Genomic DNA, 288,358 nt, shown 5'->3' with positions numbered 1-288,358 from the left:
CACGGCATGTGCTGCCTTTTGTTTTACTACATTTAGCCAGAATATCTTGTCAACGCAGTAAAATGCCCTTAAGAAATGGTGCCAGGCATGGCAAGTTAACTCTTTGGGTACCACGCCAATACAGTGTACTGTGGGACATGTAATTGAAGTATCGGAAAGCATCATTAATCAAGGAAGTTTAACCTTTGGAGCGCCACAGCTAGGTTATCTGGTACAGTGAGGGAGTTTTTTATGCCAATAAGGCTACAAAATAACGCTGCATAGCAATTGGCTAGAAAAAAAAAAAAAAAGAAGAGCAAAAAAGTGCCTCTATAAACCAAACATACAGTATATTTTTGTTTCTGTTTATTATTCTGTTATGTGTATGTCTGAAGAAGATACGATTATTTGTTTTTTCCATTTTTCTGCTTCAAAGGTTCAATCATTCAGGTGAACATCTACCTTAAAGTTCATGACTGGAAACAAAGTTACGCTGCATGATGACAAAAAGTAAGATGTGCACGGTCGCAATCTTCTAAATGTAAAGTGTAAACTAAAACGAAATGGAACTAGTAATATGCAAAGTGTTAACAGCTTCAAAAGTAATGTTAGCAAAAAGTTGGCTCCTGAGAGGTCTTATAAAGAAGCAAGGTGGCTAATTACTTATTGATTCATTTTCCCAACAAATACATAGCGGTAGTAACCCTACAGCATTATTAACCCTACAGCTTGCACCTATAGTTCCTCTTGTTAACGCAATGGATGCACAGAGTCAAACTCGATGGGTCAGTATATATTCCAAGGCTCTTTTTCTAACTAAATATGGACCTCCGACAATTACTTGCCTATCCCTACACATTCATCAGCCTATTTTTGTCTTTGGCTGCCACAGGCTTGGGGAAGTTGTAAAAAGCAAAGTATGAGCACATGCTTACTCCTTATCTAAAGAATCCTGGTATCTACAAGGTCTGCTCATACATTTATTTCAGATAAGCGGCCCGTGCCATTCTGTCCTCTGACGCAGCAGGAAACATGTAAATACCGGCACACCTGTGCTTAAGCATTTTATTTCTGGCAGTTTGTGTTTTGGCTAAATAAAGCCTATTTTGTTTCCAGCATTTCTGAACACTGTTTAGGTCTCAAAAAATGGATTGGGAGCAACTGCTGTGCTATAATTTGTGCAAGTGTAACAAGATATAATATAAAAGGGTTTGTTTGTCGTAGGCCAGTGTTCATGCACATACCCGAGAACCCTCAAACGTTTGACCCTGGCGTCTGGGTATTTACCCCAATCTCAGGGTGTCAGAAAGAACAGGCTAAAGGTCAGGGAAGTACTGTGACTTCATGATACCTGAGCACGCAGACTGGTCAGATCCTCAGTGATATATCACAGTTGAAATACCTGTGGCTTAATTCAGAATTTCCTTATCCCTTGATAAGCCGTTGTTTTGGTAGGGGATGTTACTAGAACCATTTGACTGCCGCCATTACCGGAAATTTCCCTTTTTAAAAAGCTAAACGCCACTTTCTTCTAGTAAGCAGCACTGTAGGGTCCTATGCGCATGGTCGGGCACAGGTGTACAGAATTGCACCGTAACATACACATGCCAACATGCTCCTATCTATATCACATCATGGACGGTGGGCTAAGCAGCTCTACAAGGAGTTTTATATTGAATCCAGAGTGTGTTCGGAGATATCAAATAAAATAAAAAATCTTGTCCTTTAGCGTCTACTTGTTTTTAAGTGTTGTACTTTGTAATATCTGACGCACCCATTGATGGACACCAAAGTTTAATCACTAATGCAGGAGTTTACTGGTGAATTGTATTTTCAACTCACCAACTTCAGAATGCATGTACATAGGTAAGCCTGCGAAATTCATTACATCACCTCAAAGATATCGCTATGCATTATGTAGGACCAACACCAACAGAAACCTGGAGTGTAGGCCCTTAATAAATACAGAAAATGCAACGCTCGGAGAAGCTCTCCTCTAAATTCCTGCTTCAGTGAATAAACCTGGATTTGTAGATTTGACATATTTTCCAGAAGAAAAATAAAATAACCCCGTGGAAGCTTTCACAGCTAAGTGGTAAACCTTATGATGTCAGAAGCTTGAAATGAAGGTAGACAATGTTAAGTGAAAAATGGCTCTTCTTAAGATTTTACTTTGTAAACGCAAACTTTTCAGAAAAGCCACAGATGAAGTTCCAATAATAATAAAAGTTAAAGTAAAACTATATTTATAATGGTACCTTTTCAAAAGTACCATTCCGGTAATACCCTCAATGTGCTAGCTAGGCCTTTGAAACACTGCTAAGAAGTGAAAGGAATGAGAGAAACTAAGACCAGAAGTTGTTGGAAGCTCTGATCAATATAAAGACACACAAGTAAAAAGCCACTTCAACAAATAGATGTTTCAAGCTGGGAATAAAAATGGCGGAAGACCTCGGTATGTTTACTTATCCAGTACATCAAAATTACAGGTATCCGAGGGACTCTTTACAAACAATATGCAAATCAAATGCATGTTTAAATTGCCCCACCGTATAAACCTTAACCATTTCTACTGGAAGGCACCTTCTCATTAATACCTTAATATACACACACAGGTATGCACATGCAAGAACATTTATAAAGACTCGAGTGTGGCGCTACATTAAAATAACATATTGAATTACAAGGCAAACAACATGCCGGTATATCTTATTCTGCAGTGGATGGTTAACAGACAAAATGTGAAGAATTCTTATAAACCTAGTGTTTTGCTCATATGCTAAGCTCCTCCAGACTGTGATTCCCTCTACGACACTGTTTGCACATTATGTCATCTCAGAGACAATGTGGTTTCGAAAACCGACAACATATTTAATTCAATTCATCCGCCAAAGAGTGGCATTCAAGCTCTGCCGAGACTAAAAAAATAAATAAAAAGAAATTGACCATTCAGTCTGAGGGACCTCCTGACATACACTAACCCTAATGAGACCAGCCTCCTAAATGAAAGTTGCATATCTACAAGGGGAATGACCCTTGTCCCCACGTTGACCTACAATGTTAACCACTCTGCTGTCAAGGAGGCCTTTTCTCACTGCCATTTACTGCGCTGTAGGCTTTCCTAAGAGGGAAAAGGTTAAGCTGTATATGGTTTCTGCAGTCAATAAAACTTAAGGTATAGTAACCAGCAGTGAACTTGAACAGCATCGATACTAAGCCATTCCTGTAAGAAAGCCAAGACAAAGGATACACCATGTTCATCCTCTGGGGGTCAACATTATACTTTCCCATCATCAGCCTCAACCTTTTTTTTTTTTCCAGATCATGAAATATAATAAGAGCCGGGAAATCAGCCTTCCATCATTACTTCATCTAGGACAAGATCACGGCTTTGCACAATGACATGTAGCATAGCTCATTGTCAGCACTGCCACTCACAGCCACCTTCACTAGGTGAACAGCTGCATGGAATAAGACAAAAAGAAAATGCCGCAAATATATGAAAAACAAACACCAGACACAATGCTAAACACAAGGAAACCAAACTGCTAACCTCTCAGGTTTTTGGGGTGGATTTGTTTTGTCCGAGGCATGATCCTCCTCCTGCTGATGATGCCTGGCTTTTCCTTCTCAAAAATGGAGAGCGGTGCAGAGGGAGAGGAACCTCCATATACCCACCAAGTGCATCAGTCAATCCAGCAGCTAAACAAGGGAAGGAGAAAAAAAAAAAAAACATGAGGGAAGACAAGACTAAAGAAGCCTGAATGTACCGGGGCCCTGGGACTCTGCTCCCCTCCCACACGCCTCTCCTCTAACCCCCCCCTCCTTATTCTCCCCACCACCTCTAAATATACAGCCCAACGTGCAAGCTGCAAAACATATTAAAAAGATTGCACAGAAAAGAAAGTAATCTGGTACTGTTAAAAATATTAAGGAAGGAGGGGGCTATTGGGAATACTAGATGGAGTATCTCTCTCATACACACACACACACACCTCCTTCAGGGCATTGCAAAACAAAACAGCATCATCTTGCACATGAAAATCTTGCTGGCTGCTCGCCTCTGGATCATTCATGGTTTTATGAATCACATGCAATGTGCACATCCCACAAATGTGCCTGCTTTACAAATCGGGATGCCTGCTTGTCCTATTGCAACACTGCAAGCAAGTATACTGGGGAGGGAGAAGAGAGGAAGGGAGGGAAAGGCGAGAAGGAGGAGGGAAGGGGGGGTAGAGAGACTGGGGTGACAGTGGAGAGGGAAAGAAGATGAGAGAGCGAGAGAGCTTGCTAGCCTTTGAATAAGAACAGGCATGCAGCAATTCAAGTGGCACTTCCACACAGACCCAGCCAGGCTCACCAGCAGAGAGGTGGGATTAGAAGTGTAGAAGGGGAGGAGGACAATTATATCATCATTACCACACTGAAATGTGACCTTCACGGTGCTTGGCGGTTTCATTTGTTATTTTGGCCAATTACTTATTGCTTTATTTGCAGGTATATCACGGCTGGGAATTGATTGCCCATATCAGGAATTTTGGTATAATATTGACTTGTATGTCTGTATTGTAACAGATACAAGTTTCCATTGTTATTCCTCTAAATGTAGAAGGTGGGGATGTGCCAACACATTGTTTCTTTGTTATGTGTCAAGTTGCAACAGCTGAATACACAATTCGATATACACAACTCTGTAACTTCTATCTCTAGAACGCCAGTATAGCAAGGGTTAAGAGCATCCCCTGGCAGAGAGGAGGGGAGGTAAATGTTTGTGCGGAGAGCAGGCAGGATGCCATAAGAGCAGACTGGCAGCCTGAAGGAGGGTGGGTTGTTTTTTTTTTGTTTGTTTTTTTTAACAAGGGCTGGGGACAGATAAAGGAATGGGGTGGGAAAGTAGATTAATGCTTGATCCATGTACTTGACAGGTCGGAAAGAACAAGAGGCGAGAGGGAATGGTTGGATAATGTGCTGCAAAAAAGGGGAAGGAACCAACAGTAGAAAAAAAAAATAAAAAAATGTATGAATGAATCTGGGAGGAGCTTGGGGAAACCCCTATGCAACACAGAGACTTACAGGAACCCAGAGCAGTAGAGCCGTGCGAAGAAGCAGTGTGCTTACTGCTGCCCCCACCCCTACTGATATCACCTGGACACATACATATATTGTCAAAGGGCTATATTACACAATGTATTGTGTAACACATCTTAACATTACACCATTTCATTTAAAAAAAAAAAGCATAGTGATTACTATTTGGCAGTGCGATACATTTTGTCTAAAGCTGCAATAGTGACACCAGTATTTTTCTTTTGGGCCGGGGGGTGTCAATGTGTCTCTGTGTATCCCTCCCTCTCTGTTTCTGGCCCTGTGTCGTTCCCTCGACCACTCTTCGAGTCTCTATAACCCCTTTCCAAAGACAACCATTCTTTATCCTTTGTTGGGTTTCCAAATGGCAACTTTCCAAACAGAAAGAAATCAGCGAAATTACTAGATTTTAATTAGCATAAACATATTTAAACAAGCCATAATTCCATTCTGCATTGCGGCTCTACTGCATAAAATCAACTTCTATTACAACCTAAGATTCTGCACTAGAATATATGAAACTAGTAAGCAGGCTATACAATAGTAATATGTATATAATTTTTAATATTCACATTAAGGCGCCTAATACAGTCTAAATCCCCAAAAAAAGCCCAAATCCTTGCCGAACTAAGATTAAATTACCAAGTAACACGTGGATAGACTGCAAAAAGGGTTGCATAAGACACCATATAACTGGTGCTCAGCACAGAGGTCATCGGCCACAGAGGTATATTATTATTATCCTTTATTTATATAGCGCCAACAGTTTACGCAGCGCTTAATACAATACATAAATTCAAGGGATATGACAAGACAAGAATTGACAGACTAAGACAAACCGATACATTTGGTGGAGAGAGCCCTGCTCGCAAGCTTACAATGATTGAGGAGCTTGGTGCGCTGCCTTGGGTCAGGCCTAGGGCCGCACTCCATCGTACTTACCATACCCCTTTGCGATGCTCCTCACCCTCACATTACCTTTAACTATTGGGTGCCCACATTGGCCATTTTTTCCCCAGAATATACATGCATGTCACATGTTGCTGACCAGCACATCTAAAAGTACTACCACTCGATATGTGGGGTATACAACAGAGTAACTTATTCCATACTGTGGTTTATAGCACTTTACAAATACTGGTCAGCAACACGTGAAACACAGCCTGGAGAAAAAAAAAAAAAAAAGTGGTTGCTGTAGCTGCATTACTTTAAGGGTTACCAACTTTTGTTAAATACAGCACCAAATGCTTCTTACTTGCTTAAGTGAACCACTGCACCTCGGTCCAAGACCAAAAACAACAAAAAAGTATATATCGTGCACACAAAAATAGCCAATTTTCATTTTGTTGCTAGTAATCCTTTCCTGTGCTTGTATCTTGCGAACAACCAATGTTCTTTAAAACACAAAAACGAAACAGCATTTGGCCTGTTACAGCAATTAAGTGTGATCTCAAGTAATTACACAAGTAATTGTGTTTTGAATAAAGTAAAAGAAGTCATTGCTTTATAAACACATACAAGCGAATATCTCCTAGATTAAACGCAACCTTCCTCTAGATTGGCGCCTAGAAAACGCTCTACGTGAACGGTTCTCCATTCATGACAAAAGCAAATTATCTGGGCCAGAAGATTTTTCTGGGTCATTGGACGGCCACTAACATTCAATATACATATAAAAAAGTGCAATACATTGTAATAATAAGTGCAATACATGTCATAACCTTAGCAAGAGCGAGGTGGATAAATGGAACATCAGAAGTGTTAGAGGCTTATACAGTGGGGGGGGGGGAATTTAAACATGCGATAGACATAAAGGCATCCCCACTCTAAGACAATATCAAGGACTTGATTAAAGGTCTGAGTCTATCCATCAGGAAAAATGGGCAGACTAGATGGGCCGAATGGTAGCTAAACAACTAACACATCCTATGTAACACAACGTATAACCTAACCTGAAAATGCAGTAAATTCACTAAGGTACTTTTCCCCACTGCCTCTCTACAACCTCTGTTATGTGTCTTGAGGCATATTGAAGAAGCAGGCAAGAGAAGACCAAATGACAGCCACGTACAATAATTTCCTCCTTTCCTCTCAGCCGTGATGGTATTTTTTCAAGGGCAGTGAGAGGAGACTGCCTCATTCCTAGCTCTATGCGTGGTGTTTGACAATGGGAGGGCACAGCGTGGAGAGGCAAGCATTAACCCATAAACTCCTACATGTTATTCAAATAAAGGCACGCCAGGAGACACTTAACGTGTTAATCCTGTTAGACCTAAAAGGGCAAAAAACAAACAAAATGCAACAGCTATTTCTACCGCAAGAAAGAGTTTCTTCTTCTTTATCGCCAATTATTAAGAGTCAGCGTTATGGTTTGTTGACCTTATAGTTGAATTTCCATCCAAGATTCTCTCTTAGGCAAAGGTGAATGTTGTCAAGCAGGAAATGCAATACGGCAAAAGCTTCTTGTTTAGCAATGTGTTCTACAAGAATGTAAAATACACTGGATGGATAACTTTCTCAAACTAGCACTCATGTCCAAGGGCCATCTATAACGTGACATAACAGCAGGGATTGTATTCATTAAACCTAAATAGTATTTCCAAGACTAAACAAAAGCAAAATAACAAACAGGAGGGCCAGATGAATGCTGGCACTAAAAAAGAACGAATTGCCAAAGCCAACCAATTTCATATAGTTATCAAAAACACTAAGATCAGTAAATATGTAAAATTGGGTATGTAATGCTATGTTTATTTATAACGTTAACACCATCTTTAATAAGAAAAAGCCAAGAAGTGGAAAAATATATGTGACAGAATGACCTGTCATACAGGGCCCCCAAGGTACTGAGATGGATCCAGCCTGGCTGTCAAAATAAATAAATAAATAAATAAATAAATAAATAAAAAGAAAAAAGAAAGATAGCACACTCAGGAACTCCATTGTTTAACTAATCCCAATATTAAGATTGCTGCCAGGGGAATTGAAGGTTGGGTTGTATGCATGTATCTGTTTATCTAAGTTAATGCAGTTCTGTGGATATATGAGGCCATGTTTTACAACAATAAAATGTTCATTCCTGCTGTACTCAGTTCAAGGTAGTTGTGTCTACTTATTGGGTACACATAGCAGGGTTCCAAGGTGCGCATGCTGGCTGGTGCTGGAAGTTATTCCGGGGACAACAGGAGGATACATGTGGGTGATCTCTGGGAGTGACTACAGCTCTCTTGGTGAATCCGTTACAATATAAGAAACAGAAAATGTTATTTCCCCATGTATAAGACGCACGAGGGGGAAATTTTTCAAAAAAATTTGGGGTCTAAAAATTGGGTGCGTCTTATACAGTGGTGGTAGATTTTTTAAAAGGGGACCTGCTGCTTACCTGTTTTGCTCAGCAGCATCTCTTGATCCGCCGCGGCTGCACAGAAACCCAGTGGTGTCATGTGAATGCACATTGTATCACATGACTCCGCTCAGTTCCTGTTCCTGCTCGAGCAAGGCAGAGGGGAAACAGCGGCCCCCACGGAAGTCTGCTAGTGGCAGTAGAAGATCTGCAGTTCAGGTAAGGTGGGGGAGCGTATGTATATATATTATATATATATGTGTGTGTGTGTGTTAGCATGGATACGTGTCTAGGGGGCACAGGGAGGCTGAAAGTGATGTGCATGTACTGGCTGCCTGAGCATGATAGGAGTGCGATTGCTAACAATTGCTAGCAGCTAACTTCAATCAAACTCATATCATGCCCAGGGAGCCAGTACAATAATTTTATGTAATATAGTTTTCTTACATTTCAGCCCCCAAAAATAGGGGTGCGTCTTATACTTGGGGAAATACAGTATAGTGCTAAATTTAAGTAGTCTTATCATAATAGCAACTAAAAAGAATGGTTCAATTAGCAGGGCCACTTTTATCTGGCCACTTAGATAACATCTACTGGTTCCTTGTTTGATAATAGGCAGTTTTGTTTCACACTAAGCGCATGTTGTGATTTGTCAATGTGGCCTCCCTGATCAAAAAAAAATAAAAAATAGCAACATGGATTTGTCAGCTTTTATCTTATACTTAATTACAAATTTAAAAAGTTTCCACTACATGTTATGTTCTATCATGTCCTCATGGTGCCCTCAGGACATGCTTTCCTTGACACCATTTCAAAAGAAAGCATTGGAAGTTGTTGCAGAAGGAATCAAGCTTTCATTGTTACCATCCATATAATCCTTACAAAGTGGTAAAAAGACAAAGATTTATTAATTGCATAGACAATAGTTGTCCAGTCTGAAGACCACGGGCTTGATTTGCTTTTAATGGAATCTGTACATCTAAAAACATAATTAAAGAAAAACAAGGTCACAAGGTACTTCTATATACCCAATATGTCTGTTATAGTCTCCCAAGTAGGATCAGAAAACTCAATATGCGGTATCTCCTGTAATTATGTAACATATCTATACCGAAAATCAACCGGCATATTAGTGGCCTTAGGCCTTAAAGTTAGGAACATTTCATTAAACAATTGTTCCCGAATTGGTACCTAGCGGGAGAAACCTGGAGACCACTGTGAGACTACGCGACACGTGTTTCGCCAATATGGCTTCATCAGAGGCTCAAAAAGTAGACGTTATATATGTAGCTAATACTAATGGAATCTAGTAAATAAAGCAACACAAGCTCTACTTTCTGGAATGTTGTTCTTGTATTGTTGTTGTGAACAATGTTGTCTGTGCAAATGTTAACCTTAATGACCTTTGCCGGTTCAGGACCGTCATGACATAACGGTCACTAAATGACCTTTGACGGTCCTGAACCGTCAAAAAAAAAAAAATAAGCTTAGAAAGTGATCAACGATCACTTTCTTCGCTTAAACGGCGTTACTGTAATGCCTCGATGTCGAGGCATTCAGCAAGGCCGAGATCGGCATCGGGGGCCATGTCTGGCCCCTCCCCGGGGCGTCAACAGCCGCCATACATTGTATGGCGGCGGACGCCCGTTTTAAAAGCGTTTAGGAGGCGATCAACGATCGCCTCCTAAACTTAAATGGTGTCGCTGGAATGCCTCGATCAGGAGGCATCCAGCGACACCAAACACTTACCTCTGGATGGGCTGTGACCGCTCCGGAGAGAGGTCACAGCCGCAGCTGCCGGTGTTCTTCGCCATCAGCAAGATGGCGGCCGCCCTGTAAAAAAAACAAACAATCAAGTTTTAAAAGTTTGCTAGAAGGTCTCCAGACCCTCTAGAGAACTCTGGCTCCACTTGCAGGTTGAATACAGGTACTGCATTCAACCATGCAAGTCAATGGAGCCCAGCTTTCTAATCACAATGTGATTAGTAAAATATTAAAAAAAAAAAAAAAAAAAAAAATGGAAAAAAAATGTGCTAACATTTAAAAATAATTATGCAGTGATGTCACTAGATGAACCATCCAGTACCAGCAAAATGTGTAAAAAAAAAGTATTAAAAAAATAAAATAAAAAAATAAAGTTTATTATTTTGAGCAAGTGCTAAAATTTCTCAAAAATCTCAACAAAGAGTTAAAATAAAAGCACTTCAAATACCCAAGGGGTGTCTAATATATAAAAAAAAAATGGCTGATGGGGTAAATTGGAGTGGCCGAGCTCAAAGATAGGGTATAGGTACAGACTTTCCAAAATGGAGAAAAAAAAAGCGCACTTCCCAAATGTGGCATTTTAAATCTCAAACAACACGACAAACCCATGCATGTTGGGTATCACTGCACTCAGGAGATGTTCCTGAACACACATTGGGGTGTTTGACAGTGACATATACCAGAACCTGTATATCTATAACTAAAGTACAATTTGTGTGAAAAAAAATTAAAAAAAATTACTATTACAAAGTTTGACAAAGTGTAGTTGTATAATTGGTGCATGGAAATGGTTAAAATAACAGCATTTGGAATACCCTGGGGTGTCTAGTTTTCAAAAATATATGGTTTGACGGAGTTAAATTGAGTTAACCGGCTTCAAAAGATATTCCAAAGAGGAGATGGAGGCAGACTGACCAGTTTGTTAAAAAAGACTTGGAAATCATAAAACGCTGCTTGTACTTATTGCCCTATAACTTACAAAAAACAGCAAAAAAAAACATAAAAACATTGGGTATTTCTAAACTCAGGACAAGTAGTAGAATCTATTTAGCTAGTTTTTTTTACTTGCTTTTTTAGGAGAGTAAAAGATTTTTCAAATAAAAGTCATAAATTGTTTTTTTTTCTATTTTTCACCATGTTTTTTTTTATTTTTTTTATAGTAAATAAATGATACGATCAAAATAATGGTATCTGAAGAAAGCCCATCTTGTCCTGAAAAAAACAATATATAACTTATGTGGGTACACTAAATGGGTGAGGAGAAAATTACAGCTGAACACAAGCACCACAAAAGTATTAAAACAGTCTCGGTCCCACAGGGTACAAAAAGAAAAATGAGCCCGATCCTTAAGGGGTTAATATGAATTCTTTCAAAATTAAAATACATAAAATTTACCAGACACAGAAGAGGCTGTCCTACAGCAGCAGCCCTTCTTATCCATGATCCAACGGTTCTTGTCATTGATTGGCTGCCGTTAGCAGTTAATTAGTGCCAGGCCCATGTTCCCATTAAAATCAATGGCAGCACTTTTCACACATATGCACTGGGGTCTGAACAGACTCCTGCATGCAACATTGGAGGAGAGTAGATCACGTGCAGGGAGATGTGTTCAGCCAAACATATCTCCTGCAGGGCATTTAACTGTAGGTAATGGAAAACGGACAACACAAAGGGACCACAGCTATCATATGCATTAAAGTAGGTGTGATGGCTGGTGTGTCCCATTTAAAGCTCCCAATCCTTTATCCAACAAATGGGATGCTACACACAGATTGCCAATTAGGCAGTATGCCGGCCCCACAATGAAACAGGGGTGTAGAATTTAGTCAATAACATGATTTATTTTTTTTCCTCAAATATGTCGGGATATTTTTAATCTGGAAAAACACACGCGCAACACGGGCTAGGGATTCTTTCACATTTGCCTGCTTTGCTTTGGAAATAATTTACAATTACAGGCACAATACTCTTACTAAATTCCAACATTCTCTATCACACGACTTAGATTTTTTTTCTCTGTATTTTGTATAAAAAAGGTATACCTTGCTTCGATTCATTATTGGCTTGTTTAAATAATTGACCATCCCCAAAGTGTGAGCGTTCCCACAAGTTTAAAAAAAAAAAAAAAAAGAAACTTTGACTGTGAAGATGGAATGTTCCCTTAATGTTTCTCCAAGTTATTGCTGTTAGTGTAGTAATCATTCTGCTTTGCTTTCCATGTGTTGACACTGATATACGAGTTTTGAAAACACACAGGCAAATATACACACAGCCAGCGGGAAGAATACTGCTGACTGTAGCATTGGGCTACATTGAGGTGCAGTGGGGAAGATCTGTGAAATATGACAACGGAGAAAAAAGAAAAAAAAAAAATACCCAACAACTAAATTAGCCGCAGCAACAGCAAATAAATAGATAACGGGAGAGTGGGAGTCTAATTTAAAGAACAAAAAAAAAAAAAAAATTAAAAAAAAAAAATCAGTTGCTAAAGTTATAACAAGAAATATTATTACTAGACAGGATATATTTAAACATTTAGATGTTACAATGTTCAAAATGCTATTTTTTTTAAATTGATATTATCACAAAACTACATAAAAATGTAACCAAAGGTTATTGGTAAAAATTTGGTTAAAAAACAAAACAAAAAAAACCTATATTTGGTGCTGGAAAAGCAAACAAGATTGAATTACAGAAGATTTAATATACGTCTACTTAGAAGATGGACACGGCTCTCGTCATTTCTATTTCCTCATATTCTAGGCTGCACTTAAAAGAGGATTTCTTTGTGGCATGCAATTTTTCTCCAGAGATAGGAAATTGGTCCTAAACTTCAACTCTGATCAAAAACAAGTTACGAAAAGCCCCAAATTATTGATCACATTTCACCAAGCTCTAGGTGTGGCTAAACATACATGGTTGGGAAATATTCACTACTATCGGAGGCCCTTTACATTATATAGCCATGTCAATGAAGAAACCACAATAAGCCAGTATCACAAATAGTTTAATTCAAACAATGCCATTCCACCTACTACTGAATAACGCATTTAAAGCACCATTCCTACCATTGTTCTTTCCCCATAAAAATAATAAAAGTTTACCTAATTCATTCACGGATTGATTAATTATCATGTGATGCAAAAAACAGACACTGAAAAAATTATTTTAAAGTATTTCTTAAACAATTAAGAGTTAAGGTTTGGTCTGATTGTATATTCCTGGATAGGATGGAGTTTATTTGCAGAGTTAAAGCTATTCATTAAGAAGGCCCAACCTTGGTGACTTTCCTCTCCATAGTTGGTCCTGTATAAAGCATCACGAAAATTATGCATTTTGGTGGGCCTTCTTAGTACGAGACAGTGAAGCACAAATAATGTAAGAACCCACATGTCGTAGGCTATGAAATGTCAATGTATTTCTTGGACAGGACTATGCTCACAGTCCATTAAGAAAGCACAGGATTTCCCTTTGCAGATTTTCCACCGTAGGCTGTTTATCGTTTATCATATGAGCACAGCCTCTGTACATCCCAACCCCAGACTTCTCAATAATAAAGGTTCTGCTGAAGCAAAAGAAGATGCCCCAGCAAACCACAGGTTGCAGAGCTATATATGGCCTGCCTAAAAAAAAAAAATCTAATATATAATCGGATATTCAATTCTGCACAAGAACGAACACTTGAGACATATGGATAGTCGATAAAATTGCATTGTGCAGCAAAGAATAACAAGTAAGTTCTTGCAAGTGAGTTATACTATCACTACATGATTACAAGTTTGGTGGTAAATTACTAGCTACGTGGCATCCCCGTGCACTGTATAAATTATTCAAGAACCTGAACTCACCCTTGAAATGTATTATTGTTAGGAATTACTGGCAGTAAGATGTGCTCTTCCGAGGGATTGACAAGCACAGGTAACGTGCATCTCAGAGACTGCACAAACACAAAGGAGCAGACAAGACACGACATATACACTATAATTTCACACTGTATCGGGAGCTTCGGAATAAAGTGCTCACAGTCGCACCAGTGTTGCTGTCATTAATAAAGGGGCACATTATTATCGGTGTGGCTTTCACCCCCAGAAAACTAGAGCTACAGTATTATTATATTTTATTATAACTGTGCCCTTAAGTGCTCAGAATCATAGTAGAACTATACACTTAAGTATAAAAAAAAAAAAGATATAACCTAGCACTAATTATTAACAATTATTGAATGAATATTGTTCAAGGAAGTCTTATTTTAGAACGCTGTCTAGACCGCTTTGAAGCTTTATATCTTTAAATAAAAACTCACACGGTGAAGGTAGTGACTGCACTGTGGATTTTTTTTTTTTTTTTTTATTTGCTTTCAATTTATTATTTGTACGAAGTCCCTGAGAACCCCTGAGAGAATCCAAAAAGGAATTCCTCTGTGCCGTGTACTTAAGAAGATACACCGATCAGCCATAATGACCACCTGCCTAGTATTGCTTATGTCCCCCTTTTGCTGCCAAAACAGCCCTGACTGTCGAGGCATGGACTCCACTAGACCTCTGAAGGTGGGTTGTGGTATCTGGCACCAAGACGTTAGCAGCAGATCCTTTAAGTTGGAAGATGGGGCCTCCATGGATGCATCATGGTGCTGTGTGTTCTCCAGGTCACCGCTTTTCCTTCCTTGGACCACTTTTGATAGATACTGACCACTGCAGACCGGGAACACCACCCAAAAACTGCAGTTTTGGAGATGCTCTGACCCTAACCACTGTCTAGCCATCACAATTTGGCCCTTGTCAAAGTTGCTCAGATCCTTACACTTGCCCATTTTTCCTGCTTCGATCACATCAACTTTGAGGACAAAATGCTCACTCACTACCTAATATTTCTCACCCACTGACAGGTGCCATGATAACAAGATTATTACCGTTATTCACTTCACCTGTCAGTGGTCAATGTTAAGGCTGATCCGTGTACATGGGAGTTGTGAATGTCCCAATAATTAATGTTTGTCTTTCATTAAATATAGCATTAAACAGCATAAATAATATATTTTCTCACAATCTAAGCATTTAAATATTTTGTTAGGCTTATGACATTGCTTAGATTCTCATCAATTTATAATTTCTTAAGGCAGAAAAAGTTAGAACTTCGTCTCTCCTCCAAAAGCACAACAAAACCATCTAAAAGGATGCAAAACTACCCAATAAATGTAGATGTTGGCTAGAAATTGGCTAATGTACATATTAGTATTTTATGTCTCCAATAGGATACAATGACGACTGACTGGTCACTGGAGAATTATAAAGTAATAAACTCTAAACTGGAATCTCAGACAGGTGTCTGGAAGCGGTTTGTGGGACAGTCGTGATTTTCAGGGCACTTTTGGGGTAGTTGCACCACTGTTCCACTTTTGCGCAAAGTGAGGATCATAGGCTGGTTGGGGAGATCCTCTGATCCGTTTACTGCCCAAGGGAGTTGTAAAATCAGTGATGCTCTGTGCACCAACCATGTGGCCATCTTGTAACATTCTACAGCTGGGCAACGCAAGGCGACTCAAGTAACAAGGGCACCTGAAACGTTGGGAGGTATGGTATAGAAATGCTTGTCATCACATGCATATAATAGCTGACCTTACCTTTAAAATGTCATGGGGGGGGGCATGCAAATGCAAAAATAGAAGCATGGGTTGTAATCCTATTTTTGCTAGTTCCAGTTTTCACAGAAGAACTGAAAGCACAATGTTGCTTGGGCTTATGAGGGGGTGTTTAACCCCTTCGTGACAATTGCCGGTCCGGGCACGTCACTGAAAATCGTGACGATTATGACAATTGACGTGCCAGGACCGGCACGTCTTTAAACGGGTGAAAAAAATCGATCCGTGATCGATTTTTTCACTCAAACGGTGTTGCTCTAATGCCTCGACATCGAGGCATTGAGCAACACCAAAAAAAAAACATTCCCGCCCCCCCCCGATCGCTCCTAGGAGCAAAAAAAAAAACATGTTTGAAAGACTGCACGTCTTTCAAACATGGCGGCGCCCGCCGCCGAAAAACGGGTTTAGGAAGCGATCGCGAGTCGCTTCCTTTGCTTAGGAAGCGACTCGCGATCGCTTCCTAAATGCTCAACTTACCTTCCCGGTGCCGGTGTCTTCGAAACACACGCGGTGTTTCAAGATGGCGGCGCCCATCAAGCCGGGGGGCGGAGCCTGCTGACATCATCGGGGGGGGTGTTGCTGGATGTCATGGACATCCAGTGAATAACACCCCTAGTGGTCAGATCACTCATAAGAGTGATCATGATTTGATAAATCAAAGGCAATGTTTTCTAAACATTGCCTTTGATCAGTATTGGATCTGCCCCCCTCCTTCACTTGCTTCTAGTGAGGGAGAGAGACAGATCGGTGTGTTCTGGTATTTCAGGTATTCCCTAATAAAAATATATATATATTGATCCAAAGGCTCTTATAAGAGCCACCCATATAATATTAACCCCTTCATTGCCATTGATCACTGCATAAACAGTGATCTTGCATAGTGGCAATTGTTTTTGGGTTTGTTTTTTTTTTTACATGTTTTTTTACTTTTTTTAGTTTTTTTTACTTTTTTTTAGGTTTTTTTTTATTTTTTATTATAGCCATTAACCCTTTCCTTCCCCACTATTTTTGCTGCAATTCTTACCATGCAGCGGTATACGGCTGAGGAGGCGTATGCCTTTTTGGCCACAGATTCTGAGGCCACTGATACAGCGTCAGATTTTGACGTTGGTCAGTTCACAGATACATCTAGTGATGTATCTGTGGCTGTTAGGACGCCTACCACACGTAGTCGTGGCAGTGCACCAGAGGCATGGGTAGCGCCTAATAGGTACAAGCCAGCTATCCCTCCTTTTTCTGGAATTCCTGGCATCAATATTGATGTTACAGGATTCACTCCACTGCAATTTGTGCAGGTTTTTTTGGGAGACGATGTCTTGGGAGACATTGTCACACAAACAAACATTTATGCCCAGCAGCACCGTGCTGCTAGCCCTAATTCTTTTTGGGCAAAACAGCCATGGACTCCCATTGACGTGCCAGAATTTCTTAAATTCTGGGCACTCACAATGTTAATGGGCATTATAAAAAAGCCCTCCATCCGCTCCTACTGGAGCACCAGCCCCATCTTTAGTACCCCCATTTTTGCCCAAACTATAACTAGGCAAAGGTATGAAATGATTCTTCGTTTCATGCATTTTAGCGACAACAGCCTGTGCCCCCCTAAGGAGGACCCCCAGTTTGATAGGCTGTACAAAATCCGCCCCCTGATTACCCATCTCGCTGCCAGGTTTCCAGAGGTTTATACACCTGGAAAGAATATCTGCGTGGATGAATCCCTAATGAAATATAAAGGAAGGTTGGGATTCAAGCAGTATATTCCTTCCAAGCGCTCCAGGTATGGAGTGAAGGTGTATAAGCTCTGCGAGAGCGAGACAGGATATACTCATGCCTTCCGGGTATACGAGGGTAAGGATAGCTACCTTGACCCTCCAGGTTGCCCAGATCATCTGGGCACCAGTGCCAAGATTGTTTGGGACCTAATATTCCCCCTTATGAACAAAGGCTACCACTTGTATGTAGATAACTTCTATACAAGCGTCCCTTTGTTCAAGCTGCTGTATTGTTTCGATACGGTAGCTTGCGGTTCTATAAAAAAGAACCGCTTGGGTTTCCCACAACGCCTGGTACGAACCCGGCTAGGAAAGGGGGAGACCTCAGCTCTACGCCAAGAGGAGCTTTTGGCATTGAAGTTCAAGGACAGAAAAGAGGTGTGCATGCTGAGCACCATCCACGATGAGAGAACCGTGGAGGTTTCTGTCCGTGGCAGAGCTGGGGTCACTACAAAGCCAGTGTGCATCAGGGCCTATAACAAGCACATGGGTGGAGTTGATCTGTCAGATCAACTCCTACAGCCCTACCTCATTATGAGGAAGACAAAGGCCTGGTACAAGAAGGTTGCAATTTATCTAATGCAAATTGCAACCTATAACGCTTTTTTGCTGCACAAAAAAGCAGACACTGGGCTGAAGCTGTCTTTTTTGCAGTTTCAGCTCGAAGTAATTTCAGGTATCTTGTACCGTGATGCACCTGGTCCCCAAGTAGTGATGGGAACCAACAGAATTGGGGCTACCCATTTTATTTTTAAAATCCCCCCTACAGCAAAGAAGCAGAATCCCCAAAAGAGATGCAGGGTATGCTACAGCAGGGGGCAAAGAAAGGACACCACATTTTACTGTCCAGATTGCCCTGGAAAACCTGCACTCTGTGTCGGTGACTGCTTCAAGCTGTATCACACAGTTTCCCATTTTTAATTTTTTTTTTGTTCCTGCTCCATTTTTGTATTTTTTTTTAATTTTTTGTTACATTTACTGTTTTTTAGCTTTTATTTGCTCCACCATTTTTAAGCGTTTTTATTTGCACTGTCAAGTGACCCCTGTGTCCATTCCGTGGCATGAGGGACCACTTAAGGTGCTAGATCAAATCCCTTCTTGGAGATAGGCCAGGCTTTCTTGTAACCTGTCCCTACTGATAGTTGGGTACAAGCATTTTTCTTTACCCAGATGTAAAATTCCTACTGAATTTGAATTGCTCATGTTCCAAATGTGGCCCTTTTGCCCCCAAACAATCTGACAAACCCATGCATGTGGGGTATCAATGTACTCAGGAGATGTTGCTGGACACATATCTGGGTGTTGTGTGACAGCAACATATACCAGGAGCTGTAATTTCACACCTGAAGTACAAAGTATGTGAAAAAAACACCAAAAACAATTACTATCCCAAACTTTGACAAGGGTTGGTGGTAGGATTAGTGCATGGAAAGGGTTAAACTATCAGCATCTAAAATACCCTGGGGTGTCTAGTTTTCAAAAATATATGGTTTGGTGGGGTAAATTTAATTTGCTGGCTTCAAAGATGCCCCAAATACCACATAGAGACAGAATTACCAGATTCAGAGAAAAATGGTTTTGAATTAGCAAAACGCTACTTGTACTTATTGCCCCATAACGTGTAGAAGAAAGCAAAAAAACATAAAAACATTGGGTATTTCTAAACTCGGGACAAATAGTAGAATCTATTTAGCAGGTTTTTTCAGTAGTTTTTTATGATGAATAAAAGATTTTTCAAATAAAAGTGAGAAAATGTGTTTTTTTTTTCAATTTTTCATCATATTTTATTATTTTTATTATAGGAAATTACATCATATGGTGTCTGAAGAAAGCCCTTCTTGTCCTGAAAAAAACAATATATAACTTGTGTGGGTTTAGTAAATGGGTTAAGAGAAAATTACAGCTAAACACAAACACCGCAGAAACGATAAAACAGCCATTGTCACGAAGGGTACAAAAAGTAAAATCAGCCTTTGTCACGAAGGGGTTAAACCAAATAAAGCTTTTAAATTATTTGTTTTCTTCTTCTTTCTTGCAGGTACTTACTAAGTATTTTAAAATGTATCACCCTTTGGTGGGGTTGTACACGGTGTTAAGCTTTATTTAATTTTGGGGTCCCCAGTAAAGCCTACATTCAGTTTCAGGGATCTGTGAAGCTAAACAAGACGTCTCCGATGCCTCAGATTTACTTTCCCAGCACCGTGTCCCCTGTACCGTCCAATCAGGGACAGGGATTTAATTGGTTGGGTTACTGATACGACCACATTAATTATGTCCAAGATTTCTCCTCTGTAACATGTGCCGGTGTTGATATGAATACTACTACAAAGTGAAGTCGTATACTAGAACTGAAAGCAAACATAAAATAGTTTGCAAAATGTGAACCGAAACAACTGAGGGTTTTGCTTTGTATATACAGAAGGGAAAAAAAACAAGCTGATCTTAATCTCACTGGATGGAAATATTTCACAAACACGCTTTTAAAATAGCCTCCTGTCCTCGATCACCCGTGTTTATTGTATGTATGACAGCATGATGTGTGTACATATAATACCCTCTGTTATCCGTGGCCATAGTGCGAGAGCTTTCGTCCTGCTATTTTAGGGAGGAAGTAAAGCTGTATTTCTGACACCAAGAAAACTCCTGGCAGGACTACAGTCATGTGACTCAGTGACAAGGGAGGGGGGGGTGTCAGGGGATATGTCTGGCCCCGCCTAGTGTCTGTTGCTAAAGCTGTCCAATGACGTCACTGGGTTTCCCCCTCCCCTTGGTGCACTCCAAAGCATTCCCTCCAGTCCTAAAGCTTTAACTGAGGGGCCCAATCAGGGGGGACTCCGAATGTCCAAAACTGATGGGTTTTCCACTCTTTACAATTAAAAAGTGAACATAAGAGGCGCACCTCCTGAACGTCAGTCCTGAGGAGTGACATCCGTCTTTTTGGTTCCGCTCGCTCTGTCCCACCCCAAGATCCCTTCCTTGCTAGGTCCGCAGAAAACGTGAGGCTATCGGAGTGCTGGGTCAGTAAAACACTAATAAATGTAAACTGCGGTAAATTACTTTGTGCAAATAAAATACACGTAAAGCCAGTATCAGTAAAAGAAAAAATCTAGATAGTGACCCACCAACGTGATAAAGCCCTGAAGAAAAGAGCAAAGAGCAAAAACCAGTTTGTTTATGGCAAGGCCGTATACCTAAGCACTCGAGTGCCAATGTTTCCTCTGTCCTTTGCTGGTCATTTAGTGGAGTCTTCAAGCAACGTTGATACATTTATTGGGCCAACATACAAAAAGATGGAACGTCACATAAGCTTTCAAGGGCTCACATGTCTCTTCTTCAGATGGCGGTCACGAGACGCAATTTTCTCTTGGGCTAACACAGCTATATCTATTTGTATCACGTAACTTATTAACATTCTTCCTCCCAATGCCAAGGTAAATTAGCAGTTTGTGGTCAAACACGCCATGCCCCAAAGAACACGGAATCACCTGACTTATCCAAACAAAACACCGATGACGTATCAGCGTATAAACAATGCAGAAAGGAACCCGGTGTGATGCCAAAAGCGGCTACATAAAGACCGAACCACACCACTGTTCCAAGGACCTGAGCGCCTTTATCTTCTCCGATTACTCAGCTTATCATAGTCACAGGTATTGTGCGGAATTAAGTGACATCATCAATTTGCTGATCATAAAAAGGGATTTTGCAATCCTAACCCCATTCACGACCAAAGGTATTTCACACCCCAAAGACTGAGCTTTATTACCAGGTTTCTTTAAAGCGACGCACCAGTGTCTAATGCAGCTTCATCAATGAAGAATGCATGATAAAGTACTTTATGCGTTTTCTATCCTATAATGAAATCATTTACCTTTAGGAGAATCTGCAGCACAACACCCCTTCCATGGTCCAGTTTGCACCACCGATTGGTTGCTTGAAGCAGCCAATCAGTTGCAGAAAAGCTCTCCCACTGACATCAATGGAAGCGCTTTATGCTCATGCGTATGAGTGGTCTCGCCAGACACCCCTGAAACCCTTCTCATGAAGCGGACTGTGAGGATTAATATATTACATGGCAGGAGCACATCTACTGCACGCCGAAAAGCTAGGGTGGCAGGGTTGCCCAATTCTCTCTATGCATTTGCACCAGGGGGCCAAACAAAATGACCACATATGAAGTGGTTCAGTACATTTTGGGGGCATATAAACGTAACTAAACAATTTCTTTCTTTAGTCTATACTGAAGCTTGTGGTGAGCTACGCATTAACCCCAAAAATACGTGTCCTGGGAACAAATGGTGAAAAAACGGCAACCCTAGGGCACGATAATAGTCATAGAGGGCCAAAATGCTCTCTTCCTTAATACATTCTTTAAGGGTATTCCTTTAAATTGTCATTTATGATAAAAATAATTTCATTGAATTACTTTTATTGTATTATTATGAATTTAAATCATTTGTGCACGCAGTCGTGCAGGAACATACAGATCTTTGAAACAGATCCATGCAATTGCCGTTACTCATAGCTAGGGATGTTTAAGGGGAAATTTCAAGTTTCTTTCTAGTAGAGCTCTGTTTGGGGCTCTCCTGTGGATGCTTAGTCCAAATATTTGCACAGTGGCTGTTTTTCCAGTATGAAAACTTTCCATTTAACCCTGTAAACACTGGGTTAAAAACTGAAATAAGGCACAGACTGTGTAAAACCCACATGACATCACAGCAAGGTACACGGATCACAAGATCATCTAGAACAGTAGAATGCACATGTTATCCAAGCAATTCGATTATAGGATAACCTGTAACCTATACAAGGTAACTTTATATCTTCTTTGTATACATTTATAATGACAATGCCAGTATCAGTAGGAAATTAAATCCTGGCTGCTTGAATTGGAGACATGAAAACGTCAACAGCATCAATAGGTTTGTTGGTGAGCACAATGTAGAAATATTATGACAACCCAAGCGTTAGGGACAGTAATTCCAAACCAAGGGTCTCCAACAGATAGCTGCTGGTAGCCCTTGAGCCCCAATACACTTGATATCTAATGGAAATGGGTGCTGGACATGTTCGCGTATCTAGACCAAGGAAAGAAATATACCCTTGATGTGCACTATGATTTCATACTAGCTCTTGTGTTTGTGAATCATTAGATGAGGTCTCAAACTGCTGTTCTAAACTTGGGTCTTTGACAAGGATCACAATGTCCCAAAGAGGAACTCTGATGACCCAACGTGGTCAATAAATCAAAAATCGAAACTGGAAGTGACTCATGGTGGGGAAACGTTTCACAATAATGTATTCCTTTCACAAGCACAGATCAGATCATAAGGTCAATCACGGCTGGCTTTCTATTTACTATGTTTTAGAGCTCATCCACAAAATGAAAACACAAAAGAATAGGATATGGGTGATTTTTGTCATGGTATATTTAAAGACTTACCTGCTGATAGGATACATGACCTTATTTGTCATACAGGTAGTTTGTGCCAAAACAATGGAGTACTTAACAAGCAGACATACCAATTTATCGCATAACCCACTGGACACACAGAGTTAATGGCTGATGAGGTCAGAAATGGCTGATGAGGTCACAGATCTATATTCATAATATTATTTTATATTCAGCAGCCAGCCAGATTTTCGCCGGAACCAGAAGAAACATTTTAGGAAACTTGGCCCTTTTTTTCATAAAATTTGCCAATCTCTCCCTAAATCTAGCACCCATACTTGCGACATAGATGCGTTATATATTCCGTTTCCTAAAGCGTCAGGTTCACCATATATCTCCACGGCAACTTTTCCCAAATATACCTGTTATAACAACTGATCTGTTAGGAACACGAAAATTAAGGGGGGGTTTTTTGTTAAGGTTTGGTTCTTTTTTACGTAAGTATAGAATGCTGCCTGTTCTAAAAGAATAGTTTGAAATAAAAGTCATTTGTTGGGGAAACAAAAAACAACCATTTGCAATGTCTTCAAGATGTCAAAAACAGCATATTTTACTCACAAAGGTTAGCTACGCATGCTGTCACTGCAGAGAGCCTGCAACATCGGACGTATGTCGGAAATCCCTTGCAGATCGCGAGGAGCCCTCGCAGGTTTCCTGCAGACGCACACCCTCTCAGTGTACATCCTCATTAGGGCAGCCGGGGGATCCCGGAGGTTCCTCTCCCGTGTGCCCTGAGCCCTCGGCTTACCCGTAAACCGTACAAAAGTTAAACTCTGCAACCAATGCATGTCTCCAGCCCCCATACAACTCCGCGTACACCCAGCTGCAAACACTAAACTTTCACCTTGCAAAAACAACAACCTGCAAAGAAATATCGTAGATGTGCTTTCTTCCGGTCTGGCACCAAAGGGGTTAAACGTACACCGTATTTCATGAAGAAAATGCAAAACTGTAATACTCACCCAAACTTGCATTGACTTCCTAGTGGGGACCCATACAGGGTGTACGGGAAGGACCTACAGGGTCCCCTCCCCTTTTTCTACAATCCAATGTGTCCGGGCTTCGGTGCAGGAAATACAAGATTAGTGGAATCTCCCAAATATTTGGGGGGTGTTATCCTATCTTGTTCCCCCTTCGGTCCCTGGCCTTGAATGGGACTTGCTCTTACGCATGGTAGTTTGTATTGGCTTACGTTGCAATGTTATTTCTCTTTAATGGTTAGAAGGAGGGATCCCTCGCATGTGGCTGCTAGGAGATGAGGGGATTGCATGAGTGGGAGGGGCAAGGGGCGGGACCTCCAGCATCACTGCATGAGTACTGTCAGCTAATCTGTAACAAGGGGGGGGTCGTCAAACAAAACCAAGGGACCCTTGTAAATCGTTTGGGGTTAAAGGGAACCCATCATTATATATTATATTCTTTACTTATATACAGTGATGTTTTAGAAGAAAAGCATGTGATGGCTGTAGTTGACATATCTATAAACATTTGAAGGATACAGTATTTTTTCCCATTGTGGATATTCATTTTTCTCATTCAAAAGTGTTTTTTCGTAAAACTCATAATTATTAATTAAAATGTGAACAGTTAATTTCAGCCATGCAATGTGAGACGCTCAGAGTTTGAAGAAAAATGCCATTTTTTTATTTGCCACGGCTTTTCATTTTTCTAAATACAGAACTCAGATTCTATACAATGTGCGGGGGGTGATGATGATGGACGGAAGATAAGACCCATTCAGCTCATTTAGTCTGACCTTTTCCCTGATGTAAATATTTAGACCTTAATCAGACCTTGGCCACGTTTTAGATTCCGGATAGCTTTCCGCCTATCCCATTTACTGTATTAGCCTCGGCCACTATTGCTAGTAGGTTGTTCCATTTATCTACTACACTCTCAGTATAGTAAACATTCTTTACATTACAACTACACCTCTGACCCTCTTGTTTGAGGCTATGACGTCTTTTTCTAACACTTCTCCTCCTTGTTAGAACAGGAGGTTATAATCTAGTTAGAGGGTCACTGGTTTGAATGTCATATAAGGAAGTTTTACTTAACCGAGTGGGTGGTAGATAAAGGGTCCTTTAAAAAGGCACATTTGACTTTTTAATAGCAAGAGTCATCAGCTTTACTTTTACCAAGAAAGCTACATAGGTTCAACAGTTACTTGTTCCTGTGGACTGAATGGGTTTGGTTCACTAAACAATGAGTTGCGTCACTATATAAATATAAAGCAAACATATAATTTTACTACCCTGTGTTATGCAGGTCATCTTAGCCTTTCTTGCACAGTAGACTTGCAGGGATTGTCCCTTCATAATGCATAGTGAATAGGCTGAGGTTATTTTTTTATTTCTGTACAACTCAGTTCTTAGTTAATAAATACCCGAGCTTTCTGCAGCCAAGGGCAGATTTAATGAACTGCAGCGACGAAACACAGGACTGTGTGCTGCGAAGAGGGGAGGTATGTGAATAGGCACCTGCGGGTTTCCAATAATCCCTTGTAATCTTGCTCAATAACACATTAAATTAATTCTTAACAGAATTAACTTCTTTTTATTGAGTCCTAGTATATACATTCATATAATGAAGGAGAACTAATGAGTGCCAAGATGGCCAAGGTAGCTATGGTTCAGCATTAAACCCAACAGCATTGAGTCTGGCACATAAATCATGGATGGATTAATAAATGGATGCATAAAGATGGATTCACAGGCTTTCTGGATGGCGTGCATGAGGACCCAAAAAGAGAGAGGCAGTTTAGCCAGCTTGGGTCTAGCTTGCTACTTCTGAGAAGATGGCAAGGACCAGGTGGTAACAATGCATTTCATAATCAATTTTATCAAAACACACCTCAACCTTTGCACGTTAGGGTAAGGTTACTAAATTTCCCTTTACCCAGGGATCTTTATAAGCAATGCATTGTCAAGGGTGGTAATGTTTTTGTGCAGTATACATTCCATGAAGTGGAAATCTGGTCACTGTATACAGGCATTCCGCACGTTAACATACACAATGGGGCCCAGACTATGTACGTAAAACCGAAATGTACTACTTTTTCTTAACTTATCAATGTATGTATTGCACCGCAATCTTCAGGTCATTTCCAGGAGGATAACCGTATCATTCATAGAACAGTGCTATGTTTTTTTGCTTTTTGTTGTTTCTATAGAGCAATAAGTACAAATAGTTTATTGCTATTTCAAAATAGAATTTTTTTTTAAATTCTCTAAAGTGACGTTGTAACTCTGTCATGAATCCTTGAATCACCCCAACCCAAGGTATTCAAACTTGAGGTATTTTGACACATTTCATACAGCCATTCTATCGCCAAACTTTGTCAAAGTAGTAAAATTGTTAGTGATTTTTTTTTCACACAGATGGCAATTCAAGTATAAATTTACTAAGAATTTTCAAAGGAATATATAGTGTATGATCAATAAGCAAAATATTTACATACTTTATAAAGTACTGTAATGCAGCACAAGGCAATCGTGTACAGTATGAACACCGATTTTACTAAACCCAGAATTACAGTAATAGTAGCTTGAGGAAATGGGGTGGTGTTGAGATGGGGGACGGGGTTAAGTAGTGGGGTTGAAGATGTCAGTGGGCCACGAAGAGAGTGAGAGTAGCCCTCCTCTTCTAGACTGTCCATAAGAAAGTAGTCCCTAAGCAGATAAGCCTGCAGTAGTCTTGGACAGAAACCTGCTCCTCCTTAACGTCAAATGGTTCCCAATAAACCATAAAGCATCCTGTATGCAGCACATGAGGCACCAAGCATTATTAATGGCACCCTTTGTGCGTGTTCCTGTATGTTCTCTTGGTAGAGTCCTTGAGTTAGAGCTTCAGCACCCCACTTGTTTTGAGTTACTCATTAACTATAAAACAGCTCATTTATTTTACCAGGAAAGGTTTAAGTGCTATAACAGTTTTGGCCCTGTCGCATGAAATAGTGGTATTTTCTGTGGTATATTCTGGTATAACTTAATAATTTCACACCAAAGACTCCCAAATATTACTTGATTGGGTTTATAAGTGAAAGAAGTATATTTTGAGCTGTGAGGTTTTGTGCTGCAGTGCAAAAGAAAACTGTGTATGACTAAGTGAATCCTGCAGAGAGAAGACCAACCATCAAAACATAATTTCCATTATCTAAGCTATTCTTAGTTAATCTAGTGAATAATCAGATACACAGAGAATGCCGATGTCTTGGTTGTAAAATATCTTGTTCTCATTTATGTTTTGGTTTCAGGAAGGAAGATCTTTAAGGTTTTTAAAGGAATAGTGCCTGGTGTCGGCTTCCATGTTAAGAACAGGGCTCAATACCACTGGATTTTTTTGATAAGGCAGCCGCTAGAGGAGAATGTATTGGAACCCTGTAAATAGGTGTCTTCCAGTGTAGTCCTGCTCATTTTGCTCGAATAGAGGAGCAGTGAAGCAAACACAATAGATATGTAATAGTAGAAAGGACAAGTGGGGCATCAACATAACCCACAAATTAAAAGTGTCCCCAGGAGTAAAACTTTCTTCTGAACTGTCAATATCTTACATTTATAATACAGATACTTGTAAACTTCCCAGGAATTCTGCTATGGGGATCACCCTCTCCTTTTCAATATGGTAGCCAGTGAGTAGAATTAGGTTAAAGAGGCAGGTCTAGCTGTGGGGAGGGAAAGGGTGCAGCAAGTGATCAGGTCATAGCACATGTCCTTCCTATCAGAGATCTACACATTAGATAATTTCTGGACAGATTTTGCAATAGTCCTCCCACTTGGACCCTGCCAGTATATTCTTGACGTTTGCCACGTAAAGCTTGTGATGCTTGCAAAAACAGAATACTTAACCAAAGATGTGATGGCGCCAGCTGTGCCCTAGCTTACGCTCCACCACTTTTTGACAAGCCAGGCCTAACCTTATTGTGAGCATAAGCCGTGTTGAACCCAGTATAGCTCACCCAGCTAAAGAGACTAATTACAACCACATGCATCAATATAATGTTATGCAATAAATTAATAATTAATGTTTCACAAATAACACATATACAAGATTTGTGTAGTATTAATACATTTATTTTTTATTTATACTAAAAGCTGTGGGGGGACAGTTTCCTTTTACAAGAATTGCATCAATAAAACGTAAAAAAAATAAATAAGTTTTTTGGTAAAATATATTGATTCCCTCTTTATAAAAGAATCATAGAAAGTGGCCATCCAGTCTGCCCAACTTCTGAATACTTTCATTAGTCCCTGGCCTTATATTACATCTAGCTTATGAGCCTCTTTAAGTCTTACCAGTGCTTTGTACAACGGCATGATCACTTCCCTCTTTCTACTGGTAATACCTCTCTGCTGCTCTATTGGATTATCTACCTACCTTTAAATCCTCAGAAATAATTACCCCTAAATCCCTTTCCTCACACGTTGAAGTTAGGACAGTATCAAATATACTGTCCTTGGGTTTTTATGCCCTAGATCAGACCTGGGCAAAGCACGGCCCGCGGGCCACATCCGGCCCGCTGAATAGCTCGGACCGGCCCGCAAAGTGTGTCCTGGTGACTCACCAATGAGTCCGGTGTCCCCCCCCGCCCCGGTCACTTACCTTAAACTCCTGTGTTGGAAGCGTTTGTCTCGGGTGCCGGCGCTTTACGCTGGGCGCCGGCATATGACGTCAGACGCCGGCGATCAGCAGTGAAGCGCCGGCACCCGAGACAAACGCCTCACGCTTCCAACACAGGAGTTTAAGGTAAGTGACCGGGGCGGGGGGGGAGATCCTGAGAAGGGGGGGTTAGGGAGTTAGAGGGGAGATACTGAGAAGGGGGGGTTAGGGAGTTAGAGGGGAGATACTGAGAAGGGGGGTTAGGGAGGGAGGTCTTACTGTGTGTGTGTATCTTACTGTGTCTGTGTGTGTCTCACTGTGTCTGTGTGTGTCTCACTGTGTCTGTGTGTGTCTTACTGTGTCTGTGTGTGTCTTACTGTGTCTGTGTGTGTCTCACTGTGTCTGTGTGTGTCTTACTGTGTCTGTGTGTGTCTCACTGTGTCTGTGTGTGTCTTACTGTGTCTGTGTGTGTCTTACTGTGTCTGTGTGTCTCACTGTGTCTGTGTGTGTCTTACTGTGTCTGTGTGTGTCTCACTGTGTCTGTGTGTGTCTTACTGTGTCTGTGTGTGTCTTACTGTGTCTGTGTGTGTCTCACTGTGTCTGTGTGTATCTTACTGTGTCTGTGTGTGTCTCACTGTGTCTGTGTGTGTCTCACTGTGTCTGTGTGTGTCTTACTGTGTCTGTGTGTGTCTCACTGTGTCTGTGTGTGTCTTACTGTGTCTGTGTGTGTCTTACTGCGTGTGTCTTACTGTGTTCATAGCTTATTCAGTTATTGTAATAAATATTTTAGCCCATTTTTTAGCTCAAAATATTTTTTCCTTTTTTTTCTCCTCTAAAATCTAGGTGCGTCTTATCAGCAGGTGCGTCTTATAGAGCGAAAAATACGGTATGCACTCCGAAGCCTTGTTCATTTTGTTCACTTCTGTGCTGTGCTAATAGTTATTCAGGCCTTACTTATTCAAGCACCTCTACCAATGACGTAGGCTTGAATAACTTTATTAAACAGCACATAAGTTAACAAAATGGACAAGGCTTCGGAGTTTGTAGTTTGTAGAGGTCTGGCCCTCTAAAACCATTCCAATTTCTCATGTGGCCCCATGGGAAAATTAATTGCCCACCCCTGCCCTAGATGCATTACTTTGCATCTATCCACATTAAATGCCAGTTGCGACAGCTCTGATCATTTTTTCCAGTTTAGCTAAATCATTTGCCATTTGGCTTATCTCTTCAGGAACATCAGCCCTGTTGCAAATCTTTGTGTCGTCAGTAAAAAGACATACTTTTCCATCAAGACCTTCTGCAATATCACTAATAAAAAAATTAAAGGGAATTAGAGCAATGGCATGCTGAGCTTGTAATAGGACAACTTAATTTTTGCTCTCTAATACAACTACTTATGTCACAGTCTGTGACATGATATCTATCAATTTTACCTCCCAAGTATCTGGCCGGCTCTATTTTGGGGGTAAGGGAAGTCTGCTGTTATTTATAGGGTTTAAAATGTTCATGTCAGATATAAAAAAACTAGGCAGCTGGCCGTCTTTGGCATTAGTAAACTCCAGTGATTTCAGGTATTTGGATTCCAGGCACAGGCAGAAGCTCTACAACCAGTAATATTATATAACATTGTAGCATTACACTTTTGTTCTGCAAATTGTAAATTTGTAATTTGTTAAATGAAATTTAATGTTTTTGGTTTTCCAGGTAGTAATATGTAACCAAAGATATAGTTAAGTTCTAAAATAACTTAATTATCTGTATCTGTCAAATATTAGTTTGATTCTCGACTTGAAACACTCTTGTGCGGTGATGTACTGCAGGGCAAGTTATTAATCAGCTGTCTTGAGTTGTCCTCAATTTTTTTGTGTGTGACAAAGTGAATTAGGTGCTCCAAAGAAATAGGGCTACAGTGGATAACCTGGCCCCAAACTTGTTCTTGTAGGGCTGCATTGCCAATGGCGGAATATGCTTTATCTCTCGGCTTGAAAAGGGAAGGCTGGATCTTCTATATTATCTGAAGAGGGGACCCACTGAAGATTTCAAGGAGGGGTAGCAACCTCCTTACCATCACCAAAAAAGCAAAGTCTTCAGGGACCCAGAAGACAGTTAAAGAAGCAGAGTGGCAGAAAAGGAGACAGGGACACGGTAGCGGTCGGCGGAGAAGGTAGAGTGACATTGAGAGAGCACGTGAGACAGTTCAAAAGAGAGTGTGGCAGAGTGTGAGAATGGGAGAGAGAATGCGTGAAGGTAAAAAAGCAACAAAATGTTCTCTGTTTCGTTTTAAATTGTTTCAATGGGGCCCCCAACTCCTCATTTTCAGACATTTGTACGAATTAACAAAATTGACAAATTTAGTTAAAATTAAAATCTGTTCAAATTTGAGTGCGCAAGTCTAGTGCATATGGTTTTTTTATTAGTTTATGCAAATGAGTGAAAAATGGGTCCCAGCACAACCACACAACCACACACGTGTCAAGTGCCCTGGCAGACCAAACTAGGGGACTCTATAGCAACCTTCAGGCCTTGTGTCTAAAACAGGCACCGGGGCTGGAATGGGCTGAAGTCCAGATGCAGGGGTAATGGGTGACTGAAATCCCTGCGCAGGGTCCGCACTCTGCACTAAGGATGGAGCCCCTCTGGCTTTGAGCTCCCTCGAATAGAGGCCTTCTTATGTTTCCCACAGGTCTTAGCCAGAGTAGTGGTAATAACAGGAGTAAATTTGGATCTGAGATGTTCAGGAAACAAGCCAATATCAATGTACGAGGGAATAGCAGGATGGTCTGTAAACAAGCTAAATTCAGGTACCACACAAGACAAAGGCCAAAATACAAGGTAGCTAGCAAAATGTACCAGCACTAGTTGTTGGTTCGGATGGGTCACTGAATAAAACCCCTTGATTTTGATACCGAGATTACAAACACTTTCAATCCCAAAACCAAAAATGCAAGCAAAAGTTACAAACCACTCACACTTTCTTTGGATGACTAAAATAATCCATTAAATTGATCATCCTAGAATAGAAGAATCAATGAAAACAGATACGATTATAGATAAACCAATAATGCATTATGCTAAATCTCTCTATTTCATAAAATTTTTTTTTTTTTCTATTTGACTTCTACAAATCATTTCTAGTGGAATCCCAGCACTTCAAATATAGAAGCAAGGTTTCTTTGCATTTTCCCAAGTGTAAAGAGTGCTCTTATAAAAATAATCCCACAGCAGTGTATCATTAGTATTAATGTACTAGCAAACAGCTCAGTCAAACCAACAAATACAATCAGGGGAATTGTTGGTGCTTTATACTTCTGAATACATGAGTACTGCACGCAAAGATTTTAGTTCACAAATCATATGTTTATGAAAGATGTTAACAACCAAGGTTTTCTCTTTTTTTGTACACACGCTGTGGAAGCTTTGATTGATTGTACCAGCCTGCTATATATCAATTACCTATAACACTATTCACAAAGTATCTGTAAGTAGATTTCATATCTACATTTAAAAAACTCATTTGCTCATGGTGGACATTTACTGGGGTCTTTGGTGGACAATTTATTAATGTTCTGTGGACCTTCACAAACCTTGCCACGGGCACTGGTGTACGGACACTTTTAGTGTGATTCTGGACTTGAAACACTCTTGTGCGGTGATGTTGAGTTGTCCTCAGTTTTTTTGTGTGTGAGAAAGTGAATTAGGTGCTCCAAAGTAATAGGCATACCTGGGTACCCTTGCGGGACGCGGCCAGGGCTGCCCACTGATGTCAGGGGGCCGTCCCGTGAGGTTGGTGGCAGTTCCCACTGACATCGGCGGGACATCCCACTGATGTCAGTGGGAGTTCCCAATGACGTCGGGGGCATTCTCCTGATGACGGTAGTGGGAAACACCCCCATTTAAAGAGAAAATGACCCCGCTCCCGTGACCCGAAGGATTTGGGTCTTGAAGGCTTCATGGAGGGGTAGTAGCCGAAGGGCACAGCTCAACCTCCTTACCATCACTACAGGTGATAAGTAGATGTCACAATATTCACAACAAATCTTAAATATACAACACAGTTGCAGTGCACCTAAATTGCCTCAGGCCATTGATTATAAATTAATCTTTAAAAAACAGGTATTTATATATTCTCTAAGATCTTTCCCCTTGCTCTCCTAACTTCAGATTATCAGTTTTTATACTCTTTTCCTTTTTTGCATGCCTTGACATAAAGCCAATATGGTTATTTTAGACAGTATTAAAACTCCAACTCATATAGTACATATTTTAAACACTCACATTGAAACACAGCTATACGTCTGCTGAACACACAGATTATGGCAGAAACTAATGTGACTAATTGTTCCACCTTTCTCTGGAATGGTACAGTTACAGTTAACATCACAGGAGATGACAGAGATTTTTTTTCTTCAAGACTCATAGTGTTTATATATATGTATATATGTATTTGCTTTTATCCGGTCCCTCCTTGGTCAGCTTCTTCCCTGCATTAAAATGCGAGCTATGAAGGTTGTGCTTAGTAGACACAGACTCCATAGTGAAAATGGGCCTGTAACCATCCCATTGAGTAGCCGGACAATAGGGGCAGGATCACCCCAGAGGACAATCTGCCCAATGTCGTCAACACGCACTATACGTTTCGCTTATCGCTTCATCTGGCGCATGCACCAGATGAGGCGATAAGTGAATCACGTAGTGCCTGTTGACAACATTAGGAGGAGGAGTTCGAATTATCAGTGGATCAGAGGACTAAGACTGCGTCTCTTTGTGGTAGCGCTGCTACGAATTTTAAAGCCTGGACTCTGTGACATCCGAAACGGAGGACAACAAGTTTGCCTTTGTTTTATACATTAAAATTCTCGTTTTTATCTACTCCCCCTCCGCTGCCTATCTTCTTTATCTACAAGTACCAGTGTGGGATAAAGAAACTCCTAAGGTGATCCTCATACTCTATATATGGGCATATGTATGCCCTTTAAATTGTAAGGGTCTGATCTGCTTAACAGCTTTTTTTTAGACCTACTTTCATATGCTACACCAAAATTGTAAAAGGGTATCTTTGTACATATTATTTTTGTGTTGCACATATAATTTACTCATTTATTATTTGGGTGCGCAGACACTTGCGTGGTTTTGATTGTATTTCATTTGGAACATTTTGGGGAGTTTGTTCCTGTGTCTTTGCGGCACCCCCTCACCAGAAGGTGTAATATTTATATTTAATAAGAATAGTACGCTTCACTGTTTTGTATTTTGAGTCCCAAAATAGTAGTTGATCCTGGTCCACTCATCTCTTAAGGCAACCAGGATCAACCCACCCTATCCACCATGTGGATTGTGACAAGCCCCTCAGCTTCTCAAATCCTCTTTTCAATTGCTGGGGCCGCAATTGCAGCCCCTTTTTGGGTATTCCAGGCATCATGAAACACCCCTCACCCTATTTGGATAAGATTTTGTGGAGCGATACTGGCCTGTTATTTTTAACCATCTATTGGGCAGTTCGGAGGCCACTTTATTTCCTTTTTCAGGAAAGCTGTGCTGGGGATCCGAGGTCAGAATAAAAAGCGACCTCAATTATAAGACAAGGTTGCTTTTTCAGATGATTTTTTTGTTTTTTCGAAAATACCTTATCTTTAGCAAATAAGAGACTGTTTTTTCCTTATGGCAATTGTATTGATGTAGTCTTATACTTGTTGGAATTGAATTAGGTACTGTATTCTCCATATGGCCCTCTAGTATTTTAATCTAACACTGCATCAACTTTAATTTGCTCCAACAATTCAACTCAAAGGCAAAAAATCCACGTACCCTAAAAGCACCTGACAAAGTGATATTGCAGACTCACTTCTGCATTCAGATTTAATTTGAATTAAGTTCTAAAAATATTTTTTTTATGCTCAGTAAATAGGATTACTTGGAAAAACTATGTAGCAAACATAAACCTCAGGGTATTATACCCATAAATCATTCATATCTTCCATACAAAGCCTGTGAATGGAATGTTCTAAGTGGAGATAAAAATAGAAATTCAGTCAAGTGGTTGGGAAAGTCTCTTTTTTTAACACTTGCTTTTAGAAATATCCTAAGAGAAACCAATTTAAACACTAAATACTGACTGTGAATGACTCATGTAAGATAAGCAGAATTCAAAGAGTTTAAAAAGAGGCATAGATATATCTCCTATTCCCAGATATTGTATTGTTGGTATAACATGTGAAACAAAGAATCTCCCATTTCAAAACCATAAGCAACCTATAGGTTGATAATTTGGTTACTTTTTAGAAATATGTATAGGACATTGAGCTACAGTCCCTTAGTCCAAAAGATAAAGTATAAAAAGTGAGAAAAATATGCAAACAAAGGAGAAAAGTGTGGAAAGGATTGTGGGGTTAGATTGTGTGGAGTCCAGGAGTCTATTCACTAAAGGAAGTGCCAGTAATATTTAACTCAAATGTTGAGTACCAATTCTCTCCTACTACAGAGTTACACATGGCACATTGATATTTTGGTTTGTATGCGATTTTATAAAAAATATTGACATACAAAATAAGTTAAGATGACACTGTCTTTATTTTTGGCAAATATTTATTAAAAATTGTATTAAACCAAGCAATTCTGCGTGTATATTGTTACCTAGGTGTATGAATTGGTTAATTTATAATGTTGGAAATGCAAAACATTAAATGTGCTTATATGTCTTCCCTAAACAGATTATGGAAATAAACCAAAGCAGTGTTGGTAAGAGGTGTTTGCTAAAATACAATTCGTGACTTTATTGTTTGGTCTGTAACCTAAAATACATAAAAACTGCCACCCAGTGTTGAAAACTAATGAAACTGTGTGCTCGGCGGCTTTTTTGGTTTAGTATTTCTGCTGATATGTGCCCGGAGTAACTATTGTAGTTTTTTTCCCAACACAACATAAATATTACATAAAAACTATGACAAATTGTGTGCTTCAGAAAACATTTCTATTAGTTGGCTTTAAAAGCAAAATTAGTTCAGCCTTACTAAAATATGTTGCATTTTGATTTTTGGCAGAGCTGTTTTCCATGTTTTGAGGTAAGTATGGACCAGATTTGCACACAGTATTGTAATTTTGGCCTTTTCCTGACTGATTTGCTTTATGTTCAGGTTGGTTGCTGTTGATTGAAGACTGCTAATTTTAAATAGTGCCACTGATTCTCAATAAGGTTGACATCAGGATTTTGGATTGTTCTGGAAATTGCACGTTTTTGTTGTTAAACCAATTTTGCCTCGTGTATGGGATCACTGTCCTATATAAGTGTGAAATTCCCTCAAAAGTCTATCAACCCATCTGTCTATCTATCCATCTATGAAAACTTCTACCATTAATCCAATTCAAGCCACTCAAGTCTGCAGTTGTTGAGTGTTGGTCTCTCGTAGCTTCTCTTACAATGTGTTTTCTTATCTACGCATTGCAATTTGAGGGATGATGTTTTTTGGGAAGTGTCTGGTGTGATACAGCTATCTTCCTGATAATTAACCCATCTTTGCGTTCTATGATATCCAGAAACATCTTCAGATGTTTTTACCCAGATCCACAAATGACCAGTTATCACTAGTGGTTGATTCTTTATCCTAAGATCTGACAGTATTGTCAATTGCTCATAGATAGAGGACAAAGGTAAAGTAAATGTTGACTATCGGAAGTATTTGAAGGGCTATTAAGGGATAATATTCAGGAATTCATTGGGAAGAACAGTGTTCTTAGCAAAAATCAGCATGGTTTTGTGAAACATAGGTCCTGTCAAACTAATTTAATTGCATTCTACGAAGAAGTAAGTAGAAGTGTAGATCAGGGTGTTGCAGTGGATGTAATCTACGTGGATTTTGCCAAGGCCTTTGACTCGGTTCCACACAATAGGTTAGTATTCAAACTGAAAGAAATTGGTCTAGATGCAAATTCTTGTTCTTGTGTTGGCTTAGTGATAGAGAACAGAGAGTTGTTATAAATGGCAAATTTTCAAGCTGGGCAAAAGTGGTAAGTGGTGTTCCTCAAGGTTCTGTTCTGGGACCAATTTTATTCAATATATTAATAAATGACCTTGCAATAGGCTTTGAAACTCATGTTTCCATGTTTGCAGATGACACTAAACTCTGTAGTTGAAGTAATACAATGTGAGCAGGATATTACTTTGCTGCAGAGGGATTTAGATGGGGGACTGGGCATACAAATGGCAGATTAAATTTAATGTAGATAAATGTAAAGTTACACACTTCGGGGTAAGGAATGCACAAGCAATTTACACCCTAAATGGTAGTGAATTAGGGATAACAACAAATAAGAAGGATTTGGGAATTGTTATAGACAACAAACTAGGAATGTGCAATGTCAGTCAGCAGTTGTTAAGGCCAATAAGGTATTGTATAAAAAGGGGCATCAATTCTTGGGATAAAATTATAATTTTTCCCTTTTATAATTCAATGGTAAGACCACACCTTGAATACGCTGTGCAATTTTGGGCACCTATTAAGGATATTATAGCACTGGAAAAGGTGCAGAGGCAGGCTACAAAATTAATAAAAGGAATGGAACACTTTAGTTATGAAGATAGGTTAATTAATTTAAATCTGTTTAGTTTAGAAAAACAGTGCCTCAGATAGCATTATATAAATATATTCGGGGCCAATACAAACCATTGTGTGGAAATCTATTCATAAACAGGGCTATGCATAGGACACAGGGTCACGCATTTAGACTGAAAGAAAGGAGATTTAGTCTAAGGCAAAGGAAAGGGGTTTTTACAGTAAGGACAACAAGGATGTGGAATTCTCTGCCTGCAGAGGTAGTTTTTTCAAAAACATAATATTCAGGGATATAATGTTTAAAGAATGGGGAAAAAGCTTCTAGATCCCCTAGTTTGTGCAAAATTGGAAAGAGCCACAACTGGGTTTTATTGCCTTCTTTTGGATCAACAACAAACAACAGATATGAGAGAGGCTGAACTTGATTGACGCATTTCTTTTTTCAGCCTATGTAACCACATAAAACTAACTTTTGAGGAAAAAATTCTGGTTTAGCACAACAAGATTATTCAAATGTTGCAGTATGTTGACTAGTCAGTCAAGCAATCACCAGGATAATGGCCTACATCTGGGACTACAAAATGCACAGAATAAAGTGCACAATTGTGTACAACAAACTTTCCTAAGGCAGCAAAGGAGTGCCCAATATATCAAGATTTTGTGTGCAACTGTGTGTCTACTCTTGAAGGCACTTCACCTGGTTCTGTGGGGAACTCTCTCTTCCACTTATTCTTGCTTCACCTCGTAAGGAGCCTGAAATTACATAAATGGGACAGCTCCACCCCATAAATCTATAATACACACTAGTTTTACCTGGGTGTTACAACGTTTGTGAGGTAATACAAACTGAGGGAAGTAATACCAGACCTGTTGTCTTCTAGGGCGATAAATAAGCTCATTAAAGCGAAGGACACTATGGAGCAGATTGCAGGGTTACCTGATGCCAGAGCAGAAACTGTTTGGACTAATGTAGCTTAAAGCAGGCTGTGAGAAAATCACCTGGTCCAGTAGTGCACATTTAGAACCATAGGCAGGTATGCAGCACCAATGAGGCCTACTAATGAGTTGCTAAGAACCATACTGGGGTAAGACACAGGACAGTCTTGGAATCACTGTATTCGCATGAACAATAGATAAGGCAGTGTCTGTTGAGGAATGAATGATTCTGGCTGGTCTGTGCAGGCCAAATAGCAAGAGAGTTCCAATAGGTAGAGGTAACCACAGTACCCTGACTGGGAGGCAAGTGGCCTAAATATGAGGTCGTGAAACAGGCAAAAGGTTGAACTAAGAACAGCAGGCCAAGCAAAGTCACGCAAAGTCAACTTGAATGCCTGGGTTCTAAAACCGGAACACAAAAATGGGCAGGTATATTAAGAAGATGCCTGTAAGGTTTGTGGGGTAGGAGCACGGCACAGAAAGACACCAGGTGAAGCAGCAGACACAAAACCAGTAGATAATGCAACAGCAATGGTTTATTCACTGAAGCAAAAAGGAATAGGCAAAAAGCAGTACCGTTAAGCAATCTGTAGTCAGGGGTAGAGAGAATCAGCAAAGTCTGTATAATCAAGCCAAGGTCAAAGTCCGTAGAATCCAAAAACAAGTGTCCAGCAATAAGGGAGAGGGATGTAGCAGGTAACCAGAACAATCAAGTAATGAATGTACAGGGCTGCAGGTTTAAATACCCTGCCAATGACTGACTCCTCCCATAAGCCCTCCTTCCCCAATATGCCCTACTAATGGTGACTGTCCGTCACCTCTTTGTTCCGCCTCCCTGCCTGCCCACCTGCGTCACTAGACCGCAGGACACGCCTCCCCGCTGTCAATCTCCTTCTGGCGTCCACCCTAAACGGCGTGCGCCGTAGGAGAGGCTGGGGATGGGGCCTATCCTCCGTGGATGCCGCGGACGAAGACGCCAGAGTCCAGAGAAGTCCCCGCCGGGCGAGGACACACGCGGACGAAGACGTCGACGTCCAACGAGGTCCCTGCCGGGCAAGGACACACGTGGATGAAGATGCCGGCGTTCCAAGAGGTCCCCGCCGGGCGAGGACACACGCGGACGGTGGGGGTGAACGGTAAGTTCCTGACAATGCCATTACAGAATGCTAATGAAAGGGCAGGTATAGGTACTGGAGTGTAAAGCAAAGAAGGTCATATTCTTTTCTTTGAAGCTGCAAATAATTATGTGCACAGGTAGCTCCCCATAGAGCTCTTACAGGAAGGCCTTTCAGCGGTGGTGTATTTAGGTTTTGTACTGCCCTAGGCGTAACTAAACTCGAGTGCAACCTAATCTTAATTTGTCCCAACCTTTTTTCTGCCCTGGCGGCAACTCTTCCTGTTTATGATCCACTCCTCCTTTTGGTCCCACCCTCTCATTTTTAGGCACCACCTTTTCCTCTTATAGCTCCACCTCTTCCTCTCTGTATTTTAAGCATTGATGCAGAGTACCTACTTGTATATTTTGTTGTTTTGTGCACCATTTCAAATGTTTTATCAATTACTTTTAAGAGATAAAAATATTTAATTTAAATAATGAAAAGTGTATATTTAACCATTTTCACCAAGATCAGTTATCCATGTCAGCTACAGTATACTAGAAGGATCACAAACACTCAAATCGGTTGAATTAGCATGTGGTCAGTTCATGATGTGACCATGATGTGTGTAACAGCAACCACTGTTACAGTAAATAATACAAATGTGTAAAATTAAGCCTATCAAACAGGTGTGAGGATGCAGCACTGTTACTATATATTCACACACCATTTAAGGCATTTAAGCCATATATACAGTGCCAGCTTTGTGCTTAAACATCTTTACAGTTGTCCATCTTTGTCCTGAAACAGTTTAACAGTGCCAACATTGTCCTTGAACAGCTTAACGTTGCCAATGTTGTGTCCAAATAGCTTAACAGTGCCATCCTTGTGTCCAAACAGCTTGTCTCTACCATATTTCTCCCCAACCAGTGTCATCTTTTTCCCTCCAAACAGCTTCACAGTGCATTATTTGTCCTCAAACATCACGTGTCTGCTATCTTTGTCCCCCAAAAAGTTTAACAGTACAAACTGTCCCCAGACAGCTTAACCCCTTAACGTCCATTGCCGGGTCAGGCACGTCATGCAAAACGGTCACTTAACGACCTATGACGTGCCTGACACGTCATCAGACTTAAACAAGCTTAGAAAGTGATCAACGATCACTTTCTAAGCTTAAACGGTGTTGCTGTAATGCCTCGATGTCGAGGCATTCAGCAACACCGAGATCGGCATGATGGGCCATCTCTGGCCCCTCCCCGGGGCGTCAACATCCGCCATACATTGTATGGCGGCGGACGCCTGTTTTAAAAGCGTTTAGGAGGCGATCAACTCCTAAACTTCAATAGTGTCGCTGGAATGCCTCGATCAGGAGGCATCCAGCGACACCAAATACTTACCCCAGGGCGGGCTGTGACCGCTCCGGAGAGCGGTCACAGCCACAGCTGCACGCAGTCTTCGCCATCCGCAAGATGGCGGCGGCCCGGGAAAAAAAATAATAAAATTGAAAAAGTTCGCTAGACGGTCTCCAGACCCTCTAGAGAACTCTGGCTCCACTTACAGGTTGAATACAGGTACTGCATTCAACCATACAAGTCAATGGAGCCCAGCTTTCTAATCACTATGTGATTAGTAAAATATTTAAAAAAAATAAATAAATTTTAAAAAAAAAAAGGAAAAAAGAAAAAGCTTAAAAAAAACATGGTAACATTTAAAAATTATTATGCTTTATTGGAACTATCCAGTTCCAGCAAAATGTAAAAAAAAAAGTCCAAAAAGAGTAAAATAAATAAAATAAAAAAATAAAGTTTATTATTATGAGCAAGTGCTAAAATTAGCCTGACCGAAATGGGGGGAAAAAAGCGCACTTCCAAAATGTGGCATTTTAACCCCAAACACCAGATAAACCCATACATGTGGGGTATGACTGAACTCGGGAGATGTTCCTGAACACATATTAGGGTGTTGTTTGATAGTGACATATACCTGGAGCTATAAATTTATACCCAAAGTACAATTTGTGTGAAAAAAATACAAAAATAAATACTACCACAAAGTGTGGCAAAGGCTGGTGGTAGAATCTGATGCATGGAAAGGGTTAAATACTACCATTTTAAGTACCTTTGGGTGTCTAGTTTTCAAAAATATATGGTTTTATGAGGTAAATTGTAGTGGCCAGGCTCAAAGATAGGGCATAGGCACAGACTGACCAAAATAGGGGAAAAAAAGCGCACTTCCCAAATGTGGCCTTTTAACCCCAAACAGCAGTCAAACCCATGCATGGGTGGTATCACTGTACTCGAGAGATGTTGTTGAACACATATTAGGGTGTTGTTTGATAGTGACGTATACCTGGAGCTATAAATGTATACCCAAAGTACAATTTGTGTAAAAAAAAATACTAACACAAAGTGTGGCAAAGGCTGGTGGTAGAATCTCATGCATGGAAAGGGTTAAAATACTAGCATTTGAAATACCTTGGGGTGTCTAGTTTTCAAAAATATATGGTTTGATGGGGTAAATTGAATTAGCCGGCTTCAAAGATGGTCCTATTAGGACATGGGGGCAGAATGACCAGATGTAAAAGTTCCAAGTTAAAAAATGTGCACTTCCTAAATGTGGCGTTTTACCTCCCAAACAACCCGACAAACCCATGCATGGGGGGTATTACTGTACTCGGGAGATGTTGCTGAACACATATTGGGGTGTTGTTTGAAAGTGTTGTATAACAGGAGCTGTAAATCCATACCTGAAGAGCAATTTTAGCGATAAAAAACACAAAATAAATTACTGCCACAAAGTTTGACAAAGACTGGTGGTAGAATTAGTGCATGGAAAGAGTTAAAATTCTAGCATTTGAAATACCTTGGGGTGTCTAGTTTTCAAAAATATATGATTTGATGGGGTAAATTGCATTGGCCGGCTTCGAAGATACCCGAAATGGCATATTGGGGGAAGAATTACCAGATTTGGAAAAAATGGTTTTGAAATAGCAAAACGCTACTTGTACTTAATGCTCCATAACGTGCAGAAAAAAGCAAAAAAACATAAAAACATTGGGTATTTCTAAACTCAGGACAAATAGTAGAATATATTTAGTAGGTTTTTTCATTAGCTTTTTTGGATAAGTAAAAGATTTTTGGGGTAAAAGTCAGAAAATGTGGGTTTTTTTTACATTTTTCATCATATTTTATTATTTTTTTATGGGAAATTAGATAATATGATTAAAACAATGTGTGTGGGTTCACTAAATGAGTAAAGAGAAAATTACATCTAAACACGAACACCGCAAAAGTGTTAAAACAGCCTCGGTCCCAATGGTACAAAAGGTAAAACACAGCCTGGTCCTTAAGGGGTTAACAGTGACGCTTTTGTCCCCAAACAACTTTCAGTGCCATCTTTATGCTCAGCTTCCAAGTGCCATCTTTGTCCTCAACCATAGCTTTCCCTCTGGCAGTGAGCAAACCCGCATTTAACCGCAGGGTTACGTAACCTGGTGTCACGTGACCCTGCTACGCTCCTCTTTTTCCACGAATGGAAAGAACATGTCTTGTAAATGGCGGCTCTAGGCAGAGGTGTCTGAGCGAGCGGTGGCAACTTTATATACCACCCCCCTAAAAAGTGCAGCCTTGAATCTCAGGTCTGCTGTTGGCCTCCCTGCAAAGCAGTTGTCATGTAGGAGCTCAGGACAGCTCAGTGGGCCTATCAATGGAGATCAGAGGCTCTTCCTAACCAGCTCATGTGTCAGGAACCTTGGGATTTGAACAAGCAACCCTTACACAATACAGCTGAGCCTTGCCTTTTCCTTACAAGCAGAAAGCCATGTAGTTTCCTGTCTTACACACAACAACATTTACTAAATTGATCTTCTTACTAGCTGATTCTGTCACATGACAAAACCTAATACGTTTACCATTGCTGATCATGCTCCATTAAGAGTCTGTGTCTCTGCAAATACCCTTGCCACAGGATGCAGGACCCATGAACCAAGCAGGCCTCTACCTGGGATACCACAACACTCATCGCAAAGAAAAAACTAATGAAAAAGGACTAACGACAGACATACAATTAACATACACTCTTGCAGTAGGGTGAACACATGTCCTGGATTACCCGGCACAGTCCCGCAATGGGACTTTAAGTCCCGGGTCCCGGGCAGCCTCAATCCAGTCATTGTCCCAGAATTGAAACACCGTCGTTTTTTTTGGAGCTCTTTTCTCTAGTTCGGCCACGGTGCAACATTTCATGCTGAGCGCCGGAATATGATGTGTGTTCCCCCACCGCAGCTGCACCTGAGGTGAGTATCGTCCTCGCCTCACCCTTCCTCTGACCCTGCAAAGCAGATAAAGGGATAGGCGGGGCAGCGTGACAGAGACCCTAAATCGGTGGAAATTATTAATGCCCCCCCCCCTCCCAGGTTTGACTGTGATATCTAATGTGCCCTCCCCCCCTATATACTGTTTCTAGAGTCACCACTGATTGGCAGCAGGGGCTAATATTAAAGAATGAAAACTAACTGCCAGTTTAGCTGTTATTTTGAAATCTTTACTTCAAAGAGCTAAGTACATTTTATGTAGTTAAAAATGCATGTCTAATGTGGTCACTGTATCTTGCAGTCGTAAGTATACTGTTGTTTTTTTGTGCAAAGAAAAAGTAACTTTCTCTAGTCTCCTTTTGAGCAGATGTTTTCATATAATAAAATAACCTGTACATTTCATGTGGGTGGCAGTGGGTGGAATGAATTATTAAAGCGAGCATATCATACATAAACAGTTTGTTCCTGTACAGATCACATTAGAGAATAAATTACTAGGGTTTTATTTTATTTTCTATGAAAACAATGAATTACAGGATAATTTACGAGCTAAATGTAGCTAAATTTACAGATTATTCTGTTGTTTGTCAGCAAGGGATAATTTCTGATCTCTATAAAGAAAATAAATGAATAAAGGAAGTCAGAATGAAAAACAAAATGTTAAACTCATGTTTTTCATTAATGTTTCAAATTTGTCTGTGTTGTCTGTGTGTTGCTTTTACCCCTGTATCCCTGAGCCTCCTATATATTAAGCCAGCAAATCATAGTATCATTGTGACTGGCTTGAATCAAAGACAAAATTGATGATGAGAGAGTGGACTTTGTTTTTGGCAATTATAATACGGAATGCTTCCGAAAAAGCTTTAGAAAAAAACCCAGAAACTTCGTTTTCATGTATGTTATAAAAGAAATTGGAATCAGTTAAGTGACCTTTTAAAATATTATTTTGACTATAAGTTAATTACGATTGCAAGGACAAGATAAGAAAATAATTATATTTTTTAATGCATGTTGGAGTCCATTTTGCTCTATACTTTCAGTAGAGGCAGCTGTGGGTAAAGTTAGGTGTGACAGGAGTTTATTTTCTAACTCTAATAGCCATACTTGGGAAATCTCTAGGATTTGCCTGGAGAATCCCTGTAAAGTGACTTTAAATCGCCATCTCATGAGAGCACCGTAAAAGCACACCCACCAAATACTAATTTTATGGATATGAGGGTAGCTCTGCCATGCTCTCCCTCTTATGGGGCAGTGGCTTTGTGAAAGGGCACAACTTACCCCAGACAGCCATTAGTAGAAGTGGGAAGGAAGTAGGCAGGGAGTGTGAGCAATCAAACTCTGCTCCTCTGTTTGGAGAAAGAAGAAACTGACCTACCTGGAGACCCAGGAAAGCCAGGCTTCACCTGGAGACTCTGGGCCTTCCCAAGTTATGATTATTGGGTAGAAATACTTATCATTTTGTACAGGTTTTCTTCTTTAAAATGCATTAGTTCCTCACTTTGAAATCAACTTCCTGTGATGTCACCTGTAACATTAGGTTCTTCCTACCGAGCCCCTGAATGCTGATATTTAGTATTCACGTAGCAGTTGAAATATAATGTTTTAGAATGCCTAATGAAGAAACCTAATATTTAGAGTTCAACTCCAAAGGTCAGCATTACTAAATTGAGTACTAGATACAGATAAGCCTGATTTGCTTATTAAAAAGAGTTCCTTTTAAAAAAAACAACAAAGCTTGTAAAAAATTAACATGGCTGCCATGTGTATTTATTAACTTTAATTACATATGAAATAGTTATTGATCTAGATATAGATATTGCAAGTCTTTAACTGAACTCTGAAAGAAAGGGTATATTTTACAGTGTTGGAGTCTTAATCGCCAAACAGAGGACCAAACCATCAAGGGATATGACATTTTCCTTGAAACTCATAGGTGCACTGAATTATTAATATTGCCAGGGTACATATTAATATCTCACTCTTGCAGATAAATGCAGAGCGATTGAATAAAGTAAATAGTGAACATCGACAAATCTAGTGCACAAAACCAAGACCAAGATTCCTACTAATTGCGTCAATACAAAAATATTCTAAAAAATATTCTAAACAGCATCTTATGTTAAGTGTGGACCAAGGAAACTCATTAAACTATTACTGTACATTTTATTTTCACACAAGGATCAAGCAGTGTGTTAATATTTAGAAAATTAATTTATCATTATGTAAAAATTAATGCTGATAAAAGTACTTATCATCCTACAGCTGGACTATTGGTCTCCTCTATGCTCTTCCTCTTTGCATCATTCCACACAAATTTTCTTCTGTAGCTTTGGACAGGTCTAGAAATGCAGGAGCAGACAAACCAGGTACACACTATATCAATAATGAATCATCAGCATACTATGTGGTTATTCAGCAGGCTGAGACTAGAATAAGATAGAGACATAGCTCAAGGTACAATGAGATACCATTACCTCCAACCATAGTCAACCAGTTACCTGGCTGTTGAGGTTGCAATCTGGGCCACAAATACAGAAAAAAAGACAGATTTTACAGTAACATCTGAAATGATTTTTTATGGAAAACTTTCATGGTTCAGTTTCATCACAATGTTTTCATCTTTTTGTGATCAAAACAGGTGATACCTAAAATTTGCCATCAATGTCAACATATTGTACAAAAAAATTTCTTAGGTACACATTTCTCTTCCTCGCATTTACTTTTCATGCCTATATTCTGTTAGAGCGTCTTCTTTCTGCCAAAGTAAAGATTTGACTCTAATGATGTTTCCATTCCATGGGCATATGTTCAAATGGAAATAAATGTGGAAAATAAGCTTGGCTTATGCATGGAGAAATGAGCACAGCTTGTATTACTTCCCTTTGTGATGTTTTGCTAGAAAGAAGGATTCAATGCGAATGAGTCACTAAAATGTGACTGCGTCTTTTAGCGAATGTCTGTGTGAAGTTTTACTTTAGTGGATTTATATGTTTTCTTACTTTTACGTATAGGATGATGTTACTCTAAAGGCTACCTGATGTTCTACCTGAACATGGCAAATTTCAAGGTCATTTGGAGTTGATCCTCTAGAGGAGGATTGTAATGTAACAGCCAATTTGCATTATGCATAATGATAACACAACCAGAAAGAGATGAATGTGGTATATAACTTGTATTATACAATACTCAGGATAGTATATGAGCAATGGCTTTGTTAGAAGAACTGTTTTTTCTCAATGGCCATTTTGAAACATGGATGCTAGGTTGTGAGTCTTCTGAATAATGTCTGTACATTATTAAGAATGCCTCATAACTTTACAGAAATGCATTCATTAGTCTCAAAGAGGATTTCCAAATTACTTTGGAAAAGTCTGATCTTAGTACCATAGAACAAAAAAAACCCTTAAAAACACAAGAATGTTGCATTGGTTCCTATGGTCACAAGATCACTTTTTTAGCGGTCCCATTTTTTTAATATATACTAATACCACCATTTTCCAGGTGATGCAATTCGTCTTCGAGGTATTATTTTTACATACTCACCATTCTTCTTTATATTACTAAGCATTCTAAAAAGTGACAGAAAAAAATATATATGAGAAGCACTTAAGTAATATCTGACCTATTCCACGTAAGCTCCTTCAACAAACAAAGACCCCTTTCACAAAAAGAGATTGCATAACCTTAATCCCATCAGATTTTAGCAGTGGCTTTGAAATCCAGTATAAGCAAAACTTTTGTTATTCACCAACCCCGAAGGCCCAATTGTTTCACAGCTCCTTATTAAGTCTGAAGACAGCCTCAAGGTTTCTGTCATTTATGCCTAGGCAAGCAGTCGAGAGGTTTGCAGGGAAGAACTCCTTAAGCCTATTCTTTAAAATAGGTGGATCATGGCACCAACAACTATGATAGTTTATCATTGCTTTATTTTCATCTGGTATTTCTTCCTTACTTACTCCCTTTTTACAGTTAATTCCAAGGAGACACCAGTTGGAGTTTTCTTGTATGGTGGACAATGGAAATACTTGACAGTCCTTAATGTGGTAAGAGCCTATCTCTTTCATTGCATTATCATGGTGAAACTCTTCAGTGAAAGATAGAATTGTCATAGCAAGCCAGAGTTACAGAACTAGTTTTTTATTAGGTATTTTCTACATTTTTGTAAACCAAAGGACCAACAATCCTGGGATAAAGCTAAAATGAAATGCTAATTTCGAACTAATTTGTTCAGGTTTTGCAGACTCTTTTCTATGCAGTGTGTTTTGTGACGGATCTCCTGAAGCCAGCGAGTGGAATCAGACTAGTGAAGTTCATCATTTCCTGCAGAGACCTCCTCTTCTCTGTTCTGGCTTTTCCAGCATCCACAGTAAGTTCACACACCTACGAGAAGATAATATGCTCCTTACCTCCAGCCTGAGTCAGTCAAACTGGTGCCAACAGTATATATGTATTGATTTCTTGATTTGTGATTGAGAGCCTCATCTTCTGCACCTTTTGTTTAAACATATAGAATTAGACCTGGAACATGTCTTATTGAGCAAAACAAAATAAAAATAGGATTTTATGTCTCTTGTAATACTGTCACATACTTAAAAGACGATATATAATCCAAATAATCAATGATAGCTTCTGGATCCCTGATGTTTTCATAACAAGCCAAAAGTATATAGTATTAATACAAATGATCAAAATGTTTGTACCTTTTTTTGTAAACCTGTAAGCTAGGCTTTTATATTTAGGAAATTGTTTTAGCTTCATTAATGCCTAAGGAATGGACCTTGCCTTGGTCTTGAAAGCTTACAATTTAACCCATTTGGCCAATAAATGGTATAATTTTAACTATACTTTTAATACAAATACAGATTAAGTCGCAAATTTAAGACTATGTGGAATATTTAAATCTAGAATAAAGTTTAGAAATTACTTTTCAACATTGTCAGAAAAGCTGAACAAAATGACTTAAAAGATGATGGCTGTAAGAAAACCCTGGAATAAAATACAAAATGGCTGGGAAGAGATACAGAATATGCTAGAAATACAGTACAATTATTTGATTGGCTGGGAAGAGATACAGAATATGCTAGAAATACAGTACAATTATTTGATATTGATAAAAAAATTCCAAATCCTAGCCTACATGGAAATCAATTTAAAAGAAACTTGAGCATCAAGCAGAGGATTCTGTATTCCACAGCAGTAGTGTAACAGGTCATCTACAGGTATGAATGTCTAGTCACAGTGACCAAGCACTTCAGTGTGTTTTGTGATATCTATGGACCACTTCAGCAGAAAGAGCTCAACGCACCCCGTAACCTAGCATCGATTATTAGATTATATAAAATTAATTCATGTATGTTAGTGCCAAATGTGTTTCGAGTGTATTTTACTGGCACTCATTTGCTCAGCCTGTCTCCCAGGTTTAAAGCTACCAAATATATACTATAAAATGATGCATATATTTTTTGTTTATAGACACTTAAAGAGCAGATACATACCATACCAAATCATATAAGACCACTAGCAAGTTAGAAAAGTCCATGCCCACTCCATTTGATTTTGTGTTTGATATTATCTCCTTTGGACCAGCAGTGAAATAGCAAATTTTGTACCATGGTCTTGGCAATCACATACATATATACACAGTTATAATAAGAATGCACTCAGATCCGTTATCTTGGATCTTAGCTCTCTGTATCTGTCCCTCTTTCAAGAGCACTATAACCATACCCTAGTAAACACTGAAAGTTTTTGGATAATTGCTAATATTCTCTAGGGATATAATACAGCTTCTTATTCTTTTCTATTCTTTCTAGAAGGACTATGATAATTGTTACTTAACGTACATATATGATGCATAGTCCTTAAAGGCAGTGCATGGGTAGAAGTCTGTATTTTTCCATGACTTTCTTCTAATTAATAACTAATCGCATTGTTTCATTGCAGTTTGTGTTTTTAGCGTTTTGGGCACTGTACAGTTATGATAGGGAGTTGGTATATCCAGAGGGTCTGGACAGGATCATTCCAGTATGGCTTAATCACGCCATGGTAAGTAAAATACTAACATTTGTTACATGCTTGTAGTTATTGAACTAAAGAATATGTAAGCTTTATACAGTGTTGTATCACAACGGAGATATTAGCGCCATAGTCAACACAATAACTACTGCTCACTCAATCAAAGAGTTAAGTATGAATTATGATTGGGGCAGAGCATTGGCCAAGCTGTTTGCAGGGATATGTTGATTGTGGGCCCAGGGTGACGGACCCATTTTGCCCTATGAATGAAACATTTTTCCAGCTGCCTAAAGACCAGTGGCGTCGCTACAGGGGGGCAAGGGGGGGCAATTGCCCCCCCTAGGATATTCATTGCCCCCCCTGTTGCCCCCCCGCCGAATTTGGAGCCACCCAGGACAGTCCCGCAATGGGACTTTAACCCCTTGACTGCTAACGACGGCATGAAGCCGTCGCTAGCAGTCCCAGTCAGGTGCTAACGACGGCACCATGCCGTCGCTAGCACTACCCTACCTTGATGGAGGTCTGTGGACCTCCATCACCACCTACCTCGGCGATCTGCCCCTCAAACTGAAGGGCATCGCTGGGTCCACCCGATCCGCCCGGTGACGTCTCGCGCAATGACGCGATGACGTCACCGCACAACTTTATTAACAACTGACAATTGTCAGTTAAAGAGGTATGGGGGCATGCTGCTTAGATGCCTGTATCTCAGGCATCTAAGCAGCTACAGACCCTCAACATATACCATTGGAAAGGTAATTACCTCAAAATTACCTCAAAAAAAGAATAAAAAAATCTTAAATTAAAAAAATAAAAATGTAAAAAAAAGTTAAAAAAAAAATGATTTGGGGGCAGATAAAAAAAGATCAAAATTGCCTAGAGACCCCCAAATGAAATTATTTAAACATAAAGTAGTTTAACTTAAAAAAAAAGTTTCAGTATTCTAGCTAAATGATCACTGTGGTAGCCAATGTTACCACAGTGATCATATAGCTATAAAAAGTCACATTCCCTTTTTAAAAATGGCCGATACTAATTTTTAATCCCATGAACCCTTTGATCATGGGGTTAAATTTAGCCAACGGTAGAGGGAGGCAATTTTTGAAATCCTGATGAACTGCAAATATTATTAAAATCAGCCATTTAGCCTGTGCGGTACGTGAGTAACCATCTCATCCCTGGAGCGCCTTGCATTTTTACTGCAAAACTTATTTTTGCTGTAAAAGTGATTTTTTTTTCTTCCTCTTTGGGATTGTAAGAGGAAAGAATGGTGTGTGCTTCTGTGAGTGAATGTATGGAAAGTATGGTGTGTGCTTCTGCGAGTGAATGGAGATATGAAAGGCGTGTGAATGATCAGTAATTAGGGTTGAAGCCTTGACGTGGCATTACTGCTCACGTAGGAAGTTAAATTATGGCACAAAAAGTACACATTTGCAAGAACTACACCCCTTGGCGCATCAAATGAGGGGCTGTATGTGTTTCTAGTACAAACCTGGTGTGCGCAAGACACAAATTAACATGTCGCTATGGTTAGAAAAAACATATTTTCTAGCCAAAGCGACATATTCCATCATTATTTGTGCACTCAACTTTTGTCCTAGAAATACATGTAACCCCTCATTTGAAGCTCCAAGGGGCGTAGTTTCTTAAAATGGATGAATTGTCCGAATGAGGGAGAGCATGAGTTAATAGGTGGATGAATTGTCTGAATGAGGGAGAGCGTGAGTTAATGTGTGGATGAATTGTCTGAATGAGGGAGAGCATGAGTTAATGTGTGGATGAATTGTCTGAATGAGGGAGAGCATGAGTTAATGTGTGGATGAATTGTCTGAATGAGGGAGAGCATGAGTTAATCTGTTTGTGTGTATCATAGATGTATAATTGTGGAAGGGCAAAGATCAGGGTGTATATGGGACAAAGATGGCAAATCTTATGTGGGGGTTTTAAATATACCTTTAATGCCATGTTTTTATGTGAATTCCAATTGATCTGCACCGACAAAGCTGGGTTTCTGTGTTATTCTGTAGATCCATATCTGCTATGCTATGTTTCCATACATTATTTATGTATACCTGCAAATACAGGGTTTGTATGTCTTGTTCAGTTGATTAATACTTGCAATGCTGTTTCCATGTATTTATTTGATCTATACCTGCAATGCTACATTTCATATATTATTATTGTATACCTGTAAATACAGGATTTGTATGTCTGATTTTGTTTATTTGATATATACCTTCAGTGCTGAGATCACAAGTGAATTTCAATTGATCTATACATGCAAAGCTGGGTTTGTGTGTTAATGTGTTGATCTATACCTGCTATCGGCAGCAGGGACTAATATTAATATATATATCGGCAACTGGAGCTAATATTAATATATATGGGCAGCAGGTGCTAATATATATATATCAGCAGCAGGATCTAATATTTATATATATCGGCAGCAGGGTCTAATATTAGGCCCTGAAATCATTTAGTGCAAAAGTTAAGGTATTGTGTTGTTTAAAGGATTTCAAGGATTAGTCGTACTAAACTGTGGCTTCAGGCTTCCCATGTTGAATGATCAAGTATTATATTGTCCAATAACAAAAGTATCATTCCATAGCACATTACTTTTGGCAATATATATGTGTATATATATATATATATATATATGTTTTTTCAGTGGTATGATTTAATAGTGGAAATTATTAATGCCCCCCCAGTTTGACTGTGGTATCTTGTGTGCCCCCCCTATATATTGTTTCTAGAGTCGCCACTGCTAAAGACCATGGCTCCTTTTCGATGTCTGATTTGTTTCTTATGATGATTGGTGTGGCAGTTCTAAAAACGATATGTATTTGAAACAAATAATCATCAAATTGTGAATGGGTAAACACGGGTTCACAAGCGTTACACTGTAAATTCTCCTTTCATCTTTAAAAATCAAGTTCAACTCAAATTATTGAAATTAATTGGGGAGAATTGTTGGGCCACATCTCTAAATAATTTTATTTTCGTGTAAAAACATAAAACAACAAATATACACAAAATTCACTTATATTAAACCTTAAGATAGATATTTTGATCCATCTATGATCATAAGGTCATATCATAAAATGTATTACAAAGTTTGCGTAGGCCCCAGTGCTATTGCCAACGATAGTAATTAGTCTATTGAGAGTCAAAGCACTGTTTTTTTGCATTTTTATTCTATTAGTTCTCCTTTTGATTGGAGCCAAGGGCAAGTGGGCTTTACAGCCAACCCATGATATTAGCAGTCGATTCATGCAGTTTATCCAGTCACTTAAAGTTTGAATGTTTTAATTTTCCATTTACCGAGAGACCCTGTGGAAAAGCATCATGTTTATCAAGTTGTCTAGCTGTATTTCGGGTAAAAAGAAAATTAGCTGCCATTTTTAGAAAAGCTATTTGAATTGAAGTGTTTTTCCTTTGGCAAGCTAATCTTAATTTAGCAAAACCATGCATGACCTTATCCTACACATACAAGTGGATTTATTTTTGCTTATATTTTTTCTTTGAAGCATTTCGTTTATTAAAAAAATACCAGAATCTTTTGCATTTTACAAGTATCTCTTACTTTAACTAATTACTTACATTATATATGCCGAATAGAATAGATATTTTTTTATGATATAGGTAGACGGTAAGATATATTTACAAAATAAAGAGGAGGACACCCATGAAAGCTTTACATTGATCATCAGGGCATATAACATCTCTTTATGTTGTGTTAACTAATTTAAAATACCAACTATAACTGCTCTAGCTCAAGCTAATTATTGAATTATTCAAGTTACTCACTCATCTAAGCATGCTTTTAGCCTAGATCTGTTTATAAAGTATCATGAAAATTGGTATAAAAAAGATATTCATACAACATGTAGACATTTTTTAATGATGTAAACATATCTAGCCTATCTTTAATTGGAATGCTGAGGTCATGATGATATCTTGAAAATTAGGAATTGGAGCACTAATATCTGGTCCTTCACAGATAGGATATGTTGTGGTCTTCCCATGCAGGCTATTACTCTGGAGTGGACACTTGAAACCATAGGTCCCATTATAACTAAGAAACGGACTCTGGTCCTTATGCATCAGAATGCTTTTTGAATTAAGGTTATATAGAAAATCAAACCTCTTTTTCCTCTACCAAGATATTTTATAACATAAATGCTTTTACATTTTACATCTTCTGTGATGATGCACAGAAGATTTCCACTTAGCTGTAGCTCAACCAAAAGAGGTCCGTTTGACCGTGAGTATGGATGCTTTCTGGAGATTGGGAACATTCAGTTTTTTTTTCTGTTAAAGCACAGCCTTGTTGTTGTTTTTTTAAGTCATCAGCTGCATGGGAGAGTACATGATACTCTAACTTATTGATGTTTTATTTACAAACTGTGTACGTCGATTCCTTAACCTTTGCCTTACCAAGGTTTTTTTAAGTACCGTATGTTTTTTTTTTGCCTTTTTTACCGTATGTTGGTTTAATCAAGATTCCCCTTTTCCGTGTTTGATGAAAATTATACATCCTTTTTTTCCCAGGAAAAATAGGGCTTTCTTTTAAAACCATAGAAACATGCCAAAAATCATAATTGTGAGTGCTAGTATGTAAAAAAAAACTATAATATTTTTTTTTTTTTGCAATAGTAGGTGCCACTGATGAACAATGACCCAATTTATGTTCAACACCCCCTGATTACAGACATACCCCACAATGATTTTTTTTAGCGTGCCACATCTACCTCCATTAGGGATCTCTCGTACATGTTATGTATGACAGTGATGTCACAATGAGCTCACTGTATTGTTTAATTATTTATTTATTTTTAAATTGTTCCCTTTGCAGCATAAGGGAGATGTGAAAAACACATGATGTAAAGGTACATCTATAGGTCAATCTTTTGTGGACTTACTTGTGCGCCTATAAGGTATCTGTCCCATTTTATGACTAGGTGGCATATGTGGTTGGTTGCATAGAAAACAAGGGGTCTGTGTGAAGAGCATACATAAAACCTTTTCAGAGAGCCCATAAAGTGTCTTGCAGATATAAATATGGCTGTGCTTGAATCCAGTGCAGCTGGAAATCTCTCCCACCAACATTTTTAATACTAGTATCAGATTAAAACATGATTTTCACTGCACATAAACACAATATATTGTCATACCAAATAAGATATCTTTAGTATTAGTTATATACACAGTTATGTTGGGTTAAAGCTATCTGTCACTTAATAACTTACAAGTCAATAGACATCACATACTTGAAACCAAAATATTTTCCCTAGTTTCCAGTCTCCAGGGCGTATAACAGTACTGCTTGTAAGTCTGTCTGTGCTTTAGCATAGGTGGGTCAATCTGTAACTGTCATTTTGATTAATCTACCTGCCCTTATGAGTCAATATATTTAAAACCTAGCCTGCAGTGTGCTCTGGGGTCAAGAATACATCATGTATTGATTTAACAGGTGGTGGAAGTTAATGTCTGGAATTACAGTTGCTTCGGTATATGACTCCCATCACATATATATATATTTTTGTTGTTTAGAGATAATTCTTCTTATAAGTCATGCATTATATAATTGTGTGTAATTAATATCTTAAAAATATGTGATTTAAGTCAATAAACCCTGAGTTTTAGCTATGGAAGCACTTAAACCGAGCCTGGTAAATGCCACTTGCAAAATTCACTATAGGCAGAGCTGTTATGAACTCATAAGCTACTATACAGCTTAACCCTGCAGACAGTGCCAGATCAAACATATATTAAATTTTATTTATAGAGCTTCAGTAGATTAAAAATGAATCATTTAAATTAAAATCAATAGAAATTAACATTAAAATTGTCCATACAAAATCGACACATGTTAAGACATACTGGTACAGAAGGAGAAGGGGGACCTCTTCTTTTGTGCTTACAATTATTAGTAGGTTGAGGGGGATCACGGCAGAAGGAGAGAGGGACTACTTAGGAGAGGGTGACTTGGAGAAGTCAGTGGTGTGGAGATCTCAAAGGTAGGGGGTATATAGTTTCTTTCTAGGATGCAGATATCACGAGGATAGACGATATGCTTACCTGAATAGTTGGCTCTTTAGCGAGCGTGTAAAGTTGGAATACATTACAGAGAATAGGCACCACAGGAGTACAATCCTGAGTACATGAGTGGGAAGAAGTTATAACAGTTGAACGTCACTTTCACTCAATAAGTAAATGAAAAGGGCAGTAAAGTGTATAACTGGAGTTAAGAGAAGAGATTTAGGGGGTGCAGAGTTGTTAAAGGTTCTGCGTGGAAGAATCAGAAGGGCTTCTGATTCTTCCCTGCAGAGTCAATTCATATGTATTATTGGAAGACATTGGTAATTAATCATTAGTAGTTTTTCGAACCATTAAATGTACAAGATTTGTATGTTATATTTTCCTATTAAATCTTTATAACAGTAAGAAAGGGTTTCTCGGAACACACGAGCCTGGATCTTTAGATACGTTTTGCAATCTTGTTAATTCATTCTGAAATTTCTAAAAGTAATCCCAACTCCTGTATTCACTAAAATGAGCTTAACTGAAATTCTTGAAGTATCTGTAGTTGAACCCCTTGGGATCCAGGCTCGATTGTGCCATGATTGGTGCAAACATTTAAACTGGAGAGAGGTGATGTGTCTGTACTAGTATACTATCATTATTTAGTAAAATGTCTGCCACAAAGCCTGTTGCTCTCTACCACTGTTCGGAAGTTGATATGTGAAATTACAGACATCGGGGCAGCTCCTGCTGAGTTTCCTTTAGTATTATCTATGTTAATGATTCAGAACCACAGGAAATGGAATTAATACATTCCTAGGCCTTTAAAATGGTAATACTAAAAAAAAAGCTTATATAAACTATTATTTGAAAATTTTCCGGGAATTTTCAAACCACAAAGGCTGGAATATTTGAACTCATGCAAATGTTTGTTTATTTTGCCAGCACACAGCTGTGTTTCCACTTGCTGTCCTTGAAATTGTGTCCTCTCCTCATCATTATCCGGAAAAGAAAAAGGGGCTCATCTTTTTGGGAATATGCTCTGTATCTTATTTAAGCTGGTAAGTCATTGGTGAAAGAATTATTCTGTACGTGTGTGTGGAATGGTACTGCATTCTAGTAAACACAACATTTTAATTCACACCTGTCCCTTTAATTCTAGTTCTAAGGCACTCACTTACTGACACAATGCTAAAACTAAACTGGCATTGTCTGAAATAAATTTATTATCCAGCAGTGTAAACTTTCAGTGATGTCATTGTTTTCTTTAATGTTCCGTAAACTTTTTTCTCCTTTTGAATAGGCTTGGGCCATGTGGCACAAAGCCCTCTGATGGGTCTTTTACTGTATAGACAAGCATATTCTGGAAATCAAAGGACAGCTGTCATCAAAGAATTTACATATTTACTGGGGAATTTTCCCCATATTGCCATTTAGAGCATGGTCACTTGAACCGTAAAAGCAAAACATATATATATATATTTTAATCCAAAATTCCCCTTTCAATGGGAATTTATGCAGGAGGAAAGATACCTGCAAAAATTGAGCAAAACTGTCTGTTTCTGCTAGACTTGGCGACGTCTAACTCTTCGTCTTCGTGTTCATCTTTGTGGCGGAAAAAATCTTCATATTCCATGAATCTTCACCCGTTCCTGTGTTCGGCTCGGGTGAATATTTGTGTACATTCTTCGTGTTCGTTTCTTGCCGTTTTTTTTTTTTTTTAGAAGGGGTTAATATGGACCTGCACTTCATTGGTTGATGGCAGACAAGCCTCCTGCTGGTGACCAATAGATTTGCTGGTACGGACCTTTAAAAACCTGTCGCCAAAGCTGCTGCATAGTGCGTACCGCGTAGTCTAGTTTCTGCCTGCATAGCGACATGAACACTGTTTCCCAGGAAGTTGCATCATGACATCACAAGTGCAAGTTTTTTAAAAGGACTTACCATGGGGTGAAATTGATGCTGTGCACCACTTGGACTGAATATGTTTACCCAGTTCTACCCAGGGATGTTCCAGAATTAGGCCCTTTGTACCCATAACTCATATATAATCTTTTTTTTTAACATTACCTAGCACAGACTTATGCAAACAAAAAAACCTAAAAAAAATATTAAATTACTACTTTTTAAATCCTAACATTTGCCATAATGCAGGATTCCAGAAAATCGTGCTTTATTACTCTTCTATTTATCATAGAAATAAAATATACAGACTCTTAATAAATAGCCTTAATATAACCCTGGAAATTAGCATTCAAATCACACTTTCCTTTTAATTTTATCTTGATATATGTTTGTTCTTTAAATAACCTGCAGTTGGTAGATGACCACACGGGACCTTTAGACAGGTTTTCTATAAATTACATATGACTAAGAGTAGTCAATAGATGAAGGCGTACACACGAGTCAGTCAATTACTATCGTCCCTTGGGATCACACATATAAATTAGATGTATTGTGAGAACAGCACCGCTAGAACTGTGTCTACATTGAGCGGTGGTTGAACAAAAGATTTGATGGTCTCAAATGTATACACCCATTTTTGGGGCTCAGACACACTGGACACATCATTGAATCACTTTAAGGGCAGGGTTTTCTATGGTTTCAATGTAGCATTTTCTGCGTGGTCGTACTGTTGAATGTACGATCATTCTATAAAGTGTAGTCAGACCGCTGAATTTCCAAAACCTTTCTTAACCTTTGTTTTTTTAACCTTTGGGCTCAATTAAGGTTAGTCAGGGCTATGATGTCATATCACAAGCTCTTTTTCTTAAAGGGCCACAGCACCTTTTATTGTATTAGAGACAGCGACTACGGGGATTGGGGGAGCTTCCCTAGTTCAGGCCAAAGGCAGCCCTAATGATAAATACAGCACTGCATACACACATACACTAACATACCCAGACACACACACACACTACATTCCCACATACACACTTACGGTAACATACCCAGACACACGCACTACATACGCACAAACACATGAATGCCAACATACCCTGATACACACAAGCTAATGTTCCCAGACACACACACAGACATATACAACTCACTTACCCTATGAAGTCTCAGCTAGCACACAAGTTGCATGACCCTACTGAACTCCCCCTCCTGTTGGAAATTAAGGACATATAGAAGCAAGTCTGGGACTTTTCCTATGCCAGAAATGTTCAGGTCCTGGGTGGGGCAGTTGCCCTGTTCCCCACCCCTGAGATCCACCCATGTCCAACAGCCTTGTGAAGCAATGTTGATTTAGCATTTTAAAATAAACCTTTCTTTTCTAGGGTAATATGGATTTACTTTGCTGATGGCAAGTGGGTTTATCCTTTTCTGGGACTACTTAGTCCACTTCAATTTTTGATGTTTCTGTTAGGTAGCCAGGCACTTACTGCATTCATCTACATTGTTGGAGATAGTCTCAACTATCTTGTCTGGGGTAAGTTTATTTCTAAATATATTTTCATATTTATCCATATCATTGCATGCTGACTATTCAAAATTGGGGGGAAATTAATTGTTTGTTCTCTTCCATATACTTTACAACCAAAAATAATGGGATTTGTTGACCTATACCCTACATTTTATAGTTCTGTAGACTAATTAAACCTCTGAAAAGGTGTTCAAACATTAAAGTAAGATATAAGGTAGGTTGTTGATACATATACAGCACTGTGCAAAGGTTTTAGGCAGGTGTGAAAAAATGCTGTACAGTAAGAATGCTTTAAAAAATAGACATTTTAATAGATTATTTTTATCACTTAACAATTTACCAAGTGGGCGAACAGAAGAAAAATCTAAATCAAATCAATAGTTGATTTACCTTCAAAATAGCATCAATTCTTCTAGGTACACTTGCCTACAAAATCGTTGACTTTGTGCAAGTGTACCACACCAAATATTTTTCTTCTGTTCACTTACTTTGCGTTTTATTAAATGATAAAAAAACATATTTTAAAAGTATTTTTACTTTTTTTCACACCTGCCTAAAACTATTGCACAGTACTGTCGCAGAATATTCCTGCCGTGGATTGCCACCTGTGTCAGCTTTTGTGAGAATGATTGTTTTCAGTACAAACAGATAGTGGGGTTATGAAGGGCACAGGGCTTCCTTAACATTGCCCTCACTGGCAGTTATATTCTTTTTGGTCAATCACAGGTCCCTTCGATCAACCTGCATTTCTTAAATAGCTTATAATATGATATAATTTGTACAACCGTTTACTTTTAAAATATTAAGGGCAAAGCCTTAGCTTCTATTGTCCCTACTTTTTTTCTTCTAGGTTTTTAACCACCACTTTTGTCTTGTGTTTAACCAGGAGATGAAGATGGGAAGAAAAAGGAGAATTAAATCTTTTTTTGTCCTGTAATCCAACTAGAAAGATTATGAAACATCATAATAAATCTGTGAAGTATCTGGCTACATGTGTATGGGTCACATAATGTGTATTCTCCGGATGTAAAACTTGATATTTTATGTATTATTTAAATATCCTAATATACAATACACAAAGTGATTCCTTATGCTTATCAAAAATGCCCTTAGCAAGTTCCCCAGCAGCTAAGGTTATCTATTATCTATTAAAATATTTTAAAATCTACTCACTTGTTATAACACAAATTTGATGTTTCAAAACAACATATAGAAGCTTTACCATCCCTACACGGCCGCGAAATGACAACACTACATGTTTGCGTCGCTCGCGATGACGTCATTCTTTGTTACTTTTCTCCTATTGGCACTTATCTGTACTTTTCCGCCCTTGGTCCTATTTAAACCATGAGTTCCACTTCATTAGTGCCCGATCAGAGTATTACAGTTGTTTGCTCTGGGTATTTGCGTTTTCCAGTCCTTTGTGTGTCTTCAGTATCTACCATGTCTACCGTGTACTGAACCTTGGCTTGTCTTCTGACCTTGATCCTATGCCACCAGCCCCGACCTTGGATATCCTTGACCTTGCATCTCTGCCGCCTGCCCCGACCTCAGACTTCCCTATTTTTGGCTTTCACCTGCTTGTTCTTCACCCTCTTGTGAGTTCTAGCTACCGTTTCTGCTACATGGGTCCGGCTCTCCTACGTTCCCCAGGGTCCTGCCAAACAAAAAGAACATATTTACCATAGCCACTGTCCTAGTTCTGACCAAGGGTATCACCCCATCTGCAGCTGCCATCTGCCATGTTGCAGAGCTCCGGGCCCTCCTAGGCCTAGAGGACCAGGGCCAGAATTCACCACTTGGTAGGTGTTAACAGAAGGACATAACATAAAATAAGAATGAGTGAAATATATTTAACTACTTTATTAATTCCATGGATTTGTTGGCTGGCAGCCAAAACATTTCATGTTCTGGATCCCTAAAATGTTACTGTGATGCTGAACTCTCATAATCCAGATCGTTGGTGAAAAAATACTTCCGGAAAAAAAAACATCTGTATACACAACTCCAAATACAGAGAAATCATTCACCTCAGGAACGCCTCTGGAAGTCATCATCATACCACTGAAGTTTTATGAGAATATTCACACATTTTATATATATGTTTGACCTATGTGTTGCTTTCACATTCTTCCTATATGACAGTTTGCAATTGTAGTGTGTTTTACGCCCACTTTTGAAAACAAGCAATCTATACAGTTAACGTACGATTTGCTACGACTCATTGTGGAGATTGAGAGATGCGTGAACTTAATGGACCCGTTTCTTCTGTTGTTTTCGCTCTTTAATATTAGACACATGACGAAATGTATATATATTTAAACATCCAGGTTTCTTTTTTTTTTTAACACATGCAAAAAGATGATGTTATATCACTTTCATTAGTAATTCGATTATCTTTTTCATAATATTTTGAGTCCCCTTTTTCTTTTAGGACAAGGTCTAAAGCTGAAGATTTTAAAGTGGACCTGTAATTTTTTCCCCTAAATATTAGATTTTACAGTTCAGTAACCTACACATTGTTGTATTGTTTACATCTTACAAAACTAATATTTTATTTTAAAAGCAATTTTATGTGAATACCACTCAGGGCAGCCATCTTAACGTCCAGGTAACAGTTCTGTGTGATTATTCATCCTCAATGTTATTTATCCCATTCTTGTAAGTTAATGCTCCCTTTTGGAGACAGCTGGTTCCTTTGGAAGGGTGAAGGGAGATAAGATCAGGGCATGAAAATTAATTGATGGATATGTTAGTTCTGTTACCTATTCCACAAATCTCAGCTTCCATGAGGCAAAATACCCCTTATTTTACAAACCAAATATGCCTAAACAAAATAAACTCTAGAAAAATGCAAGCTGTAGGTAGTTAATTTGTGACAATGATAGTCACAAAACTCAGATAGTCAGAAAACTCTTTTACTTTGCCCTATTTTAATTCTTGTGAAAATTCCCATAGCTGGCGGAGAAGAACAAAGCCTACAACAGCTCTAGCAGGTTGACGTTAAACATGCATTTCAAATGAACAGTTTGAGTGATTTATTACTGTATCTTATATACTCCAGACGTACAGTAATGAGGCCTATATAAGACTAGGTTTCTCAAGAAGCTAAATATTGACCCTGTTTTGCCAAATTATCTCTAATGAGCATAGCGATCATGCAACCTGAGTCAAAGAGCCAGATGCTGTTTCCTAACACGCTAAAATATAATGATCATTGACTGCTGTCTGTATAGTCGGCTATATTCTGCCAATTTAAACACCTAGTTACTTCCTAAGTTTGGTCCTTGACATAAAAAGAGCCTTATATGTATATTACTTTGGTGTTTCCAATTACATCCTTATTCTCTGCTCATTAATTTTCTAAGAATCAGTAAAATTACTGTAAGTCTTAGAGAGATCATTCCTTTACCACCAATACTGATACCATAGCTACAATTAATAAGAAAAAAGAGGGTGAGGGACATGGGTAAGGCCACTGGGTCTCCTCTGGTCAGAAGGGCAGGCGCTGAAAAAATCCATTATACAATAGTATCAGAAGACTAACGAGAAACTGCATGTACTATGCATATTTTAACAAAAAAAGCAATTCATATTACTTTATAAGCATGTACAGCTCTCAGAAAGAATTTATTTTTAGCAATGACAATTACATGTTGAATAAAATAGAATGCATTAATGAATGGGATCACCACCCACTAACAGTGTGCTCATGTATAGCAAACTGTTTAAGAAGCACATGTATCCGGAGAGCAGATTGGTAACTTATAATTATCTTTTCTGTATGCATATTACATTTAATACAAACAGAAAAACTAACACTGTTAGATATAATTTTTTAATAAAAGGCTATATCAGAAAATAATAGTTAGTGTAGTTGGATAGTAATCTTGCTGTGGCTATGCCTTACAACAAGGGGAGTTTTTTGACAACTTAGTTTTTGACATCATCCTTGTTACAAGATTTAGTCTCGACAAATAATGTTTGATACAAGAGATGGTATTGCCTCCGAGACATTACTACCATAGGCATCAGAAGAATATTTTCAGGGAGGGGTAGACCCAGGATCTTTACCTAACTTTAATTCCTTTACCATTTCATACCCCCCTTGTTAGTTACTGGTGTTTCTATCAAACAAAATCACACTGATTTCTTACCATTATTTTATACCTTCATTCTCTTTCATTGGCTAATTCTATTCCCCATTATGTTTACTCTTCAAACCTCCTGATTGTTTTCTTGACCCGCATGTGTAGAATGTGCTGCTATTGATTTCAGTGACAGCACTTTCCTATCACTGATTGGTTGCTTCAAGAGGCCAATGCGTGGCAATAAACGTCAGATCATGGAAGGGGAGTGCAGCTGCTGCAGCAGGACTGTCTCTTCTGTCTAAAGAGCTTTATATTTTATTTTTTTACAAATGATATTTCAAAGATACTGTGGAAAACATTGTATGGTCGGGAGATTTAGCCTTTGGACACCTATTACCACCCACAAGCCCAAATTCTTGTGAAATTTGCACAAACTTGTACCAGCCTGCTAAACCTGTTGAATTTCTGTACAGATAAAAGGAGTAGTTAGCACATTGTCTCGGTGGTAAGAAACAATAAGGATATGACTTTAAAAGCTTGACAACCCTACATTTAATAATGTATTTTTTAGAAGATTTAAAGTGCTAAAGAAGGCAAATGGTACAGAAATGATCTGGTAGCTAGAGGTGTGTGAGACAATGTAGCATCAGCTCTCGGTTATACTCCGGAAGCTATAAAAGGACCACTGGTCTAAAGCCAATACACAATAGGGTTTTAGAGATATTAGATAATCCAGGAGATCGTTGGTGCAATTGTGTTTAATGTTACAAAGGAATTAATGCCAGCAAATATTTAATCTATAGAGTTGTTTTCCACTCCAGATTTGTATTAGACACAATCACTCACCTTGACAATTGTATAAACAACAAATATAATCCTTTTTTTGTTATAGATTAAATACTGTTAAATCACCTTTTGCTGATTCCCAGATAAAACATTATGCATCCATCCACGCCAGTAAATGTTTTATGGTCCATCCCTAACAACGGCACTTTTTACCCTAACTCCCTCTAGATTGCAAGCTTGTTTGAGCAGGGCCCTTGTTGTTTCTGTATGTCATCTTGTTATGGTATATACTAATTGTTATGTCCTGTCTACCCATTGGTGGTGGTACTATATAAAACAATAAATAATAATATGGAGCAATGTTATTGTTTTTTGTGTGTGCTCTACAAAACACATTTTCTTCCTTGACTTTGTTAACACTATATAGCATACATTATAATGCCACTTTGTGTTATCATACCAGTTTCCTATGTCGTAAACATACTTGCCTAATTGTAAGATGATGCTATTTTCCCTGAGTTAAATCTAGAAGCCTGTGGTTTGGCAAATTATATAGGACAGCAGTCACCACAGGTGGTTGTTTGATTCAAAATAAGAAAATTGTACATATGTATAAGTATTACACAAAACAATACACTTCTTGTATTGTTGTGTCTCCTATCCCTTATCTTGAATTTGCTGAATTTCATGTATGTGACCTTATTTCTAGATTTATATTTCAGTGGATACCAATAATTTTATATTTTGTTGTAAGAGTCAATCTAAACAACATATCCACCATCTGCTGAACCTTACTATCAAATTTTGCAAGGTTTATTTCTTTTGGTTGTTATTTTCTTATTCAATCTCACGGTAATTTCAAACATACAGTTAAAGTGATTCTCATAACAAGTGCTCTATTTTTAAAAACACAGAATGTTTTATTCAACCAGTATATACATCATATAGAAATGTCTCTGCTGCGAAAAACACAGGACGTACTGGTATTTCCTAAAAGTAACCTTGTACGTCCATAGGATAATGAAGGAGTTAATATATTTGTGTCCTAGCTCTTTGACATGGTCATCTGCATAATGTATAGCAACAATAACAGACCTTTTATAGAACTGCAATAATATACACTGTATGACGAAAAGTATGTGGACATCCCTCCTAATTACTGAGTTAAGGTGTTTCGGTCACACCCATTCTAACAGGTGTATAAACTCAAACACATGGGCAGATCATCTGCATAGACAAACATTGGCAGTAGAATGGAGCATACTGAAGAGCTCAATGACTTTAAAATGGAGCTGTCTTAGGCTACCCCCCAATGCCAGCACTGCCAAGCACCTCTCTCCCAAGCCAGACACACCCTCATTCCCTGCACACTGTTTGAGTCAGAGCACCAAAATATGATATCATTCCCCAGCCTGAAGACACAGGCAGTGTATGAGGACCACAAGGGAGCGGAAGAACTGTATCTTAAGATAACATTCATTTCAAGATAAAATTCACATACTCTAAATTGTAAACTTATTTGAGCAGGGTCCTCCTTACCTGTTGTTTCTGTAAGTCAAATTGTTTTCTTATTATCACCAACACCCGTGTCCAATGCCGTTCAGTGGTGTCTTTTCTGGCACCCCCCAACTACTGTGATCGGCTGTGGCCTCGCATGCAGCTGCATCACACACAAGGTGGCTGCCGTAGCTGTACATGAATGGAGTGACGTCACTCTATGTTGAGTGTGGCGCCGATTTTTATTTGATGCTGTTTCCTCCTTCCTATCCCAATACAACTTGTCTTCTAAGATCATACCTATGCTTGTTGTAGTGTATCTTATCCCAGCGCATTCTATTGCATATTCCACTCCTGTGTTTATTCCAGCTTGCTGACCTTTGCTCCTATCTGACCTGTTCTAAGTGTGAACCCCTGTAAGTCCCCGATCATCATAAAGTCCCACGGCCAATTGAACCCAAAAGGCTCAACCCGAGGGGGAACCAGTTGAATGGGGAAGAACTATCCTGAGGTCAACAGGCTTTCTCTTGTGAGGACATACTGTTCTACCCTACACCAGCGTCTCCTCTGGTACGTTGAGTGTGACAGTAACATACTACTTGTTATGTCCTGTTTACCCATTGTACAGTGCTGCAGAATATGATAACAATATATAAAACAATAATAATAATATAATCTTTTGTGTTTCAAGAAATAGTAGAGCCTAATAAGCAGAGTTTTTTAAAATGTATCTCAATGAAGTAACAAAAAACCCAAAACACTGTATTTGAAGACAGAGTAGAACCATTCGGCCCTTCTAATTTTTCTGTTTATTTTCTCTTGCTGTTAAAACTTATAATATATATGTTTGTTATTGTCCATTGTACTATTCAACATCTCCAAATTCACAGGTAAGAACAGCCAGATTTCATGGATGCCTATGTTGACATTCAGGGCTAATACCAAGTTGGCCTATGCCCGAGACTTCCTCCAATCTATCTTTAGACCATACATGTCTGATGCCTGTGACTTGTCAGTTTCAAGTGAGGGAGAAAATAAGATCCTTGTGCATGCGTGCAATTATACTGATGATCCCCAAAAGGCGACATTTCATAAAGATGCTGTGTCTTTAAGTTACATATAAGGGCTCATTTGCTTGTAAAACATTAACAAAAGAATAGTTTAAAGAATATCCTTTAGAACATAATTACTGTTTTTCAGTAGGTTTTACCGTCCGGTTGTCTTGTCTTCTCTGCCGATAAAATGAATTAAGTGCAGCTCAGAAAGAACAAAGCCGCCCACCCAAAACTTATTGCCTCATTTTGTTCCCTTGTTTTTTCCCTGTACACCTCCGCATCATGACAGCAAGGCACTGTCTGGCAACTTGGCATATCTTCACTGCACACCTAATGAGATTTTAATAATGCAACCAACTCAAAGCCTGTGCAATCATATCTAGAAATAGCTAGAAGCCTTGGTTGGGAAAAAAATGCCATTTCTTTGTAAATGCTATATCTATTTTTAACAGTAAGTGAAGTGTAATAATAAATACCAGCAAACTGCAAACTTCCAAAGAACGAGTGGGATGTGGTATGATATGCTGCTCTGGGATATCCAGTCTTTATCAGAAATTTAAGCTGACAGATACCATCTGTCTTCAATGTTGTCTCTAAACAGAGGACAAGATACAGGCCATTGTGTGTTTAAAGGGAATTTATTAAAGGGATTTAATATTTAGTGATTAAACAGTGGTGCTCCTAGCAATGCGATTGTGATAGCCATATAATTGTAAAACTGTTTCTGTTAAAAATTAAACTTAAGACACTTTGAATTCTTAAGTGATCCTTCACTTGAACTGGTGTGATAAGGTCTGGCCAAGAATAGAATCCCCTCTCCAAGCAAGTCTCAATCCAAAAAATACCTCCCTTCGCACCGTTGTTCCTTCTTGTGTTTTTGCTAGGGAGATGGAGGCTCTATCTATACAAATCTCTGTGACTCACAACCTCACAAGTTTCTATTTTCAGTAGTAGCCTTTTTGCCGATGATTAGAATAATTACTATAGTAATTGTTAATTTGTTGTAGCACACCTCTCCTGTAAGATACACCTTTCTTACCTTTTAGTGGATCTCTCACCTTGTGATGTCATCTTACTGGCTGTATCGATTCTGACATGGTTTGCTGGTTTAAAAAGGGGAAAACTCTCCAAAATAATATTAGGATAAATTCAACCACCCATAAAATAGAGCAAATTTCCTTGAGGACACCAACAATATAGAGTCCATAATGGACCCCCTAAAACTTTAGTCTTGATTTTTGTAGACTGATAACAAAAGGGGGGGCCTGACAAGTGTCCTATCTGTCACGAACCGGGGACGCAGGTAGATAAGGAGCCCAGGTGCAGGGGATACAAGGGGCTCTGTCTGTACCCCACGATGCATGATGGCTTGGGGTTGGTACAGACAGGCGCAGGAAATAAATCAAAGACTGAAGATGCGAATTAAGAGTTGCATTGCATATGATGGTACAACAATATAGCAACAAGGAAAGTCTCCTGGCTGAAAGCCCACTGTATGGGGCACACACGGCAGGGAGCCCACGGGTTGGGGCACACGGCATGACTAGAAGCCCTCTTGCAGGGCACATGACTAGAAGCCCTCTTGCAGGGCACACGACTAGAAGCCCTCTTGCAGGGCACACGGTACGTCTAGAAGCCCTCTTGCAGGGCACACGGCAGGTTGCCCACTTGCAGGGCACACAGCAGGTTGCCCACTTGCAGGGCACACAGCAGGTTGCCCACTTGCAGGGCACTCGGCTTGGGAGTCCACTTAGTGGGGCGCTGGCCGCAACTCAGGAACACGGCAGGTTGCCCACTTGCAGGGCACACGGCAGGTTGCCCACTTGCAGGGTACTCGGCTTGGGAGTCCACTTAGTGGGGCGCTGGCCGCAACTCAGGAACACGGCAGGAGACAAAGCAGGAGCAGATCAGGAACCAAAGCTGTAGTCTTCAAACGTCAATGTCAAGGCCCAGACTGCAGGGCTGGGCAGGTTTATAAAGGTTGTCTTGATCATGAAATCAACTGCAGCTGGACCTGATAACCAGTCTGAGTGGTTCTGAGTGGCAAGGGCGGCCACTAGTGGCTGAAAACGTAAAATGAGTAGCACAAAGTTTAACCAAGTCCATACAGCGAAGGGTGAACGTTACACTATCTTCCTCTACCTGGTAATGGTGGGGGAGGGTGGATGCCTACTTATGTACCCTTATAAATGCATGTGTTGCTGTTTATCCTATATCTCTATGCAAGACATTAGTTAGGCCTCAATTATAATACATACTTCAAAACAGATGAAAAAAGATTACAGGAAATGAGAGAGTATAGATACATTTGGCTAAATTGATTTACTGCATACAAGAGGCGCCTTGTGATCTCATCACAATATATAACTTCATTTGAGGCCCCACACAACGCCCAGCGGAGCACCCAACTTGCTAGCGGAGCCACTGTTCCATTAAAAAAATGGAAAATGTGCTCCTCACAATAAAGGCTGTAAAGCTCTGGAATGCACTACCTATAGAGATGGCAACTGCAAATAATGTGGATGATTGTTTTTTTGGCAAGAAAGGGTTTTCAGTAGACTTGTGCATTTGTCTTAGGGCGAACATGAAAAGAACACGAAGAGTGCGTTTCCGTGTTCGTTCCGAAGACACGACGAAGAGAAGACGGCAGCGGTAAAACGTAGGCGAAGACGAAGACACACACCACGAAGATCTTTGTGATTGTCTTCGTCTTCGTCTACTACTCTCCCTGGTCCCTTACCCATCTAGCTTACCTTGTCTTCGCGGCATCGCGGGATTGACGGAAGCGGAAAGCCGTAGGTTCGCCATCACGGGTTACAGGGCAGTGCGAATGAGCCTATTGGTCGCCTACAGGGACCTCCTCTGGCATCAAGGTTGATGCCAGAGGAAGATCCTGCAGGTGACCAATAGGTTCACTCGCACGGTCTCTGTAACCCCTGACAGCGAACCTATGGATTTCCGCTCCCGTTAACTCCTTCGATGCTGCGTTAGATAACAGGAGCGGAACTCCGTAGGTTAAAGGGCCATGCAAGCGACCAGTAGGCTAACTTGCACGGCCCCTTAACCCCTTAAGGTGCAACAAGTTACTGCACCAGGAGCCTAAAAGTCTGTACGAGCGACCAACAGAGTTGCTCGTACAGACTTTTAAAATCCTAATGCAGCAACTTGCCCGGCAGATCCCACTGGTCTCCCTGTTCTATCAGTTAAATGTCCGTACAAGCGACTTTATTGGTCGCCAGCAGGGGGCTCATCAACCATTGGCAGACGAGCCCCCTGCTGATGACCAATAGAGTTGCTCATACAGACATTTAAACTCCTGGCGCCAGAGCTGCTGCGGTATGCGTTAACCCCGTATTAACCCCTTAACCGGAAAAAAAAAGAAAGAAAAACGAACACGAAGAATGTCCACGAATATTCGCCAGAAGAGAAGACAGGAACAGGCGAATATTCGCGGAATACAAAGATTTTTTTTTTCGCCGAAGAAGAGCCCCCTGGTGCCCAAGTCTAGTATTCAGTGTGCAAATAGTAATTCCAAAACTGCTGATTGAGTGTTTGTGTGGTCTCCTGAATTATGGCACATGCTTTAAAAGTTTTTTTGCCATCATCTGGATCAGTGCCATTAGAAATATCTTGGTTGAACTCGGTGTACTCAGCTTGCATTGAATAAAACAAGAAGTTGCTCCATTTTTCTGGTTGTTAATGATGCAGTGGCAAATTTAATTAAAATCAAATTGTACAGAACTCTACATGTGAAAATATTTCCATTTTCCATTAGTCTGTCACTGAGTGTCCAATTAAAATCCAATCAATTCCAGGGTTCTCCTAGTGAAAGAAATATGAAAGAAAAATCTAATGTAGCTATATAAATAATCATTCAAATAAAAAAGCAACTCAGAAGATAAGAGAGCAAGTGTACCATGTTCCTGCAAATAGACAGTGATATGCAATATTACACTTCAATCTTGAATCCCGCAATATTCCCAATGGTAACATTCACTGGCTACCAAAGCTCATAAATGCAATAAACAAAACCCAGCTCTGCAGTTTAATAAACAGCTCTAATATATATAGGATTAAAAAAAAGGCTTACCATTTCAAGCGATTAAAATAGTGTTCAATGCTGTGGAAAGCAGTCTACACAAAGTGCTGGAGTGCAATCTCTACTGTGTGCAGCTATTTCACTTCCTATAACACACAACTCTACCTCAATTCATTTCACGTATTTGATGATTTTTTTTTTAAATCAATCTTTTTTTTAAATATATTTTACTATTTAAAATTCAAATTTAAAAAATCTTCAAAAAGTCATCTGGAAAAGACTGGCCCATAAGTTCCCTGCTTTCTCTCAGTATGAGAGCAAGAAGGAATGGATCTGGGTTCTAATGGGCAAGGCTAATCTCACAGGACCACCCAAGGCTACCCAAGCTGTAAGAGGGGCAGTGGGTAAAGCAAGGTGAAGAGTGGGTGGTAACAAATGCAATACTCTCCACCAGAAGATGTCCTGGAGGCCTTGTAATCAACTGCAGTACCTAGAGCTTCTAGCAATCAAATCTTAGTTTGACAAAAAATAATTGTTTATAGGTCCTTTGATGCCCCCATTTTCTTGACAAATTATTTATCTAAAATAAGACTATCTCATAAAGTTGCATTGTAGAAATTAACCAAAAATATTGATTTTCTTATCATCCATGACATGGTGTAGATACTAGGCGAAATCCCTAAACATGATTCATTCTTATGATTTAAATATTGATTTAATTAGCAGCAGCACACAAAGGCGTATGTTGCATTGCAAATATTATTTGTTCCTCGGTGGATGTACAGCTATCCACTCCCATTTTGGCAGCTGTATTTATCAATAATCAGTAATATTACTTATATTTATTAAGTAATATCTCCGAAAACTGTGTTTTTGTTCAGATGGCTGGCATGTTACATGAAAAATGATTACATTATTACAGGAAACTTTATTAAACTTTCATAACTGGTACAAAGGTTAAACATAACGTCATTATAGCCCAACAGTATATCAGTTATGGAATGTCTCATGAAGTGTCAAATAACATTTTTCTTACACATTAGAAGATAGATAAGTAGTGTTATGCTACACAGAAGTATTTAATAACAGTAGTTAGAAGTAGTTTTCCCAGGAGATTCCGGGTGAAGCACCGCTTCTCAGAGTTTTTCTGGTTCACTACAGGGAAACTCTGGGACCAAAGAGCGAACATGTGGCACACCCCACTCCCCACCCACTTCCCCTGACATCGTTATGAGGAGTGGCGCCCACCGATGTCAGCTGTGCCACCCACCAATATCAACGGGACCAACCCCCCTGCATTCCCGCAAGGGTGGCCTCCAGATTACCAGAGCCATAAAATTCATAGGTATGAGTTATTTTGTTTATGTATTCCCTCTTTTACCCAATCATATGGTTAATGTTGTTAATTTGACATTGTTACTTTTTATGGTTAATGTTATATTTTACATCTTACATCTTTCAATTCAACTGTCTCTATGAAACAATGGGTCCATAAACACATTTTTTTCATAAAGTGGCGCTAAAAATAATGTAATATTTACAGCAGTAATTTTAACAATATGAATACTGGGATTTAAATTTGAGGTAAACAGAAATACACTATACAGTGCATTTGCATTTATATATTTGGTTTATTTATTACTATAGGACAGTTTCTCCAAAACATGCACAAAATATGCATCAGCTTAGGGGATTTTGGTGAACATAAACTTTTTGTTTTTTTCTGCAGTTGCACATATGTTGCGCAATAAATCCAAAGCAACATCGCAATGTATGTACAAAAAAATCCTTCAAACTGTGGCAGATATCCCTGATGAAATGGCTGCCTGAAATGTGTCAAAAGGACCTTAGCTGAATATGTGGGGTTGTCTAAGGCTCGTAAACAGCTCGTAAATTATGGGGATAATTTGAATTGAGGGGCTGCTAAACCGTCCAAAATGGGATATGGACCTAGAGTAGCAAGCCAATTTCTGAATATTCCACATTTGAAAACTGAAATTTGCATTTTCCAGTTTTGGCCCCAACGCTTTCTAAAATCATTTCAAACATGTGAGGCATAGCTGTACTCAGGGAATGTTGGAAAACACAAATGCATAATAGCAAAAATAGATGAAAATCCTGAACGTATTGGGGTGATTTCCAAATCAGGATGAGTTTTTTTTTTCTCATTGGTTCTAGCTGTGTACAATTTATATGCACATATGTTTGTGAAAATTGTTTTATTTTCTTTTTTAAAATTGTATTAATACACAATAATGTATTAATATGAGTATAGTTTCAAAAGAAAGCCTTACTTGTGCTTAAAAAAAACTATATATGATTTGTGTGGGTTCACTAATTGAGGAAGAGAGAAATTAAGGTTGAAGAAAGACATAGCAAAAACATGAAAATTGCTTTTCTTTTTTGTGCAACTATCCCTGGCCTTAAGGGGTTAATATTTAAAATGGCCCAAGACCAAAGATAATTTTTTAGAGGGTATGGTTAGAGGCAGAACTAGGGACATGGCCTTACCAAGACACTGTATGACACAAAGAAATGCCAAGTCTCCCTAAAATTCCCTCTCTCTTAATGTCTTCCTACCTTCTCTGCCAACTGCCTCTGTGTCCCTTTCTCCTTTCCTGTGGCTCTGCTTCTTCTCTTGCCTCTCCTTCTTCTGTCTTCTTACTTTCTCCACTTCACCATGATGTCAGCTCCTTTGACCAGGCCTCCTTCAGTACCTGTTCCCCGTTCCTCCAATCGTGGATGAGAGTGATCATGAAAGCTTCGCCCTTTTGAGGAAGTACTCTGTGAGGCCTGGTCAATGGAGCTGACGCCAGGGAACATACCTGGGAACTCTCCGGGTTTGACCCGAATCCTCCAGGTTGCGGGAGCAGGGTCTTGACACGCCCTGCTACCTCGCTCATTTGCCCTTTAAATGGGGGTGTTTCCCGCCAAAGTAAGTGGGCGGCCCTGGCCGTGTCCCGCAAGGGAAGGCTCCGGGTAGCCAGGCAGAAGTGGACAAAGAAAGAAGACAGAAGAAGAAGAGGCAAGAGATGAAGCCGAGCTGTGGGAAAGAAGACGGAGACACAGAAGCGGTTGGCGGAGAAGATGAGTAAGAGTTAATATGAGAGGGTGAGTGAGAGTGTGAGAGAGCATGACTGATAGTGTGAGTGTTTTTACATTTTAAAGTAGGTGTGACACATATAGGATCTGCCTCGGGTGCCAAATACTCTAGGTACACTCCAGCAAAATGGTTTCAATATAATGAGAGTAAACCTTTCCTATTAGGTAACAAATGATGCTGTGTAAGTGATCTCTGGAACAGGTAAAAGAAAACTTTGCTGACCTCTTCAAACACTATAGAGTGAGACAATTGCTCAATGAACATGTCAAATTAAACACCGCCATCTTCTGGCAGAGATATGAAGTAACAATTATTTCCTTTCTAAACACACTTTCATTTGACACATTTTAGGTGTTACACTAATATGTGTAATTTTTTTTTTGTGTTTACTTCATTTTTGTATATATTTTACACATATTACAATAAACGTTATAACATTGAATCTCTCTTCTGTTGACATTGAATAGTTTATGGATAATTATGTTAGGAAGATTTGTCTTAAAGAAAATGCTTAAATAATTCATGGAATACTTTTCAGTTACAATAATATAATTGTAACACTTATCATGTTAAATTTCAGCCAGATGACTCAATAGATAAAATAAATTGATTGCTTTGAAGGAGACATCTTGGCACATATGTATTTGCATGCATGTGCAAACTATGGGTATATAGCTTACATTATTACATTTTAGTTGCCAGTGCTATCACAAGGGGGGGGCTACAATAACAAGTAACAATAACATTAACACATGTTAACCAAGGCCGGATTAAGGAATTTGGGGCTCTGGAGCAATAATACAGTTTTTTCCTGTTCTATTCCTTCCTCCCTCCCTCTATGGCAATTTCTTTTGCCCCATCTGTTTATTTGCACCTCACTTGCAGACATCTTTTCCTCCATTTTGTTCTATCATGTTTCCCTTTTTTTCTTTTAACTTGCCTGCCTTTTAGATTTTTCATCCTCTCCCTAACTTATACTCTGCCCCAACCGACACATACATATACACACATATATACCTATACACATACATTATACACACATAGACATATACACATAATATATGCACATATATATATATATACAGATACAGACACATTTACATACAAATATATATATACAAACATATATACATATACGCACACACACATACACACACAAATATTTTTTTTATATATATATATATATATATATACATACAGTACTTACTGCATCCTACACTTTCCTCCTGTATGTTCCTTGTGGCTTGGAGCTCCCTCACCGAGCTTTAGCAAGCTTACAATCTGTTAACATTTACTTTCCTGACATATGAAAAGAGTAATTCCAGTATAAAAAGTGGTCTTATCACTATAGCAATTTGCTAGATATCTACAAGGCTCCAATGAGTCACGCATATAAATAGAGAGTAATCAACCTACATAAGCGCTATCTCTTTAATAACTTAAATGGCAGCTAAAATGTAAGGTATAGTAATTTAATAATGGAAACAAATATAATACATTTGCAAACAAATGAAATAATTATTACTACATCTGTGTAACCCAGCAGAAAATTGCAATAATAGCTTCAAGTCTCCCAAGTTACAAATATCTTATTATGCTTCTGAAGCTGAACAGTCAATTTAGGATACAATATAGTAAAGTTTAATATCAGTAGTCTTCAAATGTTATCCATATGGGACCCCAACACCACTTAATGTCTATCCAGGGATCAAGAAAGTATACTCCTACAAACTTCCCTTACTTTATGGCAATATGACACATGTAGAAAAGAATTCCTCACTCCAGGTCCTACCCCTGTTGAAGCCTAAATGTGAAATGCGTAGGGTGCGAGGCGTACCATAGGATCCCATATACTGATTGATGAAAGTATACATTTTATCCTACTTGATTAAAAATCTTCATACAGTAATTTACTAGAGGGACCTTTTCTCTCTTTGTATGGTTGTATATGATCATATATAACATACAATTGCAGCAAAAAAAAGCAGACAGGATAATTATAAATAAATAACTGTACATGAAAAAAATGTCAGAACTGGAAAGTTCTTTTGTTTTCGCTATGTTGTTTTGGGTTTAATGCTAAGCATTGTTTCAAACACAATTAAAGAACTCCTAGCGTGAAAGATTTCAAGGCATAGACTACTAATACGTCTCTTTTGAACAATTTTGTATCTCGGAAGACTTTCAGGCAGCAAGCAAACTCAACAACCTTGCTTCCTGCCATTGTTACAATGGCAAGACTGGAATTCCATCCAAATTTGTTTCACCCTCCTGCCAAAACAGCCAGTGCATATTTTACTGATTATTAAATTCCTGTACATAAAGGATAAGGGGTGGCCTGGGGAGAAAAACAAATCATTACCTCTTCTGCCAAAATGATGATAATACACAAATATGTGTTGAACTCCGTGTCCAGCCAGTTATTTTCATAGAACAACAGCACAGCCATCTGGAAATAAGTTGGAGTCTTGTAAATTCAGCAATTTTCCATAATAGGAAAGTGTTATGTTAAAAATGAGAGTCATGTAGCAGTTAACACTGGATTATGAGCAATACTAATAAATAGAATGTTCTGCATTTACTGTGATCAGAGTACTTCATGGCATCTGGAATGCAACAGTAAAATATATTACATAATTCAGGCATTTTCCTTGCAATATGGGCACAATTATTCAGCCAATTTCATTCCTTTCAAATTACGTTACTGTAAGTAGATTTATCTCAATGGCAAGTGGGTGACATCTAAATTTTGAAAGAATCACAAAGCTACTCCTTCCAATCAAGAAACATTCCTACCCTAATAAAGCCACAAACCCAGCATGTTCCTCTTGCTCAAAGTGACAGAATATAGGAACAACTTAAAATTAATAGAGTGGACATATTAAGGAGTCCTTTGGTATGAACCACAAGAGATCTACTTAGCTCAGACAGCAACCCCAGCTGATTCCACCACAGCTGGTGTCCTTGCTGTGGAGCACTGGGATATACAGATCTCCTGTGTAACCGACCCACTGAGCAGCGGCACACTAGGTGTCGGGTTGCCTGGATAGCAATAAATGTGACTTGAAAACACCCCTTTAGTACGCTTAGTGTGCAAAAATGGGGCTAAACAAGTATTCAAGACTTTATTGCAGGCTCTTATTTTACAATGTTATTACTTATCTTATCAATAAAAAATACTTAGTATTAGTTATATTTGAATCACTATGCATAGATTTAGATATATTATATATAGAAAACAACCCTGATTGGAAAAATGTATTTTTTAACTGATCAATTAAAACCTATGTTTTAATTATGCTGACAATAATTTCTTATGGTCTTCATACTGCATTTTTTGTAAATGTAAGGAAACTACATTAGTGAGGGCTTAATTTAAGAAGACCTCTTCAATGATGGGAGTCAGTAGTAAAATTAACAGTTCCACAGAATGATCTACAAAACTTCTGGCATCAGTTTGACGTTAAAGACAATCCAGATGCACATAATGTTGGATAACATCAAGCAGTCAGGTCTAGATCATTTCTACAGGACATCTTGGGAGGATGCCTACAAAAACATCATTAACTATCTATACTTTGGTCTCAGTTGGCAGAGAGGATCTGTTTTCCATTTCCACCTAGAGATTTTGCAAAGGCCATTGTTGCTCCCATTGTTATTAGAGATGGATATCAGCATTACATTAAATATGTATTTAATAATAATACACATACCATGTTCCAGCTCTGTCCCATTGTTAACTAAAGTATCCTGAACTTCAGTCCTTTAGGGGCCACAGATACACCAGATTTGTAGCATGATACCCACAGTGTTACTCAATAATATTTGCTTGATTATATTAATTAGAGACAATCTGAAAGCTCTGGCAGGATTACAGCCCACAATAGGATTATAGCCCTCAGTGAATGAATTTGATGCCTCTGCCTTAACCCTTTACTATTGAAGGGGTTACTATTTGGAAAATTATTTTTTAAGAAGAGCATCAATATAAATCACAATCTATTATTTTGTACTTAATTAATTACAAATATTATTTGTAGTTCAAAAACTTTTATTTGTACTCTTTTAATGTTTTGCTATTAATTTGTGATATTTGTAATATTTGTAATATTTTACACACCATAAGGCTGTTTTGCTTCTACTTTGTACTTTATAAATGTCAGGAAGGCGACATGTCAAAGTACAGTGTCAAAGTACAGTGAAATCTATAAGAAAAGCAACATATAAAATCCATAATACATAATACAAGATCATACAATCCATGACATTGAGTTTTCCATTTAAGATGGTTTGAGCAGGGCCCTTTTCACCTGCTGTTTCTGTAAGTCAAATTGTTATGTTATATACCACTTGTTATGTCCTGCCCTGTATATAAAACAATAAATAATAATTAAGAATACAACAAATTTATTTGTTGATGTCCCTTAAAATGAATTGCCCTCTTTTTTTAACTTTAATTGTTATTGAAAGAGGATATGGTACAAGTGATGACCACGTTTTAAGCAAAACAGAGAAAAATTACAACATAAGCTGCCATAATATCAATGATTGGCAAAGGTTCATACAGAGAAAGAATGAATATCATATCTACAGTTGACGTCAAGGAAAGGAAACACACAAATGAAAAAAAACCGACCATTATAAATAAGAAAAAATGAATTGCTCTCTTATTTGAGTAACTGTCATCTCCCACCACTTACATACCGTATTGGCTCGGATATAGGCCGCACTTTTTTCCCCCACTTTAAGTCTTTAAAGTGGGGGTGCGGCCTATATTCGGGGTCTAGCGCCCGACGCCCGGGACATGCAGTCCCGGGCGCCGGGCAGGCAGCGGGGTTAGGATACAGATCCCCCGCAGCGGTGCAGGGGACCTGCATCCTACTCCCCGATACGCTCAGACAGCCTCCCCTGCCAGCACTTCCCACGGGGGGGGTGCCGGCACGGGAGGTTGTCTAAGCGCATCGTGCGGTTGTCTAACCGCACGATGCGTTTTACCTCTGGCCCCTCGCCTGACTTACCGGAGCAGACTCCTGGGTGTCTTGCGGGGCCGGCGGGGGACATCTACGCAATACGCGTATACAACTTCCGGTGCCGGCACATCCGGCACCGGAAGTTGTATACGCGTATTGCGTAGATGTCCCCCGCCGGCCTCGCAAGACACCCGGGAGTCAGCTCCGGTAAGTCGGGGGGCAGAGGAGGACAGTGGCAGCATATCTCGGGGGGCAGAGGAGGACAGTGGCAGCATATCTCAGGGAGGGAGGAGGACAGTGGCAGCATATCTCGGGGGGGGGGGACGGACAGTGGTAGCATATCTCGGGGAGGGAGGACAGTGACAGCATATCTCGGGGGGGGGCAGAGTGGCAGCATGTTTTTTTGGTGCTTTTTTAAAGAAAAAAACTTTTTCTTTAAAAAAGCACCAAACTTTTAGGGTGCGGCCTATATACGGGGGCGGCCTATATCCGAGCCAATACGGTATATATACTCACACACATTTACGCATAAATGCTCACACACACTCTTACGCATAAATGCTCACACACACTCTTACACATTTATGCTCACACACTTATACATCCATGCTCACACATACTTATACATAGACATTCATGTTCACAAACAAACATACTACCGCCGGCCCGCACCCACTTCCCTCTCACCTTTCCTGCAGCTATTTGTCCTTGCTTTCACTGGGGGGTCATGTGACGTAACGTGACCCGATACAGTCCTGTCTCCCTGTGCCATTTCAAAATAGTTTAGTAACAATTTTGAACTGCTACAGAGAGACAGGAACAAGTGGCCGCAGGGGTCACCGGGGCCCTCTACAGGCACGGGGCCCTTCACAGTTGCAACCGCTGTGACCCCTGTAATTACACCACTGGAAGCATCCCACAGTCCCACCTGGCATTTGCAGAGTGAACCCAATGGCTAATTTAGGTCCAGTGCAAACATTTTAATTAATGTATGAGAAGTGCCTGTGCCCAAGACAAAACACACTTAAAATCTAGAAGTTACATATGCATTTACACAATGTCACTGGTCAATGAAACACATTTGATCGTATCCATCAAACATATGACCTGCTGTGCCTCAGGGAAATTGGTTACCTCTGAATCAGAGAAGAAGCATTCTATGTCCAACTACATACGTCTGCATTAAAACTTATGGTCCCAGCTATGACGTTAGAGAGGAAAATGACCTGGAAATGAGCCAATTATCTCTGTAAATATGGAAGGTATTTGTCAGCTCAAGGTTAACCTCAGGCACGTTTAGTAAACAAACCCATCTGTATGTATTGGTAGGCAAAGGTTACACAGCAATGGAACTTCACTCAATGGAGCTGGGATTTCTAAACCCTTCATTGACATGTTATTATTAATAATTAATTTGGGACTTTAACAAATTGTGTTTCATACCTTGCTACGCTGCATTAATACACTACTACTGGAAGCATTTCAATACAACTTTGCAGCTGCAATGTTTAACTTACAACATATTATTCTTCCCCTTGAATTCGTGCCTGATCACTTTTCTTCTGTCATTAGGCACATGGAATTGAGTGAGTGGGTTTAAATGTTTGTCAGAGATTCCTGGGGACTATATTATTAAATATTTAATGATGTAAAATAGTGTTTTGTAAAACCATATTTCCAAAACATAAAGGAAATTGGCCTTTGAAAATGTAATGCTTATAGATGATTAATGTGTACCTAGTTTGCTTTACAGTACTCAAAAGAACCTAAAACTATGTATGTATCTATGAAGGTATCTACCTCCCTTTATAAATTTGAAATGAACACTAATCACAAAACATCTGAGCTAAGGTCTCAAAGGTAAAATAATGCACTTGGGACATGAAAATCCAAAGGCAAAACATAGCATTGGAGACACTGTTAAATCAGTAACGAACGAAGAAAAGGACTTGGGAGTAATTATTTATGATGAGTTAAAGGTAAGCAGGCAATGTAACAAAAGACCCAAAAAAGCAAGCAGAGTGTTGGGTTGTATTGCGTTCTGAAGACCCCATTTTTAGAAGGATATTGACATACTCTACTATAAAGGTTTGGAGGGTACAAATTACCAACGAAGACTAAGTGATCACAATATCAGTAGCTTGGGGGAGACAAGATAGGAGAGGGTGATAAAAAAAAAAATACTTAAAGAAATTTACGATCAGAATCTAAAATTAGAGGGCCAGATACTTAGGTGTGATGTAAGGAAGCTTTGCTTCAATGAGAGCATGGTAGAATAGTAGAGGTCAATACAGTAAGGGAATTTGAACATACATGGAAAAAGCATGGGGGTATGCTGAATCAAGGACAGATTCAGGTTTGGGTCTTCACAACAGGTAAAATCAACAGATGGAAAGGGTTAAATGGTTCTTATCTGCTGTCTAAATCTATCTTTCTATGAATGAGTAAGATATAGTATTGCCCCTCAATATGCATTTGGCATAAGCAATGTATGTTCAAGACTTGGATTTGGTATGCAAATTCTTGGAAACTAGCTCCCTAATGGCTGCAGTCAGTGATAACACTTTGGATGTTTTCTTTTTGAGTAAAGTACTTTAGATTATGTAATATTCCCATTAAATGTTAGGGTATTTCCTTTTTATTTGTTTATTTATTAAAAAAATGAAATATTGCATCATTTTAATGACACATCATTGCATATGTTCTTATATAGAAAAAAGGCACAGGACAAACCGGTCATAGGGTCAATTATTACGCTGAAAACGAATGTACAAAATATTTCTCCATGAGTATAAAACAGCACTTGGTGTTCATATCTTAGTACATCCGGGAAAAAAATTTCAAAGCTTGGAAGTGATTAATTGGCTCTGTTTCAAGCATATTGGGAGCCAACATTTTGCGTATGACATTGTAGTGCTGACTTGCTGTTTTTTGGGTGCTTTTATCATACAGCTGTGTGTTTTGCACCTGCTGTTTCATATTGTGCATATTTGGAATTTTTGTTACCCTTAATCATTTCAAAGACAGGAACATAAACACTCCTGCCTTTCCTCAGAGGACTTTGAGTGTGTATCTGAAAAACTTCCTATAGACCGTTGTTGTTGTCTTCTGCCAGGCACCATAAAATGGCCTTCCTGTGCAAGCGGCCTTTTTCAATAAAGACCCGGATGCTAGGAGAAGAACAGAAGGTTATTCTCTTAGACAGGATGCTGGAAACACATTGAATAGGACTGGCTAGCTAGCAGACGCCGCATATATCAAGAATTCAGCCCCTAGGGAAATAATTCACCAGCCTGCACTACATGATAAACCCAAGTCCACGGCTTTATTTTCCATGTCATTCTAATAACAATGCCTTACATACCAGAAAATCCAAACATTTACTGAAAGACATTTTTATGATGCTGTTTAGATATCAATCATTTCAAAACTAGAAAAAGAATGCCAGTATATATCTTTACAAGGGTTTTGTAGTAGAACTGAAACACAGATCCTCATATGTGCCTTTTTTCACAATATAATGGAGATCCGACCTATATTTGTTGTGCTTATGGATGGTAGCCAGCCATTTTGTGTTATTATTGTTTACGATTTATATAGAGAGACAACTATATATATACAGCATATAAATTTGCATACATTTTCTATACGGCTATTATGACCAGAGAGAAAGTAAATTCCAGACATGGAAATAGGTGGGACCATAAGTTTCATTTAACAGTCAGAATTTCATAAGGGTAGCAATGCATTTTTTTGACATGCAATGATCCATCTCAACTAAAGCCGCAGCTCACTGTTTAGTGAATAAACACCTCTGTCTACATGTAGTGGATAAACTCCTCTGCTTACCTTGTACACCCAAAGAAAGACACAAAGAATGCAGATAATATCTCTTACTGGTTTTCTATTTATGTTGCTTTCTATTCTTAGAGTTTCATGCTCACAATGGTTCTCCAAACCTCATTCACTGTCGTCCTTATGTATTTGGAACACAGACCAATGCTTTCTTTAGTAAACATATAATTGTTTTAAATTACCTAGATAGAAAAAAAACCACAGTAAAGTTATAGAACTATTAGAACAAGCTACCGGTCCAAATCAGAGGCACTGCCAGAAGCTGTGTTGGCTGTGAGTATTTATAAATTAGGAGATAATGGCGATGTAAGTCATGCATGGAACTGAGACTGACACACTGGCTGATTGAATGGTAATATCCAACAACACAGTCTACAACAGATCCAGGGAGCACATCGGCTTAGCGTTCAATAAGCATGTGTAATGGGGTGGAGAGATGAAATCAATCTTTTAAAATAGAAAAACTAAAAAGGCAGGAGCTTTTCACGTAATATAGTTAGTTAAATACAAATAACAATATAATAGCATAACTATGGTCTACGGTTAACAACTAGCGAAGTATATTAAGACTTAATGGACATTTATATCAAAGCATATAGTAGGTCGAGGCGGGACATACGAAATGCTAGAAAGATAACAGAAAACATGGAGTCATATCAGTCATGAGCTATTAAAGGTAGTATTTCACTTAGATAAAACATTATTAGTAGTCTCCAATTTGTTGAACAAATAAGCCTTAGCAGATCGGTCATCTTATTCTTTCATTTGAATGTTTTATACCATAAAAAAACAACACAAACCTTCAAGTTTTTCACTTTCTATGGCAACATCCTATCAGCGCTTGCTTTTATGTCACAGGGTCCTTAAGTGTTCCATCAAAATGTTTCTGATGCTGTATTTAGTTACAAAATGTTATATTTAGCAGAGTATATGTAAGTCATACATATCTGCAGAGTAGAAATAAAACCGGGTCAGCTTGATGTAAATGCTACATTGATTCCAGGTTTAGTAAACTGACATTGGAAATCCTGATACTCAAATATATGGTATTACATTGTATAAAGTCACAGACATTATGAACCAACATAGGAGCAGGAAAATGAGGTTTTCCGCCACAGAGTTCTAGGGCCTATGTTTTGAAGCACATTCTCACTAACAGATGTTGCAGTTTTATCTCACATTTACTTTATTTAATCCTCTTTGTGGGTAGAGCACTATTTGACCAAAATCTTTCGGTCCATTTTGCCAAGGGCATTCAGCAACGGCATTAGAAGAAAGTGGCATAAACACTTTGGTGACCTGGCTACAGCTGTGTGTTGAACTCATCAGTGTATTCTGAATGGCAAAGGTGTTTGAGTTATACTAGCCAACATTTGCCAGCCCACCCTTGGCTAAAAATTAAGCAACAAAATTTAATACCGTAATAAATGAACTTATTTTGATTTCCAACTCGTTAATCCTCTTTCTCTCCACAGTGAGCTCTTTTCTGGCACATTTTGAATCCCACCAGTCTTATGAAAAAGTAAATATATTCCATTTGTTCTTATTTTCCATTTTCTCAAGGTTTCAGCTCAGCACTTCTCCAAGAACAAATTCTTTTTTAAACACACTGTAAAACACTTAACATGATCTGTTAATAACCCCTAGTGATCTCAAACTGCCTGTGTTTACCACCAAAAGAGTAAAAATAAGCTCGTTCTGTACATTTGAGGACACTAATCCAGCCCTCCCAACCAACCATCCCAATGTTTCTCTACTTAAGTCCAGTGAGAGATTACCATTTAGCTGTGCTATTTCCTACAGATGCTTCTTCAAAATGTATTCAGCTATTTTATTTCTTTACAGATGTTAAATTCATTAACATTTTTTGTATGTCATTTTCATAACACAGGTCAGCATCCTAAGGAACACTTTAAGTACACTTTAAGAACTGTACCCCTGTTTTTGATCACTGAACAACTTTTTCGATGGCACTTCTGGCACAATCTCTCTTGCATCGTTACAGCTACAAAGCTGTGATTACTCGTTCCTATATCATATCATATTCTGTCCATCAATAGAAAATGCTAAAACCTGGTGTTTTCACCACTTTTCTTTCAGTGGTAAACACATTGATAGTATGGGGCACCTGAAGAATGTCCCAGTAAACTTCAGATTAGGCCCCCAAAAGCCAGGCCACCCTGGGTCACCCACCCTGTTGGGGACTGCCCTTTCTAGGAAAAATAAAACCCACCCTTCCCTAGAAAGATATTAAATATTTTTCTTTGTCCAGCTTTTCCATTAACTCACAATAACTCTTTGAAATTGTCTGCCAACTTTTTTTTTTTTAAATGTTCCTTTACTACTGAGCTGTAGTCTCATGCTATTTTCCCCATGTAGTAACTTTTTGTCATTGTAAACTATGGTTCATCTTTTTGGAGACCATTAAAGTTGCATTGATGTTTTTAATGATCATTAATAGAATAAATATGACTTCTGGTGGGTGATCACACCACTACTTTAAAAATGGTCTCTTATGGTATAATGCTCATTGTAACCCTTATATCTTTTATTGTATCTATTCTGTTGTATGATCTCACTACCTGCTTATTGAAAAAAATAGTCTCTTATAAGAAGTGCATCATGCAGGGCAATAACTCATATAAACTGTGACATGATCACTCGATCTTTTTATTTACTATTTATAATGGAACATGCTTATTAATGTTGTTATTTTTTGGCCTGAAAAATACATATTTCCCTAGCCAGAGGTGTTTCTTAAACATTCTCTGTGTACAGTGCCTTTGGCTTTTATTTTTATTCTTTTATTTCAGGAAGTCAAAGGCCGGGTCATGCTTTGTTTTGCAATTAGGTATAACGACTAATTGGCATTGCTGACTGTGGGAGCTGAACTGGAACATTTGTCTACTGAAATCACAGACAATATGTTGTTTTCTTCCTTCCATAGTCATACATCACTCAACAACCATATCTAAAGGATGCCCCTCTTACAATTTGTTTATTTGCTTAGCCAGCCATATCCTGATCGGCATACTGCTGGACTGCACTCTCAACTTTGTGCTGATTAAGATTCCATGTCTATTTTTTTTTCCAGGCAAGCTGATTTTAATCTCCGCTAGAATACTAGGACGCTAATCTATCACATCTAATTTATGTTGTGTAAGTGGAGATAATCATGAATTTGCTGCCAGTGTGTGAAGTGCTCTGTGCATCCATCCTGCGAAGCACATTAAAACATGCCAGCTGTAAGCGATTATCACTCTCCAGCTATTGCTGGACAACATATTCCATCAGGCTGGCTTGGCCATGAATTACCTACTTGTGTCTTCAAGTCTTAGCAGTTTTGCTTCTACTTAGAAGGCATGCACTCTTGTAGTAATGATAAAATAAGTTGTGGGTACTCTCAAGGTTGGCCGCTGAGCTTCTGGGCTTTAACGCAAATCTCATAATCACACAGTCTGGGCCCGACTCGTTCGTGTGATTTAATGATATCTGTGTATCTCACTTTTCTCTTTGTATATCAGTGTTGAAATCCTTGCTTAAATACAGCTGACAAAATACCTTAACCCTGCGGCAATGTATGGGTTTTATGTGAGGACGTGTAACACTTTTTGTCTCTCTCCCTGCATCACCATCAATAGAGGGAGAGCTGCAGATACAGCTGGTCATCACAGTGATCACATGACTCTGACACTCAATCAGGCCCTCGAGGACTGCCTGAGCTTCTAGGCAGCCCTCTACTCCAAACCCAACACCAACAAGTGCGCATGGGCAGGAGTTTTATGTAACATTTCTTGCTAATACTTCTGTCCTTGAGGACCATTGTTTTCATGACAACATGGAATGTGGTTTCATATGTAGGGGTTAATAAAACCATTTAATTCTCATCATTATTTAGTCACTACAGTGACTATTTAGTCATTTTTGTGAAAGATTATTGAGGTGTTAACATGTGAAGGGTCCCAGAGTAAGTACATTTAGGAGGTTCACAGTTATGAATATATTGACAGTGGTTTAATTAACCTGCTATTAACCCCTTAAAACCTTCACGACGTTCCATTCCTTGAAGAAAAGGTGTACCTATTAACCTATTATGACAGCATGGAACATCATGACTTTAGTAGTGGTGTGTGTGTCTATGCCCCACTACCCTATGGTGCAGAGGACTGCCTTGTAATTAAAAACTGTTACAAAAACGTGTGCCATACATGTTTTTTGTACTTGAAATAAATAGCACAGCAGCAATTCATGTCCTTGGGCTTATCTTGAGGTGCTTCATAAAGCTTTAGTGTATTTTGGCCCATTTTGAGCCCCTACATTGACAAAAATAATTGATATGTGGTTCCATAGTTATATTCAGACTACAATATTGATGTATAGTTCAGGCTAATAATAGAACATATCTTCTATAATCTCTATGGCTATTTATAAATGTGATGCTGACAGTTATTCACACGGTTATTTTTAGTAACATCAGTTAGTGCTCTGTTTTACACTGATTCAAGTTAATGACGCATGCATCTTTATTCAACAGATGAAGTCATAAGTGGGTGTTTTATTTTTTCTTAATGTCATGTGGATGTACTCCAGTTTATACTAGACTTGTGCATTCGTTTTCGGGCTAACATGAAAATGAACACGAAGGGTGCATTTTCGTTATTCAGCCCGAATACCGAACAAACGAATACGGTGGCGGCAAAGCGTAGACAATGATACACAACACTTTTACTAATCTCCCTGGTCCCTTCCCCATCTAGCCTACCTTATCTAAGCAGAATCACACGGGTTAACAGGAGGGGAAATCTGTAGGTTCGTCGTCAGGAGTTAAAGGGCCGTGTGAGCCACTCTATTGGTTGCCTGCAGGGGAGGCCCCTGTCGGTGACCAATAAAGTCGTTCTGGGAGAAGGTATAGATGGACTCTGCTTTATACATATACTATAGGGACAAAAATATTGGGACACCTGACCATTACACCAACAGGGATTTTTATGATATCACTTTCTAAATACATAGATGTTAATATGTAGTTGGACCAATTTGCAGCTATAACAGCTTCCACTTTTCTGGGAACGGTTTCCACAAGATTTCGTGTTTCTGTGAGAATTTTTACCCATTAAACCAGTAGAGCATTTATGCGGTCAGGCACTAATGTTAGACGACAAGGGCCTTCCCTAAACTGTTCCTACATAATTGGAAGCATAGTATTGTCCAAAATGTCTTGGTATGCACACTAACACATTTTGGAAAATGCTATGCTTCCAACGTTGTGGGAACAGTCTGGGGAAGGCCCTTTCCTATTCAAGAATAACTGTGCCACGGTGCACAAAGCAAGGTCCATAAAGACATGGTTGGATGAGCTTGGTGTGGGAGAACTTGACTGGTGAGCACAGAGCCCTGACCTTAAACCCATCGAACCCCTTAGGGATGACCTTGAACAGAAAGTGCGAGCAAGGCCTTCCCGTCCAAGATCAGTACCTAACCTCACAAATGCTCTACTGGATGAATAGGAAAAATTCCAGTGGAAGCTGTTATAGCTACAAAAGGCTGGACCAACTGGATATTAATGTCTATGTATGTAGAATGTGATCTCATCAATGTCCTTGTTAGCGTAATGTTCAGGTACCCCAATACTTTTGTCCGTATAGTGTAGCTTTAAACAGAGCACTGGGTTAGAACTGCATTCTACATATGTATAGCCTCAGTCTTGTACGGGACAGGGACAGCTCTGACTCCTTAAATGCACATTGTGTTTGCAACCTTTCATTGCTTAAAAGTACCCAGTTATTTGCAATGCAGATGTCCCTTTAATTAATCATAGCAGTAATTTGTACTTCACATAAACCTTACAATATGTATATATTACTTAATGTAACGGCCATTAGTTACATTTGAATCTCAAGAACATTTCTGAGAATGAGGTAGCTCGTATTGTATTTGCAATATTTATTTTGTTGCTCATAAAAAAGCCTTTTTTTTCTTGCGCATTGATTGATGTTTTACAAGACACATGCTGCCATCTAGTGGTAGAAAACATTGTTACTGCAATAAAAAAAAAATATTAACACGTTAGAACTCAATATCCTAAATTCAAATTTGCAAAGATGGAAGGGGGCGGGCATTAAGCGGCTAGGGGCACAATCAAAAATTGCATGCTGAGACTCCTTGAGAAATTGCAATTAACCTTTGAAATTCCAAAGAGAGACTTGTATAAATACATTAAAGTGTGACATCTTCTACAGACCAGAGCAAATAGGGTTGTGGGCACCACACAAACCAGTTAACAAAATAACCCAACTATGCACCCAAACATCCAGCGTAAAGAAAAATACCTCTTTCTCTTAGCATGGGAAGCTGATCTAGGAAAACAATTGACTCAAAACCAGGGGAGAAAGGCGACTGCTAACCTTGCCTCCTGGTCACACTGCTCAAACCATGCCGAGCTAGCAAAGAAAGTACTGTGCCCAACCCTCTTGCTCACATGTTTTTGTCTGCTACTAATCAGTATTGGAGGAACTGCAAGCAGGTGGGCTCCTTTACTCACATATGGTGGTCATGAAGCATCCTGGCCCCATATTGTGAGAATATTTTTACATTCGTAAAAAACAAAACGTCCTTAGATCTCCCACACTCCCCTTGAATTGCCCTGGCCTGAAGAGATTCCAAATATTCTTAAGCTGTCTACAGGCCATATACTCTTAGCGGCAAAAACCTTACTAGCCAGTACTGAAAATCAGATGTCCTCCCGACGGCAGCCCAATAGAGCAACCTGAACAAACACAATTTAATAACAGAAAAATTCCATTACAGCTCCACAGGGTCTATGATAGTATTCAAGAAATTGGGGATCCTCTGGAACAGCTAAACAAGCCTGAAATCTCACCTATCAGTGTAGTCAATGACTCGAGCTACTAACACTCTTGAAAATTACTAACACTGACGAAGAGTCCAGGAAGCAGTTATACTGAAAAAATAGGCCTCAAGATGCAATCCCCGTCCCCTTCCTTCCGTACTACCTATTCCTATTCCCCTTTTCTATCTTGTCTGTTCTGTCCCCTAATACGCTCAGATTTCCTCTTAGATGGTATCATTTACATAAGACAGGAGACCCTTCAGTCCGATGCTTGCCAACGGTACAGCTTCCTTATGTAGCTTTGATATGAAATATAACAATTATTCAATGGTATTATACACAAATATAAGTTGTTTACAATTAAATGGGGCCTCAATATGTTTGGTGATATAATTATGTATTGCTGTACTTGTATGTATACCTTCTGATTATTTTTCGTATCAAAATATGGGATTCTCCTTCAATAAAAACTATTTGTGGAAAAAATGTATTAAGTGTCATTCACTGATATCACTGATGTCACAAGAAAAGACACTGATGTTCTCCAACTGTAACCAAAGGTTATTCTATTAGCAGAAAGAGTAACTGGTCTAATGGCTCTCTCAGAAGATGTGTGAGACACATATTCCTTATTATTATTATTATTAAATGCAATGCATATATGTCTTGTTTACCCATTGTACAGTGCTAAAGAATATGAGGGCACTATATAAATCAATAATAATAAATTTAAAACGAGTTATAGATATTATTACACAATTAAAATGCTATCCCATTAACAATAAATTAGATTATCAAAGTGCAGTTGTTAACTGTTGCATGAAATATGAATCAAATGGTGTACCCAATGTACATTTTCTGCAGATTTATATTTATTATGATTTAGTTGCTGGGAAAATTATTAATTATGTGCATCATTTTTAAAAAGAAATAAGGTGATATATCCAAAGTTTTGTTTAAACAATATATTTTATATTTTTTAGAATCTCCCACAATCATTCAATGGGATTAGTCTACCATTTCAGTAATCCAAGGATTAAAGGGAGGGGATGTTGTATTTTTAGGCAGGTTATATAAGGCATTATTTACAAAAGGCCGTTTGTGTCCTGACTTGTAAAGACACCCTGGGTGTAAGAGTACTGACCTTGGGGCACAGTGACTGGGTGTTATTAAAGAGTCAAAATAAGCTTTCTTTTAGGGATATGCTGGGAAGTGAATTTCAGTTTTCACCTGCTGTTTTCTAATTGTCATGATTAGGTCAATTGATTTAACCTGGTCACGACCTGTCATCTGCTAAAAGGAAGTGTTTTGGAGTATAGAGTTACAATCTGACATGTCGAAATTGGTTAAGATACAGCTGCTGGTAGTATGTCGGTGGTCCTTAACCATCATGGAAATGTATTTGTATTACCTATAAATATAGAAATATAACCTGGAAAGAATTGTCAAAATATTGTCAATAGACACTGAAATAGTTTACGTGTGTAAATGTAAATGTAATCCTATTCATTATTTTAATCTGAGCTGTATAAAACTATATAGCTGAAAACTATATGTAGACCAAGTGTCATTTATTTGGTTCAGGCACGAGGAGACCAAAATTGGATTTTGCAGTTTAAGTGGTGTGTCTGTGAAACACAAAGGATCATAACAGGCAGACTGGATGAGTTGAATGGTTCTTATGTGTCATTAAATTCTGTTTCTTTAATATGTTCAAACTGAGAAGGAACAGTTCCCAGTTAGGAACATGGTGAGCCCATATTCAGTGATGTGTGTTCAGTAAGTACATTTACTGCGGATTGTCTATATTATAATGTAGACTACTGGAGCCATTCTTACAAATAATAGAGGCTTCTCTGACATAATTTTTGGGCATGAGGGATGAGGCATGATTAAAATGTTGGTGGAGATTAAAGATATGTTTCAAGTGGCTTTTAATATGGCATGGAGCATGTACTAGTTTAGTGCTTGAACAATGATGCTTATGAAGTGTCTGCTGTGCTGTAAATTAAGCACATGGCTTTTGTTGCATCTGTCCTTATAAAATTAATCTTAGGTTGTTTGTTATGATTTCAAATCTGGAGAGGTTTACAGAAAATGATAATGAGAGGAGATTTAACTTAAAATTGAGCGTTTCCCTTCAATATTATCTTCTGCAATAAGAAGCTTCAACAACAGGTTTGTCATAAAGGGACAATGTTGTGATGACACAGTGGTAACCATTAAATCAATATACCGTAAATGTTAAAGGTAAGTGTGGTCACTTTTAGGCATGTAAGCTCATTCTCACCAATGATTTTAAGGTTCTAGTAAAGGGAGAAATCAAGAAGGAAAAAAGAATATGCCCCTATAGAGGAATCTTTATGCCTCCCCATAATGACATATATAAGAAAACCAAACAAAAGACAATGATTTTGACCCACAGCTTCTGTTCAGTGTTTTGTACTGCCATCTAGTGGGCAATGGAAGTATTGGGATGTGCAACACATCAATCAAATATGCAAAAACGCATGTAGCACTTACTAAAAATGCAGTATAAATCACACTGTAGACACATCAAATCCATATATGCCTTAGGGTGAAATATTTTGCAGAACAATTTTGCTAAATGTAATGAACCTTACCTGTTTATGTGCTATATTTTTGCATATTTGATTGATCAGTACAGATTATATGGGTACTATTTCTTGGGCATTACAACCTCTGGAGGCAGGGCCGGCCCGACAATGGAGCCGAGTGGAGCGAAAGAGAGAAAGGGGCGCCGAGTGGTTTTCGCTTACCAAGCTGTCAGTACCCGCTCGGCGCCCCTCTCTCTCTCTCTCCTCTGCGGCGAGTCTCCCTGTTCGGTCTCGGTGCCGGCTTGTAATGCTGAGTGCCGGAAGATTTCCGGCGCTCAGCATTACAAGCCGGCACTGAGACCGAACAGGGAGACTCGCCGCAGGACTGCTGAAAGGTAAGTACAGGGGGGGGGCGGCAGGGACGGAGGGAGAGGAAGGCTAGATAATGGGGGGGGGGCGGCAGGGACGGAGGGAGAGGAAGGGTAGATAAGGGGGGGGCGGCATTTTAAAATTCGCCCCAGGCGGCATTTTGCCTTGGGCCGGCCCTGTCTGGACGTCATGCCTTTCTGAGGTCATCAATCGAGCTCTCCTTCATATTTTCAAAAAATAGGCTCTTTTATAAAAAGAACGAGATATGTTAGTTTTTACTATGTGGGGGGTACAGGGACATGGTATTTGAAGATGCCCGCTTCAGCCTGATTGCCAGGCCCTGTACATTGTGTGGTCTTGATATTTATGGGACCCCTGATCAAGCTTGTTCACTGTATATTGAGCATTAAATGGGTTAATTCCATGTTCGAGCTTTACATAACAGGGACTGGGGGTGAGAATACAATAGAACAATGAGTAATGTAATACCTCTGGAGATTAAATCCTGAGTGGGAATGGTAATAAACATCAAGTTTTATTGGGAAAGGATAGATATGTCAGATATATGTAATAGAAAGGCAATCATTTTTTGTTTGCGGGAAAAGTTTTACAGGTAAAATTCTAAACTTTTTAAAGATTGAATTCACTATTATGAATGTCTTAAGTATTTAATTTCAATTGGGGTGCGGTTGTGGGGAGAAACACTATGTGGGTATAGCTATATACAAATACGTATTTAAATCACACTTAAAAGACAAAGATCATGGCAGATATTTTTTTTACCTGTAGAAGTAGTTCAACACATGGGTCCAAAGTAGTTTTACACTTTTCTCTAATTGTTTAGTATCTGTATATCTATTTATCTATCTACATTTCAAAAGCTTGGGACAAATTGGTGTTCAATGTGGAAAACAGCGTGTCATTGTGTTACACCTGATTATTAACACTAAAAAAATTTGATTTTTACTAAGCAGAAAGTCTTACTGATACCGTAAACTCTGGTTCATTCACTTATCATTTCCCGTCTGGTTGGCACTCCACTGTCTTGACTCTCTCCTCTACAGTCTATCCTAAATGCTGCTGCTAGGCTCATCTTCCTTGCACGTCGCTCCTCTTCTGCTTCCCCCCTCTGTGAAATCCTCCACTGGCTCCCTATTACCTTTAGAATTAAATTTAAGATCCTGGTACTGACATATACGGCCTTCCATAATACTGTTCCTCCATACATTTCTGCCCTCATTAGCAAATACTCTCCTACTCGATCCCTATGTTCTTCCCATGGGCTAAGGCTCTCCTCCTCACTTATCACCTCTTCCTTTTCCTGTCTACAAGATTTCACTCGAGCTGCCCCATATCTCTGGAATCTACTCCCAAGGAACCTTCAGAATTCACCCTCCCTCCCGACATTCAAGAAACATCTAAAAACCCACTTCTTCAGAGAAGCATACATCTTAACTGCTAGAACTTCCTTGTCATCGATACAACCACCACACTACCTCTCACCCTTTCTCTGTGCCTTATGTTTGTCACCCCATTCCCTCAAGATTGTAAGCTCGCGAGCAGGGCTCTCTCCACCAAATGTATCGGTTTGTCTTAGTCTGTCAATTCTTGTGGTGTCATACCACTTGAATTTATGTATTGTATTATGCGCTGTGTAAACTGTTGGCGCTATATAAATAAAAGATAATAATAATAATACCGTAATAAAACAAAATCTTGAGGCAGCATACTGCAAAAAAAGTAACTTTTATTATTTAATTTACAGACAAACATTTTTACATCATCAAGGAAATAAAAAACCTTGCTTTTATAAAATTAAAAATCAATAATATACAATATTTACAAACATAGTCGATTGTAATTTATACTTTATATATGATCATTCAATTAGTGCTAGACAGCTTTTTGTATTGCATGCAGTGTTATTCACAGACTTGAAAATATGATTTTAATACAGTGAACTGCATTCAGATCAAATCATGGAGGTCCTTTAACCTTTAGACGCAAATCAAATCCCACAGAAACTACCAATGCCGCATTTAGTTCTAGCAGAACTTACATTAAGTAATGTCCAAGTAACATCCAAATCCAAATGATATTTCTATCATTGATAGGAAACTCATTACTGTTTGTCATATATTTGTCTATATTTGTATTATGTGTTTTCATCCCAAACATATTTCACCAGCATTACCTTTATACTCAATTCAATTTGAAAAAACATTATGCTCTACAAGCTAATTGTTCCTAATCCAACACTGTTTCCATTAAAGAAAGGGAAATTCATCATTCACTCAAATGAAGCATGCGGAAAAAAACAACTGGTGTACAGCACTGTAAAGTTCATCTTGTCAAACACTTCATTTTTGATCTACACGTAGAAGGACATTTTTGTACTGGAAAAAAAAGGGCCAAGTTACAGAGTTAAGTGCAAATGCGGTCAAAGTCATGCTGATCCCTTCTCTCTCCTAAATATGGTCCGGTGACTCAGACAATATAGATTTCAAAGAAATAAAGTCATAAGTCATTCTCTCCACCAACCTATTATCAAATGATATTTCAGCAATTAACAATCAGAATGGTATTAGCTTTTTAATATAATCTCTGTCTAAATCAGATAAGAGAATGATGTGCTTGCAGTTACTATACTGAAGGTTGAATAGAACAGAAGCACCTAAAATTAGATAAGGTGTCTAGTCTTAACATCAGCATGTTAGCGGCCTTAGTTTTAAATATATTTAACATTTATAAAATCACATGTGAGCGCATGGCTAGTTATGGAACTTGCTGATTGATCACTTTATTAATGAAGCAAATAATGTTGCTTTTGGCCACTGGACATACTGCATTTTTTTTTTTAGAAGCAATTGACCAATGTATTATTGTATGGTTGTGTTCTACATAAATCTTTATTGAGAGAAATGAGTTTATTGGTGTTTTATTAAGATTGTTTTTAGAAGAGAGACGGCAAAATGATATATTCTAGCAATAATATTCTGTATGTTATTACAATGGCTAATTCTTTATTTCCTTCCATGTAGATAGCTTATAGTGTCATAGGAAACATATCTACATTGACTATAAAAGCTATTTACTTTGGTATGGCTGGTGCCATAGAACATTGCTGGTATTACTTACTATCCTGTGCAGATCTCAGTTGTGTTAATGAATATCTACAATGAGTATCTACAATTAAAAGATGGCACTGGGAATGTTTTCACTTCTATTTTTTTATGTTTTAACAATGTTCATGCAATTAAATAATAATAGTGGATCTGGACATCTGGAGTAATTATTTTTAACCCTTAACAGGAGGTTTTTTTAAATTACTAATCTAAAGTATACTTTCCATATGAGGCAACACTTGACTTGTCCCAGTGCGAATGTAAATGTTGACCAACCTTTGTAGCCTTCATCCTCCAGTGAAGTACAAAATCCCCCACCCCTTATGCTTAGTCACATCCACTCCATGCCCAGGTTCTGCCCGGTCCCCATCCACTGCAACCTACTACCTGTTTACTTCCCACTTCCACATCTAGGGTCTAGCTGTGCCCCTGATCATACCCATACCATTTCCGTACAGCCAACCCTGGTAAGTTTCCAGTTCTGAGAATTACACATACATTTACATACATCTACAGTTCTGTATGAAGAGTTTTTGGTCTTCCTCTGACCTAGGCATGTTGGAAAATAAAACTGGTTAATCATCGGTTTGGTTTTGGAATTTAATGTACCTTTGTATACAAATTAACTCTTTGTTGGATCTTAAACCTCATCATCCGTTTTTTAGAATTAGTGCAACATCGCAAAATACTACGATGGATATTTATACATATATCTAGCTATACTACACTTATGTGTAACGTTTACTTGTTCTCCTTGCACATTGAAAATTTAGGAAAACACTGCAGCTGTATTTACCGATAGGTTCCCTGCTACTCCCATCATAAGTTTTACAGAGATATTTGGAAATGTTATAAAATGTTCTTTAATACAGAAGAAATTTGATCGCCAAGAAAAAGAAAGTCACCAATATTAGAACAAAGATAGAATCTGCACATTTTTTTTTTCAAAGTAAAAGTTCATTGCCATTTGTCAAATGTCTTAGTGATTCACACAAAACGAAAAACAAATGATTTCCCATATTCTACTATTGCTTCTCACCTGTAATTCAGTACCTAAATTTGTTTTTACCCTCACACGCACATTTTTACAACAGCAAATGGAAGTCATACGTAAGAATGATATAGCACAACTTTGGTTGTCACTAGCAAATACGTTTGCGTTATATATGCCATGTGTCATCCCCCACAAACTGTGACAGGACAAATAGTTCTGATGCATTTCTGGAAACGCTGCATTTTAGTAAAGCTTACACAGTGCAAACATTCTGCTTTGTGGTATATTTCCATTGGAAATAATAATAATAAATTGGATTTTGTAATAGTGCAAAAAAATCTTAACACATAAATTAATAATTTATTAAAAAAGTGGACAAGTTACCCCACCCAGAAAAAAAATATATAAATATTAAGAATTCTGTAGATATGTTTAATAAGAAATAATAGTCCAGGTACTGTGGGTGCACACACCAACCATCCTACTACCCATTTTCTCAAAAACACATAAAGATGTTAGTGCAAATGTGTCATTAAAGTATATTAATGGAATTATGTTTAAACAACCATTTTTAAACGTCATTCCATCAATGAATCAATGGTGCAATTATTTTGGTTAATTTTTACTTGGTCATATGTATTAACCCTTGAGGCTCTTGTCTTCTTATTTCATTATAATATGTAAGAATGCTTAGTAAAAATTTCAAAGGTGCTCCAAAATGCCCATTGTAACAGCACGTCATTTTTTTTTGGCTGCAACTTCTAACAAAGAGATCACAATTATGGGTACAGTTATGTAAAGTAAAATAAATATATTTAAAATAAAAATATCTCTTTCTAAACTAATATCTCTCTCTGCGATTAAATAATCCCAGTCCTTGTAGACTGTAAACTTACAAGAGCAGAACCCTTTGTTTTTGTTTTAGAAAACACTAACTCTATCAGTGCAGTAACTTAGTGTTACATGAGTGGCTAATGTAATTTAGTTTGTTACAGATGAATGTACACCTATTAATTAACACCTACCAGCCAATGTTGCGCAATAAACTTAATTTAACGGCTGCTCTTAATTTAGGATAGTTTGGACGATCAACTGGCCAAGTATCAACCAACACTTCAAAATATTTTTTTGCATCACTGTGTGTCAGAAGCCAAAAAAAGGTGAAATAATGTTATTTTCTAATGTAAAACACATGCCCTCCTTATGTTCACCCATGCAATGATAAACTCTAGCATTAGCAATTCTAATCTTGCAGATTCTATAGAAACTAACAGTAAACCATATAACATGCAGAGAAAAAAGACGTAGGCACGGTACAATTGATTTTGCCACCCACTGCCATGTTCCATTCTTTAACACTTGGAGTGCCAGAGGGTTGATTAAAATTACTTAGCACTGCATACTATATCTAGTAGCAAGTTAACCTACACTCAATGTGCACCCCACTGTCTTATGACCGTGGCCATAAGAATCCCCCATATAACCAAAAGGACACTAGAGTAAAATGGGCTTTAGAAAGCATTTACTCATCGACAGAATAATTTCTTATGCATCCCCTTTCTATTAGTTGTTTTTTTAGACAAAACTGTATAGTACACATTGGGCATGTCATCTTCCAAATGCGTTTCTGGCTGGAATTGCCCCCTTGGCTAAATGTGGTCAGCCCTCCCGTGAACCCATGGATGTGTATGGGAATTCAAACCAAGGTCAACCTAGGACAACGTTTGTCAAAATCAGACTCCATTTAACCCAAGCAATGGCTTAACCAGATCTGAACTTTCTAAACCCATCTGTACTTATGTGAAGACAGACAGAAAATGCGCATTTGAGGAAGGGGGTGTTTAAAGCCCTGCAACCAAAGGAACTAATTTGTGGTACCAAAATGTCACCTCTGTGTGACTAGCCTATAAATATAAATTACATCTATGATATAGACATCAATGCCTGATGATTATTGCTGGATTTTATTAGAGAACACAGCTGTTTACCATTTTCAAACAGTGCATCTATAGCAGAAATATCAGAGAAAATCACTGCATTCCATTTTTGGTCCTTTACAAAAGATTGCCAGAAATGTGCTGACAGATAATGATCTTGTTGGCTGGTTGTCATACGCTAGTATAAATTAATACGGCATGCCAATAAATGACAGATGTGTTAGCATACTAATGGCAACTATTATGCAAACAAATAAACTGTTACTTGAAATTCTTACATATGCCCACACTATCCAATGCTACAGGCATAATTCTAACCCTCTAGAAAGCGTTATACTGTACCACAGAGTAACAATGCCGGCTCTCTATAGCACAGAAGTTTCTGTGTTTTTGATGGTATTTAGGATGTGTAGCCATTAAAGCTGAACTAATTATATGGACTCATACCCACAACAATATTTACTAAGGCACAAACTGTTCCAGTGCTAGAGTGCATTTCCTATAATGCACAGTAGACAATGCCATGGCAAAGGAGTATCTCTAAATGCTGGTCACTGATCTCTGTTATCCATCGCGCTTAAAATGTAAGTCTATCAGCCCCTCATAACTTCATGTTCATAACTGTGGTGCTCTCTGCTGAGTGCCTGGATGTAGTGTTATATCCCAGTACTCTATTGCAGAAGTAACTCAATGTGATGAACTATGGAGGTTGTGTTGGCTGCTGCCTACTCAATAACTGCTGCTCTAGACCTCTAGTATACCGATACTCATCAGATTTGGCTTCTTTTTTTACATTTACATGGAAATATGCCTGTTTTCGACTTAGAAGATTGGAGTATATTACGATTTTAGCAAAATAATAACTATGATTTTCAGGCAGGTTGGGAGCTGTATAAAATCCATGAGGGCCACATCAGGCCCAGAGGTCTCCAGTTGGATTATTTCATTAGAAACTACATCTAATGCATAGCTTAAGGGTTCTTGCACTATGTGCATCTTCACCAAGACAAACAAGCATATTATTGCTGATTATATAGTCAACATTACCATCTCTTTACAGAATGAAGTAGATCTACATTTTAATTACCTCTTTTTTATGTATTGGATTATATTCTTTTACTTATGATAGCCTTATCATTGCTTTCATCTTAAGGTTCTTGCTGAGACCATAATAAAACACTTTTCGATGAAAGCATCAATGTTTCACACTGTTTTCCATCTATGTGAAGAAAATTAGGACGCAAAATGTCTAAAGCTCAACTGTGAGGGCCTTTGCAAGACTCATTAAGATTTTGCACTTGAGACCAAACTAGCCTTAAGACAACTTTAAAGTGCCAGTAAAGTTAGTTCTTAACTCTTAAGAGAATGATCAAGCAAGCATTATTTATACCGCAATTGTCGTCTTAAGAGTTTGAATTAAAAAAGCAGCCAATGTTACCTACCACCGGCCTTTTTCTGTCTCGTGCTTTTTCTGTTTGCACGTGGCCAAGCCAGGTGCCAACACTGAGGATCCTCCCCGGGGTTACAGACACTGCTGGTGTCTGCAGTACTGCTGACTGGCTCTGTACACGGACGCAGCTTATATTTGTCTTCTTTGAGAGTTTAAAATACACTTTACTGGCACTTTACGGACTATTTGCAAACACACAGACTCTATACATATATCACAAACACTAGACAATTCACTAAACACACTTATTATGCATCCCATAAAATCAGTGTAAATGTGTCTCTCTGCCTGACGTATTTGTGATTTCCTAAATTCAGTGTGGTTCATTAGATTCAGGCCTCACCCCCACTTTAGCCCCCATCTGGAAACCCCCGTTGCCAGAAGCTTTGCAAGTCATACACCTCTATGTCAATGAACAGAGCAAGGCTTGAGTAGCTTATGTTAAACTGGTTAATGCACAACAAGCAAGTCAATAATATAATAAGGTTTTGAACCAAAGATACAGTCACGCAGCAAACAAACATGTTTCTGGCTTGCCATTTCATATGTCATTTTAGTATTGTGGCATTATAATAAACAATAATATGTAACCTTAAATATAGTTTCATATATTAGTTGCCAGAAACAAAGTCCTTAATTTAAATGTTCATAGAGATGTGTATTTTTTGAATATTAAGAATTACTCAAGGTATCTCTTGCTTTTTTATTATCCATGTATTAACATTCCTTCATAGAAATATTATTAAAAATGCATGAAAATAGCTTTCCAATTTCACATTTGAGTTATTGAATTATTCTCATTTTCTTAATTCATGCCAAGTTAAATCATATTCAGCCTTTTTGAAATATACACAAAATCAAACCCAAAAACGTGTCACTGTGCCGGAATCAGCACATTCTTTCCCTCAACTTGCTAACGCATTTTCAGACAAAATACATTTATACAGGAGATGTTTGAAATGACATATAATACAAGGAGATAATTGAGGTTCCGTTTTTATGACAACCTACATAAGAACATCTTAATAACATCAATTACATATAGCTATTCCAGCAAAGCCACTTCAAAATCCATGGCCAATTTGGTTAAAATGATTGAAAAAAACAACAAAAATACATAACTGTATAATACTGCACTATGTAAGATAATACACATCTACCTTCTGGAGCAATGAAGACATTGTGGGAAAGGGTCTTCGTGTGTTTAGCCAGTGGCAAAGGGATCAATTGTACTATGACACCTGACATGTTACCAAGCTCAAAGATGATAGGAGGGAGTTGTGTTGTCCTTCAGCAGCTATTGAAGGGCTACAACATCCATCAAGTTTTGACTGATGTGATGGTTATTGTAGTCCACGACCAACTAACAGTTCAACCCCATCGTAGGTTCTGTGCTTGCTCAGTGTGAAAAAATGATCATTCCACTTAAAAACATGTTCTGTGCAGCGATTCGGACTCACCAATCAAACTACATTTTAGCCATAAACACTTTTCAATGTAACCTATTACAAATATGTAAAAATGATCACAAATAAACATAATCTTTTGGCATGTATAATCCAACCCTGTTGTGTGTCAGTTTATACAGCAGTGGTCTTCAGTCCTCTTTACTGTAAAATCGAAGACCCAAAATTCACTGAGTGTATACTTTTTAAAATGTTATACACCATTTCACATTCTATTATGTCTGAGACTCCAGGAGAAGAGCATTGAACACCACTGACATGGCGCCATGTTCACACCACTAGAGAGCCACAATGACACTTCTGCAAGGTGCATATTCCTGCAGCAATATAGAAAATCGACCGCACCTTGCCCTTGACAGAGGCACATAAGGTGCTATGCAGTTCATTAGTGCAACATCTTGGCAATGAGAAGCTACTCCATCATGAGGAGATCAGTTTCACTGTATCACTGTTTAGTTTTTCAAGGCCTTCACAACACTGCAATAGTGCGCTTTCTGCAGCAGGCCACACAGCAGCATCACAGAAGTTACCTGACTTGTGCATTTTTGTATCCTTCATAAATTCTGGCCGGACGATCAGGTGAACAGCTTTCAGAAGAGTTATACTCTATACTAGAGAAAGCCTCCTTCTCAAACTACACGTCTCCAGTTCATGAGCCTTACAGGGTTGCAAGCACCCGTGAAAAGGATATAATCACTGTCAGTACTGTCTGTCCTACTCCAAACACTAAGGCTTCAAGAGGGGCCATATATTTTCCTGCCACCTGGTAAATTCCCGCAACAGCTGCACCTAAAAGAGAAACATTGGTCAGATTTTAGAAGACATGGCAGCAATTGCAGTCCTTTTTCAAAACCAGGCCAAACTGGGGATCTAGGACATTTTTATTTACTTACAGTTCTTTGAACATTCGTTACTGATAAGCATAAAATAAGAACACGGAAAAAATAGTGCAAACACTGTATATATACGGTATATATATATTTTGAACTAGAGACTAATTTCGCTACATATAACTTTTATCTTAAATGAGTATGGCATCATTGTAGATTTATATTTTTTTTCAAGCTATTACATTACAAGTTTTCTCCTGTGAATTTTTATATACTGTATATATATATCGGATTGTAAGACAAACCTAGTCATCATATGCGCTGAAATTTTAAAAAAGAAAAAAAAATTAGAACATCTGTTACTGGGTTCAACTAGGAATATAAAACAGGAAATGTAACACTTTTTGTGCTTTAAAAAATGTCTTGTATTTCACAAAATATGGTATTTTTAGAAAAAAGACAGTGGGTGCTGAGGTATTTTTAGCTAGCATTTCTACATAGTGTTAGTCACTACTTAGTAATCAGACAATAACCAGTTTAAACTTGTAGAAAAGTCAAAACCGGTCAAAAAGTCTTGCCATTTCCTCTAACCTTGATAGTGGAGGAATTAAGTTGATATAATCATGAAATTAAACAAACCTAAACAAAACTGTGGGGGCACAAGAATAAAACCAGTTCTTATCATCAAATATGTGATGGTGGTAACCTTAATCATTTGGATGTGGTATCCAGAGTAGTCATTGTGTGTGTGTGTATGTGTGTATGTATATCCAGGGCCGGCCTTAGGGGTGTGCGACCTGTGCGACCGCACAGGGCGCCATGGTTGCAGGGGCGCCTGACCGGGACTTAGATTAAAGCATCGGTTTTTTTTTTGTGTTTTTTTTTAAACTTTATTTAACATCATTCATGTTAAATAAAGTTTAAAAAAAAAAACGATGCTTAAATCTAAGTCCCGGTCAGGGGCGCCGAGCGGTTGCTCGTGAAGTTCTCGGCAACTGCTCGGCGCCCCTTACTCTCCGTGACTCCGTCGCTGTGCCGGCATCTCATGTTGAGCGCCGGACTATTCCGGCTCTCAACATGAAATGCCGGCACCGCAGCAGAGCGAGAAGACGGATGCCTCCCGCTCTCACCGCAGGACTCCGGCAACAAGGTAAGTGGGGGGGGTGCAGTTTGAAGGGGCAGAGGGGGGGTGTAGTTTGAAGGGGCAGAGGGGGGGTGTAGTTTGAAGGGGCAGAGGGGGGGTGTAGTTTGAAGGGGCAGAGGGGGGGTGTAGTTTGAAGGGACAGGGGGGTGTAGTTTGAAGGGGCATGGGGGGGTAGTTTGAAGGGGCAGAGAGGGCGGGTAGTTTGAAGGGGCAGAGAGGGGGGGTAGTGAGGGGGGGCGCCAGAGGAGTAGTCCGCACAGGGCGCCACAACGCCTAAGGCCGCCTCTGTGTATATCACACTATTAATCAACATGAACTGTATAATAAACTTGAGTAGTGAAATTGATAATTAATAGTGTACAGGGATCTGGACCAGTAGAGAAGGAGGAATATGACTACTGGCCTAGGTGGCAGTTGATGGCATGCCAGGCAAAAAGTCTGGCTTAGACATGTGGCATCTGGGATATATAAACTCACAGAAGGGCATTGGTTACTGTATATGAGGTTTATTCACTAAAGGGAGAGTTTGCAGGAGAGTTTTGGTTTTAACTCCCTGAATTCACTATGCAGCATAAAGGCCCATTGTTGCTGAGATGGTCTACATAATGATAAGGCCTGCAACCATAGGGCAGGGCGGCATGAGGTTGTGGGGGCAAATAAAGGTCACTGTTATAATAGCTAAAAGTATAGGCTGTGGGGTCATTGAAGGGTCAGGTAGTTCAATAAAAAAATAAAAATAAATGTGAAGCTTATATAATTTTGGTTGCGTTTGCGCATGCGCTAGCGCTTTGCCGCGTTTTTTAAGTGTCGCGTGCGGCCGCGTGCCTGCCTCGCGGGTGCTTTGCGCGGCACAATGGGCGGGAAAATCACCTATAAATAGGCTGTTTTTGACAGACTGGTTTCACTTACCTGGCTTTCAGCGGAGCCGATACTGCACTGACCTCTGAGTCTGGTGAGCAGTGGCGAAGCTGACAAGCTGAAGAAGCGATGGAGCAATTAATGAAGATGCGCCCTCCCACCCTCCCTGTATTTTATCGTCTTCTTTGTCGTGGCTTTTGTCGGTGTATAGTTATCCTATAGCTTTAGGGTGAACTGTAAGTTTAAGTTATGCCGGCTGGTTTTTATGGCGGTTGGCAAGATTAAGTGATTTAAGTAGGTTGCTCTGGGCTTGTGCCAAGGGCTTATTATGTTGTTACAATGGTTGCAAATCAGTTCGCTACATTTGAAGTTTGTATGTTTGATAAACTAAATAAAAGCCACGGCCTGTTTCATCCAAGCATGGTGTTTGTGTTTTATTTATATAGGAATAGTTTATGTTGGTTGTATATATATGGTTAATGTCCCTTACAACCTCATGCATAGCTCAGGCAGGTTAAATGTATTGGCTTCATACAGGGTTACCCAAGCTAATCTAGGTGCAGAAGCACACTGGTGCTAATCCTCCATAATGCCAGGTGAAGTTATTGGCATGAAACTGAAACTTTTCTGCCATCTCCCTCCATAGTGAATTGAACCCCTATGCAGATACCTTTCCCTCATAGACATTTTATCAAGGACAAATGCACTCTGGAACTCCACTGTTGTGTACTACAACTCCCAGCACACTTAGCCATTCACTATAAATCGAAACACCTATTACTAATTGCTGTATCAAAAAAAATGTACCACTTACTAGTTATCATTGCTCCAGTGACAGAAGCCAGAAAGCCAATGATGGCCATCACCACACATATCAGTCTCCCCTGCTTGTGCCTCTGTAGCATGACAAACATCAGAACTGCCGCCGCTCCGTGGACAAAGAGGGACGAGAAAAGGGCCCACAGGAAGACCCAGTACCACATCTCTGAAAAACAAGCATTTTATGAAATTTAACAAAAGAACATGTTTTATTTCCCTAGCAATGAGTAAACAGTTAGAAGTATTAAACTGAGTCTATAGGATTAAAAGTAGCAGAGAGTTCTGATGGGAATCAACTACAGTTGAAAACAGCTTGATACACCAATGGTAATCAGCTGCCATCCTGTGTCACCGAATTTATAATCCAAGATATGATATGTATAGTATGCCAACAAAGTCACTCATCTTGAGCTGTTTCTAGCTGTTATTAAAAAAAACCAAGGATTACGCCTTTAGAGGATTTACCAATTAATACAGAGTAGCATTTCTGGATTACTTATTAAAAAAAATATACATATATTAAAACTTTGGATTCTATTTGTAACATTTAGTAAAACACGCTGTGGGGTAGCTTAGTATACGGTATGAAAACTTAAAAGGGCAACTTTTATAGACATGGTTTTCCAGGCAGTAATCACTTCCTGTTTGTACTTCACAGGAAGATCATACATGAGCAAGTGCAAAGAGAAACTGCTTCCCCCGCATGCTGAGGAAGATATCATGCAATTCACATTTCTATATACAAAGTAGTATTTAATGGATATTGTAAAGGTACAAACAAAATGCATTTGACCTTAACCAAAGGATGTAGGTGTTAACAGGGTGAGAAAATGAAAACAACAAGGACAAAGAAAAGAGGGCCTTGCCAAGAATCAGCAAGGCCATTTGGTACAAATGCAAACGCTGTAGAATCATGTGAAAGAAGACAATGTAGTCATGCAGAAAAAGCTCCGAGAAAATCCACGGAGGGCATGTACCATATGTAATATTAGTGCATATTTTAAGTTTAATGAAGGTGCATTAAATTATACAGCGTATGAATATTTATTCATATATGGAGAATTATTACTATGATGACCACTTTTAATAATAAGCCGTTTGCCATTAATTTTGGCAGCCTTACTTTCTATATGTTTAATAACTGAAATGTACCCCAAAATGCATCACATGGGTATGTTTAATTTTCATATTTTTACCATCTTTTCCATGTACGTTTATAAAAAATAACATGAATTTTAAAAAGGACAGTTTCTGAAGATGCTTGACATTTTTAGGGAAAGCTCTTTAGTTGAAAGCTCAGATCATGTTCATCTAACTAAGGATAAAAGGTGAAATAAAGAGAGAGAGAAAAAGAGAAGTAAAATAAAGAAAAGGAAAGGAAAGAATAAAAAAGGAACTACAGCCCCTACTGTAAAATCTATCTATCTGTGGGCGAATAGTTTCATCCTAGTGAAAAAACGTTTGGAAATAAATATCCCGTGGTATTTTAATAACTGAATATAAATGGTTTTGCCTGACATTAGCAACTGCATATGAATATTCTATGGTATAGTATTGACAATATAAATGAGCATGCATACATGGTGCAATACATGGTGTAATACAATTTGCACACCAATTGTATTTACTGGACGTATTGTTCTGAGACCTCGGAGTCTTGTTGATAGGACATAAACTATGAATGAAGCATTTCTTATCTGTTGAGCCGAGGTTTCTCTGCACTTTTTTTTTTTAAAGGAGCACTCCAGCCCTATTTTCTTGTTAACTGCATACTACGGTCTGTTTTGTGTGGAATCCAGTGTATTTTACTGCATTTAAATCTTTAGTTATTGGACTTAGAAAATTCTGTCTCATTTAACCCCTCCCCCAGATGCTTCTACTGAAAGCAGCAGGCATTCCTCAGAATACTTCTTGTGCATACAACTACTATTCAATAAAAAATGTGCTGAACTCAAGTGTAGCCAATTGCATGTAGACCACCTCACAGCAGATTAAACATGGGGCAATGGCCCCAGGCACACTTGGTAACTCTCCCCGGGTTTGACCCGGAGATTTCCTGGTGAAGCATCGCCACAGGGCCCTGGTACGAAAATTGTCTAGGGCCCCCAATTTCAATAGGAGGGAATAAAAAATGACAACATTTGTTGAAGGGTAATTAAGTTAAGTACTGAGCAGCCAATGGCTTGATTGTGCACTGTGTGTATGTATATTATAATTATTCTGGAGGTCCCACCTGACCTTGATGCACCTCCTGGACTGCACACTGACGCTTTGCTAGAATTCATGTGATTGACTATTGACTTCAATGGGAGCACTTCTAACAATATGCAAAATGTTTACGTACTGTTACATGGTGATTTCAGTATAGGCCAACAATCAACGCTTCAGCCATTATATGTACATTCATGTGCATGAAAGCTGAGTGTCACCTTTAAATTAATGTTTTTCCCCTTGCAAATGCATGGAGGTATTCATGACAATGTATGAGTCCCCATGCAGAGATATACACTGCTAGCCAGCTGAAGCACCGTCTTGCCTTATTTCCAGAGGGGGGTCTTACCCCCAGATGCATGTGCGGTAAGCACTCATATTTCCTATGCGACGGGCATTTAGCATAACACAGAGGGAGTGGTACACTGTTGCTCTAGAGCTTAGCAGTAAGTCTCTTATTTTTTTGTTTAGAGGAAATGAATGCATGCTAAAGTACCGTATTTGCTCGATTATAAGACGAGGTTTTTTCCAGAGCAAATGCTCTGAAAAATACCCCTCGTCTTATGATCGAGGTCGTCTTCTAATCAGACCTCCCACCTCCTTCCTCTGGGGGCGGGGCCAGAGAAGTTGCTGGCACAGCCGGGCCCCTGCAGAAGTCTGCGAGTGGGAGATCTGCAGTTCAGGTAAGGGGGTGGGGGAGGGTTTTTGAGCAAGTATGTGTGATTAATGGAATGAATGAGTATTTAAATGTTTGTGAATGAGTGTGTGTGTGATAGCATGGATGTGTAAGGGGGGTGGTGGTGGTAGCATGGCATAGGGAGGCTGTAATCCCAGTACTAACATCCCCAGGTTCCAGCATGTACTGGCTGCCTTGGCTTGATAGGAGTGTGATTGCTGTTAGCAGTTTTAACCCCCTATATGCCACTCAGCCCCATGATATGCCTTTTAACCCCCCTATATGCCACTCTGTATAAGGCATATCATGCGGCAGAGTGGCATATAGGAGGGTATAAGACATTTCTGGAGGCAGAGTGGCATATAGAGGGTTAAAAGGCACATCATGGGGCAGAGTGGCAAATAGGGGGGTAAAAGGCATTTCTGGGGGCAGAGATGGGCAGATGTGCATAACTGGGGGGGCAGGTTGGCAAATAAAAGGAAATAAAAAATATATATTTTTCTCAATTATAGCTTTTATTAAATATGAAAATTAGTTTACATGAATTAATATTTATTAGTAAAACTTTTTTCCTATAGGGTAGTCTTATATTCAGGCTTTTAGTTTTTTTCCTAAATTAATATTTTGATTTTGGGGGGGTCGTCTTATAATCGAGCAAATATGGTACTTGTTAAGCACTATAATATACTTTTTTTGCTGGTGAGGATGTATGGGACATTACCATACCTGGGAACTCCGGGTTAAGATCCGAATCCTTTTACCTTTAAATAGGGGTGTTTCCAGCTGCCGTCAGCAGGAACGCCCCCAACGTCAGCGGGAACGCCCCCGACGTCAGCAGGATCTCTCACTGACGTCAGCGGGACCTCCCACCGACGTCACGGGACCGCACGCTGACGCCAGTGTGCAGTGCTTCCCGCAAGGGAAGCCGGAGCCCAGAAGTTCCCAGGTATGGACATTACCCATGCATTTTACACAGAACCAAAATAAGTGTAACTACTATGTTAAACTCTCCTGGTTTTAGGTGTGCTTACAAATCAAGGGTCCTTAATTAGACTGGATGGAGCTGCCAGATCATCTTCTTTACACTATAATAACCTTTTTTATATAAAATATAAATAAAATATCAGGAATAACTACTCATGTGATGTTGAACTTATAGTAATGTTTTGCGACAAGACTAACTAAGTAAACATGTTGAAACCACATCCAAAAATGTAATTGAGGTACTGATCTATTTCTCTGTGTACTTAAGCGATAGAAAATATTGGCCATATTTATAAAACACTGCTCTGTTTGAGCAATCTTACTTAGAAGTGCTGTTCTATCTAATGTATCGCTTCTAAAACAAAATTTAGCATTAGAGACACAATTTGTAGTTCTGCTGAACACCCAGAGGTTTCCTAGAAATAATTATTTAATCATATATAGTTTTGCCTCATTTGTGGTTTTTCAGAGAATGCTTAATTGTCCTGTGACTAAAAAAAAGCTTCTTGAATGTGAGTTAAAAGTCATTTTTTTTGGCGTGCTTAGGCTTTAGTTAGGCTTTTACTGCTGCAAACTACCATTTTTTCCAACTCGCAAGCTTTTGTAGTGGAACAGCACCTTTAATGTGGAGGAATCATGGAATGCTCCTGCTGCTCTTAATTTAACACCTTAAGGCAACTATCTCTATAGCTGAATTCGTTTAAATCAATCTAATATAAAGATCTCAAGCACCAGGTGGAAAGATCTGTAACAGATAGCAGCAGCAGTCAGCAGAAAACCACAGACAGAATAGCTCCTCTGGGGAAACTGGCTTGCTGGGTGTATTGGGAGATAATTTAAAGTAGCAAGACTATTACAAGGTTTCCTACACAATGACAATAGAAACTAGGAAAAACAGTGAAAAGTGCCATGATATTGTGAAGAATTTTGACATATCATTTAGATCAGTAGCATGAAATATGTAAATATTTAATTAACAGCACTATTAAACTAGTCAAACACATCAATTCCTATTAATGTTAATACATTTGATAGCTGAGTTGTCCCTTTCCCCTAACACATCTCCTGGGATTGGCATATATTTACTTCTAGTCAGCTCCAGTGCTGGCTCGGAGTCTAATGAGGCCCCTGTGCTTATTGGCGGAAAGAGTTCCCATTGATTTCCAGCATCATTGGCTTTAAGTAACCAATCAGTGGCGAAAATCATCCGAACAGGGATGGAGGCAGGGAGCTGCAGCTTCTTCCTAAGGTTATTTATTTAAATTTTTTAAATAATACATATTAAGGTATTCAGAAAATGCAATATTCTTTGGAATAACCTCCTGGGACATTAAACTGTATAGTTAGAGACCCAATGACTTGTCTCAACTCAGACAAGGGTTTATTAATAAATGTGTAGCTGTGATTTATCTGCTTAATATTTTCTCCTTAATTTGGAAAATAACCAAAGCAATTTGATCAGTTCCTATATGTATTTGAATACAGAAATGAAAAATATGTTAATATTCTTAGGATGCACTATTACGTACTAAGGATCATACACTAATTCACAATAAGAATGTAATAGTATGTCCTACTATGGGGACGTTTCCCTGCTGGTACATAGGAGATCAGGCAAGTGTAACAATTCTCGGTGCAAGCGCTAGTTACGTTTAGATAACAGTGAATGCTCAAACTAGTGGAACATGTGTGGAGTACATATCACATGCTGCCACAAGTTATTTTGATTAATTAAAGCGGAGCTTGGTATTTTGGTAGATTTATTAACAGGTAGAAAGCAAGAGATATATATTCCATAAACCAACTAAGTCTCCAGCAACCACCCTTTGTAAACTTAGCTGTAAATATTTCCTAACTATTGCTATTTCTCTGGGTGTACCCTGTCAAAATGGCCAAAAAGGTGCTTTGTTCTGCATGCAATTTCCTAATAATCCTAATAGCCTTTCAAATGATCTGTTCAATTTTGTCATAATGACATCTAGAAGGTGGCATTCGTACTACTTGCTTCCTCTAAAATTCTGAGCTTTATTTGTCAAGAGGTGTCAAAAAGATAGGAGTACATAACTTTTATCTGTTTGAACCTCTCTTGGTGTTTCACTTGGAAGCTGGAAGAAGCTAAGTGCAACCTTCTCTGACATTAACAATTCACACATAAAACCAGGTCTGTTCACTTTACTAAGTGCTATATTTTAGCAACTAAAGAAAGCATTTTTACTTTAGGGTCATGCTTGGCATTTTACACCATGCCAAACGCACCACTCTAGGTCACACTTGAGGAACCAAAGCTTGGAAATAGGCATTTCGTTTTAAATATCAATATGTTTCATGGTGGGTAATCCATCACAGTCCTCAATGGTATCCAGTCTGAAAGCAATAGTCACATCTTGGGTACAAATGAGCTGACCTCTGCTCTGCTTTTGACAATACAACACATTCCCTATTCCATAACTAACTGCCTGACTTAGATCCTTGGGATTTCAAAACATGCTGTATAACATGTGTGTATAAATGAAATCCCACCAAGTCTAGTTCCAGTTGATATCTGTGGATATTACGTCAACACCTTCAGATTCTACACCTATTTAGAGTTATCCATTTGCGGGTTCTGTCCATCTAGTCAAGATGACTCAGACTCGTTTTATCATCATATGCCTGTCAAGCAAGAAAGCCTAAAATACCAGGTTTCATTCTTAAACAAGGAATACACCAAGCAGACCTAAGACTTATCTACATCAGACCTGTCTATTTGTTTCCATTTTGGAAAGAAATATAAGAATATTGGCTGGTGTCATATAGAAAGTTCAGCTTGTAATACAATAAATTCCTTTCTTTTATATTGGGTTGACCCCAATTACACAAAGAAACTCAATCTGACAAATCCCATAATCAGTGATTTGGTTAAAAAAAACACGCATAAGCAAAAAAAATAAATAATGCTAACTCCTCAATATATTACTGAATCTATTCCGATTGAAGTATTTTTGTATTTCTATTGACAGCTTAGAGCTTAGAAATTGGTAATTTAGTTTTTTTTGTTCATGTATTTCACACAGATTTGTCCTTCAAAATTTTAAGAACTACATTTGGGCTTTCAATTTCTGATCGGTATACTTACATAGGAATAAATTGTTTTATGTCTTTAAATTCTATTGCAGATTTATCAGATCTAGATAAATTTATTGATACAAAAAATAAATCGAAACTAGTATCTAAAGTCCAAAAGACACTGGATACAACTACATCAATTATAAATTGAGAAAAGAGACTTAGGAAATTTCTTTTCACTTGAATCAGGGCACTCGATTTGGAATATGACTAGGAAAGTATTTCTTTGTATAGATTTACAAGAACCATTCTATAAGCGTCATCATTATTGGTTCTTGGTACCATCCGGAATACATAGACTTTCAACAAATGTATCCAGTCTCTGTTGGAGATGCTGTAGACTTACATATCCGCCGGTCATGTCAAAGCATCTTATCCATCAAAACAAGAATTTCTCAGGTATGTTGTGAATTATTTTGGGTTAACTTTTCAGAGACGATCTTGATTAATTTATTAAGGACTACTAAGAAATGTTTTGCAGATTCCTATTTTGGAATGACATTAAAACTTAAGAATTTAATTACCAATATTTATCTGAGAATTTCTTTTACATCAATTCTTTTACTACTCCATACCAAGCTACGTATATGGTACCCATGGGAAATTATTAAGCATCAAAACTGAGTTAATTTGATACAAACGCAAACCTTGCTGCCTTCTTCTCAATAAAAATCACTGTTAGACTCTCTCTTGTAAGTTTATATTATGAATGTAAAGACAATACATATTGCAGACTTGAAATATCAACATATGGCTGTATGAAGATATTTATGTACGTGAAAAGTATACATATTTATTCTTGAAAATAATACAAATATTGTTAAAAGAAAAAGATATCTGGGGATATTACATGAAACCTAGTTAGTGGATGCTAACCTTACTGTCTAAAGGGACATTTCTGTCTGTTTCCTTTTTCTTAAAGATCCGTGAAGCAAGCAATGATTCACTGGAGGACCTATTTTTGGGAAGTGAGCAATGTTTCGCATTAAAACACTTCTCTTTTACGTTACTGTATATAGCTCCTACTGTGGAACCACCGGGTCTATTGCACATGCAGGTGTTTGTGTAAATCTAATGCATTATTACTAGCAACATGGTTCAGAACTAAAGCTAAGGACACGCAAGCTTGCTAAACAAGTTCATTAAGTTCAATTTAAAGGGTGTTGGGTCAAGCAGCTCTATAGAGTTCTCCACACAGATACACTCTGCAGAGCATGTGGTGTACGTTGCTAGGACTTCAATATATAAAGGTATCAGTGGTATATTGTTCACATGTATCTGTTCCAAAATATAGAACACAAACCATCTCTGACACTCATTATGTATATGGTTTCAGCACTTTTGTGCCAAATGAGAAAAACAGCATGATTAAGCTACTGCCTTTTAAATTTGCTAAATCAGTGCGATTGTGTATTGTTTAAGTGATCCCTATCCAGTAACTCTTCTAAAATCACACATCTGCACATAACTCAGACATTACAACGTTCGAAAAGCTGAAGTTTGAAAATGACTAGACCTAAAACTATGTTAGAAAGAAAATCTCACCAAAGGTCAGATTCAGACCTGGCCACCTCCATAGACGTGGAAGATATATTGAGAATTAAACGGATTTCAACTATCACCTACAAAACGGCATACAACATAAGCCGCTTGGGCATGTGACACAATGGTCTTAATTTACATGCACTGGTTGTGGTATTTTCGAAAGAGGAACAAACTCATAAGAACTCTTATTTTGTCCTAGTTACCAAGAGTCATATGAGAGGGGCAGAGCTAATTTCCATGAACACAAAAATCTGATGTGGGTCCCTATTGATTTGAGCTACAATGATGCTGTTACAATGCAATTATATGTGCATCCTTAATTCACATTAGTCTTTTTAGTAGCGACGTCGATTTGTTATGCATGGCTAGGGAAATTCTTGTGTAAAACAACGATGCAGGCAGGTGTCCATTTTCTATCTTTCAAATGCTACCTTTATTTTTGCCAATATAGTGAAACTGCACATGTGAGGGAAGTGGAGTAGCATGCTGAACAATGGGTAAGGTGTATCATTTACTGAAGACTGTGCTTTTGTCAATATACAAAGTCTTTAGTCTTTCCAGTGTTTTTTACAGGTATTAGGCCTTGGATAATACCGTCTTTTTATACACTTTATAGCAGGCGTTGGGTCACAACCATTGCACATGTGTAAGGATGGAAATTACAATCTTCAACTGACATAAACCACTAGCATTCCATACTCACCGGTCAGGCTCCTCAGTACTGTCCCGTGAGCCCATAGGCTCAGCACCTGCTGTACTGACAGGTTGATCATTGACTGGTCTTCCCCCCCTGTCTTCATTTTCTTGCCCCGAATGGTCCTCAGCTGGGATGGTATTGGAGGAGGTAGAGGTATGAGTTTGAGGGCTCCCTGTCAGCTGTTCCTCCTCCTCCTCCAGCAGCAGCACAAGGAGTTCAAGCAGCAAAAGGCCAAACAGGGATGGCCTGGGGATAAAAGGTGGGCGCAGCTGGACCGAGGAGGAAAAGCAGCCTCGCAAGGGAGACATTGAGGAAGGAAGCTGCTGCAGCAAGGCACCCCCTAGCCTTGCCTGACTGATCTTTTGCAGACACTTAGTGAGCTGCTACCGATGCAAGCAAAGTAACCTGCTACGGCTATGTGTCCAATGCTCAGATGTGAGCAACAATACTGCTGCCACCACCATCATCAGTAGCAGCAGCTGTCCCCTCCTTCCTCTGATCATCATCATCACCCGAGTCACCATCATCATTCTGGAGGAGGAGACTTGCACAGCCTCTGGATGAAGCTGCCGTGGGAGTCATACACTGGCTAGGGAAGGAGATGGGGAGGGTTTGCTTTGTTCTGATAATTATCATCTCTTTACTTATCCTCCTATCTGTCTCTCCTTCCAGACCACTTTCACTGACTCATTATTGCTTACATCTCTCGCCTTTCACAAAACGTCCCCACTCCCCTGTTGCTTTGTCCTTGTCACCCCCCCCATCGCTGCACTTCTTTTGTTTTATCCCTTTTTTTCTCAGAACAATGGGATTTTTTTCTGTCCAAACCTCCAACAGCTTTATTCCAATAGATGAAGGCTTTTTTGTAACACTTGAGAATAAGAGCATTTTTATTCATTTTCCTCCAACAATAGTTTTCCTCTTTCCCATCACCCACATTCCTTAGTGTTTTGGTTTTTTTCCTAGGGCTTAGGGCTTTCCCCACCCCCATATATATCATTAAGCATGAGAAAAACGTATTAAAAATGTAGGAGAAAGAGGACCAACACCTTATACACCTTAGATTTTCATCTATTTCAATCAAATATTAGAACCTTTATGTAAGCTTTTTTTTTCCAAATTCAGTATGAAGAGGCACTCACACAGTCCATACCTGTCCCACAAAAAATAATTCTACCACTTTTTGTTCAGATATTTCCCTACCAGTTTGTTGTAAGGCATTTTGAAAAATATACAATTTCTGCCAAGCCAGAATAAAACACAATCTATATTCAGAAACATCACTCAGGTATAGTCGTTCCACAAATGCGTATTTTTTATTAATTTTTTTAGAAAAAATGCTAAATTGCTTTTTTATACTGTACACTATTTTTTAATACGGGCATCAAATTCCTTTTTGGAGAGGTTTTTGTTTTTAAAGCTTATATTTTCTTTGTATATTCTTGTTTTGTTTTTCACAGTTTTAAACTTATTTTCATACTGTTCTTAGAGAAACATGATTAGAAATCCCAGGGATCTCGCTTGTAACTAAATGGTAGTATAAGAGTGCTGGAATCCCTTTCTATTTATTTTTTAATTCATTCATCTGTATGTTTTTTCTCTCTTTTTAAGAGACAGACACCGTATTTACCCCTCTTTTCATTTTTTATCTTCCTGTCTGCTGATCACACATAGATACCTCTACGGTCAAGTCCCGCAAACAAGCAGTCTGGAGCCAGCGTAGCTGCCAAAATAGAAGATGGCGGGCCTGAGCAAGAGGACAAACAACATCTCCCTGCGTCCTGAAAGATTGGTGGGCATTTGAGACAAGCCTAGGGGATCCGGGGGAGGTGCACTGCATTACAGCCATATGCTGCTCGCCACTAGGGGGCGTGGTGAGGCTTTGTCCCTCATGTAAATACTAAAAGTAACTAAGTAGTTCTGCAGCAAAAAGGTCAATGACCAGACGTGCTATGAATAGCCACTCCATCTCTCCATTCATTGCTTCGTTATTATGAAGCTACCTGTGTGTTACCAGTTGCCTAAGTTTACCTATTTCTTTTATCTACAGATTACCTACTGCTTGTATCTCAACCATGATCCAAAGCTGCCTTCCCAGACCTCTGCATTCATCTAACATTGTCTCTTCTGTTTTTGCTCATTTGTACCGTGCTTCTGGAAATCGCTTTTTGTCATGATGCAACCACTCACTATACTTGAAGTTGTCTCCACCTCCAACTATTTTGGAAAGTGTTTATGTTTACATAAAATAACAGAGAATAACCATTGAGCCTGCAGGACTGATTGATACTATTGCTGCACTCACACAACAAGTTGCTGCCTTCAATTAAGCCATGCAGGAATAACAAGTGAGTCAGACACAGCTATGTATTCAAACCTACACCGGCATTTCTCGCTCTGGCTGACACAATTTTTCCAGCAAACCTCCTTGCTCACCATGAGGGTACAATGCCTATATATGAGCCCCAAGTACCTATGTCTGAGAATTTTGTAGGTGACTGAACAAATCATCATGGCATATCAAGTGTTGTTTACCCTCAAACCTAGGACCTATGCCACAGATTATGAATGCATCCATACACTGATATCTCTACTAACTGGGGAGCCACACACTGATGTCTCTGGTCATACAACTTGACAGACGTTTTAGGGAATGCCAACAAGAAAGAACCCTGGAACATGGATTCCCCAGGCAGAGCACTCTTCCAGCACCTACGCCTTCTCCGACGCCCGTACGCCCACCGGTACCAACACAGCAATCCCTAAGGAAGCTATGCAAATAGGTATGCCTTGAGGACCCTTAACCCCGGATGAAGGCATACATAGAAGGCTTCATAATCTATGTTTATACTGTAACCCAACCATGTATTGAAAACCATCATGAAAGACTCAGCTTTGAAGTAGTCAACTCGCTTCTCTTCTCTGCGATACTGGGACTCCCTTGGTTCAGATTACAACAAACATCCTTGTAATGGCTATAGAGAATTTAACCAGATCATGATTAAAAATTCTCTACCATTTGCCTCTCATTCCTGGACTATTGGAACATATGTGTACTGCATGTGTCTACAACAACATTGATCTAAGAGGAGCATATAACCTGGTTTGTATTCGAAAAGGAGACAAATAGAAAACTGTGTTTCGTTCAAGATACAGACAATTGAATACAGTGATGCATCACCTCAGTCATCTTCCGTCTTTGTACTTTGTTTTACATCAATGTATGAATGATTGTTGGTGATGTTTTGTGGTCGTGCAGTACTTACAAATGAATGAGTGTTTGGATGTAAGGGTTTGCCTATAAAAACTATGTGAAGCTATCAATGTTTGTATTTTGAAATTCAACACACATTAATATATTTTTGTCCTGAGGGAGTGACGTGGATGATGTGAGATGCGCATGGTGGGAGGCGTGTTAGAGGACGGCATGTAGCGGCGTGGAGACGCGATTACGCAGCGGTTACGGCTATCGTACCACGAGGAGGGGATGGAGTGACCGCAAACGGCTGCCCTGAAGATCTTATGCCCTGCGGCAATAGCTTAAACGCCAACGTGGGTGCCTGTCGGCGTTCTACACCGCTCTGCTCCTGGCTCCCTGGTGCCCCTGATATATAGAGGTCGGCGGAGATACCCTGGAGATATCCTGACCGATAAAATGACTATCGCGCCACGGAGCTCTCGAGAGGGGAAAGAAATGAGGAAAAGCAGCACTACATAAACTGATAATAACAACTACTAAGAAACTGATAACAACGGTGTCTCGAAACTTGAAAACGCAAGTACCAGCTTCTATTTGGGGTTTTCCCCTCTTTTTGGAATTGAGTCTCTTCATATATATACTCAATATTTCGCTGCTCAGCATTCAATAATTGTAATATGAAAATGCTTAACATATCTCTCTTCTCAACATAAAACTGAAGAAAATTGATTTTCATAATATGGTCGATATAAAGTCTTCAATTACTGCTTTATTAATGATACCATACTAATACTGTGTTGATATAATTCTCCCATAAACTTCAGTATAATTATTATCTTCAGTATAATGATGGGAATTTTGATCTAATATAATATAATAGGGATGAGAGAACTAAGCAAATTAAGGCTATCCCTGTTTTCTTGTGAACTTTTAGTATAACAAATTAATGCTGGGAAAGCTATGCATATTTTACTTGTAATACAAGAAATTCATCAAGAAAAAAAAATATATAATTTAATGGTCATATAATAATCTGCATCCTTGCTTTAATAATCATTATGGCCTACAAAAGGGAAGAATCAAAATATAAGAAAAGGGAAAAACGTGAACCGGATCAAACGAAAGAAAAAAAGATCTCTACATTATTCTCTACCCAATGTTCAAAAAAAATGGAGGAATCTGTATATCTCTCAGATGCAACAATAGAGGAATCCGGAAGACAATCCATAAGCCCCAGCACTCAGATGACACAACATATCACTAAAGACTACCTCTAACAATGTATGGAGAAACAGCTTAATCAATTTAAAGAGGAACTAATAAAAATAAATAACGAATGGGAAATTGAATTTAGAAAAATGGAGGAAAGCCTTAAGTTAAATGAGCAAAAATATGAATTTTTAGAATTTGAGATAAAATCTATAAAAGAGGATTGCACCCTGAAAGAAAGTAAAATACGGACACTAGAGCAAAAAATAATGGACTTTGAAGATAGATCACGGAGGAAAAACCTCAGAGTCAGAGGTATATCTGAAGAAATAAAACAAGATGATATGAGACCCTTTTTGAAAGATCTCTTTAGGGATATGGGCATCCTTGATGTAGAAAAAGAAGATATCATTGGAAACGTTCATAGAACAGCTAAACCCAAATCTATCATGGATACAAAACCAAGAGATATAATTATTCGTTTTTCTTCCTTTTATACACGACAGAGAATTCTGAGGGCCTCAAATGTGTATACACCCAAAATAGATAAGTTTCAACACCTCCTCTTTTTTCAAGATCTTTCACTTGATACTAGACAGAGGAGAAGAGGATTTAAGGATATAACTAAGATCTTGCGGGACAGGAATATAAATTATTCATGGGGATTCCCAGTTAAGCTGATTATAAGAACCAGCAAACAAGTGATTATCTTATCCACAGTTGAAGAGGCCAGAAAATGGCTGAATGAGAATCCCCTTTCTTGAGCAATAAGATGGAAATAGAATTTGTGATAGCCGAACTGTTTTTTTTTTGTTTTTTCTTCTTCACATATATTGCATATAACACACATATTATGCTATACTACAGGGGCGTCTGCAGTTTTTTCTGCAGTGGGCCACTTCATTAGAATTATATCTGTGCGAGGGCCGCACTCATTTTTCACTGTGAGAAAATATGGCCTTTAATAAGATATGCAGATTAAAATAAAGTAAATGACACAAAACCTTTACTTTTCCTCTCACTGATTTCTGGGCCTAGAAAGTTTTGTGACTACAAATTGGGGATTACTCTAGCCTTGGTGTAGAGCTAATCTAAATTTTATTAAAGACAGGAGGCGAATATTTGCATAACTTCTTTACTACAAGACCTCCAGCAGCAAAGAAACAGTTAAAAAAACATAGAACAAAAGGACCAATCAGAACATAATAGAGTCCATAAATAACAGTCCGAAACCTCCAACTTCCTCTTCTTTGATGTGCTAAAAAACAGGTAGCACTAAATAACGTCTCCGGAACTACTTCAGAGGAAAACACGTAGACCGCCAAAGGTAGAGATCAGGAACTTCAACCGAACAGCAGCCCCAACGGAATCAAGCTGTAAATGGAACAAAAAACATGTGAAAGTACACGGCATACACAGTATACATAGTATACAAGAAGCAAAACAGGTAAGTATGATCAAAAACAATAAGTCATAGTAATCATAAGATAAACATCCGACTAGGAAAAAACACAATAAAAATAGAACAGTAACCCAGGGAGGGAAACACAGGGTGGGAAATATTCGCCTCCTGTCTTTAATAAAATTTAGATTAGCTCTACACCAAGGCTAGAGTAATCCCCAATTTTATGGCAAGACAGGAGGCTTCATATTTGCAATTTTAAAGCGTCCCCACAACAGCAAGAGACGGATGAATACGGGGACGATAATAAAAGGTACGAAAGGTAGACTCCCTAGACCAATCGGCTGCGGAAAGGATGTCAGACAGAGAGCCACCCAAATCAAAAGCAGCGGAAGCAGCTGCTCCCCTAACCGAGTGCGCCCCAAAGGACCCGTCCACTCCTGCCAACCGCAGGATCCACTTAATCCATCTGGCAACCGTAGGAGATGACACCGGCTTAAAGGGAGAGACATAAGAGATCAACAGAGGGCCCGAAGAGACTGCCCTAAGAGACGCTGTGGAAAACAGATAAACACGAACACACCTAGCCACACACAGCCTAGGCCTGTCAGGAAAATAAGGGTAAGACACCGAGGAAGAAAGGCCTTTGGTCCTACGAGAAACGGACACAGAAACACCATCTGGGGTAAAAGAAAAAGAGTCAGTATTAAACGCTCGAATGTCGGAAACCCTCCGGAAAGACACCAAACACAGGAGCAGGGCCAATTTCGCCGAAAGCTGACGTAATGACAGGCCCTCGTTATCCGGCCACGCTTCCAGGAACCGTAGAGCAATGGAGACATCCCAAAAAGCAACATACCTGGAAGGAGGGGGTCGAGCAAGACGAATCCCTCGAAGGAGACGACAAACAGTCGGATCCTTCCCGATACTAACCCCCGCGACAGGAACATGAGCGGCCGAAATGGCCGACCGAAACAAATTTATCGTCCGATAAGACTTCCCCGATGCGAACAGATGAGCGAGGAAATTCAAGACGAACACCACAGGTGCTGTAAAGGGATCCGCCTGTTGTTCCACACACCAGCTATACCAGGATCCCCACGCCTGAAGATAGGAACATCTGGTGCCCGGAGCCCAGTGTCAGCGACCATGCGGACGACCGACCCGCAGCCACTCACCGGAATACCCGCGGGTTGGTCCTCCGCAGCACCCACGCCGCGTCCAGCCGGCAGAGACGCGGCTCGGTCCTAGCCGCATCCAGCCGGCACAAACTCGGGTCCGTCCTCGCTCGCGTTCACGCCGCATCTAGCCGGCGCGCGCGAGACCCCACCTCCCTTTTCTCTGCTTCAGGAGGGTGGGGGCCGCGCGCGCTCCCGATGACGTCACCAGCCCGGGAACATTTAAAACCCAGCAGCTCTCTCTGAGTGTTCCTACTGCTAGCTATTGTTTTGTTGTGACCCTGCTTGTTTAACGGACTTTGCTGATCTTCTGGATACCCTGACCCTGCTTGTTTAACGGACTTTGCTCATGTTCTGATACCCCGACCCCGGCTTGTTTATCGGATTTTTGCTGATCTTCTGGATACCCTGACCCTGGCTTGCATACCGGACTCCGCCATATTTTTACCCCACACCCAGGAATCCCAGAGGAGATCTCTAGCTGCGTCTGATAAGCCTGCCGTATTCCAGGATCCCCTGAAATCGTCCAGGCCACCAATGACAACTGGTCTAGAAGCACCAGCGGATGAGGATTGCCCTCCGGATCCAGTAGGAGATCCCGAGACGAGGGAAGGAGCAGGGGATCGTCGCATGACAATTCCAATAGCAGGGGAAACCAGGGTTGCGTCTTCCAATAAGGGGCAATCAGCAGGATCGTGACCCGTTGCCTGTTCACCAGATGGAGCGCCCGGAGAATCATTGAGAAGGGCGGGAAGGCATACGCCCCCGACGCAGGCCACGTCTGAAGGAAGGCATCCACAGCCAGAGACAGGGGATCCGGAAGCCAGCTGAAGAACTCCGGAGTCTGCCGGTTCGTCCGGGATGCGAACAGATCCAAGGTGAACGGACCCCGAACCTGATCCAGAACGCTGAAAACGGTCGGCAGCAAACGCCAATCGCTGGCATCCCTCCAATGTCTGGAGAAATAGTCCGCCACGAGGTTCTCCTTCCCTGGAATGTACTCTGCCCTGATGGAGAGGTGGTTGTCCAGGCAATATTGATACAGATCTCTGGTGAGATCCGACAGAAGCTTGGATCTTGAGCCACCTAGCCGATTGATATAACGAATGGCGGACACATTGTCCATCCGCAGGACCAGGGAACAATGGGTGACGTCCTTGGTAAAGCTTCGTATGGCGAAGGATCCGGCGATTAGTTCCAAACAATTTATGTGGAAACCCCGTTCCTCTTCCGTCCAGAGTCCGCCCGTGGCTAAATCTCCGCAAGCTGCCCCCCAGCCAAGAAGGCTGGCATCCGACTCCAGATAGAAATCCGGAGCCTGACCGAATATGGCACGGCCATTCCAAGCTTCCATGTGCCGAAGCCACCAGTGAAGCTCTACGCGCACCTCGTCGGTCAATCGGATGGGTTGGTCGTAAGAAGTGGACCTTCGCAGGTAGGACGTCTTGAGATGTTGCATGGCGCGGTAATGCAGCGGACCCGGAAACACCGCCTGAATGGATGCGGACAGCAATCCCAGCATGCAAGCCAAATCCCTCAGGGAGACAACGTTGGACTGTAGGAGGCGACGGATGTTCCTTTTGATAGCTACGATCTTGGACGTCGGTAGTTTCAAAACCGCCTCCACCGAGTCCACGAGGAATCCAAGGAACTGGATCGATTGAGTAGGAGAAAGCTCTGACTTGGCCTCGTTGACAATGAATCCCAGGGACTGGAACAGATGAACGGTAAGCTGGGTGTCCTTCATCAGGGTTCCCCGATCCTGGGCCATCAGGAGCACGTCGTCCAGATAGATGATAGACCTCACTCCGCGTTCGCGCAGAAACTCCATAACCGGTTTGAGGAGCTTGGTGAAACACCACGGAGCCGAACTGAGGCCAAAGGGAAGGCAGGTGAACTGCCAGAGCTCGTCTTGCCACCAGAATTGGAGGAAACGCCTGTCTTCTGCGTGAATCGGAACTGTAAGGTAGGCATCCTTCAGGTCCAGGCGAGTGAACCAATCCCCGTCTCTCAGTAGATCCTGCAGAAGATGGATCCCTTCCATCTTGAAGTGATGGTAAGCAACGTGGGCGTTTAGCACTCGTAAATTGATCACCGGACGGAAATCTCCAGTCTTTTTCTTGACGAGGAAGATGTTGCTGACGAAGACCGGCACACCTGGGGCCCGTTCGATCGTGCGTTTCTCCCGAAGGGAAAAAAGCTTGGGCGTCCCGTGACATACGGATAGGGGAAGGGGCCCTGTCCTGATAAGGATGGGAAACAAAGTCTATGCGAAACCCTGTGACACATTGAAGGATCCAAGGATCCTGAGTTAAATTTTCCCAACAATGAAGGAAATGAACGAGTCTGCCCGCTACAGGAATGTAAGGAAGAGAAATACAAGTCCTTACCTGATGTATTTCTGGCCCTGAAGGAGGAAGATGTCCCTCTGCCTCTGGACGAGCCTCTGAAGACCGGGTTTCGATAATGGTAGCGTTGTGCCGCCGAACTGTCTGGAAACCGGGGCCTGTTGCCGCGGAACGCAGCCCTGCTGGTGACTCGGCCCCTCTGTTGACCAGCCCGGGATAAAAAACGGTCCCCGCCACGGAACACTTTGCGAAGTGAAGACTAAGCCTTATTCAGGGACGTGAATATAGTAACGTGTTGATTGAGTTCCTTCAGGAACTTGTCCCCAAACAGCAGACCTTTTGCCTCTGGGCCCAGCTCCTTAGTAGCCAGCTCCGCCAGCTTACTATCCAGCTTGTAAAGAGCCGCCTTCCTCCTCTCTGCAGAGATGGCAGCATTAGCGTCGCCTAGAAGACATACGGCGCGTTGCGCCCACTCCCTAACCAGGTAAGGATCCAACTGGGCGCCATCAGTCAAAGCGTCATCCGCCATGGAGAGGACCTGAGTGAGGGGGCCAGTCACGTCCAACAGTTTGCCCTGCGCAGCACGAAGACCCTGTTCGAGACCTTTGCGTGGGTCCTTCCCGTTCCTGGTCATGAAAGTGACGAACGAGCTGTCAAACTCGGGAGTGTTCGCCACCTTGTCCGGGACTGTAGGCCTAGGGCACTCTGCGCGCAGCTTCTGACGCGCCTCCTTCTCCAACGGGCGCCGAAGCCAAAAACGGAGAAACTTGGCAATGTGTGATGCGGGAGCCCACTCAGCAGACCTCGGGTGCCTAAGGGTGCGAGGATCAAACATGGGCAGACCAGCCGCGTCCAGGATATCTGCTTCCACCGAAGTAGAGGGCTGGGGATCCGTGACCGTTTCCCTGATGTAAGAAGGGCCGGCCGTTGGGGAGGACGGTCTAGATGTCTCAGCTGGACACTCGTCCACAATCTCATAATCCCCCGTCAGATCCTCGGCTTCCACCGGACGTGAAGACGGTTGGGAGTGGTCAAGAAGCGGGGCTTTAGACCTCTTCAGGGGGGCCTTGCCCTTGCGGGACACCTCACCCTCGGCCCACTGACGCTTACGTGGGCGACTTGGCTCAACTGCAGGCTGCGACTCCTCAGAGTCCGACATCCCTTCTCTTGAAGGCCGACTGATGGAAGGCGGCGCCGCCTGGGAAGGGGTTGTACGATCCAAGGCAGCCAGGGCTGTTGGAAGGGATTCCTGTAATGCAGCCTTCAGCCATGCTTGAAGGGCCGATGACATGGGAAGGTCTGACTCAGACATGATGGATCGTTTATCTCGTATCTGCAATCGTATAGAAAAATAGATCAGTGAGACCAGACACAATCGCGGGGGTCATCCGCTGGCACTCAAAGGGCTGGGAACCAGGGCAAAGCCTGTCCCTATAATAAGGGGGGTTCCCCCTACATCAAGCAGTGACCAGGCACCGCACAAGGCTGGAGCAACAGCTCCTATATATGTTGTCAGCCAGTGACACATAAGTAGAATCCAACCTCAAGGGGTACACAATAACTGTGTTTCAGTGCCTTAATTTTTTTTTTTGTATTTATTGTTTATTTAGGACAACAAGACACATGTGTCACTGCCTGGGCTAGAACCCAGGACCAAATAATCCATTAAGAGCACTGCACCAACAGGGTGAGCCACAGGGTGGTGCTGCAATCAGATATATAGATTTTTTTTTTTTTTTTTTTTTTTTATATGAAAAACTTTAATGACCGTGTAAACTTGAAAGCACGGTAGTGGTCCAGGCTGCACGGCGCGGCGGCCGCAGCACACGTGGTGGAGAGGCACTCTCACCAGCAGAGGGGGTCACCCTCTCCAGCGCGGAACGGCAACGTGTAGCCGAAACGCGGGAACGGAGGAAAGGTAAGTTCTTACACTTGGCGGTGGCCCGGGGAGCCGGGTAACAGCGGAATAGCCGCACCTGCAAAAAGAACGAGACCCCCCGCTAGCCGGGGCAAAACGGAGGTCCACCGATGCCGTTTCTTTTTTTTTTTTTTTTTTTTTTTTTTAAATTTTTTATTTATATTTGAACCGCAGGAAAAAGGGGGTCGAAAGCAAGAGGAAGGCCGCAGATACGCAGATAGGCCTTTAGACGTCAGAAGAAATAGGAAGGTACAGAGAAGGAGTGAAACCTAAAAAGCAATCCCTGTGGAGAGAACCCACAGAAAAAACAGAAAAGCAAGGCTATACACTAAAAGAAAATAATTAGACAAGGCAAAATAATGAAAAAAATAAGAAATATTGTAAAAGAACAATAAATCAGTGTAGCACACTAGAATGGAGGGTGCTCACCTGGAGGCCAGCAGCAAAGAAGAGGAAGTTGGAGGTTTCGGACTGTTATTCATGGACTCTATTATGTTCTGATTGGTCCTTTTGTTCTATGTTTTTTTAACTGTTTCTTTGCTGCTGGAGGTCTTGTAGTAAAGAAGTTATGCAAATATGAAGCCTCCTGTCTTGCCATAAAATTCAGGATTCTGGATAAGTAAAAATAAAATAGTTCTATTTATTTTAGCGATGCACTAAAATGAAAATCTGGACCAAAACCGAAAATTCAGGGTTCACTTAGCCGAAACTGAAAATGACCCCCCACACACTTTTAATAAAAGTAAGTTACACACCGAAATTGTACAAAAAATTATATATTATGATTGTTAACAGCAATCTCAGGCATACCCAGATTCCAGCATGTACTGGTTGGCTGGGCATTGTATTTTTTGTCCAATTTTAGTGTGTAACCACACTTTTATTAAAAGTAACACACCACAATTGGACAAAAAAAATCAACAATATGACTTGGCATGATAGGAGTGTGATTGCTAACTGCAAACACACTCTTTTTATACCCAGGCAACCAGTAAATGCTGGAACCTAGGCATGATGGGACTGTTATTGCTGTTAGCAGATTGCTGTTAGCTGTTAGCAATCACACTCCTATCATCCCAAGTCAGCCAGTACATGCTGGTACAGGGTGGCTGTAAGTGCAGACCCCATACTGCTGGCAGCATCAATACACAAGGGAGGCAGCTAGCCAGGTTTCCGCATGTACTGGCTGACTTGGCATGATAGGAGTGTGATTGCTAACAGCAAACACACTCTTTTTATACCCAGGCAACCAGTAAATGCTGGAACCTAGGCATGATGGGACTGTGATTGCTGTTAGCAGATTGCTGTTAGCTGTTAGCAATCACACTCCTATCATCCCAAGTCAGCCAGTACATGCTGGCACAGGGTGGCTGCAAGTGCAGACCCCATACTGCTGGCAGCATCAATACACAAGGGGGCAGCTAGCTAGGTTTCAGCATGTACTGGCTGACTTGGCATGATAGGAGTGGGATTGTTAACAGCAATCACAGTCCGATCATGCCTAGGTTCCAGCACTTACACATCCATGCTATCACACACACACAAATTCATTCATTCACAGATTCATTCCCTCAATCAGGCATACTCATTCAAACAACCTCCCCCCACCCCCTTACCTGCACTACAGCTCTCTCAATGCCGATCACAGACTTCAGCAGGGGGCGCGGCCTCCGTCGTTCTCCCCACAGAGGAGGCAGGACTGGAGCAGAGAATAGACCCTCCCACAAGTAAGCAGCAGGGCTCTTGTGATCCTGGCTGCCGATCTCACGCGGGCCGCACCTCGAGGTCCCGCGGGCCGCATGTTGGACGCCCCTGCTATACTACATTGATTTTACTAATTAATTTTGAGAATTATTTTCACAATACACGATATATGTTATAAGACACTCTTAAAGTGTTATAATGGTTCTTTCGAGGCATTATATGAAGTTTTCTCACTATCAAGACACTAGACACATTTTAATATTTATTATTTAATATTTGCACAGGGTAAATTTTTTATTTTTTTTTTGTTTATGATGCATACACAACAATATACACATAATAAATATATAACATTTACACTACATATAACACGTATATTATGTTATATTATACTGATCTTATCAGTTAATTGCGAGAATTACTTTCACAATACACGATACATGGTATAAGACACTTTTAAAGAGTTACAATAAAAGGCAAGCTCCTTCACTATTAAGAGACACTTGACACATTTTAACATTTACACAGGGTTAACTTTATTTTTTTCTTTTTTTTTTTCTTCTTCGCCGTTATGTGCCGATCCTCGCTCTTCTTATGGTGATACTGTGATGACAGAGTTACAAGGGAGTACTCTCTGTTTAATGAACAGTACTTTGGGATCCATAATTATTGTTGAAAGTATGGAAATGAATGTGTGTGTTAGGAAACTTCTATATGCGAGCTCGAATATCCTACAATGGAAATATTACATAGCTAATGAAAGAATCGATTAGATTTGCTACATTAAATGTTCAGGGTTTGAATTTACCACAAAAAAGATTCTTTTTATTTGATTATATGAATAAACAGCACATCGATGTATGTGCAATCCAAGAAACCCACTTACTGAATGGGGACATTAACAGATTGAATAATAAAAAATATACAGTAAAAGAATATTCCTCTTTATTAGATAAAAAGAAAAGAGGCGTGGCTATTATAATATCTAATAAAATTAGAACAGAGATATTGTATGTACAGAAAGATAATAGTGCCAGATACGTCTTTTTTTGTGTGTAAATTGGAAGACAAACTATACTCTATATTAAACATATATGCCCCTAACTCAAAGCAAATTCATTTTGTTAACAGCACTTTACAAAAGATTGAAAGATATATTCAGGGAACTTTTATATGCATGGGAGATTTTAATTGTGTTATTGATCCAGATATGGATAAAAAAATTATCATAAAAACTAGCCAGAATAACAATCAGCCTGCCCTTTGGAAGGCATTTAGAGAGACCTTGGGAAAATATAAATTATATGATATATGGAGAACCCTAAGGCCAGCTGAAAAAGATTTTACCTTTTTTTCTCATCGACACAAATCCTTCTCAAGAATAGACTTAATACTGACTAAAGCAGAAACAGTTAAAGATTGTAAAGATATTCTAATTAATAATGTAGCTTGGTCAGATCATGACTCAGTCACTCTTGAAATGTTAAAGAAATATAGATATGAGCCTAGATCTTGGAGATTGGATAACTTTTTATTGGCAAGAAAAGATATTTGTGAACATCTTCTTTTAAAGACTGAACAATTTTTTCAAGAAAATCTGACAGACGATATAACACTAGGAAACGTATGGGGTGCATATAAATGTGTCATGAGAGGTTTTTTAATTGGAAAAGCTGCCTTTATTAGAAACAATGGTAAAAAAAAAAAACTTGTCAGAATTATATATTTCATTGAGCAATTTGAAAACTAAGTGTATAGAACAACCCAATGATATATTAGTGGCAAATATGATACAAATTAAAAAAGATATTGAAGAAATTCTTGTTTCTAAAGCAAATTATAATTTAGTTAAAATGAAACAAAAATTCTACTATGTTGGTAACAGAGCCGATAAATTACTTTCTAACCAATTAAAAAAACGAAACTTAAAAGCTCGTATATTTAAAATCAAAGATGGAAATGATTACTTGTATAATCCGAAAGAGATAGGAAAGGCCTTCGGTGAATTTTATTCAACTTTATACAATATTCCTGATCAAGAGCAAGATAAGGAAATTTTTAAGAAATACTTATTAGATTCTAAATTACCTAAAATTTCAAAAGAACAGGCGACACAGTTGGATAAGCCATTTACAGAAGATGAGGTCTGGAAGGCGATAAAATCATCAAAATTAAATAAAGCTCCCGGACCAGATGGCTTTACAGCATTATTCTATAAAAAACTTATTACATTACTATCACCCCAACTAACAAATATATATAATTATATTAAAAACACCAAGAATTTCCCTAATGGAATGCTAGAGGCCTTCATTCTCCCAATACCAAAACCTGGTAAAGACGGCACAGAAGTGGCTAATTATAGACCGATTTCACTAATTAACGTGGATACAAAAATATACTAAGCCATTTTAGCTGATCGCGTAAAGGTAATTTGTACCCAATTAATTCATAAAGACCAGACAGGTTTTATTAAAGGAAGACAATCTAATGATAACACTCGCAAAATAATTGACTTAGTGGAATATGTATCCTTATATAAAATTCCCTCTCTATTCTTGGCCCTTGATGCCGAAAAGGCATTCGATAGAGTAAATTGGATCTTCCTTGAAGAATCTTTGCGAAGTTATGGATTGGGAGAAGGGTTTATTGACTCTGTATTAACACTATATACAAATCCGACTAGTAGTAGTAGGCCAGGGCTTCAGCTCAGAATGGTTCAACATAAGTAATGGTACTAGACAAGGCTGCCCGCTAGCACCATTATTATATGCATCCAGGATCAGGAACAATGTTAATATAAAGGGAATAAAGATAGGAGATTTAGAAAACAAGATGAGTTTATATGCAGATGACGTTATGATATATCTATATGATCCAGTTCATTCTTTAAATGCATTAACTAGAGAAATATCTTATTTTAGCAAACTATCTAATTATAAGTTAAATACAAGGAAGTCACAAGCTGTGACAGTATGCATTCCAGATGCGATAAGAGAAAACTTGGAAGAAGCTTATGATTTCTTATGGGAAAAGAATAAGATTGACTATTTGGGCATTACTATTCCACTTAAGATATCATTGAAATTAATTACAATAAATTGCGAGTGGAATTGTTAAAACAAATGTTAGCATGGAAGGGACTGTTTGTGTCTTGGCTAGGCAGAATAAATATTATAAAATCATATATAATCCCTAAATGGCTATACATGTTAAGAATGAACTATTAAGCTCCCGGAATATTGGATACAAGTATTTCAAAAAAATGTAGAGAAATTTATTTGGGTAGATAAGACACCCAGAATTCCCAGGAAAATCTTATATGCAAATAAAATCAAGGGGGGTCTAAATGTGCCCTCCTTAGGGAGATATGCACAGGCTAGCCTACTTATGCACACATTAAAGATCCAATATAAAAATAGTACTAACAAAGATTGGTTTTGCATAGAGCAAGAACTAATAGGAATATCTAATTTAGAATGTCTATTATGGATGCACCATGACAGATTTCATAAAATTTTAGAAACTCTTCCCATTTCTCTTAAAAGTTCAATGATATTTTGGTATTCCTTAAAACATCGAATAGGGTTGAGAAATAGAATAATTTCATCAGCACCGTTAGAGACACTACAGAATAACATTCCATCTTTGAATTTAAGGAAATGGTATAATTTCAGAAATAAAAGAATTAAAGATATATTGAATGTCAACGAGATGCAACCATTTAATCAAATTATAGAGGAGTTTAACTTAACAAATATTGAGTCCTTTACATTAGTAAGGATTAAGTATTATTTAAATAAACATCTATACGTAGAGGACTCAACTATACAGATTAACAATATTTTTTCGCGTGAGATTGTTAAGAAATGCTTGAAGAAATATATTTTTGCCCGAAGTCAGTGAGGAGCCTAGTTGCAGGAAATAGGGAGGGCTCTGTCTGTACCCCACAATGCTTGATTAATTACTGCAAGGTACAGGAAGGACTGGATAGTACAGGCTGGACTGGAGGGTACAAACAAGACTGGTTAGCAGAGAGAGGACCAAGCAGAGGCACCAAGGCAGGACCGCGACTATCCAGATGGGCAGAACAGACTGGTAACTCATGGACAGAGCAGGAGCTACATTATGTTGGCAGGATAGCCATCTGGCAGGGTGCTTGGCTGGATAAACCCTCAGGCACAGAATTTGGCAGGATAGCCCTCAGACAGAGCACTTGGCTGGATAGCCCTCATGCAGGGCGCTTTGCTAGATAGCCCTCGGGCAGGACATTTGGCTGGATAGCCCTTGGGCAGGGCTGGATAGCAACAGATCATGAGGTCAATGACAGAGTCTGAGCACAAGGCTGCAACACTCCACAATGCAAGGGCCTCTTGTGCAAAAAACAGCAGTAGCTAATTATAGGACAGAGTTGCACAGGATAAGGTTGTAAGTTGAAATAGCCACAAAAACAGTAAAATAAGCCTGGGATACAGGGTGAAAGCATGACAATCATGATAACGTGAAAGGGAAAGATAGGGAGAAAAGAGGGGAGATGATATAAAGAGAAAGAGGAGAAATGAGATAAAGTGAAATAGGAGGAGAGTCAAAAAGAAATGGGAGAGACGAAATAAAAAAAGAGGCGAGATAATAACAAAGGGGTATAAAGATGGGCATAAAGGACAGAGATAAGCAGAAAAGGGAGAGCATTATGGGTGCTGGGCAAGACTTGTGGATGCAATTTGGGTGCACAGTCATGCTAGAATAGCAAAGGGTCTTCCCCAAACTGTTCCCACAAAGTTGGAAGAATAGTATTGTCCAAATTGTCTTGGTATGCTGAAGCATTAAGATTTTCCTTTACTGGGCCTAGCCCAAACCCTGATTTCAATAATTAAGAGGTGTGTCCCAATACTTTTGTCCTTATAGCGGGGGAACAAAGCAAGGTCCAAAAAGACATGGGTGGATGAGTTTGGTGTGGAAGAACTTGGCTGGCCCGCACAGAGCCCTCACCTCAAACCCATAGAACACCTTTGGGATGAACTAGAACAGAGATTGGGAGCCAGGCCTTCTTGTCCAACACCAGTGCCTGACCTTACAAATGCTCTACCCAATGAATGGGCAAAACGTTCCACAGAAACACTCCAAAATCTAGTGGAAACCATGTCCTGTGGTCCGATGAGACCAAGATAAACTTATTTGGTTCAGATGGTGTCAAGCGTGTATATAATATACACCTGTGTGTGTAATCTCATCTGCTTCACAGTGTGTCCCTGAATGGCAGAAACAAATGTGGTCACCCTATCTGGAAGCCTTCCTTGCCCTGGGCTCTGCAAACCTTAAGGGGAGGTGTATAGACTACTCATGAACTTCACAAGGCAGGATCACCTTTGTTAACAGTCATTTATACAGAACAATTTGGCAACCAGCAGAAACAAATAATTTGGTTGGTATCTTAAAACCACTTTTCAAACTTTGCACCAGAAATATGCTAAAGGTCATTTACAGAGTATGGTTTTTGCAATAGGGTTTGCAAGATCTGCTGACAAGTGGAATGTGTGGCCACTTTTAACCAACATAAACTATTCATATTTTTGCTTAATGCAAATGGGATGTGAAAATAAAACCATCTGTTGTGGTTTTGTGATAAATTAGGCTGCGCTTTTTGTCAGCGCTATTTGCTAATGAATGCAGATAGATTAATCATCTGCAGTCTGTATTTTTTATGTTCAACAAAGTAGCTGCAAAAGACTTTGGTTTCATTTTAAATTAAATGTAAAAATATACTGTGTGCTATTAAAAAGTAATACCATTACATAAAATGTTTTGGTACATTTATTTTTTTCACTTTTATGACACATTGTTTTTAAAATGTATGTTACATAACAATGTTGAAAAAAACTGTTGAGTAAATTTAGTTTAGGATTTACAGTTATTCTCAACTATGTTGATCCAGATTAAACTTTCTTCAAGTTCATGACAATTTTGCTCAGTAAAACGGAATATTATTTTTATGACTCTAAGGATAGGTTTCCACTTGGGTTTTTGTCCTGCGTTATTTTCTTGATGAAAAACGCCAGGAAAAACGCCAAGAAAACTGCCACTGCATTTAGCTGCGTTTTGGCGTTTTTTTCTGGAGCTTTTTCTGGCGTTTTAGCCTTTCTGTAGAAATTGCTTTTTTGACCTTAGGCAGTTTTTCCAGCCTTTACACGTTAGAATTGTCACCCAGCTAAAAGGGATTAGGATAAATGGCAAGTATCTGCCCCCTCCTGATGTCATTTCCTTGGTAGAGTTCTACTTTAACGCCCCGGCGGACCATTTTGTCTCTTTTCTGTGGTTTGTAAGGCATGCTTTATTCTGAATGTCTGCTCCTCTAGGAAGATTGGCCCCAAATGATGGTGCAAATTGTTTGCTGTTGGTTTTGGCACGCAGGATCCAGTTGGGTATGTTTGTTTGTAATGCCATGTTTGTTCCAATTCAATATGAACTTTGTTTTGTGTGAAACTGTTTGTTTCCAGCCTATTTCTCGTAGGACACACAGATACTGGGTCCATCCTCTGCACTGTAACTGTGGAAAAAAATGCCATAAAAAACGCCAAGGCAAAACCCACATGGCTTTTTTTATGGCGTTTTTTCTCTCCCATAGACTTCTATTGGAGAAAAACGCCAAGATTTCCTTGCAAAAAACGTGTCAACATGCTGCGATTTTGAAAAATTGCCACAGAGCCCAAAAAAGCAGAAAAACGCCAAAGAGGAGTGAAAAAACATCAAACAGAAAAACGCCAAGTGGATATGGCATTGTGCGATTTCTTATTGAAGAACAGCTAACATCTGGCCGCGGCCGTGTGGCTGAATTGGCGTTATTATGGGCGTTTTTAGCAAAAAAAAAACAAGTGGAAACCTAGCCTAAAGGCGGCCAGAATAATCACCGGGACAAAGTTCATTCTTAAAAGCCACTGCAATACCTGAAATCACTACCTACATAGGCAGTGTAATTCAAAGCTTTACATCCCTCACTGTGACCAATGACCTCCATTCAAGATAGGACTTTAATATCAGGCCCCTAGAGGCCTAAAGTTATGAGAGGTTATTGTTTGAGTAGCATTTATATATAATATACAAATCAATAAAAATATGGAAAAATAGTAACACATTGTTAAATAATAATAATTTAAAAAACCTAGATTAACATAGGGGCCAGAGGCATACAAGCCAATAGCAACCATCCTAGCTAAAGTCCAGCAAAATCCTGCTAAGCAGTAATTGCACATTTACTATGATAAGATGTGTATTTAACAAGATAAAATTAGCTGGATGTGGTGCTATTCTTTCGATATATTAATATTTGACTACATTGCTAGGCTGGAGCGTAGTGATCATTTTTACACACAAGGGGGAGCAGTTGCAGATGTTACCATATTTTCAGGATGTAGTGACTGTCTGCTGTGAGCAGTGCGGTGATGCTTCTATTCCCCTGTTATTAACATACAAACATCTAGTTAGGTTACAGGCTGAGACTCCTGGATGTTCAGATACGTGGAATAGTCTTTCAGCTGTGGTTAATTCGGAGAGGGAATTTGGACATGTGTGCGATAGGCATAAACCTATTATAAATATAAGAAAATACCAAGTGAGATTTGAGGTTTTACAGAAGGTAGAATACGCACACTGGATGGACCTAGAGGTTCTTTTCAGCTGTCATGTTCGGTTTCTGCATTTGTACAATGTAGCTTCAACCAGATGTGTAATTTATTTCCACTGATTAATGACTCCTATTTACTAATTTTGTTTTGTCTTATAGGTAGGCATGACCTTTCTATGATAGTTACCATAAAATAAATGGCAATTCATAATTTCCAAGAAAATATAGCACTAATACATGATTTAAAAATAAGATATCACCTTAAAGTTCTATTTATTCATGTCTGGTTTGTACTGACAGTTCCATATGGACTAATTCCCGACAGTCAACAGTTTTGTCTGTTGTGCGCCAGAAGTGGGGTCTTCATATACAAATAAAAGGTAATAATAATAATAATAAAAATAATAATAACAAGGAACACGTTGGCAAATGCTCAGCCTTGCATTCCCCATCTTCGATCCAATATAACAATAAGCAGACAGAAGTGAAACAAGACACGTTGATGGGGACACCGAACACTAGCATCAGACAGCAAGAATGGTGCATTCTGATTAATAACCACTGTTTCCAGCATCACCTCAGTGACATTTTGGCACAGGTTGAGAGTGATTGAAACACTTTTGTGGGTTTAGGCTTTGAAAACAATAAAATATGCAAAAACACAATTGAAAACAAACTACCTTGCCAGATGCAAAAATATTTGTTTGGGCTATTTGGTGGTGCCAACAAAGTAAGACGTTCGATAGTTCAAATTAGTCACTTGTGGTAAGAAACCTCACCGCTCTACGCTAAATTTATCATTTCATTGCAGAATAAGAATGTAATTTGAGAACAACTTCAAACATTCCCACAGCTAATAGAATTCACAACAGAACTCTGTCTCAGAGTGCAGCAGTTCAGAAGAAACAGATCATTTTTACTATGCATATCTTTTTTTCTTTACTCTCACAACAGAGGAAAATCACATGGAATGAGCAAACAAGACAGGAGGGCCTCAATGGAGGACAATGGGACTCTGTTTGCCCCATTTAACATTTTAGCCTTTTCCCACCTAGTCTTTTTTCCTCTCACAGCCAAGCCTTTTTCTCCCCAAGCTCCTTTCTCCTTCAGATCCCCCTTTCTAAATCATTGCCCCTTCTAGACACCTTACATTTACCCATAAACTATTTGATCCTTTTCACCAAACATTTTTCCTTACGCTTCCCTCTAACCTATATCCTTTTTTCTCTGCCCCAAAACTTCCCCCTTTGTATTTATCATTAACTTTTCGGCCTAACATCTTTTTTTCCCTTCAGTATAGTTCTACTTTGTTCACTGTTCCAAGCCTTCTCCATACTTTTTCTTTCCATCATTCTGGTACAGGTTGATCTTAGTTTCATCTGTCCAAAGATTGCTGTTCCAGAACTGGGCTGGCTTTTTTAGATGTTTTTTTTGGCAGAGTGTAATCTGTAATCTACTCTTAAGGTTTATGAATGGTTTGCATCTTGTGATGAACCCTCTGTATCTGCTCTTGTGAAGTCTTCTCTTTATGGAAGACTTGGATAATAATATGACTACCAGCATTCTTCACTTGGCTGGATGTTGTACAGGGTTTTTTCTTTACCATGGAAAGGATCCTACGATCATCTACCACTGTTGTCTTCCATGGATGCCCAGGCCTTTTTGTGTTGCAGAGCTCATCAGTGAGTTCTTTTTCCTCAGAATGTACGAAACTGTAGATTTGGCTACGTCTCTGATTTTTTCTTTTTTTGCAGCCTCAGGATTGCCTGCTTCACTTGCATTGAGAGCTCCTTTGACCACATGTTGTGAGTTTATAGCAACAGCTTCCAAATGCGAATGCCACACCTTGAATCAACTCCAGACCTTTTACCTGCTTAATTGATGAAGAAAAAACAAAGGAATAGCCCACACCTATCAATGAAACAGCTTTTGAGACAATTGTCCAATTACTTTTTGTCCCTTGAAAAAGAGGGGGCTACATATTAAAAATTTAATTTAAACTTTAATTGCTAAACCCTTCCTCCAATTTGAATGTGAATACCCTGCCTCAAATTAAAAGCCCTTTAAAACCATATATTTATTATTTAACTGTAATTTGAATTTATTTTCATAAACAGTTAAAATAACAAAACTTGTGCCAGTGTCCAAATAGTTCCAAACCTAACTGTGAGTGCCTTGTATAATATATTGTATAAAATAATGTTCTGCAATGTTACACCAATTTAACTTTTTGTCTTTTATGTACTGTCTAATATATTTTCATATGTTTTATTGTGACGTTAAACAGTACTATAGCTCTCTTATGTATGAGTTTATCTCTGTTTGACTTTCCAAACCCTATGCACTGGATGAGCTTTACAGTGGTATGATATGTACTGTATTAATGTATCCGTACATTTTCAGTGATGTGACTACCTGTATAACCTCATAGCTCACAGCTGTAACATCTGTTAGTACAGAGGTCCCAAGTCTCCCGGAAATGCGGTTGTTTTTCCCGTCTCTCTGATGCTTTTAAGAATATTCTTGATGCATAGCCCATTGCTGCAAAACCATAGATGCTTCTCCCTGGTATCAGCACCATTGTAACCAGGCCTCCCAGAGGTCTTCCGCAAAGGGGCAGAAGCTCCATGCACATGCTGTCCCCCGAATGGCTTTCCCTTAGCCATGGTGCTCTACCCTTTTGCAGAAGTACTCCCAGAAGCCAGAATAATGGAGAGAGTGGTGCAGAAACACTTCTCTTTCTCCACAAATCCCACAGGGACAGCCTCTCCCCCATGTTCCTCCAATCGGGGGAGAGGGTTTACATGGAGGCTCTGGGAGGCATTATTAATGGAGCTGATACTGGAGACAAGTCGACTAAGAAAGAAGACCGAACAAAATAAGACTAAGCGGAGCTGCATAAAAGGAGATGGGGACATGGAAGTGGTTGGTGGAGAGGTGGGGGAACATTGAGAAAAAGTGTGAGAGAGTATGTGGTAAGAGTGAGAGAACATGAGAGAGTGAGAGAACATGAGAGAGTAAGAGTCTGAGAGAGTGATTGCGAATGTGAGACTGCCTGAGTAAGAGCATGAAAGAGTGAAAAAGCAACAAAATGCAAATGAAAATTCACAGCCCTCTGATTTGATTTAATTTGTTTCATTTGGGGTTCTTCCTCGTTTTGGGGTATTCATACAAATGAAAAAATTTGAATCCGAGGTCTAAAGAAGAATACAAAGTCTAATTTGAACTAAAAAATATTTGCTGATCATTTAATCTGGAGCCACATGGCCACTCTCCATAAACTCTAGTGAATTCTTTAACCTTTATACACAAAGATAAATCAACATTGCATCAGTTTAAAAAATAAATACCATCAGAATGTTGTTCTTCCTTCTGTCTGTGAAAAACTGGTGCCCAGGCCTCACCTTTAATGGTAATTAATGTTGATATACTGCATGAGACAATTCATTTTATTAATAAAAAGTTATTCTGATGCCAAGATTGAGAAGTGGTGTTGTCACCATACAACCAAATGAATGGCTCAACATTCTTGACTATGACATTGGCGATAAGGCCATGTTTTAAATGTTACACCAGGCTCACTGTGTATGTATGACATGTAGGTCTTTTCATTGTTGCTCATTATTTTACCATGGAAAAGTATTTCTAATGTGTTTCAAATGTATCTTTTGAATTTCCACAAATTGTATTGTAAGGACCCCCTATGAATAATTGGCTAGGATAGGTGTGAAAGCTCTAGGAGATGAGAGTTGCCATTGTAGTTATATCTTAGAATTGAAACACCCTCTAGAGGCAATTGCTGGTAAATTTTAACAATTTAAAACAAAGGTAATATTCTTCTGTGAATGAACATAATACACATGTGAATACACATTGTAACATACAAACTTAGTATCTGTGTTATAAACACTACTTATATGTACATTTTTACACAACTGTGTCTTCAGCCTGTTGGGGGGAGGCCCGAGACCCCCTGGCAGCAATGTGATTCACCACGGGGGCCTGTTCTCCCCAACCAGTCCTGGAGGCTGCAGCTGCTGATCGGGCAGGCTGTGTGCCCCTCACAGCTGCGCCTGAGGCGAGTGTCTCTCTCGCCTCACCCTTCCTACGGCCCTGTTTTTAAAGCTGGATTCTAAGCTTTGCAATAATAAATATGTTAAATTGTAGTAATATTGTAGTAATATTCCGTCTATAATGAGTACCGAATGCGCTAAACAACCCATATCATGAGATATTAATTTATAAAGTGTTACCATATCCCACATAATATGTGCTATGTAGCATACAAATTATGAAAACAAATGAAGATTCATTCTAATATTGATAGAACGATAGAACTGGATTGAATTCTTCATCTGCTATTATTGTGTATCAAAAGTGTTATTTTTAGAAAGTCCAGGAGAGGGCACTACAGTATAATACACTTGGCAATGCGTAATATGTTTTCCACTGCAATAGAACAAGTGAGCTAAAATTAACACACACACAGGTTTAAAGATTTTGTCAACATTAGCAGCCCTCCATGTGCTTTACCAGCAATTGCCTCTAGAGGGTGTTTCAATTCTAAGATATAACTACAATGGCAACTCTCATCTCCTAGAGCTTTCACACCTATCCTAGCCAATTATTCATAGGGGGTCCTTACAATACAATTTGTGGAAATTCAAAAGATACATTTAAAACACATTAGAAATACTTTTCCATGGTAAAATAATGAGCAACAATGAAAAGACCTTTCAATGTAACATTGCGTTGTCTGTCATACACACACAGTAAGCCTGGTGTAACATTCAAAACATGGCCTTATCGCCAATGTCATAGTCAAGGATGTTGAGCCATTCATTTGGCTGTATGGTGACAACACCACTTCTCAATCTTGGCATCAGAATAACTTTTTATTAATAAAATGAATTGTCTCATGCAGTATATCAACATTAATTACCATTAAAGGTGAGGCCTGGGCACCAGTTTTTCACAGACAGAAGGAAGAACAACATTCTGATGGTATTTATTTTTTAAACTGATGCAATGTTGATTTATCTTTGTGTATAAAGGTTAAAGAATTCACTAGAGTTTATGGAGAGTGGCCATGTGGCTCCAGATTAAATGGTCAGCTTGAGCCAATGATGTCATTTACAATAGGGTGGAAGGTTGAGCCGTTTCTAACTGTCTCCAGCCATCCTTAATTAGAAATGTTGTTCTGTTTGTATATGATTAAATGACACAGGACAATAAAACAGTATTAATAGAAGTGTACTGTCACAATGACACGTTTGAATGCAAAAGTTAAAACAATAGTGAGGAACTAGCTCAGAAGAAAAGGAAAAAGCTCCACCTATATCTTATATTCATATGAGTCTTTTGCATGGTTATTTATATAGCTGAATGTCATCATGCTGAGGCCGTGGACTACATGTTCTGCTCTCCTGTAATTGTTCCCTAAAGTATAAATATGTTTCTGCTTGCTGGGTTACAACAATTGATTCCATTTGTGTTCCAGTAGCTACACTGTCTTAGGAAAGAAAGACAATCATATGACCTGTAATAGTGTTGGTTTTAGCATTTCCAAAAACCATACTTGGGAACTCTCTGGCTCTGGCTACCTGGAGCCCTCTTGCAGGAATGCGGTCCCGCTGATGTTGGTGGGCAGTTACAGGACACACGCAATTTTTGTAGGGGAAGTGGTCTGGGAGGGGGTGCGCCGCAGTGCCGCTCCCATGACCTGGAGTTTCCCTGCAATGACCCAGATTCTAGGTATGCCAATAACTAAGTCTATAATTGGAATGGGTAGGGTGGGGCGCTGTATAAAAGCCATAATAGTGACCACAGTTGTGGCTATGCAAGTTAAGTTGGCACTTTGTACTGTGCATGTATGGACAGTATACTTATTCTGCTTTCATTAGGGTCAGGGAGGGGAGTTGGAAAACAAGACAACCCTTGGCAACCCCATCCACAGAACCAAGGTTCACCATGTATAGAGCCAGTCATATCCAATTAAACCAATATTAATAAGTTAAGAGAAGAGGCTTTCAGGTTAAACAATGTCCCATATGCAGGTTACTTTTGTCATTCAATTAGTTTATTTGGACTTAAGATTCACTTGCAATTCTGAAAAAAACAACCTTGTCGAGTGCGTACTTTATTCTGACCCCAGATCCGCGGCACTGCTGTACAGCTGACTAAGCCTAGGGGCTTCTTACCTTCACCCATGCTCATGCTCTCTCACACTATCACTCGCTCACACTCTCTCACATTCTCATTAACTCTCTCATATTCTTATCCACTCTCTCTCACGCTCTCTCTCAACGTCACCCTAACTTCTTTGTTGACTGCTTCCATTTCCCTGTCTTCTCTTCAGCTCTGTGTCTATTGCCTCTTCTTGTTCTTCTGTCTTCCTTCTTTGCATGAGACTATGCCTTTTTATTTACCCTGCAATGCGTAAGTGAGAAAATTAGCAGCTCCATTGCCCTGAATGTCACACTTCTGCTAATGGCAGATACACTTTTTTCTGTACATAATACTTCATCTATGTGTGAGCCATATGTAAAGCTTTGTCATTGACACAAGTCTAGAATGAATCTCACAATTCACTAAATTAGTCTAAGCTAAAAAAATAAAAATAGATTTTAAATTTCAGCCTGATGATTATATACGTTTCTTCAAGTAAATGTATGTGCTTGGGTAACTTATAGTTCTGTGATGATATCCTTTGCTCATCTATGTTAGATAACATTACATATATCTAATTTCAGTGAGCCCTCTCTTCCAGTAAAGTACAGGAAGCCTGTTCCTGTCCAGACCTTGTGTTTTCTTCTCACATTCCTGACATTTTTGGTAGCTGTTGTGACATGTATCTGAATTCCATTCCTGACCCCTTGAATCTCCTTTCTCCCAGCAGTATTAACTTTTCCATTGGATGGTCTGATGTACTAATCTTAATATGTGAATAACATATGCACTTAAGCATATGTTGATTGCTCTACCATGTAGAGTGAAAGCTTTTTTTGGTCACCATAAGTTTGCAGAATTTGTGTATTGATTTGTGTATGTGTGTGTTATCCTACCTGAGAACTTCCCAGGGTAGGCTACCCAGAGTTCTCCCTCTTCTGATGTGGTGGCTTTGAGAGAGGGTGGGGCTAGCTGCTTGAGGGGCGGGGTTAGCCATGGGAGGTGTGATTACCTGCAGAAACATGTGAGGGCTTTCTCGGAGAAAGAGGAAAGTGACCTGGAAATGCAGCTCCTCACCCAGAGTCTTCGGGTCAAATCCACAGAGTTCCACTGAATTGTTATTAATGGAAAAATACGTATAATTTAACCCATCAAACAAGAAGACTTTATTACACTTTCAGACAAGAGTGTTTTCAGCATTCTTACTATGTTTTTTTCACATTTAATCTACCCATCCAAACTATGTATTATTTCTAGGGCTTTTGCATTTATAGGCATTTATTAGAAGGTACTCATCACTTTATGTATGTTGTATTTCCAAATCACTACCTCACACATCACACGTCACTACCTCACACCTCACACTGGAACTCCTCCATATAGCTGTTTGTACACTGTGCAGGTCATGATATGTCATCCCACAAGACTGACTGGCCGTGCTTGAATAACTTTTGGATAACCCACCCCTGGCCACTTCCAGAAGCATTGCCTCTATTTTTGTGAATTTTACATGTAATCCCATATATAGCATTAACAGTGTAATATTACTTTGGACAGTGTTTATACCATAATTGAAGTGTTTCTATTCACAGAATGGAATTTTGTTCAATCCTTTTGATGAATATCCTTTAGACAGGACTAGATAGTGGTTGTTGAAAATGTTTCTGACAAATGGACCATTTGGTGCAAGGCTGGACCTAGACTAAATGGCACCCAAGTCAAGAATACTTTCTAGCGCCCTTCCATTTTTTGTTTTGTTATCCTGTATCTAGACACTCCAATAACTAACCAAGTGCAACAGCAGCCATCTAAAAGACTTCCAATCAGACCTTGCTAGTACATGATCAGAGATAGTCTGGGGTAAATTGATGGGTACATGTGCTGCACATATAAAGTTATCACTCCCTCTTCATCAGAGGACTGAGCTGCCATCATACAAACCTTTATTGTGTGATCCTAAAGTAAACATCTATGTGGCTATATGGAAATATGGTGGACATTGCTGTAAATTTGTTTCCCAGTGCATTTGTTAGTCTGAGCCCTTTAAACACGTACAACAAGTAACTACCCAGCACTTTGTTCTGGATATTTTACAGGTTACCATATGCAATGGATGTTTTGTCTGTTTTTCATGGTTGTTTTACTGATATAGACACCATGCTGCTCGGATGTAATAATAGCACATTTCCTTTGTCACTTTACTTCTCTTGATGTGTGTTAAATTGCCTTTATGAGCATAAAGGTGCAGCCCATGTAAGTTGTGTATTACCATGGAAACACACACAAATAACCCATGTTTTCTGTAAATGTATTTTTGTTTTATTGATTGATAAATTAATACTGCAGGATTGCTCACAGAGAAGATAATCAGAAGACATTCTTAGTAAACAAGTGCCTTTTTTGTAGAACATCAAATCATATATGCTTTTTAGATCTGAGAAGTCTTGAAAGTTTAAATAACTCAACATTCTACTCTATGAAAATTTGTTCACAAATCTTTGCTGTTGTATTTGCCTATGCTGACAAATACCACCAGCACGTGTACACTCTGGTACAGAGCAGCTGAGTATGTTGATGCTTTACATACTTCTGCTACTACTACTACCACCACTACTAATAATAATAATCATAAAAATCACAGTGTGATTTATAATGCTTATAAGTCCTATCCTTTAAAATGAAATACTGGAATTAAAAGACTACATTATTTATAGTACTATACTGGCTCTTGAATTACTATAGTTATAAGATGATACACACACACACACACATATATATGTATATATATATATATATATATATATATATATATACATATATATACTGTATTTGATTGATTATAAGGCAAGGTTTTTTTCAGACCAAATGCTCTAAAAATACCACTCGTCTTATATTTGAGGTTGTCTTATAATCAGACCTCAAATAGAGGTCTGACTACAAAACTGAGATCCAGATCCCCCACAGCGCTGCAGGGGACCTGGATCCTCCTGTCTGGTAGCAGGTGGATGTCTGCACTATACGCGCAGATAACCTCAGCTGCTGCCCGCACTTCAGCGGAGGTTGTCTACGTGCATCGCGCAGACATTCATTGGCTAATGCCACAGATTATACATAAAAGAGGAAGGTGGGCACACCAGGACTTTTTTTTTTACAGTGGTAGATTAAATTAATTATAGTAGGTTACATTATAAAACTTGATGTTTCAGTCCCAGCTTGGGGACACTCAACTCTTTCTTTCTATAGATAGAAAGAGTACATATATACATATAAGCCCATAACATCAAGATATGGCAGTAACTCACTCACATTATATAAGATTTTGAGGACCTAACCACATTACTTAAAGTACATCATTAAAATAGCAAGACCAGATTTGTAAATAATCTTTGAAGCCAAGGTGCTAAAGAGATTGTCTAAATATTTATCACTTGCATACCACAAAATATTACACATGGTACTTGTAAGTGTTCAAGGGATAAAAACAACCTTGGATTTCCAGTAGAATGTGACAAAATGTTGGTAGCTTTAGCACATTAACAAAAATAGTCATTTAAGGAGACCCAAAGTGTGCCAAAACATCTTAAGGGCCTTTGTGACTCTGAGCCGTGACTAAAGACACCTGTTCGCACAGTGTTCATTAGCCCTGGAACTGTCTTATAAACAAGCAGACATAGACAAAAGGTTCATAAATGGACCATTAAATGCATGTTTGATTTCACAGATGTCCCCCATATGTCATTTTCTACAAGTCAGGTGAGGACCTGTTCAAAAAGATCATTAGTCCAGGCATAGCTAACAGGTCTGATTCTTACTGCTTTGAGTGTCAAAGTGCTGTGACCTCCCATTGACATTCAAACCCTTTAAAAGCCTTTTGCCTCCTTGGCAAGAACTGACATATAATTTATCTGAATACTGAATGCATTTGTATAAATGTGTGCATATATATTTACTTTTCATCCTTCATTTATCCATGCTAAGCCAACCATAATTGCAGAAGGTGGCTTATAAAAGAAAAGCTGTAGGTGTTCTTTGAAGTTTCAAGTTATGCTTTGTAAAAGGTAGACTTGACTTTGAAATAAACTGAAAAAACATAAAATAAATATGCTTTTGTCAGAAAGACAAATCTGTTTACGTTGTAATGAAGATATTCTAAATGAGGATTTTGTAATATGTTTATTATATTTAGTCAAAAAGTCATTGTTATATAGGTATAACTATACAAAATTTGGCATTGGTAAAGTGGGACACCTAACCACCCTACACCACATGCATCCATGTCATGCAATGAGTTATGTTAATTGTGACTTATGGGGAAGTAACAGCATAATCAACTTTATCCATTATCAAATGTAATGAATATATTTAGCTCAAAAATATTTATGAATATTTAATATTAATAAGTAACTTGCGCCCTTTGTTGAGCCCTACCTCCCATGTTTTATAGTAACAGAGCTTATTTTTAAACACGTCAGCAAAATATATTTCAAAGTACATAGTTACATATATTTCAAAGTAGTTTGATCAAGAACAGGTACAGCGTTATAGCTTCTCACCTAAAACATTTGTGTTCACATGTGGCAAAGGAGAAATGTGTTAAAATGTCTGGAATCATCACGGTTGTGTTTCTAGTAGGCGAAGCTGAAGAAGTAGAGTTGTTTTTAGAAAAATACTTGGTTTCTTTACAAACTGAACACACCCTCATAGAATACAAGACCTTCTGTAATCCCATGCAAACCTGACCTCCTCCCCTCTACTTGGAATAACATCATGGATTTAGAGAGACTGATACCCCTTTTAAGCTGTTCATTGATGTGATCCCTGTGAGACATGTACGAGGAATTTCATGAACAAATTATCTGTGATTTAGATGTTAGTAATTCAAGGGCTTTACCATTTCAGGCTATTCATAGCTCTTGATATTTCTGTTTAATGATTTTGAATGCCCTTTACATTTTCTTTCATGCTGTCTTGAGATTTTTAAAGAACACTTGTCTCAGACATGAACTGTTTGCTCCTTGTGAGTTATGCCAATCACATCTCCTTGTTAGCTCTTGACTTTTTTTCCGCAATTTTACTTTTTCAGATAAAGATCTATTAAATGTTTTTCCACTATACATAAAAATAACACAGATCCAGGTTTGAGCTATGGAGGAAATTCCCATTACCACCATTCCCCTGAAAGTAAGGAGCAGGGTCCCTCTTCTGCCATCAAACAATTTTACTTATTTTTAATAAAACAAACACTAGCATTTTCCATTTTTATGGATTAAGATGCTACCAGAAATGCTAACATTAGGTTACACCCAATATATATATATATATATATATATATATACTTAACTACATCCAAGAGTCCATTGTCCATGAAAATCACTACTACAATAATTTATGAGGCAAAGTGATGGAACTTGCTCCCAGACAATGATGCTTTGTGATATGTTTGTAGGACGAAGAGATCATTACCTTTAGGTTTCCATATGAGAAAACAAATTCTCACTGTGTTTAAAAGTCTTAACTTTCCCAAGATACAAGAGTAATGAACAGCAGGTGGCTATAGAAAAGTGTAGCAAAGGACAAATATTGTGTGTAGGAGTGTACAGCAGGTGATGGCAGAGCGAAAACAATTGGTATATAGACATCAAACTAAGATTTAGCCATCACAATACTACTTTGGTAAACCGAGCACAAAGCACCTATAGCTCAAGCCATGCCATGGGAAACAGATGATGACACTAGGTCACAAAAAGACTGGGCAGACCACAGTAAATAGAAAAATAGCATATGCCTGGTAGGGATTGTATAAAGTATTCTAAAGGTTTTGCTGGTAAAACACATATAGATGTGAAGGACATGCTATGAATAGTTTTTTGTCTGTCTATATGCTAGTGGTTCTGAAACATGGAGAGGAACATAATCCAAAATGTACAGTTACCAGTATTTTCTAACTCTGTTTTAGGAAAAATCCCTTGTACATACATAGGTTCATCCATGAGAAGTGTGTTTCATTACATTTGAGTAGGATCATGTTTCCAGTAGATCTTTGTTGGTTTATTTAATAGCTTACGAACACTTTGTACTTTTAAGGAGCACTGAAAACATAATGGTATCTTTAAAATAATACATGCAGTCGAAATTACCTAATGTCACAGCATAACGATATGAATCAATGGGTACGGTTGGTGTTCCTACTGACCTCAATGTCCTAAGACTGAACATATCCCATTCCTAAAGGTTGATTGAGAGAGTGTTCACATATACTAGGGAGGGTGTCTGGGAATTAACTCCAGGATTTATCCACATGTACTTTAGTAACTGGTAGTTTTTGCATAGTTAAAGTATTTTGTAACTCCGGGTCACGGGAGTGAAGTTGAGGCATGCCCCACTCCCGGCCCCTTTTCTCTCCAAAAATTATGTGTGTCCCACGATGCCAGCAGGACCACCTGCAATGTCAGTGAGACTGCACGACTGATGTCCACAGGACAGCCCACTGACTTCAGCATGACTGCCTGTTACATCTGCGAGACTGCTCACTGAAGTCAGCGGGACCTCCGGGTAACTGGAGCTAGAGAGTTGGCGGGGATCCTCTGTCCCTAGCGGTCGGTGGAAGCTCGCAGAGGCCATGTTGGTGGTGCTGGTACATGACAAAAAAAAACGCTCCAGCACAATCACAGAGATGCCATCATATTTCTTCAACCCCTCCCTCCTCCTTTGGGCATGTATTGTGCAGGAGAGAATTTAATCTCTTCTCAGACACCACTTAGGTGTCTGTACAAGAGCTAGCTTTTGTCTTTGCTTACCAATTTGTATTTACTACTTTTGCTAGAATACATCCTGCCTTGCATTCTACATACCTTGACCACAGCAGTACACCACCTACCCTGACCTCTGTCAGACCCTTTCCTGGTAACCGCAATAAACAGTGTCCTGGACTCAACCTTTGGGCAGCTATTTGTTAAGGTGAAAACAACAGTTCATAACCCCAGGGTAATCCTTTATCTAGGGTCCAACTCCTTGGCCATGGTCTCATGAGTTCCAAAGGAGCTTGGTGGTAGGTAAGACACTGAGGTCCTACATTTAGAGTTCTTCTTACGTTTTCCATAAAAAACAGGTTGTGAGCCTTGATTGACCTTACCGAACATCAGAATAGCTTGTCAGTAATAATTTATTCTACAGACATATTTATTTGCACTAGCATATTTATTCATCCTGCTGAGTGTCTAGTGATACAAGTAGAAATAATTCCAGTCTGAACAAGTTAATTATGGTTACCACTACATGTGTAAATACAATCTATTCCAATAAAATACTTCATTTTTATCATATAAGATATAAAACATGATCAGATCTGTTCATCTTGGTGTCTGCTGACACCCACATAGATTAACATAATTTCTCAGAAAACTACACCTTTACTTCCTTTCAAAGTCAGTGCCAAATATTCACTCAGATGGGGCAGCTCCCTGAAAAATCCTATTAAGTAATATACCCTGAAGCCCCTGAAAACTATGTTTGGAGAGGATTAATCACCTTAAGATTTATTCACTTCACATTGTTTTACCGTTATTTGTTGAACTAAGCATAGTGATTACAAGGGTGGTATTATATTACACGTGAAAACATTGTCTCATTCTTTATTGTGCTAAATGATCTATGATATGCTAAACAGAAGACAGAGCCACCTCCACTAGCAGTTTTTCCAAGTTCTACACTGGTACAACACATTACACAAATGTGCAGCTTGTGGGTCACACCCTTCCTTTCACTTATTTTGTCCAATGGCCTAAAATATGCTTTAAAGGGAGTTATTGGGCCAAAATTCCTCCACAACGATGTGAGAGACTAATAAAGTCATACATAATAAAATTACTTCAAGTTATTGCTGCTAAAGGTGGTTGTACAAGCTATTGAATTATAAGGTGTACTTCATGTGTTTTCCACACATGGCTTCTCCATTTTTGCTTTATTTTCATTGAATAAATCATGACACAGTGTAATATGTCACGTGTTATTGTTCATCTGAGGTTGTATTTACCTAATTTTTAAACCTGCTAAGGGACAGGAATTCAAAGAGGGTGTACTTTTTTTCACACAACTGTATATTATGCTGGAAAATAAGCTTGTGATACCCAAATAAATAGAAATGTTGGGACCTGGGTGCACATCATGTGGAACGAGGACACCAAATAAATGGCATACTATATCCAAGTTGCAGAAAATACAATTTAACCTGCAAGGGCACCATAGATTAGGACTTAAACTACAACTTTACCATTAAGTTTCCATTGTCAACAGTCAAAAGTTCCAACAAATTATAATTTTTAATTTGAAAAACGTTTTGTATGCGATATGTTATCTTCACATCACCTAGAACACAATAATATTAAGAAAGCTTAAAAAATGTTTACTAAATTTACCAGAACAAGAAGTATTATCAACATAATAAACATGGCAATCTACATGTAAAACAATTTAATGGCTATTGTGTGAACACTATTTTTACACAGTTTTACACAAATATCAAGTTCACAAATAGATCAGAAAACAATAAGAAACTTAACTCTGATCCCAATGTCTTTATTACCAAGGAACAGACTTTGTATATTTACATAAAAGGTTTTGTGCAATAAAATAATGTAGACACGTCATTCTGTGCTATGGTCACGGGAAGCAACATATGATATGTTTGATATTTGTCTGACACCAGCAGAAAATACATATTGCATTAAAGAGTGCCCTAAAATGAAAGACTTTTATTAAATCAAAAAGCAATACTAATATCCTTTGGCAATATATATTTACTGAAATGTTAATACTTTCTTCAGTAGCAACATAAGTTATCTTCACACAATAACACGTCGGAAACTTCCCAGGCAAAAGTCTGCATAGTAGCCGGGCCAGAGTTCAATAGCCGCGGCTTGGTTGATACCGATCCTAAAGATGGGTGATAAAGCCAGGGTTCCCAAATCAGCTCCCTCTTCGTAACCATCTCCGAGTGTTGCCCACCAAGAGCATAGTGTAACTCCAGAAGAGCTACGTAGTGGGACAATGGCTGTACGTCCGACGCAGTTCGCTGCGATTTCTAGCTGTGAGCAGGGCTCTCTTACCCCTTGAATATATGTATTGTATTAAGCGGTGTGTAAATTGTTGGCCCTATATAAATAAAAGAAAATAATAATATTTAGCTATCAGCTGATTAGCCTAGTTCAGGGGTGTCCAAGTTTTTTCTGCAGTGGGCCACTTCATCAGAATTGTATACGTGCGCGGGCCGTACTCATTTTTCCCTGTGACAAAAAATATGGCCTTTAATAAAATATGCAGATTAAAATAAAGTAAAATGACACAAAACCTTTACTCTTCCTCTCACTGATTTCTGGGCCTTGACTACAAATTCAGGATTCCCTAGATTTATTCTAGGGATGAACTAAAATGAAAATTCTGGACCAAAACATTCAGGGTTCACTTAGCCAAAACCGAAAATGACCCCCACTTTTAAAAATAATAATAAAAACTCACATGTTTAATAAAAGTAGGTAACACACAATTGGACAAAATTAGCAATATGACTTGGCATGATAGGAGTGTGATTGCTAACAGCAATACCTAGGCATGATGGGACTGTGCTCGCTGTGATTGCTGTTAGCAATCACACTCCTATCATGCCAAGTCAGCCAGTACATGCTGGTACAGGGTGGCTGTAAGTGATGTGCAGACCCCATACTGCTGGCAGCATCACTACACAAGGGGGGCAGCTAGCTAGGTTTCAGCATGTACTGGCTGACTTGGCATGATAGGAGTGTGATTGCTAACAGTAGTCACAGTCCCATCATGCCTAGGTTCCAGCACTTACACATCCATCCAGTAAATGCTGGAACCTAGGCATGATGGGACTCTGATTGCTATTAGCAATCACACTCCTATCATGCCAAGTCAGCCAATACACGCTGGTACAGGATGGCTGTAAGTGATGTGCAGACCCCATACTGCTGGCAGCATCAATACACAAGGGGGGCAGCTAGCCAGGTTTCAGCATGTACTGGCTGACTTGGCATGATAGGAGTGTGATTGCTAACAGCAATCACAGTCCCATCATGCCTAGGTTCCAGCACTTACACATCCATCCAGTAAATGCTGGAACCTAGGCATTATGGGACTGTGATTGCTGTTAGCAATCACACTCCTATCATGCCAAGTCAGCCAGTACATGCAGGTACAGGGTGGCTGTAAGTGCAGACCCCATACTGCTGGCAGCATCACTACACAAGGGGGGCAGCTGGCCAGGTTTCAGCATGTACTGGCTGACTTGGCATGATAGGAGTGTGATTGCTAACAGCAATCACAGTCCCATCATGCCTAGGTTCCAGCACTTACACATCCATGCTATCACACACACACACACACACTCATTTATTCATATAATCATTAATTCACAGATTCATTCCCTCAATCACACACACTCATTCAAACACCCTCCCCACCCCCTTACCTGCACTGCAGCTCCCTCAATGCCGCTCACAGACTTCAGCAGGGGGCGCGGCCTCCCTCTGCCTTCTCTGCTAAAGCACAGAGGAAGTAGGATGTCACGTGAACTCCGCTTCCTCTGTGCTGTCCAGAAGACCCTCCCACAAGTAAGTAGGCAGGGCTTGAGGTGCGGCTCGTGTAAGATCGGTTGCCCTGGCTGCCGATCTTACGCGGGCCGCACCTCGAGGTCTCGCGGGCCGCATTTGGCCCGCGGGCCGCATGTTGGACGCCCCTGGCCTAGTTGAATGTTTTAGTTGTATCTTGTATATGAACGGGACTGGTCTTAAAATTTTCTTATGCAGTACACATCCAGTGGTTAAATTATTACATTTCAAGATTTTGTGCTCTCATGTTTACTATACCGTAATGAGGAAGGATAATCATGTCAAAAGGAAGCTAAGGTACATTTACCTGTTGTATACATGGAAGCTGGGTTTTAATACACATATACATATACAGTATATTAGTTTAATCTGTAAATGCAGTTACAGATCAGACTTATTGGATAGATCCACTTCAATATCGATTTTTCTTATGGAACTGGAGCCATCAGTGGCGTTTTTTTTTTATTGATTATTCTTGTTTTTGTCTTTGCCGCCCAATGTTTGTATGTAGATATCCATTACAGTGAATTCTGTCTAGCTTGAGAATAACATCTAGGTATTTAGCTACATATGTTGAAAATTTTAATTAATGCATATTGTGAAGGAACCCTCCATCACTGGGGCCACTGGAGAGGCCTGACAGCCAGCCTCCTCCCTATTGACTATGGGCCCTGACGTTGTAAAGACTTCTGTGTCACCCCTAGCAGTATCATCTCATCACTTGCTGAGGGGAATATCTCTGGCAGACAGCCAGGATCTGCAACCAGGGAGAGACCACCATTGTTCCAGTTTAATGTTGTATAAGTCAGTGTCCCCCCCCACCCCCAGTGCCACTACTACAGACATTTACCCCGGCCATCCCTGGAACTGATTTTGGCCAGTCATAGATGTGGAAATTGGGACCCTATTGTATTGTTAATCCCGTTACTGCCCCTGTTGTCTCTGGGATGCAGATTAAGGGGGCGGTTTGTGTTCCAATATCTTGTTTTATGTTAATACAGAGGCGTATCTACTGAAAATAGCGCCTATGGCAAGCACTGAAATTGCGCCCCTGTCCAAATATCTAAAACCCATTTACTAGCCCCTGCTGCCCATATATATATATATATATATATATATATATATATATATATATATATATATATAAATATTATTCCCTGCTGCCGATAGCGGGTATAGATCAACACACAAACCCAGATCAATTGAAATTCACTTGTGATCTCAGCACTGAAGGTATATATCAAATAAACAGAATCAGACATACAAGTCCTGTATTTGCAGGTATACAATAATAATATATGAAACGTAGCATCGCAGATATAGATCAACTGAATAAGACATATTAACCCTGTATTTGCAGGTACACATAAATAATGTATGGAAACATAGCATAGCAGATATGGATCTACAGAATAACACAAAAACCCAGCTTTGCAGGTAAAGATCAATTGGAATTCACATAAAAACACGGCATGAAAGGTATATTTAAAAACCCTTAAATTACAGGCATAGATCACAGGTTGCACACCCCAAAGCCAGCCCTCGCGTCCACACTGCCAACATAGAACCTGGCCAGCACCCAGATTACACACATAAGATTTGCAATCTTTGTCCACAAATAGCCCAGCACAAGTCAACTTTGTCCCCAAACAGTCTGGCCAGTGCCATCTTTGTCCCATATACACCCTGCCTGTGCCATCTTGGTCCCCAAGGCTCAAACCTCCTGCTAGTGCCATCTTTGCCCTTCCACAATTATACATCTATGATACACAAACACTTTTACAGTCTACAGTCACTAATTCGCACTTTAATTCAGACAAATCATCCACACATTAACTCATGCTCTCCCTCATTCACTCAATGCATCCACACATTAACTCATGCTCTCCCTCACTCACTCAATGCATCCACACATTAACTCATGCTCTCCCTCATTCAGACAACTCATCCACACATTAACTCATGCTCTCCCTCATTCAGACAATACATTCACATATTAACTCATGCTCTCCCTCATTCAGACAATACATTCACATATTAACTCATGCTCTCTCTCATTCACTCAATGCATCCACACATTAATGAACACTTTTTACTTATATCTACCCCATCTCCCTCCCCTATCACTTTCTACCGCCCCTCCCTCCCTCCCCACTTTTTAACCCCCTCCCTCCCCACTTTTTAACCCCCTCCCTCCCTTATCACTTTTTAACCCCCTCCCTCCCTCATCACTTTTTAACCCCCTCCCTCCCTCCCTTATCACTTTTTAACCCCCTCCCTCCCTCCCTCCCTTATCACTTTTTAACCCCCTCCCTCCCTCATCACTTTTTAACCCCCTCCCTCCCTTATCACTTTTTAACCCCCTCCCTCCCTCCCTTATCACTTTTTAACCCCCTCCCTCTCTCACCTTGAAGTCCAGCGACGGGAGCACGATGCTGCTGTCTTCCTGCACGCTCGCTGGTGCCCGCTGCTTCACTGCTGAGCGCCGTAATATGACGTCATATTTCGGCACCCAGCAGTGAAGCAGCGGGCACCAGCGAGCGGCTTTTAAACAATGTCTTCTTTTTTTGATGCAGGGGAGAACGAGGGGCGCCGAGCGGTTGCTAGGCGCCCCTCTCTCTCCTCCGCATCAGTGTTTAAAAGCCGCTCGCTGGTGCCGGCATTTCATGCTGAGCGCCGCAATATGCCGGCATATTGCGGCTCTCTGCATGAAATGCCGCCACCGGGACGGGGGTAGAGGGCTCGTGGAGGAGAATGAGGGGCGCCGAGCGGTTGCTAGGTGCCCCTCTCTCTCCTCCGCATAAAAAAAAATAAAAAAAAAATGCTGGTGAGCGGCATTTAAAAGTTGCTCACCGGCGCCCCCCTTGAGATGGCGCCCATGGCACGTGCCATGGCTGCCATACCCTATATACGCCTCTGTGTTAATATGTGTTTTGCTGGATATATTCATCCCTGTGTGTCTAAAATAAATCAGTCTTCGTTTTTGGTTATACCCTACACTGAGTCTTGGCTAGTGACTGGGATACCGGGGAAAGAGTGTGTGTGTCCCAGGCTGAGGGAGCACAAGTCAGCGGAGGTCAGACTAGCCAGATCCGTGACGCATATCAATTGAATAATAGTCACTAGTCAATGAAAACTAAAACCCAAGGCTAAAATTCTAACCCTAGGAAAAACACTACAAGTGTCCTGATATGCCCTAAAAAGATTTTTATGAATCTAGAAAAATTGCATAATCTGTCAAGATGAAATCATTCCATACTAAGATTCAGATATTTGTTATGTTTATTAATATTATGGCCATTTCATGTAAGCTCTTCCAAGCATCATCACCTAACTACTCCACTAAAGTTCTGCCTCATCGTCTCTTTTAAGTTAAGTTAACCACCTTAGTTGTTTGACAAGCGCATTTCTGTATAAAATGTATAATAAGACATTATGTAATGTTAAACCCCAAGAACCAAGGAATTTATTCATGTTCTCCAAACCAACAGTTTTTTCTTACATATTTACCTCATTTGCTAAATATTTCCTGGCTTCATGTAGAACTCATAAAAGCTTAAAGAACATTGTGAATTATTTGGTTAATGCCACAAAGACCTGGGATCCATTTTTCATTTTCCAATTCTTAGGTCTGTGGTCTCCTAATTTCATGTTTTCACTATACTTTTGCTACTAATGTTTGTTAAGAAAAATACTTGCAAATGTAAGATTGAAAAAAATGGTATAGAAGGCAGCAACTAAATAATTTAAAATAATGAATATATTAAGAAAGATGCAGAACACACAAATCCCACAAAAATCCACTGCTACTATCCTGTAAATGAAAATTGAAGCAATAACGCCATCTCATCAACTACCTAAAAGTGAAAAACTTTCATGAACTACTCTCCAGGCTCACCTCATTGAACCAATTTATTAAACCCATAATAGACATGCATAGGGGTAGAATTATTTTTATACTATATTTAAATAGAATGGTTTAAAATGACACTATTGCAATGTCTAATTATTTGGCAAGTGACCGTTGTTCACTTAAACTGTATTATTAAACATATAATATATAACATGGGAAATGCTGATTTTTCAATTTGTATTACAGGAAAATGCTGTTTATTATTATAAATATGCTTTTTATAACTTTTATATAACTTTAGATCTGCTAAACTGGTGTATGGAGGGTATATGAAGAATGTTTACAGCATTTCAAAAATATTACATTCTGTTTTACAATTATGTAACATATTCACAGGATTAACCACCACATGCAAAGGGTTAAAATAACCTTATTGAAAAAGCCATTAGTTCATCTTTGACAAAACAAATTAACTTATGAGTCCTGTTACTGAGTTAACATTACATACATCCCTAGGCAAAGGTCATTTCCATTGTTATTGGAACATAATGTTGTACTTAATAGACATAAGGAGGTACATTGTGTGTATGCAATCAGTCCTTACTTGCTAGAGTATTCAATGGCACCCAGATGGATAATAGTTTTTTGGTGTTTTGGTTTATTTCAGCTGCCAAACTATTACTTTATAACAAAAACATATCTCTTCCAAGTTTTTTGTAATATATTTTTTCAATAGAGCTCCTTTCCGGTGGTTGGTGGCATGTGTTTTTCTGCTTTTCTCTAAGATGGCTCTATTCCCATAAGCAAATAATTATAGAACACAGCAGTACAGTGGTCTAGAGGAGAAGAATGGAATTTCCCAGGTCATGCTCTGGAATCCAGTTGTCTATAAGACTTGTGGCAATTTCTAGCCAAGAGAGGGATAAGTACAGATGTTTTCTCTTTTCTGTGACATGGTCAACAAAACCAAAAGCCTGAAAGAAAAGGGTGTGTTTTTAAATAATCCTATTTTAACCACAGCCTCATATTGGAACACTCTGTGCTTCGGCTTCTGAATAGTTTTGACTGGAGATGTTGACTAATTTTGCAATATAGGTCATGCATACTTCAGTGCTACTGAAAATTCACCTCCCAGAACTTTTCTTTATACCTAAATAGTGAATACTGCAATTATTTTTCTTAAAGTGGTTACAGATTGCATGTAAATGCATAAATAAAAATATATTGTTGGAAAACTTTTCATCATTCCATCCATGGCCTACCTCTTTAAAACCTTTCTTATTTCCATTAATTTAGCTTGTTCTCATGACAGATTCTTCTTAGTATACGCCTGATGCTTACCTTGTAATAGAGATGACAATTATCATACCTGAGGACTCTACAAGGAACCGAAATGCCCTTTTTACCTTGGTTCCAGACTGTTCAGTGCCCTCATCTACTGCCAAAAAAGAAACATCTAAGAAGTGGTAAAATACAGGGTCTACTTATTTAAAGGCCATTCTGAATCTTTGGCCATTTCACCCCCATGAAGACCTTTTATATGTGGTCCCTAAAATGTTTTGCAGAATAATTTTTTTAAGCTCATGTATCCAAATATCATTGAGATTATGAATACATAACTCCCTATTGACCTATGCCTTGGTCATCAAACCTGCATTATTAGTATGACCCAAAGTCAGTAGAGACTTGCAAGATCTTTGTCCCACAACAAATGCACTGAAAGGTATTTTCATTAGAATCATTGAAAGGGAAAGTAAGAGAGACAAAAAAAAGAAAAAAGGAAGAAACTAAGAGCTTGGATTGACGATACTAAACCATGTGGTAATGGTAAGTTCTGCTTGACTTTGGAAGAAAAATAAGTCATAATTGCATAACAGCTTTCCATAACTCAGTATATTTTATGAAAAATCCAATAAAAATAAACCTCAGACAATTTGGTTAAATAATTTGTCAGCTACATAATGGAACTGCCTAGATGTTACCAAAATTAGAACTTTGTGTTCTTTCCCCGTGGAACATTGTTTTGGTTTTAGTTCTATGACTAAAGTTGCTTAGCTTGGAGAATATTTTCGAGGAAGTCAGAAAGTACAGTAAGCACACAAAGTAACAGAAATGTACCACATTTATTTCCATCAAAAAGAAATCTAAAACCTTGGACCCTTTAGAATATAAAAGGTCAAAAGAAAAGCAAAGGCTAAAACAGGAGTTTTGATACAACACATTTCAAATATTTATTGCAGTTCTCAGGTGAGATCCATCCTTCTATAGGAAATTACTAACAAGATGCTGATGTTGCTTGCTTCCTTCTAGGAGGGAAACTAACTGCAGTGAGCTTCATGTTGTCCCAAGTGATTCTTTCTTTTAAGCCTACTCCATTTGTTACTGATACATACCTCTAGCCTGTTGGCTTTTAAAAGTATGGCATTGGAGCCAATTAACTTTTGGACATGGTCTCATATTTCCCCATTATTCTCCATGTTCAGTCCAAAGTGTATAGTAATTGACATAATGTTTTGCAAGGCAGCAAAAACCATTTAACTTCCTTACTTTTATATTGTAGGACTCAATACAATGTGAGAGACTGATAAAGTCATACAGAAAACGATTACTGCAAGTTATTGCTGCTAAATGAGGTTCTACAAGCTATTGCATTATAAGGTATGCTTAGTTTTTCACAAATGGCTTCTCCATTTTGGCTTTATTTTTGTTGAATAAATCATGACATGATGTAGTATGTCATGTGTTGTTGTTCATTTAAGGCTGTATCTACCTAATTTTTAGACGTGCTAAGGAACAGCTGATTGTTATTATGTCCTGATATGTAAAACCATTCAAGGAGGGTGTACTTTGTTTTTCACATGACTGTATATATGTGTGCAGATATATGTATTTGTGTGTGCGTATATGTTTATAATATGTGTATGTGTATATGTGTGAAAGTGTGTGTATATGTATATGTCGGCAAGACCAGAACAGAATTTAGAAAGAGGATAAAAAATGTAAAAGGCAGTCAAGGAAGATAAAAGAAAAAAGTAAAGAAGATATAAAAAAGTGAGGAAATTATGTCAGCAAATAAGGTGTAAATAATATATGGGGCAAAAGAAAGAATAGAACAGAAGGAAAAATAACCACAAGAGATGGAAAGCAGATAAAACAGGGGAACAAGAGCTTGCTAAAGACAGGTAATCTAGAGAAGGGACCCTTCCTTTGTAATTGCTCCAAGTCCCAAAGAACTTTAATCTGGCACATGGAAATAGATACCATACATCTTTTAACTGCCCAAATTAATAAACCATGTTGTTACGGTTCATAATGTTTATTACAGCACTAGAATCATAAAGCGCAATACATGTTTCAGGTTTGTAGAATCTGTGTATTTGTGAGAAGCTGCCATTTCACGGGAGCAATGAAAATGGTTGGATGGATAACTGCGGCTAGGCAACTTAAAACAACTTGTTATGGCTACATAGGTAGTTGGTTTTTAAGCTACATCATGTGTAGACAGTACCACATTTCAAATATTGTTTCCTTCAGGTTTCCAATATTAGGGGTTTTTTTCAGTCCTTTTCCTGTCTTTTGTTAGTTTATCTGCAGTGCTTATAACTAATACGCATAATCTGCAAATATTTGGCTGTCCACCGTCAATTGCCTTAACTTCTGCATCTATTTCTTAATAAAACTTGAGAGTGAAAACAGGAAAGGAAATACATTCCAGACCACAGTGCTAAAATAAATATGCCATAGCATGTTTGCCAGCTTAGATTTTTTTTACTGCTGACTATAGTGGTAATTCTGTAGTGGCAATTCTAGAATCAGGCTTTAAGTACCTTGTTATTTTCCCTTGTTCCCTAGACTCAGTATATTTTCCATTTGCTGGTTTATGGGCTTTTTTGTTTAAATATGTCAAGGGGACTTCCCTTATCTCATATACTGCAGGGAAGAGGATAATCGAATAAAAACCTAAAAGGGTTATAGGACCACCTATATGAAATGAAAAGTTAAAAAAGAAAGTTAAAAGTAAAAATTAATAGTTTAAACATATGACTGCCATTGAGCTAACACAAAAGTTGTGATAGACATTTAGGAAGTCATATACATACTTCTATAATCAGAAGAGAATTCAAACAGCATTGTTTGTAAAGTGTCCAACAGACTTAAAATATAATATAACAGTATGTCTTGTATTGTACATTAGCGTTAGTACAGGCCTATACTTTTAAAATGTCTGTGGATCAAAATTTGTAGCCCTGGTGCTAACTTCATTACTAAATACAATATTGGTGCTAAACATAGGTGCAATATATATATATATATATATATATATATATATATATATATATAGTATGTGAGTGATAATGCCAAAGTCACCTTGACGTATTTAAACAAAATAAGCCTATAAACCATCAAATGGAAAATATACTGACGTCAGAAACCAAGGAGTGAGCAGCAGTTGTCAAGTTTTATAATTAGGTGCTATTTTGGGATACCTAGTTCACCATCTGGTGACAGTCTCTGAGCCATCAGGAGACATGTGAGTGTTCAAGGAGTATTCTCTTATTCAGGCACAGGGAAAAACATAATTACTAGAACTAGCACATAGCTTTTACACTTTTACTTTTTTACTCAATAACAAAAAAGATGTATGACACTAGACGTTTTGAAGCTTCCAGCACTGTTGCGTGCTCATCTTCAGCACATGGAAAGGGGTCACCTCTAAAATAAAAGTGAAATAAGAAATCTGATAATGATTAGAAAAATATTTTAATAATATATTACATTACATGATGCTGCTGGTGCAGGGGAGTATGTAAGTGAGAAACATTTTATTAGCTTTTGCTGGTAGGGGTCACACTCGTTCTGATCCGACATCTGAGCATGCTTCTACTGCAATTAATGTAGTGTTCCTTTAAGAATGCAGTGCTCCTTTAGGAAAGACTTAGTTCAGGAGTAGGAATTACCACAGATTGCCACTAGAACAGCTGTAGCAATTTGCCCAAAATCTGTCAGCATTACCCACCAAGAAACCACCACAGAAACCTCCAAGAGCACCAGAAGATACCCGCCAAGACAAGCCCAGCTGCCACAAGGGAACAACTGAATAAAAGCAGGAGTGAATTTCCCTAGCACCTTGTTGCAGAAAGAATTACAATTATTGTGAAACACAATGTATGCTGAGTTATAAGTTTTAAACCAAGTCCCCCCTTATTTTACTGTGTGCTTTTATTGAGTACTGGTAACAGTAGTGTTGGTTGGGGGATATCATGCCTATGTGCAGTTCCAAAAACAAATGACCCCACTGCATGGACACAATGCAGGTAATAAAAGACACAGGAACTCATAACAAAGAATACAGGTTTCAACTTCATGCCTAGGGCTTTGTTTATATTATCAGCATCATCACACCTGCATTTCCAGCAAAGAGCCTTATTTGAAACTAGCATCTCAATCCCAAGTGTGAATTCACAAAATGTCTTATGCTAGGGCATCTTAAACAAGTGCTACAGAAGCTTCAGGGTAGATACCAAATGAATTAATTACGCTATGCTTGGATAACAATGTACAACATACCCCCTCCAAGTGTTCCTTTTCAGAAGCCACTATGTATTCTGAATCCACAAAGAGGGGATGACACAAGAAGAAGGCTGGAGCCCAGTTGTCCTCCTTCAAAATCAAAATCCTTTGTTTTTTCCCTTAGAACTGGGCACATCCACTGGCATCGCTCACATTTTCTCGCAATTTTGTTTAAAAACCTGACACCCTTTTCTTTTTCAACCAGAAAGCTGCTCATACATTTTCTACTAGTAATAAAACTGGCTATAGCTTGCAGGTGGAAATGTGTCCCACCCTCTGGCCTTGTCAGAAATGTTTCAAAACTTAGGGTTACAGAGTTATGAGGAGATTGGCCCACACATAGCTAAAACCCCTGGCCAGTATGACAGAATCTGGAACCCTTGACTGATAAGCAAATAATGGGCTTCAATGTAAATATAATCCCTGTAGTACCACCAATTTGGTTAATGTTTCCTTAATTATTCTCATTCTCATTTTCATAGATTTTTAAAGCTGAGTATTGTTTTCACAGAATTAGGTCACGCTAACCCTTTTGCTTTACAAATATGCAAAACAATAGAAGATCGGTGTGTTTTCCTATTACTTGAGTTTTCTGTCTAAGGAGTCAAATATTGGTATGAAATCTGCACCACAGAGGGCAAAGCTGGACTGACAATGATTGGGGAGCTCTGGCACTTTGAGGCCAACGGCCACCTGATGACATAAGTGTGAATGGACCCTATGTTTTTATACGACCGTGCGCTATGGTTTTATGTGGCCGCATGCTATGTTTTTATGCTCACTAGTGCTTCCCGAGCATTTCTAGCCTCTGGGCCCATGGTGCCTCGCTCGGGTGAGTGTGTGGTGCTTTCAGCTAGAGGTCCATGAGGCATTTGCCCAGTGTGATAGATGGTCAGTCCACGCCTGTTAGAAGCATTGGAGCTGCAACCTCTCCTTAAGGTAAGTACTTTAGTATGCATCCTTTGTTGGTGATGCTGCATGGAACACTAATCTGTCCCTCTAACATCATATTATAGAGAATCTGTTATCCACTGAATGTTAAAATCAGATCAGTGTTTCAAGAAACTAGAAACTAAGAAACTAAAAACTAAGTACTGTTTGTTCATGGCCTCCAGGAATATTTGCTTTTTCCACATCCCAGCTTCCAGTAAAACATGACCTCACTCTATACATGCCCAATCCTACCATATAGGTGATTCATCATACTGATATTTCTGTCTGTTGGCTCTGTATAGCCTTTGGTGTTTTCTTGTGAAAGGGAGTCATTTATCTAGCCCGTCACACTTCAAAAATAAAACTCATGTTGAAGTATTGAAAAAAAATGCCAGTGTACTAAGCAAATTGCATATTGATAAATTCTTGCCAATTAGCAGTGCTCCTACAATATGGGATGCATGGACATAATAAATGTAATCCTTTTTTTTTTGCATTAATTAGTTACTAATTAAACATAGGTTTAAAAGAAATAGGGATGTACTTATGAGTTATATAAGTAAGAACATGCATCTCCTTTAAAGCAACTTGGCGAGTCAAGGCTGATCAGTTTTAATCCATAACTTTCCCGAGCGTGTGATGTTTCATAAAATAGACTTGCTTGTTACATGTTTTACCACAGTGGCTATGCATTGGTAGAAACAGGCTTCTGATTGTGGCCCCAAATTTCCAAATCAGAGGAACTCAGGCCCGGCTAGAAGGTTCTGGTACATTTCCAGAACATTAATAACTTCAGATTTCTTTGCAAGAAGATAATTCCATAATGTTAATGTTTTGTTGGGCCTTTACTGTGTCCTTAACGATGGATGAATTAGTGACCTCTCAGTCCATCTGTGCTGATGTATGGATGTTCCTGCATACTGCCCTGTATAAGATGAGATGGGGAACACCAACCACAAGCCTAATGTCAAATAACTTTGCAAGTACATTTTTGAGCACTTGGACAATAATTATACACATAATTATGTGCATTATTCAGGAACTCTGGGTCCTTAGAGATATATATTGTATAAACATAAATACAACCCAAATTAATCCAGGTGCTTACATTTATTATTACCTATACATATTGAAATCTATAGCTGGGGAGAAAGCGGTACATTTATCAAAGTGTGACATCTTCAGGTATAAGCGAAACCTCATTAATACACATTAATAACATGTTCCTCTTCCATGTACATTCCAAAGCTAAACAAGTAGTAAGAGCAAAGGTCAAATCTCTTGCGACAGGAATATTTGCACTGGTGATAAAAGACATCCTTGTTACCAATAATTCTGTCTTTGTGCACGTGTCTTGAATTATAAATGTTTGCGGCCAGTTGAACTAAGCCAACAAAGAATGCCAATACTTTTTTTTTGTGAAGAGGTATAGCAATCCGATCACTAAAAGGTCACGTTATTATGTTTGCATGTTCTTTTCCACTGTTGGGATTCCCTGAAACTTTGTGCTGTATGTTAGGTTAAGGCGTTAGGTTAAGGCAGACTAAGTGCTTACCACAAGAGTTATTTTTTCTAATAGCACAACTGGAGGCAATAGAGGAAGAGATTAATTGCGAACCCCGCTTATACGCTACTCATTTTTAAGCATGATTTACTCATGTTTATTAAAGCATATTATATCTTTATATCAGGGGAGGGCTGGTGCATTCTGGTCCAGTTAAAGCTAAGTGGCCCCATCAGCCCCTTGCCCCACCAGCACCACATATGCACCAACATTCATGCTAACACAGACTCAAGCTAACACACACTCCTTCCGGCACACACTTACAGATACATACTCACAGATACACAATCACTCTAAGACATACTCCCCCCTTACCACCTTATCATGTCTTCAAAGGTGTCCTTCAAAGGTCACAAACAGGTCTTAATTTCTGGATATCCCTCTTTGAGCACACACAGCTCAATCAAAATGTTTGATGAAGATTACATCTTTTGTTTAAACGGAAGGATATAAAGAATTCTTGACCTTTCTTCAAGGTCTAATCATCGGACTAGCACCTCGATGCCATTTGTCTATGGTTTCAAAGATTTAATAACTATTGCAACCTCGGTCTCTCAAATGATAGCCACACAGACTCTTTCGTACCTGCATCGTACAGCTACCGTATTTTTCGCTCCATAAGACGCAGTTTTTTTCCTCCCAAAGTAGGATGAAAAATCAGCCGCGTCTTATGGAGCGAAGATGCAGGCAGGGAGGGGGGGGGGCAACAATATACCGTATTGGCTCGAATATAGGCCGCACTTTTTTCCCCCACTTTAAGACTTTAAAGTGGGGGTGCGGCCTATATTCGGGGTCTAGCGCCCGACGCCTGGGACATGCAGTCCCGGGCGCCGGGCAGGCAGCGGGGTTAGGATACAGATCCCCCGCAGCGGTGCAGGGGACCTGCATCCTACTCCCCGATACGCTCAGACAGCCTCCCCTGCCAGCACTTCCCACGGGGGGGGTGCCGGCACGGGAGGTTGTCTAAGCGCATCGTGCGGATGCGTTTTACCTCTGCACCCCCCGCGGACTTACCGGAGCAGACTCCCGGGTGTCTTGCGGGGTCGGCGGGGGACGTCTACGCAATACAACTTCCGGTGCCGGATGTGCCGCACCGGAAGTTGTATTGCGTAGATGTCCCCCGCCGGCCCCGCAAGACACCCGGGAGTCTGCTCCGGTAAGTTGGGGAGGGGGGGGCAGAGGGGGACAGTGGCAGCGTATCTCGGGGAGGGAGGACAGTGGCAGCGTATCTCGGGGAGGGAGGACAGTGGTAGCATATCTCGGGGGTGGGGGGGGCAGAGTGGCAGTATGTTTTTTGGTGCTTTTTTAAAGAAAAAAACTTTTTCTTTAAAAAAGCACCAAACTTTTAGGGTGCGGCCTATATACGGGGGCGGCCTATATCCGAGCCAATACGGTACTCACCAAAAGTGTCCCGGACAGTCTCTGTCTCGCTTCGCCGTCCAGGGGAGGTCTTCATCTGGAGACCGCCGCCTCTGTCGCCGCCTCTCCTCTTCTCTGGTCCGTTGCGACGGCTAAGGGCGGACTGGATGGAGAGGACGGGGGGATTTGACGCAAGCGCCGTGTCACGTATGGCGCCGGCGCATGCGCAGTACGGCGCTTGTAGTCCAACTACACTTCCCATCATGTCTGACCAGCTTTTTTCTGTGCAGGCATGACGGGAGGATGATGTCCTTTTTTTATAGCCCATTTTTTAGCTCAAAATATTTTTTCCTTTTTTTTCTCCTCTAAAATCTAGGTGCGTCTTATCAGCAGGTGCGTCTTATAGAGCGAAAAATACGGTAAATCTTGTATTGATATCGTTACTAATTGTAATATTACACACGCTAAACATGCTGGGTTGGAATTTTCCATACACAGGCTAGTTAAAGTCATGACATTTCTTTTAGTGATATTATAAGCACACGTGCTATATCTGGTTTTTGCAATGTGATTAGTCATAGAGTACGTTTTTTTTTAAGAATCAAATTGCCTAACTAGTCAAAATAGCAGTGTAAGCAGTAAGACTACCAAATCTGCAGATGACTGTAGAAGAACGAATTACATCACTTGCTAAGTATACTTATGCCTTCTCACATATGTTCCAGGACTGTCCAAGCAGAATGATTCACCTCTGTTCTTTTTCTGTAAACTTACACAGCTGTATATTCAAGTAGGGGTGGATTCTGAGCTAATAAAATGGAAATGAGTAAATGATGTTGTTGAACTATAGGAAGGCAGACTGGGAAGAGATAGACAAGGTAAAAGCAGGGCCAGGTTAACCAGGGGCGTATGCAGCAATTGCTCTAGGTGCCCTAAATCCCCATCTATAGTAGACCTATTGGATTTGTAGTAGCCTGAGCACTGCTTTCATAAACTGTGCTACCTTTGAGCTCTGGATTAATGTGAGTGAACGTCAGCTGCATATATGTAGTGCATATTTTACTGTGAAACATAGTTTGTGCATGTGCACTGGCCAGTCCTTAAATTAGTAGGGACATAATGGGGTTTTATTCACCAAAGTTGTCAGGAGAGTTTACAGGATAGTTGATGTTCTACATATTCCACCAGTGGCGTAACTTCAGGGGTCACAACAGTCACAATTGTGACGGGACCATCTCTCATTGAAGCTTAAAGAGTCATGTTTTTATGCCATTGGAAGAAATTTTGATTTTTATACTCTGCAGAGTTTTGCTATAGTTGGATTTAGTTGCAGAGAATCCTAGAAGCGACTTGTATGTTACCTGGGAAACATATACTTTTTTCAGGACATATTCAGAGAAACAGAGATAGAGAGATTGTCTTATAATCGAGCACATACTGTATGTTAATGTTTTTTTTTTTTACAGTGAATATCTTCTGCCCAAGTTAAAATTAATAATACGTTTTATTGAGCCTTTATATTTCATACAAGAGTTTCTGGACGTTCTAAAACATTGCCAAGTATTCATATATATTATTGTTCTTTTTCAGACTGATTGTTTTGAATTATCTTTAGTATATTTATTTTCTCGTTTAATCGCATGACCACTGTTTACGTGGTTGTACTTGAGATTCCATCATTTCTGGAATTTGTCTTAATTGTGGTCAGTTTGTGACTCTAAATGTCTAATCAATTGACCATGGCTCAGTAACCTAGATAAGAAACAGGTTCTTAATATACAAATAGCTATCCACAAAAACAGGCAGCTTCAGAATTCCAGCACATTAGACTATAAAAAGGGTAGCCAGGTCACATTCTTGTCTCCAAATTAATTGGGTTAAGCTTTGAGGACATAGATTATGCTACTAATTAGCGATATTCAATTAGAGTCCCATTTCCTTGAAATTCCAGAGGAACCCAAGATAATTTAAAATAATGAAACCCACTTGAATACAGCTATATTTTAAATAGTGATCGAAATATGAAAATGGGTTTCGGAGAATTCAGTAGAAATATTTATGATAATGATTCATTCCAAACACAATAAAGTTATGCCTATGTAATAATTTAAGGTAACATTTAATAAATGTTACCAAATTAATTTTAAACAAATATATTATATATATATATATATATATATATATATATATATATATATATATATATATATATATATATAACATTTATTTATTTAAATCACATGGTTTTTTTTAAATGTGCCAAAAATGTGCCACAAATCCAAATTTCTATTTAAGAAGAAAACCTGTTAAAATATTTTTTTTTCAGTTTAATCATAAAATCTTAAACCAAATTTTGTGTTTCATATTTGTACATTTATTAAATGTATATTGTGCATGAATATCCCATTCCATGTAGTGCCTATATTTTGAAATATTCAAATTTCAAACTGAAGCACATATACACAAAACACACCTAGGCCAAAAGGATAAGGATGTTCTCTGCCTATTTATCATCACAAAAGGTGTTAAATATTTACAGCAACTTAACTACCATGTCTAGCCATATGCAAAGACACAGTGGCTACTCAGAGACATGGCCAAATTACAACAATATGGTCTGGGAAACATTCCTCCCAGGAAGATAAACTTTCTACATTAATTTGTTTCATCCGTGTGCCCACAGTCTCTGTAATAAATAATTTTAATTTTATTATTGGTATTATCAGTATTAGCCAAAATTATATCAACTGCAATCACAGCGACTCATATATTGGTTAATCTTAATTGCATTTGTTAAATCCATCTCATGCAGAATGTACATTCATCCCTAGTGTATTTACAATAAATAGTGAATCACCAACATGTATAAATTCAATAGCTTCAATAACACTGGAGAATGGTACAACATGCATCTCGCTTAACCTTACCTCTTCTTTTCACTTTCCCCTAACTGACCTTACCATTAACATGCATTAAGGATACAGCTATCTCAATGCTACACTCATGGGGGTATTAATCTTTGTTGGAAGCTGTCTTCCAATATTGGCTGGATCAATGATTGTATACTCTCTCCACCGAATGTATCGGTTTGTCTTAGTCTGTCAATTCTTGTCTTGTCATATCCCTTGAATTTATGTATTGTATTAAGCGCTGCGTAAACTGTTGGCGCTATATAAATAAAAGATAATAATAATAATAATAAATATACAATACTTGTCATTCAATTAAAGGATCCACCATCTTTTCAAAAGCTAAATGGTGCTTTGGTCCTTTTCAAAACGTCTAACCCCTAACACAAACATCCTTCAGTCATCTGCTTCTTGTTATTATTGTGACATTAAGTTATTACTTGTTTTCTGCTATTTTTTTTTAAAGGTCACTTAGAAATCAGAATTCCAAAAAGTATTGTTTACCAGATTTTGGCAATAAAAAGTATGTTAAAACCCCAAACAGATATGTTTGAACAAAGTGTTTTCACGTCGTATCAGTACATGTAACGTCCAGTTTGTTGTGCTGGCAGAACGTGTACTTTGATAAATGTGTGTGTCAAGAGCAAATGAAAAAAAAATACAAACAAATTAAAATATGTCAGATCCCCCGAGTCTATAAATAATGCTCACTCGCAGGCCACGAGAGCTGAAACAGTCCCAAAAATGTGTGGACGGCTCGTACATGATCAAGTCTACTTACAGGTTAAAAGGATAAAAAGTCCAATACAAACCACAGTCTGACAAAGTCTGCTGCCAGTGAAGCATTGTAGATACTAGATGCTAGATAAGCGGAATGGACTCCCAGCAGAAGTGGCAGAGGTTAATACAGAAAGGGAATTTAATATGCATTGGGAAGGCATACGGCCATCCTGAATCTAATTTCCACTAATGACTTACTAAGGTCTGAGTCTTTACTGGCATACTACTTGAGCCTAATTGTTGTTATCTGCCGCCAAATTCTATGTTTCTTTACATAATTTTAAATGGAGTGTCAGAGCAGATGGTCTTCTGTGGTTAATTGTAGACTTTTACACATCCGTGTTTATATTAGTAAGAGTTTCATGTGGCATTTAAGTAAGCATCACAGTTACACATCAAAATGATTTCTATTTTCTTATAGTTTGTCCTCTCTCAGTCATACTTTATCAGTCATCCAACAAATCGCGTGTTAAATACATTGTGGAAACAATTTGTTGGTACTCTTTCGTTTCACTCTGTAAAGCTGTCCTGTAGTGCGTCATGGATGCTTAGACAAAAAAGTACATCCTAATGGTCTCACAATTCTTACAGAATTATATCTTCTATATCATATTTGGCAGTTATGTGTCAAAATATTTAGATTTTTTTCCGATATTATACTGTTTTTCCCCTAAACATTATGATTTCAAATTAAGACCACTATGCACATACACATAGCATTAACATACTTTGTAACATTAGATTGTCAAACTCTCTAGAGCTCCTTTGCTCTTGTAAGTCCAAATTGTTACGTGAAAAAAATATGATGATGCTGTAAAAATCAATAATTAATAATTACCCTGTGAGCAGGATTCACTCTAACAGATTTTCCTTTAGTTTTTGTTGAATTTATTGAAGTACTTCTCAAATTGATTTGGAGTTCTCCCTAGTAAAATCAGGGCTCCGAATAAGCAAATACACAAGGGTTAACAAATAAATGTGAACGTTAGATTTTCTCTTATACAAGGGGAAGGGGAGAAAATCTCCAAACAGTCCAAAGCTTTCACAGCTTTTCATAGGAAACCTTAGAAACACACATAGTGGTGGCGTTTGACTTGTCTAGACCATCCCACACAATATTTGCCTTGTAGAGGGTATCTATTGTATGCGTGCTGGGGTTTTTCCTATGACACACATCTGCGTGTCAGATGCCATTGCCTGTAAAAGTTCACCTGTCAGATATTTCAGTTTACTGAAAGTAAGCAGTAAATCTTTGGGTAGAAGGATTGGCTAGAACATACTTAATACATATCCTGTCATTCTGTCACTCCGGTGCTCATTATCAATCATGCTACTGGCTATAATGACTAATACATACAGTATAATGCTGCAAAACCAGTATGGATTATTTCTATGTCTCAAAATCCTGTTAAATTCTATTAAACATATAACATATAATCCCTAAAATGTACAACCCTACAACTTTCAAAGCCTAGTGCAGATATGCAAATAACAATCTGTATACAAATTGTATAAAATGTATTAAAAGTATAATCACTAGATGTGTAAGTATAGATTAGAAGTATATTAATTAATTAATAAATTAGATAGATTGCAATAAATAAACTAATCAATGAACAAATATATAGATAAGTAAGTAAAAATCAGAAATTGATGACATGAAATCTTTATTCCATACAGAAAGAAAAGGGTCATAGTGTATTGTATAAAAACACTGTGTGATGTGTTTTTATGGAATAAACTATGGTTCTTTCCTTCTTCTTCTTCTTCACTTCCTTCACTGCCCTTCCCTCCCTTTCCTTCCATGTTACACTATGGTTTTTTCCTTCTTCTTCACTTGCTTCACTGCCCTTCTCTCCCTTTCCTTCCATGTTACATGAGCTTAAGCACAGGCGGCGTTGGGTCGAGTACCATACTGATGAGAGGACTGCAGCCACGGACAACAAGAAAGTGTCTTGAAGTGCAATGGCTGATTGGTAGATAGGGTAGAGCCTAATACAGCGAGAGGGGAATTTAAACATGTATGGGATAGGCAAAAAGCTATCCTGAATTTAAGATGAGACCAGTGACCGATTAGGATCTGAGTCATTTTTTTAGATATCAAGATGTACGATATCACTTTTCTACCCAGTTAGATAGATAGGATACGAATAGTAACGTTAATACCGAACTTTTATAGGGGATTTTCACATACTGTGATAGATGTATATTGCCAATTATACATTATCCAGCAGTGTTTTCCTATGCCAAATCTCCCTTTAGACAAATCCAAATAAATTGTCAAACTATTTTGCTAACAATTTGCAAAACCTCTTGGCCAAGAAATAACATTTCATAAAAACGGGCAATTGAATATTGTGTTCAAACACAGCAATAACAAGCGTTTTAAACATTTATTGGTCAATAATAAGTTGACCTAAAGACCCATGATGCAGCGATCCAGAGAACTTGTCCTGCCTTCCCACTCCATGCCTATAATAAAGACTTAACTTTACAAAGAACTTTATAGGCAACAAATGACCATCCTCTAAGGTTAAGAAAAAAAGTATTTCCTCTAGTATTTAACCTTAGCACAGGTAATCTTGATCCAAGGAAACATCTGGTTACATCTGAAGTGAAAACGTTAATTTTAGAGTTTTGGCTCCTGGATCAACACGACTTGGAAGGGTCGAGCAGCCATTTTACCAGACATCATAATTTCCTTTGTCTTCTTTGAAATACTCAATTGTCATTTCCAAAAACAGCTGATTATTCAGAAATCTATCCTACAACAATCTATTTGCAGACTCTTATCCGAAAAGCAATATGAATGTATAAGTAATAGCCCCTTTGTGTTTGTACAAAAACAGCAGTGAAGACAAAAGCAACTGGGGAACAGAGGAACATACTGTAGATGGAATAGGTGGCAGAGGAAAACAATAGATACATTAATACATAAATAAAGTCACTTTGAATGCTAAATACAGGTATGAGTTCAGTATGATGTTTTCACATAAATGCAGGAACTACTACAGTTCAAAAATACCCAGAAATATTTAAAAAAAAAATCATAATAAAAGTAACCTAAAGAGGTTTTATTACAGAGCTAACAAAAAAGCACCCCGGGGAAAAACATGGTAAAGAATAGCTGAAAAGCTAATGACAGTGTGTGTTATATGAGATGTCAAAAAATCTCACTTCTCGTTTCATCATATTATTCTATTGACTCTACTACTTTTCCAATATGTTGATTCCCAGCCGATGGCTGTGTATTGTGAGCCGTGTTTGGCTTGGAATGCAGCCCTTCAGGCTCAATTAAATTTCTGTGTTCTGTTGCTGTATTGCTGTCGGCGTCTGATTAAACATTCATGTCAAAGCAGGTTGAAGAGTGCAGCATATTAACTCTACTGCATGCTCGTATCTTGTGTAGGCTCTGGTATTTAAAGGTATGCACTTTAACTGTGATTTCCCCTTGGGTGGTTTCCTAAAACAAAAGTTGTCAGGTTATCAGGTATGCTTCCATTCACACCCTTGTCACTTTTACCCTTCGGTGGTGCTGATGCATCTGGCAATCAGGCTGGTTACAAGGGCAACCTCTGATCTCCTCAATCGGCCAATTTACACTATGGAGGACTGTGATTGGCCTGCATAGCCTTCCATAGCATGCTGTACCTAGCTCCACGCATCCTCAATAACCTGCTCAGGAGTAGGGAATGCGGCGGGGGAGCTAAGGCTAGGCACTGACCTGGGTTAGGCCTGGGACAGCACGCAGGCTAATTACATTGCTGCCCGTAATGCAAAGATTATATATTGTTTTTAACTTTTAGTTTCGAAATGACCTTCATAGAATCATAATGATGTATTGAAGAAAAAAAGGTATTATTAAGCATATTTAATATTGCACATGGTACTAAGATTACAAATAAAAGCATATTAATTAAAGAGGGCTTACATTGGTTAAAATAGTCAGGACTTTTGCTTTTAAAACTGATATGGAAACACGCTGCATTTTCTTTCCAATTTCTTTTTCACAAAAAAAACATTTTTATGGAAAGGCATAATTATGAGATGTCCCAGAGCCTGTATGATGTAACTTGAGAACTTGAAATTAATATGTCATATCAATGCCTTTCTAATTAATCAGCGTTAACATAATTCACAATGAGATTTCAGAACTTTTGAAATATGTAGGGTTGAATGAATAATCACTTTGACAGCAAAATAACAAGCATTAATCCTCCATTGAGTTTACAAGAAAATCTGATGTATTTGATAAATTAATGTTCATTGAAACCTGGGTGTATGCTCAAACAAAGGAATTTTTAGACTTATTTGTGTGAATTTCCATTGCGTACAATGCGGGCTTTACAGAGAGGGTAGTGATAAATGGAACAACCTCCCATTAGAAGTTGGAGAAGCTGATACAGTGAGGGGATTCAAACATGCTATCCTTAATCTAAGGCAAGACCAAGTCCATTAAAGACTGAGTCTTTACATCGGGAAAAAACTGGTAGACTAGATGGGCCGAATGGTTCTTATCTGTCATTGAATTCTATGTTTCTATGACTTGAAGCTGGGGGTGGCAGCAACTTCAATAATAGCCAGAATGACTCAGCTTGGAGAGTAGCAAGGCAAATGATTTGGAACACAGGTACATTCCCCTATATGAACTTGTTTAAACAGCCAGAATGCACATGTTTTCAGCTGTGAGAGATGTACTTTGGCTCCCATGAATATGGCTTGGGGGAAATAACCATCTTGGGGTCATGACAGTGCCCCTTCTAAACCAGGGGTGGGTGACCATTGACACTTGAACTGTTGCAGACAACTACCTCCAACTGCAAAGGCATATATACTTGTCCTTGGCCTACACTATCCAAACTAGAGACGTACTAGTGTTAGTAACATAGTTCATAAGGTTGAAAAAAGACCAAAGTCCATCAAGTTCAACCTATATACATATTGTGTCCCTACTGTGTTGATCCAGAGGAAGGCAAAAAACCCTTATGAAGCAGATGCCAATTGCCCCATACCAGGGGGAAAATTCCTTCCTGACTCCAAATATGAATAAATCCCTGGATCAACGTTCTGTCCCTATTAATCTAATATCCATAACTTGTAATATTATTACTTTCAAGAAACACGTCCAGGCTCCTTGTGAACTCTTTTATCGAGTTTACCATTACCACTTCCTCTGGCAGAGAGTTCCATAATCTCACCGCTCTTACTGTAAAGAACCCCCGTCTGTGCTGGTGTAGAAACCTTCTTTCCTCCAGCCGTAGAGGATGTCCCCTTGTTATAGATACAGTCCTGGGTATAAATAGGTCCTGGGAGTGATCTCTGTACTGTCCCCTTATATATTTATACATAGTTATTAAGTCCCCCCTAAGCCTTCTTTTTTCCAAACTAAATAACCCTAATTCTGATAATCTTTCTGGGTACTGTAGTCCTCCCATTCCCCTTATTACTCTGGTTGCCCGTCTTTGAACCCTCTCCAGCTCCACTATATCTTTCTTGTACACTGGTGCCCAGTACTGTACACAGTATTCCATGTGTGGTCTGACTAGTGACTTGTACAGTGGTAGAATTATTTCCTTGTCGTGGGCATCTATGCCCCTTTTGATGCACCCCATGATTTTATTTGCCTTAGCAGCAGCTGCCTGACACTGGTCGCTACAGGTAAATTTACTGTTAACTAAAACTCCTAAGTCCTTTTCCATGTCAGTCGTCCCCAGTGTTTTCCCATTTAATACATATTCCCAGCCTGGATTTTTCTTCCCCATGTGCATAACCTTACATTTATCTGTGTTGAACCTCATCTGCCACATCCCAGCCCAAGCCTCCAACCTATGCAGATCCATTTGTAATCGTGCACTGTCCTCTGTTGTGTTACCCACATTACAGAGCTTAGTATCGTCTGCAAAGATTGATACTTGGAAAAGAAAAAATGTCGGTGCGCTAAGCTAGTCTCAGGCTCAAATAATACAAATGTATAATATGAGGCCTACCAAACAGTGTGAGCATGCTGCAAATACAGTGTGTTGGCTGTACAATGTATACAAAAAACAAAATACTGTCTGCGCTTCTCACCCTAATAAAGTTGGCAACAAATATATAAACATAATATAAATGAGAGGTTTTGGTTATATGAATTGGCCAAAGCATCATTAAGCTCACCCGCCACGTCAAGGCACACTCTCAATAAGATTGATACTTTACTATACAATCCCTCTACAATGTCATTAATAAATATATTAAAAAGAATAGGACCCAAAACTGACCCCTGTGGTACCCCACTAGTAACAGTCACCCACTCAGAGTATGTACCATTAATAACCACCCTCTGTTTCCTATCACTGAGCCAGTTACTTACCCACATACACACATTCTCCCCCAGCCCAAGCATTCTCATTTTATGTACCAGCCTTTTATGTGGCACCGTATCAAATGCTTTGGAAAAATCAAGATATATACGACATCCAGCGATTCACCCCGATCCAGTCTTGAGCTCACCTCCTCATAAAAGCTGATCAGGTTAGTTTGACAGGACCGATCCCTTGTAAACCCATGCTGATATGGAGTCATACATTTATTTTCATTGAGATACTCCAAAATAGCATCTCTTAGGAAACCCTCAAACAGTTTACCCACGACAGAAGTTAAACTAACAGGCCTATAATTCCCCGGGTCACTTTTTGTCCCCTTTTTGAATATTGGCACAACATTTGCTATGCGCCAGTCCTGGGGAACAGACCCTGTCACTATAGAGTCCTTGAATATTAGAAATAGGGGTCTGTCTATTACATTACTTAACTCCCTTAGAACGCGGGGGTGAATGCCATCTGGACCTGGTGATTTGTCTATTTTGATTTTTTTCCTTCCTGTTTTAGTAGCTTAAATGCCTTTTTTTTGCCATTTATTGAATTTAAGATATTCTTAAAAATCTCCCATTGAGTGTCTGTACTCTTGTTTTTGAGGACATTTTCCCAATTTACAGTGTTAAGGGCTTCTCTTAGTTGATCAAACTTTGCCTTCCTAAAGTTCATAGTTCTTGTGGCTCCTCTAAGAGTTCCCTTATTGAAGGACAAGTTATAATGTATCATATTGTGATCACTATTTCCTAGATGCCCCCTGACCTGCACATTAGTTACTCTGTCAGGTCTGTTGGTTAATATTAAGTCCAGTAGGGCGCCCCCTCTGGTCGGGTCCTGTACCATTTGGGACAGATAAGTATCCTTACTTATAGTCAGAAACCGGTTTCCTTTATGAGATTAACAGGTCTCGGTTTCCCAGTTTATGTCGGGATAGTTAAATAATAATAACCACCTCATTGTGATTTGCTGTCTTGTTTATCTGCTTTAATAATTGATCTTCTGCTGCTTCCATTATATTTGGTGGCTTATAGCAAACCCGGATCAGTATTTTATTATTTTTCTTTCCATATATTTCTACCCATAATGACTCCACATTATCATTTCCCCTCACATATATTCTCCCGCAGTGTGGCCTTTAGGCTGGACTTTACATAAAGGCAAACTCCTCCCCCTTTTCCGATCCTTCCTGAATAGACTATAACCCTGTATGTTAACCGCCCAGTCATAGCTATCATCCAACCATGTCTCTGTTATACCCACTATGTCATAATTTTCTTCAGACATTATTAACTCCAGTTCGTCAGTTTTATTGGTCAGACTTCTGGCATTAGTAAGCATACAATTTAGAGGTGTATGTTTTTTTTTTCCTATGAAGCCTATCCCTATTAACTATTCTAACCACTCCCTCCGCTCCACCCCCGGGTACATTTATAAGCCCCAGCTCTCTATCTACACTATCTTCCCCTTCTATATTGTAGTTTCCCCCCCCCCTTTCCCTAGTTTAAACACTCCTCCACCCTTCTGGCCATCTTCTCCCCTAGCACAGCTGCACCCTCCCCATTGAGGTGCAGCCCGTCCCTACCGTAGAGCCTGTATCCGACAGAGAAGTCGGCCCAGTTCTCCATGAGCCCAAACCCCTCCTTCCTACACCAGCTTCTGAGCCACTTGTTTAGCTCCCTAATCCTCTGGTGAGGCACGTGGTACAGGTAATATTTCAGAAAATACTACCTTGGAGGTCCTTGCCTTAAGCTTGCTACCTAAATCCCTGAAATAATTTTTAAGGACCAATGTGCCAATGTGCACCATGACTGCTGCCGGACAATAAAAAATTGTCCGGCAGCTACTGAGACCCTCTGTAGTTTATCTCCTGTGCCTCCTTTTTGCAGAATTAATCTCTATGGCTGCTGGCCCACAAAAGAGGTAGCAGCCTCACGACAGAGCCCACTATCCACTAAATCCACTATTACTGTAAGCCAATGGTGATTAAAGTATTTGTCTTACAGCACCTGAAAATAAACAAATCCATATAGCTTTCTCTTTACTTGAAAGAAAAATTTAATGTTTATATCTTAAACTATATCTTTAACTGGATATTTCAGAAAATTCTTAAACTTTGGAACTCTTCTCAAATTATGAATTGGTTGTTTTTTTAATCTAATTTGTGGAGGCTTCATACCACTGAGGGTTTACATTATTCTTAAGTATTTCCATTGTTTAAAAACAAATTAGCAGCAGATGGAGAAAGGGGTGGAATATTCTTTATCGTCTTAAATAGAGAAGTGAATAAATATTGTTTAACATTCCATATTTCACATTCTCGTAGCTTTATTGGGTAACCTCCTTCCTCCCTTTGGCCAAATGTTGGCAGTGCTATTGGATAGTGTGTTTTATAGGAATCCTTGTTGTTACATCAATGTCTTGGACATACCGTAAATAACAAGTTTTGCAGATGCTTTTGACACAAGACAGCAGCTTAGGTCCTATGACCAAAAGGTCCATTTTTACTGCCATGTAACAAGTCATAAATCTTACAAGTTTCCTTCCCCAGATTCCAGACATATCATAAACTTACAACCAAAAGTGTTTTTGTTTTATAGGGCTAGAGCTGCTGCTATAACCACTTGGCTCTTTTAGAAATTATGATATAAAATGGCAGATATTAACCTTTTAATTTAACTATATGGTGTGGACTGCAGGGGTTGACAGAATTAGACTTTCGGAGACTGTATAAGCAAAGACTGAGTGAAATTAAACATAAATATATTAGTCCCCAATGTCATTATTCACTTTTATAAATCCTCAGCTCTGGCTGGGCCATTCCAAAACGTTAAGTCTTCTGGTGAAGCCATGCTTTTGTGGATTTGGATGTGTGCTTTGGGTTGTTGTCATGCTGAAAGGTGAACTTCTTCTTATGCTTCCTAACGGACGCCTGCAGGTTTTGTGCCAAAATTGCCTGGTATTTGGAACTGTTCATAATTCCCTCCACCCTGACTAAGGCCCTGGTTCCAGCTGATGAAAAACAGCCCCAAAGCATGATGCGGCCACCATCATGCTTCACTGTGTGTATGGTATTCTTTGGGTGATGTGCAGTGTTGTTTTGCGCCAAGCATAGCTTTTGGAATTATGGCCGAAAAGTTCAGCCTTGGTTTCATCAGACCATAACACATTTCCCACATGCTTTTGGGGGAATTGATGTTTGTTTTTGCAAACTTTAGCCAGGCTTGGATGTTTTTCTTTGTAAGAAATGGCTTCCGTCTTGCCACCCTACCCCATAGCCCATTCATATGAAGAATACGGGAGATTGTTGTAGCACACAGCCAGTACTTGCCAGAAATTCCTGCAGTTCCTTTAATGTTGCAGTAGGCTTCTTGTAAGCCTCCCTGACCAGTTTTCTTCTCGTCTTTTCATCAATTTTGGAGGGACGTCCAGTTCTTGTTAATTGTTGTGCCATATTTTCTCCACTTGATGATTATGGTCTTCACTGTGTTCCATGGTCTATCTAATGCTTTGGAAATTCTTTTGTACCCTTCTCCTGACTGATATCTTTCAACAATGAGATCCCTCTGATGCTTTGGAAGCTCTCTGCAGATCATGGCTTCTGCTCTAGGTGCAACTAAGTAAATGTCATGTAAATCCTACTAGAACAGCTGAACTTTATTTGTGATTAATCAGAGTCACTTTAAATGATAGCAGGTGTGTGATGACTTCTATTTAACATGAGTTTGAATGTGATTGGTTAATTCTGAACACAGCCCCAGTTATAAGAGGGTGTGTACACTTATGCAACCAGGTTATTGTGGAGGGGTTTTTTTTTATCAGTTTGTTTTACAATTGAATTGTTCACGTTATAGGTCACATTAAAGGTGGAAAAAGTTCTGACATAATTTATCTTTGTCTCATTCTTTAAAATCACAAGAACCTGGCATTTTAACAGGGGTGTGTAGACTTTTTATATCCACTGTAACTCTTTTTTTAAAGAATAAATTGGAACCTAAAGACCAAGGCCCTCTTATCCATCTGTAACATGTTTTAACATGTGTTAATTTTGTTATCATTTTAGATTCTCTCTGTTTTAAATATTGTAACTGTCCACTACTGTAACCGCGCTACAGAATCTGCTGGCTCTACGTAAATAAATGTAATCAATACAAATTTAAGCACTCACAAGGTATTTTAGCACGCATTCTGTCAGAGATTAAACTGTCCCTTTCAATAAAGATATACATTTTGAGATACAATATTTATAATTTTTGGAACAAATGTTACTTTTATTGAACAGCCTAGCAAATTTTTGAACTTTTGACAAATAAGGCAAAGGCTTCACATTAGAGATAGAACGGGTTGAGCATAATACACATGATATAAAAGCTACTTTTCACTTGTAAAATAATATATCGTCATTATTATTATCATTATTTAAAATAATATATGCATAAGGGATTTAAACATATGTGTGTATTAAATGTGTATGGTGTTTTAGGGAAGGGATTTCTTGGTGAGATTGCTTTAAGGAAGGGAGGCAGGTTGGAATTTTGTAGGTAGTAAATGATACAAAGTCCAGATTCAAGAAGACGCACAATTTTGTATACCTCAGACTCATTCAGTGTATGTTCAATTAAATTACAACTGCAGTAACTTGGCCATTTCCTTCCTCCTTGAATGTTCCCAGGCACAGAATCCTTTACACTCTTTATTCACTTTAATGTAATTGACTCTGTAAGAATAACTGAGCTTAACTAGTAAGTCAGATGTTTATAGGATAGTGGAGAATATCATCTCCATTATTTCACTTTGCTTTATTAAGGCCCAAACCAGTGCACTTTTTCCTGCTCAGCTGGCCCTGGAATATTTCTCGAAACGGTTTATGGGTAAGTTTTACTCATGAATAAAGTTTATTAACATTGTTAAATTACTTTATTTCTTCACATTATTAGATTGAATCATATGTTCTTCACCGTGTGCTATTAAGTACATGTTTAAGCCCAGATTACAATTGAGACATTGAAATTGATTAATATGATGTCAGTACCTCTGATTCTTATATTTCCTTTTTCATTAGATGGGGGAGTCTATGGGTAGCCAACCATATAAGTAGGAAGCAGATGTGAACTGTAAGAGAGAAGATTAACTTGTCAACTTGCTACAAGATTTATTGAATTCTTCCAAGTAGAAGAACATGCTTTCTATATGTGTCCCATTTTAGTAATGTGAAACCCATGATATATTTACCACAATGAATAGAGGGCTCCCCAAACGTTCACGTTTAAAAATGTATTTATACATATATAATGTGCTGTAAGTACAAGGTTATATAACGTTATTTAAAATACATATACATTAAATGACACCTTTCGTTGCCTGTTTTTAAGACACCGGAACTATGAAGTTGACCTGCTTCCATTAGTGTGTGTTGCATCCATAACAAAGATGTATTACTATAAACTGTAAATATCCGTAAACTGTAAATTTAAATACAAATTACCCAAAAAGAAAGGTTTCATGTCCTCAAACAGAACAAACACTGCTCATGCTCAATGTACAATCTAAATGCTGACAATGACAATAAGAACATACTGAAACTGTAGAGGCACCAAACTAAACAAGCTAGGCACTAAGTAAATGTTATATTTTAACTGGGCAAACTAGATGGGCCAAATGCTTCTTATTTGCCGTCAAAATCAAATTCTATGTATATGTTCACGTATATATATATATATATATAACTAAGAACCCCCCCAAACCCATTTACCCATTTACTAACACATACACTTACTTTCTTAGGCCCCTGTCAGGGAACAGTCACTCTTGCACACTGTGTATAGTAGTGCAAGTTCACTTAAAGTTGAATTCTGTGACCCTGTTGAGCACTCGTATCTGCGTACCGCAACACTTCTAGTGCTTCTTTTCAATTTACCAAAGTTATTTTTATTATGTACTTTGATTTTTTAAGGAAAATGTTTATACTCTGAAAGTTACTGTTTTAATGAGTGATAGCACTGTGTCTTACTGCTTCTACAAACTGGATAGTTTTGTATCTCTCAGGAGACACGAACATTTGCTCTCTAGGTTTAATAACCTACAAAACCCAAACACCATCAGACAAGCTAAAAAAAACAGAGAAGCAGCACCCCTAGTATAATGTCCTTACATACAAACATACATACATGCATGCAGGTGAAGTAAACATCTGAGAGCCCTCATTAATGTAATACACATAGGCATATTTAGTCAAGCATGTGAAACAGACTGACCTATTTCCATCGTATTACTTTAAAAACCACAAAACCATGGACAAAACTATCCATGGTAAAAATCGCATCCCCTATCATTGCCTCCTAGCTTAGTCCTATACATTGTGATTAACGCACAAAGTGATGCCAACATTAAACTTCATAGTTGTTAAAAATGTTTATGTTTGTGTTCATCACATAATGCGTTGTCTTGCATGGAAAAAATAAATGGAAATATTTTGCACAAAACATATAGAGTGAAGTAGACAAGCTGTTTGGGTTTTTTACAATGGATTTTATGCAGGCATAACATAGCCAGGGCTTTTCAACTTTATATTTACACCTGGCTAGTATAATCAGGTTTATCCCTTGATTACTGAGTAAAGCAGTGCTGGTGGTGAGAGACATGTCTGGCAAGGAAATACTGTTTACTCTTGCGGTGAAAATTGTATATCATACCTTGCTTTTCAAATTGATATATACTGTTTAGTATCACTCTTCAATTATCTGGATAGGTGAGCTAAAAATACATAAAGGCATACAGTATAACGTTAATCGAAGGGTATCCATGCAGAAATCCATTAAGGGTTTTTTATCATTTGACGCCATCTTGTTGATTTTTTGGTGTTACTTTGGATGAAATGTTGCAATAGTCTGTGAGTCTGTGAGTTAAAGGTGATTTTCCACCAATTTTGCTGAATCTTTGAAAAGATTATGTGTTGCCTTTTTGTCTTTTACATTCAAAAATAAGAGAAAATAAAAACTCTGCAAAAGTGTGTTTGTTTAGCTCTGTAATCAGGTAAATCACAGGTAAGTGGTGTCTTGGAGTTGTCTATATTAGGATTTGTAATGGTAGGTTCTTAATAAAACACAAATTTGGGTCTATTCACTAAAGGGAGAGATAACAGTAGAGTTGAGGTTTTAGCTCTCTCTATATTTTAAGCTTGTTTGAGCAGGGCCCCACTTACCTGTTGTTTCAGTAAGTCAAATTGTGATATTATATGCTACTTATGTCCTTAATTATGAATTACACAGGGTCAGCTGAAGAACCTGGCCAGAGCAGGTTCTTCACAATAAATAGTGAAGTGAGGGAGTTGAAACCAAAATCATGCAAACTCTCCTTCCAACTCCCTTAAGTAAGAAGACCACAATTAAAACATTTGTAATATGTAGAGGCACAGACTTGTCCTTCCTTCCTGCTCGTGTGGATCATTAACTGATTTTATCCTTCCTCGTTGCAACTACGGGTTGTCGATAATGGCCATGAGGGCCCTAGCCTATAGGTAACATAGATGGTTACCTAGTCATTGATCATTGTCATTTTACCATTGGGACTATGTCCATGCCTTTTGGGACCCATATTGTTAACATCACCACAGAGAACCCCACATCAGAAAAATCAGCTCTTGGGAAGTCCCCTCTTATGTTTTGTAAAAGGGAAAGTGTGATTAGACATGTTATTGACCAATAGATTGGGGAGATAGTTGGCTAAAAAACATTTGAACATTACTCTGTGATGTCAATTTTTTGCAATAGTTGAAATAAAAAATAGATACAATTGTGTTCTTGAATATTACATACATTTCCAGGAAAAAAATACAGTAAATACCGCATTTGCTAGATTAGAGGAAGACCCTGATTATATTTGAATATTAATTTAGAAAAAAAGGAAAGTCCTACTACCTGTGACAAACCCTATAGCAGGAGGGCCATACATGTCACTTTTAGGGGTCCTAAGCACAGTCCTCTAGGGTAATCAGTCTCCGAAACACCAGCTTGTAACAAAACAGATCTTTATTTTTAATTGCTGAAACCCCAAACACCAAATCATAAAAACAAAACCTAGCTCCCAATTGGAGCCCTCTCTAACTTAACTATGCTGGTCCAGACTGACCAGCCTAATCACCCACTGACTCAACCTCCCAGCCAGACCCAGCTACGCCAGGCTCTGGAAAACCTCCCCCAGACAGCACACAAAATGTCCAGGCAGGTTTTGCCTCACTTGGCTCAGGGATTGTCTTCTTCAGGGCCTCTCCTTGCCCTGGGAGCACAGGGAACTTCCTCTTCCCCCAACAGTCTCTCCGAGTATCAGGCTTTTTAATGCCCAGCACCTGTGCCTGATGCTGGCCCCATAGGAATTCTTGCCTCCTGGAAAACCCGGCATGGAATTTCCACAAAATGGGGAAACGGAGCACTGGCCCACCCTCCTCTCCAATTGCTCCACCCCAGGGACCCATATGTATAATCTGCATAGCAGCTGTACTCAGATGCCATGCTAATCATCTCCCTGGGGTTCACAGTCTCACATACCCTATAGGAAATTTTTTTACTAGCAAATATTAATTCACACATAAACAATTTTTTCATATTTAATAAAAACTATGAATAAGAAAAATTTATTTTTTAAAAAATTTTCTTTTATTTACCAACCTGTCCCCCAGATATGCCTTATACCCCCCTATATGCCACTCTGCCCCCTGATATGCCTTATACCCCCTATTTACCACTCTGCCCCCCAGACATGCCTTATTCCTCCCTATATGCCCCCCCCGATTTACCGATGTACCACTCACCGGCTTCCAGAGAGGAGTATCCGGGTCTCCTGCAGCGCTGCAGGTGATCCTCCTCTCTGGTAGCCGGTGAATGTCTGCACAATGCTGCGGGGGATCTGGATCTTAGTCTTGTAGTCAGACCTCTATTTGAGGTCTGCTTATACGACGGCCTTGAATATAAGACGAGGGGTATTTTTCAACGCATTTGCTCTGAAAAAAACTCATCTTATAATCGAGCAAATACTGTATAAATTACATGTAACTTTTGCAGATTAAATAGATATATATTTTAATTTTTTTTATAGAAATTCACCATGTTCAAGGCCACTGAATTTGGTTCACCTTTTAGGTTTGTGGGATATGCTTCCCCTCCTCAGAGTAAAAGCTATTTATATTTTACACTGACATGTCACATTCTCAAATATATGAGCAGGTGCTAATATTATATTCCCTCCAGGACAGAATGATTAAATGTAGTTGTTTAATCTTCTGAATAATCTGTAATTTTATCTGAACTCACTTAACTGACAACATCCGAGGCAACTATGTGTGAAATGAGTTTCAAACTTAGAAAAAAAAAACGGAAGGAAAAGCTTGTGGTTTAAAAAAAAAAACAATAGTTTTGCAACCTAGCTCACAGAAAAGTTGTAATTGTAGTAAAAGACATTTGTATACGTGAAAAATACAATTACTACTTTTGCTGCTGTCTCAAAAGATGAAACATTTAATAAACTGGTTATATGAAGAAAACTTCATTGCATGGTAAGTTATTCCTTCACGGTACTGCGTTTTTTGATTTTTTGCAAGTGAGCTTGTTTAAACTCTTTTATGTGCTGTTTTCAATCAGTTGAACTTGTAAAGAAAGATTAAAGATTGATTGCTGTATATATATATAACTTCTAAATTGTAAGCTTGCTCTTTACCTACCTATGTATCAGTATGTCTTTGTCAGTTGTAGATTTGTCATGCCCTTTGAATTAATGTACTGTAAAAACCGCTTTGTAAATTGCTGGCGTTGTATAAATAAAACATAATAATAATAATAAAATATAGGGAGATAATAATATTTATCTTCTGCAGAGCATTGCAATGATTTATGCAGTTCATATATTCAACACCTGGCTTCTTGTGAGGATTACAAGCTTTAGACAAAGTTCAAATGTATCCTTTGATGATTGTTTATATATTTTGTATATATTGTATATACACACAATACATTAGGTTGGGGTATACCTTATTTATTCAAAGACAGAATTTAACTGAATCAACTGCTGAAATCATAGATTTGCTGAATATATATGGATATTGTGAACATTAAAGGGACAGTTTCCTGTCCCGACACCCCGTGTAAAGCAGAATGTATATTAACCCTTAGCTGCCTGAGACATACCAGGTACGTCATGCCAAAGTGTCCATATAGGACACTGAGACACCTGGTAAAAAAATGCCACCACAACACCACAGTCATGGTGATCGTGGGGGCATTGCTGCTGCTGTCTGGTATGAACTCCAGGCAGACCAGCAACAGCAAGACAGAGCCCCACCGAGCCTTTGATCGATCCTATTGGTAAGCCGAAGATCACATCCCAGCTTCCACAGGCAGCTTTAGTGAAGCGGGCTAACAGTTTCTAGTTAGTACAAAGAGACACCAATCAGGACGCACCACAGAGGAGGACCAGAGCATAGACTTTTTTGAGAGCAAGCGCGAGAGAGAGTTCAGTGGTCATAATTGAACTCTCTCGCGCGTTTGCTCTATTTCCCATATGACTGTTGCGGTTTGCAGGCATCAGGGAGCCACTATTAAAGTGCAGAAGACTCCTGGAACTTCTAGGAGCGTTGGGATGTCTGGGTTGATATTGGTCTCTTCAGCCCCTTAAGCTTGTGGGGACCAAATCGCAGTCAATGCTGTGCTTCTATGGAGCACCAGCATTGAAATAGTTAAAAAAAAAAATGAAAGAAAAAACCTCACTGAGCTGGAAGTCAAAGGTGCTTCAAACTGCTGCAGAGCCAAACAAGAGTGGGCTGATGATGAGCAAATCACTCCTACCAAGTAGGAGTGATCTGATCATAATGACAGACACCTGATGACCCCTCCCCTTGCAGCAGAGAGAGGGGATAAAAAGAAGCAAAAATAATAAAAAATATTTATTTTTTAATTTGACTATATACAGTATAATTATAATTATTTTTGTTTACCCTAATAAAATGTTATGTGTCTGAAGGTTTGACTATTCTGGTACAAGGAGGCTGTTTGGGGGCAAAGATGGCAAAGATGGCACAGGGAGGCTGTTTGAGGACAAAGATGGCAAGTTTAGTGTGTTATTCAGTCGCTCTATACCTGCAGTGCTGTGTTTCGTGTGTTATTTATTAATACTGCAAAGAGAAGGTTTTTGTGTCTTATTTAGTTGATCTATACTTGCAGTGCTGTGTTTCCATGTGTTGTTTATTTTATCTATGCCTCAACTACATGAGGAAGGAAAAGCGAGTTGTGGTACAGTGAAGAAGGGGACAAAGGAACTCTGAGGGTGATGTCAAGGAAGGGGGCAACACGCGGGTGGACCACACAGGGTGTCTGAACACCTTAAGCTGGCCCTGATTGCAGCTCGCATTTCTGTTTCAGGTCACAGATGTTGTGCTTCTCCTCTGACACATCAGGGTCAGAAGGAGGGAAGACCGCACTGAGTCTGACAGTCCTCTCCTAAGCTGTAGAGTCAGGGTGGTAACTACTTTGTTATTTTAGTGTTGGAGTGGAGGGCATGATTGTATGCCAGGGAGTGGGGGGCAAACCAACCCAAGGTCCAATCAATATTAAAGGTGGTCCTGACCTCCTCATACATCTTTAATCTCTGGAGAGGCCATCGCTGCATGGGGTCCATTCCTTCCTGAAGCATTTAGTGGTAGAATACAGCTCCTCCAGCATGATGGGGGGGGGGGCATTCGTGTTTCATTGGCTTATGGGATCAATGGTGTTAACTACACCTTCCAAGAACTTGTCTGACGAGTCTGTTACCTTGGGGGAGTAGAGGTCCTTATATTAGTTGAAGACTTTCTTTTGGACCCCTTCTTTCCTTATTGCACCTTGCCTATTTTGCATTTTGAGCAGTAGAAGCTCAGTGATCACAGTGGAGTTTCCTGAAGAAGAAAGAGTTGCATGTCTTTCCCTCCTCAAATCCTCCACTTCCTCATCCAGGGTGTCCCCTACCATGGGGACTTAGAGGTGAGAGGGGTAGGTAGGTTTTTCATTTCTTTTTTGTATGTTTGATTTTTTTTCCTATTTTGCAAGTACTAACGCAAGTTAGCTTTAGTGATTGCAAGTTGGATTTACGTTTATCTCATGTGAATTTGCTGATGCAGAGTTTTTTTTAACTGTGCTTGCACTTTAGTGATTGGACCCCATGGTTTCTCCTGGAGCATACTGAGCAACAAGGGCAGCATCATGACCATTTGATGGAGGCAGCACAGATTGGGCCCATTACGTCCCTTGGAGATGCCTCTATGATGATCTCCCATAGAAGCTTGGAAGTATTGATCAGCTTATCTACATTAGCTACATTAGCTACGTCTCGTTACCTCGGTAGGGCATTTAATGTCCACTCTATTCACTAGTAATTGGGCAGTTGTCAACTGGGTCTATAAAAATTCCAGACATTCCTTCTTTTCTAGGGAGCATACAGGGACATGAGCCACATAGGATCCCCTGCTCAGGAACTGTCTATGTCAGAAGTCAACCGCTGACTAGCTCCTTGACCAAATTAATCATGAGATGCTTTCATTGGATCTGAGAGTCTGCAGAACATTCTTTTGCAGCAATTCTTGGTTTTGTGTCCCAGCACTTAACAGTAGGCTTGTTCTTTGCATTCTTTTCTCTGGTGTCCAGGCTCGCTGCACTTATGACGTGTTTGTGGCTGGTCCTGGTTAAAAAGAATACCAAGAGAGTTAACCAGCAGATGTGCAGCCATAGAATTCCTGTTGTGTCACTATGTTATTCTGCTGTGGTAATATTGACAATTTCTATTTTATTTTTGTATCATCTCTAGTTAGACATATGGTTACAGGAAATACAATGTCTGGAAAATAGTATCTGCTGTAATTTTCTCATTGCAGGCCAATGTCACTCTTTTACATGAGACATGCTGTTCTTAAATTAATAAAAGCCTAATGTTCCAGACTGTATTCACAAATTGGAATAAGGTTATATTGTTTACTGATGGAGGGCTTGTTGTTCTAGCATATGATATGTCTTGTGACGTATGATTCATCTTTGAATAATAAAAAAATACTTAAAAAAGGGAGTTGGCCAATATACCTTAGTAACGATAATGAAATATACATACACACTATTATGTAAATGCGAAAACCCCAAATGAGTCCACACTTACATATTCAGTATATTTAATCTATGGAATCACAGAATCCACTATAATTGTTGTCTTAATTTGGTTAGTCTTTTTTTTAACTGTACCTTGTCTGTTATTTGTCCAAATATTGTACTGTATTTCCTTTTTTATGTTGTATTTTATACTCAAAAAACAAATAAAATAATAATAAAAAATACTTAAAAAAGGGAGTTACCCAGCAAGAGTGTTTGTGGTAGGTGTTGCAGCCCATCTGATCAGCCTGCAACAGTTTCAGACATTGACCTGTTCCCTACTCAGGATCAGAAGGTTCCTAGCAAGCCACAAAGCATCCTTAACGCAATACATTAGGTTTCTTTAATGCACCACTGCGCAAGTCCTTAGGCCATCAATAAGGACAGTATTTTCAGTGAAATGTAATAATTATCTCATTATGTGATATAAGTAAAATATTCTTAGAAAAATTTAAGAAAATGGAAAATAAATAGTTGGAAGAAAAATAAATAAAAATGTGGTAACATTTAAAAATAATTATGCAGTGAGGTCGCCATTGGGGGAAACATCCAGTTCCAACAAAATGTCAAAAATAAAAGTTTATTTTTAAGAACAACAATTACTCCGAAAAATGTTGTCTAGTTTTCAAAAATATATGGTTCAATGGGGTAAATTGAATTGGATGGCTTTAAAGATGGCCCAATTAGGTCATAGGGCAGAAGGACCAGGTATCAAAATTCCAAGTTGAAAACATGAATTGGGCATGGGCGGTATTACTGTACTCAGGAGATGTTGTTTTCCTGTTTCTTAATTTCCACCAGGAGTATAATCACATCCTGCGGTTACCAACCCATTGGATCACCATTTTCCATGCCCTGTGTCTGACCAGGGCTTAACTGTTTAGTGGTTAGGAACCGTAGGAGTGCCTGCCCATTTTAACCCTAAGTTTTCCAGACACCCATTGCCCCACCAGGCGCTCTTTTGTGTGACTATAAACAGTGTGGTGGAGTGTGAACGAGGGGTGGTGGGGAGAAGGAGCTCCTTGGTGAACCCCGTTCCCTATCACCTCCTTTAGACCGGGTTCGGCAACCGCGGCTGTGGAGCTTCTAACTCGGTGCATTGCGAACTGTCCCAAAGAACTTTCCAACTGCTGATGCTCAGTGTCCCGAGCTTTCCATCGATACCCCGTGATGCTTCACCAGGATCACCCCCGAAACAGAGACTTAGGGTTATAAGGACATTACTATGCTTGGTGACCGGATTGTGGTGCCGGGCTGTCTGGGCAGGGTAATTTTTGGTTGATGTGATTATGCTGCTTATCTGATAGAGTTCTATTTGTAAAGCTACATGTTTTCTCAAATAACTATTCTTGTTGTCACCTCAACATTAGTTCTGTCTGATGCTTGGAGTGGGCTGCTATGATAACTTAGTAGCACTGTGTAGCTAAGCTCCAGCCAGCCAAAGTGCCAGCATGTTTCCATTGGATTGCGACCCGGCTTCCTCTTGGCAATGCTACTCTCGTCAATGGCTAAAGGGGTTAACCGTGAAGTCTCGGATCATAGGAAGCACAATTTGGTGGGTGTACCCAATTGGGGTACAGGTCATCCCATCACATTGCTAAACACATATTTGGGTGTTGTTTGGCAGGGACATATGCCAGGAGCTGTAAAATTTATACTTTAATTACATTTGTGTGATACAAAATAAATTACTACAAGGTTTGGATGGTAGCAAAATTAGTATATGGAAAGGGTTACAATACCAACATTTGAAATAGCTTGGGGTGTCTAGTTTTCAAAAATACATGGTTTGATGGGGTAAATTGCATTGGTCAGCTTCAAAGATGTCCAAAATAGCACATGGGAGCAGAATGACCAGATTTGGAAAAAATGGTTTTGAAAAAGCAAAATACAGGACAAATCTATTTAGTAGTTTTTTTCGTTAGCTTTTGTAGCTTCACTTCCCTAATTATGACCACCAGAAACCATCCACAGCCCATGCAGATGTGGTACAAAGGTCACTAAGTTATGTGGTTTCAAATAATAAAATATGCCTGCGTTTATGTGCACCATAGAGAGTGGAAATTACTCCTTTTAATGTCTGGTGATTAACCCCAAGGTGAAATGATTGCATTATTCACAACAACAAAAAATGATTTAGCGTAGATCTAGATTGAAACCACCTACAAATAAACCTCCCAACAAGGTGGGACTTTACCAAGCAAGAAATTTCACATATACTGTACTTTAAGTTAGAAAATGTGTAGATGAGATTGTATTTTTGGCTTATGACATAAAAATGACAACAATTGTTGTGAGAATCATAGTATCAATAATAATTATTCATCTATATACATACAGATAGGCACACATTATTATCACTTAAGAGTGGGGGAGAAGTCATGACTTGAGGTCATAATCCTTGTGAAGGTGTGATTCCTTTTGCAGCAGATCTCAGTTTGCCTGGAGTAAAACAGACCCTTACACTTCAACCAAATAACTTTTGGTTGAGGTTTAATGATTGAAAGGCAAAACACAAGACAGTACAAATTACAAGTAATATGAAGACATACTTTTAGTTATTATCAAAATAAGGCACTCGTGGAATACTGATTAATTCAGGCCCTGACTAGCTACTGGGTGCCAGATAGTACATCTCACTTACCTTTATCTCTTATCCAGTGGTTTAGAGTTGGGCTACCTGCTGGACAGTTTCGTGCTCCAGCAGACAACCATACATGCCCGCTGCTGTAAACCACCCATGGCCTTAAAGTGCTTTCATCCCCAGTGCATTTCTGTTTTAAGTATAAGGCTATATGGTGCTCAGTCAGCCAATATATATTAGTTTACATCAAACTACAGGTACAGCATGATCATACTGATCCATTATCAGAAGCTTTTTATTAGTTTTATTTGTCATTACCTATACAACCACTAGATGAATCTAGAGTAAGATGAACTTAAGCCATCATTTTAAACTTGGCTGGATTCTATTTTCTGTTACTATGTTGACTATCTTATGATTATATTTTATAATCATGCTTTTTGACCATGTGTTGAACAAGAGTGAACAGTATTGCACATCAAGAGTATTGTTCAGACAACTATGTATGTGGCTGCTATGTTTTTAGGCTATTTGCAGAATAAAATTATGTTTTGAGTTTTTTTCCTTTTAGAATATTGTGTATATTTTTGCTTGTTAGTAAAATCATACAATACATTTATTTGTAATCATCTATTTCAAATCTAAAAAATGTACCAATGTAATTCTAATGGCATGTCTACATAATTTAAATGCTGTTCACTGGACGATTAAGGTTTCTTAAATGTATTGTTTCAGAGGTTCTAATTTATTATATTTTAATTGGATATAGAAATTTGGATCTGTTATGGGTGTTCTTCTGCCCTATAATCTTATGCCTGACAGATCTCTACACAAGAGTCAAGTTATTTTTCTTTTCATGTTAAGTAACCAGAAGATCAAAGAGATGTAGTTAAAAGAACAAACTATAACAGCATATGCCAGCAGCAGTGCTGGTCTTATCTACAGCCCTTGTCTAACCCATTCTTCACACAGGGTGTTTTGTGCCCAAAAACCTGAGACCTTTTTCCGCATGTTATTTATTTTTTTACACAAATTATATATTTTTTTCCTTCTTTCAATGACTGATAGAAAGTACAATATTTAGTATAAATAAAACAAACAACATGCATAGGCTTTTTTATGTTGTTTGGACGTTATAGGGCACAAAATGGAACATGCCCGTTCCCTTTTTCAAACTTGAAAGTTTTTTTCTAAAGCCTATGTCTCATTTGGGGCTGTTCATGCAAACAATAACCAATATCTGGAAAAAAGCCATAAGGTTAATTTCTTCTCTCTCTTTTTTAACCAAACTTCCCATATTAGGTGTAACTGCAATTCTGTTGCATCTCTAGATTACAGAAATAAAGGGTTAAATGAATATACTTTACTGTTTTGATAAAAAAAGCCCTTTGCTTCTCTTATGGGCCCTCTTTTGTGGGCCGCAACTCCCATTACCCTTATCTGCTTGGCTCAGTGTGATAGAAGTTGTAATCCACAACAGCAGGTGCATGAGAAAAGCAAAAAAGACTGATATCAGCCCATTTCTAAAAATATTTTGTCTTATTTTTATTATTTGTGTATTTTATTTTATTTTTTATGTGTTATCCCCTCCATGATAGCAGGGATAAGATGTAATATTTTAAGTAAACTTTTTTCATTGATTAATCTTTAAAACATTTTAGCATTCACTTTACATGAATTGAGCTTTACATTATTCACAAAGGAAGACTTGTGACATATTTTTTCCCCACTGATACATGAAAGGAGCATTGCGTTCATTCAGACATCATTGGTAATGGAAGTGTTGCATGATTGTGCTATTGCGCAAGACTTCCAGCATGGGGATCATGAATGACCGTTCCCGATGACTGCCTGTGAACCGCCCGGTAGCATTGTCCAAGGGAGCACACAGGCTACTTTCTTTTTGAAGTTCCGTTACTCATTCTTTCTCTCACACAAGAGTTGAGAACATCATACACTCTTTCCTCACTTTCATTCATCCTCCCACCTTTGAGATTTCCATGCTTCCCGACATCACCCTTGTAATCAAATCTTGTTCCCCCAAACAGTGACTTCACCTCTCCTGTCTCATCTTCCTTTTTATCTCCTTAAAGATTGAAAACTTACAAGAGCAATATGTCTTAATGCCTGTTTATATTACTGGCAATAATAATATTGCTGTATGCAGGGCCGGACTGGGACTGAAAAGCAGTCCTGGAAACATTTGGAGACCAGCCCCATAGTTTATCTTGCGGTCGAGCTCTTGTACCCACACGCACCCCTTATACATACAATATAAGCCATACAAATAACTATAAAACTTTTTTTTATTACATTATTTGTATTAAAATGCCAGAAAGGAAAGGTGTTAAAAGGCCCTAATAAATTAAATACATTAGACAGAAGGTGGCCCGGTTGCCGCTTTCAATCCCGTTCGCAGCCGCTTAGTGGCTGTTTTGAGTGTTGGTGTGCCGCCCGCCCGGGCCACGGACCGACCGGCCCACCGGGAAATTTCCCGGTATCCCGGTGGGCCAGTGTGGCCCTGGCTGTATGTAATATTATTGTTAATTTTCAGTGTCTCATTGCAATATCACCATAGAACCTGCTGAAGCTAAATAAATGTGATATAATGTAACTGTCAGGGGGGGCCATTATCGCCGATAGGACAACACTTTGCTCTTGGCATCACTCCACAACTTATTTAGTAGCAATTATGCTACTTTTTCAGTTTCAAAAAATTGTGGTTGAAGTGCTGACCGATACACTTTCAGTATGAAAAAGATGTACGTTTCTGCTTTAGCCTGCCTTTAAAAAAACAATTATATAATTATGCCACATTCTATTATATTTTTACATTTATGATACCACTAAAATATCCCCTATTACATGTTGTATAGCAGCTGTGGGTGGTTATAACATGATTACGAGTTTTCTCCATTTGAACTTTTCAGTTAAAGGGAAATTCCAACTACATTTTTATCACCAGTATCAGATTAAAAATCCGTTTACAAAAAGTATCTTACAATTAGCTGTTTGTAGTTTTTGTATAATATCATTTTTAGCTTACCATTCGTATGTGTTCTAGCTCAGTTATCCAAGCATAATGTACTAGACAAACATCCTGACTCCTAAAATACCTCAGTCTTAATCACTGAGTCTTAATCACAGAGTCTGACACTCTGACTAATGAAAGCATATGGTTGACCGGACTTCATTAGCATTGTGATAAAGAATCAGCTCGGTGTGGTGTTTAAACAAGAAAAATCACCTAAAATTCACCTAAAGAATGACAATGACAGCCTCCAGGTTTTGTCACTGCATATCTACAACACTGCATTCAGCAATGTATTTTATGCTCAAGAAAAAAATTCCATGGGGCTTTGCTTTAATCTCCTAGTTGAACTCCCAGAAGATACACAAACAATGTCTTTGCCCTAGTCATGGAGTGCAAGAGATAAAGTTAAACAATTGAAGTGTATATGACTTCTTCTAGTGCTGCAGTGTTACACATGTCTAATCAACACAGTATTCCATTTCTTTTTAGCTTGGAACCCGATACAAACCTTTGGGTTGTCTTTGCTATCCTTATACCATTTGATACTCCCCTATATGTTTGTAGTTTCAGAGCGATGCTTTTATCCTAAGGCTTTATAGATAGAGGCAGATGATAGATTCAGAATATATTTATGGATGTGGCTATCACAGTCCCAGGTGTCATATATTCAGAAACCTGTGTGTTATAGATAAATGAATGAAAGCAAGCTAAACTTCAAAGAATGGAACACCATTAGGTTTTCTGTCCAATGATGACAGTGGTGAATGAAACTGAATGCACCGACTAGCACTTCCCGCAAACCAGCTGAAAGATTTGCGACCAAAGCTCAAATTTTTTCAGCAGGTGCTGATAGAAGCTGGTAGCAAATATATGACCTTACCAGTTTTCACTACTGCCCTCTGCCCTTGTTCTTTTTGTTTTCAACTTAAATTCTGGCATAGTTAACTTTATTAAAACTGCCTGGTTTAATTGAGCTGTACTGTAGATGTTTGATTTAACAGTAGTGGGCTTTTTTGCCTTAGGGAAGCTAAGGGTATGTGGAAAACTGAGGCAATACTAACAAAGCTTATCAATTGTCTCTCCATAACTTCTCACCCAACCATACAAAAGCTACTTTGATCAATCCATAAAAAATCATCCGTATAGGTAATATTAAGATTAATAAAACTTTAGAAATGGCTCTGCTTCATATATTTCCATCTGAATTATCATTAAAAATAAAAATAATAATTATTCATATACTGGCAGCTACGAAAGTAGTGATAGCAAGAAATTGGAAAGAAAGCAAACCATTCTTATATCTACAATTGAGAAATCAAGTGTTATTTCAACTACAGATGGAGAAAGGCTTGCAATGGAGTAGTCCACAACAGAAAAGAAAAACAATTATATATGAGGACTGGATTATTAAATTAAGTAATATAGGAGTAATATAAGAATCAACACGTATTCCCGGCTTCCTTTTTTTTTTTTTTTTTTTTTTTTTTAAGATATCCTACGGTGTATTATACAACTTACACCTAAGGACGATATTTAGACCTTTTAATTGTTACTTTTCTTCATCTTTTGTTGTAATTGTCTATTTAATGTTCAATTTGTTTGTACATATTATGAAAATAACAAAAATAAAAATTAAAGAAAAAAAAAAAAAGTCATCCGTCTAGCCACTAGAAAAAAAGCTAGCCCTGGTAATGTCAAAGACAACACTCGTCAACTGCAGCAGAAGCTGGCACCCCTGGTCGCCCAAACACCCAGAAGTACCAGCAACAGTCAATCCATACTTCTTCGTCATACTACATACCCATATGTCATTGTGCCTAAAGCCATGGTTACCATACAAATGACAAAAACTGTTTAAAGAGCATTCTACCCCCCAAAATTGTATATCGTATTCTTAATGCATGTTTGAGTCAATTTTCCAAGTGCCTCGATTAATTTTGCTTAATGCTAATTAGAACAGGACTCATAAAATTAGACTTCTGTCTCATTCAACTAATTCCCAGTTGCTTCTACTGAAACCAGTATGCAAGCTCTTGCTCATGGTCAGTGACACTTCCATTGAAGTCACTTACAAAACAGCCATTCACTTGAATGCTAAAATAAAACATAATCCTGAAATGTTGGGTTTTTTAAAGTTATATATCACGAAATAGGAAAGAGTCACGCCAGCTCAGACATTGTCTGGATTAACAAGGTCCATGTTAGATGTTGAGGAACCAGGGCAATCTGATGATTGGGCTACTGGAACAAACCATGCATGTACAAGACAAGAGAAAGTGCCTGAATCAGCAACAGACATAGAAGGAAGATCAAGTAGAGGAAGTACCATGGCAAGCCAAGATCCTGTATTTGATGTACCATCTACAATGTGGCTGACATTGGGAAATTCTACTGACGTTGGGAAATCCTACCAGTGGCTGGGCAGGGCTGAGCTCAAAGACAGCACACTGAGGCACTGATAGAGGCAGGCATCTACTGCACCAGCCAGGCTGCCGAGACAGTCAAACACATAGTAGCGGTGTGTAAGGTGCTTGCAGGAACAGCGTACACTGAACAGCACAACCAAGTAGCTGGTATTGTGTACAGAACATCTGCGCAGAGTATGGGCTAAACCCTCCCAAGTCCAAATGGGAGATTTCACAGAGGGTTGTGGAGAATAGCAGTGCCAAGGTACTGGTCATTCAACCTGACATTGTGGTAATAGACAAGGACCAAAAGACAGCGGTGGTGACAGCAACATCAGGAAGAAGGAGTATAAAAAGTTAGAGACGTACAGGGCCTGAAAAAAGAATTAGAGAAGATGTAGAGAGTGAAGTGGTCCCAGTGGCTGTGACTAAACTAGGAGAGTGTCTCCAATAGATTCCAGGAACAACATCAGAACACTCTGTCTAGAAGTGTGCAGTGCTAAGGTACTGTGCATACTTTTCTGCGCAGAGCCCTCAAACTCCCAGGCTTCTGGTAGAGGACCTCCGGATGAGGAAGACACATATCACCCATAGGGTGTATATATACATGTTGTCAGGACTCGGGTGATCAGGTCGGGTAGGAGCCCATGTGCAGGGGATACTTGGGGTTCGGTCTGTAACCCACGGTGCATGATTATGCAAACAAAGACAAGACAAGCAGAAATCCAGGTAATGCAGTGTATTTTATGTATATAACAGGACCAGCAAATAAGGGTAATACAGTCTAAGCAAGAAACCAGACGTATGGCAAAAAAAAAGTATTTTGGCAGGGAGCCCGCTTGGAAGGGCACGAAAGGCAGAGAGCCCGCTTGGAAGGGCACGAAAGGCAGAGAGCCCGCTTGGAAGGGCACAAAGCTGGGAATCCACTTGATCAGTACACAAAGCAGGGAACCAGGAACAGTACAGGTGCAGAGCCACACCAGAAAGGTCCACAGACTTCCATACAAAGGCCCTGACTGAAGGGCAGGTTCATAAAGGCAGGGTAATCCAGGTAACAAGGCCCAGCTGGATGTATTGACTAGGGCTCAACCCAGGTATAAAAAAGCCATGGTTCAGGCAGCGAAAAAGTGGTTCCTGACACATGTTTTGGTGAAGAAAGTATTATATTGGTTAAATAGATCAGATGCTATACAATAACCATTAGAAACATAATTTTTTTGCAAAAGATTTATATGAAAATATCACACATCTCTGTGCTTAATCCAGATTTATTTACAGTCAATTTGTACAAAGGAAGCATTATTGAACTGATTGTAGTTCCCATAGGCGGAAACAAGTAATGATATTACCACTTACTCAAACATGACCATGAATAAAGAAAAACAATTTCCTATCAAATCAGTTCATTCAGAGGTCAAACAGAAAAATGAAAATAATCTTGATGGAGCATTTTAAATCTGTCTGTATTTTTGTGCATGATGAATCTACATGATATACTAAATGTAATCATTTAGGCTAAAATGCATTTGGACAAAATGCTTGACAAAACATATATACTCTGTTGGATTTGTTCCAGAGGTAGGCAGCAGTGGCTTTGTGGTAGATATTTCTACAGGGGTGGGCTTGCCTGGGGGACAATTTTCCTCCGGACTGGTCCAACTCTTGAAACAGGACCAGTCAAATTTGGGCTGCCATACTCATCGGGGCAGGACTGCAGTTGGGTCATGTAAGATGATGTTACAGAACTCGGGTCTAAAAACACAGCAGCTTGCACAGGCTGCAGGCAAGGTGCGTGTGTAATGTGTGTGACAGAGTGAGTGTGTATATCAGGATGAGTGTATGATATAAGTATACAGGGCTCATTTACTTGCCACCCCTGGCCAGAGGGTGACAGTCCTTCCCTGTGTTTCTGTAAATTTCCCATATGCAGTTTTCCATGCAGGCTATGTGGCTTTATCAAGGCTTCAATGCAGACCTACCATCAACAATGACTTACTTCCCTGCTGCGAGAATTGATAAGGTTCATCCAGTGGCATATTTACCTTCCGCACTGCCCTAGGCCTTACCTAGGACAGCACTGCCGCCCTCTTGGCACCCTTATTTCTGGGTGGCAGATATGACATCATATCCCGGCACTCCACTTTTAAAGAAAGTGCTGCGCAGAAGGAAACTATGGAGAGCTGTGCCAACTTGGGATGTTGAGAAGGGGAATTTAAATTGACTGCAACCCGTATTTCTTGGGTCTCTCCCTCCGCCAGGCAGCCTCTCCGTGCCCCTCAACACCAACCATTCGCACGTCGGTCCTCCAACATGGCCGCCTGGGATTCTGATCACAGGCATGTGTGCCCACAGCACAGAGACTTCTGTTGTACGGAAGCCCTGCAGTTCTGACTCCCGTACAGTCATTTCTTAAAGGGACAGGCATCAATTGCGTTCCTCATCTCAATTTCATCCCAGAGGATGGTGTTTTTGTATTGGAACCCTGTTTAACCCCTTCGTGACAAAGGCTGATTTTACTTTTTGTACCCTTCGTGACAATGGCCGTTTTAACATTTCTGCGCTGCTCGTGTTTAGTTGTAATTTTCTTCTTTCCCGTTTACTGAACTCACACACATTAGATATTGTTTTTTTCAGGACAAGAAGGGCTTTCTTTAGATGACATTGTTTTGATTGTATCATATTATTTACTACTAAAAAAAGTATAAAATATGGTGAAAAATTTTGAAAAAAATGACTGTTTCTAACTTTTAGTTGAAAAATCTTTTACTCATCTATAAAAGGTAATGAAAAAACCTGCTAAATGGATTCTACTATTTGTCCTGAGTTTAGAAATACCCAATGTTTTTATGTTTTTTTGCTTTTTTCTACCCATTATGGGGCAATAAGTACAGGTAGCGTTTTGCTATTTCAAAGCCATTTTTTCCAAATCTGGTAATTCTTCCCCTCATGTGCCATTTCGGGTATCTTTGAACCCGGCCAATGCAATTTACCCCATCAAATCATATATTTTTGAAAACTAGACAGCCCAGGGTATTCCAAATGCTAGTATTTTAACTCTTTCCATGCACCATATCTACCACCAGTTTTTGTCAAACTTTGTGGTAGTCATTTTTTTGCATTTGTTTTGTCACACACATTTTACTTCAGGTATGAATTAAAAGGTTCTCGTTTATGTCACTATCACAAAACACCCCAATATGTGTTCAGCAACATCTCCTGAGTACAGCGATACCTCACATGAATGATTTTGCCTGGCTGTTTGGGGGCAAAAGGGCCACATTTGGGGCATGCGCATTTTTCAATGTTGAACTTTGGCATTTGGGGATCCACTGCCCATGCCCCATTTGGTACATCTTTGAGCCGGGCCATTTCAGTGTGCCCAATAAACCCATATATTTTTGAAAACTAGACACCCCAGGGTATTTCAAATGCTAGTATTTTAACTCTTTCCATGCACCATATCTACCACCAGTCTTTGTCAAACTTTGTGGTAGTCATTTTTTTGCATTTGGTTTTCCACACACATTTTACTTCAGGTATGAATTAAAAAGTTCTCGTATATGTCACTATCACAAAACACCCCAATATGTGTTCAGCAACATCTCCTGAGTACAGCGATACCTCACATGAAGGATTTTGCCTGGCCGTTTGGGGGCAAAAGGGCCACATTTGGGGCATGCGCATTTTTCAATGTTGAACTTTGGCATTTGGGGATCCACTGCCCATGCCCTATTTGGTACATCTTTGAGCCGGGCCATTTCAGTGTGCCCAACAAAACCATATATTTTTCAAAACTAGACACCACAGGGTATTTTAAATGCTGGTATTTTAACTCTTTGCATGCACACATTTTACCACCAGCATGTTTTCAAAGTTTGCAGTAGTATTTTTGTGTGTGTATTTTTCCCACACACACCTACTTTATGTATGAATTTACAGCTCCTGGTATATGCCGCTGTCACACGACACCCCATAATGTGTTCAGCAACATCTCCTGAGTGCAGTGATGTGTCATTTTTGTGGGAACTAAAAGGCCACATTTGGTACGTGTGCATTTTTCTAATTGGAAATTAGGTGTGTGGCCATCCTTCCCCCAGTGTTAATTGGGACGTTGTTGAACCCGGCCAATTCAATTTACCCCATCAAATCATACCTTTTTTAAAAGTAGACACCCCACGGGCATTTAATATGCCAGTATTTTAACTCTTTCCATGCGAGAATTGTTTTAAGCTAATATGCTAATTTTAGGACTTGCTCACAAAAATATATTTTTTATATATATATATATATATTTTTTTTTCTTTTTAAAAAAAAAATTTTAACATTTTTTTTCAACTTGGAGGTTCCCCTGATAGTGACATCAGTGGGAAATGATTTTTACATTTTACTAGTTTTTTACTATTTTTTTTCTAATTATTATAAATTTTATTTTATTTTTTAATTTATTTTTACTAATCACACTGTGATTAGAAAGCTGGCTTCCATTGACTTGCATGGTGAATGCAGTACCTGTATTCAACCTGCAAGTGGAGCCAAAGTTCTCTAGATGGTCTGGACTGTCTAGCGAACTTTTAAAATTTGTTTGTTCCTGTTACAGGGCAGCGGCCATCTTGCTTGATGGCGAAGATCATCGGCAGCTGCGGCTGTGACCGCTCTCCGGAGCGGTCACAGCCCATCGAAAGGTAAGTGTTTGGTGTCGCTGGATGCCTCCTGATCGAGGCATTCCAGCGACACCATTTAAGTTTAGGAGGCGATCGTCGATCGCCTCCTAAACGCTTTTAATACGGGCGTCCGCCGCCATACAAAGTATGGCGGATGTTGACGCCCCATGGAGGGGCCAGAGATGGCCCCTTCGTTCCGATAGCGGCGTTGCTGAATGCCTCGAGGTCGAGGCATTCAGCAACGTTTTTTGGGTGCAGAAAGCGAAAACAGATCGCTTTCTGCACCCGTTTAAAGACGTGCCGGTCCTGGCACGTCAATTGTCGTAAAGCACATGCTTTTCCGTGTCGTGCCAGGACCGGCAATTGTCGTTAAGGGGAGAGAACTTTGTTTGTTTTCTGAGAACTTCAGTGCACTACCTGTGATAGTGTGTCTTTTACAGTTTGCTCCATGTTTGACCTCACTTTGCTCCTGACCTTGTCTGACCATCCCCAGTCCTGGCCTCATCTTACTCCTGGCCTCATCTGACCATCTCCAGCCCTGACTTCAGCTTGCTCTTGACCTGATCTGACCATCTCCACTTCTGATCTCGGCGTGCTCCTAACCTCACCTGACCGTCTCCAGTCCTGACCTTGGCTTGCTCCTGTCTTCATCTGACCGTCTGCCAATTCAACTGTGAATTGAGGACTCCACTGGAGATTTCTTCTTACCAGCTACCCTCTGAAACACAAAATACTTATTTATTTGACCACCACCCTGTACTTCTGTCAGCCAAAGACCAGTACTCTCTGTGCTGGTCATTCTCTGCACTTCACCGCCCACCACTGCCAGTTATTCTTCAAGATGTTCCGTAGTCTCTTAGGCATCGCATTCCATCTGACCTGTTTCCTCTTCTTCATCTGGATTCCAAAGAAGAGCAGAGACTAACCTCCTTTTGTAGACCCTTACTGGCCTGACACTTCTGATTACTATTCTGAACAGGTCCTGCAGCATGGGTCCACGTCGCATTACATTTAATACATATAAGAACATATGATTTAAAGTGCTAGATCATGAAATTTACATAAAATATAAACTAAAGTGTTACAAATTTTACTATTACATTCATTTGTAACACTATTACATAGGTGCTTTTAATATATAGTTACTGAACTGTAAAATGTACTATTTGGGGAAAGTGGCAGATTTACTTTAACTACCATAGGACAATTTGTATCAAATCAGTTTATCAGTGTCTCTATATAGTTGTTTAATGCTGCATTGTTGGCATATAGCCAGTGTGTTAATGAAATATTTACCTTTATCTAGTCGCACTAAAAAAAATTGTAAATCCAAATAAACCTTGTGTTTGCTCTGAAAGGAGCACCAAGCTTATTAGCTATCTAGTGTGAAAGTATGTTTGGAAAATAACCCCCATGATTCTTCTGTTGGGTGTGAAGATCTCATATACGGGTCATGGTTTGGAAATGTGCTCTGTTTAAATTCCATTAATTCTAAATAACCAACCATAGCAGAGAGGCATTTAAGGTAATGATCCTGAGCCAACCTTGTGTCATTGTAACATCTCTTCTCCTCTGTTACAGGGGAACTATTATTATAAGACATATATATTATAAGCCAGCTTTTAAAAGCTTACATTGTTTTCCATTTGAATAAACAAATAATGTGGTATTCTACTTATTTATTATAGGTTTCTGATACAGTAGGTCTGTTATCTCAGCACAATCTACATGATAAGCACACACTATTTGATGCAGATTTGTGCTAAACAAAAGAATGCCTCAGTCTTCCTTATAGGGACCCTCTGACTAGCGAAGGTCTATGTGGAAAAGATAAGCAGGACTTCTTTAGTTTTCCAAAAACAATCTGCACAGTGTGGCTCTGAAGTAGGGAATGTCACCCAAAATATCACATGGCAGTGGCAGCCTGAATATATGTCTTTATTGGAGAAAATATGAAACAGTCTTTTCAGTGCTACATGGTATTGAGCAGACAACTTAATGCTCAAATAAATATATGCATTTCTCTGTAGGAATTCCCCTTTGTCAGAATAGCTTATATTGTCCTTGATGTCAGGCTATAAATCAATTATCCACCTTGTGCCTGGTTTTGAAAAAGGATAATAAAATCAATTTAACTATTGATTATTTAATTAATTTGCCATTTAGCTAAACAGTCATATGCCTAAAGGAATTTTAAAGAATGAATCAACAGTGAGGAATGAATGACGCTGCAGTAAAATTGTGTTCAAACATCATGACTATACAGTTTTATTTTTTATTTACCATTTTGTATTTATATAGACATATGTGAATCTACATCTTTCTCTATGTTTGCTATATGACCATCATCCAAATTCTTTCTCCTATTGGATCAATCCACAAACAGTTGGGGCGCAGAACATAAAAAGGGGGAAAAAAAATTATAATAGTGCAATAATGCAAAAAAACTAGGTAGAACTGAGTCCATGCAATGATTCAATATAAAATTCTGTTTAATATCTTCATTAAAATCTAAAAAACAAACAGACTGCAATGGTGTGGTATCTCTGGTTAAACGGTATAAAGGATCAGAATGCCTTACAGTTGTGTATGGCACAGTAACAGTCTCTGTGAACATAAGCCTGAATGCCACAAAGTCCACAAACATAGTCAAGTAGTCCGGATAAAAATCTTTAAAACGATCAAATCTCTTGTTTCTCCACACGTTTCGCCTTTGGCTTCCTCAGGAGAAGTGAAGAGGTAATCACAACTTTGTTAGTCAATAAAGGGTAAATTGTGGGTCATACATTGAATTACAAGGTGCGCAAAATGAAGTGTAAAAATCAAAATAGTATACACAGGTAACTGAAGTCATAGTAAATTAGCTGTATAAATACATATTTTAAAATGCTGAAATTGTTAAGTTATTCTTCACCCATTTAAAAAAATATATATGCTCTGTCACCTAACATCAATTCCATATTTCTAAAACATTAGTTGGCCATTAGTTTGGGTGATTTGTCATAGGCTCAAAAACAGGGGAAACCACTCCAAAACTATGCAATACTACTTTCAGGAATGTGACAGCCATGGGAATAATGAAATCTGTGAACAAAGGGACAGAAAAAGTGACAAGGTATCACAGGATTATATTACTATATATTAACTAATGTTAGTTATACTGCCCAATAGCTATTTGAATGTAAAAAATATTATATATGAATAGCCCTTGATACAAATGGGATATTAGGTTAACTTTAGCATCTCTAAGGCAGATGTCAGCTTAAATAAGCTGAAGGAAAAACAGAGCTTGCACGTAACAATTTCTTATTTATATAATAAAAGGCATGCTAAGAGCTAATAAACATTCCTTATACATCAGATAGGCTTGGTATTTCCTCTGTATGAATTCAAGCCAAGGCTACTTCATTTCACTTTCTTCTGTTGTCTTAATGTAGGATTAAGTAAAATTGTTATATTTTTTGCACCTCAGCAACTTATAAAATGGCCAGTCAACATACTAAAGAATGAATTAGGTATTCCACTAAGATTAGGCAATCTGGAGCATCTTGGGTATCTATAAATACCAAAGCACCATTTTTAATACAAAGTTGTCTCAAAGTTGAAGAGATATCTCCTGAAGACTCAAGACAGATAGATGTATGGATAGATAGATGGATAGACAGACAGACATGTACATTTATTATCCACTACCCAGACTGTTTCATATTCAGATGTCATTGAAATTTGATTTCAGGATATAACATGCAAGGAAACGTTATGGTCAGAGGAAATCCAGGAAAGGAAAGTCTGCGCTAAAAAGGAATAAGCCTCAAATGATTTGAATCACAAGCCGTAAAACCCAAAGGTGCATTTCCTATGGAGATTGTTATCAGATGTGAACATTACATTGCCTAACCCAAAGAGGAAGAGGTGAACAATGGTAAGAAAGTGAATGAACACACTAAACATAGGTATTTTAATACACCATTGACACTGGAACAGCCACTGTACAAACAACAGTTCCCCCTATTGTAATGTTTAATTAGCATTCAAATATGTTATTGTTTAAGGTGTATGATCATGTTAGCTAGTCAACTTATATCTATCATATCTTACCATCATATTTGTATTTTTCCAACAAAATTCCCTATAACATGTATATTTTTTTCAGTTTTGTACCATGTTTACCAAACACCATAGAAACCAATTGTAAGTTTCTGCTGGTTAAGCCAAACCCAGAATAGCAAAGCTTTGATATATGCAGCCCTAAGAATATCAAGCCTTATACCGAAGTCACTGGCTTCAAGTACTCGGTGGGGTACATATCCCACGGGTTGTTATATGACGGACAAATTACGCTTTGTGTGTGGACATTTGTTACATAAACAAAGTTCCCATTATAGTTAAAGAGATGTATGCAACATGCAACTTTTTTACTTGAATCTCAGTAAATCAACAATGTAAATTAGACTTTAGCATGTCTAAATTTAGGATATACTTGACTATTCCTGTTATAGTAAAACTGGGATCTGGTGGCCCAGGTATTTAGAGTTGATCACAAGTATATGAAGCCGCCCACTTGCCAGCATGCAGTACCTGCATATTTTTATTTGCCATTTGACCACAAAGTAATAAAAAAACTTTGTTCCCCAAGCAAACCGCTCCCTCAAGCTCACTCATGTTTCATTTACTCTTGGAACAACCAAATAGCTTAGCGGCTTCCCTCTGTAATAGCATCAAAACCTTCTGACATATTTGTCATAAAAGATGAGTTCATATAATTCTGTTGATGAAGTTTGAAACTATAACTAAAAGAAATATATTTTATATATATCCTTTGTGTTTGTAATAAAAATACAGGGCCAATACAAACTTCATATTGGGAACAACACATAAATCTATGTGCGTCAAAAATAGGCAGAGTCACTTAGATGCAAACAAAGGTGAAACATTTACAAAAATAGAAGAAGAATATAAAAAGAAGATAACAAAAACAATACAAAACAAGTCTTACAAAACCTTGGAGAGGAATTTAGTTCATGACATCTGTCCTATGCATTCCTGAGGATGGAGGGAGGGAGTGTTGGGACGTGAAGACTCCGTGGATGGCAAGTACATCTTCCCTCAACCTCTCCTGCCATGCCTCTCTCATGTCTTACAACTGCCTAGCTTATATACGGTTTGGATAATGATGTCAGTGTATTGGTCTTCACCTAATTGGGTGTTCAAACATCTTACTAAGGTCTAAACCCTATTCAGGGCCGGCCCAAGGCAAAATGCCGCCTGGGGCGAATTTTAAAATGCCGCCCCCCCCCCCCTTACCTACCCTTCCTCTCCCTCCGTCCCTGCCGCCCCCCCCCCCCATTATCTTGTACTTACCTTTCAGCAGTCCTGCGGCGAGTCTCCCTGTTCGGTCCCGGTGCCGGCTTGTAATGCTGAGCGCCGGAAATCTTCCGGCACTCAGCATTACAAGCCGGCACCGTGACCGAACAGGAAGACTCGCCGCAGAGGAGAGAGCGAGGGGCGCCGAGCGGGTACTGACAGCTTGGTAAGCGCCTGGAGCGGTTGCCCCACTCGGCTCCATTGTCGGGCCGGCCCTGACCCTATTTTAGGTGGTCACTGTAAGCATATTGTAATGCCCTTTTACAGTTACAACTATACCATACATTAACAAGTTACTATCCTATCTATAGAATGCCTGTTCAGCAAATCCTTCATTCCATATTTAAGGTCAAGGAAACCCTGAAGCCTATCATTGAAACCTATTAATATATCTTAATGATCATTTATTTATGAACAATGATTACATATCTTTGACTACTGCCTATACCAATAATTACATATGGTCCTTTTATTTATTGGGGTTAGAAGAGATGTTAAATGTGTTAGAATCTTTTACAGTGTTAGTTGTTCAGAAAAGCATAATTGATTCCTGTTGCTGCCTGTAACTATTATTTTATAACGCTTAGTCGGAGATAAGAACTAACTAATCAGGAAGCAATATATAATTAATATTTTCATAAATTATTTATTTGGGGCATTTAAAGTATTTTATTTTGGTAACTTGTGAATCGCTTAAAACAAGTTACATCAAGCCAGTATAATTTTTATAATGGATGTTTTATTCTTGTGCTTTGTAAATGTATAACCTCACGGCAACGTTTTTGCAAGCACAATAGATCACGTTTATTTTTGCCTTATATTCCAAGCATCATTATATTCTGCACTGCTGGAGACCAAAAGGTGTCATCAACTTTAGCAGCATTTGGCAGTAGAAAGTAGGTTAATCGTGAACTCTGGTTAACCACACAAACCTAATTTAAAAATGTCTCTTGCTTTTTAATGCTGGTAATATAAATTGCTAGTGCTAGCTCAGTAATATGTGTAGTCACATAAACTATTGCACCCCTTTTTACTTTTGTTTTTTCAAATGTTATTTTAATTTTTTTTTTCACATTAAAGTTGGCACTTCTTCCACATCATGTAGCATTACAAGGCATTGCCGACTGTTACCATTGTCTTCCTATTCCTTTTGTGCCTGTATATAGCTCTTTTTGTAAATCATTCTTATTCTTTAAACTAATAAAGGACTACACCGCAATCCTCTAATGCCACCCGCCATTATGTTTTTATTATACAAATTACTTAGTTGATAATGTTTACCACTAAACTAAATAAGACTTTTCCTGAACCCTATACCATAAAGTAAATCTTTCAATTTAACTTGAATGTCACTACCCAATCCTTTGTATTGTTACATGTGTCTTTTGTGACTTAAAACAGCAAATGCCTATTTAAACTCATTTAAAAGGAATTCTAATAGCTGTGTCTTTTGTACTGGGGATCAGTCTTTTGTGGGAATTCATAAATCCTGTGATTTACATGAATACTCCTTCAGTGGAACAGGCACCAAGGACTGCATAAGGTTACAAGCCACTGCACAACAGGGGTCTTTTATGGCACATATATTAAATGTTTATTATTAACTCTGTAACAATCATTCATTGTGATTCACTCCAATAAAATATCACGTTTGTGACTCAGATCTAAGCCCCCTCCTTATTTCTGTACAAACTATAACATAGGTCACAAATATTTAAAGTGACTTATGTAATTGTGACTATCATTAAAAAAAATATTTCTCTCCATGGACAACTGGACATGGCCTTCTGGTGAATTTGAGCAAAAAAACATGCTCTCCCCCAATTGCAGCAATGGGGAGAGGGTGTTCCAATGGCTGTTTGGAGAAGTCCACAGAGAGGCCAAAATATTGAAGACAGATTTCCTGAAAAGCACCTCAGTCTTCATGATTCTGGTCTCCTGGTGAACTTCGGCAAAATGGTGGAGTTTCTGGGCACATCCTCTCCCTTGATTGAGTTTGAAAAAAGCAATGAGAGAGGGAATGAGGTTACGTGCCAGAAACAAAGAAATTAAAAGGAAAATTCAGAGCCCTTTTTTTCTTGTTTGTTTCTTTGAGGGTCCCTACTTGTTCAAATGTGTACAAATTGACGAACTTGGCACATTTTGTTAAAATTTTAATTTGTAAGTATCTGAATGCACAAGTCTAACATAAATATATACTTATACTAGGCCTAGACATCTTTTAGTGGGTAGGAATTGGGCAGGGAGTGAATGTGGCTAAACACTTCTCCAGTACTCAGAGAAAGGACTTGGGCCAATCAGGAGGAGGGACATGACTGCTGGCTTAAGCTTGAAGGACTTCCTTTCTTGTGGGCTCCAAAGAGTTAAAAGTAAGGTGAAAGAAGGGGCCTATTTTCCCTCAGACTTTCATGCTGGGCTTACCTGTGATGGATCAGGAGAAGCTGCATTCCCTGCCCAGAAAAATAGTTAATAATGTATATTTGTTATACATAATAACAATGGATCAATTTTAATCACCAAACAAAGCAGATTCTCTTGTGTCTGGCTCATTACACTGACATATCTTGTATCCATAGGAAATAAAATTATTTTGTTCCAAAAGCCATCTGGTTATTGAACTGATCTTCACAGAATGTGCACAAAGCTATGTATAACCATTTGCCTTGTTTACTTTTGCATGCTTATAATATCTTGTAAATACATTATCCACAGCAATTACATTTAACTAAAAAATAACAACGCAAAATAATTTAGATGAAAGAAAAGAGAATATCTAATCTCATAGCAATTATCTGTTATTATGCTCGAAAAGGAAAGATGCTACTGGACAACTAAACATCGAGCATTTGGAAAAAAGACAATAACCGTGGAGAATTGAAAATAAACATATAATATTAACCCCCCCCCCCATGCTATGTAGCTTCACTGATGCTTCAGAAAGAAAAAGGGCATTACTGCCCCTTTCAGTATCATAAAAAGTTAGGTTCCCTTTCTTGATTTTAGTTATTGCTAATATTAGAGAGATATGTAAAAACGGGGGAATAGCTTTGCTGTACCTGATCAGGACTGAAGGTGCATGCAGGTGTATCACTTGAAATGACACAGTTACCCAAGGTTGTATGGAGTCACGACAAGGAGCCAGAGTAACATTACGTTTATAGAGACTGTAATTTTTTGATTTGGGGTTATGTTTAATCTCTCTTTAAATTTGCTCAACTTTACCTGGAATATTTATTTCAGGGAAGGATTCTAGTTAATAATGTTGATTTCCCAGAAATAAGCATGGTATTCATTCAACTCAAGGGTAATTTGGGAGTTATTGTATTGGTATTTTAGGTAATGTGTAGCCAGTCTTAATAAATTTTTATCAATTTCAGTTATAGTTTAATAATAATTTATTTAATAAACTAATGATTTTTTCCATATGTAACAGCCTTCTTAAGAGATACAGACCCCCCTAACTGCCCTTAAGCTTTGTAATATCACACAGATGGAAACCATACATGCCAAGTTAAGTGCTTAATGAGCTTTGTTCTGGAACCGAAATGTAATAATGTATCGAGATATGGAACACTAAAGAAACCCAGTAAGCCTTTAACACATCAACCTCAGACTGGTTTCTCATTGTATATGTCATATGTATCAAACAGGAAACAGGAAGCCACATTCTTGAACTTGGTGGCAGCCAATGTGAAAAAAGCTGTAATTGTATGAATTTTCATTTTTGAGGGTTTTTTTCCACTAAAGTCTGGTGTTTAGGCTTACCATATTCACTCTGTACAGTTAAACCCTTAAGGACCTAGGTTACTTTAGTTTTCCCAGAAGAACCAGAGTATTTTTGTGTTTTATGTCTTTATTCATGTATTTATTATATATTTATCCACTCATTTAGTTTACCCCCAGAAATTTGGAAATAATAATTATATATGCTATGACCTTTAGCATGAGGGTCATAAGTGTCACTTTTAGGGATCTTAAGCATTGGAGCTCTCTCTGGTTATCATTTTCTGGCCTAGACTGACCAGCCTAACTCATTTCACTTTCTGCCAGACACAGCTAAGCCAGGCTCTGGAAACCTCCCCAGGACCAGGGCCGGCCCAAGCAAAATGCCGCCTGGGGCGAATTTTAAAATGCTGCCCCCCCCTTATCTACCCTTCCTCTCCCTCCGTCCTTGTCGCCCCCCCCTTATCTACCCTTCCTCTCCCTCCGTCCCTGCCGCCCCCCCCCTTTCTTGTACTTACCTTTCAGCAGTCCTGCGGCGAGTCTCCCTGTTCGGTCTCGGTGCCGGCTTGTAATGCTGAGCGCCGGAAATCTTCCGGCACTCAGCATTACAAGCCAGCACCGAGACCGAACAGGGAGACTCGCCGCAGAGGAGAGAGCGAGGGGCGCCGAGCGGTACTGACAGCGGCGCCCCTTTCTCTCTCTTTCGCTTTAAAAAAAAAAAAAAAAAAAAAGGCTTGGGGCGGCGAAGTGCTGCCCCTTCAAGAGTGCCACCTGGAGCGGTTGCCCCACTCGGCTCCATTGTCGGGCCGGCCCTGCCCAGGACAGTACACATGGGTCCAGGCATGTTTGCCACACTTGGCTCAGGGATCTTCTTTAGGGCCTCTCCTTACCCTGGGAGCAGGGGCGTACCTACAGTATTTGGCACCTGGGGCGGATCATGTATGTGGCACCCCCCACACACACACACACACTTTAAAACTGCATAGCTTCTATCATTAGGCAAACATTGATGGGTACAACATAACTGTTATCATTATATACTGAAGCAGACATTGACGGGGCTACAGCATAACAACTATCATTATTTACTGAGGCAAGCATTGATAGTGGTACTGCATAACTGCTATCATTATATACTGAGGCAAACATTGACAGAGGTACAGCATAACTGCTATCATTATATACTGAGGCACACATTGACAGTGGTACAGGATAAGCGTTATCATTATATACTGAGGCAAACATTGACGGTGGTACTGCATAACTGCTATAATTATATACTGAGGCAAATATTGACGGTGGTACAGCATAACTGCTATAATTATATACTGAGGCAAACATTGACGGTGGTACAGCATAACTGTTATCATTATATACTGAGGCACACATTGACAGTGGTACAGGATAACTGTTATCATTATATACCGTTATACCGTTATCATTATATACTGAGGTACGCATTGACGGTGGTACAGGATAACTGCTATAATTATATACTGAGGCAATCATTGACGTGGTACAGCATAACTGTTATCATTATATACTGAGGCACACATTGACAGTGGTACAGGATAACTGTTATCATTATATAATGAGGTACGCATTCAGGGCCGGCCTTTGGGGTGTGCGACCTGTGCGACAGTAATGTCCGCCGCTGGAGGAGGAGGCTCGCAAGGGAGCGGTATCGGAGGTCTTTAACAGACCTCCGGCTCCCTTGAGTGATTTTAAGCCGGTTCAAGGATCTCCCTTGAACCCGGTTTAACATCACTCAAGGGAGCCGGAGGTCTGTTAAAGACCTCCGATACCGCTCCCTTGTGATCCGTGCAGCAACAGCTGCTGTGCGCCGGGGTTTGTTGTCAGATCCCGGCGCACAACACTGAAGCCGCGCCCACCGCTGTCCGTGCCCTCTGACCCGGAAGAAGACAGAAGAACTGAAGAAGAAGAACGAAGAGGAGGAAAAGGAGCTGTAAGGAGAAAAGAGGAAAGGTAGGAAAGCATTCAGTGAGAGTGGATTGGTATATGTGTGGATTGGTATATATGTGTGAATTGATATATATGTGTGGATTAGTATATGTATGGATTAGTGTATATGTGTGGATTGGTATATATGTGTGGATTAGTGTATATGTGTGGATTGGTATATATGTGTGGATTGGTATATATGTGTGGATTGGTATATATGTGTGGATTGGTATATGTGTGGATTGGTATATGTGTGGATTGGTGTATATGTGTGGATTGGTGTATATGTGTGGATTGGTGTATATGTGTGGATTGGTGTATATGTGTGGATTGGTATACGTGTGGATTGGTATACGTGTGGATTGGTATACGTGTGGATTGGTATATGTGTGGATTGGTATGTGTGGATTGGTATGTGTGTGGATTGGTATATATGTGTGGATTGGTATGTGTGGATTGGTATGTGTGGATTGGTATGTGTGGATTAGTATATGTGTGGATTGGTATATATGTGTGGATTAGTGTATACGTGTGGATTGGTATATATGTGTGGATTGGTATACGTGTGGATTGGTATACGTGTGGATTAGTATATGTGTGGATTGGTAAGTGTGTGAGAGTGATGGGTGTTATGCTGTACCATTTCCAATGTCTTTTTCATGATCTAATTATGCTCTAAAAGTACATCATAACTCCCATCATTCTATACTGTTCCATACAGTGGCAGAGCTGGGAGGCAGAGGCCTTGCACCCCCACCGCAGGACTCCTGAAAGGTAAGTGAACTTCAAAGAGGGAAAGGGTAGATAGTTAGGAGGGGGTAGATAGGGAGAAGGGAGTGAGACAGGGGAAAGGGGGTAGATAGGGAGAAGGGAGTGAGAAGGGGTAGATACCGCAGAAGAGAGTGAGAAGGGGTAGATAGGGCAATCATACTCCTATCATGCCAAGTCTGCGAGTAAATCCTGGAATCTGGGTATGCCTGGGCATGATAGGAATGTGATTGCTGTTAATCATATATATATATGATATATATAGACTTGAAAACCGAAGTTGTTTGTGTGGTTATTTGGAAAGTCCCTGGAGTGCAGGTAACTATTTTTGGACTTTATATATATATATATATATATATATATATATATATAATATTATTTAATTGGTTCTCCTATTTTGGTGTGTTACTTACTTTAAATAAAAGTGTTAGATTTTTTATGGTGTTGGGGGGGTCATATTCGGTTTTGGCCAGGTAAATGCTGCACTTTTGGTTTCAGTCCAGAATTCGTTTCGGTGCATCCCTACTACTGAGCCAGACAATTAAGTGGTAGGCCTAGACCACATCAATGTATTGGCGTAGTATATAGTGATTGGGGTTTTGTTACAAGTTTTGTTACAAGTTTTTATTCCTTTCTTTTTTTGGGATGGGGGGGCGCCAGAGGAGTAGTCCGCACAGGGCGCCAGAACACCTAAGGCCGGCTCTGTACGCATTGACGGTGGTACAGGATAACACCTATCACTATATACTGAGGCAAACATTGACGGGAGTACAGCATAACACCTATCACTATATATTGAGGCACGTACTGAAGGTGGTACAGCATAAGACCTATCACTATATACTGAGGCACACACTGATGGTGGTCCAGCGTAATCTCTATCACTATGCATGATGCATCGAAATGAAAATTCTGGACCAAAAACGAAAATTCAAACTGAAAATGACCCCCACACACCTTTAAAAAAAAAAAACACTTTTATTAAAAGTAAGTAACACACCAAAATTAGACGGAAAAAAAATAAAAAAAAATATATATATATGATTGTTAACAGCAATCACAATCCTACCATGCCCAGGCAGAAACAGATTCCAGCATGTACTGGCTGACTTAGAATGATAGGAGTGTGATTGCTAACAGCAATATTCTGTGCCTTTCCACCTTCATTATGAAAGGAGGCATTCGTCTCTTTCACCCCGAGACTCCTGTCTCAAACCCAGCTTGTTCTCCAAATGCTCCAGTGCCTCAGAACCAACTAGCACGCTAGCATCAGATCGCTTGTAAATGAAAAGCTTAGGCCATTGACATTTAGCAGACCAATCAATAATCAGTGACCTAAAGTGTCACTGATAATTGATCAAATAGTAATAATGATGTATTAAAAAGAAATAATGTCATTTTTTGTTGTTAACAATTTGTGTATGTCTGGTTTTTTTTGTTGTTTTTTTTACTCTGGATGACCCCTCTTTCTCCCTCTCAAAACAGCTGCCACTAATGGGAGAGGGAGGGGATATCATGTCATAATGATTAAATCACGCCTATTAGAGTGTGTTTGAACTGCAGCAGAGCCTTAAATGACAGCAACTGACTTGGATGCACCTTTAACTTCCAGATCAGTGCTGGATTTTGTTAAATGTTGCTAACTATTCCAGCCCCCGCAATTACTTCCCAGCAACTCATTTTTCTACAACATGCAATTTTCTGGAGATTCAGCGTATAGCACATAGGTCTTACTGGCAGGACTATCCCAAAAAAACCTGGGCAGTTTGTAACTAAAACAAAATTATCCCAGTCTGAGAATGTAGAACATCGGCAAGATTGAATTCATCATCCACAAGTAAATGTACTTTCTGCTGTGGAAATTAAATACTACATACATCTCTGACATTGTCTGACAACGCATCCACCAAGATAAATTCATGACAGGTGATGTCAAAACAGCTCTTAGCTTTTTTTCCACATTGTAATCATTTTACAGGAAATTGGGCAAACATTTCCACCTTTTTTTCACACTGTAAAATGCTTCTGTTGATGGTCACCCAATCTACTATGAATAGTAATGACTCACTTTCCTTCTCTGATGATTACCTTTCATCTCATATATTCTTTCCTCACACAATGGGGATTTGTTTTTTTTTGTTTTTTGTGGGTAGGTAGAGCGTAAACAAATCCTTTGCAGCCAGTTCCTAGGAAATCCAGCGCATATTTCTGAAATGGACTGCCAGGGTTTGAAAAGCGTAGGCTGACTACTCATTTAAAGGTAACTTTTTACTTAGGTTCACATATAATGCAAGTATACTAGCTTCACCCCTCCACGGTAAAGCTTGGAGATGGAATTTTATACACAAGGCTTGAGTACCAAAGTAGCTCTGTACCATCTGTGTCCATACTTTGCATGCAAATAAAAGGGACATTCACCAGTACATAAACGCTTGTCTGGAGTGTTGGCAGCTATGACAGTCTGCGAACAGGGCCTCAAATGTTATATCCCTCCTGCTCTTACCATGTTGTGCTGGCAGCATGGGCAGGTATGATAATATTTTGGCATTTTACCATGCCCCCCAACTGTCCCGATTTAAGCGGGACAGTCCCAATTTTCGGTCTTTGTCCCGCTGTCCCGCATATCCCTTCCTCTGTCCCGCTTTGCGATACTCACTTCAGGTGCAGCTGCAGGGGGGCGCACAGCCGCCCGATCAGCAGCTGCAGCCTGCAGACTAGTTGGGAGATCACGATCTCCCTCTAGTCGACTAAACATTAGGGAGCGCTAGGTCTGTCACTTCAGACCTCACTGTACTGCGCGTGGTGAAGAGAGGTCTGAAGTGGCTGGCCTCACGCTCCCACCACAGGATGTACCCTACAGGATGGAGGCTGGAGGAAAAAGGATGGAGGAAGAGGTAAAAGATGGGGAGAAAGAGGTGTAAAGGCAGTGTATGTGTATGTATGTGTTTGTAAGCTTGTGTATCTGTATGTGTAAGAGTGTGTGTGTGTTAGGGCATTGTATATGTGTGTGTGTGTGTGTGTGTAAGGGCAGTGCACATGTATATGTACGTGTAAGGGCAGTGTACATGTATGTGTGTGTGTGTGTAAGGGCAGTGTATATGTGTGTGTAAGGGCAGTGTATATGTGTGTGTAAGGGCAGTCTACAGGTATATATGTGTGTGTAAGGGCAGTGTACATGTATGTGTGCAAGGGCAGTATATATGTGTGTGTGTAAGGGCAGTGTACATGTAGATGTGCGTGTAAGGGCAGTGTACATGTATATGTCTGTGTGTAAGGGCAGTGTATATGTGTGTGTTAGGGCAGTGTACATGTATATGTGTGTGTAAGGGCAGTGTACATGTATATGTGTGTGTAAGGGCAGTGTACATGTATGTGTGTGTGTGTGTGTAAGGGCAGTGTACATGTATATGTGTGTATGTAAGGGCAGGTACATGTATATGTGTATGTGTAAGGGCAGTGTATGTGTATATGTGTGTTTATGGGCAGGTGTGTGTATAGGCAGTGTATATGTGTGTGTAAGGGCAGTGTACGTGTATATGTGTGTATGTAAGGGCAGTGTACATGTATTTGTGTAAGGGCAGTGTATATGTGTGTGTGTAAAGGCAGTGTATGTGTATATGTGTGTTTATGGGCAGGTGTGTGTAAAGGCAGTGGGAAGGGATCCTGGGTGGGAGGCTAACATTAATTTTAAAAAATCTGCTGCTGTGGACTACTCTTTCAATGATGCTCAGCCAGCATTATGGTGGACATCTGGCTGGCTGAGAATCATGGGAATTTTAGTTCACAGCTAGCATCTGCAGCTTTACTGTTGCTGCCATTCCCATGACGCTCAGCCAGCATCATGGAAGTAGTATGTCTGGCTGAGCCTCATGGGAATTCAATTCAATGTGTTGATTATTTTTAATATGCATGACTGTGCTGACAAAAACGAAGTGGCGATGCAAGCGGGACATTTTAAAGTGCAATTGCTTGTATTGGTGAGTTCCGCGAGATTTTAAAAAAAATAAAAATAAGTGTCCCTCTTTCACATTTTGAAATGTTGGGAGGTATGTTTTACCATAAGCATGAATTTCATTGCTACTTCATACTGAGCCACCATAGATTAGAAACAAATATGTTAAAATCTCAGCAATATTTTATGATGCCTAGTATATTAATGTTTGAATAGATCTGTAAAGCCTTGATAATGTTTGAGAGCAAGATCATACTTTTTTCTTCTGCTACTGTGCTTGCAACTTATTTGTTAAATTTCACTATGAATTAAAGAATTGAAAGGTTAAACAATACACTATATACTGTGTGCTTACAGCTATTTATTTTCAAAGGTTGTCATAACCAATGTTATGTAGGCTGCAGAGAACAACCACATTGAGTGGTTTGCATCAACACTATATTTTACAGGTTTGTCTGTATCATGTGTTTTTATGCACACAAAAGAGGGTTTAAAAAACGCAAGTCTCTAGCTAGGAAAAGTGCTTTTACCAGGGATGCAACAACTGAAAACAGCCAGAAATTGGCCATTGAGGGCCCGGGGCTCTTTGTGTTTTTACTGTCTTTCACGGAGAGGAAAGGAGAGGATGGATTCTACATTGGGCATATCTCCTAAGTATCCCTCTTTAGGAGAGACAGATTCTCTTTGAGGCCCATATTCCTGTTTCTTGCCCAGATGTCAGAACTGTCTCTATAAACAACAAAGCCTATGTTTTTAACTTAAAGAAGCCGTATTGCCCACACTTTCTGTCACAGGCAGCAGTGAGACAAACTGCTTGCTTAGCAGGTAGCCTGCATATTTAGAGATGTTTTGTTTGCATGAATGAGCCCTGCTGGCTCTCATCTAGCACAATGGCATGCCAGGTTGCCAAGGTCTTCTGACTCCACTACAATAAGAGAGTGCCTCTCTGGCCATTTAAAACAGTTCAAAAGGTATGTACAATATATGATACATTTGAAGGAACATCCGTAGTATGGAAATTAAGCTGTGCTTGTATGATAATTTGTTTTTAAGACCTAATAGTGTGCTTTGTATGGGAGCATGGGGTTCTAAATGTAGTAAAGACATCCCTAAATAACACAAGCGCACTAAAACAAAATCTAGAGCTCTACTTCTCTTACTATACCACCTTTATGCCACAAAGGGAAGGCATGTGTATATATGGGCAAGCATTTGTAAGATGTGTGTAGGTAAATGTATGTATTTTGACAGTCTATAGAATGAATAAAGGGTGCGACTGAGTCAGACTGAGAGGACCCCTGACCAAGAGGAGACCGCTGTAAATGCAATCTGGGTGCCGAGTAAATCCTGTGGATCCAATCTGGGCAAGGCCTGCGTCTGTCTGTATTATGGGTGCTGTGCAAATTCTCGGGGTGCAATCTGGATGCCTGGGCAACTCCTGTGTGTGCAATGTGGGTGCTCGGGCAAGTCCTGTGGATGCAATCTGGATGCCGGGCAACTCCTGTGTGTGCAATCTGGGTGATGGGGCAAGTCTTGTGGTTGCGATCTGGGTGCTGGGAAAGTACTCTAGATGCAAGATGGGAGCTGGGGTAAATCCTATGGATGTAATCTGGGTTCCAGAGCAGGTCCAGTTAATGCAATCTGGGTTCCAGGGCAGGTCCTGTAGATGAAATCTGCGTGCCAAGGTTAGCCTTTGGGGTGTGCGACCTGTGATCTATGCCTTCAATTTAGCAGTTTCATGCATTCTTTTTTTTAGATATACATGCAGTGCTGCTTTTGCGTGTGATTCTTCACTTTGTCTATTATTATTATTATTATTATTAAACTTTATTTATAAAGCACCGACAGAATCCGTACTCATACCTACAAGGTTGGGTTTGTGTGTTATTGACTTGATCTATACCTGCAATTCTGTGTTTCCACATGATGTTTATTTGATCTATACCCAAATTACACGAGGAGGAAAAGAGCTGTAGCAAAGTGAGAAGGGGACACAGGGGCTCTGGATGTGATGGCAGTTATAAAAGTTATGAGAGAGAGGTTGTGCCAAACTTATCTTAAAACAATATCAGGTTTACATTTGCACAAGCATTCAGTGCGTGTATACATTAATAACAGGAAAACTATTTCCAAAACACAAAAAAGATTTCTGTGCACACCAGCTACTAAAAATTAGAGGGAACCTTGGTGGGCAGCTGTTGCTGGAGAGGACTAAGTTGCTAATCACAGCCAACTCCTTCTTATCCAAAGATAGTTTGCGCGTATATTACCAAATGAATGGATGTTCCAACGACATATAGAAAACAATGGATGCATTGTGTGTGGCTCAGAAGTTGGCATAAAAACAATTATATCAAGGAAATGACGTATGTCCTTGAAGACTTTCCTCTCTGTGAATAAGGAAGGATGCCAAAATAAATATTACATACAACAGCTTAAAAGTGCATTACGCATTTTCAGCCTCCACCCAAGAAAACCTTTTGGATTTATAATTTTACAATGCCTCCACTTTTCCCTTTGTTTTGGAATTTAAATTTAACTTAAAAGTATAAATCTTGAGTATATATATGTGTATATATATATATATATATATATATATATCACCCCTAACATTTTTGTAACTATTGTATTATATATTTTATCAACACGCATATATGCGTCTGCTCTTGTAAGCATACAAATTGCTCCCTGTATTTTTGATTCCTTTTATACTGAAGATTATTTATATATAAAATATTTCATATACATTTTCTGTGATTCTTATTTAAATAAGGATTTCTATATATATATATATATATATTGAAACTACAGGTTACACTATGTTTGCATTTTTTTTCTTTTTTCTTTTACATGTATACCATCACCTTGTGACCTGGTCGAGTATACAAGAAGAAATTATACACTTTTATGTATAAGTATATTATTATTATTATTGATTATTAACACGTATGGTGATTTGATACACATTTAGTATTTCTAAGCTCACCTACTCTCACTTTTTTATTTTTTATTACTGATTCTATTGTTACCTTTGCAGGTATACTGAGCCTATTTGCTGCTTTTAAAAACCAGAAAAATGCAGCTTTCAATTAAAGCTATTTATTTCAGTGTCTTAGGTTCCGTGTTCAAACCAGGACATGCTAGCCAGCAGGTGTTCTAGGATAAACTGCTGATCTTATAATTAACCTGTTTGAATTGTTGATGTGATTTGCTTATTATACCACCTATTCAGGCAATGTTTATCCCAAGATTGAACTTGGGACTCCTTTCAGATAGGCAATGCTAACGAATCCATTTAACAAGACGTATGGCTTTCGTTGCCACCTAGCCAGAAAAATTCTGTCTCAAAATTGTGTATTTACGAGACACTTTACATGTAAATGTTGTCCAGCTTTATAGAGATTGTATGTCAATAAGTAAAATAATTCTAGAATAAATTCTATATGAATGAATGAATGGATGAACTATAGAAAAAGATCAGCAACCCCAGACCTCTACCTTAAGGTACCCCGACAACAAAAGAGATGAAGACATACCAAAAGAATGGATGCAGGTCTAGAATGAGAACCATGACTTTTGTCATAGAGGGGAAATGGATTGGGAGTCAGGATACAAAGACTAATAAAATGCAATGGGGTATTTTACCTGTATGAATATATAAACTGTACAGTTTGACCATAGATGAACGGATGAGTCATGTGATTCCTACTAATGGTCAGCTTCAATGTTATCAGAAGAGAGCCACAATGCAATACATTTAATATGGACGTGTATTACTACTAAGTATTTGTGTTTGCTTAGTCAGTCACTTCCTTTTAACCTTTGCTCGGATTTTTTCAAGAAAAAAAACGCTTTACATGAAAAAGTCAGATAATGTCAATGATGTAAGCAATATCAAGCACTGCAGGTCCATGTACACTTTTTGAAAAGTAGTCCACATTGGGTGTAGGGGAATTCAGGAAAAATGACATAAAATGCGCTGCTTATGGCTTTAGGACATTTGCTGTCCAAGCTGGAAAATAAGTTCTAAAAAATAACAAATTATATTTTTTGCTAGATTTTTATATTTTTCTAAAATGTGACAGTTCCTCCTTATTTTTTTTTTATTGTGGTCATATATTTGCATAATTATTTACATAATTACATTACTCTCTTTGTCACATGACAACTACTACTAGTATTTATAGTGCATATTGCACAATCCCATGTGTAAACAGCACAAAACTAGCAGGAAACAGATAAACTGTTGTAGATGTCATCCATCTGAAGTTCCTCAATGTGTTTCCCTGGGTTGTACCCAGCTTCTTCAGGAGGTAAATATTCAAATAATTCCAGAGATCAAATGTGCTTAAAATACTATGCATAAGCAATGATACTGTGCCATTGGGATTTTTTTATTTGTTTTAGAACCGAGGAATAAAAGGATTGGTTTTGATGAGCCTCTGTGATCTTGACAATTTGTGAGTGCATTGAGAAAGATTTCATTCACTATATTTTTTCTTACAATATTACACTATGTTTATGTGTTTATGTTTTAAATTTGTATAATTGCGCCCTGATTTATGAAGATTTGTTTCTGATAATAGTATTGGGGGAATACTTAAGAGGGTGCTGTGAAAGGGTATTCACACTTTGTGAATCACTTAGGGTGTGGTGTCACTAACGTTTTGTCAGTTTTAGTACCTATATAGCGCCTTTCTCCCAATAGGACTCAAAGCACTTTTAGCACACAATCTCAGAATTAACCGAATCGGCAGCTGAATAATAGATGTTACATACCATGCAATTGGTGCCATCTTTCAGTCTCCTTTACTGTTTAGGCCTATGGCCATAACCTACCACACCTCAATCCCTTTGCCCAGGGATGGACTAAGGATAACGAGGCGGCCTTGGCATTTTAAGGCAGGTGGCTACCTAATGACGTAAGTGTGGCAGCCGGCTGGATATGACAGTCCACATGTTGTGTTTGCTCGATGTGCCAGATGATCAGCCCAAGCCTGCCTTTACCAAATAACTTTACACAATCCAACTGTGACTATAAACGATAACACAACAAACGGGAAAATGAGGAGCAATTGGGAATGAAGTTTACCCACAGCAGTCCCAAAAAGAACAGGGGAGGTCATTCTCCAGCAGTCCTTACAGTTCGTCATGGCATAGACAATTCCATCATTCTTTAGCATTCTGGGAAGATGACTAGAGGCTTCCAGGTCACAAGAAGTAGCGTCACAACTAGTAGAGGATCATGAGTAGGTGAGTACTTGTGTGAAACTTTAGAAATAAATGATAAAGTTAAAATTTAAGAAACATTCCATTTTGCAACAAATATTACATATATATTTCTTAGAACCATACGACAATAAATAAAGGATACAAAACTATGGTATGAGTCCTCCCTTAAAGATAAAATGGTTGTCCAGGTGCAACCTCCTTGCTCACAGAAATATTTATAGCAACTTGCTGCTATAGGCAGAGCCGGCCTTAGGTGTTCTGGCGCCCTGTGCGGACTACTCTTCTGGCGCCCCCCCATCCCAAAAAAAGAAAGGAATAAAAACTTGTAACAAATCTTGTAACAAAACCCCTATCACTATATACTACGCCAAACATTGATGTGGTGTAGGCCTACCACTTCATTGTCTGGCTTAGTAATAGGGATGCACCGAAACGAATTCTGGACTGAAACCAAAAGTGCAGCATTTACCTGGCCAAAACCGAATATGACCCCCCCACACCATAAAAAAATCTAACACTTTTATTTAAAGTAAGTAACACACCAAAATAGGACAAAACAATTAAATAACAATATTATATATATATATATATATATATGATTAACAGCAATAACATTCCTATCATGCCTAGGCATACCCAGATTCCAGGATGTACTCGCAGACTTGGCATGATAGGAGTATGATTGCCCTATCTACCCCTTCTCACTCTCTTCTGCCCTATCTACCCCTTCTCACTCCTTTCTCCCTATCTACCCCCTTTCCCCTGTCTCACTCCCTTCTCCCTATCTACCCCCTCCTAACTATCTACCCTTTCCCTCTTTGAAGTTCACTTACCTTTCAGGAGTCCTGCGGTGGGGGTGCAAGGCCTCTGCCTCCCAGCTCTGCCACTGTATGGAACAGTATAGAATGATGGGAGTTATGATGTACTTTTAGAGCATAATTAGATCATGAAAGACATTGGAAATGGTACAGCATAACACCTATCACTCTCACACACATATACTAATCCACACATATACCAATCCACACGTATACCAATCCACATGCATACCAATCCACACGCATACCAATCCACACGCATACACTAATCCACACATATATACCAATCCACACGTATACCAATCCACACGTATACCAATCCACACATATACCAATCCACACATATACCAATCCACACATATACCAATCCACACATACTAATCCACACATATACCAATCCACACATACACTAATCCACACATACACTAATCCACACATACACTAATCCACACATACACCAACCCACATATACCAATCCACTCTCACTCTCACTGAATGCTTTCCTACCTTTCCTCTTTTCTCCTTACAGCTCCTTTTCCTTCTCTTCGCTCCTCTTCTTCAGTTCTTCTGTCTTCTTCCGGGTCAGCGGTGGGCGCGGCTTCAATGTTGTGCGCCGGGATCTGACAACAAACCCCGGTGCACAGCAGCTGTTGCCGCGCGAATCACAAGGGAGCGATATCGGAGGTCTTTAACAGACCTCCGATACCGGTCCCTTGCGAGCCTGCTCCTCCAGCGGCGGACATTACTGTCCGTCTCTTGAGGGGTGCCGGGTGCTCCCCTGATGAGCTAGGTACGCTGCTGGCGGCAGCGGTACGCTACGGTGGCGTCGGACCCTGCGGTGGCGTCGCACCCTGCGGCGGCATCGGACCTCGCGGCGGCGCCCCCTGGAGTGTGGCGCCCTGTGCCGTCGCACAGGTTGCACACCCCAAAGGCCGGCCCTGGCTATAGGCTACAAAGGATAAAACATGTGTTTTTTTTCTTAGATTTATTTTCTATCCTGAATTTAAGACAAGACCAAGGGCTGATTATGGCCTAAGTCTCTACATCATGAACTATGGGCAGACTACTTTGGCCAAATGTTTTTTTTGCCGTTATTTTATGTTGCTTACAGTTGCAGGACATGCATACCCCAGTACTCTTAAAGATGGTCCGTTTATTGCAACTTATTCTTTGTTGTCCCTTTAAAATTGAAGCCTGTAAATCTTCTATAGACATTTTGTAGCAAGCAGGAAAACATATTGTGCTGATTTACAACTGCCCAGTCGTTTTGTTAATATTTATATTTTCTATTGTTTCGTCTGCTTGCATATCTCTGCTACCATGGTAATCACTCCTGGTGCTTGAGTAAGGCGGTGACCTAAACTCCAAGGGAGACAGACTTTCAGAAAGTCTGATCTTAAACGCGGGTTCCACAATGATGCCGTTAAAGTGATGCAGGCACTATTTTAAAATAACTTCTGCAATTGTCTGCCCTTCTGATAAGGGATGAATCATTATAGTTTTAATAATAATGTTGCTAAAATTAACTGGGTGTAGCTACACATGGGAAAATATAATTCAATTGTTCATCTGCCTCCTATTTTAAAAAGATATACATATGGCACAGATTATGAAGGTATTAATACTCAAAGACAAGAGTGTGTCGTTGTGTTGTGCTGGTAAGCCCGACATCACCAAACCAAGTTTAACTATCCAGTAATCCCTTATTTAACTGTTTCAACAAAAACCTAACATGATGACTAGAGGTAAATTAACCCTTTCGTGACAACGGATGATTTTATTTTTTTGTACTCTTCGTGACAATGGCTGTTTTAACATTTGTGCGGTTCTCGTGTTTAGCTGTAATTTAAGTATATAGTGATGCTGTAAAACCCAGGGAGATGATTAGATTGGCATTTGGGTACAGGTGCTATGCAGCTTATACATATGGATCCCTGAGGTGGAGCAATTGGAGAGCAGGGTGGGCCAATGATCTGTTCCCCCGTTCTGTGGAAAATCCATGCCTGATTTTCCAAGAGGCTAAAAGTCTGCAGGATCCAGTCTGGGATTCCTATGGGGCCGGCATCAGGCATGGGTGCTGGGCATTAAAAACCTCTAGAGCCTGATGATCAGATAGACTGTTGGGGAAGAGGCAGTTTCCCTTTGCTCCCAGGGCAAGGTGAGGCCCTGAAGAGCATCTCTAAGCCAAGTGAGGCGATACCGGACTGGAACTGTGTGCTGTCTGGGCCTGGTTTAGCTGGGTCTGGCTGGGAGGTCTAGATAGTGGGTGATTGGGCTGGTCAGTCATAGTATAGTTAGAGAGGGATCTAATTGGGAGCTAGGTTGTTTCTTTTTATGATTTAGTTTTGGGGTGTTTAATTTGAACGGTTAAAAATAAAGCACTGTTTTGCTGCAAGTTGGTGTTCCTGAACCTGATAGCCCTAGAGGACTGTGCTTAACACCCCTAACTGTGACATTGTATGGCCCTCATGCTACAGGGTTTGTCACAATATATATATATATTTTTTTTTATTTTTTTATTTTTTTTACTTTTTTACATTTTTTCTTTTTTACTTACCGTATTTCTCCAAGTATAGAAATATAAGACGTATAAGACGCACCCCTATTTTTGGGGGCCAAAATTAAAAAAAATTACATAAAGTTATTGTACTGGCTGCCTGTGCATGATATGAGTGTGATTGATGTTGGCTGCTTGCAACTGTTAGCAATCACACTCCTATCATGCTCAGTACATGCACATCACTTTCAGCCTCCCTCTATGTATGTATGTACATACATACATACATACATACATACATACATACATTTACTCCCCAACCTTACCTGAACTGCAGATCTTCTGCTGCCTCTCGCCGACTTCCGTGGGGGCCGCTGTTTCCCCTCTACCTTGCTCGATGCGGCTGCACAGGAACAGGAACTGAGCGGAGTCACGTGATGCGATGTGCATTCACGTGATTCCACTGGGTTCCTGTGCAGCCGGGGCAGATGAAGGTAAACAACAGTTAGTTAAAAAAAAAAAATCTACCACCACTGTATAAGACGCACCCAATTTTTACACCCCAATTTTTTCTAAAAAAAAGGTGCGTCTTATACATGGGGAAATACGGTGACTCTTAGAAAGCTGGGCTCCATTGACTTGCATGGTAAAATGCAGTACCTGTATTAAACCTGCAAGGGGAGCCAGAGTTCTCAGGAGGGTCTGAAGAGAACACCTTGAAAACTTGTTTATTTTTTTTAACCTCGCCAGTGGCAAAATCTCTTGCAGTGGTCACAGTGCGTCCTGGGATGGGTGTTCGGTGTCTCGCTATCGAGGCATTTCAGCTACACCATTGAAGCTCAAAAGCTCTTCTAAAAGGGGCGTCCGCTGCCATACAGTGTATGGCGGACAGACATGGCCCCTGATACTGATCTCGGTGTTGCTGAATGCCTCAACATCGCAAATCCAGATGGGAAACACATATGAGGAGCATTATTACTGCCAGCAGGGACTTATATTATATGATATGTGATATGATAGGGACAGCAATGCAGAGGTGTGGAATATGGTAATAACTAGGAGCATGGCAATACACAGCCAAGTTTACAAACTAAGTTTCTTTCTGCTGACAGAGATCACATGTGCGAAAGATACTGTGAAGACCATAACACTGAACCTGCACAGGTCCATTTAAGAATCAGTCAGCTGTAAAAATTTACATAATGGGAAGCACAAGAAAATGAAAGAGATTTTAATTGTTTTCAGTGATGTACTGTATATAAATGCTATATCCATCACTGAAAAAGGCAGTTTATCTGTATGAATTCACTTATTGAGCATCACACTTCAGGATGGAAACATAAGGGAAGTATTACTATAATAATTACCTTCTATAAATAATTCTAAAAATATTCCACACTAAAGTAAACCATTGTTAGCTTCACTTTCCATGTAAAAAAAGAGTCTGGCTAACCATGTAGGAGGTTTGTGTAACTGCTAGGAAAGTATGCAAATTATTAGATTACAGGGTTAAAGAACATACGCACTAGAAGAGAAAAAATAACTAAATGGAGAAAAAGTACAGGAGATAAAATTCCTCTATCAGAGATACATGGTTTAATAAAACTCCTATAATGAATTGGAACCTGTCTCCTTCTTATGATTGCTTTCAGCATTCCCGCATTCCTTCTTCTTGGCCCACGCATAGCTTGGATTCCTCCGCACTTTGCTTTTTGCTCCAAAATGAGGCAAAACCTGCCAAATAGACTCATTCAGAGTCCAAGCAGACCAGACATGAAGTGTTCACGAGCCATACCTCACACTTTAGCTCACTGTCTGACAGAACTCTAGGGCAGCCAAACCTACTCTGTCTTATAGGTAATTGTTTCATGGTTTGTTTCCACATTTCTAAATTGGCAGAGAGGGATGTTTTTTTTCTCTTGATCTTTTTGATTCTTTTCTTTTTTTAAATAGCTATAGGAAAAGTGTAATAGGCAAAAAACTCATTAAAATGTATGTTTTTTATTCTTAACCATGAGCACAAACGCATGGGTAAGTTAATATAAAGTCCAAATATTTTGTAACACAAATTGATAGTGGGGAGCGTCCTATTATAGTGGAGACAGGTAAGCAATTATGGTGTATTTATCTAGGAATTAGCTGGCCTACAGGCAGGGACTTCCCTTCCTAAGGTATGCATACCCCAGTGTAAGCACGTAGGCTACTGTACTAATATATCAAATAATCAATAATGTATTACAGTCAAGCGCTAAATTCATCTGTGTGATTGAAAGAATATGGACTACTACTAGATGTCCCTGGTTATTTAAGCTTGTTTGAGCAGGGCCCTCCTCACCTGTTGTCTCTGTAAGTCAATTTGTTATGTTACATGCTTCTTATTATGTCTTGTCTACCCATTGTACAGCGCTACGGAATTTGATGGCGCTATATAAAACAATAAATAATAATAATAAGTCCACAATAGGTCTTCTATAAAAAGGACTGTTTTTCATTTTTTGTGAAACTTTGACTGAATCTGTCAAGAGACCCAATCTTTATTTTAATCAATAGGTATACATTGTATAATGTGCTGTACATTTTGTACAAAGAATTTTTTTTCCACATTATAATTGTTAAAAAACTAAAAGAAACTTTCCTTGAACATTTTATATAGCCATACAATTATTGTCTCCTCCCCCTGCAGGTACATTTACAAAGCTTCGAGCTGGATAGCAATGGTTATCCATAAGAATAAAGTATAAACTGAATTATAGCAAACTTCCACATTAAGAATGCTACTATGGACCAGCTTCAAGATTAAAGCTTCCTTTATTTAGATGCACCATGGCTCCATCCACACCTCTTTATTGTAGTGGGTTTGGGAAATTAGGTAAACAAATGCATTCATTTTGTCACTCTCCTGTGAATATTTAGGGTTGGGGATGTGCTATTCACTTGTTAATTGGTAATCTCTAGCTGGCTCCTAACAGCCTAAGGACCTACATTTCTTAAACACTGATGTTTAACAGTTCACGTGCAAATGTAGTTAATCGTTGTTGATGCTGAATGCGTATGCTCAAGTTACCCAGGGTCACTCAGTAGTGCTTGGAACTTGAAAATTAGCCACATATATTGGTGAATTCAGCTTATAGGCAAGAGTGATATATATCAAAGCTCATTTTCACAAATATGTCAGCAACAAAAGAACACTAATTAATCTACAAAGTACAATATAACCAGGCCAGGACTGACCATCTGGCACACCAGGTAAATGCCTAGTGGGCCATTGCCCTACATCACTCCATACACACCTGATCTACAGCTCTAGGAGCAAGTTGGGTGCTGTAGTGTGCGGCCACTTGCTGGATATGCTAGCCCGCACCCTAGATGAGCACAAAAACATAAAGTGCCGCCTGCCGTATCCAGCCATCAGACACAATTAGGTCATTATCCCCAGTCCAGCGCTGAATATAAGCTTCACCTTGGAACAATATACACATAATAACAGCACTGCGGAACATAATGATATAAATCAATAAATAATAACAGACATAAAGATTATTCATTTCACAATGCAATTTTGCAATGAAGGACGACCATAACGCATGCATTCCCCATCAATCCCTCTCCTATACTCTCCCTTCTGTTACAAAAAAAATGGAATGGAATTTGTATTGACAACACACAGATGTCAGTCTTATTCTTCTTCACGGTTATGGAGAGTTGGTTCTCCTATCATGCTATATATACATACCATATGGGCACTCGTTAAGTGTGTACTTATATTGTGTACCATTACCCAGGGTCTGAATGATTTTTGTGATTTACTATGCCAGTTCAGTCTATTTTCAAAATGCAGAACAATAAAATGTAGATGTGTGATCCAGTGTTGCAATAATTATTAAAGTTCCTAAAAGAAATATATTTTTTCAAAAATGTACGTTTCTCATGCTGTAGTCTAGATTACAGCTCAGTTTGTTCAAATTGCCACTACCTGCAGAGAGTTTAGAAGGGAATCAAACTATTTGCTATATCTTGGTTTCGAGCTCCAGGGGAACATTCATGTGTGCAATTTACTCATTTTTTCTGGAGTAACATTTTTTCATTGGTTACCATTGGGTGCAGATGTTTCCAGATTAGGTGGAGTTGAGAAGGTGGAGCACGCAATGGGTAATGAAATCTCTTCTGTGATTTAAATGCAACAAGGGTTATTATCAAGACAAAGCTGGGGACAACCATAGTGCAAATGGATTCCCCTATATATGTCAATGGTAAACATCCCATTGATATGTATATGTTTCACATGATAAATATTGACCCGTACAACAGAATTAACTGAGAAAAATAAACCAGTGAGACACAATTTGTAGGACTTCATCAACAACTTCAATTAGGCTAAAAGTCATCCATCAGTAACTTTGTTTCAGAAGATGCCACCTCAGTAAAAAAAAAAAAATGACACTCATCTAGAGTGGTCATCATCCCCAGTCCAATTATCATTTAGCCCAATGCCATCCTTGATCATGTGTACTTTGGTTTGCATAATGTCATGCGTCCTAACATTTGCAGGTAGAAAATAGCCCCTTTTGATACAGGTGGTGAAGCTGGGGGAGTACCTCATGGCCACACCATGACTTCTCAGCTATGGCCGTTGGTTTGTCATATGAGGTTTTTTTCTAGATCACGTTTAATTTTACCTGTTGCTGACCTTCATCTATAGTACTACCATGTGGTATGTGGGAAGTAAAAGCTCAAAGAAGGAAATCAACGACCTCACCAAGTGTATGCAGAGACGACGTTTTAGGCGATGATTAGCAACATGGAAAAATTAGATGTGTCCTGGAAAAATGGCCGATAGGGCAACGCTATAGCAATGGGTAATGGAAAAGTGTGAAGTAAAGGAAAGACTTGTTGCTTTTATTCTTGATTACTTCCAGTGGATGGTGTGATTACTGTGGGTACTAGAAATTCATAACCGCCAAATATTGTGGGCTCCTATTAAAGAGACACATAGGGGCAAGCATAAATTATTGTGTGATTCTAGTGCCAAAAAAGAGCTATTCCCAAAATAAGGATATTTACTTTTTTTGAGTATACATTCTTGTACTCGTATATCTTAATGTAAACCTTTCTTCAGGTGCTGTGTAATTCTTGTGCACTTCTATAAGGGTAATGTGAAATAAACTGCCTGAATGTCCCTGATAATCTGGTTTGTGAAGGACTTGGCCCTTATGCTGTACAAAAGCACATACTCCACTTTGTGTGATACTTTTGGTGCTTGTTTAAGCCTAACAGCTGCAACACTTAAAATTTTAAAAGAGAAGATAAGCAAAAAAGCCAACAAAGAACAAACAGCTATCAACATGGCCAGTTAAAAGAGGCCAACACAGACATCCCTTTGTCTCAGGGGTAGGAACCAACATTGCTCATGGTGGACATTTACTGGGGTCTGTGGCGCACAATTTAATCATGTTCTATGGACCTTCACAAACTATGCCTAGGACACCAGCGACACTTCAACACTTCGCCTGTCCCTATATATCAACTTTATGTTAAAGTTCCGAAGGGGCAGGCTTTGGGAATCACTGCTGTGTACAATAGTCTGACAGGTCACAGGAAGCTCTTTTGTCAGAGCTTTGCTATGTGAGCTCTCCCCCCCTTTTAACTACATTTTAGTGAAATGATGCTATGTCCTGATATAGAAATACGGCTGCGTGCTAGGAGCGTGCGCAGCTCACAGCACACAAGCCAAAAGGATAGACGTGACCTATTCTTCTTAGACGCGCCCACCCCGACCAATGGGAGCGAAGTATGCAAATGATGCTTCCATTCTGCACTGTGCTACCAAAACACACTCCTCAGATAGCCGTGCGGGCTCCCAGCGGTGTGTATATGTGTATGTGTGTATGTATGAGCTGCCTGTAATCTCTGCCACTCACATACCCCCCCAGCCTGGACCCAGCAACGCAAAAATAGCCTGTGCGTCCCAATGCAGGCTCTTTAACTGCAAAAGAAAGCCAGCCGAAGGAAAACTCAGAAAGATGAAGTACAAGGTGAGCCAACGCTTAACTTTTTTCTTCTTCAACTGTTATATGTTATATACTCTTTAAAAACTGCATAGCCTCCAAATCTCTCACTGTATGCTTTCAGTGTAGATGTGTGTGTAGGTATGTCCTCCCCAACCGTTTCTATCCTGTGTATTATATAAAGAAAGGTATGGATTGTCATATTAACAGCGTTACGGATTCTGCCAGCGCTCTGGAAACAAAATGCAATGCCATTGAATTTTGTTTTGTAATAGTAACACTATTGTGGAGTTCTGATCAACGCACACACACGTTTCAGCAAAGGGTTAAAAGAGTATTAGCCGTTCGTGTACCCGCTAATGTGCTGGTGTTGTATACTGCTGGAGAAGTTGGTTAGGGGGAGATCTGCTACTGTGTACGCGAGCTGCACACACTAATCCCTGCAGACAGAGATGTGTCATTGAAAAGCTTTCATTAATAATATGAGCCTGCAAGGCTCCCAGCTCCTATTTGGGAGTGAGACTTGGCCAAAGGTTTAACCCCTCAGTACAAAGAAGTGCTGCCTGTTCTTGAGTGACGTCATGCCAATCACTCATGTTAGAAAGAATGTTGGTGAGACAGAGGTTAACTTTATATTCCATTAAACATAACCAAACTGTCAACTCCCAGAGGGGAAAAATCCCAGTTTGTTTTCATATGTGATTTAGTTTTGCAGTTTTTATTTATTTATTAGTTGTATTTGCCTGTTAAGTATATTTGTCACACGGAGTAACAATATTTAGTTTGGGGGATCTTAGTAACCTTTTTACAAAGTTGCAGTTTCTTTGAGCAGCTCTTATTAATGTTTGGTTTGTTAAGGTAGATTACAGCACCTTAAAGTTATTACAAATATGCTTATTGATTTTCAGTTCTGTCAAAATATAAAATGAATTATAGAACTTTGTATTATGGTTTAAATAATATTGTATGCTACATTTAGATCAAACAGGTGACTCTGGTGGCCCTGGAGAAATATATTATGCGTTATCACTCATAAAAGTTTTGACATGTTGCTTGGGGGATGATACATATCTTGCTACAGCCTAGGTAAATGTGATCATTCTGAGGTCAAAATTCACATGTACCTGCAAGCAGTAAGGAATTATGTTTGTTTTAACATGCATGCACATACATTTATGTGCTTGTTCTGATTGACAATGTATCTTCTGTATGACCCGTAGGGCTACCACCGTTGCGATGACAGGTCAAATGCTTTCTTAAAGTATACACGGATATGCTGCTTTATATTCTAAGGGCATATTCAAAAGACCTTACGTTAAGGGAGCTTCATCCAAAAAAAATCCCATTCAACATAGTCAAACATCATCCTCAGGGCAAATTACACAGTATTGGAGTACAGCCTATCTCGAAAAGAAATCACAAGCACATTTACATTTTGAAACACCTAAAAATCTTTACTTTCCCACTGAAGCACATAACATATACTGTTGCCAATAAAAACTAAATAATAGTGAGTTCCAAATATAATATACATTATCAATTGCAAATATGTTTTGAGTAATTGTGCAAGCTGTCTATTATAAATTAGCAATGGCAAGAAACACAATAAGGAATTATCTATAAAGTAAAAAATGAAATAATTAAGTTTAAAGTTTGGTTTAAAAAAACCACACTATGGAGTATTCTTATGGGTTTTACCGCTACCATATCCAATGAGGAGGGCCCATAGACAAGTGGAGAACCTAAGAACCTTCTTCATTAGCTTTAATGAGACCACTTCCTCTTATTTTATATTTTTATATAAGATATGGACATGTTTTTACTCTTTACAGCATAGTCTGTATGACATGATAGCCAGATGCAGTGTAAGGTATAGCCTGTGTGAGGCGAGATTCCTGCCCCAACCCTCTGTCCCAGACATAGGACATCTATGAACGTTGTACTCTAGCCATGTTACCAGATTATCACCCTTGAACCCTATATTACAACTATTAACAATGTCTGTCAGGTGAAAGATAAGTGAAACACGAACCGTATTGTGTAACAGTCTAATTTAAAGATACACCCTCACTCCAACTCATTTTTATGTTCTGTCTTATATTTTATTTACATTTATTATGAAGTGTATTTTTTATTAAGTGTTAATTCAGGCTTGCCAATATCCAGCTAATAATTTTAGCCTTCTCCATTAAATGTTGCTCCTCATTCACACACAGTTCATGTTCGGAAAAATACAAATATGGAGGTTTAGGTTCCTGAAAGTAATATGGAAACTGGAGGAGCTTGCTACAGTAAAATTGTTTTAGGTAATACTTTGGGTTTTTCCAAAATGGCACTTCTAAGAAATGATATTGTAAATACCCCTGCCGGGTACAATGGTTGTAAGCAATGAGATCAGATACCTGCTTTATATATTTCAGGAAATCACTCAAGTTTATGCATAACAGCAGTTTCATGATAGTATCAGTTTTTGGACAGTATAATAAGTTTGACTGTGTCAGGTATAATATTTGGGCAACTGTACAGCTACCCAGTCTTGTTTTGATCAATGGAGCTCTGTAGACAGTTACTTTCCTACTGGCTGGGATGCCATCAGCTTACCCTATGTCTAATACTGTTTTACATGGCAGAGAGCCATTGAGAAACAGAAAATCTTCCGACGTCTGCAGATCATAAAGGCGGCTTCATCCAAGGCTTTAAGAAGCAATTTCTCGCTCTGTGCAAAATAGCGGAAACTAATTTACTAAAAGAAAAGGCTGGGGCCTGTATCAGTCTACCATGCAATTTTGTTGGAGTTAATGATGTTTCATCTAGGGGTTTACGATGGGGGTCTTCCCAGATGAACAAGATAGCAATTAGTTTAATTGTCTACTAGTGATTCTGGACAAAATGTCTGTCGAGGATGAGTGCATTTTAAATTGTTGGCTTCACAGGACAGTCTAACATAAACTTTTAATGTGTCCAAGATGAGCCTGGACTTTTGGCGTCATGTAGTAATTACAGAGATGTGCTCCTAGGCTGCTGTTTCTAAATTAGCCTTTAAGATACTTTGTTGTGTTCCTAAAAAAACTAAGCCACTTAAACATGAGATACTATTTCAATGGCAGCAACTAAAGGGCATAATTAAAAGCCTCTGTACACTTCACAACATGGGAACTTCTGCTATACTGCTCGGTATGGAATGCCGAAGCGTAGAGGCCCGTTACCTCGGCAACGCAAGAACTTCAGGGGTTTTACTATATACAGGAGAAGAGAAGGACTGCTTGTGCTCTGTATGATCTGTTTTCTTACTGCCTGCATTCCTGCAGAGGTTAAATGTCTGGAAACTTTGTACTTTTTGTCAACAGTATTTGGGGAAAGTATGAAGAAATTGGTATGCAGTAGGCTGACCTTCAAAGATTGGGTCAATGAGGTTTTAAAAATCTTATATGAATCCAGAGTATAGAATATTAAGTATAATATGTATTACAAAGTCAGCACTCTAGTATATAATCTTTGAATACTTTAATTATTTACCAGTTTGTGCATCCAGGTTCCTAGACTAGTTTGACCTCATAGCCCAGGTCAGGATTTTAGGATATTGCCGCCTGAGCGCAGACTATCACGCTTATATGCAAGCTGAGATAATCCTGCAATGCCCCACTTTAGGCAAACTTGAGGACTGTGTTAAGGAGCCCTTGTGTACTAGCTTCTAGCATGTAGGAAAAATGATATTGTCAGGGGCAGTGAAATAAGCATTTTTGCACCTAGAAGGGAATTTATGCTTTTTTATATTGTATCCTAGAGAAACAAGCATCTTAAGGAGTTATCTAAGGTCTCAATAACTGATTACCTCTGTTTGTTCTGCAAGCAGAATAACACCCTTGTTATTCCAATTTTTAATAGTTGTTAAATGGTGTGAGGGTAACTAAAAAAACAGCTTGGTAAATTTTTTATGGCTTGTGATTTTGGGTTTACTTGAGTTCACGCTAAAGAGTGGGGAAAGATGCATTCTACAGAGCTACATTGAAATGACTTATACCCGGTCTGTGGTGTTCCTTATAAGTGTCATCAGCATGTTTAGCCTGCAACAAGTACAGTTTTAATATGGCCCTCTGATATATGTCCCAGGTTAAAAGCGCCATCTGGTCACCATCTGGTCAAAGGGAGGGTTCTAGTAACCAAATATTTGGAGCATACAGACCATTTCTGAGGGTCCTACCACCTGCAAAATGCTGGTGAAACCCATGAACTAAGAGTTAGGAAAATGTATCTAGGTCACTTAAATATTTCAATGAGGATTATCACAGATCTGCTACTCAGGTTCTGCCTGCGGGGATTGGTCTTTCTAGACGGATAAATAGGTTATATACCGCTGTTCTCAAATGTAATTCCTAAAGGCCTAAAACAGGGCAGGTTTTGAGAACACTAGTTTAATTTAGTTTGATTAAGCAACTTGAGGAATTTATTCAATCCTCATAGTAGTCAGAATGTTAATGTGTCCATTGTTTTAACACTTTAAAATACAATTTAAGGGCTCTGGCTAATACTACAAGAGGAACAAGGGTGCCACAACATCTGTTTTTGATTTTGACGTTGGTGTAGTAGTAATAGGTATCTCAAGCTGGGAATTTTAGTGACATTTAGGGCTTGGAGCTCTGTAGTTTGTTATTGTTATCTTAGTAAAGAGGATTAAAGGCAGCCGTCCACACCCAAGAGCTTGACACCCATCCCTGTCTGCCTGTCTAATCTAATAAACCTCCTACTAAATTACATCAGTCTTGCGAAATACAAGGCTGTTGGTATGTATATATGTTTTTATTTGCATAATTTGTAATGTGTTGTCTTGATAACAAGAAAAATGAATACTTATATAGAAGTAATGTTTTTGAAAATACTCTATCCATGCGATTAAAGAAAAATGTTACTTGAAGATAGATTCCTCCCCTTCCCAAAACATTTGGGTGTGCCATCAAAATGACAGGAAATCAGGAAAATAAGGAATTCTGGAGCCACACATTTGTCATTTGTTACCCTAAACATAAAATTAGTTTTCTGTTTCCTCCCAAGAGATATGCAATTTTTGCTGTACAATAAGTAGATAAAATCTTTTGTAGCAGCATAGTAAGTTTAATGTTTGAGGGTAATATGTATCACTTTCTGTCACAACTGGTGATATTACTATTCAGAAATTCAAATATAATAGTTGATATCCCAGAAAGGTGAAAATAATGTGTTTTTCATAGGAATGCAGTCAAATTGGAGGTTTTTAGGAAATGTGTTCCATTTATGGCTATTTTGGAATGTCCCTGGAAGCAGACTCATGAATTATGTGCAGACAGAGTGCGCTGGAGAATGCAATGAAGCCTTGGGAATTCAGTTTGTTTGAAATAAGCATCGTTATGTTGTAATGGCATCTGTAAATTCCATGTTACTGGACATTCTCATCTGTGAAAAATGCTTATCTATAGCCATATTGCTGTGTTTATCATTGAAGAGGACCTATTTCACACACCACTTACCTTACCGGTACATATACATAAGAGAATGAGAGCAACATCTAGCCTCCATTATTTTACATGGATTCCAAATATGGTCATAGGGGACCAAAATACATATATTTTGGACAACTTTGTCCTTTCATATTATTCCAGGGCCTTGTTAATATGGCTCAATACTGGCCAATCCAAGATTGTTATGATGATAAATAAATAATACATTATTACTACTGTTTAAATATTAGATACTATTTTACAACACCAAGGCTGAAGTGCCAGCAGATTCCATAGTGCTATAAACCCTTGTATACACAATGTTAATTTTACATGGAGGGTGTTGACGACGACAGGATTTTGCATTAAAGTTGATGTTGGTGGACAGTTAGATAATGCAACTAATGAAATGATCCTGCTTATTGGATCGTTAATTAGTTTGCTATAAAGGATTTTAAAGTGGGTACTAGAGGCACTTTTTCTATATAACACAAATTATGTGCAAAATCCATTTCTTAATTAACAGGAGCTTGCTCGTCGAAGTTAAACAGGTGAAGATTACAAAACACGCAGCATATGAATGGCTTTTTCATCTTAGAAATCACTACATTTCTCATTTAATAACATCATGACGCTGTTTTGCATTTGCAGTAGCCTTTGGCATCAAACACCTCCGTTTCTTTTGCTAAGTACATAATAACACACCTTGTTTCCTCCCTATTGCCTGGAGAAATAAACCTACGTTTTTACATGTGCTTTTGTTTTTGCTTTTACTTTGGTGTGGCTTGTTCCAGTCATGGTGAGATCATTTCATTTCACCGTCGTTCTGTGTAATTCTCTTTCTTTGTCATGGATCAAGTTTTTTGAGGCGACAAACTAAACATTAGACGTTTTTTGTTTAATTTGTCAAACCTTGTTGGCAATATTTCAAGAGACCAAGTAAATATGTCGTCAGTTTAGCTCATAAAGGCAGACCTTTCCATTTACAGTCAGGGAGGCGACGTTCTACAATGCACGTTTACCTAGTAGAAAAGTGAGTGCAGAGTACAACTTTACTTGTGCAAACACCACTGTCACACGTTCTTATGATGCAACCTCTCTTACAAGTGCAGCTAATTAAATGTAATATGATGTCTGGGTAACATTTGTTGCAAAGGTCAAGGGTGGCATATGATATGATCAGAGAAAAACTGTGGGAGTTTACATTGTAACCTCTGTATAAATAACCGATTCCCTTCTCTGGCTCTCTAAATCTCATATACTGTAGGGTAGCACTTAATCTGCTTGACACAACATTTCATAGTAAAAAGCACTTGGTCTACCTTTCATCAAATGTAGAAATGCAAGACATGAGCCACATGTTGCACTTATTTCCCTGTATTTTGCAAATCTGTAGAAACATAGGCCTCTTAGCATCATTTCATGCGTACTTTCCCCAGTAGAACAAATGATGGCGAAAACGTATCATGATAGCTATTTCCTCCTGCTTGTAAGTTGGACTGTGGCCAACAATGGTTATCGTATCATTGTCTATTAGCCATTACACAAACGGAAATTGCTCCCACCCGCCCGTGCTTGAGAAAAAAAAGGAGATATTGTTTCCTTGGTAGCAGAGCAATAAAGGCTGGTGGCGTGCTGTATGACATTAAAGGAAGTTTATCAGACGACCCATAATTCAATTCACCTGCATGAGACGTGCGCGCTACACGTCGCACAGCTACTGCTGACATGTTATAAATTGCCAGCAGGGAGTAAATGATCTTTATTGGTGTATTGCAAAATAATTTAGATGTAATTTATTAGTGTCCTCTGCTCCTGCTGCGCCTAGGTTTGATTATCTGATTTTAAAATACAGTAAACTGAGATTATCCTTCATACACATGGAATTATTCTTCATTTATTTCTTATGAATTTTATTTTGAAGACCACACTCAGGAACCCAGGGAACCAGAGGATTTTCTGGTAGGGACATTGCAGTGAGATCATCAATGCATATAGGCAATCTTTGTAACAATCCCAATTTGTTACTATGCTTAAACCAGATCCAGAGACAGGTACATAACACTGGGTGTACAATTATCTTTTGAACGTAATTAATGCAAACCATATGGAATTTGTTACTTAGCCAACAAAATCTAAATTTCTCCTTAAAAGGTAAAATATCTGCATGTAGTAGGCGAGGGGTGCTTATGTCTGAGCTGGATCTGACAAATGTGATTTCTGAAAGAAAGGGGAAATATTAATATTTTTGTAGTGCACAATATATAACATTTATTACAGAAATCTGCATAGGACATGGATATACCAAAAAGATTACGCAAAGCCTTCGTCATTCTTCCAAGTATGCCCCCTAAAGATGAATTTTGTTGTTTTTTTGCCATTTGTAAGCAAATCCTCAGCCCTTTTTACAGTAGTTCTATTTGTGTAAAGATATGTTTGCTTCTTACAATTTTTTCAAGCCATGTGAACAACGTCCTAGTGCTCTGATGTCCCCCCCAGGGACCTTGCGAAACAAACGCGTTTGTAATTCAATACAGTAACCTTCTGCATGTGTTTGCTAAAGCTTCATAAACGTAAAACTGCAACCTACGTCACACCCTTTGTTTATGGGCTGCAAAGTTCTCACCCTCCGATAATCAACCAAGATATCGAGTTCTTGATTATCATATTGGTTTTTTTCCTCCTCCCTTTATTATTGATAAATTAGTTGGAGAAGTTTTTGTAAAACAGTTCATCTTTAAGGACTATTATGACATTCCTGAGGATTGTGTTCCTTCTTCTATTAGTTTGGAGAAGGGTTTTATTCCTTAACTCTAAATGCCATAGAAGTAAGGAATACGCGTGGCACTAAATGGTTAAAACCTGCACTCGGTGACTTATAAAGTAACTGGGGACATTTAACGTACAGGTTATCTTGTTCACGAAGCCAGGATGTGCGCTGGCTGCCCAAACTGTACATTTTAATTACATATGGTTACATCGGAATGACATTACGTCTGAAAATGATGCATTTGTGGGTAAAAAAAAAAGAAATGAGACATATAATTACCATAAATATATTTACAAGTATTATTTTTTTTACCATTGTATTAAATGACACTGACATTATTCAGTTATAAGATGTTAATTCAAACATGCAAACATACCATGGGCTGCTGGGTTAATTAGCTTGCCAGACCATTCATGAATGGTAACAATGAAGCTGTGGGAATATTTATAGCAAGATTGCATTCTATGTAGATTCAGGGTACGTTAGCTTATTGTGTGGCAGGTGGCCACAAGATCACAGATAACACACAACCAGAAAAATTTTCACGTGGGAAATTTTTAGTACTAAAGTTTTTCTTTTTTATTGTTCCCATTGTTTGCTCCCATTCTTTTTTCCTTTTAAATTCTGAATAAACCAAAGCTGTTCTTACTGATCCGATCCTATCTCTGTAGCTATTAATTTCCACAAAAAGTAGGTTAAACACTTATTTCTGTTTATCATCACAGTAATCACACCAGTAAACAAAATCTTGGAATTGTTGGCAAGGATAAAAAGAATATTTACTAGGCTCAAGAATGAAAAACTTCAGTGTTATTCTGACAATATTAATTTCCAAGCTCAAGAACCACTACGTGGAATAACCTTTTGATTCTCCAGTGTTTTGTAATTTAAAGCAACATACCCTTCACTTCACTATATGTTTCCTAGAAATATCCTTCAAGTCCTGTCCTCAGTACATATATTTTGACTTGGCTTAACTTGGTTCGTCATTTAATGTGAATGATGAGACAGAGCTTAGTCAGACAAAGCCTGAATCAAAAAGCTGGGATAGCCTGGGGCTAAAAAAATGTGTGAAAGGAGCTTAAAATTGTTTTTCAATGGCATTATTTCTCTTGGATACTTATCCTTGGCTTTCCGAGCCAAGCCAAACCCTAGTTAAGCTCTGCTCCTGAAACGTGTGGGTTACTTACCTCTGGTAAGTGAGGGGAATTACATTATGATTCATGTTCCCACTGGTTTACCAAAAATTTACTACATCATAGCCAGCATGATGATTCTCAATCAACCCCTTGAACTGTATTTTGTTTATTCTATTGTGTATATATTAAAATGTATTTATTGTTTCCTTTAGAATCTCATGGCAAGGGCCTTGTATGATAATGTTCCAGAATGCGCAGAAGAGTTATCATTCAGAAAAGGGGACATCCTGACGGTCATTGAACAAAACACTGGAGGTCTAGAAGGATGGTGGTTATGCTCATTACATGGCCGTCAAGGCATTGCACCAGGAAACAGACTGAAGCTTCTTATAGGACCAGTGTCAGATATTTCTAAACATGACATTTCCAAGAAAGAGGCACCACTCCAATCCTGCTTCCAACAACAAGTGTACCAAGTACCTCAGCCTTCATATCAGGACCCAGTCTACCAAGTCCCACCTTCTCACCACAACACAGTTGTCTATAAAAGCCCCCGAGGTCACAACTCAGAGGATTCACCACACTATGTAGAGTGTATCGATGACTCTCCTTGTAGCAAAGTAAGTTTTTTTTTCTTATGACTTTTTATTGGTGACCATCTGTGGACAATGAAATCGAAAAGGAAAGTTTGCTGCTGATGCATTTGGATGAATTAAGATTTGTAGGCTGAATTTAATTTTGGCTCCAGTGGACTAGTGGTGTAAATGCTAGGAAAGTTGGCTCCATTTCGAATCTAGACAGCATTGTGCATTACATGTCAATTGGCCAACATGTTTTGACAAAATATGTGGGATGAACTTTCCATATTTAAAGCAGATTAGCAAAGTATTCAAGACTCCTCTTCAATCTCGTTTGATTTTAAGGAGCGAATAAAGTTGGGATCCAGTTGCATCTTTTAGTGAACAAAATAACACCATTAATACAGTGTTTCCTGTGCAGTAAATAAGTTCCATTGTATAGTTATTATCCGCCTCCGTCAATATTGTTAACATGTTTTAGTTTTTAACCTCATGAGTACATATGGAATAATGAAGCAACAGTAATGCAGACTTACGCAGTTGACCAGACTTGGAAAAACTAAGAAAGCAAATAATTTGGGGCATACTTCAGTAAATGTCTAGGCGCTAGTCTGCAAGTCGTTCTTGTAAATATGTTTTCAACATTCACATAACTGCAGAGAGGACAGAAGAGGAAACATTTGGCTGAAAGTTGTTTCAGTTTAGGGGCTTTCAACGCCAGCTTATTTTGGCAACAAGGTCAGACATCATCTTTTCTAGACTTATTACTGTCGCTAGGAGATCTTTTATAGTAATTCTTGTGGGACTTATACGGCAGCCTACCTTTTTTATACAGCAATAATGCCTTTTTGGAAAAAGTGGATTTTTCCTTTTATAACACACTGTACTAACCCCCTTTTTTTCCAATCGAAACCAGGTGCAGAATATTACCCAAATAATGAGTATTGTACCCAGACTGATGGGCTACACGATCTAAAACCTTTTTTTTTGTGCTTTTAACTAAACACATTTTTCCTTTGGTTGTGTGTGTGTCCTTCTTTGTTAATGATATCAAATACAGCTGGTATGAGTTTAATTGATACAATGGACATATTCACACCAAAGTATTGTGAGCCCATTTACATGAATGTACATGTGGGTGGCCCAGCTGGTGGCATTTAATAACTGGCTTCTAATGAATGCACGTGAATGGGAAGCCTTTTGAAGCATGAAAATATTTCCTTATTAATATGATTATTACGTCCCCGTAGTTAGTGGTTATGTACTGCTGAAAAAAAGAAATATTATGATAATAGTTAAGGCAGTTAACACCCTTCTCATTCAATCACTGATTATTTTACACAGAGAGCCAATAGCAGTTCTACCCACATCAGAGGCGTAATGCATTATTTAATTGTGAAAAACAGGACAGTTTTATTCGTCCTAGAATTTTTCTGTGTTCGTTCACTCATGCAATTGATCAGTTTTTGTTTTTGATGCTCCTCCAAAACAAGGTTCCTCATGTCTAACTGTACCTTCTCAAAATAAATAGTGTCAAAGTGGGCAGTTAAGTTGAGCTAATTCTATACGAATCCCTCTATCCATTCAGAAAAAAAGGTTTAAAAAGGAATTACAGAGGCCACCTTTTTCCACTAGTAGAAGTATAGTGAGGGTAGACTTATATCTGTTGACGTGGAATGTAATAAAGTACTTACGAAAACCCCCCCAGTGTGTAAATCCTCTACATGCTTTCCCTTTAGTAGTTCTAATTTGGGAATTAGGTATATTCTAGATAAGAAAATGGTGCTGGAGATTTAACATGTTGTATACTTAACGGGATGTTGTCTGGTCACCAAATGCTTAAGTGAAGTTAGAGACTGATTAACATGCCTGAGATTATGGCTAGTTTAATATCAAAGCCTTTTGTTACACAACAGTGGTTTCAATAAACGGGCATTAGCAGTAGTTATCTGAATGCTGCCGTATCCTTATTGTAATCATCCGGGGAAAAAATAGTATAAAGGTCTCCTTGTTGAAAACAATAATAACCAAGCAGTTTCTTTTCTAAAGGTTAGAGCGTTTATGAAGAGCCATTATTGCGATTGCTTGAGCCTTTGTGACATTTAAAAATCAGCCAATCGCATCTAGTATTTGTCCTCCAATAGCCAGTTATTGCACAAAGGGCACAATTATATACAATAGTATATCGATAAATGGAAAATTACAGCAATCACCATGATTTTGTATCACTGTAAAATACAGCATGGAATAATTGTTCAAATACAATTAAATATTTCTTTGAATTAGCAGTGAGGAATCAGCTGATCGCGAGACCCTTACCACACTGTCCTAATTCTGCTGTCCAACTGTTGAAGTTGATTATTGTCAAAGTTCAATTGCTATGTTCCTCCTAAACTTAACTTTGGTCTTTTTTTTAACCATTGACATCTAAGTGATGCTTCTAAGTTCTGCTAGCAGTAACCAACCAATTTTATTGGCTCATATGGAAACTTAAACCCTTCCTAAATAAAGTCGGCTGTATTTAGACAAAGATTTCATATTTATTTACAGACTTTTCTGTAACACAAGTATCTAGTAGTCATCCTCATTTGTGAAATCCTTCCAACCGTTCCTCTGCTTAAGCAAATTATTTTTAGTTTACCTAACCTTTTGAGCGCTAGGTTGCATCCCCATCAGACACTTAAAGGATTATAAAATGGGTGTTAGACATCAGCTTCACATAAGCAATCACTTAGTATGCAGCCCTACCACCCCAAAGCGAGTTTTATTCATGAGACTGTTGCTAGGTCTCTAAACAAATGAAGTCCAGGTCCTGATCTTTTTATAGAAGTTGTGAGTTAGACAGAATACGCCTAGTTCACAGAAATCACTTTATTTTTTTGGCCACACAAGTAATACAGACAACCTCAGAGAAAACAGAGACTCGGTGGGATGTTTCCGGTAAGCAGTAAACAGCATGTGTTTCATACCATTTGGTTTTCAGGGAAAATTTACCAGTTTCTGCAACCAAAGGAATGTAAATATATTGGAACTCTATTCATAGAGTTAAATAAAATGCTGTGCGTTTTGTTTCCCTTTAGTGTCTATTTTAATCAAAAAGGATTTTTAAGATTTCAGAGTTTTAATGATTTTCTTCTATTGAATCAGTTTGAATCAGTTTGTGTTTGCTCAGCCGGTCAGGGAATATTTCTGTTCTTTCATTTGGGCACGCATTTAATATCTGCCGTCACTAAAAGGGTTAGGCTAAGTGCGTGACTTGGAAGGATGTCTATTAAGGCTCCAGCGTTGGTTGTTTGTACAAAGGGAACACCTGCTGTTTGTTCAGATCCATGTGCTTTATACATTTGTACCTGGGACAACCACAGCCGTTAAAGGTGAAGTCTTTTGAAAGTTATCTGATAGAATCGCACTTTTATTATTGACATTCATAAAATATATCTAATGAGCATTTATCGTAAGTAAGATTGGGATTACTATGAGAGACTGCTAGAAGCACAAACACATTAATTAATGCTCCGCAAGCACTAGCAGGATTCAACAGAAAACCTTAAGAGCAGGTTCAATTTTTTTAGCAGTCAAAAAAGAATGTAACCATTGAGATGATTCAAAAACATAAAAAATTTAGGCTGACAAAATAATATATTAGATCCCTTTGCTGGGTCCTGAGATTTGACCAGTGATGAGGACATGGGAAGCAGTTTTGGGTGGATTGAAAGGGTTCAAATATGAACACATTGATTTGAATGTGAACAATGTCAGGAAGCCTCCAAAAGTCCCCTTGTGGAAACTACTTTCTGCAGTGACATTTGTACTGGTACCCATTATAGCTTTCCACTGAATCTGCAAGGATAAAAAGATGATGTAAATATGGAATATGTCGCTAATCCTAAATACATATGACAAGATAAGGACTATTAACATCACGGTGCTATTTAGGAACATGACATTCTGGTAGTTAGTAGGCAGAAGGGTGGACCACCTCAGTGACATTTCTGAAGAGGCAGCTGTCTCTGTCCATAAGAAATGGCAATGAAGGTAGAGCTAGGGGTCAGATCTCTTCTCTGTGATCTCAGTCCTGTCACCTTTCCTTTCAGAAGCTTGGAGTCTGTCCAAGACCCGAAATAAATGATTTGCTTCACTATTATATTCTCACACAAGTCCCCCATTTGTTCCCCCTCCCACCTCATGCCTCACCCTGAGAAAATTAAAACTCTAAAAAGATGAAGGGACAGCAACTGGAATGTGAGCAAAATGAAATAGAATAAAGCCTGTGTCTTGAGTGAGGGAATCACAGAACATTTAGCCAGTATGGCTCTTCATTGTATTGTTTTGATCTACGTGTCTTTATTGCCTTGTTGCTTATGACCTGCTGCAGTTTTCCGTGTCTTTCACGGACAGCATGCACAGCCGGTATTGTCCAGTCACAAAGATCGCCCCTTTTTTGTCCCTCTATGCCTTGGGCAAGGTTTCATAAAGTGACTTCACAGAGAAGCTACTCATACAAAGCTTTTATTCAGGGCACTTTGTAAGAAGACAATAATATTGGATAGACAAGTAAACTTTCAAATGCAAACCTTTTTGAAATGATTAAAGAGATACTGTGTATTTAACTAACAAGTCAAGACAACCTCAGGAGATGTGCTGGAGAATTCATGTTGTTGGATACCATCATTTATTTGTTTGGTTATCTAGATCACACCAAGTCTTTAAAGACCAGCTGTGGGTTCTTAGCTGTTGTTGAACTTCAATCTCCAAAATTCCCAAACAGCAATATATTGTCCAGTCATCTACTTTAGCAAAGAATAAGGAGTTAACATTTCTACGGCCTATTTAGTGCTGCTTAATAGCATGTTATTTGCTTGCATGTTTTGGTAACGGGGGTCACAGATGACTTTCGCCAGCAGCGAATCAGTCTTTTATTCAGCCAGATGACCATAGGAATCCAGATGAAATGTAAATACACAAAATGGCCTACAGTTCATTAACACGTAAGTAAGGAAGTGAATTCCAAAACAACAAGGGAATGTACACGTCGTTGGCCTTGGTGGCAGCGAGGAATTTTGCTCAGCTGGAATGTCTCTGTTTGCAGTTCAGTAGGTGAGGGCTCTTGAATAGTAATCATGCCATAGGGTATTATTTCACAAATGTCCCCTTTGGAACAGCAAAAGTAAATCAAGCACTAGATTAAACATTCAAGAAAATCCATATTTTACAGTGTGGATTTAGGCATCATAAGCATGGTACATTATTATATTTCACATTTGTTCAGGTTGCCTCTTTAATTAGATTCTCAAAGACTGTTAAATTAGAGTAGAATACAAAGGTGCTGATTCTAGTATGTAACCTTAAAAATGCATCTATTTGCAAGCTGAGATTAAAAACCATGAAACTCAACATACATTTAGTGTCCCCGTTGGTATAAAGCATGGCATTCTTGGAAAGTAACTTTTATGAACGTCATCCATATCTTTCCTAGTAATTTTGAAGAGGCTCCCCGTTACCTTCTGATTGACCCTAGCCATTTTCATTCTATGAAATGCCACCATATGCCTGTAAATCCCTTGGTATACCATTTTATGTGCCACCTTGAAGGGCTATAGGCCCACATTAACCCTGCATATGAAAATATTGGTAAAACCGTTTGATGTTTGGAGTAAGATATTAAACACATGTTTTTTTCAAGGATTATGCCTGCTTTGTTTTGCCATCCTTCTTTTCCCTAGAGACCAATGTTGTTGGAAACATAAGCAACTTGTGCAAACAAAATCTCATTAGACAGTTCCCCAGGGGAAGCATGTTTAAGTATATTGCTTATAGGTGACAGACATAGCAATCTATCTAATTTGATGTATTCTTTATAAGCATAAAATACCCTGTTGTGTGGTTGATCTGACCTTTTAATAGAATGTTCGTCAAATCATCACCAAAATCAAAATGACATCATTACACATTCTATGTATAAATATTTGTTTTTATGTACCCAACAACACATCTGCACTACCGGATCTTAAACGGAGACATAGATAATGGCTTATATGTACTGTTGTGCCTCAAGTAGCCCCTTTATACCAGTGGTGGAACAAAAATCCTGTTTTATACGTACCTCTATCAGTACTTTTTTGATATGACTCAAATATTGCATTATAAACTTGATTTAGTTTTCTGGGCATATTTGTTTCAGTGATACTTGATACATGATTCTGTCTAGATTTCACTAAAAAGCGTATGGTTATACAAGTATGAACAATAACAAGTTCCTATAGCATTTACTTTTTCATAGCGAGTGTGGTTTGGCACATGTTTACTGTTACCTTGAAGCCTATAATTCAGATCCATAATTATACATTGTTGTTCCTTTGCACACATGTCAGTGGACTCGGGAGCCAGTAGTTTGCTGGTGGATTAAATACCCCTTGGGTGCTGGAGTTTCTAGCCTGAAATGTTGTGGTGGCAGCCCAGCTCATCACACCTCATCTTTGGAAAATATAAAAAAACTACAAGATAACAGTACAGATATACATAATGTCTGTAGCAAACTTGTGAATTTTGTTGATTATTGTAATAGCAATTATTTAAAGTAATAGTTTATTGTCCCTAACAGCCCCATTAAAGAAGAATGCATTTTAAATACTCTATGAGTACTTAAGTACGTATTCTTCAAAAATGAGAAGAACAAAAAAGAAATAAAGCACTTACCTGAGGTAGAAGCTGCAGCTGGTTCTTGCCATTGATTGGCTGCTGGAAGAAGCCAATCAGTGACAGAAAATCACTCCAATTGAAATCAGTGAGGGCACTTCTTTCACATGCGCACAGGGTTCCAAACACACCCCAACCTGCAGTGTTTGCCGAGCCAGTACTGGAGCTAATGAAGTAGGTATAACACGAGCAAGAACAAGTGGTTGGGTGAACATATCTCCTGCTAATATGGCATTACACCAGCTAAGAGATTGTTGATCCATACACTGCATTCATCTGATAATAAAACTCTTCAAAGAGAAATTGTAAATATACAAATAAAAGAAATAGCTAAGTGGCATCTAACAAGACATTACATTTTCAGTCTCCTCTGTATGTATTATCATTTTATTCATCTGTCTATGTGTTAGTATATAGTGTGAATCACATTTGCCTTTTGGGTTACAGGACATTTTCCAAGACAGAAGATGTCACATTCAATAATATTGCAATACCATTACCACAATGACCGTAAACCAATTTCACTGCCTTTTACCTAATTGTCTTGAGACTGAACATCCTGTTACAGAAATGAACATATGACCGATGTATGGCTGTATGACTTTTTTAAGAACCATTATCTTTACTTTATGTTTTTAGGTAATTACACCTTCAAGGATGGGATGGGATTGTTCTCCCAGATGGCAGGGAAACGTCTACGATGTTCCTCCTACTCGACCTCAGGGGGTAAGTACCCGCTAAAAGGATTTCAGTCATTTCAGCTCCCGCATTCTCCCGTATTGTCAAACTAGGAATTTGGATAATATGCACTTTAATATATGATAGCTGCATTAGTTTCTTTAAATTTCCATGTTGTTATTTTTTTAAGTGCATGGGGAAATACCACAGACGAGGACAGCTGTAGCACAGTACTCAGAGTACATTAAAATGCATTATTCTTTAGGGGGATGTCAGGGACATTATTTAAACTACCTCTAACTCATCAAAATATAAAAATATTATGCTGTTTTTCTAGTAAAGAAGAAATACATTCATTTAATGTATTAATTAATTTAGGCTCCTCAAAACAAATACTGGTCTTTTGCTGTTGGAAAAGTTTCCCTCTCATCTATTGTACTTGCCATAAAGAATAAGGCCTAAAGGCAAGGTTATGTCAGTACTACTTGTACTAAATATCAGCCAAAGACCCTTATACAAAGGTGTACATAATAAAGACTCCTAAAAAAAACTGTTTTATTTCAGGTCTATGATGTTCCACCAGCTATGAAAAGCTTAAATCATTCAAGTCCAGCCAGGGACCTTATAGAACAAGGAATTTATGATGTTCCTTCTTCACATGGGGTACGTGTATGACTTCAGTCTCTGAAGAGTATATTTTATGTATGCAGATTTGTTTTATCATTATTGTATAATAAAAACCCTTGCACTTTTCAAACTTAATTCAAACTTTGTTTGCATTTTCAGGTCTACAATACCTTATCACCAACAGTGGATAAGATATATGACTCTCCATCTCCGTTAAACCAGAGGGCTGAACCAACCTATGACACTCTTCCCCCAACCTCCAAAGTTATATGTCAGGAGCAGTGCAAGAAGTTAAATGGTGTTTGTCCAACACAAACTGAGCCTGCATCAATAAAACCTAGTCTATATGATTTTCCACGAAACCAGCAAACTCAACATTCAGAGGACTATGACTTTCCCCGAGGAGTTCAGTTCTGTGGAGACAATGAATGTTTTACGTCAGACGAACAGGAAGGTGTGTATGATTTTCCACCTCGGGTACATCAGGACAGTAAAGCACTGCACGAAGTAACAGATGGAGTAAATAGATTGTCTTTCTCCAGCACTGGAAGCACCAGAAGCAACATGTCCACCTCTTCTACAACATCCAAGGAGTCCTCTGTAACATCATCCCCATCGCAAGACAAACGGCTTCTTCTGGATCCAGACACAGCCATAGAAATGTTGTTGAGACTGCAGCAAATGGTCGAAAGTTCTGTCAACAGACTAACAGCCTTTGTCAATACAGAATGGCGTTCATACACATACATGGAAAGATACATAAATGAAATCCATGCTGCCGTGGACAGAGTAGAGCAATCTCTTGCTGAATACCTCCAGTTTGCAAAAGGAGCCACAAGTAATGCATCCTGTCTTCCAGAACCTGGTCTTTACAATAAAATGAAAAGGGAATTGCAGAGACTGGGAGATTCCCGCCAGATCCTCACACAGACCAGCCAGGAACTTAGCAACTGCAACTGGTCATTGAACATCCTCACTCTTAATAAGGCAAACAACAAGTGTGACAGCCTTGAAAGGTTTGTCATGGTAGCTAGGACAACTGTAGATGATGCTAAACAGCTAACAACTTCAATCAGTGTTAATGCTGAGATTTTGTTTAAGCAAGTGGCAGACAACTTACATAAAAAGAAGTCATCGGAGACAATAAGTAGTGTTCCAGAATATATATTCAATGTGTCTAAGACACCAGTATTACAGGAAGATAATATGCAAAGTCCAGTCCAGCCCCTGCCACATTTGATGAAAGAGCAGCTCAAGAGCCGTGATGGATCATCGAGAAGTTGGATGGATGACTACGACTATGTTCACTTACAGGTAACTAACTAATGTGAGAGGGAAAATTCCTTAAAAATGAAATGCTACACATCTGTTTTTAATACAGAAGCAGGCAGACAGCTAATATTTGCCTAATGGCTGGGGCAATAACATTAATTGCAAAGAGAAATTTTTGGCTACCTGTCAGTTGAATGAGCCCTGATGGAAGAGTGATATACATCTGATTGTGGAGGATATTAGTGTTTCTATTATATTCAACTCAACTTCTCCAGCTTCCTCAAGTTGTCCTGAGTTGATGCCCATTGATATTAAGAAAGACCCAATTCAGGAACTTGGGCAAACTCGACAGACACAAGATGCTGGTGTTACAGCCACTCAAGGAAGTTTCCAATGGTATTTTGGTTTGAGCTTCCAACATTTGAAACTTTGGTTTCATTGTTTCATTTTATTATGAACCCCAATAGAAAACCCTTCAGAAAATCACTGTTTTCATTGATAGTTAATGCTAATTTTCTAAAGCTTTATTGAAATAGAAAACCTTGAAGCAGTAAATCAAAACGATTCCCCCTATTTTTTTAGGGAAAAGAAGAGTTTGAACGCCAACAAAAGGAACTTTTAGAAAAAGAGAATATCATTAAACATGGCAAACAGCTGGAGAACCATCAGGTAAGCACAGTTCCCTTTTGCCTTTTTCACTACTAGTTTTAGGTATGATAATGAAAATGAGCTGAACCTTTTCTTTTTTTAATCTGTGTTTCAGCTTAGTCAGTTTCAGCAGCTGGAGAAAGAGATTACCGCGCCGGTGGAAAATGATATCTCAAAGTGGAAATCACCACACAGCATCCCAGCCGAAAGTAGCTCTCTGGCACCTGAAGATAAACAATTGCTTTCTTTTTACTCGGAGCAGTGTGAGACACTCTTCATATCACTCCTGAACGCAATCGATGCCTTTTTTAACTGCATGAGCACAGCTCAGCCACCAAGGATTTTTGTTGCTCACAGCAAATTTGTAATTTTAAGTGCTCACAAACTTGTGTTTATCGGGGACACGCTGTCTAGGCACGTTGTGACGCAGGAAATTAGTAACAGACTAATGAATTCCAGCAGCCAGCTGTGCGAACTGCTTAAGAACATTGTCATGGCTACCAAAATGGCCGCCTTGAACTATCCCAGCTCTGGATCATTACAAGAAATGGTGGACCGTGTGACAGAACTGTCTAACCAGGCACAACATTTTAAACTTTCATTGGCCCAGATGGCTTCATTGTGATGAATGATATTGGTACTCATACCTATGTACATTTCTTGTGAATAACTTACTAGAAATACATTTTATTCTATATATATATATAAATATATAGTTATATATATTGTTATATTTTTGTAGATTTTTTTATGATTTAAGTAAAAAAAGTGTTTTGTTAAGATGTGTTTTTAATACATTATTTAGTTTGTTACTGCCATAAAATATGCGTTGTCTGCCACATATTTTGTGTAAAGAGATTAAATGAAAGCTATACAAGCAATGCAATCTATGCTGTATGCTTTTTTCCCTTCACACTTCCTTGGGAATTTGAAAAACTATGGGGACTGATTATGGAAAACAAGGTAAACAATAAAATGGCATCAATGGTTCTGAATCAGTTTTTGCTTGAAGCAATCTACTGATCTTCAAGGGCAACCATCCTGTGGGTAACATTTACTGTGCTTTTGAAATATTAAGTATTCAAGTGCTGCTTTCAAACCAAAAAGTTAAAAAAAAAGTCTAAGATTTAATTATGAGAGATATTAAAATCAGCCGAAATGTCTTCTTTTTTTAAGGATCACTTAAGTCATATTTTGATAATAAATGCACATTTTGCATGGATTCTAGTGGATTTTACATTTGTTGGGAATTAGACAATGAAACTTTAAAATCTCATTTAACTAATTAAAAAACTAAGTAAAAAGAACTAAGTAAAAAAAAAACTAAGTAAAAAAAAATCATAGGTCAAAATATACAAATATGTTTGGCATATCATAAGGTAGGAATGCCTCATAAACAAACAGCATAATAGTTTTGGAGATGTGCCAGTATTGTGGTGTACTGCCATATAGTCAGTAACATCCCTTGCAGTAAGCTTCTTTTAGAAGCCATAAAATCAATAGTGATGTCAATGTTTAGCTCCATCATGGTGGCTTTCTCTACTGACATTAGCATAAAGGCCTCCAAATGTAATTGGCAAAGGAAATTTTAAAATGTGTTCAAGATTTAAGACGGCTGGCTGCTTTGAGTCTGTTGGGAAAGCATTGGCAAATGGCCCAGAAGAAGTGCCAGCCCTACCATGACTCCATTGTACCCAAGCGGCAATTATTGTGAGGCAGCACTGGCAGGGGCAGGTGCCAAGGCAGGTGAACTGCGGTATCAGAGCAGTTTGCACCTGCTGCTGATCAAATGGCAACCAAATGGAAACATATCAACTGAATAAAATGTGCAAACCCTGGATTGCAGGTAGAGATCAAATGAGAACTACATGGAAAGATATAGATAAACTGCTTAACATGTGAAAACCATAAAAACCACACAAGTGTCTGCGCACCCAAATAATAAGTGAGTAAATTATATGTGCAACACAAAAATAATATGTACAAAGATACCCTTCCAGCGAGAGTTCCCACACACAGTATCCAAAAGGTTCGTATATAAAAGGAAGAGAAAAAAGAAAGAAAAAAATTATGGTGTAGTATATCAAAGTACGTTTTTAAAAAACGCTATTAAGCAGATCGGACCCTTACAATTTAAAGGGCATAAATATGCCCATACATAGAGTGTAATGGTCTCCTTAGGAGTTTCTTTATCCCACACTGGTACTTGTAGATAAAGAAGGTAGGCAGCGGAGGGGAGTAGGTAAAAACGATAATTTTAATGTATAAAAGAAAGGCAAACTTGTTGTCCTCCGTTTCGGATGTTACAGAGTCCAGCGCTACCACAAAGAGACGCCGTGTTAGTCCTCTGATCCACTTCCGTAATGCTACTCCTCCTCCCAATGTCGTCAACACGCACTACACGTTTCGCTTATCGCTTCATCTGGTGCATATGGTGTATGTGAAAACCATACATTGCTAGTATAGATCAAATGAGAACCACATGGAAACATTGAGATCAACTAAATAACACATGGAAACCTTTCATTGCAGGTGTAGATCCCATGAGAATCAGAGACTAATGGAAAGGTCTTTAACATTTTTTAATAAATATCCTAATAAGAATGTATGCATGTGTAAGTGTATTAGACATGAGCTAATGAGCAAATAATTTTCGGTTTGTTTTTGGCTCATTCCTTTTCAGACAACAAATTCAATTTCCTCCATTTCGGAGCTTTTTTAATTTGGAAGCTTAATTCCTTGACCAACGCCTACATTCACTATCACTCACTCTCTCATACTCTCACATACCCAAAGATAACCTTTTGTGATCTTCTGCAAAAATGGCGGAGCTTCCAGTGACATCCTCTCCCCGACCCTCCAATCGTTCACAGAAAGGTCATGTGCGCAGATATGTAGTTGAAAAAAGAAGTCGAAAGGCAGAAAAGGGAAGAACAAGCAGATGAAGAACAAGAATATGCTAGAAAAAAAGTGGAGCTGCTGTACATGGAAGCAGTCAGCAAAGAAGGTATGGAGACATTCAGAGAGCATGAGAGAGAGAGTGAATGGGAGTGTGCAAATCAACGAAATATGCACATTTTGTTACATTGGCAATTCCTAAGTCTAAAGTGTATGGTGTTACAGTTGGTGTGTATGTGTGTATGTACGTATGTATGCATGTGTATGGTTTTAGAGTACATGATTTTGTGTGCAAGTATGTGCAATTGAATGGTGTTGGAGTGGTTCTGTGTGTGTAAGGTGTTAGAATGTGTGTGAATGAATGTATGTATGTATGTGTGTGTGAGATATAAGAGAGTGTGAGTGAGTGGGTGTTCATATGTAAAAGTTTAGAAATGCCCCTGACATCTTCATACCCGTGCACATCATTATTCATATAATTAATGTCCCCCAACCACCATATTCATACCTCCCAGGCTCCCACCATCATTATCACCCCATATTGACCGAAATCACCCCCATCTCTATACCCACCCAATGTTTCTTCAACTTCATGTGTGTATAAATCCCCTCACCTCCCTGTCCCCAGTCTGCCTGTATGTCTGTGGTCTTGCTCTGCATGTCTGTCAGTCAGTGTTGCACAAAGATATGGTGCATATGTCACATCTGGTGCAGCACTGACTTACAGACACGCAGTGGATAGGAGATCTGTGCCTCACATCAGATATAAACACAATCGTCACAGACATCTCTTAGGCTGTACTTATAATCGGGTGGCCAGGCTCAGGACCAGCCCTAGGTGAAGCAGCCTACCAGGAAATTTCCCGGTATCCCTATCGGCCAGTCTGGCCCTGGCAATTAGACTCCCCAGTGTGCCTTTGCTCAATGGATTGGTTGCAGGGAGATCTCCATTTACACTATGGGGGTCTATGCCAAGCTGTCTGAGCAAAGGATTCTGCACATCTTTAAGATGTGGTATATCAGGATTTCCCATGTCATATTCAGGAACTCAGCAGTCAGGATGGTGGCTGCAGAGGAGGTGGATGGGGGCTCAGTGAATGTGAAGTTGGTATCACACCTCAGTCTACTATGCCCACAGGGCTAGTCTTAGCACCGAGTATCCTAGGCAACTGCTTAGGGTGGCTGAATCAGTGGGGTGTTAGGCAGGGGCATATTATTTCTAGGGAGACAGGTCTAAAGTGGTGGTAGCCCCTGAGCAGCTTTACTACAGACAGGTCAGCCAATTGGAGTAAAATACCCGTGCTTCTCTAGCTTCCCCTTGTGCAAAACAATAATGCTATGTAAAATGGAAAACAAAACCATAAGCAGGGGGCCAAAGAATATGTATTGTATGCCTTGGGTGTCCCTTGATCTATGAACGACCCTGCTATGAAACCCATTGCACATCAGTGTATAACCGTTGGTACTGTAAAAGTATTGAAATCATAATAATATCAATGTGATTAAAGAAAGAGTTAAGATTTCAGAAATTAAGTTACACCAGTCCCACACCTAGAAAAGAAAAAAACTATCATTTAATGTTTTCTTGGGGGGGGGGGGGGTCACCATTTACTGTAGTGTATTGCCACCTTGTGGACCTTGCCATGGTTTGCAGTCCATGAATGCAGCCAGTAAAGGTTTTTACATTGGATTTATGAATGAGAAACTCATGAAATGAAGAATTCACATTACAGGCAACCCAAGATACTTTGTGGGGTCCTGGTAATATGAGGATCCTGCTATAGGAGCATAGAATGCAAAATCCTATAAAAGCTGTTTAGAAACACCTAAATAAAAAATTGGGATTAAGTCACATTGTGTCTATCTTGTGTATCAGAATTTGGACGACAATGGCTATTTTCTTACCATGGAACCGAGGCATTGTTACTACTTTTAAAACGACAACCATTCTACTGCAATTTATAGCCCTCAGTGGAAGAAAATATTCATTTATTGGCTGAGGCAACTTAGGACTCTTCTTCAGGCATGTTAGAAAATAAAGATCTGTCTGTCATTTGTAAGGGTTCAGATACTCAACTACTCACATACTTATTCTCGCGCAATCTCTCCCGGAGTCACTGTATATGTATTAATTTACCCTGTATGGTGCTTGTTGCTGACTTACCAAAATCCAGCCTCCTAAAGGAGGTCGAACCAATTTGTAAGTGTGAGCTATGTAAGTAACCACTAATTACTGGTTTCCTTTATGTGGTTTTTGAAATTTTAGTAGGTTTGTACTGGGAATGTTGTAGACCCTGTGTATGTGAACATTGTCACTCTGGCACTGTATCTCTAGCTTAGCAAGTCTGTCCTGAGGTTTTGTTGATACCCATCACATCTCAACTGTAGTGTCAGAACAGATGCCCTGTTTGTATATTATAGTCTTTTGTGTTTCTGCGATAGAAACTGTTACTTTTCAAGTCGGATGGTCAGATGTTCTATATATCGATATCTGGGCAAAGTGGCTTTTCAATGCTGATTGTAGTTCCCTGGGAAATTTGTGCATAGATAGTATTGCGGAAGCATCCGTGCCCTGGGCTCCTGGAGGGGCCTGAGGACCAGCCTCCTCGATACAGAGTATGGGCCCTGGCCTTGGAAGGAGTTCTGTTTTGGGGAGGTGGGCACAAAGTGGTTGCTTGGACTACTTCCCCCTGTTACAGAGTGCAACGTTTCCCCAATTACCAGAGACTCTAAAGACTGTGGAGCTCGAACACAGATTTGGGCTACCAGCATTTTGGGAGGGGGTTTACGTGTGGTGTTTTACTCTCTATCGGGTGAGGACTTATAGAACAGAGACCTCTATGGCCAGTATTTGCACGGAGATTTGATATCCAGCCATGTATCATGTTTATTCTATATGCCTGTATTTCCACAGCTTGCAAATTACCAATCTCTAGTTATAGCCCTCTTTGGACACCACTAATGATCCTGTGTGGAAGGGGTGCTTGCTCAGACATCAGACAGGTGCTTCATTAAAGGGGCTCTCCGGTGTCCCATACATCCCAAATTATGACAAAGGAAGATTACTTTGTAAGTACTTTATATGCATGCTTTAACCTGTAGGAGATAAATACTTTACTTTAGGAGAAGCTGCATTGATATCAATGGGCATGTGTGCAAGGGGTTTTATTAGGCCCAATGGAACTCTTGCACAAGCCAACTGCAGAGCAAGCCGGTGGTGAGTACAGTGCGAGCAGACATGTTCAGCTGCAAACCCAGGAGCTTACAGGGGTGGGAAAATAGCAAATGATAAGGGACAGGTTTCTACAGAAAGCATTTGCAAGGAAAACAAAACAATAACATAAAGGGGGCACTCAGCTTATTACATTACACTCAGCTCATACACATTATATATATATATATATATATAAAATGGCTGAAGTGTCCCTTTAATGGTGCAATTTCTTCCCCCCTACTGGGGATTTTCGGGTCAATGCCTTTTGCCCTCATAATGATATTGGGACCTTTATAGTGCCGTGTCAAGGGAGGCCCAACATCTTTCAACAGGAGTGACTGGCTTATAGCAGCCAAAAAAATGTCACAAAACTCAGGGCAAAACCTACACAATATAGACAAAAGTATTGGGACACCTGACCATTACAGCCAAAAGGGACTTTTATGACATTGCATTATAAATCCATAGACACTAATATGAAATTGCCCCCCCCCCCCTTGCAGCTATAACAGGGAATGTTTGCCCATTAAACCAGTGGAGCATTTAGTTGCAGAAGAGGACATACCAAAATATTTTGGACAATGCTTTTGGGGAAGGCCCTTTTCTATTCCAGCATGACTGTGCCCCAGTGCACAAAGCAAGGTCTATAAAGACATGGCTGGATGAGTTTGGTGTGGAAGATCTTGGCTGGCCCACACAGAGCCCTGACCTCAACCCCATCGAACACCTTTGGAACGAACTGGAACAATTTGCGAGCGAGTGCTTGACCTCGCAAATGCTCTACTGCATGAATGGCAAATACTTCCCACAGAAACACCTTGTGGAAAGCCTTCCCAGAAGAGTGGAAGTGGTTCTAGCTAAAAATGGGGGGACCAACTGCATATTAAATGTCTATGTACTTAGAATGCAATGTAATAAAAGTCCCTGTTGGTGTAATGGTCAAGTGTCCAAATACTTTTGTCCATTTAGTGTACATCTATGTGCTTTAAGGCAAGTACTATTTTTTTTAAGCATGAAGTACGGAATGTAAATTAAAGCACTTTAATATGCATTCATCATTAGTGTATAGACCTAAATTTCATTCCAAGCCTCACAAAAGTGGAATTAGATGACCACACCTTTTAGTCTGTGAAAGGAATAGATGTTACAAAACTAAAAATCACTAAAACAAAAAAAAAAAACAAAAAAAACTAAACCACACACAACACATATACACTGTATAGTTTTGGTATGTACTTACCTGCCCAATAGCTGTAAGATGCATACAGAAATTACCAAAAACCTTTACTATAAAATAAGTCTTTAACCAGAAAGTTGGACCCCTTGAATATTTCTGTAGAGCAGCATTTTTCCCATTGAAGAAAATAATGATAAATGGGATGTGTGCTTAAAAATATTATTTATTTATGTTGCAGACTTATACAGTGCTTATACATGCACAGTTCCGCAGCGGTTGGGTATTACCTTTTCCATTACAATTTCTTATGCCAGATAAGAATACCAAGTAGGTTGAGGTGAGGGTAAAAACAAAAAAGTATACAAAGGATTATTTTTCTACATGTAAAAAAAATAAAAAATTCACAATATCGAGACAAAAAAAGCCTCCAATTCTTAATCCTAAAAGACAAATGTTTCAAAATAAGCACATAAACCATAAAGGGTAAACATACAAACAAAAAACATTGTACTACAAAATACAAAATAATATTTCACAATCACAAAATTTACATCTGAATGTATTTATTCAAATTGGACGGTTCATTTAAAAAAAAAAAAAAGAGGCACAAAAAAGACCCACAGGTTAAAGATGCTAGCTTATACGGAGATACTGATATTTCAATAGTACTTAATGCCTTGAAAATTATTTAAAATTAACACATAAGGCAAATCTGTTGTACACTAAAAGTAGATATTGAAAGCCTCAACTTAACGTTATTGCAGATGAATATAAAACCCTCACATTCCACCAAAAAATTTAGTTCATACACTTACAGCTACAGTTTCTCATCTTCCTAAACAATGAGAAAAACCCTCATACTTTAAAAACTATATCCCTACCCTTATTGCATGTGACATAATATCAACAAATGAAAAAAATGACACCCAAAATATAAGTAAAGCAGTACTTAAAACAAAAAACAACAGTCCCTTGTTTTCATTGTGGGAAATCTAAATATTGGTTAAAAACATTTTTGATCAGTTTAGTTACAACAAGCTGTTCATGAGGTGTAAACTATGAAACTATTTGCTAAACAAACTATGCCCACATAGGATAGTGGAGCATGTAAACTGCTGGGCCACCAACCTTGGTGCACAAAAAGCCTTAAGAGTTTTGCCGTTATGTCGTGACTACTTTAAACCTTCATAGCATTTACCTAGATTTAAAGTTGTCACGGTGCAGGCAAACTAAATGACTGGATGGGGGTTACATATTCACTGAAAAAGCATTGCACATCTACTGCTAGAACTTCTTTTAACTACTGGAACCAGAGCGGGTGGTTCCTGGACATACAAGAACAGCATTGCAAAGTTAACATGTCAATAGTTAACAATAGGTTCCTTTGTTTTTAGTAGCTTGAACAGGTTATGGTTTTTGCGTAAAAACATTTAAATCAGTGCACTGTATTAAGATACTTGTTCATTGTAAGTTAAGTAACTTTTAAAATCAAGTATGCTTACAAGGTTTGTCATAGTTCATGAAGCAACTCATTCTGCCTTACTCCAGTAACCGTCAAGTTCAACAACTTGCTCTGAATTCTGTCAGTTGGGGGAAATGTGCTTGGTATACGGGCAACAAAATCTGGTTAATTTACGCTAACCAGGCAAACTTAACGGCATTAAAAAAAGAGAATTAATGCCCCATTTCATTTTTGGTAGGCAAGAGTGAATCAATACTTGGTGGCTTTGCAGGTTCAGCAAAATAAACCTGGTGGGACAGAGCAGTGCATGCTCTCCTGGCAGCTAGGCCACCAAGTAACCAGGCACTACATAGCTTTTCTTTAAGAAAACCCATACAGCAGCATGGAATTATTTCAATATAAATTCCATAACATACACAGGTGCTCTAATATATATATAAATATGCATTTGTATACTGTCTGACTTGAAAAGGGGAGAATAGAGAGTGCTAGGGGATTGGAGGGCCTTGAGCTGGAAACTGTTTCCCGTCTCCTCGTAGGTCAATGATATCGCACACTTGGAAGCAGCCGATGGTCTTCAATTCCATAAATCCTTGTTAATTCAGCCCTGAAAACTGAGTAACAGTTTACATGAAAAAAAAACAACAAAAAACTAAGTAACAGTTTCCCTAGACACTAGCAGATTACTTAATTTAAATGCAGGAAACCAAACAAAAAAAAGAAATAAAAGCATATAAAGGTTAGGGGCCATTTAACAACCTCTTTGCATACACTTTACTTTGTGACGTCCAGCTGGTGTCCTGACAAGTCCATTTTGGAGTGAAGTCCATGAAGATCGCAAGATAAATATTTCCTCTAACTGAACTAAGGAGATATTCCAATTGACAAACACCCATCATCAATGCTCAGGGTTAGTAAAAAGAGATATATATATATATATATATATATATATATATATATATATATATATATGTGAATATACTTTTGTACACTTAACAATTCAATGTAATTTCGCAGTGGAAACTTACATAATTAAGTGTATAGATTCAAGAAACGCAGTCTTTCTTCTTGCATACGGGGTGGTAAGTCAAAGGTATAGAAGGCAAGGCCAGAATGGTCTAAGAACTGACATTGTGGAGGCTGGAACATGATTACATCTAGCAGAAACCCAGAGTTGCTGAGCAAGCATGGTGGTTTTACAGGCATTCTAAAAGCAGGTAAGGGAATGTTTAAACTGCTTAAATTCAATCTTTTGATGTCTACCAGAGGTTTTTTTTTCCCATGTTCTATTGATATGCCATGCGATGAGCACTTTTTCTGCATTGATGAAGCAGCAAATACATTTGAAGTCCGATATAAGCAGTGACATGGGAGATTTATGTATCCATTGCATGCCACATTTTCACAAGGCTGGTATTTCCATCAGTATAGTGTTAATTCATACAGTGCAGATGCTAAAATTATGATGTCAGAGAAGCCCACTGATAATTCCCGTAGTGCAATGTGTTTTATTTTTTTTAAGTTGCCTCTTCAGGGGGAACTCTTCTTTGTCTTGCAGATTTAGGTCTTGATCTCTGTGGAGTTGGCGGAGCTTCTTGCTCTGAAAGTGTTTCTGTCGACTCCCCTTCTCCATGCAGAGACCCGGTGTCGCAGACAAGTTCTCTGAGGAACTTGAACTTGGAAAGAAAGAGGTGCCATACCACGTACCATCCTGCAAAGAGCACGATCAAAATTAAATGGAAATAAAGATAGCCTTAAAGTAGAATTTTCACAAAGCACCACCATAAGTCACCACCATGATCAGGGGACTAGAACACAGCAAATAACTCAATGAGTAACTCAAACAGCACACTTATAAATGATACCGAGACGAGTCAACGAGACACCGAGCTCTACTTTTGATAAAACAGTTTAAACATCTACTTGTGATCTATATATAAATCGCATAAAAAAAACTAGACAGTGACCCAAGTATTTGTGTGGTAAAATCAGATCTTCAGGTCAATGATAAAGCCTACTGGTAGAAAGCTAGATTATACAAGACATAGCAGTGTATTGTTGATGGAGGAAAAAAAAATGTACTCACCGCACAGCATAAATAGCAGGACACAGATCAGCGTGGCCACAAAGACCAGGAACGTTAAGCCCACACTTTGCCACATTTTACTATTTTCTGAAGAAAAATAAAGTGTTACGATGGAATTTAATATGCTTTTTTTTTTTAAAAAAAAAAAAAAAAAAAAGGACCTTTATACCCACAGTTTCCCAGTTTGGTTATATATTCACAATATATTTCAACAGTAAACAATATATGTTTGGTTCATAGGTTAACAATCCTAACCCTTTGTGTAAGAACGAAAGGAAGCATTCCTAGAAAACAACTGTGACTGCACGCTTTTTTGTGCTTCTGTTACCTAGGTCATGCTGACCTGGGGTCTTGCTGTCTCAAGTGACGGGGCAGACTTATTTGCACACATAGAACACCATAGAAATGCATCATACTGTTATAACTTATGAGTCATCACTATGTTTCTCTATGGTTTGTTTTCTCTCCAGGGCTAGCAAGACTCCCAGTTCTCCATTGTTGGTAGACCAACACAAGGTTTCTACTAGAGCCCTGGGCAGGACTGTTTTCTTAATCCCACTCCCGCTAAATTTCTGGCGATTAACGCCCGCTTCCGCAACTTGTGTTCCACTTACGCAACATATGTGTCCAATCCCGCCCGCTCCCTCAAACAACATTCACAAACATTCATTCACAGATACTCATTCATTCCCTCAATCACACATACTCGTTCATATAAACTCCCCCACCCCATTACCTGAACTGCAGATTTCCCGCGCACTCCTGCAAGGCTGCCTTCGCGTTGGTCACACACAGCGTCTCTTCTCTTGTCCCGCCAGAACGGAGCAGAGTAATGTGACGTAAATTCACATGACTCCGCTGGGTTCCTGGGCGGAACAAGAGAAGAGACGCCGTGTGCGAGCAACGCGAAGCAGCCTTGCGAGAGTGCGTGGGATTACCAGGACCCGCAGGTACATTATCTGACTGCACGCTCCAGCCTGCAACACCCGAAAAACCGGCCGCACCCGCAAGTTGTTTTGATGGGTCGAGCATCCCGATGCAGTCCTCTAGTTTCTACCATCTTTATTTCTTCTTTTTCCTACACACTTTTATTGTTTTTACTTTCCACCATCCCTTTCTTATACCCTGCTTGCCGCCCCATCTGCGGAGCCGGCCATTGTCAGCTATATCTCTGGAAACTTTTCCTGCAAAAACACCACACTTCGACATTTACAGGAATATTAACTTTCATCCATTAACTGTCCATCTAAGCGATTAACAATGCGTCATTCCATTGTTTACCACAGGCAGTATGATAAGAAGATTGGCTGATATGCATCTGTCCAAGGTTATTTTCAAAACTTTTTTTTATTCTGCTAATGGTAATTAAAAAAGGAGTACCCCCTTTAACCCCTTTAACCCCTTTGCGACGCAGAACACATTATTGCAACTAGCAGTCCCCTACAGAATTGTGCGCATTTACAGTAGTTCCACCAGTTTAAGTGGGTAGAAGTTGGGAGGTATGGAACTGGAGGCTGTTGTCTTACACCTCAGAGGTCTATGACCAACAAGACAAAGTCAACTGATCTACCCAAAGATGTGTAAATATTTAACTCAATAATCAATCTTAAACATGCAAAATACTGAAGAGAGTTTCTGGACATTAGGTGGTAAAAGTACCGGTAATCTGTTTTTCTCTCCAATTCTTTCAGAAAGATTGTGTAAAAGATAACTCCCAATTCTGCACTGAGGCCGAGGGTGAGATACCTTTATTGAATGTAACCTCCAATATTCCCGGTGTCCAAACCGAGGCTCCTTATTTTGCGGTCACTGGAGGTGTTGAGGGTCTGAGGCAAGACTCATGTATTTCTTTCTTTTGAGGATGCTGATATGCTCCATACTTTAAGGATTTGCATATTTAGATGTATACCCTCTTAACTCAAAACTGGTTTTTTTTATACGATAAAAAAGGAAGATCTGTAAACTTGTAAGGAAATCTGATTCAGTGCGTTGCCTGGAATGGGTTACAGTGAGAACACATGATCGCACAGACGTAATAAGTAGACAGGAGCCTGGGAATAAAAGGCAAAGCAGTTGGACTGCTCACTTCCTCATTTAGCGTTTACAGGTTGCCGAGCAACCAGAAAGCAAAAAAATGTCCTTAAACGCCTGGGAGGTAGTTGTACAGGAAAAAACAAACAACAACTAGTTAGAGGTGGCGATTACTAAGGTAGGTGTAGGTAGAAATCAACCTAAAAAACTACACTTCCTACTCAACACCTGAACTAGTACATACCCTTCCAAGCCAAACAGCTTCTTTCAAGAGGAGATTTCATGTACTTAGGTACAGCCAAAAACAACATGCACGTCCAGATGACAATTAGCAACAAGTGTTTGTGTTTAACCCATTGTGATCACAAAGATTAGACATGACAGACAAAAGGGGTTAACTGATATAGATGGGAGAGCTGCATTACCAAAGGGTAATCAAGAACCAGTATTAATCTAATGGCCAACCTATACTTTGACAGGTAGAAGGTTGTTTGTGTGTATATAATCTGCTTTTAAATTACTTATAAGTAATATGGAATGTGATGCCATTTAAATGATCACAGATTTCCTGTTATTTCAGCATACAGTATAGTACTATACTGTGTACAGTGTACTGTATACTGCTGTATCGCCTATACTAAGAAGGGACTCCCGTCTTGCCTCTGTGTGCGGCGTGTGACCCTTAGATGACAGCTGTCTCCTGCCGGAGAACTGAGCCCACATTGTTTACTAGCGGCCGAGCATTCAAGCTCTGAATCATAGAGCTGGAGAAAGGCTGCCTTAATCGAGTGACATCTTCCGCACTCTAGAGCACCAAAACACTTGACATTTAGAGCTCTCATGCAATATTAGCATACCCGACACATCGACAGATACACACTGACACAGGCGCTTGTGTGCAGCTTCGGCTTGTCCTTAGCTGCCCATATGGGTGTATGACGGATATATATGATTCGCTGGAGCGGAGCGCACACTTACACCAGTGACGTGGGTTTCTCACTCCTGCGTCCCGGTTTGTTACCTGCACTCCTCCAGCACCCGGTTCTTGTAGACAAAGCAATGGAACTTTGCCTCAGGGCCGATCATCGCACGGTCACCGCAAAACTCCTCCCAGAACGTGCGGATTGGTCCGATCCAAAACTGAGGATAATCACAACTGTCTATTCGTCACATCGCTCTGACGCACGGCGCGATACCACGCCTCCTTATCGGTTTTGGTCTCTTACTGGGCGGGGCTACGAGCACTGCGGCATCTGCACTCTTCATAGGAGCTTCTGCAAAGTGCAAGCTCAGCTAGAATCCACTAGTTGGCGCTGTGCGGTTTGACGGGAGAGCCAAGGAATCTGATCGTGCACAGCTGAGATTTCATCTGACCACAAGCAATGAATAGCATTCCCAGCAATATGAGAGGCACTTTTATGGGAAAAATAGATATGAGTATGTATTTTCCTTAATTGATCATTCAATGAGATGTGCAAGAATGTAGCACAGTATTTACATAAACGTTAATAAAAGTTCTGCTTGTCTAAATCAGTCCTTTCACTGCAGTCACAGGGTAATTCTGGGTGATTCTCCTGCAGGTACATTTTAAAAATAAATTAGGCTTCTTTAAAACAAGCACAGAGGCACACCTAAAGTATTTGGCACCCGGGATGGATCGTATATTTGGCACCAGAGATAACTCACATACACACTGGCGCACATTTTTACACACACTCTCTTAGTTGCACAGACTTACACACGCATATCAACACTCATACTCACAAACGCACACTTACACTCTAATGCTCAAACACCCTTACACATACATGCTCACACATATTTACAAATATACATCTGTCCTCACACACAAACATTTACACACCCATGCTCACAGAAACTTACACATAGACTTCCATGCTCACACATACACATTCATGCTCACAAACATTTACGTACCAATGCTTACACACACTTACACTTCATATCTCACACACACTTAAACATAGACACCTATGTTCACACACACTTACACATACACATCTATGCTCTCACATACCTAGACTTCCAAATTTAAAAGTTAACAAAAACTAATTTAGATGTATATATGCTGCAAAATTAAGCAACATTTCAAGTAAACCATCAGATCAAGTAAACAGATAGTTTAAATTTATAACTCCTATCATTATATAGCAAGCCAGGTAGTACAGCATAACTCCCATTACTATACAGTATACTGAGGCAGACACTGACAATGGTATAGCGTGACTCCTATTGTTATATAGCAAGCCAGACACAGATAGCAGTACAGCAAAACTCCCATTACTATATACAGGGCAAGACATTGATGGTGGTATAGCATAACTCTTATCCCTATATAGTGAGCAAGACATTATAACTCTTATCACACTCACTTAACTCACACGATCTCTCAATGTCTCCCAACCTTTCCTGTTTCCCCGTCTATCTTTTTGCAGCTCCTCTCTTTCTGTCTTTGTCTGTGTTGATAAGACCTTCCAGTCATACCCTGGCACTTAACATTAGCCTGCACACATAGAACAGACCTAGAACCTTGTTTTTGGGGCAATGTTCTCCGCCAACTGACCCTGCTCCTCCAGCAGCGGACAGTATTGTCTCTCTCTGGAGGGACGCACACCCAGGGGCCAGCCCTGGTGGCAACCCCCTGATGAGTGGCACCCGGGACAGAGTGCACCCCCCACATACCCTCTAGGTCAGGGGGACCTCGAGGTGTGGCCCGCGTGAGATCGGCAGCCAGGATCACAAGAGCCCTGCTGCTTACTTGTGGGAGGGTCTATTGTCCTGCACAGAGGAAGCGGGAGGCCACGCCCCCTGCTGAAGTCTGTGAGCGGCATCGAGAGCTGTAGTGCAGGTAAGGGGGTGGGGGAGGGGGTTTGAATGAGTATGCGTGATTGAGGGAATGAATCTGTGAATGAATGAATTTGTGTGTGTGATAGCATGGATGTGTAAGTGCTGGAACCTAGGCATGATGGGACTGTGATTGCTGTTAGCAATCACACTCCTATCATGCCAAGTCAGCCAGTACATGCTGAAACCTGGCTAGCTGCCCCCTTGTGTATTGATGCTGCCAGCAGTATGGGGTCTGCACTTACAGCCACCCTGTACCAGCATGTACTGGCTGACTTGGGATGATAGGAGTGTGATTGCTAACAGCAATCTGCTAACAGCAATCACAGTCCCATCATGCCTAGGTTCCAGCATTTACTGGTTGCCTGGGTATAAAAAGAGTGTGTTTGCTGTTAGCAATCACACTCCTATAATGCCAAGTCATATTGCAACTTTGGTGTGTTAACGCACTAAAATTGGACAAAAAATACAATAACTATTAATTTATATATGATTTTTGACAGCACTCCTATCATGCCCAGCCAACCAGTACATGCTGGAATCTGGGTATTGCTGTTAACAATCATAATATATAATTTTTTTGTACAATTTTGGTGTGTAACTTACTTTTATTAAAAGTTTGGGATTTTTTTAATTATTTTTAAAGGTGGGGGGTCATTTTCGGTTTCGTTTAAGTGAACCCAGAATTTTCGGTTTTGGTCCAGAATTTTCATTTTAGTGCATCCCTAAAATAAATAGAACTATTTCATTTTATCACAAAACTTACCTCCCCCGGGTTAGCCCCCCCATATTAAGAATTTTTACAAAAGATCATTGCATTTGTTAGATCTTTGTTAGATCTTTGTTAGATCAGGTTTGATCAACTGTTTTTTTCGTTAGATCTACTCTAAAATAGGAAATATTAACAATCTTTTTCAGGGGGGGGCTAACCCGTAGCCAGCCCCCCCTCAACAAAAATGTCAACAAAATGTTACTGATTATGATAGCTTTTTTGATCAGGTTTGATCAGACAAAATTTTTGTTACATCTAGTCTAATTACTGAGATATTGCATATTTAATGAAGGGGGGCTGGCCCCCCCTCAACTGAAATTTGGAAAAAATGTTATGGATTTTGGTAGATATTCGTTAGATCCGGTTAGATCAACAGTTTTTTTCGTTAGATCTATCACGCAGGAGGCGGTATTCACAATCCTATTTTGTGTGCGGGGGATGGGTATGCATACGAGTTGGCCCCCCTCAACTGAAATTTGGATTTTTTTTTAATGGATTTTGGTAGATATCCGTTAGATCCAGTTAGATCAACTCTTTTTTTCGTTAGATCTATCATGCGGAAGGCGGTATTCACAATCCTATTTTGTGTGCCGTGGGTGGGTATACATATGGGCTGGCCCCCCTCAACTGAAATTTGGAAATTTTTTTATGGATTTTGGTAGATATTCGTTAGATCCGGTTAGATCAACTGTTTTTTTTCGTTAGATCTATCACGCAGGAGGCGGTATTCACAATCCTATTTTGTGTGCGGGGAGGATAGGTTTTATTTCCTAAATGCTTTATTTCCTATCTTTTAGCTTTGTATAGCGTCTCCAGGGCCGGCCTTAGGTGTTCAGGTGCCCTGTGCGGACCACCCCCGAATTCCACGGAACAGAGGCAGTGGCGTCTCCAGCTTTCATATTTAGGGGGGCCAGGAACCAAAGTATGGGGGCCAATTATAAAACGGTACATATACACTATATATATATATATATATATATATACACACATATACACACACACGTTAGGCAGTTATTTCTCATTCTTTAATATTAGCCCCTGCTGATGACAATATATAGAAATATTACACCCTGCTTCTGATATATATTAATATTAACCCCTGCTGCGGATATATATTGATATTAGCCCCTGCTGCGGATATATACTTATATTATACCCTGCTGCCGATATACATAAAAATTATACCCTGCTGCCGATATATATTAATATTTGACCCTGCTACCAGTATATATTAATATTAGCCCCTACTGCCAATATATATTATTAGTCCCTGCAGCCAATATATATATAAACTTAGCCCCTGCAGCCAATATATATTAATATTAGCCCCTGCTGCCGATATATATATAAATACTAGACCCTGCTGCCAATTAATATTAATATTAGCCCCTGCTGCCAATATATGTTAATATCTCCCTCTCCCTCCCAAACTATCCTAACTACCCCCTCTCCCTCCCAATCTATCCTAACTACCCCCTCTCCCTCCCAATCTATCCTAACTACCCCCTCTCCCTCCCAATCTATCCTATCTACCCCCTCTCTCCCTCCCAATGTATCCATATCTACCTCTTCTCACTTCCTATCTACCTCTTTTCACTCTCTAACCCCCTCCTAACTTTCTACCCTCCCCCCTCCCCTTTGAAAGTTCACTTACCTTGGGCTTGTAGAAGTCCAGCGGCGGGATCGCGAGGTCTCTGTCTTCCTGGTTCTGCCGCAGTGTGCGCGGCTTCATTGCTGAGCGCCGGATATGACATCATATACCGGCGCTCGGCTTGAAATGCCGGCACTGCGACCAAGGCAGAGGCCTCGAGGTCGCGGAAAAGAGTGAGAGGCGCCGAACGGTCGCTGAGAACTTATTCCTCAGCGACCGCTCGGCGCCTCTCTCTCTCTCCTCCGGATCTATAAAAAAAAAAAAAAAAAAGATGGCGTTTCAATTGGGGGGGCACACCGGGGGGCACAGCATGATTTAGGGGGGGCCATGGCCCCCTCTGGCCCCCCCTGCCGACGCCACTGAACAGAGGTAGAGCTCAGTGGGACATAAATTCCAAATTTCAGTTGGAGGGGTAACCCATATGTATTGCTATCCCCCGCACACAAAATAGGATTGTGAATACCGCCTCCTGTGTGATAGTTCTAACGAAAAAAACAGTTGATCTAACCGGATCTAAAGATTATCTACCAAAATCAATAATAAAAAAAAATTCAGTTGAGGGGGGGCAACCCGTATGTATTCCCATCCCTTGCACACAAAATAGGATTATGAATATCGCCTCCTGCGTGATAGATCTAACAAACAAAAAAATTGATCTTACTGGATCTAACGAGTATCTACCAAAATCCATTACAAAAGTTCCAAATTTCAGGAGGGGGGCCAACCCGTATGTATTCTCATCCCCCACACACAAAATAGGATTGTGAATACTGCCTCCTGCATGATAGATGTAACGAAAAAAACTATTGATCTAACCGAATCTAACGAATATCTACCAAAATCCATACATTTTTTTCCAAATTTCAGTTGAGGGGGGGCCAGCCCATATGTATACCCACCCACGGCACACAAAATAGGATTGTGAATACCGCCTCCTGCGTGATAGATCTAACGAAAAAAACAGTTGATCTAACCGGATCTAACGAATATCTACCAAAATCCATTAAAAAAATCAGTTGAGGGGGGGCCAACTCGTATGCATACCCATCCCCCGGACACAAAATAGGATTGTGAATACCGCCTTCTGCGTGATAGATCTAACGAAAAAAACAGTTGATCTAACTGGATCTAACGAATATCTACCAAAATCCATAAAAAAAAATCCAAATTTCAGTTGAGGGGGGCCAACTCGTATGTATACCCATCCCCCGCACACAAAATAGGATTGTGAATACCGCCTCCTGCATGATAGATCTAACGAAAAAAACAGTTGATCTAACCGGATCTAACGAATATCTACCAAAATCCATTAAAAAAAATCCAAATTTCAGTTGAGGGGGGGGCCAACTCGTATGTATACCCATCCCCCGCACACAAAATAGGATTGTGAATACCGCCTCCTGCATGATAGGTCTAACGAAAAAAACCGTTGATCTAACCGGATCTAACGAATATCTACCAAAATCCATAAAATAAATTCCACATTTCAGTTGAGGGGGGGCCAGCATTAAATATGCAATATCTCATTAATTAGACTAGATCTAACAAAAATTTTGTCTGATCAAACCTGATCTAACGCAGAGCTATCATAATCAGTAACATTTTGTTGAAATTTTTGTTGAGGGGGGTTACGGGTTAGCCCCCCCTGAAAAAGACTGTTAATATTGCCTATTTTAGAGTAGATCTAACGAAAAAAACAGTTGATCAAACCTGATCTAACAAAGATCTATGATCTTTTGTAAAAATTCTTAATATGGGGGGCTAACCCGGGGGAGGTCAAAACTTTGTAGGCCCAGAAATCAGTTAGAGGAAAAGTAAAGGTCTTGTGTCATTTACTTTATTTTAATCTGCATATCTTATTAAAGGCCATATTTTCTCACAGTGAAAAATGAGTGCGGCCCTCGCACGGATACAATTCTGATTAAGTGGCCCACTGCAGAAAAAACTTGGACACCCCTGCTCTAGTTTGAGCGACATTTTGTACTTTAGAAGTTGCAAGCTCTTTTCTCAGGGGACCGGCAAGAAAGCAATCTATACTTATTTAATATGCAGATATAATTGGTGAGGCTGTTTGGAACATAATACAAATGAATTCCAGTAATCATGACTTTGCAGACAGACTGTAGGCAAGATGCATGAGCTGTATGAGCGTTATAGTATGCTGTTTTTTTCAGGACGGTGCCTTTCTCACTCCTCCCAAACAAGCATTACTACTTTCATTGCCAAATGGGTTGCTGAATCAGACTATCCGGGAATGAAGACTAATGATATGGGCACCAGAGTCGACGGAGCTCCACCAGGCGACATCAGATTTTCTAGAAATTAATTTGTGATGACCTTCACTTCTGCTGCTTGACACTTTCCCTGGTGCTTGCAGTGTCTGGTGATATGGGGTAACATCCATACCTGGGAACTTTCTAATATTTAGGCTCTCTAAATATTAACCCCGTAACAGCCCATCATGCAGATTCTACATAGTTCCTCATCAAATGTCTTGCCCAAATGGGTCTAATAACCGTTGTTGTGGAACAGCAATGGGATAAATTAGTGCAGTTTTATTCCAAACGTGGCGACGTTTCAACTCGCTCAGGGGTTTTTATCAAACCATCTGATACAATCAGAAACCATCATATACAGCTAATACAAGAGTGGTAAACAGCAGCATAGTTGGCAACAGTCGGAATTTACCAGCATAAAAATACTGGCAGGCAGCATTGTATTTAAACTGTGTATGTCTGAGAGACATACAGAGCCTAAACTCTGGTAAGTGAGCTGCAGACACCCAGTATCTGTACTGGGTAGCCTGGAACTCAATACTGCAGGGTTACACAGCACTGTGTAACCCTTCCCACTTTAGGCTCTTTGTCCTGGGGCGCCTGCAGGGAAAAAGTTGATAAGTATGCAACAGCTGTGAAGCTGGCATCATATTTTTATTTGATGGAAATCCACACGTGTCTGGGAGAAAGACTGTTCAAACTTCAAGTCCTCTTCCTTCCTGAATAAGGAAGAGGCATATCAGACACCTCCATGGCCGCTATGAACCATACCAAGCACCAAGATATGGCATCATATCCAAGTGAGCTGCACATGCGACCATGGAGGCTGTGTCAGTTAGGAACCTGGAATGGCCTCCACAGAGCCAAGAAGGGTTATAACCTTGGTAAAAGAATTAAATAAGGATGGGTGCTGATAAGTGCAATATTTTAAGTGGTTTGTAAATATAGCCACACAATAAACATTTAGTGAGTGCAGCACACAAAAGAGACGATCTTCACGACTGCTCACAAAAACATAGTGAAAATACAAAACAAAGTGGCGCACATCTATGTGGAGAATATAAAAGATACTTCCCACTTTACAGAGAAATTCACCAGTGTCTTTAATTTATTAAAGTCGCCGGTTGATGCCAGAGGAGGCCCCTGCAGGTGACCAATAGAGTCGCTCGCACGGCCCTTTAACTCCTGACGGCGAACCTACGGATTTCTGCTCCCGTTAACCCCTGCAAGGCTGCGTAGATAAGGTAGCCTAGATGGGAAAGGCACCAGGGAGATTAGTAAATGAAGACGACCACGAAGATTCTTTGTGTTGTGTGTCTTCGTCTTCCTATACGTTTTGCCCCTCATGTTCGTTTTCATGTTTGCCCGAATGCCAATGCACAAGTCTAGTAAAAAGCTTGATCCTCCAAAAGGGAAATCTGCATCAGGTTATTACTACAAACCGAGGCCTTGGAGAGAATACACTACTGGGTCTTGTTATTAATCTTGTTAGGCATTTAGGGATAATAGCGTTTCTCCACATCTGCATTATTCTTGCCTCTTCTGGCACAATTATATATTTGGACTAGCGCCCACCAGAGCCTTTAATGGGCCATGCCTGACATGGTGGTGGGCTAAGCAATATATGGCCATATAGTGTGATCAATCCCCAATATTCATGTCTTAACCCCTTGATGACAATTGCCGGTCCTGGCACGTCAATTGTCGTTAACGACTTGATTTTCGGTGACGTGCCCGGACCGGCACGTCTTTAAACGGGTGCAGAAAGCAATCTATTTTCGCTTTCTGCACCGAAACGGCGTTGCTGTAATGCCTCGACCTCGAGGCATTCAGCAACGCCATGATCAGCACAAAGGGGCCATCTCTGGATGCCCGTTTTAAAAGCGTTTAGGAGGCGATAAACGATCGAAATGGTGTCGCTGGAATGCCTCGATCAGGAGGCTTCCAGCGACACCAAACACTTACCTTGGGATGGACTGTGACCACTCCGGAGAGCGGTCACAGCCGCAGCTGCCGGTGATCTTCGTCAGATGGCGGCGGCCTGGGAAAAAAACCAATAAAGACGAAAAAGTTCGCTAGAGGGTCTCCAGACCCTCAAGAGAACTCTGGCTCCACTTGCAGATTGAATACAGGTACTGCATTCAACCATGCAAGTCAATGGAGCTCAGCTTTCTAATCACAGTGTAAGATTTTAGTAAAAATAAATTAAAAATAAAATAAAATTAATAATAATTAGAAAAAAATAGTAAAAAAACAGTAAAATGTAAAAATAATTTCAGGGGAACCTTCAAGTTGAAAAAAAATGTAAAAAATTTTGTTTTTAAAAAGGCAAAAAAAAATAAAATATATATATAAAAAATATATTTTTGCGAGCAAGTCCTAAAATTAGCATATTATAAGCTAAAACTATTCTTGCATGGAAAGAGTTAAAATACTGGCATATTAAATGCCCATGGGGTGTCTACTTGATGGGGTAAATTGAATTGGGCAGGTTCAACAAGGTCCCAATTAACACGGGGGGAAGGATGGCCACACATCTAATTTCCAATTAGAAAAATGCACACGTACCAAATGTGGCCTTTTAGTTCCCCCCAAAAATGACAAACCCATGCATGTAGGGTATCACTGTACTCAGGAGATTTTGCTGAACACATATTGGGGTGTCATGTGACAGTGGCATATACCAGGAGCTGTAAATTCATACATAAAGTAGGTGTGTGTGGGAAAAATACACACACAAAAATGCTACTGCAAACTTTGAAAAATGCTGGTGGTAAAATGTGTGCATGCAAAGAGTTAAAATAGCAGCATTTAAAATACCCTGTGGAAATGGCCCGGCTCAAAGATGTACCAAATAGGGCATGGGCAGTGGATCCTCAAATGCCAAAGTTCAACATTGAAAAATGTGCATGCCCCAAATGTGGCCCTTTTGCCTGCAAACAGCCAGGCAAAATCATTCATGTGGGGTATCACTGCGCTCAGGAGATGTTGCTGAAATCATATTGGGGTGGTTTGAGATAGTGACATATACGAGAACTTTTTAATTTATACCTGAAGTAAAATGTGTGTGACAAAACAAATGCAAAAAAATGACTACCACAAAGTTTGACAAAGACAGGTGGTAGATATGGTGCATGGAAAGAGTTAAAATACTAGCATTTGAAATACCCTGGGGTGTCTAGTTTTCAAAAATATATGGGTTTATTGGGCACACTGAAATGGCCCAGCTCAAAGATGTACCAAATAGGGCATGGGCAGTGGATCCCCAAATGCCAAAGTTCAACATTGAAAAATGTGCATGCCCCAAATGTGGCCCTTTTGCCCCCAAATAGCCAGGCAAAATCATTCATGTGAGGTATCGCTGTACTCAGGAGATGTTGCTGAACACATATTGGGGTGTTTTATGATAGTAACATATACCAAAACCTGTTTATTCATACCTGAAAATGTGTGTGAAAAAACAAATGCAATAAAAATTACTACCATAAAGTTTGTCAAAGGCTGATGGTAGAATTAGTGCATGGAAAGGGTTAAAATACTAGCATTTGGAATACCCTGGGCTGTCTAGTTTTCAAAAATATATGACTTGATGGGGTAAATTGCATTGGCCGGGTTCAAAGATACCCGAAATGGCACATGGGGGGAAGAATTACCAGATTTGGAAAAAATGGATTTGAGATAGCAAAACGCTAACTGTACTTATTGCCCCATAATGTGGAGAAAAAAGCAAAAAAACATAAAAACATTGGGTATTTCTAAACTCAGGACAAATAGTAGAATCTATTTAGCAGGTTTTTTTATTACCTTTTATAGATGAGTAAAAGATTTTTCAACTAAAAGTTAGAAAGTCATTTTTTTCTAAATGTTTCACCATATTTTATACTTTTTTTAATAGTAAATAATATGATACAATCAAAACAATGTCATCTAAAGAAAGCCCTTCTTGTCCTGAAAAAAACAATATCTAATGTGTGTGGGTTCAGTAAACGGGAAAGAAGAAAATTACAGCTAAACACGAGCAGCGCAGAAATGTTAAAACGGCCATTGTCACGAAGGGTACAAAAAGTAAAATCAGCCTTTGTCATGAAGGGGTTAAATAGGTGTTTACACCCTATGCACTTATGGCTTGTTCTGTATATATTGGTCATTATTGTAGCAGCAACTTGGGAGGCCATGCCCCCTTTCTGTATATATATTTTTTTATTCCACATTATGCCACCAGGGTGTCAAAAGTTACAAAACTTTAAGAAGGACACATGGACTGGATTATTTATGTGCTCCATGTATGTGCTTTCACTACAGTCCCTTTTGGTGCATCGCTGTAAGACCGAGCTGGATAGTGGCCATTTAACATATAGTCTGACAAATGTTGTTTGGGACATTTAATTTATGGTGCTCTTTGGCTTGACGTACGGCTTAATAGTGGAAGCCCTCTCCTGTTTGGCATAATAAACTTCTGTAAGTAGGTGTTGCATTTCAGGAATCTTTTTCGCAGTTGCCCCAGAATAACCTTATGGATCCGGGTCTAGCTGATTCGCGTAAGTTATATGCGGTGAGTGCCCTAATACTCTGAGCACCGCCACTTTGTGTAAAGTTGTGTTACGTTTTTTTCTAGTGTATGACAGAATCCAGTATTGGACACATACTGTATGTGTCTAAAGTAAGTAAAAATAAAACAGCTGTCACTAAGTTGCTCCACCAGAGGGAGCTAAAGGTCAACAATTATAGAATGGCTATGAAATATTCAAATAATGCCTTCAAAGTGTCTAAGCAGCCCTTTGTGAGTAACTTTTGTCATGTAACTCTCTTAGCAGTCTCACTTTGAGTGTCAGTGCGTCATACTATTTCTTTTTTCTCTGTTGGTTCCTATATCTATTGGCCTGTCTTCTCCCACTCTTTCTTTGCCTCCCTAAGGGGTTTATTTCAATGGCACTTGGCAGATGAGTTTGCTTACGTTGCAATATATGTATTTTACAGGGCCAGGTTGTGTTGACCCTTCATAATGTATAGTGAAGTTGGTGAGTTGAAATTGCAACTCTCCTCAATACTCAACTACCAATTCCCATTTTATTCAATAAGTCACAAATGTGCCTCTTTTACAATCTTATGTTGCATTTGTATCATCCTTTAAAGATGCTATTATGATATCATCCGTATTCAAGTTCTTTTTCAAAGCTCAGGAAAGTTTGATGGATGCATGACAAGAATGCCAAAGAAGATGTTTAGTAAAATCAGTTCGGCAGAAGAAGGGTCGTGAGAATGAAGTAAGGTTTGACACTTATATAGAGGAATGAGGAGTATTTGATGACACAAAATGCAGCCAGTTGAGTGACAGCAAGAGGGGTAAAGTAAATGAGAGTCATGACATGAGGAAAATGGATGTCAATATTTCAATGTACGTGGCTGCCACACTGTATTTTAACTTAGTCTGTCGTGAATGTATTTTATAGAAAAATGAATGGCATAAATAAGGGCTAAGTGTAATGTTGAAGGTGTCATGAGCAGCACTGCCTACCAATAGCTCCAATATTTTGTCTTGGTGGAAACTGTTTTTTATATTCCTTTGCTGCCTGACCGGTACCTAACTTTCCACTGTCGGCACCTGCTCCCCTCCGGACCAGTTCAGTGTGTCATCTCTTTCTAAATCGATTCCCAACTTGACCTTGTTTAGAATACTGATATTGGCAACTTTTCCACTTCTTCAACACCAACTCCATCTACACTATACATTTTGGACACCTGATTTCCCTACTGTGGGTTGTCCCTGGCTACTCGTTATCTCACAGTTGGAAAGTTCAAGGACGCTTTTACTGCAAGTTGCTCCCACACTCTCTACAGAGAATGGTGGATTCCTCAGACAGAAAGCATGGGGCTGCGCGGTAAAACAATTGTGATTCACTTTAACCCCTTAACGACAATTGCCGGTCCTGGCACGACACGGAAAAGCATGTGCTTTACGACAATTGACGTGCCAGGACCGGCACGTCTTTAAACGGGTGCAGAAAGCGATCTGTTTTCGCTTTCTGCACCCAAAAAACGTTGCTGAATGCCTCGACCTCGAGGCATTCAGCAGCGCCGCGATCGGAACGAAGGGGCCATCTCTGGCCCCTCCACGGGGCGTCAACATCCGCCATACTTTGTATGGTGGCGGACGCCCGTTTTAAAAGCGTTTAGGAGGCGATCGACGATCGCCTCCTAAACTTAAATGGTGTCGCTGGAATGCCTCGATCAGGAGGCATCCAGCGACACCAAACACTTACCTTTCGATGGGCTGTGACCGCTCCGGAGAGCGGTCGCAGCCGCAGCTGCCGATGATCTTCGCCATCAAGCAAGATGGCCGCTGCCCTGTAACAGGAACCAACAAATTTTAAAAGTTCGCTAGATGGTCCAGACCATCTAGAGAACTTTGGCTCCACTTGCAGGTTGAATACAGGTACTGCATTCACCATGCAAGTCAATGGAACCCAGCTTTCTAATCACAGTGTGATTAGTAAAAATAAATTAAAAAATAAAATAAAATTAATAATAATTAGAAAAAAAATAGTAAAAAACTAGTAAAATGTAAAAATCATTTCCCACTGATGTCACTATCAGGGGAACCTCCAAGTTGAAAAAAAATGTAAAAAATTTTTTTTTAAAAAGACAAAAAAAAAAAATATATATATAAAAAATATATTTTTGTGAGCAAGTCCTAAAATTAGCATATTAGCTTAAAACAATTCTCGCATGGAAAGGGTTAAAATACTGGCATATTAAATGCCCGTGGGGTGTCTACTTTTAAAAAAGGTATGATTTGATGGGGTAAATTGAATTGGCCGGGTTCAACAACATCCCAATTAACACCGGGGGAAGGATGGCCACACACCTAATTTCCAATTAGAAAAATGCACACGTACCAAATGTGGCCTTTTAGTTCCCACAAAAATGACACACCCATGCATGTGGGATATCACTGCACTCAGGAGATGTTGCTGAACACATTATGGGGTGTCGTGTGACAGCGGCATATACCAGGAGCTGTAAATTCATACATAAAGTAGGTGTGTGTGGGAAAAATACACACACAAAAATACTACTGCAAACTTTGAAAACATGCTGGTGGTAAAATGTGTGCATGCAAAGAGTTAAAATACCAGCATTTAAAATACCCTGTGGTGTCTAGTTTTGAAAAATATATGGTTTTGTTGGCACACTGAAATGGCCCGGCTCAAAGATGTACCAAATAGGGCATGGGCAGTGGATCCCCAAATGCCAAAGTTCAACATTGAAAAATGCGCATGTCCCAAATGTGGCCCTTTTGCCCCCAAACGGCCAGGCAAAATCATTCATGTGAGGTATCGCTGTACTCAGGAGATGTTGCTGAACACATATTGGGGTGTTTTGTGATAGTGACATATACGAGAACTTTTTAATTCATACCTGAAGTAAAATGTGTGTGGAAAACCAAATGCAAAAAAATGACTACCACAAAGTTTGACAAAGACTGGTGGTAGATATGGTGCATGGAAAGAGTTAAAATACTAGCATTTGAAATACCCTGGGGTGTCTAGTTTTCAAAAATATATGGGTTTATTGGGCACACTGAAATGGCCCAACTCAAAGATGTACCAAATAGGGCATAGGCAGTGGATCCCCAAATGCCAAAGTTCAACATTGAAAAATGCTCATGCCCCAAATGTGGCCCTTTTGCCCCCAAACAGCCAGGCAAAATCATTCATATGAGGTATCGCTGTACTCAGAAGATGTTGCTGAACACATATTGGGGTGTTTTGTGATAGTGACATAAACGAGAACCTTTTAATTCATACCTGAAGTAAAATGTGTGTGACAAAACAAATGCAAAAAAATGACTACCACAAAGTTTGACAAAAACTGGTGGTAGATATGGTGCATGGAAATAGTTAAAATACTAGCATTTGGAATACCCTGGGCTGTCTAGTTTTCAAAAATATATGATTTGATGGGGTAAATTGCATTGGCCGGGTTCAAAGATACCCGAAATGGCACATGGGGGGAAGAATTACCAGATTTGGAAAAAATGGCTTTGAAATAGCAAAACGCTACCTGTACTTATTGCCCCATAATGTGTAGAAAAAAGCAAAAAAACATAAAAACATTGGGTATTTCTAAACTCAGGACAAATAGTAGAATCAGTTTAGCAGTTTTTTTCATTACCTTTTATAGATGAGTAAAAGATTTTTCAACTAAAAGTTAGAAAGTCATTTTTTTCTAAATTTTTCACCATATTTTATACTTTTTTAGTAGTAAATAATATGATACAATCAAAACAATGTCATCTAAAGAAAGCCCTTCTTGTCCTGAAAAAAACAATATCTAATGTGTGTGGGTTCAGTAAACGGGAAAGAAGAAAATTACAGCTAAACACGAGCAGCGCAGAAATGTTAAAACGGCCATTGTCACGAAGGGTACAAAAAGTAAAATCAGCCTTTGTCACGAAGGGGTTAAAGACTAAAATCATATTGTGCCACAGAATTCTCAAGACACTTGCAAACAACAATATTTATGTGGGAGACAGGAACCTCCTCCATTTTTGTTTATTGATTGCATAGTAAATCAGTCAGAAGGGCACCTAGCAATGTGTGCTAGGTGAAGCAGTGTGCTGGGAAAGTTACCAGAAGCTTTTGATGAGTGTCATTAATGGCCGGCAGTAAATATTGTATTCACATCTCTGCAGTCTTGCCTTTCCCAGCCCAGCTTCAAACTTAATGGGGGGCCACATACCTGAAGCCATGTATTACGTCATTACACGGCTTGTTTATGCGACATTGGATGCCATTTGTGCTATCCATATATCCTACGTTGCGTGTGACGTAATCATAGCTGCGTTAGATCTCCAAGTGGCTTCCTAGTTGTGAGAAGTAGCTGCAAGTAGGTAAGTACACGTGTGCAAGGATGGTCTGGGAATGATATAGCGGTCCTGGCACTTTAAGACCAGCGGCCACCTCAAGTGTAGCCAATGGCTGCATATGCAAGGTCACGTTTATGTTTGTTTACATAGTGTGTGGCATGCACATCTAGCCGGGGTCCACTCACTGCAGCAGTGTTGTTCACTTGTTAGTTGTACTGAATGATCTACAGGAGTCTGTTAAAATTAACATATTTATTATAGTTGTAGGCTTAGATACTTTGGCTCCTTTACTGTGCCACTCAGCCCAGCTATATGGTATATCTCCTACATAGGGGCACTCTGTGCTATACACTAAAAGACTGCTTTTGGTGATCGCTAAGAACACTTTTCTGTAGTGTAGTGGAACCCCTGTGCTGCACGTACTTCAGTGAGTGAAGTTGTGTCCCACTTTCCAAAACAGAGCTGGGACCTGGGGAGGTGGCCAACGGAGGTATCTTGGGCAAGGCCTAGGGCAGCCATCCCCTTAGCTACACCATTGGTTACTGTGGTGCCCACAGATATATTGTTGATCTCTAGGGAGGGGTTATGCAGGTTATTGCTTAGTAAATTGACAATGTTCATAGGTTTGGAATTAAAAAGCTTTCTTCTTAATGCATCCATATCTTATACAAGTTACCTCTATATTCTATAAATGAAGCAAGAGTTTAGGATAGGGAAATTGTACAAATCCATTGTTCCCCGGCCTCCCTTGTAAACTCCTGTGAGTGGCATAGCGTAACTGACACTGTTGTGGGGCATATAATGTATATAAAGCAAAATTGTAAGCTTGACAGAGCAGGTCCTCAGCTTTTTTGATTTTATATATAAATGAATAATCCTGCAAAAAAAAAAAAAAAAAAAAGGGTAACATGACTACAGAATTTTCATTCCAGATGGCCCTAAGAATATGGAATAACCCAATGATTAATTTTTTTAAAGAAAATATTTAAAAACAATGCATTGACAGAACCAGTTGTGAACCAGAAAGAAAACAGAAAGAAGAAATAAGAGAAGGTAAGAAGAGAGGGGTGGAAGTAGTGAAAAGAAGAGAAGAAAGAAGGAAACAGTGAAACACACAATAGAGAAAACTGGCAGCAGAGACAAACACAAACACTTACACACCCTGACACTAACACACCCAACCTGACACTCACATTAACACACACACAGAAACTAACATGCACACACCTACACACACTAACACACTTACATGAAGATACACTAAGGCACTTACACTAACATACATACACCCAGAAACTCACACATATACACTGACACATACCAAGAGACTGACATTCACACTCCCAGACACTCACATACTGACACTCAGACACTAACACACATCCAATCACTCACAGTAACACACACAGACACACATACCCAGACACTCACACTAACACACAACTCCCCAGTTACCATCATACTGCCCTAAATCCAGATTAACCCCCTTCCACCCTTCGTCTGCAAGTAAGTTAAATTTGGCCGGCCTCAGGTGTAGTGCAGGCATGTCCAAAGTCTGGCCCGAGGGCCAATTGCGGCCCGTGTTGTGGATTGATAAGGCCCCACAGATAGATTGCCCAAATATAGATCTGTTTTTTTTTTATATTAAAGGCAGAGTGATTTAACACCTGTTTAGATTTGTCATCCAAGTCACAAAATGAAAAGTATGCCGTTTTAAATAAACTTTGCATAAAAAAGTTAATTTGCATTTAATTTTAATGGTTCAAAGAATGTCAGGCAAAATGGTCTGCCCTCGCGCATGTTCACTTCATCAAATCTGGCACTCTTCGAAAAAAGTTTGGACATGCCTGGTGTAGTGGTTGGCTTGGGTTTCAGTTGCTTGGTTGTTGAGAAAGAATGAGATAGAGGTGAGCTATAAGAAATGGGAGTGATGGGGAAAAAGGGAAGAGCGAGTGTGTTTGAGTTTTGAAAGTGTTTGTAAGTTAGGGCAAGTAAGTATGTGAAAGGCAAGTGTAAGTCAGGATGTTTGTATGTAATGGCAAGCGTGTATGTGCGCGTGTGTGTATCTGTGTATGGGCAGGCATCTGTAAGGCCAGCCGATATGTATTTTGACAGTCTATCCATTACTATTGCTGTCATGGGTCTAAAGGGTAAAGAATGATTAACTCTAACACATTTTAATCCATATGAATTATTTATTAATAAATTAGTAGTCCAGCAACTGTGAAAATGTCCACCATGAACCATGTCCACGCCAATCCCTGGTTAGGCAAAGCCAGATAAATACCTTACTGATCAGGCTTCTTTGTCAAAAGTATCTAGGGGTCATGTTGGCATCACTGATCCCTGAAATAGATCTGTCTCTCACACAGAAAATCACCACCCCTTGTTCGTATCAATTGCATTTATTTTGAGTCAGAAGGCGCTGCCTAAAAATGACAGGTGCTCCAAAACAAATTGCAAAGTTCCACTGTTAGAGCGCCATCTAGCGTCAAACCGGTCACGCGCTTCATTGATGTACGCTAAACTACTACAACCACGGTGGCTACGCCCCCTTCTCCCTGTCACTAAAGCGAGAAGCGGCTTTGCCTACCATTGTGACGTAGGCCGTTCTCTTAGCGGATACATTCCTGTAACCCAGAGCGCTGAGCAGCAGCGCCCGATCGAGATACCCTGGACAGCGCTCACTCTCCCTGTACCCACAGACAGTGCCAGGGCTGCTGCCAGCAGGAATACTCACGCTGACATGGTAAGTGCATGGAGAGGCAAAAAGAGACCACAGCGGCTTGTTCCATTCATTATTTTATTGTGCAATCCACACCTTTTGTTCTGTCATGTAGCACTTATTCTGGCACCTATGATCTTACTGTACAACCATTTAGATTATTGTACACACACACATATATATATATATATATATATATATATATATATATATATAGCAAATACACTTAACGTTATTTGCATGCAGATGCAAAAAAATGCAAACATAACGATGACTCTAATTAACCCTCTAGATGCTTAAAAGGTGTGCAACCAGCCAATGAGCACTTACACAGTTAACCTGCACTCCACATAGTGTGTGTGAATGCATTCTCTCTGGTTGCTGCACTGGTTACATTGTAATACACTGTCTGCGAGCAGACTGATTGGTTTCTAGGAGATGGGAACTTTGTGTCTCCAATCCCAGCAGTAATCAGTCTGATCCCTTTAAGATTTACCATATTGTGCCATATCGCTGAAGGGCTGCATGAAGTGGCCCCATCATGGCAAGCTTCACATGGATATGCCATGCACTCTGTAAATGATTACCTTTAATGTAACTGCTGTAGTCTATTTGCCTGTGAATCTTGAATTGCATTACATATGTTAAATGTCAAATCTTTATTGGGAGTGGTTATTATATTCCCTGGTATCTGAAAGGGTTAATTGTCTTCTAGTTGGATGCTTTTTTTAACCAACTGAAACCTCCAAAACCGCTCATTGGAGTTGTTGATCCACAAAACAAGAATTTCTAATCCTAGATAAGAGCAGACAGCAAAGTGACTGAATGGAGGGGGCTTGGGTAAGGGGAGGAGCTTCTGGTGGGCTGAGGATAGGGGCGGGGAATTCCTTTATTCTCTAAAGAGAGGGGGGATCTACAATCCCAAGGATTGACCTCAAAAACAGTGCAAGGTCTGTTCTCTGCAATGCAAATTACACAGCCTCCAACGACTGAGGTCTAGGATCATTGGGAGGGGGCCTAGGCAGATACAGGGGAAAAGTAACCCCTAAAACTACTAATTGGGTAGACTACAATTCCCATTTTCAGATATTTGTCCAGGGACTGCTCATCAATCCTGGAATGAAGTCTTCAAGCTTCTGAAAGATCAATGTCAGCAGTTCTTACAAAGAGCAGACCCGTCTGCAGGCAGCACTTCTTGCAAACTAAATAGTTTAGTTATATTTACAGAATAAATATTTGTGTTAATTGTAAACATAAATTGTTTTGTCTGTTCCTTGTTTGAGTCGTCATGTTTTGTTTGAGTCTATGATACCATTATTATATCAAGTCCAGATAACACTATTGTTTTTCAAAATATGACATTTACCATTTAGGCACTGAATGATCTTCATGCTTTCACAGCATTATGTACAAAACCCTTAGCAACAGGTGAAAGCATCTTAATTTACCAATGTGATGAGCTATTATACTGAGAGATTTTATAGGGTGCTTTTTAAAGAGGCACCAAAGCTCGTCTTTATGGTATTTCCTCCGAAACAGTATATAAAGGAACATGTTTAAGACGTTAAGTGCTTAAAAGTAACAAACTGTTCCTCTTGTTGGCACAGAAAGGCCTAGGATAAATCAGTGCCTGATACAGCATTTCTTATAGTGTCTCAGTCCCTTTCAACTATATATATATATATATATATATATATATATATATATATATATATATATATATTTCACTTGCTTGTGTCTTCACAAACTTCTATGAAGTTCAATTATAACACATGGCTAAAATAACTTTAAAAGTTACTTTTAAGGGTACAAAAATATACACTAATTATAGGGTACTTTGATCCTTCTGTGGTTTTTTTCTACATACATAAGTATGGGTGTTCCAGTCAAATTACCCCTTTTATTTTTAACGCATAGAGAATGCATATGAAAGTACTCTGTGAGTACTTAAAGCAGCCAATCAGTGGCAGGAAAGCATTCCTATCGAAGTCAATGGGAGCGCTTTCCCCGGATGCACACTGTGGTTTGAATAGACCGCTTGCGCACAGCATCTGGGAAGCCAGCGCCGGAGCAGACTGGTAGTAAGTATATTATGTACAAGGAGATGTGTTAGTTCTGCGCACACATCTCCTTCACAAACATAGGAGTGGGGGGGGCAAATACATATGGGGGGGATTCTGCAGCATCCCCTCATGCATTTGCAAAAGGGACACAAGGAACATTTAGAAACCTTTCAACTATTGTATGCGTTAAAGTGCATTTTTTATTTCACTGAGAGGGTGGTAGATAAGTGGGACAGCCTCCAAGCAGAAGAGGTAGAGGCTAATAGAGTGAGGTAATTTAAACAAGTATTGGGTAGTCATAAAGCTATTATTAAACAAGACCAAGGAATGATTAAGGTTTGATCCTTTACATCGGAAACAAAGGGCAGTCTAGATGGGCTAAGTGCTTCTTATGTGCCATCAAATTTAGGGTTTCCATGCATATAAGGGCTGGAGTGTCCTTTTAACATACGTAGCATTTCCCTTCGTGTATGTTGTCACATTGTAACAACATGGATTTACAGGTAACATAGGTAGAGAGAACTGTTACTCAACAGACACAGCAGAGTGACAGACAACGGCAACTCTAACCTCTGCCCTAACAAGGTAACTAAGAGATGGTGCTTCCTAACACAACTTCTTTGCCACAATAGAAGAGGAATATCAAGTTTTTCCACCAAGGACCTTTACGCAGATGGTAACTTAGTGATATATATAATCCAAATTGACCCTATGGGGAAGAATTATATTTAGTGTGAAATGTTATGTGCGACTTTGTATAGGTTTTAGTTGGCTCTCCTGCTCTGCATACATGATTGCAGGTTCCTTTTAGATAAGCACAGTAAATGGTGGCCGCACCAAGGCATCCAGGTACCATAACAGGACAAGTTCTTTTTAACCCCTGATGATTTAGTGCATCTTGTTCGAAGTGTGATTGTGTATAATTTATCCAAGACACATAGATTTTTTTCCCTTGCCTAGTAGGTGAGATCAGGCCCGGACTGGGACAAAAAATAGGCCCGGGCATTTCAGACTGAGCAGCCCATTTTTATGAAAAAACATATATGTACATACATATACATAATACTTGGTCATTCAACATGGGAAGCCTGAAGCCACAATTTAGTGCAACTAATCCTTGAAATAAATATTATAGAGTAAATAACACAATACCTTATCTTTTCCACTAAATGATTTCAGGGCCTTGAATGTTTTGTCCCCTGAAGTCCACACCGACACCCAGACACACACACCAGGACAGGCTCTACCACACCGACATCCAAACACACACACACCAGGACAGTTAAAAAAAGAAGAAATGTTTCAGCACTCAACTCCCAGGAAGCTGGGAGCTAGCAGGAAAAAGGGCAAAACTAAAACAGAAAGCATAACAAAAATAGCAACGTTTCTGCCAAACAGGGCCTTTGAGCTTGACAAAGGCCCTGTTTGGCTGAAACGTTGCTTTTTTTTCTTAAAAAAAAAGTAACATAAGGATTGGAAGCTGATTGGAGTGCTGGGGTTCTTTTCTGTGTTCGTACACACACCAGGACAGGCTCTGCCACACCAACACCCAAACACACACCCCAGGACAGGCTCTGCCACACTGATACCCGAACACACACACTAGGACAGGCTCTGCCACACTGACACCCAGACACACACATCAGGACATGCTCTGCCACACTGACACCCAGACACACACACCAGGACAGGCTCTGGACAGGCACACCGACACCCAAACACACACACACCAGGACAGGCTCTGTCACACCGACACCCAAACACACACACACCAGGACAGGCTCTGTCACACCAACACCCATACACAAACACACACCAGGACAGGCTCTGCTACACTGACACCCACACACACACACCAGGACAGGCACTGCCACACCAACACACACACCAGGACAGGCTCTGCCACACCGACACTCAAAGACACACACACCAGGACAGGCTCTGCCACACCAACACCCAAACACACACACAATAGGACAGGCTCTGCCACACTGACACCCAATCACAAACACCAGGACAGGCTTTGCCACACTGACACCCGCATCCGGAGGGTTTCCACGGACAGTTTCACTCAGCCTGCCTGTGGCATCTTTGCCCCCATAACAGCCTGCCTGTGGCAACTTTGCCACCAAAACAGCCTGCCTGTGGCATCTTTGCCACCAAAACAGCCTGCCTGTGGCATCTTTGCACCAAAACAGCCTGCCTGTGGCATCTTTGCACCAAAACAGCCTGCCTGTGGCATCTTTGCCACCAAAACAGCCTGCCTGTGGCATCTTTGCCCCCCCCTTACACATCCATGCTATCACACACACATATTCATTCACTGGTTCACAAATATTTATTCACTTATTCACAGATAATCATTCACTCATTCAGATATTCCTTCACACATTGATACTCATTAATTCCCTCATTCAGATACTCATTAATTCCCTCATTCAGATACTCATTTACATATACTCATTAACAAACATTAATTCACTCACTCCTTCACAGATACTCATTAATTCACTCTTTCATTCAATCTCACATACTCTATACAGCCTCCCTCACCCCCTTACCTGAACTGATGATGTACGCGCCGCTCGCAGACTTCCACAGATCTGCACAGGGGAAGCAGACGCGCTGCAGGGTCATGTGACGTATGTGACGTACGTCACATGGCTCCGTTGGATTCCTGCGTGTAGAAGAGACGCTGCTCGCGCGCGTCTGCCAGGTAAGTAGCGGCTCCGGTTGCGGGCTTAAGGGGCAGGTGCCCCTTTTGCCCTGCGTTAAGGACGGCCGCATAGGCCCTGTCAGTCCGGCCTAAGTCAATCCGGCTTTGTTAAAAAGACCCATAACAAAATAATTAAGAACCCCCCCCCAAAAAAACTTAATCAGTGAAGGCACTTCTAAGGAATCTCAGTAATTTAAATATGCTTAATACAGGGCAAACTGTTCTTAGCCTAGGGTTTGGCCCTTTTAATGTAGAATGAAGTCAAGGTGAAGAAACCACAACTCCACTTAATGAGTAAAACCCATAAAAGTAGCTCTGTGGGGACTTTACTGGAAAGCTGCTGCCTGATTATGACCCAGTATCTCTAATGAATGCACAGAAGCCCCACATTCTTCATTTTGTTTACTCAAGCTTGTAATAAGTGAAAGCAGGTAAGTTATGTAATTGGGAAACCTGTCATCTGTTTTACTTTCTTCACAGTGGTTGGTCTAGTTGTTGTAGACATCACAACTTTTTGGAGGATATCGCTATAAACGTTTATAAACAGATAATGGTAGTTCTGCAGTAGTTGAGTCCATAAGTGAGACACAACAGTCCACAAAGGAGGAACTTTTTATTCTTAATTGCTATTGATATAGAGGCCCTTAAAGGAGCACTTCAACCCTATTTTTATGTTACATGCAATATAGTGCTGGTATTTTCTCCACTAACACATCTTTGCTGTAGTCCTCTGCATCCCCTGGTGTTGCAAGGTACCAGGATAAAAGATCATATTTTGCATCCCAACATAACATGGCGCACAGGCTGCGAAGGTAGAATTATTG

At 39.2% G+C, this 288,358-nt stretch overlaps 3 protein-coding genes and 1 non-coding gene across 4 annotated transcripts; 2 read left to right on the top strand and 2 right to left on the bottom strand.

Moving 5' to 3' along the window:
* The first annotated feature begins 18,606 nt into the window (after positions 1–18,606).
* LOC149302697 (small nucleolar RNA SNORA35) lies at positions 18,607–18,736 on the top strand. Its single transcript, XR_016272077.1, has one exon. It is a non-coding gene; the product is annotated as a small nucleolar RNA SNORA35 (small nucleolar RNA).
* An 83,059-nt stretch (positions 18,737–101,795) lies between these two features.
* LOC149302696 (transmembrane protein 170B-like) lies at positions 101,796–114,109 on the bottom strand. The gene is made up of 3 exons (XM_089482360.1): positions 114,013–114,109; positions 104,784–104,954; positions 101,796–101,926 (listed from the first exon to the last, which is right to left on the bottom strand). The coding sequence occupies exons 1-3, from the start codon at positions 114,107–114,109 to the stop codon at positions 101,796–101,798; spliced, it is 399 nt and encodes a 132-aa protein (XP_089338486.1).
* A 14,642-nt stretch (positions 114,110–128,751) lies between these two features.
* Positions 128,752–251,354, top strand: LOC149302695 (enhancer of filamentation 1-like). The gene is made up of 7 exons (XM_089482316.1): positions 128,752–129,108; positions 240,443–240,850; positions 248,144–248,230; positions 248,747–248,845; positions 248,969–250,123; positions 250,664–250,750; positions 250,845–251,354. Exons 1-7 carry the CDS (start codon positions 128,752–128,754, stop codon positions 251,352–251,354), a joined length of 2,703 nt encoding a protein of 900 aa, XP_089338442.1.
* A 9,643-nt stretch (positions 251,355–260,997) lies between these two features.
* LOC149302694 (small integral membrane protein 13-like) lies at positions 260,998–261,642 on the bottom strand. The gene is made up of 2 exons (XM_089482368.1): positions 261,567–261,642; positions 260,998–261,191 (listed from the first exon to the last, which is right to left on the bottom strand). The coding sequence occupies exons 1-2, from the start codon at positions 261,640–261,642 to the stop codon at positions 260,998–261,000; spliced, it is 270 nt and encodes an 89-aa protein (XP_089338494.1).
* Between the last annotated feature and the right edge of the window lie 26,716 nt (positions 261,643–288,358).

This window comes from Sceloporus occidentalis, unplaced genomic scaffold (genome assembly GCF_023333645.1).
Source record: "Sceloporus occidentalis isolate IW3139 unplaced genomic scaffold, rSceOcc1.0.p SCAF_18, whole genome shotgun sequence".
Lineage (NCBI taxonomy): Eukaryota > Metazoa > Chordata > Lepidosauria > Squamata > Phrynosomatidae > Sceloporus > Sceloporus occidentalis.
Note: the sequence above shows the minus strand (reverse complement) of the source record. Positions and strands in the feature narration are given on the sequence as shown.

Bases quoted from the DNA above. Each gene is read 5' to 3' on its own strand.
- LOC149302696 (XM_089482360.1), bottom strand. From the start codon at position 114,109: ATGAAGACAGGGGGGGAAGACCAGTCAATGATCAACCTGTCAGTACAG. The intron at 104,955-114,012 runs GTGAGTATGGAA...CTTGTTTTTCAG, and splicing joins AGTACTGAGGAGCCTGACCG to AGATGTGGTACTGGGTCTTC. The intron at 101,927-104,783 runs GTAAGTGGTACA...TTTCTCTTTTAG, and splicing joins CACTGGAGCAATGATAACTA to GTGCAGCTGTTGCGGGAATT.
- LOC149302695 (XM_089482316.1), top strand. From the start codon at position 128,752: ATGATACAAATTAAAAAAGATATTGAAGAAATTCTTGTTTCTAAAGCA. The intron at 129,109-240,442 runs GTCTGGAAGGCG...TGTTTCCTTTAG, and splicing joins AGCCATTTACAGAAGATGAG to AATCTCATGGCAAGGGCCTT. The intron at 250,124-250,663 runs GTAACTAACTAA...CTATTTTTTTAG, and splicing joins ACGACTATGTTCACTTACAG to GGAAAAGAAGAGTTTGAACG.
- LOC149302694 (XM_089482368.1), bottom strand. From the start codon at position 261,642: ATGTGGCAAAGTGTGGGCTTAACGTTCCTGGTCTTTGTGGCCACGCTG. The intron at 261,192-261,566 runs GTGAGTACATTT...TGCTCTTTGCAG, and splicing joins CCTGCTATTTATGCTGTGCG to GATGGTACGTGGTATGGCAC.